This window comes from Drosophila eugracilis, unplaced genomic scaffold, assembly GCF_018153835.1.
Source record: "Drosophila eugracilis isolate 14026-0451.02 unplaced genomic scaffold, ASM1815383v1 contig_722, whole genome shotgun sequence".
Taxonomy (NCBI): domain Eukaryota; kingdom Metazoa; phylum Arthropoda; class Insecta; order Diptera; family Drosophilidae; genus Drosophila; species Drosophila eugracilis.
The window spans coordinates 658,595-917,687 of NW_024573616.1; the positions used below are offsets into that span (position 1 = coordinate 658,595).

At 38.4% G+C, this 259,093-nt stretch overlaps 21 protein-coding genes and 5 non-coding genes across 27 annotated transcripts; 10 read left to right on the plus strand and 16 right to left on the minus strand.

Moving 5' to 3' along the window:
• The first annotated feature begins 6,188 nt into the window (after positions 1–6,188).
• On the plus strand, positions 6,189–6,996 carry LOC108115081. Its single transcript, XM_017226329.2, has 2 exons — positions 6,189–6,663; positions 6,724–6,996. Exons 1-2 carry the CDS (start codon positions 6,368–6,370, stop codon positions 6,950–6,952), a joined length of 525 nt encoding a protein of 174 aa, XP_017081818.1. The 5' UTR covers positions 6,189–6,367; the 3' UTR covers positions 6,953–6,996.
• Positions 6,997–7,202: 206 nt separating this feature from the next.
• On the plus strand, positions 7,203–9,519 carry LOC108115080. Its single transcript, XM_017226328.2, is given in 9 exon segments — positions 7,203–7,527; positions 7,584–7,753; positions 7,858–8,001; positions 8,062–8,163; positions 8,165–8,272; positions 8,337–8,513; positions 8,572–8,870; positions 8,961–9,106; positions 9,163–9,519. Coding segments are annotated over 9 exon segments (1,743 nt in total). The 5' UTR covers positions 7,203–7,235; the 3' UTR covers positions 9,468–9,519.
• A 17,169-nt stretch (positions 9,520–26,688) lies between these two features.
• Positions 26,689–28,914, plus strand: LOC108115090 (extensin). Its single transcript, XM_017226337.2, has 2 exons — positions 26,689–26,801; positions 27,868–28,914. Exons 1-2 carry the CDS (start codon positions 26,787–26,789, stop codon positions 28,504–28,506), a joined length of 654 nt encoding a protein of 217 aa, XP_017081826.1. The 5' UTR covers positions 26,689–26,786; the 3' UTR covers positions 28,507–28,914.
• A 10,024-nt stretch (positions 28,915–38,938) lies between these two features.
• Trnav-cac lies at positions 38,939–39,011 on the plus strand. Its single transcript has one exon. It is a non-coding gene; the product is annotated as a tRNA-Val (tRNA).
• Positions 39,012–40,450: 1,439 nt separating this feature from the next.
• On the plus strand, positions 40,451–40,523 carry Trnav-cac. Its single transcript has one exon. It is a non-coding gene; the product is annotated as a tRNA-Val (tRNA).
• A 1,073-nt stretch (positions 40,524–41,596) lies between these two features.
• On the plus strand, positions 41,597–41,669 carry Trnav-cac. The gene has a single exon. It is a non-coding gene; the product is annotated as a tRNA-Val (tRNA).
• A 23,305-nt stretch (positions 41,670–64,974) lies between these two features.
• On the minus strand, positions 64,975–65,047 carry Trnav-cac. Its single transcript has one exon. It is a non-coding gene; the product is annotated as a tRNA-Val (tRNA).
• Positions 65,048–66,103: 1,056 nt separating this feature from the next.
• Positions 66,104–66,176, minus strand: Trnav-cac. Its single transcript has one exon. It is a non-coding gene; the product is annotated as a tRNA-Val (tRNA).
• Positions 66,177–78,403: 12,227 nt separating this feature from the next.
• On the minus strand, positions 78,404–86,281 carry LOC108115157 (esterase B1). 2 transcript variants are annotated; one of them, XM_017226467.2, is made up of 4 exons: positions 86,166–86,281; positions 80,177–80,489; positions 79,401–80,112; positions 78,404–79,341 (listed from the first exon to the last, which is right to left on the minus strand). In XM_017226467.2, the coding sequence occupies exons 1-4, from the start codon at positions 86,264–86,266 to the stop codon at positions 78,716–78,718; spliced, it is 1,752 nt and encodes a 583-aa protein (XP_017081956.2). In that variant the 5' UTR covers positions 86,267–86,281; the 3' UTR covers positions 78,404–78,715. The 2 variants fall into 2 exon arrangements, with proteins under 2 accessions (XP_017081956.2, XP_017081957.2); XM_017226468.2 differs by lacking the exon at positions 86,166–86,281 and adding an exon at positions 83,600–83,880.
• LOC108115161 lies at positions 85,226–85,735 on the minus strand. Its single transcript, XM_017226472.2, has 2 exons — positions 85,616–85,735; positions 85,226–85,561 (listed from the first exon to the last, which is right to left on the minus strand). The coding sequence occupies exons 1-2, from the start codon at positions 85,648–85,650 to the stop codon at positions 85,438–85,440; spliced, it is 159 nt and encodes a 52-aa protein (XP_017081961.2). The 5' UTR covers positions 85,651–85,735; the 3' UTR covers positions 85,226–85,437.
• A 24-nt stretch (positions 86,282–86,305) lies between the features above and the next one.
• On the minus strand, positions 86,306–97,904 carry LOC108115158 (esterase B1). The gene is given in 6 exon segments (XM_017226469.2): positions 86,306–87,985; positions 88,530–89,266; positions 89,326–89,428; positions 89,430–89,477; positions 89,570–89,882; positions 97,346–97,904. Coding segments are annotated over 6 exon segments (1,710 nt in total). The 5' UTR covers positions 97,390–97,904; the 3' UTR covers positions 86,306–87,520.
• Positions 93,610–94,934, minus strand: LOC108115160 (growth hormone-inducible transmembrane protein). The gene is given in 2 exon segments (XM_017226471.2): positions 93,610–94,087; positions 94,089–94,934. Coding segments are annotated over 2 exon segments (1,077 nt in total). The 5' UTR covers positions 94,755–94,934; the 3' UTR covers positions 93,610–93,676.
• Positions 97,905–103,641: 5,737 nt separating the features above from the next.
• On the minus strand, positions 103,642–109,934 carry LOC108115110 (esterase B1). The gene is made up of 4 exons (XM_017226362.2): positions 109,446–109,934; positions 105,828–106,140; positions 104,487–105,374; positions 103,642–104,314 (listed from the first exon to the last, which is right to left on the minus strand). The coding sequence occupies exons 1-4, from the start codon at positions 109,490–109,492 to the stop codon at positions 103,838–103,840; spliced, it is 1,725 nt and encodes a 574-aa protein (XP_017081851.2). The 5' UTR covers positions 109,493–109,934; the 3' UTR covers positions 103,642–103,837.
• A 1,928-nt stretch (positions 109,935–111,862) lies between these two features.
• Positions 111,863–112,532, minus strand: LOC108115119 (ubiquitin-conjugating enzyme E2-18 kDa). The gene is made up of 2 exons (XM_017226370.2): positions 111,965–112,532; positions 111,863–111,909 (listed from the first exon to the last, which is right to left on the minus strand). Exons 1-2 carry the CDS (start codon positions 112,420–112,422, stop codon positions 111,903–111,905), a joined length of 465 nt encoding a protein of 154 aa, XP_017081859.1. The 5' UTR covers positions 112,423–112,532; the 3' UTR covers positions 111,863–111,902.
• A 171-nt stretch (positions 112,533–112,703) lies between these two features.
• On the minus strand, positions 112,704–117,526 carry LOC108115051 (esterase B1). Its single transcript, XM_017226298.2, is given in 7 exon segments — positions 112,704–113,260; positions 113,320–113,489; positions 113,550–113,766; positions 113,768–114,114; positions 114,172–114,322; positions 114,974–115,286; positions 117,385–117,526. Coding segments are annotated over 7 exon segments (1,719 nt in total). The 5' UTR covers positions 117,432–117,526; the 3' UTR covers positions 112,704–112,786.
• A 1,043-nt stretch (positions 117,527–118,569) lies between these two features.
• Positions 118,570–123,222, minus strand: LOC121530398 (esterase B1). The gene is made up of 3 exons (XM_041819432.1): positions 122,804–123,222; positions 119,114–119,989; positions 118,570–119,016 (listed from the first exon to the last, which is right to left on the minus strand). The coding sequence occupies exons 1-3, from the start codon at positions 123,173–123,175 to the stop codon at positions 118,570–118,572; spliced, it is 1,695 nt and encodes a 564-aa protein (XP_041675366.1). The 5' UTR covers positions 123,176–123,222.
• On the plus strand, positions 120,339–122,735 carry LOC108115115 (esterase B1-like). The gene is given in 4 exon segments (XM_017226367.2): positions 120,339–120,690; positions 121,185–121,332; positions 121,393–121,856; positions 121,858–122,735. Coding segments are annotated over 4 exon segments (1,614 nt in total). The 5' UTR covers positions 120,339–120,405; the 3' UTR covers positions 122,575–122,735.
• Positions 123,223–123,299: 77 nt separating the features above from the next.
• Positions 123,300–124,482, minus strand: LOC108115118 (reticulon-1-A). Its single transcript, XM_017226369.2, has 3 exons — positions 124,439–124,482; positions 123,768–124,286; positions 123,300–123,690 (listed from the first exon to the last, which is right to left on the minus strand). The coding sequence occupies exons 2-3, from the start codon at positions 124,240–124,242 to the stop codon at positions 123,383–123,385; spliced, it is 783 nt and encodes a 260-aa protein (XP_017081858.1). The 5' UTR covers positions 124,243–124,286; positions 124,439–124,482; the 3' UTR covers positions 123,300–123,382.
• A 607-nt stretch (positions 124,483–125,089) lies between these two features.
• On the plus strand, positions 125,090–126,983 carry LOC108115116 (tubulin alpha-3 chain). Its single transcript, XM_017226368.2, has one exon. The coding sequence runs from the start codon at positions 125,505–125,507 to the stop codon at positions 126,855–126,857; it is 1,353 nt and encodes a 450-aa protein (XP_017081857.1). The 5' UTR covers positions 125,090–125,504; the 3' UTR covers positions 126,858–126,983.
• Positions 126,984–127,541: 558 nt separating this feature from the next.
• On the minus strand, positions 127,542–135,428 carry LOC108115112. The gene is given in 12 exon segments (XM_017226364.2): positions 127,542–128,065; positions 128,230–128,963; positions 129,476–129,626; positions 129,727–130,000; positions 130,592–131,732; positions 131,799–131,946; positions 132,028–132,304; positions 132,931–133,388; positions 133,460–133,903; positions 133,905–134,360; positions 134,932–135,196; positions 135,256–135,428. Coding segments are annotated over 12 exon segments (4,809 nt in total). The 5' UTR covers positions 135,264–135,428; the 3' UTR covers positions 127,542–127,612.
• On the minus strand, positions 130,508–132,413 carry LOC108115113 (esterase B1). The gene is made up of 4 exons (XM_017226365.2): positions 132,366–132,413; positions 132,028–132,304; positions 131,799–131,946; positions 130,508–131,732 (listed from the first exon to the last, which is right to left on the minus strand). The coding sequence occupies exons 1-4, from the start codon at positions 132,377–132,379 to the stop codon at positions 130,546–130,548; spliced, it is 1,626 nt and encodes a 541-aa protein (XP_017081854.1). The 5' UTR covers positions 132,380–132,413; the 3' UTR covers positions 130,508–130,545.
• Positions 135,429–137,486: 2,058 nt separating the features above from the next.
• LOC108115052 (esterase B1) lies at positions 137,487–140,348 on the plus strand (the record flags this gene model as incomplete). The annotated part of the gene is made up of 2 exons (XM_017226299.2): positions 137,487–137,967; positions 138,535–140,348. Coding segments are annotated over 2 exons (1,668 nt in total), but the record flags the coding sequence as incomplete, so codon positions are not given.
• A 308-nt stretch (positions 140,349–140,656) lies between these two features.
• Positions 140,657–144,188, minus strand: LOC108115111 (esterase B1). The gene is made up of 3 exons (XM_017226363.2): positions 143,886–144,188; positions 142,721–143,187; positions 140,657–141,899 (listed from the first exon to the last, which is right to left on the minus strand). Exons 1-3 carry the CDS (start codon positions 143,930–143,932, stop codon positions 140,716–140,718), a joined length of 1,698 nt encoding a protein of 565 aa, XP_017081852.2. The 5' UTR covers positions 143,933–144,188; the 3' UTR covers positions 140,657–140,715.
• A 3,497-nt stretch (positions 144,189–147,685) lies between these two features.
• On the plus strand, positions 147,686–147,859 carry LOC108115054. The gene has a single exon (XM_017226300.2). It carries the CDS (start codon positions 147,686–147,688, stop codon positions 147,857–147,859), a length of 174 nt encoding a protein of 57 aa, XP_017081789.2.
• Positions 147,860–162,341: 14,482 nt separating this feature from the next.
• On the minus strand, positions 162,342–235,359 carry LOC108115109 (neuroligin-3). The gene is given in 14 exon segments (XM_017226359.2): positions 162,342–165,535; positions 165,688–165,800; positions 166,093–166,244; positions 166,440–166,578; positions 168,347–168,559; positions 170,677–170,713; positions 171,369–171,761; positions 172,271–172,468; positions 173,407–173,626; positions 173,628–173,677; positions 190,607–190,770; positions 197,384–198,323; positions 199,547–199,914; positions 234,752–235,359. Coding segments are annotated over 12 exon segments (3,498 nt in total). The 5' UTR covers positions 198,040–198,323; positions 199,547–199,914; positions 234,752–235,359; the 3' UTR covers positions 162,342–164,372.
• A 3,839-nt stretch (positions 235,360–239,198) lies between these two features.
• On the minus strand, positions 239,199–241,391 carry LOC121530397. The gene is made up of 2 exons (XM_041819431.1): positions 239,846–241,391; positions 239,199–239,783 (listed from the first exon to the last, which is right to left on the minus strand). Exons 1-2 carry the CDS (start codon positions 241,122–241,124, stop codon positions 239,494–239,496), a joined length of 1,569 nt encoding a protein of 522 aa, XP_041675365.1. The 5' UTR covers positions 241,125–241,391; the 3' UTR covers positions 239,199–239,493.
• Between the last annotated feature and the right edge of the window lie 17,702 nt (positions 241,392–259,093).

A 259,093-nucleotide genomic window follows, 5' to 3' on the forward strand; every position in this document is an offset into this window, starting at 1 on the left:
AGCGAATTCCCCTTCCCTAGTTGACCTGTTAATGGGGCTTCCCGCAATCAGTTTAAATGGCAAGTGCCATGCCAGAAGTGTGTAACAGATTATAATAAGCTTGCTATTTTAATTATGTTATAATGGTAAAGAATTTCATGGAGCTGTCGCCCAGCATCCGTTTTCATTTATTTCAGTCCCAAGTGCATCCGCTGGAACGGTTTGTGCACTTCTGTTTCAGCCACAAACTAATTCGCAACCATCGCTCTTTTTTCGTACACATTTAAACCAGCAAACTTTTACATCCGTTTTGCGTCTACACAAATAAACAAGCTGTAACTAAATAATTGTCAAAGACTGTGCAAACGTCAATAAACAAGCCCCGCATAAACACACTCACACACACACACTCACATAGGCGCTCACATGGCGTGTTTCCGTTTCCGCCTTTTGCAGGCACGTGCGTGTCTGCGGCTTTTGGCCATGATTTTAGTCGCCAGTGTATATTTGTGTGAATGGTATGTGTGGTTGGCATGCCTGTTGACAAATTTGTGGTCAAGCGAAGTCAACAAAGTCGTTTCAAATCAAAGAACTGGGTGCTTAAAAAATTATGCGTTTAATCCCTGCCATTATAGACAGCTAAAAGTTAATGAAGCAACGATTAAGTTTAATGCGAAAATAAATAAATAATAATTTAAGCAATTTTGTATTGATACGTTCCTGATAAAGAATTATAATGGGATTTTTTACTTTTAGCTTTAAAAAAGGAATTACACATTTACTATTAATATTAAGACTCAAAAAAATAAATGCATTTTTAAATTCAATGTCAATAATAATAAATAAATGATTGATTTTCCGAGCTTTTTGATTTTGAAATAGACATGGAAAGGAGAGATTACAGCAAACAAAAACTGATGTGTTTTAACCACTTTTTGTCCTTTAATTCTTTTTATAGAAACAAAGAATTATGCAAAATAATCCACAGCAGCTAAATAAAATAAAGCTTCCATTAAACCTATGGTGAAAACGGTAAACGAATAAGTTTTAAATTTAATAAAATTTTTTTTTAAATCTTTCAATGACCAAATTGCACGGAAAACTCAATTATCTAGTTCAGCATAATTTTTGTAATTGTTTAAATAAGTTCTAGTTGGCGAACTACGTGTTGGCTAGTCACCTGGTAAATTCGTAACTGCATCCCGAATAAAGTGGTTTAAAGCGTTTATAATTTCTTATTATTAAATTACCCTACTCCCAGGACTGAGGCAATTAACTTTTGCCTGGGTGACACACTTTAAGTCAGGTGAGAGGATTGCATGCTTGAGCCACCTATTCATTTCGCCGCTCCATCGTTCCACCAAAGCCTTAAACCTCACTCCATTAGGTTTTGCCATTGCGTTTTTAATTAATTAATGTGCCTCCATGTGGGGCTTCGCCACTGTTTATGGTTTAAGGAGATCAAGCCAGACAAAGTATTAAAATTTAACCGGGCCATGTGTGTGTGCGTATATAATTAAAAGTGCCGTCTACCACGGGCTAAAAACTTATGCTCAGATGCTGGAAAGCTGGAAAGGAAACCGAGTCAACAACTTTCTATTTTGTCAATGAGCTGGGCTGCTCGCTTCGCTGCCAGAGTTCAGAGATTCTGTCCGACCCTCCTGTAAATGACACACTCTCTGCATATATGCAACTGGAAATAATTTTTCAATTCGCAAATGAAACTTTTGACACACACAAAAAGGAGAGCAAACTTAAAGTTTGCAATTGCTGCAGCAGCAGTAGCAGCTCTAGTTCCCCGGTGGAAAGCGGTAAACCAGAAAAGGAGGAGGACTCAGGAGGAGCGGGTCTGCCAGCTCGTCCAGCTGCAATCGTCATGTTCCCGTGCACTTCTTGGGGTTTCTGTGCCATTTCTTGCTGTGTTTCTTTTAGCCACGGCCCCAACTCCAGAAGGAAATTACAAACCAAAGTAAACGCCAGCAGCAGCCAAGGAAGTTGTTGACGCAGGACGAGCGCCGGCGCTGAGTGTCAGTGTCATATCCTGTGCCAAAAGTGCACACAGAACTTCGGCCCGAGACTCCAGACTCCGGATCCAGGGACTGGGCATCCACTGACGAAAATGTGGGAACTGTCAAATGATTTAAATTATTATTATTATTTTTATAGAATTTAGAGACTCTAAATAAAGAAAGTAATTAAATATTGTAATAATATCACCAAATAGCAATAAAGCATTTCTTAAAATTCTGTTTGGCTGAGTTTCTCTCAGTGCAGGACCAAGGGCCAGAGATGCTGCACATTACAAATGAATAATTTATGCGCGCGCTCTCTCAACGGCAGATGGATGAGGGATACGGATGTGGATGAAGCCGCTGGCTGGGAGATCCAGATGGGCGGCTGTGTGGCGTGGATAGTGGGATAGTACTGAGCGGCCCGTAGACTCAGTCACGGAGGACTGCGGCAACGTCCAATCCTGGTCAATGCCAAATGAGTTGTGGCAGCGTCTCGCTGGTGCCATAAAAGGGAAAAGGGGGCAACGGAAACCGGGCGTCGGGATAGGGGATAGGGAATGGGAAGCTGTTGCTCTGCATAAACTGAAATCTGCTTCCCCAAAACTTCGCCCCAGAAGGGCAAATTACATGGCTCTGGTGTGAAAATTATCTTCCTGGTAAGCGGCGGCAAAGAAGACGGAAGAAAGCGCAAACTCAAAAGTTATTAGAGCAAATTTTTGCCTTTTGCCTAAGTAATGGCCGAGTGCATATCTCTCAGCACATATTGAGTTATGACTTAATTGGATAAGAGCCCGGTTTGCGCAACTTTGCACTCCCATCCCGCTATCCACTCTCCCCCAGCCCACTGTACCATCAGCCTTCAAAGCCCCTCCTGTGGTACTAAGTTGGGTAGAAAGTTGAGAAAACATTTTTTCTTTTACGCCCTGAGACTCGGCTTGCGGTATGGATCTCGTAAGGCTCTGATTATGTTTCGCTAGGCTATGAGTAGCTTTTCTGGATTATCTGGACAAACGTCCTATCATTTCGATTTTAAATGCTTATTTCTATTGACGTCACTTACAATAAATGTTGCTATAATGTCGATTGCAAAAAGAAACTACAGACTTATAAATATCGGTCAATTATTATTTTTAACTTCTCTTATAGACGTCAGTTGTGATAAGGATTACTAGTGTTGCACTTAACTGCCTTTTTATATATGCGTAAATAATATAAAAAAAAAAGGAAACATTTATTTTTTCTGACATCATCTCTTTCTTTTGAAAAATGTTAGGAAACTCCCTTCTGTAAAGATATCCCCACTTAATGTAAATTTAGTATTAAAATGATAATGTATATTCCCTTGGCAGTTCATTCACTTTAAATCAAGAGTTTTGAATTAAACGTGAACGGCTTAGTCCAGCTGTATAACAATTGAAGGGTATCCCGACACACGACTGGCAAGATCAGACGAATGGGGATGAACTAAAAGTGCCCTAAATCCCTGCTGGGAGCCCAATCAAAGCGACTTTAATGCAAATGCGCTGCCATTTCCCTTTCCAGTCGATTCCGGTGACACACAAAAAACGAAAAAACACAAATGAAGGACTCAGGGATATAGGGAAACAGTGACGAACCGGCAGTGCGATTTGTGCTCATTTGTCAATGCACGGGTGATGCTGGTTCGGTGCCACTCGCCTCACGTCAATCCACATAACGTCTACGCCCCTTTGGCCACGCCGAATGCAGTTTGTAGCCCAACCCAGTTGTTGATTTTGTTTGCGGGGATTGGGTAAGGGCTGCTTGGCGTTTTGGTTGAAAACACAGAACACAAAACACAGAACAATTCCATTGTCAGTCCCAGTCAGCATCCATTTGAACATCAAACACTCTGCCCTGAGCCCGCTTTGCTGTTGGGATTTTAATTTATAATTCAGCACTCGACATGTCACCAAAGAGTTTCATCAATATGCACTCCAAAATCAACTCCACGACAACGTAAACCGATTAAGCTATTCGGTGATTGGGAGCTCCCTCCAAAGTAAGCCATAAATGTTTCAGTTGAACATGAACAGAAGAAACCTGTTTCGACAAACTCTTTGCATTTTTTGTGCAGTTTGGTTTTTAGCAAAAGCAAAAACGGAAAGGTACCTAAAAACTCGAAACCCTCTGGTCCCCCTCTTTAAGCTTTAACCTATTTTGTATTCACGGCTTGAAAAAAGGTTGTTTGTATGCTACGCGGTTGTTTTGTAATCTCACACAATGGTGAAGATTAAAGTGGCGCTAAAAAACGCATATTTAATACTAAGACGAAAAGGCTATAGGTTCCCTCTCAGCGTATTGTGAATCATAAAGAGCGCTTATCAGAATAATTACTGAGAGGAATTGAAAATGAGAGGCAATTCCCTCTCTAAATGCATTTTTGCTTTTATTATTTCTTACTCGTAATAAGCCCATCATTATTTTTACTGAAACCAGATCTCAAGCCTTCTCTCCCTAATTGTCAATTGACTCTTTACTAAAGGTGTTATAAACTTCTCAAAAAATGTAAAATTTGAATCTGCACGTAATTGGCTTTTTTAATGGAATACTAAAACAATATTAAACATTTTGGCTTGTCCCTTATAAATTTTTGTTAGGGCATAGAAAAGCCGACAATGTTTTTTAATAAAACAATACCAGTAAAATAAGAAGGCGAAATATGTGATTTTTTTTCTCTTTTCAATAAAAAATACTTACACGAGAGGCTCTTTGTAGGCACTGCTAGCATGGATCGATTTTCATTAATCTCAGGATCGCTCATCGGAGAAGTTCTTAGGTTCAACCAGTAATGACTAAACGTGATTTTTTGCTATCAAGCTTGAGCCTGCTATTTATATTCCTGCAAACTGGTGTGTAGTTTGATTTATAAAAGTGAATTTGAACTTTATTTAATATTTAAAAATTTAATATTTTAAAGCCCAAGCTGAATTCACTTGTCGCGATGGGCAGGTTATTCGTAGCTCAAGAAGATGTGATGCCCATATAGATTGTAAGGACGGCAGTGACGAGACCTTCGCTGAGTGCTATAGCCAGATCTGCCCAGAACATAAGTGCTCATATGGTGGATGCTACAACGACAGCCAGCGTTGTGATGGCAAATCAGATTGCTTTGATGGAACTGATGAACATTCCAGTATTTGCAGTGGTAATCAAAATCCTATGCACTCTGAAGGAAACGATTCAGAGCTGAGATGCCCGTAAGTCTTACTTCTATAATACTTCTTGATTTTACTAACTAATTTGTATTTGTAATAAATAGTTTCTGATTTCGACTAGCTTATATTTGTCACCAAATCAGTAGTAGATTTCCTTTGAACTCCCAAAACTATCTTTGTGTTGGTTTTAATTTAATGAGAATTTAATTAAATTACCAAATCAAAACTATAGGATATGTATACGGAAATATATTTTAGAATATATGTATGACTTATGAGAGTGCAATTAAAATATATATTTGAATTATCTTGAATATACATTTTGATGTCTACTCTATATTGATAAGCCAAGCAAAGATCTATATCTTAGGCTTACAAATTGACATTTAAATGAATAAAAATATTTTAATATGAAAATTTGCCTTTCAGAGAAAATACTGTAAAGTGTAAGTCCACATCGGAATGTCTGGATGTTCAAATTCTTTTGCGATGGCATCAAAGGATTGCCAGGATGCGAGTGATGAAACCAATGGTGACTGTCTTAATACAAAGTGTCCCAATGACACATTTCGCTGTGCCTACGGAGGTTGCTTACCCAAAGAGAAGGCCTGCGATGGGAAAATTAATTGTTGGGACAAATCAGACGAGGAACATTCTATATGCATTGATATATCTGGAAAGCAAGAGATTGGTTTTCTAAGCGAATCTCAAAATAGAACAAGTCGCACCACGACGATGATATCACGAAGTGGAATGGATACCTCTCGAATATTCAATTATATTTCGGGATGCACAGTTCCAGGAAACCTGAAGAACCTACAGGTGAAAACCCTGTTCAATGTACTGCCCTATAAGGTTGGTACACGAGTAGCAGAATCCTCTGTAGTTCAGCTGAGTTGCTCTGAAAATACAAAACTGTATGGCAGCAATTTGAATCACTGCCTCAATGGAAAGTGGCAGGGCCCTTGGCCCGATTGCATTGGCGTGTGTCATGGGAAGTCATTCACCCGGGATCCCTCAATTCGGTCCACTTGTCGTTACAATGGAGACACCAAGGATTGCAGCCTCAGAGATACCACATTGTTCGTTGGAACCACGGCAAACGTTACATGTGCTCCCAGTTACAAACCAAGGGGTCCGGTTTCCTGGCAAACTCGAACCTGCATTGAGGTTCCAAGTGCCAAATCACCAGTTTGGAGTATGGAGAGCAAAATAAATCGCCTTGAATGTATTCCCGAATGCGGCATTATATTGCCAGCTGTGAAGGATATTCCTTGGATTGTCAGCCTATTCACCAATGGCATTAACATGTCGAATTTTATCTTCAGATGTCTAGGCAACATAGTCAGTTCTTACTCGATCCTTGTCGAAAAACAATGCATTGATACTGACGATGTGATGAGATATTCCATTGTTATAGGCGAGCACAAAGTTGCCTTTAATGATTATGATGCTAGCCCATATAGGGTACGGTTTATAGAAAGCATATATAAAAGGTAAGATGGCAAAATTAAAACTTGTGGACAAGAAACTATACTTCATTAAATTATTTTTAGCCGACATAACGCCCTCTTGAGCATTGCTGATCCTTTTATATTCTCTCCATTGGTGCGACCGATTTGCATACCTCCAATTCGTCAATGGTATGCCCTATCCTCAAACTCAACAGCCTACACTTATGAAAAGCTCATCAAAATTAACTATCTCATCAACATCGAAGATGATATACGCCAAGAAATCAATCTTGTTCAACAACACAATAGATTGAACATAAGAGATATGTAAAGGAAAAATAAGAGACATAAAGGAAAAACAAATTTTATATATCCACCTTTTAAAAATCTAACATATATTATTTTTTTAGGTATTTCATTAAAATATTTAATTAAAACAAAATTAAAAAATCAAAATGTTATGAGTTTTAAAATCTCTAATGCCTCAGCTCGATCTTTCAGAATGTCAGAAATACAAAAATTTCCCAACATAAAACACTTCTTTTTATACTTGTTGTTTTTACTTTGCTGTTTGTTCGGGATTCTGGGTCTCTATAAGTAATTGAGATATTGCAATGGCCAGCAAAGCGAGTGTTACTGATAGCCTTCAGGCTCCAAGTATCGGAGTGCCAATGCAGCTGAAGCCCTGGGAGATAAATCCCTGGTCTCCAGAACGTCTGAGCAACATGTATTCCGACTGGGCGTTGCACTTCTTTAATCAACAGCGGTACTCGAATGGTCTTCGCTATTTCAATAATTCCCTGGATATGAATCCCTTCAATGTTAGCGCTCTAATGCGCCGGAGTCAGGTGAAAAGATCCATGGGTCTGGCGCCATTGGCTCTGAAGGATTGCTCCCAGGCCGAAGGTTAATTCAGTTCTATCAAAATCTTTATCTTGTTTGATTTGTATGTTTTAATGCAGATCTGTTAAGGCGCATGAAGCCACCAATCACAAATCCCAATGTCAGTGTTGAGGTCTGTGATTCTCTCTACGAGTCCAATCGACTGGAGGACTCCAAGATTAACCTTCATTGCCACCTGAGGCGCTTTAGCTCAGCTCAGAGAGTTCCTGTTGTAAAGCGTCTGAATGTGGTGAGTTTATCATCTAAAAAGTTTTTAAAACCATTATTTAGTATTGAAGAAATATTATTTATATTAATTTGTTTATTCTAAAATATGGACTTACAACTTTCCAGCTAGGTGAGAACTTTCGGGACACATTATCGGATGATACCACCATGTCGGTCCAGCGCCTGATCAATCGCATGATGAGCAGTCTGGCTAAAGCGCCCAAGGAAATGAAGGATAATTGCGATGTAGTTAGCATATTGGAAAAAGAGGTAACCTTCTTCATATAGGAAATTATACAAAAGAGTACCTAAGGCCATATTTAATTTTAGGAAGTACACGTGTCTCCGCTGGAAATAGCTAGACGAAAAAGACACTTTAAGATTTACAACCAGTCGTACTTAAACAAGTGCTGGGTGGATGTAGCATTCCTGAAAAAAGCTAAGAGATGACCCCAATGTCCAGCCCAAACATTGTCAGAAGTCTTCCGAGTATTTGGGAAAACTGATGGCCACCAATTACAAAGCGGAGCGTACCCTAACGGTTTGAATTTGACATTTTAATTATCGGTGTAAAATTCTGATAGCCATTCGCTGTCATTTTCTAGAAAATGTTGCACACACGCTGCCCCATGTACGCCCTGCATCGCCAGAAATATCCCAACGAGGCCCTCTACATAAAACAGAAGGAGGAAAATCTATTCCGCATTCAGAACCAGACGAGGCGAAATATGTTTAAGATTCTGCGCAGTATACGACTGCTCATACGAGTTGGGGAACTAGATGTGTGGAACTAGATTATATAAAATGTAATATTAACTCTGATAATTATTTACTCCACAGAAACTTACAACGTTTATTGAGGAGGTTATGGGCGATTATGTCACAATCAAGACGCATCGCGTAATGCCGTGGAAATTTGAATTCACTAATGAGGTCTACAACTATTTGGGTTTGGCCCGCATTAATGAATTCAAAATTCCCGGAAACATGACCGTCTTGCATGGAAGACAACGCCTTTTGACACTTTTCAGACTGCCAACTAATAACAATCAGGAACTGAAAAAATCAAGAACAAGCCAATCGTTTCCTCTGAACATAGCAAAATCGGCTACCAGTGATCCCAAAGCGGAGAAACACAAGTAAGTTCCCTACAGTTAACATATTTAAAAAGCTTTAACATGTTGTTTTTCCATTTAATATTTAATTTTTAAATTTTATTCGTTTTCTAGAAAACAAGTAGCCCGTCTGGAGAATCGGATGCGGTTTGCTGAATACCACATAGAACGATCCTATCTTTTACATGAACTGGCCCAACAGCATTTGAATTTCAACTCATTTGATGCGGCCTGCTCCATGGCCCGGAAGTCCTTGGAGGGTGAGTTAAAAAAAAAGGTTAGATAATTAATATAAATACCAAACTAAACGCCACAGAGGCCATCAAATGCAAGAGTATTATTTGGAGCTTTTTGGCTTTGATGGTGATATGCAAGGCCCACGCGATCCTGGGCAAGATCGAGCGAGAAAAGGAGATTCTAGCCGAGGCCTTCGAGCTGGCCAAGAAGATGAAGAACCTTGACCTGTGCCTATTCATTGACATTTGCTTGAGGGTCAATGCAGAAGAAATAGAAATGAAGCGAATGGTAACTGCCGATTTGATCTCCAAAAAGCAAAAGTTTGGCTCTAGAACGTTACAGAGTATCGATACTTTCAATGAGGATCGCAACCAAATTACCTAACAAATAGTATGCTTGAAATGGAATAATTTTCCTGAAAATACAAAATATTTTATCCCCATGACCAGTTTTTTTTCACTCACTGTCAATTAATTAATTTTAAAATCGTTGCCTTACATATAACATATAATTTTAGAAAAATTGTCCTGAAACATGAACACAAATAATTTTTATAATGCCACATCCGAAAAATGTAATATTTGGAATATGTTCACCTCTTTTGCTCAATTTTCCCTCGAGAAGAAATTAATCCCTTGGGCAAGGAAAAAGGACGAAGCTATTCGTTGAAGTTCCCCTTGCAAAAGGCGAAAACTTTAAAGTGCGATTTTCCACAGGAATTTCCGGGCAGCTAAAAGTTTATCTCAATGAAAAACCCCAAGCACATTAACGGCTGTCGGTGTTGGGCATTCAATCACTGCAAAGTGCAGCTGCAACTTGCTCTTATATATAAATAGTTTATGTTTCTTTCCGCTTCTTGTTGGAGGCGGCAACCTTTTCAGTGTAAACTTTGCACACTTGGATTTTGGATAGCGCCGGATCTAAGCCAGACTCCCCCAAAAAACTCAATCCCCCCAACCAGTTGGATTTTCTTTCACCTGATGGTGGCAGGAAGTTCCGTGCAACATCGCACAAAAGACGCAAATAAATGAAGCCATTTGTTGTGTTGTTAGCTGATTTTCGATGCAAAGGATGGCCAAACTTTCCCACCACCTGCCCTGCGAAACTGTTGGCAATTCCCATTAGTCGCTTGTCATTTAAATTTTTTCGACTTGCTTGTGACCTCGTGTGTATGGAGTGAATTTTTAAGCTCAACACGCCAATGCCATCCGGCAACTTTTCTTTGACTTTCAGTAGGTATGGTCCTGGTTCATGCTACGGAAGTGGCTCATTTAGCAACGGAAATCATTTGTCGCCCTTTGGTCAGTTGTTAAATTAACAATATTTCTCATTACATTGCCATCGGATTTTTATTTAATTAATGGGCCGAAAGAACTCTAGATTGGTATAAGACGTGATTTAAATTTGTGTTAGGATGATTGAGCTTATGTAATGTATTAATCAAAAATCTTAAAATATAGAAAATTTAACCTTAATGTATACTTACATACGAGCAATAAACTAGTTCTTACCAAATACTTAATGAAATCCCACATACTTCAGATATCATTGACCAATTGTTAGACGATCTTTATCCTTTTGAACACAATCAAAAGGCTTGAAGTTGCCACTTACAGAAAGACGAATCCTGCAAGTATTTGTTTCCCTGCCTCGAGCCTTCATTTAACTACATTAAATCCTGCTTTAAGCAACCGCAAAACAGGGGGAGAAAATGCAGCTGCATCGGGGAATGTCTTCCTTGGTCTGTGCATTGTGCTTTGTGTGTTTTATGATGCAAAATTACACAAAGCCAAATAAGAACAAAGAATGCGAAAAGTGGGCAACAAAGAAAAGCAAAGCAAAATAAAACAAAGCGAAACAAAACAGCCCGACAGCAGCCAACTAAAACTGCAACTCAACTTTGTAGACAAACCGGAGGCTGCTGCAGTTGCTGTTGCTCCCGTCGATGTTGCTGCTGTTCCTGTAATGGCAGCCGAGACATGGCATAAAAAGGCAAAAGAAATTGCTTGCAAGCAATTAAAAGCGCAGCAAGGCAAATAAATGGCCACGCCCAACGATCGACGCCCCTCTTCCTGTAATGGACTTAAGCTAAACGGAGTCGTCGCTTCGGTTTTTATGTAGTTACCAACTTGACGTACTAGCTGACTAATTAGTCATAAAATTACACGACCCAGGAGGACGAGACGGCCGCACAAAAGCCGGGCAAACACCGAAGGAAGGGATCTGACTCTGGCTCTGGTTCTCGTCCTCGCTTCCAAGTGTCCTGGCAGCCAAGTCAAAGTGCACTGAGCGGCCGGAAACAGTTGGCGCTGACGGAAATGCGTGCTCGCCCCACACACACTCATACAAACACACGAGGGCATACTCGTACCCAATCACACATCTACACTTTCGGTAAAACTGTTAGCTATAAATGTCTTTTTAAAATGAGAAATACAAAAATTAAAACTACTAAAAAATTATTCGTCATTTCTGATTTCTGTTATTTAAGCTTCTTTAAAATTATATTGATTTAAGATCTGGTATATAGTTCTCATCCAATAGCTATTTTTATGAACTCATCTGTATCTAAGAATCAGAGTCAACCGGGACCTCAGGCTTCGGGCGTTAGGTCTGCCACTAATTGCTGATTTCCCGTGCCGCTGGCAGTGGAAACGGACTCGAAAACTAGCGATGGACACGTGAACGGAATGGCGAGTGCAGCTCCGATCCAGATAGAATACATGGACAAGGGGGGAAAGTGGAGCATCTGGAATGGAAAATGGAAAATGGCCCTACTTTCACAGTCATACCCATACACACACACATATGTACAAAGAGGCATAGGGAAACCAAAGCGAGGCCGCACATTTGCCACATCACTTATTAGCTTTATTGCTTTTAACAATTTCAACTTCCACTTCCTGCAACGGCAGGGAACTAAAACGTGTGCTGATTAGTGCCACACACCAGCCCATATAGTACTACCCTTGTCTGCCAGAGGCAGCGCCATAAATTCCTGAGCTGCAGGCAAAACTGCAGCCAAAGTCAAAGGCAACCTACACGAACAAGTTGGAGCGGAGTGAGAGTTGTGGAGCTGCACTGAAAAGTGATTTGCAATATTAATATAACTCACTAAATTGCATAAATAATTAGAAGTGTTATTAAATATATTTTATTAAGAACTTCGACCTTTATTCTGAAAACATTCTCCTTTCTAGTGGTTACTATTTGATTTTTAATTCGGAAAGAAAAATAATGTGTCATTTGAAAGATATTTTATTCTCCTTTTAGGAATGTTTAAGAGTAAAACTTGAATATCTTAAAATACTTAATTCTCATCTGTTTTATGACCACTAAGTGCCTTGAATAAATATTTATGACTGATAAGGTAATCAAACTCGCTTTTCCCAAAGACAATTTTGGGGTTTTTTCTTCTTGTGTGGAAGTTAGGATTGCTGGGGGCAGACACATGCAACATTTAACATTGCAGACAATTTATAAGGACATTCATGGCACACGGCGGTGGCGATGGCGATGGCGATGCGAGGAGGCCAGGCCCATAACTTGGCACTCGGCACAATGCGAACAGCTCGTCCTGCCCTCATCCGGCCCGACCATGTGTCCTGTTTTAGTTTTCTCTTTTTTCCCCTTTCCCGTCCACAGTCCCGCACCCTTTCTTTCGCTTTCTCCCCCCGCTCGCATTGTATTTGAAATTCAACATTTAAGCCACTTATGGGCCAACTTGAACTGGCATTTCAAAGGCTGCATCGCAGCAGCTAAGGCAAAAGCAGCAGGACAATGCCGCCTGCAAAGATTTATGGCTGGCTAAAAGCGTGAGAGAGGATCTGGTGGCAATGATAAATGCCACCACGAAAACGTTTAAAATAAGGCAATAATATTTAGCATCTAATAAATGGATTAAGACAGGGACCATGCAAAGCCAATAATTCTTATCTGCATAGTGTAAATGTGGAAAAAAAAATGCAATGCCATCAATCAAGGCTGAAATGAAAAGGATAATTTTAGTTACCAAGAATGTTCAAACACTTAAAAGTTCTTTTGCGATATTTTGACAAAATACAGACGTGGATAAAAAGTTCTCAATGGCCAAACCGATAGCAGCCAATCCATTTCGATATCCCCTCGATTAAACCGAAACTAGCTCAATCTGTCAAACCGCCAGCACTTAAGTCCGCCCGGCTGGGAACTTTTATGGCTGCAGCTGTAACTACAGTTTGTGGGTTAATGCATCGAAGACAGGGCTGTCATTTTAGCCCTGGCCCAGGCAGCAACACCAACCAGGTCCCAACATCGACATGCCATTCGATTCCGGCCAAGTCTTGGGGGAGACCCTAAAAAAAGAAGGGGCGGAGTTGGCCGGAGAACATGCAAATTAGATTCGGGCGAGGTAGCAACGGGGCCAATTCCGTGTCCAGCCAAGCGACAAGGATAAGTAAGCCACCGCCCGATGCACTCGAGGATTCCCAGCCATGGTGGGGTCATTGTCTGGTCACAAAAATCCCACTGCACATGGTGAAATCTGCGGAAAATTAGATTCCACTCCCCCAAACTGAAATACCGCATATGTGCATGAAAATGGCCAGAAGAACGTGCTGCAAAATCCACTGCTTCTTTGTTGGGGGCTTGCCAACTGTATTTATGACACGTGACTAAATGAAATTATTTGCGGCGGGCAATCTTAAATCGTAATTGTGGCATCTCAGTCGGCTTTCGGAAATATTTTTGTTTCAGCCACCTCGACACGAAAAAGGTGGACAGTTCGCACACAGACCGTCCAAGGATTAAGTAAAATATTTATATATATCTTATATATATGCAAACTTGCGGGCCTTCGATTGTGGCAGAGTCAACAGAGGAATGCGCCTGTCCCTGACAGCTCAGTTCAGTCCGCCTCGGCTCGAAGTCTCGGAGTCTAGATAATAAAGTCGCTTGACAGCAAGGATGTCATATTCGTATTTCGGAATTTTCTTGGGAGGCATTGTTATCCAGCGTCAAAGAAAAAATTACCAGACATGTGGGTGGTGAATAAAGGGGACATTCAATCTGAGAAGGCCAAGTGCGTTTTTTTTTAAAAAAAAATACTTTTGGGTTCCTAAACTACCACTACGTTTTTAATAAATATGCAGGTCACATTATTATGAATACATTTTTATTTAAAACACCACTTAAGCATATACAAATTTAAGCCATTTCTCAACTATAAACGTTCGAATACTTGAAATATTTTTAATTTATATGAATCCACTTTAAAACGATATTGCTCCACCGTACTTCACATATATCCTGCGGCGTTTCTTTGTGACGTGAAACAAAAGGCGGAAAGCCTTCGCAGCCAGTGCAGCAGTAATAAACTCTGCCCAACCCACCGAAAATGCCTGTGGAACCCTGTCTACGTCCTCAAGTTTGATTTCTTTAAGAGCGAAAAGTAAATCAAACGAGTTCGCATGCCGCTGACAGATAGCATTGAATGCACTGCAAAGACAAAGCTGGCAACTAAATGTAAAAATAAAATATAAAACCGATGGGGGAACCCCCGAAACGAACACAATCCAATGCGTGACCTGACTGAGCAACTGACGGATGTACTTGAAGTCAACTTCATTTTAATCAGCGCCTGACAGCGAGCAACTATTAAGGGGGAAATGTAATAGTGTCCTCGTCCTTGTTCTTCCACCTCCACTTCTACCATCACCGCTACCTTTCTGTGAGATCGGGTCAGGAATTTGATAAGCCCCGGGTGATAAGGCGGCGTCGGCAGACGTTCAGCTCGGGTTCAGTTTGAAAATGGCGTCACAAAATACATTTTGAAACGAGCAGCGAAAACGTGAGTTGATTAGCAATAACCCGCTGGCTCGTCCTCGATATATATATGTATATATATTCGAGTATGTGTGGGTTTGTGTCCTTAGCGCCATTTTGTTTCATAGCGGAGACAAGTTTAATGGGCACCTCTTAAAAGGTTTCCAGGCTCCGAATATGGCCCGCCACATTAGTGCCTCAAGTCTGGAGGATACTAAAAAATTGTGTACATCAAGATATATGGCTAGCACGTGGCTGCCATATGTCAGAGTGGCCTTTATTAATATTTTATGTGTTGTTTATAAAACAACAGAAACGTAATGTTTTTCTCACTGACGAGCATCCAATGGAAATTACGTACGCATATTGACGTAATGGCTGAACCAGTTTTTCGCCTCCGTGCATTTTTTCTTTCAATTAAATGTGTATCTGCAATTGTCAACTATATCAATACAGTTTTATGACAAAGGCTTATATTGTTAGCTGCCTTAATTTGCAATGGCTGACATTTGTGAACGTTTTAATGCCTTTTTTCGATTGCAATATTTGCATTTATTCCCTTCGCTTAACTGTCATTGCTAACGTCTCTTTGGTTATTGATCCAAACACAAAAGCCATTAAATCGTAAATCTCTTTTTTGTGATCTCCAAGAATGTAATAAAAAACTAATGAAATTTAATCACCTCAAAAAATAAACATAAGACTGCAAATTATTATCAGCCTCTGAGGTGTCCAAATAATAATCATTTTATTTATTTTCTGGCTCACAACAATTATTTAATATAAGTTGCCCTGGAACTCTTATAGGATTTAGGCACATGAATAAAAATCATGATAAATTGTTTAAATATATTTTTATAAAATAATAAACAAGAAACTTTCTTCGTTGATACAATAGAATATAACCGCAACTGGGATTTTGCCATGAAACAAATTCAAACCAATAAACAAAAATATGACATACCCGAAATCCAGACATTGACAAAGTTCTACAAGAAATTGGCCAATGCCGAAAGGGCCACAGAAGTATGACAAGCCAACTGAAACACAATCGAAAGAAAAGGAAATTAAAAACATAAATAAAAAGCCAACCCACTCACACGCAAGGGTCAGGCCCAGTTGACCCATTCTTATGCAACAACAAGTGAGAATTATGAGCCAAAGCTTTTGGATCTGTGGCCAAGGAGTTCTGTATTGTAATTCATTTGCTTAGCTGCCTCCAAACAAAAAGCAACCAGAATTAAATGCACACAAACAAGGCGAGAAAATGCACCAGAAATTCAACACTTTTTCAATTGGGTCTGTGGTAGGAGGAGATATTTCACAGTGCTGACGGTTTAGCTATTACAGCTCACATTTGTATCTATAAAAGAATGGTAGTTATCATTATCTTAAGAAATGATTAAACAAATTGCAGATAGGAAAGGCAATATTTCAGTTTTAGTTATAGGATGATACCTCTTCTTATTATCTAGTTGGGTTTTGAGCAGTTTTAAGCAATTTTAAAAGTAAGCAATCCAAATCGTTTAAACAAATTTTTGAGATGAACCCATTTTTGTTTGGGTCAGCACTGTCTGAAGACCTCGGGTATAGCCACGGTTCCGGGTGAGAGTAGAGGCAGGGGTACGGATCCGGGTCTCCGACTCCGACTCCGGTCGCCGTTGTCGCTTAACATAGATAAATTGCGTTAGAAAAAGAGGCGGCGGTGTCCTGGGTCCATTCGTATAATTCACTTTTGTCAGACTCATAAAAATTGTTGAGTGACATTTGTTTGTGTTTCCCGTTTGCCGTTCTTGTCGTTGTTGTTTGTTGCTCGTTGGTTGTTGCTCTGTTTTCACTGATTTTGTGTCAGTGCAGCCATCTTTTTCTTTTCCACCAGACTACCCACACACATACAGATACTCTCACCCACACACGCTTACACCTACCCGCCAACACACTCTCAGCGAAAAAGGAACACACACACACACACACTGTGTTTTGCCTTTTCGCTTTTAGCGTTTTTCTTGACTTTTTGCAGGGTTCTCGTGTTTCTGTCTCCACATAAAAGAAAATTAGTGAGTTTTGTTGCAAAAATATAAAACATTCCCCAACCCGCCCCCTTTGGGCCATCCTTTTCGGCATTCTTTTTGCGTTTTTTGTCTTTGCTTTTGACATTTCTGCTGTAGGTACATAATGACAAAGGTTTCCGTTTTCAAATGGCCTGACACAAAGCGATGAAAAAGCTTAAAACTGTTTTTGTCTCGCTTTGTTTTGTTTTTGATTTGAATAAAAACGCCTGCAATTGCATAGTTTTGAGCCTTTGATGCAATTGGAGTCCTTGTTCAGAGGGAATCTCGTGTGTCCCAGGCAATTGGCGCCATTCGTCCTGTTTTGTCATTCAAAAGACTGCGATTAAAAGGTATGTTATTCAGCACTTGCAACGGTGCTTAGAAGGGATTTAATGGATGGTAATATAAAACCATTACACGTGGTACATTGACCAGGTATTACTTGGATTAAATCGTTAAAAATATTTTAAACTTACCCAGAAATGTTCAACTTTTTAAGGATCCCATTAGCAACTGCAGTTGCACCTGTGAAAACGCTTCATTCACACGCCAATTAAGAAGTTCCCTTTGTTCCTTTCACCGAGTGCAGTTTACCTTTCATATGCGACTATTTTTTGAGTCAACACGCCAAGTTCGTTCTTGGTTTGATGGCATATTGAACTTTGCAGCGCCAGCAGCCATCGGCCATTGCTTTCCTAACGAACCACAAAACGTCCACAGGTCCGTCACAAATCACGGCCAACACGTGCCATCCAGTCCGGACTCCAAAGTCCCTAGAAGCAAGTCCAAAGAGTCGACGGTCCAGCGTACCGGACACCTTCGCTTATTAACAATCCTCGGAGAGATTCGCCATCGCCCCACCTCGATAGCTTTTCTTTCCCATTCACATTTCCCCGGCATCCGTGTTTGCCATTTCCCGTTGCCGTTACCATTTTCACATTAATGAAGTGCTCGTGTGGGCAAGTTGTTACATTTTCTTTCGGTCTTGCGTTGATTACATGAGAAATTCATGTTCAAATTCAAATTTAAAACTTTGCCAACCGTCGGGGAAAACTTTGTTCAACCAGGTAACCGATAAAAAAGAAGGAGGGCCAAAAAAAAACGGAACGCTTTCCAAGTTTTTTCAACAAAAATTTTCAGCTCGACTTATGTTGAAGTCGTGCCATTGCACTTTTCCAGGGTTTTGCTTGATTTGTTTGGAGGTGGAGGTATCTCAGATACATATATATTTCTGTCTGACCACCGTTTTGTCGCTGGCCAGTGGAGTGGAAATATATTTGAAATTTCGCTCGTACTTTTTCCAATGTGCTGCATTCAAATATTATCAATTTCTGCAGCTAACGATTTTTCTTGCCAACGCTAACTGATTGAATTGTTAGAACGTTTTACGTGTGCCGCATCGAAAATGCGCAACTGAGCCACGCCCTTTGCTTGCCCTCCCCTTTCGACCTTCGCCCTGCCACTCAGCCTGAACTTCAGCGGCGGGAAAATCAATTTTCGTCGAAATAAATTGTCGAATTTCTGGTATAAATTGCAGCCGTTTGCCCAACACTTTCAGCAACGATGAGGGAAAAACTCCTCCCTCCCTTTTCTCGCATAATTTCAGCAGCTTTTTACGTTTTTCCTTCTGTCGGTCAGACAAAATTATGTCATATAAAAAAATTATTTATGATAGTTGCAACCAGAATCCATAGAAGAAAAATATTCATTTGATGACCATAAATAACCATTATTTAACGCAGATAAATCACTGTTCCAAGCAAGTCATCCCTTCTCGTTTAACCCCTTACACTATCTACTCGTTAATTTGTTTAATTATTTAGTAAAGGCTAATATCGATTGAAAGTTCCTAAGAAATTAAGCCGCGTTTACCGCCTTGGGATTTTAAAATGATTTATTCAAAAGTTCACAAAAGAGTTTATTAGATAATTATTTATACTAATATTTGGCTATATATTTATCCTTTTGCCATCTAATGCCCCAATAATTAATGAGCTGTGTTCGTTTTTATAGACAGTAAGTTATTGCTCATTAAACAGATTAATAGTTTTCTTATAGCAGTTATGTTATAAATCTTTAAATTTTAAATAATATGATTTATTGGGTATTTCAGAAAATATATTTATATCGACGTGAATTAAGAAAGTTGATTGGAAAAAAGCTCTGAAAGTGCCATTCCCTCTCAATAACTTCCTATAAAATAAATTTAATTCATAAAATAAAATTAAATATTGAGTTTCTTAAATTACCCGCAACCACACTCCAATACATCCCAATGTCCTGCAGCGGCAATTAAAGCGCGCCAAGGTTTTGTCTATCTAATGAATCCCCCCTTTTCCAGATGGGGGGAAATGAACAGCAGTTTCATTATATTTGTGGTGCTGTATGATTATCATCGACAGCGCTCATACGCCAGGGATGACGTGAATTGGCTGACTGTGTGGAAGCTCTCCGGCTTCTCTGCTAATTGTTCCAAAATGACAATGCAAATTTGTACAAATTCTCAACACCCCCCTCCCAACACATACCCCACACACACACACGCATATTCAGAGACACAGACACGTAAAATGCTGTGCAAAATAGCCGAAAAATTTGTGTTAAATAAGCGAATAAAAGCAATGAAAGTTTTGCCACTTGCCTGCGTCCGGTTCGCTCATTCGTGTTGCGTGTCCATCCGTCGGTCGTCGGTCATTTCCTGTTTTATTTTGCCAACTCATCATCCTGGTGGCCAGAATGGTTGGCATTAAGTTTAAAGGCGGGCCTGTTCAGGAGGCACGTTTCGCCGTTTTCAGCACTTTATTCCGGTTTTCATTCACTCCCATTCAGTGGCACTTTCGATTTCGCTTCCAATCCCAACGGCTGATTACTCGTCGTCAGTTGCGTTGATTGCTCCACGTGATATGGACATTAGCATTTCTGATTCAATTTGGGGGCTTGATGTTTGCCTTCCCGCCCAATATTCAATATCATCTCAACGGGAATCCATTATAGTTGACAGCCCTGCTAAGACAAATTCATACAATGTCAACATGAAAATGTCTTCTCCCTTTTTTCGCCATTGTTTTGTAACCCTTAGCAGCGGAAAAGAATTCGTTTACCAAGCACTTATTTAGATTATATTTGTTGATTTCCACTTATGAAGCACTTAATGCGAACACGATTTCTGTATCCCATATGACGAGTTATATACCTCGCAGTTCGGTTTCAGCTTTGGATTCCACTAGACATCCCACTCCACCCACATCATGTTTGCCACTCAGCTATGATTGATAATTCTGATGATTCATGCGTGTAATTCAGCTTGGGGTTTTCTGGTTTTCTCTTCTCGTTTTTCTTGCGGGTCAGAGACATTATGCTGTGACATTTATAAGAAACGCATATGGGTCATGATTTTTTGATTGCCTTTTGCGGTTTTCCGAGACTATTTCTCATGGAAATAAACTTTAAAGTCACTCTTCTGTGGTTTATATTAAGTTGACTTGAAGAAAATATACCAATTTGAATAATAGGTTTAATATGCCTGCTATTTGCAATGTCCTTTCAAATAGCCTTAAACGAGTTTCTTAAGTTACTGTAAAGTTTAAGCTGTTCAGAGCCTCTCCCGCTGATTCAAGTAAATAACCGCAGCCCATTAAAGCAATGCTAATTAAAATTCAGCACGTTCTCACTGTCGCACAGTTGAGTCAAGTTAAGTTGAGAGTCATAAGCCAAGCCATAAAACAGCCAAACGAACGACCGCAGAGAAGCCATCAAAAATATTGTAACACATTTTGCCTATTAATTGCGAGCCCGGCCCCCAAACCCCTTAGAGTCTTCAGCTCGGCAGGCCAGGATCCACAATTTTCCACCTTTTCCCGCCAGTGCCAGTAGATTTTCCCGGCCAGGACCCACAGCGCTCATCCTAATGAAATTTTGCAACATTGTCGGTGGGACTTGTCGGTGGCCAGTTTCCCTCAAATTGGGTTCCTTTCGGTGCTGGCTTAAATAATGAAAACGAAAACTATAAACTCATTTGAGTATTGGGAATCCGAAATGGCTACGTGATTCGCAGCAGCTGGAACTTTGCCGAAACTCACAGATGCTAAAGGGTATTGCCATCTCAAAAGTTGAATCCTTCAGAAATTCATCAGAAATGTAATTTTTGTAATATTCTTTAAGGTTTGGGAGATAAAATACGTTGAATTTTCAAGGCTTGAAAAATTCAAGCGGAATCGCAACAGTTTTGACTGTCATAAGACCCAATTTTTTGAACCCGATCTCGGCCTGAAATTCAGCCTGTGGCCCCGATTGCCCGCATGTTGCTATGACAGTGAAAATAAATTGCCAGCGCGTTGAACGCAGAATAAACCGAAACCATGTAGGCAAATGGCCCCTCCACACATGCAGATACAAAGTGATATACAAAGTTCAAAAACTTCAGTTCCCACTGCGCATCAAAACTGACGAAATACGCGGCATCCACCCACCATTTTTATTTTTCTTTTAGGCGACATACGAACGAACAGGTTGGAACCATCACCATCTGCACTGAGCGAAAGGTTGAAACATATTTATGGTAATTAAAATTGATTTGAAAAGTTTAGATTGTCTCTGTGGTGGCTCGCTCTCCTCAAAATGTACAATGTTTCAGAGCCGGAATACCGACTTTGATTCCTACGCAGCCTCCGGTCGGTCGAATGGGGCAAATTTTGGCAACAGATCATTCTGGCAAACCATTTATACAGACGCTTTTAAAATAATAGCGCCACAAAGATTGATAGTTTTAAATGAAAATAAATCAATTCTTTCGAAAATTATAATATATATTAGTATCTGCACTTTTAATTATTGTATTAATTAAGCTATAACCTTTACAAGTATAATATAAATAATAACCTTTTTTAAAAAGTAAACTAAGGATTAAATCAAAACTTTTATCAGGTTAATCCAGCTTAAATTATGTAATTTTAGGTTAATTTTAAATTTCCTCAGTTCTATTATCTTGCCGGCTAATGTGCTTACCAACTGCCTGCATGTGTGACAAAACTTTCTAATTAAAGTTGCTGCAGCCCCGCACTGAAAAGTTGACAAGTTCTCACGTGTGTTTGTATTTGCAAAGGCGAGGACAAAGTTTTCGGTGTCGGCTTTTAGGCGCACTGCGTAATATATTTTACTTTGGCTGGCGCTGTTGTTTTTGCCTTCGCTGCGGTCTCGATTATGCAGGGAATTTAAGTCTGATTTTAATTAGCTATCCGGGCAATTAGACAAGCTCCAGACGCATGAAAAAAACGTTCAAAAGCAGAAATAATTCTATATCTGTAAAAAATGTAAGCCAAAATTGATTTTCGTACAGTATGTAGGTAGTAATATGATACGGAAATTAGCACAAATAAAATGAGTTTCAAAAAATAAAAACACTATTTTGAGAAGCTTAAAACGGTTTAATTAGTAATAAATCCGCTAATATCCCTAATATATAATACGACAATTGTCAATGTCCACAATGTTTTCTTTTTCCAATTCGGCTCTTCATCATAATTTGTTAGGCATTCAAAAAACGTAAAAGTTATACCCTTTTATCTTGAAAAGAATAATTCTTTCAGAAACACAAACATTGCAATATTAATCATTCATTTGTAATGGATTCACCTCCTTTAATTTACTTTTCTTATTACAAGCAAAGATTTAATTTACAAGTTTCAAGTACAAAGGCTAAATTTTTCTCTTTGAACCCACTCGAGCTAAACCTTAAAAGAGTTAAGGACTGGCCCGAACTCAAATCGAATAAAAATACAACTTGCGAACTGGGCAAGCAAAGCCAGATGAAAATGGAAGACAACGACTACCCGCTGGTTTGGACTCGAGTTCGCAATATTTTTAAGTTTCCCATTCAAATTGAATTAAATAATATGCACTCGACTCGCAAACAGAACTTTCCCCGAAAACTTAACTTTCGCTGAGCTCGACGGGGTGGGGGAAGGGAGATTTGAAATGGAAAAGGGTAAGCAAAATAAGGCAAGGATTCTGAGGCGGTTGCCTGCAACTTTCATAATTCATTTCTGCCTGAGTGTAACAATTTTTGCACTTTATGACTTTCGAGTGCGCGCTGTGCGAGTGCCTTGAGTTTGACTTTGGGGCCCGCAAATCATGCAATTGCACCAGCAACTATGCCAGCAACTACTACAACTGCAACAGCAACTCTCAGCGGGAACTTCGAGTTGCAAACATTTTGGGTGCATCCTGCTTTTCTGGAGGGTAAGGAAGGCTGCTTCTTGCCTCATTTTTGTGCTAATTACAGGGGCAGGACGCGGCTGCAGACGGTGCATTCCACTTGGCAACAGTCGAAAACAAACTTGCGGCCAAGAACAACAAACAGGCAACCAGAAAACGACGATAACCATAAAGGCCAACTCAACAGTAAAAAAAAACCTAAAAGAAACGAGTCTTAGCAGAATAATACGACTGCTTTATACCTGCTAATAACATTTTTAGTATGGCTAAAAGTATGAATGCTTTTTTATGTTTATATACAACGCTTAAATATTTAACTATCTTAATATATTATTTTCAAAATATATTTTGCACATTAACCATAAGCTTTCTTTTACCACCTTTCTCCTGTTTTAGTTTAACAAAATATCTGAACCCTGTCTAAAAATTAGAAAAAGCTCCTCAGTATGCAATCCTGATACATTTCACTTAAATATATTGAAATACAATATACCCTTTACGGCTTAAATACTGGGTAAGCAAACAAGGAGCGAAAGCGAAAACGAAAAAGCAAACAAAAGAGCAGCGACAGGCCAAAAGGCAAGGCCAAAAGCCTGACCAGGAAGTTGTAAACGGCCAAGCGGCTTTAGGCCAGGAGTCCAGTTCTGTTCAAGTTCCCGAAGCAAGTTGAAGCTCTAGCTCAAGCCGGTCCAGGCAGTCAAAAAGGGCTGGAAGGCAAAACAAAGCCAACGGCAGGTTCGTGGGCCAGAGCAAAAAGATTGGCAGGCGAAACGACCTCGGGCCGGGGCCAAAAGTGCTAGTACATGTTCTACGAAAAGCAGGTAGGAAGTCCGGCTAAAATGCTCACCACTTGTTTACCTGGAAGTGCCGGTTGAAAAAAACAAACAAGTAGTAACCTCCAAGCTTGCTAAATAAAATCTTCCCTCAAGCACAAAAAAACGCCAAGTGTTTGCCTTTTTGTCGATCATTACGGAAGTTTTGAACTTATTTTTGAAAGAATAATTTTTTACCTTAAAGCTGCGGTCCTTATTGAAAAGATAAAGTCTTTCTAGTAGAGGAATTTTGAACCTTTTACATAAAATTCAAATATCATTTTTATCTACTAATTGATTTAAGTTTTAAGACTGCTAGAAACCTACACAACTACAGTACATAAATGGTAAGAAAGGCTGAACTTATCGGTAGAAAACTTAGAGCTCCCAGCTATGGTTGACAGTATAACCTACTCTAACTGACAGTTAGCCAAAGGAACTCAAAACTTCAACGGTTCATTAATTATGTCAACTGCCAAATGAAAACTTGAATTGATTTAAGTCATCCTCTCCTTTACTCCGCAAGTGGAAATCACTTTCCTCAGTTCAATTTTGAAGGCATACATTTTATGGAATTCGGAAATCAATTTTTAGGGACCTATGTATTGACACATGTGCATGTTATTTCGATTTAAAAGAATATCTTTGTAAGTTTGAGGTTCGGTTTCGTTGGCGTATCTTGCGTCCATAAACATTGTTTATGTCACGCATTGACACGCGTCGTCCTTCTCGGTGGAAAAACAGAATTTTTCGATTTATATGTATATACAAAGACAATTGAATGCGTCCTGCAGACGGAGTTCGATGTTACGTTTCGGTATTCGTGGCTCGGAATTTCCCTTATCGCCTCCCACTCCCACATAAATATAAATAAATACATACAAATAAATATCAGAAAGGGATATGGGAGCCGGGAAATGGAGTCGGTCGTGGAACACAATCGAGAACAATAACAATGCCGCAAATAAAAGTGGAGTTGGTTAAGTGAAAACACTTGAACAATTCAACCGGGCTCAGTTGGGAGCACATAAATAATTCGCTTCTGATGAATTTGAGGCACGTGAATTTCCAATAAAACAACGGTACAATAATTAAGGTAAACGGGGGAGACTGCAGTAAAAAACTTAAAGTAAAGGTTAAATATTTATCTTTACTTTACTTTGACTTTAACTATCAAAATCTGTTGGGGAAAAGTGGGCTTAAGCAAGGTTCTTAAAGAGTTACACAACAATGAAATTAGTTCAGGGGTAGAAATATTCTGGCACATCAACTTAAATAAGATCAATGTACTTCCCTTTTTGATCATTTATAAAAAACCTAAATTTCCATTAGTTAAAGTTTACACATACCAATTAGCTCGTTTCATCAAGTGTTAACTTCCTAAAACATTAAAAATTGCTTCATTTAAGAAAAATGCAAACAAAGAATTTCGTCGGAAACAAGATGAGTAAATAAATCAAAACTGAAACTACAAAGCAGCCAAGCCAAATAGGGGATCTTTCAGGAAAACTAATTAAGTAAATCACCTTAAATTGTAAAACCATTTAGTTTTATAACCAAGAGATCTGATTAATTATATCTTTAATACCTTGCGATACAAATAACGTTTGTCGAAGAGCACTACACTGTGCTGATGAAGCGATACGAATCTTTTAAAAATGAATCCACTTAGGCCAAATACCTCGGCAGCAGAACACAGAGCTTAAAACTATTTGCTAATGCTTATCAGAAAATACCACACGAATCTTAACAATGGGCTGCTGAGCAATTAATCTCGTGGATCCAAACCAAACCAAACCGAACACAGCCAAAACCCGAGAAATCCGGTTGCCTCTAATGCGGCTCATAATTTATGAGCCTTCGCACGCACACAAAAAAGTCTTGGCGTTAGGAATCAACGCTCACATAATTTGCATAAATTGGAGATGTATCAACTGAAATTGAGGTAATAAAGCCAACATCCAGCAGTCAACAGCCTACATCCCGCGAAGGGCCCTATCAAATTCTGGGCTTTGATGGCGGAGATGATGATCTGCTATCGGGCCACTTGTAATTGGCACTAATTTGCTTTCACTCCATTAAAGAATCCCCCGCACGATTTAAATGCAAATGAGGGCGTTCCACTGGATAGCAAAAAAAAAGAAGAAAAATAACAGGTTGCCCCCATGCGAATACTATTAAAATCAATTAAGAAATGGAAACATAAAATCAATCTCCTAGCACGAGCATACACCCTCTTGTTTGAGGAAGTGACGCGAAACCAGCTTCGCTTTTTATCACAATTTATGCAAAATGCTGGCAAAAATGTTAATAATTACATTCGCTCTCACCGAAACGAAGTTAAGCAATCGCAGGTGTGTGACAACCCACCAAGAACCAGAGATACTGGACATGAGATACGAGATCTTGTATCTCATATAAGATGCGACCATGAACCTCTAAAGTTCAGCGTTTAATCAGCTGTTTCGGCTGCATTCTACCGAAATTAAAGAGTGATAAACGCTGAAGAAACCAATTAATTGGACTGCCAGACAGACACTGAGCAAGAGCAAGAGCAAACTCCGCTCTCGTGCTCATCTGCCAACCCAAGAAAAATAAACTAAAACCCCCGTCTTAATCCGGTTATTAAACTTTACACTGTGCAGCAAGATCGTGTAACTTCTCCCTCGTTTGAGTTTCGAAATGGATTGGTATCATCGACTATAAAAATGCTGCGCATGCTCAGCGGCGCTTTTAGTTCGTTTTAAAATTCCAAAGTGATCGGTTCGGGATTCGAGTATTCCCAGTTTTAAAAAATATAAATCCAAATAGGATCCCTCGCAAATATGTCACTCAAATACGTAAGTGGACGACTCTTCTGCATAATCGTGAATTTTTAATTGCTCCAAATATATACGGAGGTTGTGCTTAAAGCTGGTCTTTCCTGAAATAGACTTTAAAGGAATGCAGCAAATTGTTCTAATTAGCTATTTGCGTAAGCATCATTAGTGAAATTCCAGTTTACTGCATAAATTACAATATGCAATTGGTTCTACCCACGAATTAACATAATAAAATCATTTGTTAAGTGAACAAATCAAATTTTTAAATATATCGCTAATTTAATATTTGATTAAAAAATGACCAAAAACCTAGACTGCCTTTGGCTATTTTATATATATTTATTCAGTGAAATAAATGGCTCTATTATCCGAGGTGTGAATCCACGAACCATGACCATAAGATGACGTATAATTTCTTCTATTCAAACTACGAATATGCATAAATTTTAAGCTCGATTAGTTTCATTATAGTCGCTATGTTAATCAGGGCCGGAGAAGGTCTAATGACCTTTCCCACAAGGGAAAGGAACATTTGCGTTAGAATATAAATGCGAATAGAATCGACCATAAACCATTCCAGTTTTAGCATGTGCCAAACAATGCAAGGCTTTTGCCAATTTGAAGGTCGAAACGTATTGGGACGGAATAATTTTAAGAGCTCCCACACTTTGAAAATTTGGAAATTGGAACACATTTGGAATGGCTGTGACCATATCTAACAATAGGGCCACACCGTAAGAGTTATATACGAAAATGGTCAACAAATTGAATTGAGTTATTAGCAGTCTTTTCTTAAATCTTTCCATGCAACAGACAATGGAATTTTTATTCCAGACTTATTATATGGTTATTTGACAGCTGAATAGGACCATTAACAAGAAATGTTAAAGTTTAGCTTGCAGACAATAAAATGGGATTTAGCTTTTGGTACTCACTAATTTTAAAGAAAAGGAGTTTTATTTAGTAATTATACGAGTATTCATTAAAGTTTGGATAACTGAGCTACCTTCTATTTTATACTTTACTTTCATTAAGGTCTCTTTCAAATATAATTTCTAAAAACGTATAATCTACGGTTTTGCAGGTTTTTATTGCATCCGCGGTGCTGATTGCTTTCTGTGGAGCTGATGTGTCGGAAATAAAGGCTAACAAAGTGGACCTGCCATTCAATGACTTATTGCCACCTCTGCTAGATGAATCGAGCACCACCACCACCACTACGACCACAACTGTGAGGACAACCACAACGTTGGCCACAAAACCCACCAAGAAGTCGTATTACCAGAAGCCAGCTCAACTGGCCAAGGAGGATAAATCGAAGTCCAGTGTGAGCAAACAGGATGTGCCGCAACTCCCTCTGGATCTTCTGCCACCCTTCGAGGACGAGGCCAAGCCAGCGGAGGAGAAGCCACAGCAAGTGGTGAAGACTACGCCGAAACCCGTGGTTAAGGTTACTCAGCCAGCTGTGCTAAAGTACACTACGACGACTGCACCCAAGATCACTCATCCTGCTACTCCCCGTCCCCAGTACTCGATTCAACCAGCTCCAGCTTCTCGTCCCCAGTACTCTGCCCATCCTCCTCCTCAAGTGGTGCAAAACAACCCTTCTTATGGAAGTGGGTTCCAGTCTAGGTTCTCTAACTACTTCCTTACTAGTACCGTTCGACCAAGACGCGGTCCTTTGCCCACGATCACTCCCTTCCCGCGATTCGTCAGGCTGTAGGAATTCGATTCCAATTCCATTTAATTAGATTAGATAAGCAAGCATTCAAAGGCCAAGTCAAGACATAAAATAAATAAGATACGAAAAACACTGAGATAATGAGTGGAAACTATGCGGTATTATTTAAAAGCGACTGTTCAAGCATGAAGCTCACAACAAAATATTCAAAGATTTCAAACGTTGATGGATCTTAAATAACTTATGAATGCATAGAAGTGACCATTTCGGATCACAGAGGCATAGCCATCTGCTGGCGTTTCGCCCAGTCAGGTTATCTGTTTTAAATTAACACTTTTCTGAAGGTATTAAAGTGGGCGAAGCTAAGAAGATTACAAAAAACGATAATTATTAATAAGCAAATTCTTGAATTTTTCTTAATAATCAAAAAATGCACTTTTGAAGGCTGAAAGAGCTAAACCAGAAAAGAAAACCTTGGTTATTACGAGACATATATACAATTATGGAAATATATTAAAATATTATTTTGAAAGAAATTACAAACATAGTTTTATTTACTTTTATTTTAACCCTAGGTATAAGACTTGTCGAAAATTTTAAAACAAAATTCCTAGAGTTGAAGACACTAAGAGTTAAGGCTTTGATTTTCTGATATATTTTTATGGTAATCCAGTTTAAGTAGAAATTCATCTCAACATTTTTGCTGAAAATGTAAGTAAGGTAACGTTGGTTTAAAATTATTAGTGGAGTACAACTGTCAAAACCTTGACAGTTCCCTTTAAAAAATAAAAATGTTTCGCAAGGTGGTGTCTCCACTTCCACACAATCAGCAAAATTTACTTATCAAACTTCTGAAACACCTTTCCCTTCCTCGAAACAAACATATTCTAGTGTCTACCGCAAAGGCGGAATCCAGATTCATTAACAGCATTTAATTAATTGCTTGGCGCCGCCAAAACAGAAACAGAAACTGACACTGAAAGCCGCTGTCAGCTGCCAAATAGCTACAAACGTTTTAGCCCCCGGCTAATATACATATTACGGCACCCAAACCCAAACTCAAAACCCATAACCCAAGCCCAAGCCAAACCGAACCGAACCCGAATCCAAAATACAAGCGTGAACCCGAATCCAGCGCTTGACATTCGCTCAACCTGCTAAATGCTAATTACTTGGCGTTGATGATGTCGCCGACATTCGGGCTGTCAGAAATTTGTCGCATTCACATTGCTATGAGAGTCCAGGCCAGAATCCACACTCAGAATAAAAACTTTAAGAAATATTAATTTTTGAATGGCAAAACATGTTGTAAAAAGGCAAAAATCGTGCTCAATATGCAGTAGTTTTATGTTTTGTATTTTGTTTAAGGTATAAATAATAGGTATCTCGGAAAATGAGTTACTACTCTCCTCCTCCCTGAACTTGGGGACTCAAAAATAAGATTAAGCAAATTTAACATCAAAAAGTATATATAAATCTTGTCCGGTTGCATTAATAGGACTTATCTTAGATCATTTTGTTTCTCCAAGTGATGTGCAATGGGAAATCATGTATGTAGCTCGGCCGATCTAATCAAATCATTGCCATACCGATTAGCCATATTTATGGCTCCCGTTTGTCACTGGTATTGTTGTTATGGCCGTTGTATATTTGGCCGCGTTAATTACACGGCTGATTGACATTAATGCCTTTTCATTGGCCGATGGTGTTATTGACGGCAAGTCCGGTGGCGATCTTGATGCAACAGCTGATTTAAATGGCTATCTGGCCTCAGCCATAAATGAAGCAAACATTGCCATTGATTAATGGCCTTTAAATAAATTTAATAAGCTATTAAAATGATTCTGATAAATGGAGTATGCATATTTTGAGAGGAATACCCTTCCAACGAATGTAAACATTCCAGTGATGAATATTTTTAACCAATTTCCATATTAAATGATTGCTGATAAGCAAATGTGGCCACAAGCACTTCTGTAGGGAAATCATATGTATCACTTAAAGTTCAATTCAACTGAAAGGCTTTTTAAAGCGATTAGCCGGAAATCAATTTGCTTTGAGTATTAGATGTTTGATAGCTTTGTATCGGTTTTGTTATGTATTGTAATTAAAAACTGTTTTTGAAAGTGAAATAAAATGCAAATAATAAATCATGCAATACACAACATTGTGTTACATGAATAACTCAACTTATTCCATTATTTACAAATAAACACAAACAGTGCTTGATTTCATTTCAGATATGTTGCAAATGTAATGCAAAAATTTCCAATTAAAATGTCCAACTGAGCGTAGGCTATAATATCACGCCAGACAAAACAAATTTTCTACACAATTTCATGAAAAATTGATAAAACTCTTTTCAATTGCCATGGAAACTTTGTAAGCCGATTCGCATGATACTGGCCATGTTATAGCTACTGCAGGGCGGGCTAAGGCCGAAGCCCCTCAATGTCAGGCCGCGACAAAATCATAGCGATTCACGCGCTTCAGCTAATTACCCAATCCCCTGGAGATCCTCCCGCAGGAAATGCCACGAGCTGTCAAGCCGAGCAACAATTTAAATGACACTAACCGATGTTGAAAGGCGTCTCGAATGATTACATTTCTTGTAATTCAAAGTAAGCTATTAAATACTTAAAAGGCGAAAATTTGATTGGGTAATCAGCTTATTTTGTATGGGAATTTATAGGGGAGGGTTCCATAAATGATATGGGGCACAGGCTTGATCATTCCAAATAAGAAATCCCTAACTAATAAATGATTATTTCATCAACAGATGAGATCGTTATTCTGCTTATCCAATGAAATTTACGTAATAAATTTAGATATAATATTTCAACTAGCAAATGCCAACGTCTGATATTATTTTTAGGTACGCTGGCAAAGGGTATTGGCACGAAGAGCTCTCATTAAAAAAGTTTTCCCTGTGATGCGTGGAAAGCCATTAGATGGCCATGGCATTGGAGGGGGTTTTCCACTCTTTCACACCCTCTGGCGTGCGGATCTCGCAGCAGCATTAAAAATCGCTTTTACAAATGGTGCCATAAGCTCTTAGGCAAACTTTTAATGTGCACACACACACACACACCCAGACACGCACATAGTTGGCATCGCACGAGGGAGAAAGATTTATGTGGCCAACGCGGCGTATGAGCGTTGCGAAGTATTTTCAACTTTAACACGAGAATCAACCGGCCCACCGACCGATGCCCCACCGCCCCCAAGTATTTAGATATATTAAAAGTGTCTAGACTATGCCACATTAGGCAACACAATAAACAATATACACAATAATAATAAAAAACGGAGAGAACAGATATACGGCCACTAAATGAAAATGTTGTCCGACCTCTTTTCATGGTCAATAAGATCGGAATGAAATGGCAACATTTATATTCCTCTCGATGCAAATGATAGCCAAGCAGCTCGCTTTTAACAATCATTTTTTACGCCACTTTAATTAAATTTTCCCACTTGCTGCTCAGTATGTTAATTTCATTTCCCCAACCGAAAGACGATTTTCACTTTTCGCAGCTGTCGCCGAATGAATTAATGACCTTAAGTGGATGGTCGAAGGGACAATAACTTTCCGCCGCAATACTGATGTAAATGTTTGCACGAATTTTAAATTGATAGTAAATATTAAAGCTTTCCCTTCCCGAATCCTTCAACTTTAAATGCAATTTCTCGCCAACTTTTCTCATTTGCCCAGTGCATACAGTAATAATTTTAATATGACCATGCAGCCGCCGCATCCGAATGGAAGGATCTGGCGGATGATGGGGCTATCATTCTGGACACCACCCACACATATCCCTTTAATTATGCTATGCCAACAGCGGGCGGGAGAGGGGCAGCAGCTCTGCATCTCGAATTTACATAAGAGTGGCGAGTGACGAGTGCAGAGTGGCAACAACTGACCGATTCGAGTATTGATTGTCGACGTTGCCAACGCAGCTGCCCATTAGCTGGCATGGTCGCCAGTGCTGATAAAAAGACTATTTTCGGGAAGTTACTATTAAGTTTTTACCTTATTATTAATAAATATAACTATAATAATAATAAACAATTTAAATCGATCAACATCAGTCCAATCTCTCTTAAGTACATTGTTATAAGACATATCTTTATTTAACTATTATAGACAATATTGTACTTTGCATACGAATAGTTCATTTGACGTTTATATCGCATTCTGGAAATAGTCTGCTGGCAACACTAATGCTCGCACATAAAGCCATAGATGCTCCAGCCAACCGTTAATGTCTCGCTTCAGTTACAATAACGGAAATGAGTTTTAATGCGAAAATAATTGCATGTCATTGACGTTGACAACAGCAACAGGACATAAGCAAACAGACAATGCGAGAATATTGATATAATATCTCTGATGAATGACAGACAGTTCAAGTTGCCGCTGCCACAGAATCTGGGTCTTTGCCCTCTTCATCTACGACCGCTGCCAAATTGATTCAAATTGAAATGCAAAACCTTGACTTGTATACTGCCGATGAGTGGTGGTTCGCAATTTTCTTTGATTCATAATTTTCTGGCCTTAATTGAAAAGTGAAATTCACAAGACCATTGAAAAAGATTTTTCTCATTCAGGTTTTCTGCTAAAGGTGGCTTTGAGTTTGGCATTTGTAATTCAATTTGTATGATATCCCATTTTTGCATTTATAAATTTCATGTACATTTCGTATTATTCAATGAAATATCTTAAATTCCAAAATTCTTAATTTTTTAACAAAGGTTTTTCTAAACGAAAAAGTATGTAAAAACTTTTTGTGAAGAAAAACTATTTTCTTACACGACAACTGCAGTTTCTTTTGCAACTAATTCACTGTCTCAAATATTCATAAAATTGGCTTGCTTGAAAATTCCCATTTGCTGAGATAAAAACAAATCATTTTTTATCCCTGAACGGTTTTTGAGGAGATAAAACTAGACCTGAATAATGAATACTGAACATCCGTCAATCATAAACTTTGATTACAATTTGTAAGGCCACAGTCGGCAAACAAATTGAGGCGAATGACAAAATAGATTATCACTGCAAAAACAGGAAAATGAAAATGGCAAAAACCAACACCAGCACGTCCCTGCCAAAGGAACGAGTTGAGTGTGGACCCAAAAGATTGAGATACAAACGAAAAATGAACAAGCAAATATAGCAATTGACCTGAGGGTGGAACTTGGGGACAGGAATATTTGACATTAAAATAAATAATTCATTTATTCGACGACAAACCGTGTAAATTCCGAAAGTCTGGAGCCTGCCGGGGATCTCATAGAAATTATTAATAATTTATTTTAGCACATTTCAAGGATTTCGCACGCCGGCCACACGTTTCGGCAATTTCCGGGTAACAAAACCGGAAAAATACTTGAAAATGTAATAAATTTCCAAAGACGCTGTGGCCCCAGTTTTTGGCCAGTCCGCTCAGCCGCCCAGTCTGACTTTGTGTGTTAAGGGTCGACATCTGTGTGGGTGGGACGGGGTCAAATGTGAGTGCTTGACAAACTGTTGCCGGGGCCAAATCAATGACAAAAAATTACACACGAATGCCTTGGGGCATTCCTGAAGAGATTTGCAAACGCAACATTTACCCACTTTCCCTTCGGGGGGGTGGGAAATTAATTTCTTTACGGAGTTTGCGCCTGGTTAAGTTCCGGGGAAATGGCAATTTATTTAATGCCATGACCTTAACTTTTGATTTCGATTCGGTTTTCGTTTAATTTTCATTTAAAACTTGGAAACTTTTGCAAAAGCCAATTAAATTAAATTGTTTCCCGTAATGAAAATTTATGTAAAGGTAAGGAGGAAATATCTAATACCCTTTGTATTCTATGGTTTAAAATTTAAATTGAACTTGAAATATTTAAAGAGTCGAATCTCGAAAAAAGAAGAAAATAATTCATTTGATTTCGAGTTCGACATCAATTATATTTCCTTTTCCGTAGTCTATTAAAGTCCTTACTTCAAAGACAAACTCAAATACAATACCAAAAGTAAAAAGTATTTAAGAAACCCAACAAAGCAACTTCCACCGCACCTTGAATACTCGGCGAAATGGGAGCAAATGAAATCCTGTGAAGCATTTTGTATAAATTATTTTCCGCGTGGCAGACGTACAGACTACAAAATACAAAACACATAATACAAAAACGAAAAAGAATATCTGCCTCAGAGCAGTCTTAAATCAAAACACTAAAGCTTTTCAATGCCACGTGCTTGGAGGTCAAAAACTGAGCCAAAACCTATGGGGAGAGAGGGTCCCCTGGTCCTTGGTCCTGGTCCTTGGTCCTTGGTCCTGGGCCTAAAAAGTGGGCCTGGACGCGTGCGACGGACGAGCTTAACTGAAAAAGACCATTAACAAAGTAAACAGCTGCAGAAGAGCCTTCAGTCTGCGGAGTTTGAAGAGGGGTTCCACAATTCAGTCGAGTCAGCATTATATTGTTCAGAAAGCGGAGGGGAAATTAAAGAATTCTCTTTGTTTTGACACCTCATTGTGGGTGATATCTTTTGGTCCGTGCTGATAAAATCGGCTGCAGAGCATTATGTGTACATATTAGCATAATTTTTGGCAGTTTTAAATAAGCAGCTATAAAAGTGCCGCCTTCTTGACACCACCAAAACCTTACCAGCTGACACTTTAACTAAAATTATTTTTTTGGAAAAGTTTACTTTTGCTATTGGTCCTTTCCCATATTTTGGAACTGCAGGAGGCACTACTTATCTTATCTTGACAAGCAATTGCTAATGACGACCCAAATTTGATTTCTTTTGGGGATGAGTTGCCCTAGATTTTATTTAAGACAAACATAAGGATGATAACCACAGTCAAACGACTCCATAAAATCAATGGGTATTGTTTGTACCAAGCACACTTACTTTATTATGTGGATAAAAGTAAAACTGCTTCATGCTCTTATTTTCACACATAAAGAATATTTTTAAAGAATCCTATAATAAATAGTTTAAAACCAATTAAATTTTCCACTCCTTTTTAATTTTAATGATAAGATTGTAGTTATAAAAGGTCAAAGTTAATCGAGTTTGTTATATTATTTTTGGCCTTTTTAACATTGAGTTTTCGTTGGTTTCCTTTTTTGAATATCTATAGTTTTTGGTTTTATTGAGAAAAGTATTTTTTTTAAAGTGTTGTATTTTTTGGCCACGGACCTGTCATAAATACGGCGAGGAAGGTGATCCGGCCGTAGTACGAATAAAAGCAGGGCCGTAATCGATAGCTCGGTGCCACCACAAGACATCCGTCAATGGCGGTGGCGAACGTACGCTCCGCAAAACCCAAAACGGCACATATCGGTTATTGAAATTGTCTCGCAGGTGTCATTAACGTTGGCAGCACTTTACGGCCAGCAGTTTGGGCAATGGCATGAGTAGAGGCATCAGGAGCAGCAGCAGGTGCTTCCATTTGTGGTTGGGCATAAACGATATGAAGGCCGCAGGCATCGTCCTCCCTGGCCCTCTAGAACGTCTCCTCATGCTTCTCCCCATCCTCATCCTGGGCATGATCCTCCGATGCCTCTGTCCACTCCTCGGCATTCTCATTAATTTCGATTTATGGTCATTAAGCTGAGGCATAGACAAGGGCATCGGCATTGGCATTGGCTCCATTCTATTTAATGTGGAAAATATTTAATGAGTGCCTATAATTTATGCACCTTTTTTAGCAGATTGTCATTCGAGGAAAAGTAAATTATCGCGCCTGTCGATTTGCGTTTATGATTTTAATTAATGCCTACCAGGGGCTACGTACATCCTATATATATAAATATGTCCAGCCATATCTGTGCCACATCAGCTTTAATTTCGCACTTAAATTTTGACACTTTTTTTACGAACTTCGCGTGCGGTGGCACCCCGAAAACTTTTGTTTCTTTTGCCCCGTGGAGGGAAAAAGGAAAATTATGAAAGAGTCGCAGCATATTTTCTTGCATACTTTTTGCACAAATAACAAACCATAAATAATGTCATACGCTCGCCCAAATGCCAGCCAATGTTGGCCCCGCCTCCCGGAGCATCCCATCTATATATTTCTTGCTGCTCGCCTTCGGTTTGCTTTTAGGCCAAAGTTTTTGAACTACTTGCACGTCTCTTTTTGTACGACGTTTTTTGGTATTTTTTGTCATTTTTGTTCCTGTTTTTTTTCTTGGTACTTGGTTTCTTTTTGGCAACCCTGCTGTTTTGTGTCTTGGCCATTTCTGCGCCGGCTTGGCCAGGCATCTTCATCTGCCCAAGGAAGCCTTCATCTGGCACGCCTTCTATCGCAGCTCCAGCTCCAGCCTCTAGCCTCCCGCTGCCTGTCGCTGCTTTATGTGGCCGCCGTCGCGAGACTAAAACTTCAATAGGGCGAAAATGATAAATGGCTATACTGGGGATTTTTTTCGGTTTTTGGTTGAGGACGAAATGGTTACCAGGGGGTCGGAGGTTCAGGAGGTGAACGACAGAATAATGTGCGAAAATAAAAATGATCGAATAATTTGGCTTCTTGAGTGAAGGAAACAAAATACAAGCCTCGAGGAATAAAACTCTGCTTAAGAACATTAAAACATTAAATTGATTTTATTTAGAAGGTTGTATACATTTTTGGAGGAATATACTTTAAAAATGATTTATAATTATTCTTTTCGATTATTTTACCCAGTTTAATTTTTTAAAAATCGAATACTTATTAAAATCAGTACATTGAAAGTTCAATTGAGTAAAAATATAAATAATCGATTTAAAAAGTTAATGTAATGGAAAAAAAGAGAAACAACGTAGGCGGAAAGGAATAGCAAGGAACATTTAACCTTACCATAACAAAGATGTCTCAATGAAAATACCAAATGGCAAAATATTTTTAGAATGCTTTTCAATGCTCTAATTACTTTATTTTTATCCCCATTATTAAGAAGCAAAACGAAACGTTCGAGTATGTCGATTGGTTTCCAAGGTTTTGAAGGTTTTCATTCAGTACTCAACAGGAAAGCTCCAAATTCCGTGGAACCTCCACATCCGACAAGTGAAAAGCCAAATGCGTACGTTTTCCCTATGTGTTTACACAATTCAACCGCAAAATCCTTTTGTTTGCCAAATATGCTCAACGTTCTGTGCATGGGGATGTGCATGTGCGCTAGTGTGTGTCTTGCATTGTTCCCCTCCTATATGTGTGTGTGTGTGTGTAGGTATGTAGGTGCCTTGTTCTAGTCTTAGCGATAATGATGTTTATTTAATGCATTTCAGGTGCAAGGTGCTATTTGCCGTTTGACGTTTTGCGCGCCATCGTACGTCGGATTTCTGCTCAACATCAACCTTAACTCCTTGAATAGAGATGGGAAGTAGTCCAGTGATTGTACCCAGAGGGATTTCAAGGTACACTTTTTACAGTTTCCAAGATTATAAGTAAAATTAAAAAAAATAAAAAAATTGGTCACGTGACCAAACAATTTATCAATGATAATTTATTTATTTTTATTGTAACAGAATATTGCAGAATTATTTTCGTTAATATCGGGACAAGGAGTAGCATAAATAAGTGAAAATAATAAACCCTATTTTATCCCATATTATACACGCTTGTATATTATTATATCTGCATACCCTATATTTTATGTTGTATCAATTATACACTTCCATCCCAAATGTGTACCAAGATTTGCACTGCCTCATATCTGACTCCAAAGACCCATCCGCTTTTCCACTAGCACTAATGCCCTGCTTGGGCATTGGCTTATTGGGTTGAAGTGGGCGGGGAAAACAGTCAGAGGAGGGGTTAAAGGAGAATGGATAGTGGCGCTCATTATGCCAGTCGTGGCTCCATTCCATGCGCCCGAGCAGCTGCGACGTGCAAGCGATAAGCGAGAGCGTTAGCTCAATGTCATACGCTGCGTATACGTAATGGCCCGGGCATCCAGTTTCCCCTCCAAAACGCTCGAAAGCATTGTCCTTTAAAATGCAACACACGTTTTTGTGGCACTGCATTTATCGTACCCACCCCAACGGCAACACTTTACCCATAAATAATGCGCATAATCACATTTAAATAAGTAATTTAATTTGTGATTTTCACATATCGTTAAGTTCTTAAGCTCCATAATGAAAGCGCAACGAGGGGAACGATACGCTAATTATAGCCTATCATTGAACACACTATTTAAATGAAACGAGCACGGGGGTTTACAACTCACGTTAATTGCCGAAAACTATTCTGAGAACAGAACTTGTCATATTAAATACACTCCTCAAATTGACCATGGCAACGCAAATAGTATCTATTTATACTCCTCCTCGTCTAGCTATAAATAGCTCCCGCCAATAGTCTTATTTACCGCGAGCATAACTAATGTCAAATCAGGTTTACTTTCTAAAATGTTGGTACACATACAAATTTCTGACGGCTAGCTTAAGAAAAAGTTTTTTGCCTTAGGAACCAATTCCAACTTTGGACCACATTTGTCAGTTGTTTCCGTAGTGTAGCGGTTATCACGTGTGCTTCACACGCACAAGGTCCCCGGTTCGAACCCGGGCGGGAACAAGAACATAATTTTTTGGGTAATTTATTTTTGAGCTTTTTTCTTAAATTATTTTTTTTTATTAAAAATATAATTTTAAAAAGTTTTTTAAATATTTGTTTTATTTTTTCCTTATGAAAACAACAGAGTCAGATTAAAATTTGCTTTTACATCTGAATATAATGCCACGTGTGTAAACTAAAAATAATAAAACATGTTCAAACCTGTACGATGGCATCAAAAAAATACTATTTTCAATTTCTTGATTTTTTATTTTTTTTTTTCGGTTTCCAGCGTTTTAAAAACATGAAACAATTTAAAGTATTTCATTTAAATTTTCGTTTACGGTTTTATGTGCTTTTTAACAAACACTTTATTCACACAGGTACACGAGCGAAAGCAAAAACCCACCCCAATGTTGCAGCAAGTTGCTGCTGCTATGTTTGCTTGCTGGCTGCCGATTTGCTTATAATTCCCAAGTCTTTATTCTGCGCACAAGTAGTATAAATACGACAGCGGTTACATGGTTTCTCGGAAGTGTATTCTGTGATTGTTCTGTACATCGATCGATATTCAGGTAACTGCATCTGCTTATCAGATCTGTTCAGAGCCGACCCTCCGTCACACCTTTGTGTTTCCCAGTAATTCTGCCTGGCGTTGCCGTGGCTACCTGGTTCGGATCGGCTTTCCGCTGCCTTCCGCCGGACAACGACGGGTTATCCGGCGGTTGACGCACGGTCACGCACCTCCGATCCGTCGCCCCCTCCACCCCGCGGATTTTGGTCTCGACCAGGAACCGTATTGGGCGGGGACGGGCGTCGGTCCGGTGCTGAAGCCGGCGACAGTTGCCCGAGTCAGCCACTTTCAAAATTTGTTGGTTAAGTAACTTAGTAGCTTAGCTTCGGATTTTCGTAACAAATTTGCTGTTCAGAACACTTCCATGTACGCGGCATTGCCGAGCAATTTGCCCATTCTTTTGCTTCGGCATATTTTTTTTATTATTTCTAATATTTTAAAACATTTTCAAAATTTAATACAATAAATTTATACAAAAAGAAAATCACTTACCTTTCGCGGAACCTTTTAATGCTTCGACTTTTATTCAATGTTAATTGAATGAAATATATTATTACATAAAATATTGTGTAAAATATATTCGATTTATATTACATACTAAATGTGGATTCTCTCGAAAAATGCCACCATTTAGTGTATTTAAATTCTTATATTATTGCGGGATAAACGAATAGCCAATATAAGATACGAAAATTTTTAAAACCTTGGCAATTGTTTTCTGGTCTGCGTCCACACCAATCTCTTTACGAAGGCTGATGGCTATTGCAATGTCTCTTACAACTACATGTGATAGATTACACGATCATCACAAGGTACATTTTATATACCTGCTTTAATAGCAACCCACTTCACTGAACTTGCCTTTTCTGTCGCTAATCATTCAGTCGTTTCCGTAGTGTAGCGGTTATCACGTGTGCTTCACACGCACAAGGTCCCCGGTTCGAACCCGGGCGGGAACATTTCATTTTTTTTTGTATTTTTTATAATGGGTTCTTTTATACCGTTGCTTTGTTAATTTGTAAAGGTTGTTTTTTTTTTTAGATGTATAGAACTTTAAATTTCAATTGAATCTTTGATTGACATGAATTTTTTTATTCTAAAGATAATCTTGTGGGCAAAAGTTGTGGCATTACATTTTAAATATGGTTTCTGGCATATGACCGCCAAGGCTGGCTCGGATGTTGTCTGGATGTTGTCTTTCAAATAGTCAAGCGTTTGTGGCTTATCCGAATAGACCAATGATTTTACATAACCCCACAGAAAGTTATCAATAAGAGTAAACGTAGTGCGAAAACGTGCCATGATTAATCGTAATAACTGCTCTGATGGTACAAGTGGAAGGTCGGTAGCACTATCATCACCGACCCGGCCACGATCCGACTCTGCATCATAGCAGAGGCGTTCACAAGGTGTGCGATCCAACCACCTGGAGCCACGACCCGGCTACCAGCTTACTAGAACAAGTTTAGCAGCATCATCGTCACTGATCGTGACCGACACCTGGTCTCGATTGGTGCTCTGCATCGCTACACGACTGCATAGGCACCTACCTAGTGACCGGCCGTTGTGGGCAGAAACTTGTCGCAACGGTAAATCATAACCAACAAATCCGAAGCAGCACGTGCCACGGCGTAACCTCCTGCAAGAGCTGTGCAGGTGGAGAATATTGTGGGCAAACACACTGCCACAATATTCAATACTCTTATCTTACATAGTATTTAATAAAATTTGTGAAGGAAACGAAGTCCACAACGATTGTTTTTTTGATATATGATATTTTGCAATATTTGAGTAACATTTGTAGATGTGAACCTAACAGGGCAAACGTTACGTGAAATGCGCGTTGAATTTAAGGAAAAATCGAAAAAAGTAGAGGAAGAAAAAGTATAAGTATTCATCATATGTGAGAAATCCAACGTTTAATCCAAATAAATACAAGTTGCAATTTGAGGTTTCCTATCATAAATTAGATTAGTACAAAAATATAAATGCGATTGCACTTATTTGGCTTTAGACCGATCTTGCACCAAGTGTTTCCGTAGTGTAGCGGTTATCACGTGTGCTTCACACGCACAAGGTCCCCGGTTCGAACCCGGGCGGGAACAGATATAAATTTCTTTTTATTCTTATTTTTTTAAATTAAATTTTAGTAAATCTTAGTTTAATGCCTAATCCCCACGATGTTATTTGTTCCACATCCCTGTTGAATCTTATAGAGTACGTTTTTATATTAATGTTTTGTCACGCGCAAGCAGTAACCAAGCAGTGCAAGGCAATGGTAACGTCATAATAATAACTATAAAAACTAAAGTATACTTTCAGGCCTTTTATTTTATTTAGTCCATTTACTAATCCCTTCCGCATCGCTATGATTGAGGGTGGTGTCGTTTAAGTCTTCTTTTGACTCGTTTCCTTGGTTCAGCGCTGTTTATAGCAGCGGTGCTATACTCCTTCTTCTCTGAAGCTTCTAAGGCAAAATTGATAGCCTTTCCATGATTTTTCCAAGGGATGTATGCCATTTTCCAGGCTTTGGGATCATGATTATATTTGCCGATTTCCTAACTTTTCGGGAACTATCTAACAGTAAGTACGCTGTTGAATACCGACACCAGGAACAGCAAGGCTTCATCCGGTAATAGTCGAATTATCCTCTTGTCCACAAGGTCTTCACCTGGAGTTTTCTTCGGGTGATAATTTACCTATAAGGTCTTTCCCCTCTGTCAATGTGACAGGATCAGCAGGTAGGCTCATTTGAAACGGAGATTTCATAAACTGGTTACCTTGTCGACGTATGCTTTCAGGGGAATAGTCGTACGGCTTGAAGCGTTTGTTAATGTTGTTTGCGAACGCTTCACCATTTTTTGATTTTGGGGTGGGCTGAGCCTTATACTGTTTCGAGATACGACACAGCGAGTAATTAGAACTAGCGTCTGTGTTCCTCAAGATTTGCCGGACTGAAATATTACCTCACTCATTAGTATATCATAAAAAAAAACCAAATCTTACCGTAGGTAACCTTTAGACCAAGTAATTATCTTTATCGAAACCGATTAGGTTAAGCTGCCAATAGGGTAGAATTGTGATAATCATAAAAATAAAATAATAATAAATAAAATTACTATGATTGAATATTCCAGTCAACTCCCCCACAAAAATGACCCGTAACTTATTCTTGCTATCCCAACTCACACATCTTCTTCACAACTTGTAATATCCTCGTGGTGGAACAGAAACAACAATAATTCACATTTATTTACTGTATCAGCTGGCCGCTATTGGACGGCAACTTTTGCACACTTTGCATTTTTATTGCACAACATCCGGTAACAAGGACTTTTTGCAGCATTCAACTGTGAGAGATTCCGGCGGACAGCAACCCCAAGTCAGCCCCAAAGAGCCATTACCACAATGCCGGCGATGCTGCAATTACAAACAGTTGTTCAACTGCTTGACTTAAAATGCAGCGGGTCCAGTGGCTTGAATGGTGAATCCCCCCGAGCTTGTAGTTCGAGTATCTGTATCTGATGGCGTCGTTTGCGGTTTACGGATTAAAGCGCGTACATCCGTGGCAGCGCGCTGAGTGGCCGGATGATGAGCCGCGCATGCGTCCACGAAATCCCGGCGAATACAACGGGGCCGTAACCCGCAGCCCGCAGCCCTTAACTGTTAACCCATAACCCGTAATCCGCAACCCGGACAGAGATTCTGGAACGGGAGCAGTAGCAGTAACAGGAGCAGGATCACGGGCCACGGGGTCGGCGGTGGTCAATGGCGTCCGGTGTCATTGCGTTTCCGTTTGAGTTGGCAATTTATACAATTTTCGCTGGCGCTGCTTGTAAAATGGAAAATGGAAAACTTTGCCACCGCCACCGCACATTTACTTACTATGCGGCTCGAAGCTCGCACTTTTGTCCGGCCTCCCTCGTTTGGCAACGTTAAATTGATTTATAATTTCAGGCCATCCCACAGTCGCGTTTTAACTTTTCCTGCTGCATCCAGTTCCCGTTCATTTGGCATTTTTTAATTCGCATTTTTAACGCACCGAGCGTCCGAGTTTTCCCCCTTGGAAAAACATTCTTTATAGCGCAAATGTATGCATTTTCCACGGCCTTTCATGTTTGTATGAATTTTAACGCCAAATTGGTAACTTGCCTTCATATACATATTCGAGTATATATGTTTTCCCATATGAACATGTATCTACTTGCGGGCGTTTGCTCTTTTTGTATAAGCTTGCTACAGAGCCTTTAATTAAAAGTCAAAAGTTCAGCAATTGATATCGTAATCAATTTATGAGCGGCCTGTTTTATTTATCCTTTTGCTGTTGACGGAGCTTCGGCAGCCAAGTCGGGCCAATCAGTATTTATGGGTCAACAAACATAACGGCCGGCGAAATGTATAAAATGCTCTTCATGAAACACAAGAAAATCAGGAATCGTACGGCCTTTTGAGAGTCCAAATCAAAGCGTCTTTTATGTCAACGTTAATCACATTAATAATGCTGAAGTATATACATTGAATGGCCATTAAGACGATTTTTCAGATGCACGGAGGGAAACGTTGTTGAAAATGGCAAATCTTCATTGTCATTTTATAATAAAGTCTATCAACTCAAAATGGAAATATATTTCAGTAATAAAATATTTATAAGTAATTGATAAATTTGCAAGATTATATAAAACTAATATTCCATTTTTTCTCTGTATACCAATAAAGTCTGTCATCAGGAAATCAAAGAAAGCGCGGGCATAATGTACTGAAGGCAAGCAAGTCATTTGGAGGGAAACTCACAAATAATCAAAATAATGAAGGCCACACAGCAATGATCAGAGCTGAGAGCCGGAGTAAATGACAATAATGACACAATAAAAGGGACTGTTAAAATACCCGGCCAACTGATGGCAACTAGCAGGGAGAAGCTGCCACTGCCACAGTTACTACCATTTGCCACTTGCCACTGAGCCGAGCAGCATGACAATAAAATGAACGTTAATAATGATAAGATAAGAGCAGCTCAGACGCACATTTGAGGGTTCGGGGGATGGTAAGGACGGGGGCAAATGTTAAAACAATAACCGGCTAAATGTTGACGACGAGGGGAGAGCGTGACCAAAGACTCGGAATTTGTCCGCCACTAAGCTGTGAAGATGAAGACGTCCCTCCGAAAATGAGTGTCAACAGCAATGTTCTGCTCTCCGCGTACTAAAAGATTTTCCGGCGGAGCGACATCACGGGTTTTCCTCGCCCGAAAATGACATTAAATTCGGTTTAGTCGGAGGGTTGGGGACTGCTGAAATATATCTATTTGAATTGTGACTGTCATGTCGAGCCATGTACAGGGGATTTAATAAATTAATGATAATAACTCTAATAACGACTTGATAAAGATGATGAAGAAATATCGCATTTCTGTTGGTTAAATATCTTAAAGTTTTACCCATAAAGCTGGGATTTAATAAATTAATGATAATAGGGCGATGAAATGAGTTTTTTCTTCCAAGGCTTTCTTTTATGAATGCTAATTATTTGTAGTATCTAATAATTCTACTTTAATAACAAAAATCGTATAACTGGTAATGCGAATTCATAAAATTAATGAAGGTTTATATTAAGATATTATTTTTAACAAGCACATAAATATTGACGAAATACGACAGCATAATTAGAAACAAATGCTTAAACAAACTCTTTAAACTTTCAGATATATACGAAGACGTGACCAAGGATAGCCCTAAATACCATTTGACAAATCGAAAAGTTTCCGTTTTTAGGGAAAACTCTCCACACAGCAAACCGTAAGTACGCTCCAATGATTCCAATTCGGTTGTTGGCCCGAAACTTTGTCGGGCTTAAAGTTTATGACGCAGGTGTTTGCTTTGGATTAGAGCAGCCGGCAAATCGGCAAGAACAGGTAGAACTAAAAAATAAAAGAACATGAGGAGGCGAGGACATGGGCTTACCTGGCGTATGAGCAACTTCTGTGGCCCTGAAGTGTGAGTGCTATAACAACATTCCGGTGACCGAGGAAACCTCAGGATTCATTTTCCAGCTTTTCAGCACAGATGACCACAACAAACAGCCTACAACCTCCCACATGAACACACGAACAGGCAGTCAGACAGAGATGAGTGTGATAGTGTGGTTGGTGCGTGTGTTTGCGGATCGCCAGGACTCACACCCATATTCGCACATTAAAAACGTTGACAAACCTATGGCACCAACAGGGAAATTGTTTTTAAATTGACGATGAAAGGCAAAGCCATGTGTGAATGACTCAATGGAGGACACACGCAATAAATGCATGATATCTGCTCTTATAAGCCATGTTAAGTAGTTCATTCTTTGAGCGGATTACAGATAATAGCTTTTAAATGATAATTTTATGATTTTATAATATATTATTCAGTCCAAATGACACCAAAGGTAGAAAAGCAAAAGTTACAAAGGTGTCTTAAGGTAATTTATAAATATAGTTTTTAGTTATTATTAACAGAAGATTTTGGTACACTCATCAGTAATGAGATTTTAGTCGCTTAAAAAGTTGTATCTATTTTTAAATTATTTCAAATTTCTATTCCAAAATGCATAGCATTAAAACATAGTGTATAGTATAACGAAATATCAAAACTTTAACTATTTAAGAACAACCATTGAAAGACGAAAACTGCACATTTAAGTCTGTCAGTGGTGTTACCCGTATTTATCTTATCCATTAATTTTTCTCACATAATTTGTTTATCTCAGCAGCAACTTAAGCCATTTTGTGGTCGACTTTTGCATGGCGGCCATAATTAAATTATTCATTTATGTTTTTGTTTTAAGAAACTGAAGCTATATATATTATTTATGAGCTTCAGTGGCATGAGCATTATTTTTCATTCGATGTTTTCGTAGATTTATTTATGACTTTGCGGGTTCGTGTTAATATTTTTACGAAATAATGTAATTAATAAGCGATAGGCGCCGTCATTGGGGCATTATTAATTATATCGGATTAAAAATACATTAAAAGCATAGCAAATGCGTGGGAAATAAAAGCATCAGCAAGGTGCACAAACCAATAATGTGGATAAGAAGCACAAAAACAGCGACAAACATCCTTATTTCAGCTCTATATCCTGCCATACGATATCAACACACAACCATTTTCCGGCTTAATCCGCCTTATTAATAACAGTTTATGCAAATTTAAATATACGTTTGCGTTGGCCCTTAAATCAATAACTCTGGCTGGACACTCTTTTAAGTATTAAAAATAAAAACGTCGCATTTGTTGTGCTTAATTAACAGCGACAGACGAATGGCCCCTCGCACTATTCATTACGATTAATCGTTTGCATAAAGTGGTTAAGTAAAATCGGATAATACCCTCCGATTAAGCCAACTTTCAGCTAATTATACTGGCAATGTCGTTAAACAAATTTTATGCCAGCCTTGGCCATTCTCCAGGCACAAATTTAATGAGGTTTACTAAGGACTAAAGACTCTTCTTTTTTCCCAAAAGGCAATTGCATTAACATTTTTCAAAGTTTTCGTTCTCATTGCATTGCGTTTGGCTGTAGTCTTTGTAATTCTTCAACTGATTGGAGAAATGCGAAAGAAATGAATGCATAAAAATGCCCTTATTGACAGTTTCAGCGAGAGTTTTTCCGCTCGGTTGTTGCAGCTACTCGAGCCATGAATACCAAGAGCAAAGTGTCTGCATTTGACAGACGAAAACAATGGCTCGAGGAGCGGAACGTGGAAATGCAATTGGCAGTCGGCAGCAGGGAGTCAAAGGCGAAAAATATCCTTTTAATTCCATTGAGTACAAGGGTGGCGGGTGGTGGGAGGCAACATGGCCTGGCAAGCTGGGCGTGTTTGTCAGAGGACTGGCTCATAATCGATTCCATTATTTTGGCAAGCGTAGTCAAACTTTTTAATTACACTTTGTTACTGCATTTGCAACTTTCCAAAAGGTGTTATTTCTTCTCTGTGCCCCCAGAAACCCACACGCCCGCACATTGGGCAAACACTCTTAGGCAAATTTTGTGATAGCAAAGGTACCACTTAGCATGAACTACAGGAGGTGTACTATTAGGATCTAATATAAGTAAGTGGGCGACCTTTGGTAAATTGGTAAATTGCGTAAATCAAAAGTTATTATATGCTTTGCCTAATTTAATAATATTATATATATTTCCAATCAGCTTGTTGATTGACAAAATTCTCAAATGAATATCTCTTAGAAAGTAACAAAAAGAACTAAAGCAGTCCCCCCAACTGTGCGGCTTTAGGATTCGTTGGCAAAGTCTATAATAACAAAATGAAATTTATGCATCCATCGTTGCGATTTTGCCTCTCTCTTGCCACCTCTTGCCAGCTCTTGCCCTCTCCCTCGCTCCCGAGCACATGACACAAGTTTGTGCAACACTTAAACTTTAATTGTGCAAAGTTTTTGACCATGTCGTGTGAATGTCCTGTGCATTGTGTCGTCCTGTGTGCGTGTGTCTTTGTGCCTTTGTGGGTATGTGTTGATAGATGGCGTAGAGAATTTCGCAAATGGGGTCAGTCTACGTCTGGGATACCAAATGCATAAAGGATTAGACACACACACACAGGCACACGCACTGGCTCACACATTCACACAAGCTCAGCCGGAGCAGATTGCAAGACTTTTTGAAAAATGACTGGCACTTGAATACAGAGAGAAGTATATATGTTAACTATTTATGAGAACTATCTTAAATTAATATTGAAAATGGGATACTTAAAGTTATTCTATTTCTTTTACTTTTGCAGTCTCATTTATTTTTATCGTAAATTATACGATTGCTAACAAAATGTATAAAATATTTATTAAGAATACTTTCGACAACTTTCAAGGCAAAAGAAAATCCCATCAAAGTAACTGACAAATCACTCAGTTTTTATCGCTGTGCATCTATATTTGAGTGTGTGTGTTAGCCGCATGATGTCTGTTTGCCAAATGGTTTAGCACACTCATTGGGTTCTGACCACAAATTCAATTTGCCTGATAAGATAGTAAAGAGCCAGAGCACACAAAAATGAAACGAAACAAAAGTTTGCCCACAAAGGAAAGCGAAATAAAAAGAAGCATATGCGTAAGAAATTGGCAAAGGTCAATTACCATAATATTGCCGTAAGATATATAGTTGTATTAAGCTCTGGATTTCTTTATCTATCGTTGGAGTTTGAAACTAGCTGAAACACGAAAATATCCCAAAACTAAATAATGAGATGCAAATATTTTAATGGCACATCCACACACATGTGAGGCAACCCCTAACACACTTACACGCGGACACACGACCATCCTTTAGCCGTAACTTCATTTATTTTGAAAAGCTTTCCTTTGGGCAATTTGGCTGCCTGTGGGATGAGCTGCAGAGGACTCTCTCTCTCCTGGCAACCGAAAAATGGACATCGGACAGGGACAGGAGGAAGCTGTCGTCGTTGGCCCCCAAGTGAGAAATATTGTTTTAGTTTATCATGACAGGACTTTTACAAGTTTAAACTGCTCATACATTAATTAAAAACTTAATAAAACACACAGCACACACAAAAAAGGGAACCTGAGCGAGAGCTAAAACTAAAACAGATGTAGGTATGTTATGTAGATGAATGTTCAACATGTGTAGCACTATTAATTGCTTTTCCCGCTTTCTCCAGCACTCATTTTATGTTTAAAGCGAGTTCGCCTCCCTCCCCTCCATCGGTTTTAGCTGTATTTAAGGGGGGACGGTGGAAGGGAAAAGGGAGCAAATTGCAGCACACTTTCGAGGACCTTCCTAATTGCACAGCAATGTTGTTGACACATTTGACCAGCCAGTAAACAAGGAGCATGTCAGCACGGACTGCGAACCGGAGTGCTGACCCAGCTGCAAAAGAATACCAAACGAAATTTGCTTACAGTCGGTTTTTTTTTGCTCTTCTGCCAAAGAACAGTGACATGCTGAAGCTCGGAAGGATATGGGATTTAGAGAGGTTGTCGAAATGTTGCCAGCTTTGAGAAGTTTTTAATTCATGCAAAGGATCCTGGAAACATACATTTGGCAAAGCCAATTAAGACAATTTGACATTTACCGTCAAAATCCTTCTATTAGATGCAGCTTTATGGGTTACATAACAACCATACAATGCAAAGGTTACTTAAAGATCCTTTAACACCTTAATGGAGTATTTGCTTGTTATATTCCCTTTCGAAGATTCCCTATTAAACATTGTTTTTGCCAAGCAGGAAGTATTGTGAATATCCCATGTCTTAAGACACTCCGATCGATGAAGAGGGTATGCCAACTATTCATATTTTAATTTGAGAATCCCTTACACTCCAAATCGATGCCCTCGGGCATCCAGATTTTCCCCAGATGGCTCTCACATGATACACGCACTGATTGCAGGACGCATACACATTTTACAATCTAGAAGCTCCAATTTACTGCTTTCTTGTGCAATTTTAACCATTTCGTATATTTCTTAGCTGCTCTGTTTTCCAGTTTTTTCTCATTTGCTGTCTTGTTATATTATTTTTGATGAATTACTTTGCCTGCGCCAGCACTTTGCATAGAAATCGTTGAAAAGGGTTTTCCTCCTGCCGCCTTCCGTCTTGATTTATTACTTCACCGAGGAGCAGGGAGCGGAAGGAGATCCAGAATCCTTACATGCGTGAGCGCTTTCAAGTTATTGTTTTTAAATTCATGCATAATACGACATCTGTGAGTTATGAGCCTGTGAGTGTACCGCCTTAAGCCCAAGGGTCAATAAACCCTAGAATCGGAAGTGGAAATCCATCCGAATCCGGCTTGTCTGCAGATCGCGATAACTTCTTTGACAAATTTTCTAATTTGTCATCTTGTCATATCTGATCAGATCTGTTAGCTGCTGCACTTGACATTCAGATATGGAAAGGGCCAACCAACTGCAGTTTTCGTACAAAATTGTGAGCCTTTCCTTCCCTGGTCTTCAACTTGTTGGTGTTGCTGCCTGTCAAGCGTTCAACTTCCGCTTACACACACACGAAAATAAAGTCAGCGGCAGAGTAATAGTTCTGCTTTCTTGAAAAAACAAGACATTTTGGTATCTCAGCTTGACTCTTGAATCAATGAACCTTTGCCACAATGTTTGATTTTTAAGGAATAGCTTTGAGCCCCTTTGGTTATATTTTGTTGACCCCAACTGTAAGACACATTCTAGCTATATATATAGAGCTCAGACCTGGCTGACTTTGGCCCACAGTTGGTTACATTTTTATTTCAAATTGGTCATTTCCGATCATTTCTGCAATTTTCATTTGTCGCCCGACTGGTCGAAGGAGTGTCTGCCTCCTAGGAGTCCTGTGGCCGCCAGGACATGTGTGCTCCTCCATCATGCAGTCTGACTTGGAAACTTGTTTCCGTTTGACATTTTCTGAATATTTTTCATATTTATATGTACGAACGAATATGTATGCAGTCGAGTGTGATGGCGAATGCCTCTCCCTGAGTTTTCCTTCTAAACAAAAGCCATTTTCCGGCACTTGAATTTCGCCCGGCTTTCCTTTTAACGAGCTGCCATTCCCCCTGTCCCTCTTTTTTTCATCCGCCATATCTTTGGGTATATATCTATATATATATCCGAGGCACATATGCAAGTTTATATGGCATTTACACACTCACAATGGCGCTGTTTAATTTGCATTTTTATCGATTCGGAAAGGAGCTTAGCTTTGTCTTTGCCATATTCACTTGATTCACATAAAATACCCATAAAAATGTCAACGCATAAGCAGCCAACTCAAGCCCGACACCGAACCCAACCCGAAACAAGAGGAAACGCTATAGTCGAGTGCCGCGACCATAAGATACCCGTTACTGTTTTACACAATTTTAAAATATTATTTTGCTAGTGGAAATTCACAAGGCGCCACCTATTTTCAGAGGAAGTACGAGGTGTGTTCAAAAAGTAAGGTGACTCTTCAAATTTCGCGAATTTCAAATTTTTCGATTATCGAAACCTTTTAGAAGTTATACGAGGTGTGTTCAAAAGTAAGGTGACTTTTCAAATTTCAAATTTTTCAAATTTTTCGATTATCTTCAGTTTTGGGAACAAGAAAAAGTCACATGGGGCCAAATCCGGTGAATATGGTGGCTGAGGCATTATTGTGGTGTTGTTTTTGGCCAAAAAATCCAAATCCTTTGATCCATATTTTTCGATAGCAAAAAATCGCCGAGCTCGCAAAATAACTTGTAACTTTACGCCTCTCACAACCAAACAAAAGAGGATGTTCCATTGAAACTTGGTACAGATGTTAGGGAAGAGTGTACCAATATAACAAAACAAAAAAATCGATAATCGAAAAATTTGAAATTCGCGAAATTTGAAGAGTCACCTTACTTTTGAACACACCTCGTATGTTGAGTATGCTTATAGTGACGTCACTGCCCATGTGAGGCCTTATAACCTTAATTTCTTCATAAATAGCGAAATAATGTTCCGATTTGAAAAATCTTTGGTAAATCGATAGATATTAACAAAAATAAGTTACACAAGGTCAAACAAAGGCATTCATAATAATATTATAGACGCCACAGTTTCCGCGGTTTGTGGGCGTCAGAGTAGGCGTGGCCGGATGCAACTTCATGGAAAGTTGCAAAGGCATCTCTAAATACGTGATCCTAAACAAAAGTATGTAGCTCTTATAGTTTTTGAGATTTTTGCATTTTTGGTTGTTCAGGTTTTGTGGGCGTTCGAGTGGGCGTGGCTTGATCGAAAAAAACAATTCGCATTGGGAGCATAATAGAAACCTTCATGCTGAATCCGAACTTTCTATCTTTTATAGTTACCGAGATATCAGCTTTCTAGAAAATCCGAAAACCGTCTTTTGAGCCTTGTGGGCGTATGGGTGGGTGTGGCCGGATAGTAGTACCACTATAAGATGCGCTGCCAATTAAAGATTATAATTTTTGAATTTCAATTTTCTAACTGCAATAGTTCCTGAGATTTCAGCACTTTTAGTTTTTGGCGATTTGTGGGCGTTAGAGTGGGCGTGGCAGGATGCTGTAATAAACTTGCGCTGTCCCGGGACCTCAAGAATCTTCATGCTTAATCTCAACTTTGTATCTGCTATAGTTCCTGAGATCTCAGCGTTCATACGGACGGACGGACGGACGGACGGACGGACGGACGGACGGACGGACGGACGGACGGACGGACGGACGGACGGACGGACGGACGGACGGACGGACGGACAGACGGACATGGCTCAATCGACTTCGCTATTGATCCTGATCAAGAATATATATACTTTATAGGGTCGCAAAAGCTTCCTTCTATCTGTTACATACTTTTCAACGAATCTAGTATACCCTTTTACTCTACGAGTAACGGGTATAAAAACAGCTTGGATCTTCCCACTAAGCCACACTTTTAAAGTGTAACATTCCTTTATGGAAGGAAGCGCCTTTCGCCACTTCGAGACGGGGGGTTTTAAAAACACAATCAATTTTATTGGCCAAAATAAATTCTATACTCGGCTGGTGGGCTTATGAGGAAATAAACCAAAGAAAATGCTTAGCCGAAGAAATTCTATTTCTCTTAGCTGTTATTTGGAAGTCTCTTCTCAAAAGATAGTTCCAAATGAAATTAAAGCTTTCTCGAGTTATCTCTTAGTAACAGTCGCTCTATGCAGCCAGAACAAAATTGAATTATTTAAGAACTCTAAACCCCATGCATCCCCAAGTTCATTTTATTGACCGTAATAAATGCTTTTGCCCAGAATAAATCCTACGAATTACATTAGCCAAATAATATTCATATGAGTTGAAGGCGACTTAAAAATTAATTCAATTTAAGCTGGGCAAATAGTCGGAAGGCAGTGCCTCGATTGGAATGGCAGGACTACATAATAAATATTGACAAATGCAAGTACCAAACAAATAATGGCTGCTGTCTGTTTCTTATTTATGCCGGCCACAAAATTCATTAAGCCACAGTACAAAAGAGTCCTGGCCATAACGAACAGCAACTGGTGAGGCAAAAAATGGGAGGCGCAAGTAGCGGCAGCAGGGGCACAAACAATATAGGCAAACAATGAATTCAACGGCATGCATATTTAATTGCTTATTGAAATTGCATACAAAACAATCATAAACTTGTAGATTTCAATTAAATGCCCCGACCAGTGCGGCGACAAGTCCGAAGGGCACTGCATGTAAATAGTGAAGAGTAAATAGTAAATAGTAAAAATAAATATTTGCACAAGCTGCTCCTGCTTCTTTTCTGCTCTTCTACTCGGTTGTTTGTCATGCTGAGTAACTGGCTTATTGGTGAATCACATTACGCATACGCTCCATTCGCCCGCCACAATGGGCAAAGGCAACGACAAGGGCATGGCTGAAGCCAGAGCAAAGACTAAGCCGGGCTAATAGCTTTAAATAAATAAAAAACACAATACAATAAAATAAAGCCGAACGAAGGCAAGGAGGGCAGGAAGTGCCACAGATAATGCTGGCCAATATGCAGTACATAATACGCAGGACAAATAGCAGAGGGCACACAGCTCCGGCTTTCTGTGCATATGCCAAAGGCTTGGGCAAATCCACTTCCGGCTAAAATGCATTTAAAGCAATTAGCAATTGTGTGCGCTACAAATGCCATTATGACGACATCCAAGTTGGGGGCAGATGCCAAATACAACTGGCAACAACTGCAGGGAGTTATCTTTACATACAAGCTCGTCCTACGAGTGCATGAGCAAGAACCCAAGAAACTTTCCCCAGCTAAAGGGGGATACGATTCGAATGAAAGTTTAAAAGTAATTTAATAAATTACAATAAACGCACACTAAAAAATAAAAACAACTTTTTATGAGAGTTTTTACAGTGTTTACTTCATTGAAAATATTATCAACCAATATAGAAATCTAGAACCATAGCTAACACGGTATTTGAAAACGGAAATTATATAACAAAGAAACTTGTTTTGAAATAGTTTTACAGCCTTAATAGCAATCATCAAAGCTTAAAATCTTAATATATTAATATATCTTTGCGACTTCTGAGACTATTTAGAAAACTTATAAATTTTAAAAAAGTAAAACGAACTCTTATGAGCAATAAAAAATCTATTACTTAGATCTTATATCGTTTTGTACTGTGTAATAACATCAAAACCAAACTTAATCTATTAATTATATCCAAAATGTATCTTAAACCACTGCAAAATCCATTCTATCTCCATTTGCTGACCACAATGTTGACTGGGTTTGGTCTCTTTTCAGCTGCTTTTTGGCAGAGACATGCTGCCAACAATCACAATACAAACAAGCGGAAACGCTATAATCGAGTGCTGCGATCATAAGATACCCGTTACTTTTTTACACAACTTAAAAATATACATTTTGCTAGTGGAAATTCCCATAGATATTGATCAAAATGTGTTATACAAGGTCAAACGTGGTTTTCCGCGGTTTGTGGGCGTTAGAGTGGGCGTGGCAGTATGCTGTAATAAACTTGCGCTGCGTAGGGACCTCAAGAATCTTCATGGTTAATCTCAACTTTGTATCTCTTATAGTTCCTGAGATCTCAGCGTTCATACGGACAGACGGACAGATGGACAGACGGACGGACAGAGGGACATGGCTCAATCGACTTCGCTATTGATCCTGATCAAGAATATATATATTTTATAGGGTCGGAAACGCTTCCTTTTACCTGTTACATACTTTTCAACGAATCTAGTATACCCTTTTACTCTACGAGTAACGGGTATAATAATAACAATTCCGAGACCGACAAACTTGGGAATACAAAATAAATATGTGCAGGGGAAAACAAAAGCTCGAGCAGAAACACTCTCTCTCTCTCTCTGCCTCCAAAAAGGCCAAGCAGCATCAATGTCATTGCTTACATTTGTCGCAGAACACTCACTGCCGGGCAAAAGTCCTTCTTCCACACACCCACAGCAGCTGGCGAAGTTTTTGTTAGGGGAAAGGTGGAAATCGCTGGCAATTATAATAAGCAAGGCAAACTGACAGGCAGCCATATCAGGAACTTGTTGTTGCACTCAGACAAAAGCACATACATAAACACTTAAAAAAATAAAAGTAATATTGAGTTTAACAATCAAAATTATGATTAAAAATCGAATTATTTTTTTTATATTTAAATTTTACTTTCATTAATGACATATTTTGAGCAATTCTTCTATTTTACAAAAACAATTTATAAAAAACATATCCAAACTTTTCTCTAAGTGCCCAAGGAGATACCGAGCTGGCCGACGAATCCTTGTTGTGCTCCTTGTTCTGCCGTTTGTATTTGTCCCTGGCAAGTTGGCAACACTTTTGTTTACTTTTGCAGATTTGCAGGCAGAAAGCAACACAACCGGAACCAGTGGCAGGCGTTCTTCGAATCCATTTCTGCCCATTTTTGGCCAGAGAAGCCACCAGAAGTAGTTTCGGTTTCTGGGCTAAAGGAGCAGCTACAGCAGCTAGATCCCAGAACTCAAACCCAAACCAGGATAGCACTTTACGGAGCTTTCGGCATGCACTAGTGCAAATGCATTCGGCAACAAAAGGCTGTGTGAGGGCCACACAATTATATGGAAGTGCAATGCGAGACAGCCAGAAGACAATACACCGAAAAAGACAAGTATTGTAATAACAATTACAAGGACAAGCCTGGACTCCTGGTATTAGCCAGGGTGTTGCCACTGGCAGCCTCGTTCTCACTTTATTTCAGCTTAGTTTGGCGCTCCGTTTGCTAGCCGGTTTTGCTGCTATTCAAGTTTAATTAACCTAAAAGTGCTTGCATTATTTAATTTTATTTCTGTCATTGTTGTCGGCATTTTCGCACAGACAGATACTAATTTAGTTGAAAGCAAAATTTCATTAGCAGTGAAAACGTCGCGTGTGAAAATATTTATCTTAAGTCCTTTGTTTTTGTGCAGCATCCGAAGTTGCATTGTTATCTTCGGCTATTATGTTGTTCTTGCTGCCTGCCAGCAGGGAAGTCAATTCGAATACGAATTTAATTGGGGCTGACAAAAGACGATTGGCTTAAAGAGAAATCTTTTGGGAGGAACTCCCAGAAGGATGACACCTCCATTATCGTTTATAAAGCACCCTCATCAATCAGCACAGTTCATTGTCCGTTGGCTCGCAAGTACCATGCAAATTGATGCACTTGATAAAACTTCGATTTCCCCTATGACCCCAGCAATAGATGCTTGGCATCCGCTGGATGCAAGTGCAGCTACTGCATGCAAATAATATTCGCGCTTAAAGAGGAAATGAAATCAGCAGCAGCTCGCTGAAATTGGCATAAAGTCAGAGTGCGTTCCCTGGTCATATTGCATGATGATACAAAATAGCAAGCCATTCAAATGGCGGGAATGGAAATGGCATTTTCATGCTCCTTGGCTGCTCAATCATAAAAAATTTGATTTTCGTATGGCACTTTGGGGTAGCATCTTCTCTATATGTTTTTTTTTTCTTTTTTTTTCCCCCCGACTCGAAACTCATTGAATTTGCTGTCGGTGCAGCCAAGAGTTGAACTCAGCTCTGGTGATTGAAAGCAATCGTTGGAAAGGAATTTTTACTACTCAAGGCATCGCCTTAATTATAGTTATTGCCATACATGCTGGCACATAATACTAAAGATTTTTATTTAATTTGCTTTGCATTGAAAGGATTCTCTTGCTTGAAGTTGTGGAGATATTTTAGGCATGCAGCTAAACGTTGGCTTAAATATGCTGAAAGAAGACTAGATGCACCGGGTGAAGGTTTAATCTTTAGTATTGTCAAATTGAAAGGGAGTGTACGCCATTTTTGTAAATTTCTATAATTTGTAAAGAGAATAAACATAGCTTAATCATCAATATGATTACATTTAATGAATTCTGGTATTATTAGAATGAATTCTTGCTGTGTATTATATAAAAATTGTCTGCAATAAAAAACAAAAGCAAAAACTAATAAAGTGATTGAACCACCCCTTAACCCTTGGACTTGCTCATCCCTTTCCATTTAAGAAGTCGGCATGGAAATTAATAAATATCTGATGCTGCTGCTGCAATCAGCATTAGACATAAAGGGCTAAAGTGTGGCAAGGCGTTGGGCTGTATGCGAATATCGACGGGTTCTGTAGCAGCAACAGTGGCATTAGCAATAAGCGGGAATGGCGAATATCCCGCTCACCCACACACACACACGAGCATACCGCTTGGCTGGATGCAATCTAGAAACGATTCTAAACAAAAGGAATCCGCTTTCATAATTTCCCCATGGAACGCGCATTCTTTTTATTGCCACTAAGCGACCGAACAAACGACCGACCGACCCACCGATGTAGAAATAACAATGCAAACAGACTCGGCCCACGCACACACACACACATAGAGAGAGATTCTCAGGCACACACAGAGACTGTAACCCACACACAGACAGTGATTCGAGGAGTCTCGGCTCAATTACAATTGCAATTGTTTGCCTGAATGCGTTTTGGTTTCGCGCTGTGTCCCCCTAACCACCCAGCCCCACCCACAAAATGCCGAGCCATTTTTATAAATGATGTTCGCAGCGGCTTTTCCGCTTTTCTTTTCCACCCGCCACCCCCGGCGCACCCAGCCCATTTTCCCAACCCCCTCTTCTTTATTATCCGCCATTTTCACTCACTGCTCTGGCTACGCTTTTAAGTACAATTGCATTCTTGTGCCACTTTACCTTGGTTTCGACTTTAATCAAGGCTCGCAAGGCTGAGGCCTTGGCTACTCGGAATAATGGCCATTTTGACTCTAATTGGGGAATACGTTTTCCAGCATTGAGTGGCCTAATTGAAGGGCGGAAAATATTGTTAATGGTTCTGGATATCTGTGTTGGGTTAGACAAAATATGCATCACTTATAGGTTATAGCTGGGTATATTTTCATATGAAGTCTTCATAGATATTTGTGCCTATTTAGGGGTAAAGCAGTTTTAATATTTATTTTGCTATTTATATTAAATTTTTAGAAAGAGGAAAATGTGAAAATACTTCTGTATAAATATCATTATGCGTCATGGTTAAATATTGCAAAACAAATAGGTTTTCTAAACAAATTTGTTTCTATTTCTGTCGAACTCAGCCATATTTGGCATACCATTTCCCGCATTACGCATACGCGGCGTTGTCAATCGGCGTGTAATTTATGCTAATGCAAAAAACCAGGCCAAAAGCAGTCCGCTTATCGCCCTGTCATTCACATTTGGCTATGCAAACATCGCGACCTAATAAATCAATAATGCGAAATTATGACAACCAGGCGTATGCGTAATGTGAGTGCTGATTAGAGGCAAGTGGCAAAGGAGGTTAGTGTGGGGCCGTGGAATACCACTGATTATTGCAATACCAGACTATAGAGGTTCAACGACCCCGAAACTGGGGATGGTTATGGTTGGTATAACCCAGATTTCGAGTATGTTGGGTCTAATAACTGTTCTGCCTGCGCCGCAGTTATTAATAAGCGGAAGATGCAGTGGCAGGAGCTGGAGGAGGATCAGCAGGAGGTTGCTTCCTAAGTCTTAGGCCTGGGCGTTTTTAATTTTCCACAACGCTGAGCAAAGAAATAGTTTGCTACGCCCACTGTTGTTGTAGTCACTCAAGTGTCTCCCCGGGGAGCCATAAGTTTTTCCTTCTGGTTTTTTGGGTTATGCCGGCGCGTTTATGAAGCGTTTGATGTTCGGGTGGAATGGAAACCTCAGGCCCAAAACTCTGCATAGTTTTTCCGCACTGGAATATATATTTTATATATATATATCGATGCTCAATCAAATTTATCTCTTTGTTGTTGTGCCCATCGATGCGGCAATTTAATATTAACTGGCTCGTTGATGCATTCATTTTTGGTTTGGTTTTGCCCCATTTTTGTTTTCCCACTCCCGACCATTAATAAATATTAAATGGCGAACAAGTGACAGGACCTTGGCAACCTTTGAATGCTCACTAAACCCAATTGGCTTGTTGTGTCCCATGTGCAAAGAGTGCATTAACCCCTTTTGCGGTTTCTTCTGATGTAGTAATCCCTTGCGGTTTGTGCGGTTTTCTATCCGCATCCCTCATCACAAAGACCCAGAAAGAGTCAATGGGGTTCGATGAATGATTTCGCGCACTCGAAGAAAAAGGTATTGTATGAAACACAAGAAAAAGCAAGTGTGATTCGATTATATATGAAATTTACAGTCCTTAAAATGCAATACCATAAAAGAGTCCAGAGCTAAATTATGATGTATCGAGTGGCTATTCATGTTCATTTCGCTCAGTGCAATCATATCAAATAATCTCCACTTCATCTTCAATGATTTTCGTAGCAATCTGCATAAAATGGTTTGCTTTCAAAGTTAACCACTGCGTAATGCAATTGTTGACCACTCACAAGTTCGTACATAATTGCTGTTCGATTCAAATCCATTCAATGTCCTGGCGGGATGTCAGTGCGGTTTATCCGTTTATTCATTGGAATATTCCGGCAAATCGCAGCGGACCGAATTGCCAGCGCTGTGACAGGCAGACAGAAATGCCGCTGACATGACCGGCCATTGTCTGGCCAGTGTCTAAAGGTCTAAGCAAACAGTGCCCGGCGTTTCGCCTTCTTTTTGCCGGCTGTCGCCTCTGTTGACATATTTTGTATACCCAACTGTCTGGCCGCGTCGGGGTTTCACAGGAGTGATTAAAAAAAGCCAAGCTATGGCTTGGAAAATAATAAAAATGGGTCCCGGCTGGCTGACTGGATGGTTGAGGTTAAGCAACTCGCAGCTGGCTGACAGCTACCTGATCCTTCGTTCTCCACCAAAACACAGGTGTGCATTTCGTGTCGAGACAGCAATTTATTGAGTCCTGATAAGACTGGTGTATGTGCAACCGGCTGAAGGGAAAATAATTGGAAACATTTTAAGCATAGAGTGGAACCGGTTACGAATGCGTTTTTCCACACGTCATTCTTGGGAAAAATAAGTTTGATGTGATAGGAAAGGATTGGTAAAAAGACAACGCGATTTATTTGAAGTGTGATTAATGTCGGAAAAACCTTTAAAGTTTTAAAATAAGAAGTAAAGGGAAATCATTATATAGGATATAAATCTTTACAATAATGAAAATCAAAAAGTGTACAATAAAAATGCCCATTTAGAAGAAAGTACTTTTTTTTTTTTTTTACTTAATCAACATTTTGATTGTTTTCTTATTTAATTTTAGGTCCTTAAGCAAGGAAGTAAGACAAAAAAGTTATAAATAATTGTTGTGTAGGTGAGTTATTTATAGCGGCTCTTGAAAGCATCACCTGAACTGCCTCCATTCGTTGGCTTGGCAGCACCAGATCCCTGCCATGTTGTTAACAACTTGGCAAGAAACAATTAAAGTACTTAAACGGTCCGTGGCGAGGAGCATTCTAAATATTCAAAGAGTAACTTGTCATGCCAAAAGACCCGCAGAACTCCTTCCACAATTTGAATGCCCCCAATGCCCCCGACATCCTGTTTGTTTGCGGTGCACATGTGTTTTCTGTGCGTCTGCCTGTCTGCTTGTCACTTACTTTTGATTTCCTCCCCGTTGCTTGTTTTCCTTATTTTTCGCCGCTCATGTTTTCCCAAGCCAAAATTGTCTAGCTTTGATTTATGCCACACACATGCACTGCATACGCTTTTTGGGGGGCTCGGCTGTCAGACGTCTCTTGATTTTTCCTTTTGGCCTCGCCAAAATAAACCAGAATTCTTTTTCACTCCCTAGATCTAACCGTTTTTTGTTGCGTAATCTGTTCTTTTCTGCTCTGTTCTGTTCAGCTAGAAATTAGATTTCCTTTGCCTTGTGTTTGGCTGACTCGGGAAGACAAACAAGTATCAACAGAAGTCGGGCGACTGCTGTCAGGGGAATTAAAATCGAGTAGAGAGCACAAAAAAAAAAAAACCTATGCGAAATTGTCTCTCTAAGGGCGTAATAATTTCTGAACTTCCTGCAAATAGCTGTCATTTATTAAATAGCGCGAATACGCCACGTTTTTGGCTTTAAATAATTAAAAAGCCCGGCTGTACGGCGAAAATACATTAACAAGTCGGCCTTCGCTGTCCATTTAGGCCGTGTTTGTTCTTGGCAAACAAATCATCGGTTCCTAACAAAAACAATTTAAAGTTTGCTGCAAACAATTTGCATGGCCATCAAGATTATGATGAAACAGGTGCAAAAAGAAATTGTTTGTTTATAACAGCCGGTCCACTTAGTAATTCGGGAAATAATGGATTTCTATTTAGGGATTTTACAGTGGGAAATCAGAAGACTTAAAACTCAGCGAAGTGGATTCAGAAATATTTAAAACAGTTAGAACCGTAAATGCATATCTAAACTTTCTTAGATAAATAATAATACTTGTTATGTAAAAATTTGTTCAATTTAAAACGAGGCGACGCCAATAAAGATTAGTTTTTTGGAAACTGAAAATTATTACATGATTTCTTCTGATTTTATAGACCTTTACAGCTGAGATCTTTCTCTCCCTGTAAGTGCTTAAAAAATTATACCAAATTCGAACTGAAAAACAACAATTAAAACATAACCGAAGGGGTCACAGGCTGTGGGAACTTGAACAGCAGTTAAATTACAAAAACAGCAGTTAGAACTGAAAATAGGTTGGAGCGTGCACAACAAGTGTTAACTGCAGCAAATGTGCAATACCTATTTTGCAAAAATAAAACAAAAAACTAGAGCCCGGCATTGTTTCCAGGCCCCCAGTGCAGCGATTTCGAAATGCTGCTCGACTTCATTACAATGGCAACGCATTAGGGCAAAATGGATGGTAAAAAGGGGAGCTGTATCCGAGAGAGAGGGCCCTTCGAGGGGAGCTTTAATGGTAAGAGGTTGCAAGCGTTTCCAGCAATTAGCGTGTGCCACAATCTCGGCAGAGGGCTAAAAGGAAGAGGTAAAAGCCAGCTAGATATAGACAATTCCAACAAAACGAATTGCCTCTCAGAAAGGGAGTGCCTCTCTATATTTGTATGCATCTGGGAAAGCTTATTCTTATATATATGCGATTGTGGATTCGAAATTGAGAGCACTATTGAGGAGAAGAAAAACATTTGTGTTTTAGGAGTACAACAAGAAACACAACTTCATTTATTAACCAGAAGAGACATTAAAGCTACAGAAATTGCGAATAAATTTGAAAATACGTAGTTTCCTTTATAAAAAGCAAAAGGTTCTATAAATTATTGAGATGTTCGAGCAAGCCAGTTATCAAATATTTCAAGACTCCAATCTAGCTCGGTTTCAACCAAGTAAGTTCGTTGTTTCTGCCAAACCGCAGTTCCTTGCGGTTGCAACTTGCCGGGGCAAGTGCAAACTTGGCATTAACTTTTTCGGTTTATTAATTGCCAACATTTGAACTTTTATTCAATTTACGAGCTTGTACGCGGCAATTGCCTCTGTTTCAGCTGCATCGCCCCACACAATCAGCTAATACAAATGCGGAGTCGTAGGGATTTGCACAGAGGGAAACTCTATTTATTTATTATGAACTTCAAGTCGAACAATTATTCTTTATTAGACAGTTTAAATTATATCTTGAAGATTGAAATATGTATGAAATTTATTTATATCATACATATACTATGAAAGCCATAACATCTAGGATTGGGACTGTAATATTGGTTAAAATCTGGGAAATTTTGAAAATAGAACTAAAGTTATTAAATATATTTATTAAATAATTTTTAAACAAATAAACATAAAATATATATAAAATGTATGTGTAAATTTATTACTAATATAATTGGTCATGACTAAAAGTGCGCTCTAGAATTTAGTTAAGAAGTTTGTTAATCCTGTTCCACATTTTTTATTTCTGTGTGCTGAAGGATGCAAGGCCAGCTTCAACTTGACTTGCACTCAAAATGGAGGAATGTGAGTATGTATGTGTGGATTATACGTGCACACAGGCACACATAAAACAATGGCTGGGCAGAAAAGTGAGCAGCAGCCAACATGGCGTATTAGCAATGTGGCTCGAGTAAGGTCGTTGGCGCGCTATAAATACGTGTCATGTCTGCCTTCCTTTGGACTCCACTGCTAACTCTTACTGGCAACCCTTCTTCGACTTGGGAGGAAGATTTATGTGGAGCCACATACGCGGGTTATGCCGGGCTCATGATTTTAATTTCGCTGCGCGGAGGTTAATTGCCATTAAACTTAAAATGTTTTTGCGGCAAACAACCACGACCCGTGGGGCAGGCCTAACTACGTTTTATGAAGAATTTGGGAATTGCTAAGATTTTATGCGCAGTTCGGGGGCCATAAAACTTTTGGCTAGGCCAGCCCGATCAAACATTTACTCAAGCTGTTGGCCAAAAAACCCCTTTTGTAGCCTTTCTCCTGTTTATTCAAGGGCTCAAAAGTTACGGCACTGCAACACTGTTTTTGGCTCTGTACATTATTTTTGCATATCTGCTGCCATTTATTTGCAACAAGAGCAAGAACAAGAAGCGGGGCGCAAATAATAAAATAAAATGCTTAAATTATGCATAAATAGCGCGAGATGTTAAACAAAGTGGGGGCCGGTGGCATGGCCATAACAGCTGACTCCTGCCGGCGGCAGTACGCATCCTGCCACTACGCCCCCTTCGCCCAACCATCGTTCCCATTTAACCCTCTCTGTGCCATAATTCTTGCGAGTCTGCGCCAACTGAATGCGTAATTAAAATGTTGCACAAAGCAAATGTTGCACTGCCAGGGCAACAAAAAAATGGCAAAAGGGGCCAAGGACAGTAATATAGGGAAATTATGACTTGGCATTACCCAAACGCATTGCAGAACGTGCCCGAAATATGCAAAACACCGAAAAGGAATGTTTTCGGAGCTCGGTGACAGAATGGGAGTTCTTGAACAAGAACCCTCCCAGCGACAAAAACAGTCAGCAGAATTAACAATGCAATGGTCATGAGGTGAATGGGCCACCTCGTATACGTGAGAAACACATCACCTTGTTTTCTCTTTCAGTTACTTGCAGTATTCAAGTTATTTTTTTTTTACGTTTGCATCTTTATTTTATTTATAAACAACATTCTAATTCTTTGCCTTTTTTAAAATAATATTTTTTGAGCCTGTAGCAAAGCGTTCTTATCGAAAGTGGGCGGAACAAAGAATGCTGGGATACTTTAATACTTGCAAATATTTAAACATTCTAAGATCTGTTATATTTAAAAAAAATTAAATTAACAAAGCGAATTATAATTATATTCTTGATTTTGCAGATATTTTATGATATTAAATTAATAAATTTTAAATATTATTTAAAGGAATAGACTTGACTCTCGTTTTATATGAAGCACTCTAAGTACGTGTCATTGTACTGTTTACAATCTTCATATATTACTAAAACATTATATATAAAAGTTAAAAAAAAATTAATCTTTGTTCCCGCCCGGGTTCGAACCGGGGACCTTGTGCGTGTGAAGCACACGTGATAACCGCTACACTACGGAAACGCCTGGAAGTGGGTCATTTTCAGCAGCCTAAGTTTCAGAGAGTCGGTCAAGGAAAGGATATAGCTTAAATATATTTTTAGACATAAAGTGTAGATATACTATAAGAAAACTTAACAAGCACTAAATTCACAGGTACGAATAAAAGTTAAATAATTAATAATGTTAAAAATGCAAAACCGACTTATGTTGATAAAATTTATCTCACAATTTTGGATTCTATATTTTTTAATGTGCCTTACAAAAACAACTTCTTTTAAATCTTTAAACGGTTGTGGTTACGGGGTTTCTATCGTATTTTAAAACTTACCTAGCCTCTTATCATCAGCAAATTTAACTCTTAATATAAGTTGAAGCGCTAAAAATTAAATTAACTTTAATTTATAATGAGTATACTTTTTTCATTCACATTTGTTATTTTAATTAGACAAAAAGAGGAAAAATGTATTGTTTTATTTCAAATGCGACCAAATAAATGATTATTCTCTTGGGGAAGAGATAGGGTAGTTTAAAGGTAGTCAGCGAAAAGGCAACCAGGTAGCCACTGAAAGGTAAGGTAAGACAGTGCAGTTACCTGAATATCGATTGATGTACAGATCAACCACAAAAGGCACTTTTAAGATACATTTCGGCTACTAGCAAATCACTCTTTGGAATTACAAGCAGCCAAAAAAAGAAGTCAGCAATAACAAGCAAGAGAGGAGAGAAAATGTAGAAATGCTGAAGTTATGTTCGAAGACGCGATTCAAACCATGAATATTTTTGTTCTTTTATATTTCCTTAATTCAAGAAATTTGAAACGCATTTAATCTTTACAGAATGAAATTCAATTTTTTCAGCATTTTATGGACTTAAAAAAATATCCGTATACCACACAAATGAGTAAGATTAAGAAACTAAAATAAGATATTGTTATCGAGCATAAAAACTCCGCCGTTTACTAAAAGTAAGGAAAGAAACCTGAAAAATGTGGTATTTTTAATGTCGTATTCATTAAATTTTTTCATTTTGTAAGAAATGAAAACAAAAAATGTTTAAAAAAAAAAAAAAACAACATTCTGTTCCCGCCCGGGTTCGAACCGGGGACCTTGTGCGTGTGAAGCACACGTGATAACCGCTACACTACGGAAACAACTGAAAAATTAACGTACAGAGTGACACCTCGGGTGTAACAACCATTTTAGAGAGTAAACCTGATTTGAGATCGGCTGTGATCGCGTTCGCGGTAAGTAAATCCATCACCATGGCTATTTTGATACTGTATGTGGCCATTAAAAATGTAAACTATTTGTCTTGGCATGGTCATAGGGAAAAGGGTAACTTATTAGAAAGGTTTAATTAGCCCAAAATAATAGAAATGCCAGAAAATTTAATGTCGTTAAAATTCATATTTATATATTCCAATAAAATATCTTTAATTGGACAACAATTAACTATTAAAAACCAAAATTTAAGAAAATATTTTTTTCCTTTTTTTTTTGATTTTAACATAAAAACAATGGTCATTATCTTAATTGGAAAGTGATTAATATTTATATATGTATAAGAATGATAAAAGAAATAAATCAATAAAATGAATTTATTGTCGTTTTTAAATGTAATCCTTGGCAGTTTTTTATATCTTTGCATAATTTATTTTAGATTCTCTTGCGGTCGGCAGCCACATTAAATTGTATTAATTTCCACACCTGTCATCATTGGTTTCTATTTGCGGGCCCTTTTTTCTGCGTTAAATTTATATTCAAGCATTTTGAAGCTTTTGAAACGCATATAGGGTATATGTCAAACTTGGCAAACAAAAGTGAACCAAATAATTCGCCACTAATTTCATTTAAAATGTTGAATGCACTAATGCGAATTAAGAGAAATAAAGTGTCAGTTTTCATTTGGCAAAAGCCATAGCTAATCTGGACAATTTTTCCAGTTTATTTGTATTTTTAGCGCCATCAACAACCATTTTTCTCTACATACTATGGCACGCGGCATTTAACCGAATGCAGATAATTAATTTCATTGCACATTGAGCTGGTGCTAATTTAATAAAATAGTACAAAACGCTTTGGTGACTTTTTCCATCGACGCATTAATTAATTTGATTGCGAATATAGAGCATAAAATGGGGAAATTCCAATTGTGTTCATTATTAGTAGCTAACTGAAAATTTGTGCAGGTTTATTGAACTAAAAAAAAAAAGAAATTTCTTTAGCATTCACTGATTTAATAAAATGGCTGATAATTAAAAAGTTATAAATGGAATTTCTATTGTAGACCATTAATTAATAATTTTTTACCATCATCTAAAAATGCCATAAAGCTCGAACCTTTATTGCTTGCACTCGGTTGAGCACCTAAATCCTGCGGGTAAGCTCTTAACACGCCCACAACGGCTATTCTGGTCTTAGTTTTCTACACTCGTAAACTTTATCCCGAGGTATGAAGAACAGCAAAGTGAAAGAAAATTAACCATTGGCATACGACTTTGTAAATACCCTTTCTACCTATGTACGTGTTTTAAAGCAACAATATTAAATAAATGGAAAACTCTTATGATTACATATTATGTTTATCAATATTACCTTTATATATTTATTTTATGTTGTTATCAAAATGCTTTTATTTTACTATATAACTATTTTACAATTTTAATACATTACGCCTCCCTAATCTGCATTCATTCATTTCAAGTCAACCGTATAATTTATTAGGCAGAAATATTGACTTTGTTAAAATATTCCACTTCTATTCTTAGGAAGCAGATCATTACGGTCTTAGAAATTCTAGCCTGGGGCAAAATGAAACCAGAATATATGCAAAATAGAAAACAGGTGTGTTTTTACCCTTTGGAAGGGCATCAACGTGGGAGAAATGTTTACCAGGACGCCTAAACAAACAGTGCATACTTTTAAGTCCCACCGTTGACACATGCAGGTCGTGCAATAATGCGAGCCACCAGGCGTGTTGTGGCCGTGTCAAAAGTATTTTGACTTGGAAAATTTAAATTTAGCCTTGCCTTTGTCCAAAATGTGACTGAAACAAAGTAAGGAAGCCATGAAAAAGGTTGTGTTCTGTGGAAGGGAGTTAAGAAAGGTAAAAGGTAAACACTGTTTCGCCTGGCAACAAGTTTTTTATTGCTTACCAAATGAGCAAAATGGGGAGGCTACGGCGAATATGGTAAACATCACCGTGTTAAGTTTGCCAATCGGAACTTTTCATATGCCATACAAAGACGGTGGGCAATAAAAATGCATTTTTTATTTGGCTTAGAGATTTATTCTTCCGCAAAAAAAAAGAAAGAAAGGGAACACAAAACGCGAATTTCTATTTCTTTGCACTACGTGATTTGCAATTTTCCAATTTCCCAAGAGCCCAAAAAATAAAGTTGCACCCCAATCCCAATCTCGCCGACTCTGTTTCAGTTTGTGGTATATCAGGCAAACACACACTCGGTTGTCCACACGGCAAATGTCGGCTGCCATTTGATTTTCCCTCAGCGATTTTATTTGCCAGTCGCGATGCGTATTTTATACATGACTACAGCCTTTATTCACTAAGGAATAACGCAATGGGAATAGGTTTGAACTCCCTCCCAGGCGATGAAGATATATCGCTTCTTTTTATAGAAATTACTAAATAAAGAAATTGGTTTTAAATCTACGTGAACATTTTCTTTTTGCTAATATTGTAGGTTTTTTTTATATCTTTATATATTTCACGCCTTACTTTAAACAGGAAGAACAATTCTAAAATATGCTAGAGATCTCAAATGAAGTTCCTATAGCTAATTCATATCAGAAGCTTTTTATTATTGCATTAAATTAGCAATTTCAATTAACTAAATGTTCAATTTATTTTAGTGGAATTTTACTGTTGCGGCTGTCAGTGATTTGGTAGAATTTCGGCTTCGGTTTGTTTGCACTCCTGCATTTGTATTGCATTTTATTTACGATTCCTAGCTGTCCTGGTTGTTGCCGTTGTTCGCGCATTTCCCTGACGCGATATGCACTTCCTGGTCTGATACCTCAACTTTGTATTTCCGCCATTTCTTCCGACTTTTCTCCAGGAGCAGGGCCAGGAGCAGGAGCTGAAGCCAGAGCCGTGGCCATATCTGCAGCTGGAGCACTGCGATTTCTATTTTAACGCTGCCAAGGCTGCGCTCGAGGCCAATAAATATTTTTTGGCGCACGCGATTTTTTGCCTTATTTTTCTATTTCTTTTTTACACCCAATATGCGGTACCGAACAAAGGTATATTGAATCCTCTTAGATATATATTTAACAAGCGGAAAAACCAATTCGGCATTTTTAGAATATTTTTATAACATTTGTTTGGTTTTTTTAAAATTTTTTTTTTTATATTTCTGGATTTATTCAGTTTAGTTAACTTTGGGGTAAATATTAATTCAGTTAAAATGAAAGGCAAAAATTTTTATGTTGAGGCTTATTTGCTGCCTAATTCTTAAAATTGTGAAGAATTCTTTTAGTTCTTTATAAACATTGCCCATGGAGTAATCTAAGGTCTAACCTCGTCTCTCTCTTTGCTTAGTTTATTTTGCTTTTATTTTCATTGCCTGGAGATGTTTCTGTTTCGGTTTTGGGTCTGGCCTCGTCCTTCGTGTCCTGCTGCCATTGTCTGCCACACCATTTAATGTGTTTACTAGATAATCGAGATCATGGCAGTTTGTTGGTTTTATTTGTTGCATTAACACATTGCACTTGCAGACATGTGGTGGGCTAAGGAATTTCCTTAAGTTCTTCTTAAGCTTAGCTTTTAATTTGAAGTTTTTGAATTGAACTTAAGTTTAAGTTTAAGTTTACTTTTGAGTAACTCCTAATTTTTAATTATCGAGTGAATCGTCATAAGAAAGTCATGAGAATTATTAACAAAGTAAAATTCTACTCGTCAAAGGATGGAGGAGCCTTTAATTAATTTCCCTGCTCGTTACTCGCAGATTGAAGACAAAAACCCAAAAACTTTCACAATTTGCACACGCATATATCAGCTGATGTGATGTCAGACGATAAAGTTGCCAGGGCGGAGAGTTCAACTATTAATTACGTAACGGAAATGCAAATATTTCAGCCAATTTGTGCCCGCAACAAAACACAGCTACGTGCAACACTTGCCAGCTGATAATTAGCAAAAAGTTGCCACCGAAATAAAGTTACAGCCAACTGTCTGACGACACCCTTTTCCTACCTGCGTCCTTGAAGGGAGGGTATGGTATGGTATGGTTCCTAGTTTCCTACACCTGCTGACAGGTGCTGCCAGCATTTTGCATATGTCTTCCTTACATTTCTGGTAGTTGAGCACCGGAAATTGCTGTCGGCACAACTTTCTTTTTTCATCCCAACCCCCTCCCCGAAAGTTGTTGATGTGGAAGGGAAAACGATTTATAATTTAGCTAATTTGATACAAGATATTCGTCGGTGTTTGGGAATTTTTTCTCTGGGTCTTCCTATTCAGAATGGCACTTTCCCTTGATCCAAGGACGCCTTAACTTTTATCATACGGCAAATATTTGGCTTGCACTTTTATTGTTTGCCAAAGTTGGCCAAAAGTACAAATGAATGGGGTATGCTCGAAAAAATGTTTGCTTGTTGCATTCGGAAAGGGGAGAGGTATTTTTGTGTTGTTTGCTTTTTATTTGCAACGATTTCGTAATGAGAAAAGTTTTTGGCATGGCAAAAATGTTGCCGACTGTCGTGTTGCTCTTTGGATTATTCGGATTCCGATTTTGCATTAAAATGGTTTATTGTGCTTGAGACAAATTTGTTTGGTAAATAAATAAGCCCTGGTATACTAGGAAACTAGTTAAGTACGCTAAAATAATTAAAGCTCGTTTAAAAAATGAAGAGACTAAATTTGAAGTCTCTTTCAATGATTTATGACTGAAACCAACAATTACATCTCTACCAAAATGTAATGCAATGATGCACAGATTTGGTCCTTTCATATAGATTTAAATGAATTTAATTTATTATATCTAAATATTAACAGAATAATATCTTACCAGAGTTATAAACAACCTCAAATGAACTTTTATCCTTGCCATGTCTAAAGACTAAAAAAAGGCTAAAAGATTGCATGAAGCAATTATTATTGACAGAAAAAATTATAAAAAATTTAAGCTTTGCATTAAATGTGTGCTATTCAAGAGAAATTATTTTATGGCCATTTTTTAAAGTTGACTAAGCTTTTTATTTATGTGGTGGAAAGTAAAATTTATATATTTGTTAATATTCTTGGTTTTGATTTATTTATTGGAATTTTTAATAATAAAATGACAAGTTTTTCTGATTTTATAAAAAAAAATTGTTGCTTATAATTATTTCAATAAATGCCAAAAATTATTTTTATTTAATATTTTTTAATTATACTTTATCAAACTCTTTATCTTATATAAGAAGGCATTTTTAGCGGCAGAGACCTTTTAACTGTTTAATGTTTTTGTTTTATTAGTAGTTTTATCTCATGAGCAGTATTAATTTGTGAGTTATTCCTATCCTAATCTTTTACTTTTTTAATTCCCTAAACACAAATTAAAGCCAGCTCATGTATATCAGTAGACGACAATCCAACATAAGCTCAAAATGGCTGCCACTTGGGAGCAACAAAAAAGGCTCCTTTATCACGGCCTTCTCAACTCGCATCTAGCTTTACTTTTCACAGACTCTCTGACATGTTGAATGCTGTTGCAACATGAACATGCTGGGTACGGCCATAAAACTCTTGTACCAATCCCAAAGCCCACTCTCGAACAACCCCAAATATGTCATTACGCATACGCATGGTGGGCGGCAACCGGGCCGAGTTAAACAAATGCGGAAAAGTCGAGGGCCCAGTACGGAGATCGGCCAAAAAGCTCACTGCCGCAATGCAAAAATTAATTTCCAGCCAACGGCCATGCAGCCAAAAATTTCAGCAGAAGCCGGCAACGCCTAATGTTAAGCAGGGTGTTGGGCTTTTTTCGGGGTGCTTTTAGGTTTGGGTTTGGGTTTTGGTTTTCGGGTGGTTATGTCGGTTCTCCCGACAGTTACAAGTGCTGGCTGCGACTTGCCAAACAGCCATGGCCAGCGAGCCAAACAAGCCGCATTAATTAGTGGCCAAGGACATGGACATAGACATGGACATGGACAGAACCCTGGCTTCATCCTGGCAGCTCCCGCATTTTACATTAACAATTCGGTTTTTTTCAGCTAGATTCCCGCTGGCTCATGACAAATTGGACGTGCTCTCTCGAGTGTCCAAAGTGGCGAAGTTATTGCCGTACTCCAGTCGCCGGAGACCCCGCTTCCTTATCCTTTCGCCTCCAAGAGCGGCACATTTGTTTAGCGATATTGCCACCCGGCAATGTCCCGCTGCTGATATGCATTGAGTGCATTAGTTGCATGTATGTACACTGGAAAAATTTATCGTTTCTGGATAAGAGAAATGTAAATATATTGTTAAAAGAGTGTCATAAAAATTCCAGAATTTTTTAAACATTTTTAAATATATAATAAATAAGAACATCAGAAATAATGTGTTTAAATTCTGCATTCTTTAAAAACCTAACTAAAAACCTTTCTCTCGTAGATCTGAATTTTTCTTCCGAGTGCCTGATAAAGTGTTCACTTCGGAGTTGCGAGTTTTCTGTATTTTGCGGCGACACTAAAAGCTATTTGTAAATTTCGCGGCTGCAATTATGTTTGCTGTGTTGCCACTGCTGCCACCTCCCCAATGCCTCCTACCATCACCCATCACCACCACTTTGTCCACTTTGGGTGCACTTAACACACATCTCTGGCCATCTCGCTCTGGCTTAACTTCCGGTTCCCTCGCACTTTTTTTCTGACCCTGTGGCTTTGCTGGTTATTATTAGTTTGCTGCGGTTTTTTTGGATGTGGCCGCTTTCTATCTTGCTGACTACATCGTGTATGGATGTAAACATGTAAATATGTACACCATCGTCCATAGCACTTTGCCTGTGCAAGTGTTAGTCGGTCCTGAATTTTTAAAGATTCACTTGAATTTTGTTTGCCTTGATTTTTTGGCACGCTTTCGAGTCCTCTTATTATTTTTTTTTTTCTAATACTATGCCGAGTTCATTGCAAAATTGCTAAACTATTTTCCATATTTTCACACTTTGATTAGTTTTATGGATTATAAAAAATTAACGTACATCAATTTATTTGCTTGATTTCATATTTAAATAAGCATTTATTCCGCTGAATAAATTACATTTTTTTCTGCCCAATGCGGGAAGTGCGGAAAGTCCTTTCCGACATACCTAACAAAAATGACAGCTTAAACTGAACATTTGTGGCGAAATTTTATTATAAAATATTTTTATATTGTTGTTTCTGACGTGAAAATGCAATTTTATCTGTATCCTTTATATGTATCCTGAAAAAACAATTCATATAAATTTATAGAAAATACAGTTAAGAAGGATAAAATAAATGAATTATTTCATAGGCTTGGTGCACTTTACCTGTTTATTAAATCCATGCATCCGTTTCACATGAAAATACTTCTTAACTTAACTTTTTTGTACAGCCAAAAGATGGTAAAAAAAAATGAAAGCGAACCGCTCAATAATTTAGCATTGTCTGTGTTAGCAGCTGCTGGCAAGAACTTTTCCTGCTGGTTTACCTGAAATATGCCAACAAATTATGTTCACACTTCAACGAAGGCCGAACTTCGACGGCTGCCCATATCGCCCACCTTCCCGGCGTAGCCCTCGCCCCTTAGTGGGCTCCACAAATCATTCAGTGGCATGAATTATTGCCGGGGAGCTTAGAACGTGCTCACAGCGTTAAAGTGTCATTACTGGGCTTAATGAGTCGGCGAACTGCCAAAAAAACCAGACACAAACAGATACATACAACGCTGAAGTAAGATGCAAAAAAATATATGTGCACAGGCACAGGAGAAAGGAGCCAAGGAGAACTGGATGGAAAAAATATGTAGCATGCAAACAGGCGCAGGCTACATTGCTCATTGTCTGCGTCTAATTTATGTTGCTGTTGGTCAACCAGCTCCAATAAATAATAGTTCTTTCTTTCCCCGAGCAACTCCTTGAAAGGGAAACTGTTTAGTTTTGCAGACGAAAAATAAGAAGATATATATTAAAAAATATATATAAGAAACTAATTTTCCTATATGAAGTAAAATATTATAATAATATTTAAATGGTAATAATAAAACATGGTAAGTAGTTCTTCGATTTTACAACTTATGTATTTAAAAACACATTTAGGGCTTAAAAACTGATAGCCATATTCCCCTTGAAAACTCCAAAACGAAATAGTTTTAATAAAATAATTATTCATTATTAATTATTTCCACTTAAATTATAAAAAATAAGGAAAAGGTTTCTAAAGGTGAACAATTGAATTAATAAGTTTGAGAAAATCTAACATGATGTCTAGAAGATTAGCAAAGGAAGTTAATGCTTCGTTTTACACAATACGTATTTTGAAGCTAATAACGTCTTAAACAGTTTTAAAAAATGTATATATATTGGAAACGAGAATAAATTATATTAAATATACATTTTTATAAAAGTTGCATACATTCTTTTGATACCGAGCGACTTTTTCTTTAAATTATTCAGTCTTTTATAGATTATTTATAATTTTTACTATTTTTACATCACAAATTTACTCATAAGCAGATGAACTTAATTATTTATTTCTTAAGTGACCACGCATCCACCTGCTGATTAGCCACATCTTCATGTGGAGAGAGCCAACCTATTAGCACTGATACGTCACGCTGCCTGTGGCTAAGTGCAGTATCAAGCATCTTGAGGCCATGCCGGAGCCGGAGCACCAACGCCACATAAATTGCGGCACCCAAAATGCATAAACCAAGCATGTCGCGCAATCATTTTCAGCTGCCACGTGCCCCGGCATACATTTCGGGCACTTTATGGGGGCCAGGAATGGGGATGTAGTTGGCCCCATGCTACTTGCTACTTTGGCCAAAAAGGAACAAACAAATGGCCGGCGACAGATGGGAGATGGGGTGGCTGGAAAAATTTTAAAGCTGATTACTCAATAACTTTACTTGGGAGTGCATAAAATGCTGAGCATATCCTTCGAGTGCATAACTCCTTCGGCACTCCATTCCCAGGAGGAGAGTAGGAGCCGGGCTTTCAGCTGCCTGCAAGTCGCTTTATGTGCACTTAAATTTTGTTTGTTATTAAAGCCGGCGAGGATGCAGCTCCTCCGGAATCTGCTGCTGTTGTTTTCACTTGGACCAAATGAAATTTATGCTCAAATTGAGTTGCGTCCGTGTGCGTCGAAGTGTTTTGCAGGTAAAACGCAGTCAACGGTTCCCCCGGTTTCTTGGCAACCTTTTTCACGTAATTTGCGACACTTAAGTGAATAATTTATGCTTGCAACATAATTGAGTTGCACCTGCCTCCGTTTTCTGACTCGACTCTAAGAGCAACTTGGAGGTCAGAGGCTTACAAGAATGTATGAATGACATTTCGAAGCTTATGAAAGTGCCTCAGCATTTTCTACGATATTGTGTAAATATTTCAAGAAAATATTCATAGAAATGTAAAAAGTCATTCTTGTAAAACTTTTTGTTAGGTTCCAATATTATGTATTTAAATGAATAATTTGTAGCTAACATCCAGTAAAAAAAACTTTATAAAAACTAAAATGGTCGTGTCAGCAAATACTTCTTTTTTTAATAAAACCTGGTTTTATAAGTGATCCATAGTCAAAAATGTAAAAACCAGACATTGGAAAAAGTACGCTCTATCAATCAACGTGAAACAAACGAAATGAATAAATATTTACATACAACTTGATGTTATTTATTTATTTCATTTTCGGCTCCATTTCCATTGAAACTTAACTTAATTTATTTTTCATCAGCATGAGTTATTCAATTTGGAAATTAGGAATAAACTTTTTTGCGCCACAAGCTGTCAAAGTCACTCCAACAAGCTTAAAAACCAGATATAAAAATATATGAAAAAGCGTTGAGTTCGTGGAGATCCCAACCTAATGGTCAGAGATTCAAACAATGAAATCCCGCGTCCGCACACAAACCAGAATCTTTTATTATGTTCTTATTTTATTATTTAAATGTGCAGTAAATTCAATTAGGCCGCAGTTAAAAACAACGGACGCGGCGAAAAAAAAACGCCGGAATACATGCACATAGCTGAAATTCAATTACAACCGCTAATGCCACTTGTATTGCCTGAAGCCCCGGCCACAGACTGTTCAGCTCTAAATACCTGTAATCCGGCAAATTTAATTTGATAAAAGTTGAACTTCAATAAGCGCCAAAGTTGCCATGGTCGTCGGCCATTATAATTGTGGTTGTTGATGTGTGCGTGTGTGAGTGTGTGTGGGCTGACCGCTTTTTGTTAAGCGGCCGCCGCAGTTCAGACCGCAAACAAATATGATCAGACATTCGACGAGTGACTGCGATAAGCAACAAGCAAAAGGGGCAAAAAAACCACCAGTACCTATACAAGTGGCAACACGGCGGATGAATATGGCTTATGTATACAAATGCAGAATATTTAAGCTAAAAAAAACATTTACATGCGTTGCATACTTTTCTGCGGTGGCGGTAAAAAATTCCTCATCATGTAAACTCAAAAAAAACAAACGCGAAGCTTTGACTGCACAAATATGTAGCATCCAAAACGAATTTAAATGAAGTGTCTATTTGGGTTAAATGCAGTTAAACATTTTTTAATGTTTAACTCTTACATTAAGGGCACTTTGCAAATAATTATTTTTTATAGAACTTGCTCAAGCAAATTTACCTTCACTCTTCACAGGTATTAAATATTCAAAGATATTAAAACGAACGTTTTTATGAAGCCTTTACAGAAAAAAACATGAAAAAGTCCAGGTGACAGCAGGCATATTTGTTGAACATATTTTTAAATATCCCATACTGAAATTCCATTTTTATTTTATAAATATTTAAGTAAGAAAAATATACAAGCAAAACCCATAAAAATAAAAAAAAATGAAAGTCTGACAGTTGTTTAAATTCTTAATTAAATAAGATACTTTTATAAAATGTGCATTGATAAAAATTAATATCTCCTTTTTTGTTTTTAGTAAAAAAATTAGGAAAAAATTGATAGTAATACCCCTTACATTGCAAGTTTAAATTTTTGAAAATAAATAGAAAACAACAAACAAAATGTAATAGAAAACATATTAAAAAAACATTAGAATAATTGAATTCAATTGATTGGAATTTATAATTATTGAAATAAACTTAAATATACGATTTACCCAAAAGCCATGCTCAAACTAAAACCTGACTTTATGCACAAATTCATTAAAATCAAATTGAAAAAATATTTAATCAAACGCCAGAGCCAGAAATAGAAAGAGGAATGTGTGAAACGAGAAATCGCATTCTCAAACAATTTTGTGCAACGGAAAAAAAATCTAATTTATTGAGTTAACGCCCATTTTTACACCCTGTGCACATGAACGGTATCCAGGCGCTTAACCCTGCTGCACAGCCCCCTTTGAATATCCCTATATTCATCCATCCGTTGGTCACGGCCGGCCGCATGCCACATCCATGACCATAACACAGTCTAATTCTGAACAAAAAAATTTTTATATATAGCAAAAATTTAACGAAAAATCGGCCAAACTCTCTACAAGTGCCCCGCCCGTCGACGAAATGAAATTTTCACGTTGCTGATAGGAACACGCATCTCCTCAACACTCGGCGAACAAACCCCTTTTGCATTTACCGCACAAACATTTTGGACCGGTTCCGGCAAAGCTCCACCGCCTACTAAAAAAAAAACGAATTAAAAACTTGCAAAAATTTTAATGGAATTTTTTTGCCATTCTTTCTACACTCCCACACACTCCCTGGTGTCATCCTGGCCATCCTGTTGTTGGCGGTGGCATTGCGGAAATTGTTGTCCCCTTTGATTGTCAAGCGTCGGCTTACACACATAAATGTCACATCAGCATACGAGTATAGCCAAGTGGGCGGTGTTGGTCTGGGCGGGTGTGCCCGTCTGCCTGCCTGCCTGCCTGGTGTTAGCCGTATAGATGAGCGAGAAAATAAACGTTTATAAAAACCGGCAGGTTTAGCAAAACGATGTCCCCAACTGACACCGAAACTAAAGCTTTAAGCGGATCTTCGACACGGAAGTGCAAATATTTTAAAAATACATGTAAAATAAACGAAAGCGCTTTGAATAAACCTATTTGTTCGCAGGATCTATTCTAAAGGAATTTTGGGTTGCATTTGAACAGAGATAGTAAGCCATATTTAGTGAATTTAGATCTAAATATATTACCTGTTTTTAAGTTTTACTAAAATATTCAATAAAGTAACTACACATTTTTTCAGTTATCCTTTGATCCTTATCTATCTAAAAAACTTTATTTTCTTCTTGAACCTCGTTACCTTAAGCTAATATTAACTTTAATATATTAAAGTTATTAACACATATTTTAAATGTATAAAAATGTAAATATCATTTTATTTATTTAAACATATACGAGAATAGACCCTGTAAGCTTGAATTCAAATTAAACAAATAACATCTCAAACTTAAAATAACCATAACATATGTACAACGTATTTACACAAATTAAGATCATCCAAGTCCATGGAATTGAGAAACCTAAAGCTATAAAACCTTTCGACGATGCACTGCATCTACAGCTTATTCGGTGCGTAGAAACTATTCCACACATCTTCGATTTTCTGCAATTCTGGGAGTTTCTTAACTTCAAACTGATCTCCAATATTGAGGCATTTGAAATCCGTTTCATTTTCGAGGGGTGCGAACTTTAACGACTTAATACTTTCGCAATTGGGATCACTATTGGTAGCGAAACTCGTCCAAACATCGATCATTCCAGTAATAACTTTGTGCTCAGGGGAATCTGGAGCGGCCTGATGGGACAACATACTGTGGAATATATAGCACAGATCATCGCCATGACAAACACCTCGCATCTGATGACCACAGAGGACAATCCTAATGGCATTGCACAATTTGGAATCATGATCGAAGCGATATAGGTAGGTGGGAGCACTGGATTGCCGGACTCTAGTCAGAGCTGCCCTATAGATAGGGTGCCAAAATTCGCGGTAAGAACACAGTTCGAGGAACTTCATCATGTTGGCCTGGTTGCAGGTCTCTTCCCCGAAATAAGCTTTCTTCAACTGCAGTCCATAGTTTTCACGGAGCTTGGGATCCAGATTCGAACTCAGATCGTTTGGCAGCAGATTCTTGCAGTTTCCAACCTCGTCTAGGGTAGCTGGACGTCTTGAGACCTCTATTAAAGATAATAGTATATAAAAATGATGTAGAAAGAAGTGTTAAAACGAAACTAACCAGGATAGAAAAGCAATCCCTCAAAGCTGGTGCCTCCGAACATCATGGGCACCCGGTGGCTCCAGGTGGTCTGCATCAATTCATGAGGTGATTTATCAATCACAGTGTGGTCGGTGGTATAAGGTTCGACGACAGGTCCAAAGGCAAACAGAATCCGATGATGCTTTTCGTCATTGCTGAGCACTGTGGCGGAGGCCTTGACAATTTCCCCGCCACTCACTGAACTCAGAAACTCATAGATGGCTTTATCCTTATTGTCACCAGTGTAACCCAGTTTCTGAGCCAGACGATAGGCCCAATCATTCTTTGGGGGTTGTGTCCACGGGCACAGAACACTGCCGGACATCACAATGGCTTTGTGGATGAGTCCCTCTGTTTGCGGACTAAGTGTAAGGAAGTGGGTAGAGGCGCCTCCGGCACTCTCGCCAAAGAGTGTAATATTTTTGGGATCTCCACCGAAAGCTTCGATATTTTGCTGCACCCATCGCAGGCCCATGATTTGATCCTTGAGTCCAGCATTTCCGGGCACATTTATCTGAGGGTCATCCAAGCTGAGGAAACCCAAGGCACCTAGTCGATAAGCCACGGTGACTATGACCACATCCTTCGACATAAAAAAGTCCGGACTGTACATATCCCGAGAGGCTTCTCCAACTTGATATCCTCCACCATAGATCCAAACCATGACGGGACGCAGCTTATTGGGTTGTAACTGGAAATAGAAAGTTAGTATCTGTCATTAACTAACTTCTTAACTTAATTCATTCATTACTTACATCTTTGACATACACATTCAGGTAGAGGCAGTCCTCTGAACCCGCATACTTCCGGAAAAACATATGAGTCTGCAGGGGCTTGTCTGCCGCCGAAGTGCAGTCCAACTCACGGTCCCATGGTTCCACTGGTTCTGGGGCCTTGAAACGAAGCTCTCCCACTGGAGGCTTGGCGAAAGGTATCTTCTCGAAACTGTAGTAGCTTCCTCCCCAGATGGTGTTCCTTTTCACTCCTCGCACTGGTCCCAATTTCGTCTTTATAACAGAATATAATGTTGTGGTCAACTTGCGCTGTTCGTACTTGAAACTGAGAACCCTGTAAAAAATACGATGTGGTTATAATTTTATTTAAATTTCAATCAAATAAAGTTAATGAATAGGTAAAGTTGAGGAATAATACTTCCATTTACATACATTGTTTATAATATTTTTTAATTTAAACAAGTCGCAAAGGTAGCTTTTATCCAGATGCCCCGGGGTGCTTGGGTGCCTAGCAATTAACCAATTTTAACACTTGTGTTTTATGACCAAGTACCTAATTAATAATTGCTGGGAAAGCCTAAAGCAATTAGTCAATGTTAATTGCAAAGAATTTTATTTTATAACAAAAAAAAAATTTATAGCAGAAATGTTAGATATTAGTTGTCACCAATTTCTAATCTTGTTAATAAAATATTTTGTTAAAGTTAAGTAAACTAAGATACCCCTTTTTATGTACTTGTCTTATACTACAGGTTTCGCAACAAGATATATAAATAAGTGAAAATAGTCTCCTAAGTTCAAGGTAAAGAAATAAATACTCGTTTCATATGCGACCGTAAAAGCCCACTGTAGTGGCTGGCCAACTTCTTGGAAATGTCATAATAACCGCTGGTCCGTTAATACCTAGCTGCTCTTCAAAATATTTATATAAAAGTAATGACTGCGATCTAATCCGGTCAGAAGTAGTCACGCATTGGGGACATGACCACAGTGAATACTCCAAAGCGAGCACCATTAGCAAATTGCCGGCGAACCACTTTCAATGTCGTTTGAGGTCTTTGTTGCTTTGAAAGTCTTGCGAATTGTCAACGGCTTTTGACCAACCTCAACGCCTCACGTTTTGGCATGCACGACCAGTTCGCTATTTTCTATAACTCTCCTTTGTTTTTATGCCTCAGATTTTTTTGTCTCTGATTTTTATGGCTAATTTGTGGGTGGGCGTGAGGCAGTTTAATGCATTTAATGGCCTATTTCTATAGGCTCGCGCACTGCGCACCTTCGATTAGGTATACCTAACTGGCATTCTGCAAATGCACTGACATAGTTTGATTCGACATCACTGCACACGAATGCATACAAATCGGTAATTACGCCTGGAATCGAGAGAAAGGCGAGATCAGATTATATACCAGATTGGATACTACGTGACTGCCATGGATCTGTGAAAGCAAACTTCAAATATATGTATGTACTATAATGTTAGTCAACATTTTGTTTCTGAAATACAGTATTTCTTGCCAGTGTAATTTCGATTTATATGGCCTAATAGCCAGAGGCAAAAGTAGCTGAGCGTAACAAATGAAGGTAATAAATTAAACTAAAAGCGCTCACTTAACCTAAAGTTTAACACTTTTTTTATGTGAGAAAGCCATTCAAATTGCGGCTTAAGCAGCTGGTTATTGTTTTCGGTAATCACACAAAAAAAACTTACAAATCTTATCAACAGAGCTTAAAGTGCACTCAATCAGTATGGCAAAGAAATGCAAACATATGCAGGAAAGTACGACAAAGTTGTATTAGATTTCAAGTGCTTAACAACCATTTGCTTAGCAACAAAATACTATGACTAATAGTAAAAAGAGTATTTGATTATTTATTTATTCAGAAATTTATCTATCGTGCGGAGAAATAACTAGCTAGTCAAACCTGCCATGTCATGCTAGAAGGGCAGAATCTATGGTAAACCTATCACCTGAAAGTGAATTGAACCCTGTACCGGCATCGTATGACTTATCAGTATAATTCCGCATATGTATGAGTTGTCAAACAAACAATTAACTTGTCGCAGCGGCCTAATACAGAGAACGAGTATCCATTAATGTATGGATTTAACTAGCAGGGAATATTAAAGCAGTTAACGAGTGAAAAAACAAAACGATTACCTAAGCTGTAAGTACCCTTATCTGCAATTATAATTAAATTAAGAGCTGTGACTATGCATTAATAAGATAAGCTTAGGAGCAAAGCAGATTAAACTTCAAAGAAAATGTAATGTTTTTAATAATAACATTTTATATTAAATTTATCTATAAACCAGCTAAAAGTACTCCTTACTGACCTAACCCACTTCTTTGATTTCCTCAATTGAAAAGCCACATAAACAAATAGTGATAAATAAATATAGATACACGCAATTAACACGATTGTGTGTGGCTGTGCAACAATTTATGTTAAAAATACTAACTACCCGCAAAACTGCTAATAAACCTGCGAAAACGTGCAAAAAATAGCAAATAGTAAACACGAATCAAAATAACAAAAAAGACTAACGAATGCCGCAACGGAGGAAGCATCGCTGAATCATGGGCGAAAAACAAAGCGGAAAACAAAAGGCGACGAAGACAAAACGGACAGCAATAAGCAACAGAAGAAGCAGCATCATTAAGTTTATGCAAAACAACACAAAACAAGCAACATATATACATAAATAAAAAACAAAAAAAAAAACAACAAAACTCGTGGCAAAGTTTGCGCAACAATTTCACCAACGCAAGACAATAAATTGATGTGTGTACAGAGTACACTGAAAGAAATCATGAAAGTAAAGCAGATTTAATAACTAAAATAACTGTTTGTGTCCTAAATCTTACGTGTAAAAAAGTTTCTTGTTATAAAAAGGTGTAAAAATTATCCTAAAAAATATCGTAATTAATTTCATGTGTAAATAACTTTAAAAAACGTGGAAACTGAAGTTAATATCTAAATTTTCATTTAAATGACGAATATGACTGAATTTAAAATAATGTTAAAATATATTTTTTATAATTTTCAGTGGACTCAACTTTTATAGGAGTCTTTCTTCTTAATTTTTTAACTTATGTAAAAAATAAATGCTTGTTTTTTTAAAATGACTAACTTTTTATTATAAAAAAAGCTTAGTCACTTGTATTTTATATTTAAAAAAATTACATTAGGACTCTAGAAACTAAAAGAAAATTAAATAAAAATATAAAAATTGTAGTTAGTTTAAAATATATATTTTCCTCAACAATAAATAGAAACCAAAAATAAAAAAAAAATCTTAAAATAAAACATTTCTCCCAGTGCACATGTATGCATTTATATGCATGCTAGGCAGAAGTTATTGCGAAACCAAGACGCGAGACCTCAAAACACAGAAAAGCGTTTAACGCTCGACGAGAAACTGTGACTGGGAAAACTCACTTAAAGGTCAGCTTGAGTATATCCATAAAACGCGTGGCCATTTCGTCCTATGTCTTTTCGCGCACTCTCTTTCATGAACACCCAAAAAACACTGGTTAAACACCGTCCTCAGCTATGTATATACGCTTCGATAACAAACGCCGATTTGGGGAAAGTGTCACAATAAACTCGATGCTATCCCAGTTAGCACACAGACCGGCTAGAAAAGCAAAGATAGTTAATCGCCGAGCGGAACAAATAAAGCGCTCCTCAAGAGCGTGCGACACCAACTGACCGATGCCTAACGATCGGGCTTTTACGAAGATGATAATACCACTCAAAACAGAGAGAGTCTCTCGATGTTTTTCAACGGTGAGCGTTGCTCACCGGAATCAGCTGTTTTTTGTTAACAACTCTCTGGCTCTCCAAAACAACCGGTTGTGTGGTTCACTTTCCGAATTTACTGTTATGATTGGAGTTTGTATACAAGTTACTCGCGGCGTAAGAAGACTAACTAGATGCGTGATATCTTTGTAACAGAGAAAAGAAAGCGTTCCTACCTATGTAACTAATGCCATAACAAACATAATATTGTTTAATTTGTTTATAAGAATAAACTACCATGTATGTAAACATACAAAGAAGATGTTTGAACCGTTTTTTATCGTTTACTGCCCATGAACTAATCTAATGTTATATTGCCGATTATATACTTGTGGGTAAACTATAAACATTCTTATCAACTAACATCCATAGACTCATATTTTTATCAAAAATTGCAAACAAGTTTATAAAACTAAGTAATGGGTATTTAACTGTTGAGAGCCTGAAATATAATAGTTATTTTTTTCAGCTGGCAATGCTGAGACGCCAAGCTTTTGTTTAGAAAGCTTTTTAGTCGCCTACAACAAGCTGATTGCTTTGCCACAACGATTTGCTATAACGATCAAGCTCCCAAATTCAATATTTAACCCATAAAACCAACGTCTCAAGATCACCTTGAAAACGAACTTAGTTAATTTACAATTCCCAGCTATTATTTAAGCTTCTGCAAGCCCTCCTAATGAGAGCATAGCCCCTAATAACAACACAGTACAAAATAAACAAATTAGTTTATCATTTTGTATTCATTTTTGTTTTTAAAATTCTACAACTCACATGAAATCTATTTAACTTTTATTATAAATAATCTATTCAATGTCTTGGTTTGACTATAAATAACTCCAAACCTATAATGTTTGCTAATAAATTCCATTACTTATTCCCTAAGTTTGCAGTCTCAGCCTTTATTTAAAAAATGGCTTTTAGTTTTTTGTTTTCTATTTAAGCTAATTGTAGTGTAGCTAGTTAACTAAATTATTGAAATTAACAGACACTTAGTTTTAAACTAAGAAAGAAATTTTTTCAACATTTTTGCTTTTGAAATTATTGCACAATTTTCAAGGCTGGCATACCATTTTATAGAATGACTCTCCACTTTATGACATATAAAGAATTCTACCGACTGATAAGGAAATGCTTAGCAAATACCTAGGAAATATTCATTCCAGAGATAAGAAAATGACACCAAAATTATATCAATAAATGCGGCATAAATGAGGCTTAACCTTAGAACTTACAGGTTCCTGAAGTTGGCTAAACACAAAATTTTGTTTTAAAAACATGCCAAATGTTTATTCAATTTTAGGAACTTTTAACCATTTTCCGCTGTGTAAACACACAAAGTTTGCTTAATTTTAATCGTTCATGTGACAGTGAACTTGACTTTTTGAAACTAACAAAGCCACTGACATTTGTCAATAAAAGGTAATGTATTTACTTAGCCATGCTAGGGATTTAAGGTGCTTTGTTTCTACCCATTAAAAATCTAAGTCATCTGAGGCGGTGTAGTGTTCCTCACTTTCAGTGACCACTGTATCTGCCTCGGCAGATGGGACATCATCACAGAAAGCCGAATGTAGACTAACAGCCATAAAATAAAAGCTAAAAGAGAAAATCCTTGAGATTTTGGAATCTTTAGAGACTTAAAGAACCTACCTGATCAAGAAGATGATTTTCAACAGTGCATCCATTGCGACTTGACTAGCTGCGAGTGCCACATATAACTGATACTCCGATGCACGATCAGAAATAGCCAAACCCAGCCAGTTAGTCAAAAGGGTTTACACTAACTATTAACACTTGGCAGCTGATTCACAGATATTGCCTCAATCGCTGGCAATAAGTCGACCAGATCAAACCAATATTGATTGCATTACTTTGACATTCAGTTTGAATGGCATTATTCAATTATTAGAGCTAATCACCGCAACGAGCCGAATGCGAGAAATAAAGGCTCCAATTAGCGGGGAATTAGTCACGCTGTATTTGATCTCGCGACTTGTATTAGGTATAAAATTCTCGCATCAACGCATATGCGTTAATTTGTGGCAATTTCATTACGATTCCGATAACTAAAACGAGAGCCAGACAGAGGTTTGTGCCGCAGTCATATTTTTCCGATTGGAAGTTTTATGGATGTGATAATGGAAATGCAGGCACATGTTGAGTTTGCTGATTTCATTAGGCCTCGAGCCATCATACTTACTGCTGTATACAGTCCCAGTTGGTCAAGAATTGTGGAATAGTTTTATCCGGTTTTAAGCTAAGGTTTCGAAATTTTGTCAGATTTACCAAATATCTTCTCATTTTAACTGTGTTTGAAAACTAATACAAAGCCCGTTTAAGTATTTTTATTTCTTTGTTCCAAATCACAAAGGAGTTTATTTCTTTTTTCATAAAATATGGATTTATACATTTTCAAATTTCATAGTTTCTTTGCATCACATGACTTTGAAGCTTCTCGACAATAAATTTGTATTTCCAACAGACTCGGATACATAGAGAATTCTTAGGCAAACTATTTTTAGCCATCTTATCATCGTGGGGACACTCATAAACGACTCCCCATATAAATAGTTTTTGTTTAGTTTTATTTTTTTAGTATTCTAAAAATGATGTAAAACTTGGACAGGTTCTCTGCTTGCTTCCTCAAATATAACATTTTACCAAAAACAACCTATGCATACAAAAGGCTAAATATCTAAAAAGACTTAGGCTAAGAATACAAATATAAATAAATTGGTTACGGTTAACTAGTTGTCTCAGTTAAATATAAATACGAATATATATCTCCTTTGAAACACAAATGGAAATTTCCTTGTTGTAAATGTGTGCGTAGTTGTAATTGAATAGAAGAAAAACAGAATGGAACTCCTAACTCAAGTTTGTGCTTAAGACTTAAAACGATCTCGAATAAATTGAATTGTATAAAATACATTTGATATTAGTTGGCTTTTTAAAGATATCAGCGAGACTTAAAGGAACGTTAAATATATATAAGTTCTTAGCTCAGATTCCTTGGCTGTCTTGATTAGTTTGGTTTAGTTGGTTTGGTAGTTTCTCATAGAAGGTACATCGGTTGCGACTTGTTTCATTCATAACTACATACAAACAGCCTGCTTAGACTACAGATTCGATCCGATAAGATATAGATAGAAGCGGATGAACTTTAACACACCTAGAACTCTCCTCGTTGACAAACTTAACAACAGTAAACTCTCTTGATAAAGCTACGCTTTGCATTGTTTCGAACAGAGGCTCTAACGTAAAGCTTTTAGAATCATAAATCGTTTTGGGTGGGTTCACTTTCACATGGATGCCAAAAATATTGAACAACTTTTTGGTTTTTGCAAGTTTTTACCAAAAGTTCTCACAAAACGGTGGTTTTAATCTTAAATTTAAAAAAACCTAAAACTTGGTCGTACAAAATATCTTAGAGCAAAATATAAGATTCAAAAATTGTGGCATTTTTAGACCAAGTATAAGTTAAACCCTCCAAATGTGACCCACCCTTGTACTAGTAAAGCTACAGATCTAGTCTAGAGGATTTCCTGCAGGTCCTTACAGCAACTCATCCCGACGGAAGAAGCTCTCCCAGACCATTAGCTTCTTTAGATCTGGCACATCGATCACCTTTAGCTCGTCGGATATGTTAAGGCACTTAAGCTGATGCTTCTCGATGGCCGCCAGGTCGACGGGCTGCCACAGGTCCTCTTGTTCCGGATCGAAGTTGGGGTTTCCACTGGCCGCAAAGTGCGTCCACAGTCCCACTAGCTTTTCGATGCACTTGTACTCCCGCGTGTGGTTCTTCAGCTTTCGCGCCAAAGAGTTGTAGAACAAATAGGACAGGTCGTCGCCGTGGCAGGTGCCTCTCACCTTCTTGCCGCAGCTCAGGATGCGTAGGTGGTTGAAGTGCTTCGAGTCGAAGTCGAAGCGGTACAAGTACGTCGGCGCACTTCGGGCGTACTGCAGGCGGGACAATACTGTGCGGTAGATGGGGAACCAGAAGTACTCGTGGGAGACCATCTGAAAGTTGTTGGAAAAATTTAAGTTTTAGATTTGGTTCAAAGCTCATTTATAATTTCAAGTCCTTGAAAACCATTAATAGATATTAATTTATAAATATTATAATTAGAAATTAAACTATATCTAAGTTATTATTACACAGCACGTTCAATCCTTAAAATATCTTTATGATTAATAAGACACCCTGAATTTTCGAAAGCAAAATAATTTTGATATGAGAAAGAATGTGATAATTTGAACTTAGAAACAATATAAAAAATGTAATCTGAGCTAGCAACTTGAGAAATATTTTATTTGTACTACTTATATGTTATTTATCATTTTCATTATATTATTCATAAAATTATTCATTAAAACTCATTCTAACTTGTTTTTATTTTAAAGAAAGAGATTAATTTAGACTGCCCACTACTCAGCGGATTAATCATAGTTTTCAAAGAGGAAATTAAACTTGATTAAGTGATCAAAAATGCAGTTAATTGTTTTATATGTAAAAAATATTATTCTGCAAGGAAACTCCCATAACCATTTCTGGTAAACCCACCTGTAGGTATTCATGCAGGGTGTCCAGACTCGGTGTCTTATCGCCGTAGTAGCACTGCCTCAGCTGATCCCCGTACTCCCGGCACAGGGCACTCTCCCTGTCCATGTTCAATTCGATGGGCACTACGAAGCGGCAGTCATCCAACTCGTTTAGACACTTGGGATTCGACTTGGTCTCGGAGTACAACAGTAGACCCTCGTTGGAAACACCTCCTATGATCAGTGGGATGTTGTTGCTCCAGGCAGTTCGCATCATTTCGATGGGTTTCGTGGGTACCACACAGTGGCTGGTTACATATGGTTCGATCACGGGTCCAAATGAGAAGCCAATTCGTTCCTTCTTCTCCTCATCGATGCACAGTTCGCCATTGGCTTTGATGATATCGGATCCCTTGGCATTATTCAGGAACTCCCATACATCCCGGGTGTTATTTTCACCCGTGTAACCCGCCTGCACAGCCAATCGATATGGCCAATTTCTCTGGGGAGTCACTGCCCAGGGGGAAAGTGTATTTCCCGACATGCAGATGGCCTTGTGGAAAAGTCCACGGGTCTGCTCAGTGATCATCATGTAGTGGACCGAGGCACTTCCCGCACTATCTCCAAAAATGGTAATATTCGCGGAATCTCCTCCAAAACGGGAGCAGTTAGCCTTGACCCACCGTAGGGCCAGCACTTGATCCTTTAGACCTGCATTGCCGGGAACATCAAGCTCGGGATCGTCCATGCACAGGAATCCTGAGAAGGTTTTGATTTTTAATATTTATAAATAATTTCTAATTTAAAACTTATCATACCTAGTGGTCCTAATCTGTAGTTTATAGAAATAACCACCACATCCTCACGCAACAAGTAATCCGGACTGTAGCACTCCCGGGAGGCCTCGCCAAACTGAAAACCCACCTCCATAGATCCAGACCATCACAGGCATTGGTTTGGTGGGATATAACTAAGGCGAAGAAGAAATTTAATAATTTAATCTAATATCTAGACTGAGTTCTTGTGGGATTTATCTTCATCGTGAAATGAACTTTAACTCACATTCTTTGTGTAGACATTGAGGTAGAGGCAGTCCTCGGAGCCATCGGTCATCTCGAAGACGAAATGCTTCTGAAGAGGCTTCGGACCCTGGGAGGTGCAGCTCTTAACCTCCGTCCAGATCTCTGGGGGCTGTGGTGCCTTGTAGCGCAGCTCGCCCACCGGTGGCTTGGCGAAGGGGATCCGCTCGAAACTGAAGTACGACTGGCCATAGATGGACTTTCTCTTGACGCCCTTGATGGGTCCGTAGGTGGTGCTGACGATAGTCTTTTCGCTGGTCCTGTAGCGACGTTGTTGGACCTTAAAATCAACCATTCTGCAAGAGAAAGAAGGATTCCTTAAGATATTTTCCAATTTTCAACAATTGAACTAAGCCTAATCAAGAGAGAAGGGAAGAGAAGGGAATTTGTGGTCATTAATCAAAGACAATAAACGACGTCAGCTCCACTGATATTGATGGAAGCTTCTTTTCCGCTTAGTGTTCTGCTGATAAGGTTAATTTTTTATCAGCCCGTGGCTGACGGGCCAGGTGTGCGCCATTTATCAGGCACCACGACTCGCCGCGATTCATATTAAATCAGTTTGCTTTATTTTCCTATATTTTTAGCTTTGATTTTTTCTGTTTTCGGGCTTATTTATTTTGAGTGGCATTCAAACAGAATCCGAAGCGCCCTGCTATCAAAAGATAAACAAACTGCTAGCCAAACAAATTTTCGGGTAATTTTTTGAGTTGTGTAAGTCATTCAACTCAAGTGTAGGAATTCAAGGGCGAGTAGGCCATTGATATACAAAGGGTACTAAACTTTAGACAAACAATCACAACTGGGTTATGTATTTCCAGGTTCTGTGCTTTGCTTCTAGGAACTGCTAACCCAAAAAGCCTGCAGTGTCGCGAATACAAAGATTATGATTCACTTTGAGTGCGAAAACTCGAGGCAAAGGCCATTGAAATTCGAAAGTGTATTAAACCTTTGGCAAGGCACTTTACAAACTTAAAAATTGTTTATAGATGTGGAACTTTCAAAATAGAATGATGTGCTATATATTTTTGGCGAACTATTAACCCATATTATCTTAGGTGCAATTTTTAATTTTCTAAATAAAGAAATCAAGGTTACGCGATAAGGTGCTCGGGGCATCCAGACATTAAGTGCCCAAAAATAATTTCAAAAGTGCGAAAATATAAATATTTTTCCTTTCCGTAGATCCCCTCCGATTTTAGATCCCCATGAGGGGGCTTTTGTTTATCGGCTGCCATATTGGTCAAGACATGTATACAAAATAAAACCGTTTCTGTCATTATTTCCATTTTCGATTGAATGATGCAAAGCAGAATAGTTTTTGTGAGCTCACCCGGCGAAAGGAGGAACGTGTTTCAACTTTTAAGTTATGCCTACGTAGTCGTTATTTGTCATTAGGCAGAGAAGATAAAACAAAACACTTGCTGTTTAGCCAAGAGATATGTATTCTTCGCGTTGCCGTTGTTTGCAAATGTCATCGGCAGCTGAAGCCAGCCCAAGGGCAGCGAAAATATATCAAAATTTATGTTTATTAATAGCCGGAACGAGCTGTTGCCCATTTTTCGGTCGAGATGGAAGTCAAAGCCCCAACGCATGATGTGAATAATACATCCGGAGCAGTTTGGCTCTCCGACTATCTCGAAATGTGCCCTTGAACTTAGCCATGGAAATTGTTATGGCCAGGGAACGCTTAAGCTAATGGTTGGCACCTATAAAAAAAAAGGAAAGTCAATATAAATAATGTTTATGACGGGTCTGCCCCGGCTATAAAAACGGTGTCCTAATGCCAGGCTTGCGTGCGGCAAGGTCATTTCTCAATCGTAGGTCCTCGAACGCACCCAAAATGGCTCGGACTGACCACTGGGCAATTTTGAAAATGATAAAAGCTCATAGAACCTACATATTACACCCTGTCTACGGTTAATTTTATTTTTATTAGGAACAAAAATAAACAAATTACAAAGTATGCAGATAGTTAAACTTGATGTTGGCTCATTTAGTGGTGCTTAAAATTTAATTTTCCGCTGCTTCCGCCGGGAAGCATATAAGCCAAACGATCTTGTGTGTCACAGCTGATTTATGTGTTGTTCTTGGCCGATGCACCGATAAATTCAAAGCAAAATAAACAAGAAAATTCTACTTACACTAAGATGGGAAATATTCAGCTGCTTATTAGCAACAAGTGACGACAGCAAAACCGAAAAAAGCCACTCAGAAATTCCTCAGACTTTGAGAAAACAATCTTCGTTCTTTTAAGAAAGAGAACTAAGAAGATGTACTAGTGACCGGATTTTACTTCATGGCATTTTTGGTATTTATCAAGAATAAAAATGTTTATAAAACTTAAATTATTTAAAATATTTCATTTTATACCGAATAATCAACATAAATATAACATTTAATCCGAAAAATAAGAACGAAAAGGTTTTTTAAAAATATATTTTTTTATTAATTTGGTTTATAAATATTTTTAATTTATTTGCAAATAAAAAACTAGAACAATGAGTACCGGCAAACCTGGTATTTAGATCATCTTATCAATAGAGTACTAGGAATATTATTAATTCAGTTTGTTTTGTGTTTTATGCACTCAGGGGAGAGAGATAAGCCCGACTTTATGTCACATATGATTCAATTAATTTCCCAAACACACTCCGTAATCTTGCCGGGCTTGTCTGTGGGTGAGTGTTATCAGCCAGACGTAGGACAAATCCGGCACGCGATAGATGAAAATGTGGGGCCATATAATCTAAGGCAACATCAAATATTGTCTGACCAACTGACTGACAGACTGTCATGGTCATGTTAGTTTCTTCAAAAAGATGACAACAGACTAAAGTTATGATTAGTGTTCGCATAAAAGCGAAGACATTAAGCAGCAAGAATTTAATTTCCGCCCCAAAGTGGCCATAAAAAGTTGGCTTCTATTTCTAGACACTTTACTTGCCACTTACAATGACCTTGGCAAGGCTCCAAAAGCTCGATGTGTGGGCTGCAGAATCAAAGCTTCGGCGCCATGAATGAATCGGTTGGCAAGAAGGCCAAAAGCCTACAGAAGGACAGAGCTTTTTGAAGGAAGGAGATGGTCTAGCTACAGGTCAAGGAGTCATCTGAAGGATGTGTGAGTAGGCTATTAAATGTAAACAAGAAATTAAGGAATTTTAAAGAATTTAAGTTTAAGCTGATGGAAAATGTTTAGCCTAAAGAAGTCCGTAGGAATAAAAAAAACAACGGAAAGAATATAAATATCAATTTTAGAAATGCAAATCATTTTGTGGGCACAGACCTTAGCAGGTAATCCTGACACACACTCAGCATAAATTGAATAAAATTTTATTATAATTTAATCGCCATTAGTTGACTCTATTAACCCTAATAGCGTAAATATATTTAATAAACAACTCAAACTGATTTGCGTGTCTTAATTTAATGAAAAATGCGCTAAGACGTGAACTCATTCATTGAAAAATCCTTATAATACCCGCATATATTATGCACACATATAAGTTTATCAGAATGCTTGCTCTTGTCGCGGCAATTCTTTCATTTTATTCATTTTTTTATTCATTTAAAAAAGTTGTTTTTCGCCATACAAAAGCTTTTGGGTAAAAATAATAATAGAGAAAAAGAAAATGCGGCAAAATTAAATGAAATTGACAAGTCGACAAGTGTGTGGCTGTGTGGGTGTACTGTATGTGTGGGCGGTAGATAGAAGGCGAGCACGAACGGCCAGCGCCACAAATTCACATACTGCAGAGACGACGGTTATACACGACGTATGCGCAATGTCAGAAATAAAGCATTCGGAACAAAAGAATGCTGAAAATCACTGAAATCTTAAAACAATAAATTTCTCAAGATGGGAAGACAGCTGACCAAGCGAATTCATTGTGATTTTCGTCATCAAAAGAGTGGCTAAACGGAGGGTTTCTTTTTACGTTCCTTGAATCAGATCAGAATTTAATAAGTCGGGGAAGTACACCTCTAATAGACAGCTCTTAGCATGAGCTTTTAAACCCATGATTTAACTAATTGTTTTTTTTTATTCCCCAACTAAGTGGCCAAATAAGTGCAAATATTTTGATTTCCATTACTTTCGCTTTTGGTCTCCCGCCAAAATAATTGCGATGCGGATGAAGATGTTCAGGGCATCCATGTAAATGGCGAGAGCGTGATTAATCGGATCATATAGGTGGGTAGAGTACTGGGGATGCATTTCAGCTGACTTCACGATCCTTTGGGTGTCGTATAGCAGGAATCCGCTGAACAAGATCAGTCCACCATATAAAGACATGCTGGCCAGCCCCGCTCCCACTGCTGTTGTGGGCGGAAGCCACATGGAGGCCAGTGATGAGGCGAAGACTATCCCCAATCCGATAGCCAGGGGACCGCCCATGTGCAGGAACTTTTCACTCGGGGCACAGGCGGCCACTGTGGAGAGGGCACCTACTATTCCGCCAGTGTAGAGAAGAGCCTTGGTCAGAATGGGACCGCCAAGGAAAACACATTGGGGCCAGGACAGCTCCCAAAACTGCACAATGGACGGCCCAGGCCAGCTGCTTGGCCCCGAATCCCGGCTTATATTCCATGCCCTGGGCCACGGCTCCACTGAGCATCACCAGTCCCAAGGTAACCAATGAGGCAATCCACCCGGAGCGCGTCATCAAGGCCATCATGGCGTCAGATTGGAAAATGGCAAAGGACGATCCAGCTGTCACACCGCAGGATGCTCCAAAATAGGCATAGGTGGCATGGATACGATCTCTCACATACTGTGGCCAGACCACCGAATGGTCATAGATACTGGGCTGATTGGAGAGTCCCAGTCCGTAGTAGCACAGACCAACAAGACCCATCAAGGCTGCCCCTGCAGCAGCACCTTTGCCCATGGAATAGGCATTTTCACTGGGAGGTCCCATCATGCGATCCTTCAGAGAAGGTCCTCTGGTTCGACTCTCCAGGTGGGAACGGTCGCGATCTCTCGACTCTCTGGAATACTTTCTCATCAGAAGTTCTTGCATATCCCTTTTGGGCAAAATGGATTTAACCTTTCCAGGATTACTATTGATCTGAGGCTTGGTGGAGCTCCAAAGACGTGGACCTCCAGTCTGGCCAAGAAGTCGCAGCGAACGCCCAGGCAGCACATGGGTTAAACGGGCCAAAAGCATTTCGAAAATCGGTTTTAAATATTCCTTTCCTTTGTTATAATTTTTGAAGTGTCTTGTAAGATATCAAATAGATACGGATGAGAATTGCCCTATGACTTGTGTGCATCAAAAACCGAAGATCGAAATTAACAATTTGGCAAAACAAATTTTGAGACAAGACTGATCAATCGTGCCGTAGAAGACATAATTTGTAAGGGTAACTAGGTTTAAAAGGCAAAGTTATTTATAAAATCAGAAGTAATAATAATTTATTTGTTTATCATTATCTGTTAATAAATTTATTTTAAATGGCAAAACTGTTTTTAGTAATGATAAGAAAATAAACAATCACAACTAATGAAAATAAAAAACACTTTACCGCTTTCAACCAGATAAATCTCGCGAAAACATGTTGGGAAGACCAAGAATTTCCCAGAGATATTTTTATACCTCCATAAGAGATTTTTGCACGTGCCCAGACGAACTAAGAATTCCGAGAAAAGATTGTCTGTAATTGAAGGTTAATTGGCAGCCAAGCGATGAGTTTGCTGTGTCAATTGATCAAGCCAATGACTTAAATTGATTTCAGCCAATAAATAACAAATTGCAATTGACCAAATTTTAATTTCAAATACTTAAAGGCAGGCCATTTATTGAATGAAACTCGAAAATACATTTTATGCGAATTTATATGCGCCAAATTGATTGAATGTGGGCTGTGTGTGAATTTATTTCGACTGACAGAAATCACAAAAAACACAACGATTTAAATATGCAAATAAATGCAGAAATGAAAGGCATAAAAAATTGTTAGTGATATGACGTCATTATAAAGCAAAAGTATACAAGCCATTGATATGTTGAATTTTTTAAACAAATACAGAAAAATAAATGCTATCGCTTCTCAAAAAAATAAAAGGTTGCAAACTTTTCTGAATAATCGCAAAGCAATTTCAGAGAGAAATTAAAAACCATTTCAGGTCCGGCATCTCATGCGCTACAATTCATCTTTATGGCTATTGAAATTCAATGAAATCATCGGTCCCAAATGAAACCAGTTAGACACCAAACCAGGCTGATCTCATTCACCACCATTTCCATTCTTTAACAAAAAAATCTCAAACAGTTTTTATTCCTCTTTACTTTTTTGTTTTTTGCACACTAGCCCAAAATGTGAGTCAGCCTTTGATGGGTTTACTAGGCGGCTTACACAATATTATAATTTACATACATCCCGCAGACATCTGGGAGCGGGATGGTGGAGGAATTCTAGTTTGCTACCTAATTATTTGCGCAGTTTAAGTGTCGGCAAAAAAGCCCACAGACAAAAGCGAGAGCCAAAGACCCCAAACACAATCGACTCATATAATGACGGCTGCTTTGTATCTCTGAGTATGTGTGTGTGTGTGTATGTGTCAGTGTAACAGTGTTTGTGAGTATCTATGTTTACTCATAATGAAGACAAACTACAATTTCATAGAATCAATAGAAGGGAAATGGGAAGAACGGGCCGAAAGAAGCCTAAAGGACTCGTCTGCTGATGGAAAGTTGCATGTAAGTTGTACGAAATAAATTTGTAATGGGCCCTGGTCAGCAGATTAAATTTATTATATCTATAGAAATTCACTAATATTACTCACTTTACGTTTAATAATACTAATAATAAGCTTACTACACAGAATTAATTCCCCAAATAAACAATAAATAAAATATACAAATTGATTTTGCCTATGCTTTTCCCACACAACGTAATAATATTCATTATTTTCCATAAAAAGCTGCACCGTAATATATTTCAATTAAGAAAATCAATAATTGATTAAATATTATATACATTTTCAGTTGGTGAATTTTTCTAATGTTCAAAATGAGCAACAATAATATTATAATAATAGCATTGTTAATTTGAAAGTTGAAATTGTAGTACGAGATAGGGTAGTTTTCTAAGTTCTATCTAGGAATGGAAACCTACCCTTCCTATCACCGCCCACCTGTCTCCTGTTTTTTATTGTTCACCCGTACATAATGAAAAATGTATGCGTGTTGCGCCAAGGACATGCCATCCCTGGGGAAGGACATTGTAAACAGCTGCTCAGCAAGACCAAAACAATTTCATTGCTCCCAGCTGAGTGAAATTCGTAGTACAGAAAAAACATAAAAATGTTGTTTACCAAGCATAAATATTTTCTCACAGGGAGGGATTGACTTAAAAAGTAATTCTTTTTTCTTTCCAAAAAGTCGTCGATTGATTAGCGAAATATCTTGCTTCTGCTGACAAAGTTATGAGGAAATTAAAGCTGACTTTAGGGTGGTTTTCCTACAGGTCAGGGCATAAATCATAAGTATGTCAGTTGCGATATACATTACCCACAAGGCTTTTCATTTAGCCCGTGGGTTTTGGAGGTGTGCAGTTAAATTATATAGTTTGCTTCGGTTGGGATGACACAATGCGCTGATGTCATGTGCCTTGTATAATTGGAATGATTTTCATTCGACTCTTAGCTTAGCAAATTAAAAGGCTTTAAAAGCAATATTTATTGCTTAACCAAGTAGGGAATGCCATTTTCATTACTTAACTTGGCTAAGTCGTATACATCATTCTGTCAACTTACTTGAGTCCAATTTTGAACTGATCAAATGCAGCCATGGAAGACATGTTGTTATTTTTCAGCTGTCTCTCTTCGGCTCGAGTTCAATTAACAAATTAACAGCCGCCTTTGAAAAGCAGCCAAAATATAGCTTTTTTGGTTTGTTAATAAATTACACAAAATGTTTTTTTGTTTTTGGGTTTTTGATATATATTTAAAAAATACTTATATAAAAATTGTTTTGGTTTTTCTGCCTAAGCGAGTTGAGGAACTGCCAGCTGTTCGATGGCCTTGCAAGGACTGCGTATATCAACAAAAAACAGAGCTTTTATGTCCTGCGCACAAACACACGCACACGCGGGGGAAAACCACCTGGAAAATCAAAACGCAAGATGCGAAAAATTCCGGAATCAACACATATCACATAACGTTTTGCTCGAATCGCGGAATCAACTTTTGTCACACTTTATTGTTGTCTGTCTTGTATATAGTTTGCTTGTGGCTTTTGTGGGCAAATGGATGGTACTATATTGTGTATATATCGTCTGGCATGTCTTGCCGATACGCGTCCGCTTGGCGTGAAGGCAGCTCGTCAACTGCCCAACCGCCAAAGCACAAAAAAGTTCTAAGCGTGGCGAAAAGCTTTCGTGCGCCAGCAAAACATAAAAGCGTTTCTTAGATCCGATACCGCGAACCCTTATCAATATAATTCAGTAGTGCTACGCTATATGAGTACGTTATGTGGTTTGGGGAGCACTTCTAATGCACTGACTCACTGCCAATTACATGGCACAAACTGTCTCGACTTTGTCCTACCACCAAATATCCACTATATCATTGTCCAAAAAAAGTAAAAAACAAAAAAAGACAACCAGAGATAGCAGTAATCGTATTGATTCGTACTGGGTAACAAGTTGTGATTTCGCTGATTCGGCAATATTCCTTTTTTTTGTTTGATGGGGGTGTCATGCGGCTATAATCTTTATGGCCCACTCATGCTTTGATAAGAAAGCGTGGAACCAATTTCGCAAGTGAGTCATATTTTATTGCAGGGAACTTCTAGGAAGCTGTAATCAGAACAGAATCAATAGGGGTTCCACGGCTTATCAGAAAAAAATTGGAAGCAAGTTTGAACAGGAAACACAAGAGTGTTGCTTACGTATGATTTTTACTAAAACTGAAACACTTTTTATCTTAAGATGAGTAAACCGGATTTAAGTGAATGCCAAGAATTTTTGAACCTACATTTTAGTTTTCAGAAAATAAAAATAGAAAATGAATAGAAATTCCTTTGTACGAATTATAAGAAACATAAGAATGTTGCTTACGTATCATGGAAATTTTGAAAATGTTTATCTGAAAATGATTAAGCCTGATTTTGACGAATGTCAGGTTTTTTTTTTAAATTTCTGTGCAGCTTTGTAAAAAATATCAGAGTTCGTTGTTTCAAGATTATAAAAGCGGATTTTAATAGGTCATGATAAAATGTTTGAAATTGACTATTTGTTTATAAGAAAAGTATTCAACGTCTTGCTTATGCTAAGGCTTTTCTTAGAAATATTTTCAATTTTGTACCCATTTTTTTGCACAACAAATATATTTTTCATTTCATTTATTTTTTTTTATTATTTTGAATTTATATAAAAATTATATCGACTGACATTTTTGTACAATGAACCTCATTTATTTGTTATAAAAATACATAAAAATTATATTAAAAAAATTCCAAGTCACATTACTTATATTTTTCGTAATAACTTATTCTTGTGGTCGCCCTTCCTAAATTAAAATGTACACCAGTAAGCTCAAATTTCCTGGTAAAAAGTCATTCATTAGGAGTGAGTATTTTTGTTTTCCTTGCTGCTTCTAGAGGCAAGGTAAACAAAGCTGAGTGAAGAAAACAAAATAAGGGAGGCCAGGATAAACACAGCTGACTCAAGGACTTGACTCCTGTTGCTGCCGAAAGCTCTTCTTTCTAGGTTAAAGTTAAACAAAAAGCTTTTCACTGCGCAGCTTTTAACTGGTAAACTGATTTTGATTCGCATTATTGTGCTATTCGATTTGGTCTGCCCCAAGTAATTGCCACTAGTTATGGTCAGTTCTAGTTTACAGTTAAGTTGGACACGCAACCGCCGCAAAGTGTAATCAGCGAAGATTACACCTAATCAAATTATGGGATGGACTAAGCGAGCATGTGTGTGCTTATGCACTAGGAAAAACAATCTAAATTGATTATAGAAAGTTAATTCACAAATTAAATGTATACAAAGAATATCTATAACTATTTTTAATATCATATATTTAACTATTTCAGGTTGCCGTCGAAATTCTATAAATTTATTTATTTACAAACTCCATCAGCTTTCTAAGTTTTAGCATGGAATTTCTCCCAGTGCATGCTTATATATGAAGCCGACAGATTTGTTTATATTTATGATATGCTAAATAAATAACCTTGGCCGGGGGGTAATATAAACTCTCGTGACTTTTGGCGCTTATGTTGCCATGCGCTTTTCGCCAAATGAGCTTTTCAATCAGAATCAGCTTCTATATAGTTGACTCGCAGTTCGGATTAAAGTGCTCTCTCGATGTATCTCTATATACATATATCTTTATGGCTCTCTGGGAACGATCGCGTGCTCTGGGGTCGGCACGTTTTTTGCGCTATATGAACGAATGGTTCTCTAATTCATTTAAATCAATTTAAATAAAGTTGTCGTTTTTTGTGCAACTCGGCAACGACTATTTCTGGCATTGTCAGGCCGTCACATTGTCGCACATTGTTAGATTTTAAATGATTTTAATTAAACCAAACTGATTCCAATCAGCAGCAGCAGAAAAAGTTTTAATAATAGAAAATGTTTGCAATTCTGAATACTGTTTTCGGTGGCTTACTTTGGCCATATGTTGCTTCCCTATTTCTGCTCTTGTTTATCTTGTTTATAATGTCTTGGCAAGTCCACTGAAAGAAAAGGCAGTTTCTCTTCTTTAAGTATAATTTGTATATGTCATACTCAACTTATCTTTTTAGAAGTCTTATTAGGATGTGTCATATTTATAAAATGTATATTCAGATTTTGGGTAAAACTTATTACTCCTTTTATATTATTTAAACATTTGCTTATTTTCCTTAAATAATCTACAATCTAAAAAATAGCACATATCTTTCTCTCTGTGCCTTTATGGTAAGATTGTTTAATGGCTCATCATTTTGAACTGGAATTTAGGGCAGTGAGTAAATGTTTTACCCGAAAATAAAAATTCCGATGAATTAAAAATTCATTACTGGAAAAATCTTCTGACTTGCTAGCTTGTTTTCGTGTTTCCCCGCCACAAACTCTGCTAAGAAAATGTAAATGGAATATCAAATGTCCAGGAGAAGAGTGGAAACAACGTGCCAGCTCAGCGGTTCTAGTCGCACATGATAATCATGAGCATTTCGCGCGGCGCAACAATTGCCTCATGAATTTTTCAAAGGCAAATCAAATCAAAGTGGACCCTCTGCCACGCCCCCTCATCAGAGTCCCCCTTTTTCCGCCCCGGCGAAGTCATAATTTTCCGGCAGTTCGCGTGACTTTTCCATGCCATTTCGTGACTTGATTACAGCGCACGGTTAACATGAGCCCTTGTTTTTGTTTGCATTGTGCAAGGATAATTGGGGAGGTCCTGCTGCTCGGCGTTGAATATGTCCCCCAGCCATCAAAGCACCATTCCCGTTCTTCGGTTCTGCACGTGACACAAAACTATTGTCTGTGATTTTTAAAATTCGAACACAAACTTCTGACACACTTAAGGGCAAAAGGAACCTCACACGTCTCTTTTGAATTGAAGGGGCTAAATGAAATGGGATAGCTCTTTGAAGGGAATCGTCTTTAATGGGTATTGATATTGTCGCTTTCAGAGCGTTTTTGTGGCGACATGAACAGAGAAATTTGCTTTAATCTGCTAGGATTCTACTTGCGGAGAAATAGTGATTTGGAAATTAAATTTCTAGTAAAAGAGAATGTAAACTTGGAGTCTACTTTTAGAAAAAGAATTTCGAACTTGGATGCAATTAAATTAATGATAGTTAAAAGCTCCACATAATTTTATTTTTATTTATACCTATAAATTTGTTTTATGCTTGCAAGAGCAGAGCACGTGATTATGTTTTTGTTTAACGTTTTAATTTAAACCCTTTTTTTACTTTCTTATTACTTTATATTGTACAATAAATTTACCATATTTCTCATTTTTGTTGGTAACATTTACAAGTCTGATGAAATACTTATTGTATATGTGTGCGCCCATAAAAACCGAAATAATCCCTTAAATCTTGTTCAGCGGCAAAGTGAATTCAACCAAAAAACCTGGCATACTTCGCGGCAGCCACAAAATTTCATTTTAAAATTTAGGCATCCCAAAAAAGCTGGCCCTGCCAACAAGCAAGTAAAACAGAAAGTACCAACAAATTTGCTAAGCACCTGTAAATAATAATTACAATATTATAACATAAACAAAATGCCAAAAAATACCGTTGTCGGGCAAAGGTCAACGGAAGTCAGCGCAACCGAGCTTAGTAAATTTGAAGCACGTGTAAGTTTTTAATTACAATTAATGGTTGGGAGTTGTGGGCGTAATGTGGCAGCTTCACAGGCTAACGATTTCTGTGTGTGAATGTGCATTGTGTTTAAGCGGCCTTTGAAGTTGCCATAGGCACAAACACATAGGCACAATATGATTTTGTAATGGGGAAGCTATACATATTCATATATATATATATTTATACATATATACTTGTGGACAGGTGTGCGCGGGCTTTAGGTTTTCTCACTTGACAGCCATCATCTGTATGCGTGCGTGGCTTCGTCCCTGTGCAGGTGTTAATATTGTCATGTTTGAGCGTTTAAGTATTTTTAATATCACAACATGTTGCATACTTTATGAGCGGCTTTAGCATGGGCTTAACCCATGCAAACACAAGCGTGATTGTGTCACTCACACAAAATCGTAATCAGATCAATGTATTTTTTGACGAACTCGGGATATAAAATGGGCATTTTAAAATATACATTTTAAAAATGAGTAAGAATTCAGCAATTTTTAACTTGCAAATAATATGATTTACACTAATAGCGATGATGATTTTAAAAATGATACAAGACCAAAATAATGATGTGATATGTGGTAAACAAGTTGTAAAAGTTGAAGTTTGAATTACCTATTCTTAAGAAAAAATCTGAAATGGGTTTTCCGCAGAGAAAAATAAATATAATTCCTGATTTCAATATATACTTTACAACAAATTAATGGTTAAAACCAGATTTAAGTTCATTTAATATTATATTTTTTAAAATTTTGATTGTTTTAAAGTAGAAAAAATGTTTTTTAAAACATTTAAGAAAAATAGGTAATAATTGTTATACAAATATAGCTGAAAAAGCGCTTGTTATCTAAGTTTAATTACTCCTAATAATTTAACTATTTTATATAATTCAAGTAAGTATTACAAACGTTTTATTATTATATAAAGCACAACAGTTTATTATTTATAGAAATTGTTTAAAATCAGAACAGAATCAATAGGGGTTTCACGGCTTATCAGTAAAAAATTGGAAGCAAGTTTGAACAGGAAACACAAGAGTGTTGCTTACGTATGATTTTTACTAAAACTGAAACACTTTTTATCTTAAGATGATTAAACCGGATTTAAGTGAATGCCAAGAATTTTTGAACCCTAATTTTAGTTTTCAGAAAATAAAAATAGGAAATGAACAGAAATTTTTTTGGACGAATATCTCACAAGAAACATAAGAATGTTGCTTACGTATCATGGAAATTTTGAAAATGTTTATCTGAAAATGATTAAGCCTGATTTTGACGAATGTCAGGTTTTTTTTTAAATTTCTGTGCAGCTTTGTAAAAAATATCAGAGTTTGTTGTTTCAAGATTAATAAAGCGGATTTTAATAAGTTATGAAAAAATGTTTGAAATTGACTATTTGTTTATAAGAAAAATATTCAACGTCTTGCTTATGCTAAGGCTTTTCTTAGAAATATTTTCAATTTTGTACCCATTTTTTTGCACAACAAATATATTTTCTCAATTCATTTATTTTGTTTTATTATTTTGAATTGAATTAATAATTATATCGACTGACATTTTTGTATAATGAACCTCATTTATTTGTTATAAAAATATATATTTAAAAATATTTTTAACTTCTTTCTTACCAAAAAAAAATTCTTTCCCATTTTTAGCGTTAATGCAAAAATAACTTACCTTGGCCTTTGAAGTCTGATGGCCAATTTTCATGCAAACATCATATTTACCAACTCGTGTTTGTGTATATATTTTGATGTATTTACTCTTATTGCTAGGCTTTAAAAAATCACTATTTACATGTGTACATTTGATGTGCTTTTAAGGCCACCCCAGGGCCAGCTTAGGGGCTAATACCTACGAATAAGGCTATATTGCTATTGATAAATGTTATTGCGATGGGGAGTGTTAGGCGAAGGCAGATGGCTGGGTCTTTCAGTACAGGAGTTCTCTGTCGTAGATGCTGTCCCAAAGTCGCAGCTTCTCGGCCTCGGGCAAATCAATCACATGCACATCGTGCGATATATTTAGGCACTTGAAAACCTCATCCTCCCGAGAAATGGGCAGCCACGCACCCTGCGGCTGTTCCTTCTCATCCTGGTAGACCATCGGGATATTGGGATCCCCCGAAATTGCAAACTGAACGACCATGGAAACTAGCCGCTTTATTGTTTTGAACTCGGCTGTGCGGCGTTTTAGCTTCTTGGCAGCAGCATTGTAAAACAAATAGGATAGATCATCAGCATGACAGGTGCCGCGCACCTTGCGCCCACAGGTGATAATTCGCATGATATTGAAGTGCTTGGAGTCGAAGTCGAAGCGGTATAGGAACGTTGGAGCCAATGGAGCGTGATGGGCACGCGAGAGCAAAGTCCTTTGGATGCCGTGCCAGAAATATTTGTACGAGAAGAGCTGTAACGGAGATGAGATGTTAATATTATTAGAAAAATAATAATAAGAAGTTTAATATTAATTTCCTTTAGAGTAAGGATTTTTGTTAACACTAAATGCTTCAAAATGAACTCTAAAAACTAAATTTCTGTATTAAAACTAATAGTATTTCTGTATATCTTTTTCAACTTACATCACTGTACTCCAATATGGTCTTCCTACCAGGGGTCCTATCGCCAAAGTATAGCTCCCGCACTTGCTTGCCGAAGGCTCTTCTTTGCTCCTCATTTAGCTGGGCATCCATGGGAGCGAGATTTTCGCAGTTACCCAGCTGGCAAAGTAATTCAGGCCACTTGTTAACCTCAGGGAACATAAGGAGGCCCTCGAAGGAGTTGCCTCCGATGACCATAGGAATGCTGTTGCCCCAACAGTCGCGCATCATTTCCAGTGGGGACTTGGGAATCACACAATGTGAGGTCAAGTAGGGTTCGATTGTGGGTCCAAAGCTAAACATAGTCAGACGCTGATGACGCTCCTCCATAGTGATAATATCCTCGGCCACCTTTAGCATACTGCTGGCCTTGCACTTCTTAAGATAAGCAAATATATCCCGATCCGTTGCTTCCCCCGTGTAACCAGTTGCCTGGGCTAAGCGATAGGGCCAATTTATATGAGTAGGAGTCTGAGCCCAGGGTGCCAGAGCCGCCCCAGACATTATTACTGCCTTGTGGAAGAGTCCTCTTGTCTGATCGGTCAGCATCATGTAGTGAGTGGATGCTCCTCCAGCACTCTCACCAAAAACGGTTATATTTTCCGGATCGCCACCAAAGAATTTACAATTCTGATTTACCCATCGTAAGGCCATCACTTGATCCTTGAGTCCAGCATTTCCAGGAACATCCAGCTCTTCGTCTTCAAGACTGAGGAAGCCTAAGGCTCCTAGGCGATAGGATATAACCACCAGAACCACATGTTCCATCATTATGTAATCCGGACTGTAGAGATCCCGCGAGGCTTCGCCCATTTGAAAGCCGCCGCCATAAATCCAAACCAGAACCGGCAAAGGTCTGTGAGGATGCAGCTTTGAAAAATGAAATAAGTAAACTAATTAATATACAAGGAAAATATAACCACAACGTTAAGAATTATAAGGTGAAAGAAAGTGCTTTCAAAAATTCATTGATAACCACTAAATATATCAACTTTAAAATCAGTAGAAGTAGTTCTTTATCATCAGGCGTTTACAGTCTTTTTTATGGATCGTAAATTTAACAAATGTGATCAACAACGCTGATAACCATAGTCTATTTCATCATTTGGACTTTTGGTTTTCGTCAGTCTGTCTGTCACCTAATTGGACGAATCGGTTTTAACGAATGATTTTACGTTATTTTTATCAACACATTTTATCTAGCAATATCGGGTTCGAAAAGATTTTTATTAAAAACTCATTTTGAAAAATCAAAACAAATTAAAATGCTTAAAGTGCTTAGAAATCCTAAAGGTAAGAATAAACCTGCTTCCTTCAACTCACCTCCCTTGTGTAGACATTAAGATACAGGCAATCCTCGCTGCCTTGCACCTGCTTCAAAACAATGTTGACCTGACAGGGCTTAGAGCGGACCCGTGTACACCTCTTCACCTCTGTCCAGTGGTCGGGCTCCACGGGCGCCTTGAAACGGAGATCGCCCACCGGGGGCTTGGCAAACGGGATGCCCTCGAAGCTGTAGTAGTTGTTGCCGTAGATCGACTGCCACTTCACCCCCTTCACCTTGCCGTAGACCGTGTCGGCGATGACCTTGTCATTGCTGCGCAGGCGCTGCTGGTTTGTCTTGAACTTGACGTAGCTGCAGGGAAATTGGATAAATAAATTAATTGAAAATACATTTAAGGCGGCAGAGTCAGAAACACTTTGCTGGCAAAGACACCTCCCGAAGTGTTTGGGCGTTCGCTTTCGATTTTGTTTGTAAACAAACGCTTGACGGTGTGTTTCTAGTATTTTTTTTGCGAATTTTCAATTAGCGCGTAAACAAAATTAAATATAAATAGCCAATAGTGAAAATAGAATGTGTGTGCGAAGTGATGTGGAGTGTGATGCCCTGTAAGTCGGCAGAAATAAATGTAGGGATACTCAACTACGTAATGTTAGCGTTTTTATAAGTCCAAAAAAGCTATTTGAAAGTTCGTTTTATAAATAAACATAAAGTATCTTAAAATATTTTATGAGAAACTCCCTTTTTAATATTAAAAATAACTTTTTATTTTAATACCATTAAAATATGCCGAAAAAAGTATATAAAAAAGAATATATACCTTTAATTTTATACTATTTTTTTAAGCTTTAAAATATTAGATACTTCCTCATAAGAACTTTCGTAATGAAGCTTTATTCTTATTTATTATAGATTTAAAATGATACCTTGTTATAACCTTTTTCACCTTTTGTTTCAAAATATGTTAAGAAATAATATACAATTTTTATAAATAAAATTAAAACGCTTAAAAATCTAAGCTCTCTAATAGAATTTTAATGGGTATGATGAATTGGAAATACCCTACAGCGATGGAGGCGCGGCCAATTCAAATTTCAAGTGCGTTTCCATTTGGGAACGTGCGCTCTAAACGACGCGTGAGCCGATCCACAACAGACCGCCATACGCCGCCGCAAAATAGAAGAACTCATAAATGTCTATGGCTGTACAGTGAAATAAAGTAAAGAAGATGAAATGCCCAGCCCAGACAAAAGTCAAGTACAACGATCACAAATCATGAGAGCAAACGGGTCTACGAGTAGTAAACAGAGGCAGCGATTAATTAACAGCTGCCCAGCGTCTACTTCTGGCGGGTTTTGCAGTCGCAGCCTTGAGAAATTCCAGTGGAAATCACTTTTCAAGATGCAATCTATTAGAGAACAAGTGCTAATTGCAAGCTGCCAGTCGAGGTCGAGCCCTAATATCCATTTCTTGAATAACCCACCATATTCTTGACGGAGAACTGGTTTCTTTTTCTGTCCTCCACTGGGGAATTAGATTATTTTTTCACCGCAGCAAATGGTGTTCCACATCCGCATGGCGAATTAAATAATCTGGTCTCGTATGAACTGCAAATTGTTGGTGGAGAAATGGTCTCGGAATCAAAATGAACAGATTAAGGAAATCCAAATTCAATTTCATTTCAAACATAATTGCATGTGTGTTTGTGTTTGTATTTTCTGTATTTTTTAGAAAAATAAACTGTGCAACTGGCAACTCAAAATATTTACAAATTAAAATACGAATGAGAGGATGTGAAATGGAAATTAAAATGGAAAATTTCGGAAAATCAATCAATATTGCCATGCATCAAAGCCTTGCAACCAGGTCAATGGCATTTTGCTTGAGTGCATTCAGTATTCAATATTATTTTTCCACCAAAAACAAAAATAAGGCAAGTATAATATTTCATATTTTCCATCTATCAAATTCAAGCATTCGTGTGTAAAGCGATGCAGAAAGTTATAGAAACCCGTTGATTTTTGATCAAACTTGTTATATTTACTTTTAACGTATTTTTACTTAAAAACAATTTCAAATATTGACGAAACAGCGAAAGAAAATATTTACAACAGCTTCTAGTTATTTAAACTTTCAGGACTGCTGACTTATTAAGAAAAATATTAATATTTGAATAGAAATTTTTTGTGTAATTAAGTTTAAATTTATTTCAATTAGCAACGCAATTGAATACCCTAAGATGATACGGACAATTAGACTGGAAATAAAAATTGAAGTGTGAGAAATAAATTTAGGCATTTAAGACCAGCAAATAGTTTATTGGAGGGCGCGGACAAAGCTAAAGTTTAAGTTTGTTGTATAAAAGTCGATTTGCATTCGTCCATTGAACTTCTTCGTTTCTTGTTTACCTTGCCTGACTTCTTCGTTTAACTTTTTAACTGCTTTTTTCTCTTGGGCTTCTTTGCTTTTGGCCAAGTCTCTACTCTCAAGCTAAAACTTTTGCGCTGAGGCTGCAACTTAGTGTAATTGCCTTGACATTTGCCAAACGTGATTCTTATTAAATAATTTTTCTAATCGTCACCAAAAAAAATTAATTATGTGAGAAACAAAAACGTATTTATTTTTTCCAACTATTTCAGCTGAGTGGGCTGTCCCGCAAATGATTTATATCAGAGGATCGCAAAAGGTTTTGGTAATCTACTTACTGACGCACCATCATAAGCTAGGGTAGTTTAAAATCTTATCAGTCTATATGCTTGATACCGATAATTGATAGTTGGCCCAAACAGAGGCAGTTACTGCGAGTTTTCCCTTATCAATCGTGTGCGGCTGCTTCGACATAATTCGCTTGAACTTTTTCGCACTCAAGAGCCCCGACATTGATTTCTAAAACTGATGTGTAATGCCGGAGGGGGACAAGGTCCACACCAGATGTCTGCTGATCGCTTGACGAATTTCATTACCAATCTTTTCGACGAGACTTCGAGTTGATGACGTTCCGATTTGTTTATTACGAATGCCGATGATGCGGATGCAGAAACGAGACCTTATCGGCGACTTTATGACTATTAATAAGACCCAAATGGTGAACCGGATTCGGGTCTCTGCCAGAGCAGTCTGTAATCTCTTGATAAGAATCGATGCTCGGCGGGCCGAACTTCTCTTATCGGGGCTTCTCGGCTTGAGACACATATGGTCATGGCAACTCATGGGTTACAGTATACAGAAGAGTGTGGATCCCGCCAATTGACCTTATTGATTGGTGAATTTACTAGACTCCACGCCTGCGGAATGTTTCTTGCCGAAATGTACAGAAAAATGTATTTCAGAATAAGCTTATCAAATAAGTGTTTTTAAAACTATGCCAGATGTTATCTGGAACAACTTTGAAATACAATTTAAATAATAATTTGTGTGAAATCCGAGAGGTTATCGTCAAGTTATTTTTATAATATAATACAGTCTCCGACACGCTAAAGTTCTCATATTTTTCTTTGCAGAACTATTCAATTTGATAAGTCCCCTTATTTATTTCAAAATATAAAACATTCTTTAGGTTCTAAAATCGATATGTGAAACATTGCTGAATACAAGACTTCTATATAAACTTTACGAATAAACATCCTTCGATTTCACTTAAACTGAATTGTTTGACTTACTTCAGTGCAATGCGCATCTGATCGGCCACGGCTATATCGAATGACATCTTGCTGTGGTCTCACGCCCGCGGCCACAATCGATTCCCTTCCGGATATATTGGTCTATATATGCGAAACTATTAAATACACAAAACACAATTGGAAAGCTGTTCGAAATCCCAGTGAAAACAAACGCGGGCGACACACACGGAAAATGTATAAAAATCGCAACTGGACAATGGGGCGAATGCGTAACGGGAGTCGAATCAGCTGCCGGCCCTTTTAACTTTTACTTTGTTGCTTTTTGTTTTAAAGCGGAATTAATCGAGATTTGAATTCACTATTTTCTGTTCTCGCTTTATTTGCTTCACAAAACCCAATGTCACATCACTTGTTGCTCTGATTTCACAGATTCGGAGTAATTGAAATAAAGGCACCGGATTTTTATTGCGGGAACTGGGACTAATTTGTAGCCTGAGAATCTAAGGCTGGCGTTGCGCTTTACTCAGGGTCCGCTCGGCAACTGAGCATTTAAAGTAAGCGCCGGCTAAGTTTAGTGCCCGCCGACGTTCGACTCGCAAACACACATTCTCACACACAGAGAAGCACAAGCACAAGCAGCTTGTCGATGATGATTTTTCCACTCGTTTGCCCATTCCGTACTGGCCACGGGGTCGTATGAGTGATATTCTAGCTTTGTGTGCGCTGTGCACTCAAACAAATGCCTTGGGGCATTCGGTTTGGTCGAGTGAGTTCGCTTGCTGGCCGTGCTGGGCGCCGTTGTTTTGTTTAGGCGTTATCGTTTTTGTTGCTGCCGCTTTGTTTATTGTTTATAGCATTCGGTAGTATTCGCCTATCAGCCCTCCGCCAATGTTATTAATGTTATTGCTGTTATGCGGGCAGAGTTTTGGGCATTTCTTGCCGGGCACCATAAAAAGGATTGCATTTAGTGAGCTAGAAATTATGAATCAATATGAAATAACATCAATATTAGCCGTGAACTTAAAAGAACAGTAATATTGTTTTCAGAAAGTTAAAGGCAAAAGGTTGTAATTTCTGATGAGGCGACATTTTACTCATCTCAAAATATTATAGTATTTATGACAGCTAATATATCATTTTTGGGTGTACTTAATTTAATATTCATATGTGATAGATGTGACATTTTGGTAAGCACTTAATGCAGTTGGATATAATGGACAAACTCATCGAAGAGTTACACAAAATTAAGAGTCAACTTATGAGTATTTACTCACTTAATCAATTATTTATTAAATACTTAAAAGAAGAATATTTATAATTATTCACCTACATTATTTATACTTTTATACAGAAATAGTTTTTAAGCAGATTACTTAGAAGAAGTATATCCCCAAATAAATATAAACAATGAATAAATATATACACTTGAATATTTTATATATAACAAAACGGATTTTCCGACATAAAGATACACTTCAAAAGCTGCCTTACCTTGCAAAATGCATTCAGTTTTATTTATTAATTTATTCAGGGTGAATAACAAACCAGTTTTCCGCATTACTCAATAATTCCGGTAATTTTATTGAGTGCTGATGAAGACGATTCTCTTGCCCTTAGAAATTGCCATGATAAATCTACAATATGCAATTACCAAAGTAACTGGGAGAATCAGCAATGGCTGAAATGGTAATAGAACAAAGGTATTTCATGAAATCGATATAGGCACATTTCTGGCCATCAAAATCTACTCACAGCTAATTGAGTTAGTTTCCCCTGAGAGGCCAAACCAGGAAAATGTAGTTCGCGTAATTATAGAATATTATATCGACTTACAAAGCCATTTTACCCCTACTAAGCCACGCAAACTAACGTGTTTGTATCGAGTTTATTTCCATGTGATGGCTTTTTTACTAAGCATGGTTGAAACCGCTTTTTTCATTTTTATATGACAAATTTCATTCACAACTTAATTGGTCAATTAAAGTCATCGAGAGTAATTCCCTGTTGTTGACGCCGTTTTGAACTTGTTTAGCGGTTAGTTTATACTTTAAATATCATCTCATATGGACCATAAACACCTTTTAATACACTTTTTATATTATATTCTAGCTATTTAAAGGCACTAGTGTTATTTCCAAAAGGTTTAGGCTAATGCTAGTCTGCCCAATCCCCCATAACTTATTCAATAACCAACTAGGCCAGCAAAATGCTAGGCACTTGGATTTATAAATAACTTGTCAGCCCTGAGGCACTTCTGATCAAGTATATATGCGATGATGACTTCTGATTTAGTTCCGATAAGAATAAAAATAGTTTGATCAATTTTCAGGTTACACCTGGAAAATTTATTAGCAAGTATTTTGTGTACCATCGGAAAATTGTATTATTATTTATATTATTATTATCTGTTATTAGTTATTAGTCATTGAGTTGTATTTACCCGGAGTATCTCATTATAAAAAATAAAATTACACAGTATGACCGACAAGTTGATTTTCATGGCCTAAAATATATTTAATTTTGAAATACAAATAATGTGAACTGCAGGCTGACCTTACTCTGGTCGCTTCTCCGCATTCTTCTTAGTGAACTCCTCGGCGGTCTTCATGAACTTCTTGTGCTCCTTTACGAACTCTTCGGCCAGGTCAGAACGTAGCGGATGCTCTGGTTCTGGGTCATGGACAATGGCTATCAGGGCCTGGAGGACCTGCTCTGTGCGCGTTGTGGGCTTCCAGTTATCTGTACTGATTATGGGCAGGCACACCTCTCCCTTCTCGTCCACATTCGGGTGATAGATCTTCGTCTTGAAAAGGATCTTCGGCGGCATAAAGGGATACTGTGGCGGGAAATTAATTTCAATGCGAAAGGCGCCCTTGTTATAAGGCGCCTTTTCCGGAACCAAGAGTCCCGTCCACATTAGCAGGGACTCGTCGCTGCTCTCGATGTTCCGCAGAGTGCTCATCTTGGCCTCAACCAGGTCGGAGAGCTCCCGGGTCAGACGACGAGTTGCAGCCATTCTATCAACGGGATCGGAATTCTTTTCCTTTATATTCCCTGCGTCTTGAAAAAACCCTTTCAATTTAAAATAGTCTAAAAATGTAATTTTTCTATTGTTTTCATAGAGAACTGACAAAAAAGTCGAAAGTGTCTGGCAAATCTTTTTGCATACGAACTGGTAGGCTCAGAAAAAAGTTTGGGATAGGTTAGAAAAAGGGTTATGCTTATCTATGAGAAATTCTTGGCTATTAAACATGGTTTTCACATAGAACGTTTTGGTCATTATGGGAAATTGAAATGTAATAAACAAGCATATCGTAACATTTATTTAATAAAGCATTTTGTCCTATATATATACACATTACTAAAGAGTTATTTTCCCCTTAAAACAATAAATCTTTGTTGTCGTCATAAAGGCTTTCCCAAACCTTCAATTTTGACCACTCAGGCAGATCGATGAACTTCAGGTCATCACTGATGTTAAGGCACTTGATGACCGTATCAGATTTGCGAACTGGATCTACGGTCAGAGTGTCCATGCCGTTAATTTTCTCGTTGTAAGGATTTCCCGTGGCAGCAAACTGCGTCCAGATTCCTACAGTCCTCTCGATATTCCTGTACTCCCGACTATCCTTGGGCAATCGACGAGCCAAAAGGCTGGTGAATAGGTAGGCCAAATCATCAGCATGGCTCACACCCTTAACACCACGACCCATTCGCATAATGCGGTAAGGGAAGATGAGTTCCTCCGAGTTGAAATCATATCGGTAGAAATATACAGGAGCTCCAGCGGCATGGGTGTGACGGGAATGGACCACCCTCAGAGCCGGAAAAACGAAGTAGTAAATCGAACAGAGCTGGAGAGTGTCATAAATGTAGTCATAAATGAACGAAGAAGTCTTTTCAAATCACTTACATCCATATAATTATCTGGGGTGCTTTCTGTTCCAGTGCGATGAGCATCACGAATCTTAACACTCCACGAATCCAGTTTATCCTTACTGGGATCCTTGGCCAGCAATTCCCTAGGAATGAAAGGAGTACCAGCATCCACCTGCTGCACCACCTGAGGCATCATCTTGATCTCTGTTAATTAAAATAGTGAAATTTTAGTTTCATTAAAAATAAAACAGTACATCTTCTTACCCGGAACCCACAGCAGACCCTCGTATGAAGTGTTTCCAATCATCATGGGAATGGAGTTGCTCCAGGCCGTCTTCATCATCTCCTTTGGAGGCTTAGGTATAACACACTCGGGCGTGCTGAATGGTTCCAGCGAAGGCCCAAAGGCAAACATAATCTTGTTCGCGCGATCCTCCAAAGTCAAGACATTTTCCTCGACCCTAATCAGATCTCTTGCCTTTCACATTCTGCAGGAATTCCAGTACATCCTTGTCGTTATCCTCCCCCTTGTAGCCAGCCAGCTTGGCTATTCTGTAGGGATTATGGGTGATGTCGCCGTTGTAGGCCCATGGACAAACGGCACTACCAGACTGCAGGATACCGCGATGGAAGAGTCCTTGGGTCTGCTCGGTAATCATCATATAATGAGTGGAGGCGCCTCCAGCACTTTCTCCGAAGACAGTTATGCAGTTGGGATCCCCACCGAAGCTGGCGCAATTATTCTTGATCCACTTCAGGGCCAAGACCTGATCCTTGAGACCAGCATTTCCAGGTACATTTAGTTCAGGTGACTTCAAACTCAAGAAGCCTATATGGGTAATTAAAGACTTAGTACAAGAATTTTCTAGTACAATATATAACCTACCCAAAGCACCAAGTCGATATTGAATGGTGACCAGGATAACATCCTCCTTCATGAAGTAGTCCGGGCCATACCATTCTCTATTGGCCTCGCCGATAATAAAGCCACCTCCATGAATCCAAACCATAACAGGACGGGGCTTATCTGGCTTTACCTTTAAATTTAAAACAGTTTAAAAATAAGGTTTTATTATTTACACAATAAGTATTAAAATATAAAAAAGTCATACAATCTATCTCTTCCAAAGCTCAGTGTATCTTTTGCTTAGAATGTGTAATTTGAAGATATTATAAAAGTATTTACTCTTTTAAGATATACATTAATTATCTTTATCTGAAAAGAAAACCGTGTGTTGTAGCAAATGTTTATTCTTAGAAGTTAAATTGAATGAAAAGTTATGTTAAGATAAGTTAAGTTATTAATGTTATGAAAAAGTGGATTAAGTTTGTGGTCACAATTGATGTAAGATATTAAAAATCAAGACTTTTTTAATTATAATTGAGATCTAATCATCCGACTCGAGAAACATATTTTTATACACCTACAAAAATTTATTAATAAATAAATAATTATATAGATTGATTCACCAAAACAGAAACTGATTTATTGCATTTATTTATTTATAATAAAAATTATAATGAAGTCGTAAATATGTTTGGCAAAGCTTCGTGGAGCAAACATTTTGATAAATTAGTAAAATTAATAGAATAAATGGAATGTTATATCGAACGAATCAGAGGTATGTCTCAATGGAAAATGTAAATTTATATTTATTTAAGTATCTCTTTATGTTTTCCATACTCACATTGTTAGTGTAAACATTCAGGTAGAGGCAGTCCTCAGAACCCTCGACTTTATCGAAAACGAACTGCACTTGAACAGCCTTATCCTTCGGCTGGCTGCAGTCCCTTACTCCCTCCCAGGGGATAGGCCTTTGAGGCGCTTTGAATCTCAACTCCCCCACCGGAGGCTGGGCGTAGGGGATTCCCTCGAAACTGAAGTAGGGTACATCGTAGATCGACAATCGCTTCACACCCCGCACTTTTCCGTACTCCGTGTCAGCAAGTACGGTCTCGTTGGTGGACTGACGATACTGCTGGACTTTATGCTCGATGGTTCTGCAATTGCAATGATGATGATACATATAATTAGCATAACAATATTGGGCTCGACCAGCACCCGGATAATTTGATATTTTTGTCACAAAGTCAATTATTTTAATTCATTCTCAAAGCCACATGCCACTGGGCAGACTGCATGCATTGCATTAAATTTAAATTGTTTTGCTGATGTTCATCACATCGCATCCACCAGACCAGCCCATACCAGCCCATTCAAAACCCATTTCTCAGCTTCATGGAGACACTTTGAAAAAGGTTTTAAAGTCTACTCATGTATAAACTGAAAGGATATTGATTCGGTAAACTAAGGAAATAAAGGGCGAACTTAACAGACAGATAGATTAATTAAGGAATCACAAAACCAAACCCAAAATATTTTAATGCACATATTTATTGAGTTAAATCTAAAAATCCAAATACAGAATCACCTTTTTAAGTGTACCCATAGTCATAGTTGCCGGCTCAGCCTGGACACCCGGTTTTAGGTGGTGCAGTCAACTGTGTGGTCCACCTGCTAACCAGGCACGTCTGTCAGTGATAAATTAACACAGTCCGCTGCTGCTACTGGTGGCCAGTGGAGCAGTGTACTCGAAATTTAAAGCCCAGGACTGCCCTTAAATCATTTGAAGTTGAAGCTCAGTCAACCCCTTGGACTGGACCATTAATGACCATCAAAATGTGGTCATAATCTTGTGAATGTATAATAAGCAGTTGTCTTCTGTCTTATCAGCAGCTGTCAGTTTGTTATCACAGGCCATGCTCTTAAGGGGACTTAATTATTTCATTTCACTTTAAAAATAAATGTCTTTAATCACAAAGGTCGCGATGTTCGTTTATTTACGTATAAAACACACTTAAATTTGAAAAAAATTACTAGGTTTTAATAGCGTTGTGTTGGTTTTTATAATAAAAAATATTAACAATGTATATAATGTGAAAAATTGCTGATAATTATTCTGAGCCCTACACAGACTTATAATTACATTACATTAAGGCAATAAAAAAAATCACACCTATTTGCCTGTCAACGTGATAAAATTTTAATTTGCCAATTATAGGCTTTAGCTATACATTTAAAGCGAAACACCAGTGAAACGGTTTGAAACTGAAACTATTTTTACCAATAACACAGACTTCATTATCAAGGCTGAAGCGTGATAAGAACCGGACGAGAGGATGATGACTTTGAGAATTAAGTAATTATCTATGGTCCCGCAACGTGGCCAAGTCAATATTTAATTAATGCTATCATCTATTGACAAGCTACTCGTTTTTTGAGATCTAAGGGTGCAGCCCTCATTGTTGATTTTACAGATGTCTGCTAGCTTGCAAAGCAAGTATCATCGAATCTCGTTTTAATATCCATTAAATTGCGAGCCATGTAATAACGAGTATATGGGGCTATAAATTTAACATCGAAAACGTTATACTGATTAAGCAATAAATGCAGATTTATGAATTGAACCGATTAATGGTTATATGTGACATTTTTATTACCACGGCAACAACTTTTTCGAATAAAACGCGAAGAAACTTTGTCAGTTAACGTTTTCGATCATCTAAAATGATTTGCAAAATGACACATATAAATAATTATGGTTACTCATAATGTTTGGATGGTAAAGCGAGCATAAGAAAGCTATGAAAGTATTTTATTATTACAAATTGCTCGCCATTCGCCTTTATCTTCAATAATAACTTCGCAATCTTGTTAAATCAAATACAATTTTATCGAAGTTCCTTGATGACCTTACCCTACCCATACTCATCACGATTGCGTAATTCTTTAAAATCTAATCTTCTGGCTGCGAAACCGCCGCAATTAGATTGCTAAAAATTAATAATTCCCATCATCCGAAGACTTACTCATGCATGACAGTAAAATTACTACGAAATAAGTCCTAAAAAAAGCTGAACAAACAGAAAACTCGAAGCACGAACCGCCACAATTGACAAAGCTAACCACAACAAAGGCACCCACTACCACAGCACCAATCGAAAGTATAGAAAGCAAGACTCTCCGCATTAATAAGCAATAATTTAATAAATAACAAACGAAAAAATGTCTGGCATTAAGGTTAACATCGAAACTTACTTGAGGCGCCAGCGCAGGCGCTCCACAAAGCCGAGGTTCTTGTTCATATCGACTATAGACTAGTTCACCACACACGATCCGATCGATTTTGCTATATATATATATATATGTATATAATTATGGCCACGAGCTGCGTACTGTATCGCGCCAGCGCCAAACAGAAACTGAAATTAAAAACACACTTTTTCACATCGGATTCCAGCGGCGGAGCGTCCGGCAAAAAGCGCGCAAAATAGGCGAAAAACAAGTAAAAAAGGTTATAGAAAAAAAATATACTACATTAACACAAATATCAGAATACAAATTACTCAAAAAAGAGGAGCGCAGAGAGCGGTGGAGAGAATGAAATTTATACAAAAAGAATACAACAAAATGGATTTCAAGTGCGGACCCGAGATAAAGGGAATAACTGATATAGCTGCAGCCGATCATGGAGCGTGTGGGCTGTCGGCTGGAAACTTGGGCGGGGGGAGTGGCAACACCTCCTAGCAGAATGCATAATTAATAAGCACTGCAAAAAAAATACCTAATCCCTTTAAATAAGAGTTATTAAAATACTAAATTGCTTAACCGTAATCGAGTATCAGAATCCCCTGGTTATGTATCTTCAAGATGGATATGTATCTCAGGTAAGAAGAAACTAGGTATCATAATTTACCTTAGCACTTGGCTAGGCCGCTCTATTACCTGTTCTAACTTACCTCTTCTAACAGCAACTATTAGCCTAACTATCTTGAAGTTTCTTGGTACTAACTGAAGGCGAAAAGGGGGGCGGGGCCGCCCACTGAGTGGGTCAACAACATTTGGATCGCGCCGGCAAAACTAGTGTAAACAAATTGATGCGATTTGTTTTTGTTTACACGGTCACAAAGCATTCTGATGGAGTGGGGCGTTGCCGCAAAGCTTTGGATCAGCTTTAGCGAATAAAAGCTAGACAGTGGGCATAGTTTCCATCTCACTTTTAAAAATTAATTTATAACGTAATTTAAAGATATATATTAAAGAAATATTGTCTTAAAATTTAGATCATGTTGGTCTTTATTAAATTTACATATTTAATATGTACCATTTGGTAAAGGGTAGTTACTCCTTCTTCTACCTGCTAAATTAATATTAATTATGAAAAAAAAAAGAATACCATTTATAAAATATTTATTAAAAAAAAATATAGTAAAATATTTTGCATTATTTCGCGTTACAATAAAGACTATTCCACACCTCCAGACCCTCCTTTTCGGCCTGCGTGACACACTCCACCTCCTGTCCAATGTTTAACACCTTGAAAGGGGCCTTTGTGGAGACGGGAAACCAATAATCTGGTTCCGTCTCCGAACAATTGGGATCGCCGTTCCGGGCAAAGGTCGTCAATATGCTCACCATGCGATGAATAGTTAGGTATTCCGCAGAATCCAAGGGCTGCTTCTTCTGGCCCTGCTTGTGGAATATGTAACCCAAGTCGTCCGCATGACAGACACCGCGTTTGATGTCGTCACCGCAGAGCTGGTTTCGCATCAGGTTTAACTTTGGCGAATCGAAGTCGAACCGGTATAGATAGGTGGGTGCTTGGGCGTGGGCTAATCTGGAGAGGACTACCCTATGGATGCCATGCCAGAACAGCTTGTAGCTGAAGAGCTGAGGAGATAATTTGTATATATATGAATGTCATATTTTTGCTTATGAGGCTAAAATTAATGACAGTCATAGTCAGAAATAGTTTTTTATTACTCACATCTAGAATTTGGGTAATGTTACTCTTGGTGATTCCGCGTGGTCCGTAGTGATGTTTAATCAATACATCCGCAGCGATGTTTCGCTCCTCGACGCTCATCGACTGATAAAGATCATAGGGCAAAACCATCGCAGGCTCCTCTTTGAGCAGATCCAGCACATAACCATTGTTCTCCTGGCAAAATGGATAGCAAACCAGTCCCTCAAAGGATGTCCCACCCAGAAGCAGGGGCACTTGACAGGACCACGCCTCTTTCATCAGCTGCTGAAATGGAGCCTGAATAAGACCTCCCACAACAGGAGTAAAGGCGTTGAGGAACCCAAAGCATCGATCCCGGGCTGAGATTAAATCGTGACCGATAAGCTTCTCTGCTTTCACACTCTGCAGGAATTTTAGTAGAGAGGACTCTTCCGCGGGCCCTTCATATCCAACGGCCATGGCTAGCCGGCAAAATGAGCTTTCTTTTTCGGGAGCATCGACCCATGGACTTAACATCGATCCAGACATCATTATGGCTTTATGGAAGAGACCCTTGGCCTGCGGCAGGCACATCATAAAGTGCACCGAGGCAGCCCCAGCACTCTCACCAAACAGCGTAATATTCTCCGGGTCTCCATTAAACTTCTGGATGTGCTCTTTGACCCATTGAAGAGCCAGTAACTGATCTTGGAGTCCCGCGTTGCCCGGCACATTCGACTCGGAACTCGGCATGGAAAGGAAACCCAGGGAGCAAAGTCGATAGTTGAACAGCACATAGACAACATCCTTGCACATCAAATAGTCCGGGCCGTATTTGCTCTTAATAGCTCCTCCCGTGCGAAATCCTCCGCCGTAGATGTACACCATAACGGGCAGGGGTGGCTTCGTTTCATCGAACTAGGAGATTCATCAATCGGAAAAGAGGAAATGTATAACTATTATTAATATTAGAGAAATATAAATATGTTTTAGTCTTTTATTATCTTTCATTTGCGTATTTACTATAAATTCTTGCAACCTATGGACTTGAAAGATAAAACCTTATCATTATAAAAAAAATCTTTAAATACCCCCTTGTTTTTATGTTGTGAAATTTTGAAATTACTTCCCTAGATATCTGCATATAATCTATCATCGTAAAAGTTAAGATTTTGTTTTAAGATTGATAAGCAGCTACTATCTAACTGCAATTTCGTTCTTCCAAAATTTTCCACATTCTAAGTTGAGTCCCCCTCGAGATCGGAAATGTCGTTCTACTAGTCGAAGAAGATTTTTTTTCCGGCCAAATCATATATTCATATAATTTAATTATAATGCATAGTGGTGAAACCTCCCCAGTGGTCCAAACGACCCACGGCAAAGTGCAAGGAACACTTCTTAAGGGGATCTATGACGATGAGTTCTATGCTTTTGATGGCATTCCATATGCTGTTCCACCGCTTGGAACTCTCCGCTTTAAGGAGCCTCACGATCTTAAGCCATGGAGTGGTATTAAAGATTGCTCCCAGCCGTTAAACAAGTGCCTACAAGTTAGCTCCTTAACCGATTTGGTGGAGGGCTCCGAGGATTGCCTGTATCTGAATATATCAGTGAAGAAGGTGAGTTTCAATTTATAGATATTTATACCCGTTACTCGTAGAGTAAAAGGGTGTATTAGATTCGTTGAAAAGTATGTAACAGGTAGAAGAAATCGTTTCCCACCCTATAAAATATATATATTCTTGATCAGTATCAATAGCGAAGACGGTTGAGTCATGTGCGTCTGTCCGTATGAACGCTGAGATCTCAGGAACTATAGCAGATACAAAGTTGAGATTAAGCATGAAGATTCTTGAGGTTCCGGGACAGCGCAAGTTTATTTCCGCATCCTGCCACGCCCACAAATCACCAAAAACTAAAATCGCTTAAATCAGGAACTATTAGAGCTAGAATGTTAAAATTCAGTATGTATAATCTTGGGATGCCAGCGCATCTTATGGTGGTACCATCCGGCCACACCCACTTTTATGCCCACTGTTACGCTAATTAAAGTTTGAAAATCAAACATTTTTTAAATAAGTATCCGCCATACAATATATTATATTTTTATTAGCTGATCGGCGATCCTATGCCCATAATGGTTTACATCCATGGAGGTGCCTTTAAGGGCGGGGATTCTTCGAGACGGGCATGGAGTCCGGACTATTTTATGAAGGAAAACGTTGTCTATATAAGCATTGGTCATCGGCTGGGACCATTAGGTGAGATAAAACAAATCAAACTAAATATTACAAACATAATCAATATTTTTCTTTTTTCAGGCTTTCTTAGTTTTAAGGACCCTAGTCTCGAAATTCCTGGTAATGCTGGTCTGAAGGACATAATACTGGGACTTAAGTGGATCAAGGCAAATGCTGCCAACTTCAATGGTGACCCGGATAGAATAACTATCTTCGGCCACAGCTCCGGGAGTTCTTTGGTTCAACTTCTTTTAGCCAGTCCACAAACGGAAGGTCTTTTCCACAAGGCCATCCTTATGGCGGGCTTTTCCATGGAGTTGGATCGGCTGCCCAATATGGAATATCGACTGGCCAAGCATTTGGGATACGAAGGAGAGAACATCGATAGCCAGGTTTTAGAGTACCTTTTGAAGGCAGATCCGCATCTTCTTGTCTCCTCGAATTTTTTTACTCCATTGGAGAAGAATCATGGGATTTCTATGGCCTTCAGACCTTGTAAAGAGGGCTATTCCACTCCGAATGCTGTTCTCCTGGCAGAACCCATTAGAACTACACCGAAACACGTGGAGCAATCGCATTCCTATTATTTTGGGAGCCAATACTAATGAAGGATTAATGAACGTAGTCGATCTTAAGACTGATCCCAAAGTCTTGCTTACGCTACAGGAATATCCCGAGCGCGTGATTCCCTCTCATCTTAAGAACATCTGTGATCCCATCCAAAAACGAGAGATGGGTGTTAAAATGCTGGAATATTTCTGTCAGGCGCATGGTGATCAACTGAACTTGGATCATTTCGATGCCATAACTGATATGTTTACCCATAACTTTTTCCACAATCTATATCGATTAATCCAATCCAGATTGGCTTACGGCCAGGCCCCGACATATTTTTACCGTTTTGATTTCGATTCGCCGGATTTCAACTTTTACCGGATTCGTTACCATGGAACGGAACAGCGCGGTGTTGGACATGTTGATGAGCTAGGCTATATCTTTGTACTCCCGGCCACTTTCAGATTGGACAAATCTCGTCCAGAGTTCATAACGATTTTACGAATGGTATCAATGTTGGTGCACTTTGCAGCCACATCGGATCCTAACTCACCACTCACAAAACCTCTTGTGGATTGGAAACCTGTTACCTCTGAATCATTAATGGCCCTTAACATTAACGAGGAATTGAAGTTTATTCCACATGATATGCCTAAGCTAATGCTCCACGATCAGTTTTTGAAACAGTCCGGAGTGCCACTCTTTTAGATTTCTCTGAAATACTTTCAAAATTAATTTAGGCATAACAACGTTTTTAACTAACTGACAATGATTGAATTTTCAGGAATAAAATCTCAATATTTTCAAAACAAACATCCACTGTTGTATGCTAACTTAATTCCCTACAAATAAGGGATCCTATATCCTAAACAAAGTTATTACTAAATAGAGAGCCTAACCAAAATCCTTATATAAAATATAAACTGAGATTACTTACATGCTTGGTGTACACGTTGAGATACAAGCAATCCTCACTGCCGATGACTTCGCATGTTTTCCTATCCATTTGCAAGGGAATTGGCTTCTCCTGTCGTGCATCCAGCTCTGAATCCCATGCTTCCGCTGGTAGAGGAGCCCTAAAACGAAGTGGCCCAAGTGGTGGCTTGGCAAACGGAATTCCTTCGAAACTATAGAAATCGTTCCCGTATATTCCACACTGCCGACGACCCCTCACTTTTCCCACTGAAAGCTCAACAACCTTTGAGTCCGTATCACCTGCTTGTGGGCAGGTAAAATGCCTGAGACAAGTTCCTAAAAATTGCCAGCATTTAATACGACATCGACTACTCGGCTGGTAGAGTTTCCACATGTCATAATCGAATGCCACGTTATGACCTAAGGCGAACGGAGAACTCGATCTGGTATATTCGAAGTTCCCCCCGAATTAATTTTAATGATTGAAGCCAAGAAACGAAATATTTATGATGGCCAACTAAGAGTGTAATTAATATATAATTTCACAACACAAATTTTGAACAGAACTAAATGGGTTTAACTATTAACTGATAAATACAGTTCAGTGGGCCTCGATGGGCAAGTCCTGGTGCTCGCAGTCGCGACAGCGACATCCTTTGCGGTGCTCCGCCTCCAGAAGATCTAACAGCCGCTCATTGTTGCAGACATTATATAGTATGTTGGAGTTATTGGATTCCTGAATTTCATCATTCTCCTTCGAGGGATATTCTTCAAATTGAGGTTTTTCAGTAATAGATTTCTGTTCATTCTTCTCTTGCAGCTTGTTTTTTCGGAATTTTCTGACCTGGGCATCAATCATGGGCTTGTACCATTCGTACAGTTTTGGCAGTGTAAAAATTGATATGTGTCCTAAAATAAAAAGCGGTCATATTTATATATGATATGGATATATATATATATATATATATATATGTTCGCTAACTTACCAAAAGTTAGCAAAGTCAATCCGTTGAAACAGTCACCTAGCAAGTTAATACCGCAGAGCAACACCAGCAACTTGAAGGTGTCTTCCCACTTTTCCACCAGAAACAATCCAATCATACGGTTTAATATTGAATTAATATGGAAAACTGTCATTTCGGCCAGTTTAGTAGCCTCCTCCCGTGAAAGTTCGACCTTCACGTTAGGATACAGACGTGTGATCTGTTTATGGTTTATGTCCTTCTTCCAGGCCTTCCACAACTGCATTAACAGACGATGGCCAATGGCTGCCAAGAGTATAGTTATCCCTGCCATGCTGAGCACACTGATCACCGAGTGAACCATAATGTCCAACAGCAGGAGCAGGATGCTCGTGAAGGTGATCAAGGTTATTCGTATATTGCGCCACAGAAAAAGGTCCTTCAGGCTCAGAAGCAGCTGGCTGGAGTCCTCAGCCTTTTTTACAGTCTTATAAAGCATGTTTTTAAAATGTTTTGCTTGATATACGATAGGTAAGAGAAAGGCTAAGAGAAAGGGCATTTTAAAATCTTATAAATACTATATAAATTTTTTACCCTAGCGTAAATTAATATTACTTGAGTGCAAATACACTAAATAATATAATAATAAATAATTAATTGGTTTTCTGTTTCCCCATTTATGTACTTTTACTTACGAATACAAAGAATCTTTTATAATAATAACAGTCCTCAATAATATACACGATTCCTTCATGTCAATCCTATGACAGATTAGACACACCATAAATCGCATAGACTACTATGATGCCTTTAAAATTATTTAACATCAAACGCCTACTATAGCAGTACTTTTACTATTAAATATACAAAGACAAAATTATGCACTATTTTAAACTCAGCCAATTTTGCGCCCATTTAATCGATATGTGCTAAGTGGATCGATATCTGCGCAGGCCCAAAAATATACTGCGCACAAGAAATACTAAAAACAAACGAGCATTGTAATGGATGCACCAGTAATATGCAAAAATAATTAGCAAATGTATGGCAAACTAAAAATACTCAAAGATTTTAACTCTGACAAGTATAAAACAAAAACTATTTATTATTTAAAAATAAACTAGCATATTCTATTAACAAACACCACACATACTTTTCCATTAAATAATCAAAAACCTTTTTATTCTGTAATGGTTTATTCTCTATATGAATGCTTTATTATTGTATTTTTTTCCAATTCATTGAAATATTTGTTCAATAGATTATATATTTCAATTCTGAAAATCAGAAATAAACCTGGTATTTTTTATGAACCACATCGCGTTTTTTAATTTTGCCTCCACGGTCACACTAAAACTACCTAACAAGCGTGCTTATGCTGAGAAATTTTACTGATCTTTAAATTTGGTAAATACCTCCGAAACAATCGCATACGAATCCTTCTGACGTTGGTAACACAATTCTGGCCAAGAGCTAGCAATGATGCGCACAAGAAATTCAAGCAAACAAACGTATTCAGCTTTAGTTTGATACGACATTCAATATCCAAATTGACGAATCGTGAAGTTTATTTTTGTGACACCCAAGAGTTCCGTGTGCTTTCCGTCTTTTGAAAATCCCTTTTCGGGCATTCCAAAGTATACGCTCGCAGAGTCCGGAACCCAAATCTACACTTTTTCCGTTGATTTTTCGTAGTCGCGTGTGAGAAATTATAACAGGAAACCAGTAACTTTATAACTTATCGTCCAGTAAAAAATCAATATGCGTGAATGCATCTCGATCCACGTTGGTCAGGCGGGAGTCCAGATAGGAAATGCTTGCTGGGAGCTGTACTGCCTTGAGCATGGAATCCAGCCCGATGGCCAGATGCCATCTGACAAGACGGTGGGCGGAGGCGATGATTCCTTCAACACCTTCTTCAGTGAAACTGGAGCCGGAAAGCACGTGCCCCGCGCCGTGTTTGTTGACCTGGAGCCTACAGTGGTGGATGAGGTCCGTACAGGAACCTACCGACAGCTGTTCCACCCGGAGCAACTGATCACCGGCAAGGAAGATGCGGCCAATAACTACGCCCGCGGTCACTACACCATTGGCAAGGAGATCGTTGACCTAGTTCTGGACAGGATCCGCAAGTTGGCCGATCAGTGCACCGGTCTTCAGGGTTTCCTTATCTTTCACTCGTTCGGGGGAGGTACTGGCTCTGGCTTTACTTCGCTGTTGATGGAGCGTCTCTCCGTGGACTATGGAAAGAAGTCAAAGCTGGAGTTCGCCATCTACCCAGCCCCACAGGTGTCCACCGCCGTGGTGGAGCCCTACAATTCCATCCTGACAACTCACACCACCCTCGAGCACTCGGACTGCGCCTTTATGGTCGATAACGAGGCAATCTATGATATATGCCGCCGTAATTTGGACATCGAGCGACCCACGTACACCAACTTGAACCGTTTGATTGGCCAGATAGTGTCCTCAATCACCGCCTCTCTGCGATTCGATGGAGCCCTTAATGTGGACCTCACCGAATTTCAGACAAACCTGGTGCCCTACCCCCGCATCCATTTCCCGCTGGTTACCTACGCCCCCGTCATCTCCGCCGAGAAGGCCTACCACGAGCAACTGTCGGTGGCCGAGATCACCAATGCCTGCTTTGAGCCTGCTAACCAAATGGTCAAGGTGGATCCCCGGCACGGCAAATACATGGCCTGCTGCATGTTGTACCGCGGCGATGTGGTGCCGAAGGATGTAAATGCCGCCATCGCCACCATTAAGACGAAGCGCACCATCCAGTTTGTGGACTGGTGTCCCACCGGCTTCAAGGTGGGCATCAACTACCAGCCACCCACCGTCGTTCCTGGCGGAGATCTGGCTAAGGTGCAGCGTGCCGTGTGCATGTTGTCCAACACCACGGCAATTGCTGAAGCCTGGGCTCGTCTTGATCACAAGTTTGATCTGATGTACGCCAAGAGAGCCTTCGTTCATTGGTACGTTGGAGAGGGCATGGAGGAAGGAGAGTTCTCTGAGGCGCGTGAGGATCTGGCTGCTCTAGAGAAGGACTACGAGGAGGTCGGCATGGACTCTGGTGACGGCGAGGGCGAAGGTGCTGAGGAGTACTAGAGTGGATGGGAGGATTTACATTCCTCAAAACGTTGTTTATTTTCACACGCTCCCACTCGCAAACGTAAATTTTCTGCGATATTCTAAAGCGAACGAAACAAGAAAATAAAAAAAAACAAAAACCCAGATAGTATTTTTATTATTCATGATTAGGAGACACAATTTAACTTTCAATTGATTTGAAAAACTATTATTTAACTAATAATGAAATTTTTTTAAGGGGTTAATCTAAAATGTACAATATTTTGTTCATTTCCTACATTAAACATTTAACATGTAAGCAGCTTATTTTCCTGGTTGGTTAACGTCCTTTATTAACCTAAGTTATTCGTAATTTCACAGTAAGAAAATTGCTGCTCCGGGAAATCATCGGCAATAAAGTTCAATTTGGCGTGTATTTACCCATGATTTCGGACATCGCTTCCCAGGAAAGGGCTACCTGGCCCGCGAGTCACAGCTTGCTGCTTGGATATGGATTCTGAGAAAGGTAAATCCCTGCCAGGAGATTAAGAGTGGTAAGATTTCCTCCTAAAGTTTACCAGGAAATTCGGCCTGAAGGATCCTGTTCGCGTTTTACGAATTCCGTTTGACAACTAACTAGGTGTTTTTTGTTACCTCGTTTAAGCATTCTTAAAATTTTAAACATGTTTTTTCTAAATGGAAAAAAATCATTTACAAAAGCAGTTAAATTGACATAAAAACTGTGTTTATTAATTGGTCGTAAGGTAATACATCTTTTTAGCATTCTTCACTGTTCAGATCAGTTGGTCCGGTTTATAGATACCATCCCAAATTTGAAGTTTTTCATACTCGGGCAAATCGACTATCGTAACTTCGGTGCTGATATTAAGAACTCGCTTGGGATCATCTTTGGTCGATGGTTTCCAATCCAAATTACCAATTTCCGGACAGTTCGGATTCGAGGTCGCTGCGAAAGCTGTCCAAATGCCAACCATTCTTTCAATGGTGCGATATTCCGCTGTTGACTTTTCCAGTTTCCAAGCTGCTGCGTTCCTGAACAAATAGCTTAGGTCATCAGCATGGGCCACACCACTCTTTATGTTTTCCCCACAGAACTTAGCCCGATAGAAGTTAAAGTTCGGAGAATCAAAGTCGAAGCGGTAGTAGTAAGTGGGCGCCTTAGCATAGGCGAGTCTTGCGTTCAGTGTGCGATTGAAACCATGCCAGAAGACCTTGTAGGAATAGAACTAAAAAGATAAAGAAAGATTAGATAAATAATCTCATCAAGTAAACAGATTTGAACTTGAACTACTATTTATCTTGTTAATGTTCAAGGTTTAACAATAGTTTGAATATCTTTTGGAAACAACACAAAATTTGGGGCAGAAAAAGAAGTATATTGTCTACTTACATCAAGAATATTCATGAAGAGTTTTGCACTGGGTGGGGATTCTCCAAAGTAGGCTTTGATCAGACGCTGACTATACTCCAGGTTTTCCTTTTCGCTGCTTACTTCTCGGACATCCTTAGGAACTAGCCTCAAAGGGTCCTGATTAAGGTTGTCCAATCCCTTGAGATTAGCAGATACTGCGGGATACATAAAAAGCCCCTCGAATGAAGTGCCACCCAGCATGATGGGTATATCGTTGGACCAGGCATCCCTTGCCAATTCCACTGGTGGCTTGGGAACCACACAATCTTCACCCACATAGGACTCCACAGTAGGTCCAAAGGCAAAGATCAGACCGTTCCTACGGTGTTGAGGTCCTAACAGATCGTGATTCACAAGATCTTTAGCCGGAACTCCGCGAAGATGCTCTAGCACCTTAGAATCGTTATTCTCGCCAGTGAACCCATACTTCTGCGCCAGGCGGAAAGCAAAGTCCTCACTCGGATTATCCGACCAGTAGTTGTGCACTGTTCCCGACATGGGAATGGCTTTGTGAAACAGTCCCCTGGTCTGTTCCGTGCACATCATAAAGTGGGTGGAACATCCGCCGGCACTCTCTCCGAAAACGGTAATGTTATTTTCATCGCCATTGAAGTGGGAGATGTACTGCTTGACCCACTTTAGAGCCAGAACCTGATCCTTAAGGCCTGCATTTCCGGGAATCTTCAGGCTGGGATCCTTGAGGGACAGAAATCCTGCAAGACATACAACTCAAATTATAATATTGATTTTTATATTTAATGTATAATATAATAAAATAAATTTACAGAGTATTTTTGGGATTCTTGTTTTTTTTTTAAACTTTTATAAATCAGCAAAAATTTTATAAAATTGAAAATTATTTCCCTACATCATATTATGATATGTATTATTTTAACTAAAGTATAATTATTTTTCGCTTTATCAAAAATGTTTTAAAGTTTAAAAGTCAAAGTATAAAAATGATAATGAAGTATAAATATATTATATATTTTTTTCTATCATATCCCAATGGCTTAAGACGATGAGGTTTTTGATGTTTATACTGGTGTATATAAATTAGAAGTTCTAACATTTCTAATCAACACTTCTAAATGTGATAAACATCTTTGACAATAAAACTAGATTTGAAAGTTGAAGTTTTGAACCCGAAGATAACACAAGATAAGCACCAGCAACCGCTTAACAAGTGCTGATAAGATATTTCTATCAATTTCTGCTGACTCACCCAAACAATCGACGCGATAGTTTAGCGTTACCAGGACCACATCTTTGGCCATGAAATAGTCTGGGCCGTACAGTTCACGGGTTGCCTCGCCCACGGTGAAGGCCCCGCCGTAAATGTAGACCATTACCGGCAATGGCTTGTCACTCTTCAACTGCAAAATAAATTAGCTATCAATTATTATAATTGATTAGGAGACTACTTTTAAATGTAGTAGTTATCACTGACTATGTTAGTATATCTAGTTCACTTGCCTGTTTAGAATAGACGTTCAGATACAAGCAGTCCTCTGTTCCTTCAATAACTCTAGTCAACAAATTCCTCTGGGTTGGCTTCTCCGCATAGTGGGTGCAGTCCAACACTCCGCTCCATGGTTCTGCTGGCACTGGAGCTTTGAATCTCAATTCTCCCAGTGGGGGCTTCGCAAAGGGAATCTTTTCGAAGCTAAAGTACGTGTCATCATAGAGACTAAGTCGTTTAACGCCCTTAATTTGACCCAGGGGCAAAGAAAGTTCCCATGTTTCTAAACTGTAATAAAAACCAAAGTCAATAAATAATAATCTTGGTAGTTATAGTTTATAAAAACTCACCTCTCCGACATTTTGGCAAACGTCTGTTAGCAGTGCTTGTCGTCTGTCGAATGAATTAAGCCTAATGAATTTGCAAAGTCAAAGCGAAACCAACACAAAAAGTTCAATTCCTCACAGAGGGGGCTGAAATAACGTGTGTGGTGACGGAGCTTTTTCACCCATTTGGCATTAATCGTTCCAACACGTTATCATTTCAAAGTGTGAATTGTCAAAGGCTTGAGCACACAGAAAACAACAATTTTAGCCGCAAAAGCAAAGTTCAATAAACATAAAAATTAAAAGGTTTGGTGCAATCTAATTTAGGTTTTACGGTTTAAAATGTTTGTAATACGTGATTAGAGTATAAGTACTTTTTAGCAATAATATTTGATTGTTTATTTGTATTATTTGATAGAAAACCTAAGAATTTTTAATGGAAAATATACTATAATTTTATAATGATTAATACTCCTTTAAATTTATTTTTGAACAATCGATTTTTAGTTAAAATAATGGCACTCCGGCCTTTTCATAAAGACGATCGAAAAACTTTAGCTTCGGCATATCTGGATGGGGAATAAACTTTAGTTCCTCACTGATGTTGAGAACCATTCGTTTGCCAAATCGAGTCACTGGCTTCCATTCCACCAGTTCCTTAGTTAGTGGAGCATTGGGATCTGATGTGGCTGCGAAGTGAACAAACATGGCAACCATTTGACAGATGGCAGTGAACTCTGGTCGAGATTTGTCCAACTTAAAGGTGGCGGGGAGCACGAAAATGTATCCCAGTTCGTCCACATGACCCACTCCCCGCTGCTCTTTACCCATAAAGCGAATCCTGTAGAAATTAAAGTCCGGGGAATCGAAATCGAAGCGATAAAGGTAAGTGGGTGCCTGCCCGTAAGTCAATCTGGATTGGATCAATCGGTCTAATGTATGCACAAAGCCATGGTTAAAGAGGTCCATTATAGCATTTCCGTGATTCAAAGTCAACTCATGTCCGTGGGCCTGGCAGAAGTGGTGGATCAGCTCTTGACCCAACTGACGCCGCTGGCCGGGATCACAGCGACTTCTTAGGGTCCACGGTAATGCACGCTCTGGATTGTGCTGAAAGTTCTTCAGCCATGTCGGATTCAATTTCAAGAAGTTTATGACAGTCATGCCCTCGCCACTGTTGGCGCCCAAGATGATGGGAATTCGATTGCTCCAAGATGTTCGCTGGAGGTCAATGGGTTCCGCTAAAAGAACAGCATTTGGAGTCACATAGCTCTCTATACTCGGCCTGAAGGCCATAGAAATCCCTTGACTTTTCTCCACGGGAGTAAAAAAATCAGCAGAGACGAGGAGATGCGGATCTGCCTTCAAAAGGAACTCTAAAACCTGGCTATCGATGTTCTCTCCTTCGTATCCCAAATGTTTGGCCAGACGGTATTCCATTTGCGGCAGACGATTGACTTCCAGGGATATTCCAGCCAAAAGTATGGCTCTGTGGAACAGTCCTTCTGCTCGGGGACTTGCCAACAGCAATTGAACGGTCATGCTGCCGGAGCTGTGACCAAAAATAGTAATTCTATCAGGGTCTCCATTGAAGTTAACAGCATTTGCCTTGATCCATTCAAGACCCAATATTACGTCCTTAAGACCAGCATTGCCGGGAATTTCTAGAGTTGGGTCCTCAAAACTCAGAAAACCTGAAAAAAATAAAAAAAAAAAATTGATTGATTTTAATTCTAATAGTTAATTCGATTTAAACTCACCCAATGGTCCCAGCCGATGGCCAATGCTTATATAGACAACGTTTTCCTTCATAAAATAGTCCGGACCCCAAGCCCGTCTCGAAGAATCACCGCCCTTAAAGGCACCTCCATGGATATAAACCATTATGGGCATAGGATCGCCGATCAGCTAAACAAATAACAGGAAATATGGTTCCCAAAATTAAAATAGACTTTAATTAGTGATAATCAAACAAAGGTTTAGACTCACAGTTTTAACTGATATATTAAGGTAAAGGCAGTCCTCGGAGCCTTCCACCAACTTGGTTACGGAGCTAACTTGAAGGCACTTGTTTAATGGCTTGGAGCAATCTCGAATTCCATGCCATGGCTTAAGAGCGTGGGGCTCCTTAAAGCGGAGAGTTCCGAGTGGAGGAACAGCATATGGAATGCCATCAAAAGCGTAGAACTGATCGTCATAGATGCCCTTCAGAAGTGTTCCCTTCACTTTTCCATGGGTCGTTTGGACCACAGGAGAAACTTCCTTGCTGAAAAGTCATAAGTGGTGTATAAAAAAGTAGGTATTAACTTTAGGAATAAGTCTCCTACTATTCGTCCGTCATCTCCGATCACCAGCAGTCTCTAGCGTTAACTGCCTTCTCTCATAAATAGGCGATGAAGACCTTAATCGATTGCCGTGGCTTATCAACCTAAAAATACTCGGATCGGTCTCGTATCTCGAACGATGGTAAATTTGCTGGACATAAACAAGGTGACGGAAACCAAAACAGAGATTGGGCTCTCTTTAAGGGCTTTTAAAAGAATTTTGAAAAAGAAAAATACTTTTAAATTCTTAATCTTAAATTTAGTTTAATAAAGTTTGCAACAATAAAAATCAAACTATGAAATAAGACAAAACTAAAACAACGAATTCGTTATCATACTAATTACAGATACTCAAGGTAAAAATATTTAAGTAAAAACATGGGAAACCGCTGAGTTTAGTTTTACGTTACTAACATCTCCATAACGTAATGCAACAAAATTTATTGTAAAACCCATATAAAACACCTTGATACACCATCTAAAAATATTTAATATGATAAAAAAAATTTCTAAAAAACAATTTTAAGAACGCTATGAATTTGGCTTTACTGATTTCTTTAATCTTGACTAGTCTGATGATTGGCAGACACTCTCCCAAACCCTTAGCTTCTGCAGTTCTGGCAGTTCAATCAGTTTAATGCTCTCCGAGATGTTTAGGCACTCCAAAGAGGATTTTATGTTCAGAGGCTTCCATTCTTTGGTCCGAGGAAGCTGCTCCTTGATAAGCTGACAGTTAGGATTCGACGTCTTTGCGAAGCTTGTCACCATGTCTATCATCCGTTCGATGGTAAGGAACTCGGGCGTGTGCTTGTCCAGCTTCCAGGAGAAATCTCCAAACCACAGATAGGAATGATCATCGACATGGGCCACGCCCCGCAACTTGTCGCCACAATACTTCAATCGCTGGTGGTTGAACGTGGGCGAGTCAAAGTCAAAGCGGTACAAGTAGGTTGCAGCCCTTGAATTGGTAAGCCGAGACTTTACAGTTTTCAGGATGGGATGCCAAAAGACCTTGTAGCTGGCATACTGAAATATAATTTCCAATCAAAATGGTAAAGATTTATAAAGAGTCTATTTTTTTAGAATAGCTATCTTACCTCGCAGTAAGCTTTTAAAGATTCCGGTGACATGGATGACGGATCGCTTTCTCCAAAGTGGGTATCCTGAAGTCGCTGACCAAGATGTCGAGCCAGAGCCTGGGGAAGACTTCGCTTTACATCCAGCGGCAGCATGTGCTCCGGTTCCTTCTTTAGGCTAGTCAGCAGATATGGGGCAATTTGCACCCGTGCGTACATCAGCAGCCCCTCGAAGGAAGTGCCGCTTATCAGCATTGGAATTCTGTTTCCCCAAGCCTTGCCAAGCAGATCCTGCGGATGTTTGGCCAGTACGCAGTGCTCCGTTTTGTACGGCTCCACCATGGGTCCAAACTGGAAGACGCAGTCGTCCAAGTGCTCCGCTTCACTAAGTAGATATGGTCGAACGAGTTTCTCCCCTGGTAAACTCTGCAGGAAGTCCAAAACCATGGCATCGGTCACATGTTCCGGCACTTTCCATTCCCAAGTTCGCTGCCAACCGATGGGGCAGATCCTTGATGGGACACAGGGCCCAAGAACAGAGCACATTTCCCGATTGCAAGATAGCCTTTTGGAACAATCCCTCAGCCTTAGGATTTAGCATCAAATAATGGACAGAGGCAGCTCCGGCACTTTCGCCAAAAGCAGTCACATTTTTGGGATCCGCATTGAAGTTGGCCGCATTCTCTTTGATCCACTTCATTGCTAGAAACTGATCCTTCAGACCAGCATTTCCAGGAACTCCGACGGCAGGATCATTCAGGCTCAGAAATCCCAGAGGGCCCACGCGATAGGAAACCGTAACCACGACCACATCGCGCATCATAAAGTAGTCAGGACTGTGCAGTTCCTTGGTGGGATCGCCCTTTTCAAAACCGCCGCCAAAAAAGTAGACTATCAACGGCAGTGGACTCGCCGAGTTGAGCTTAAAATAAAAATAATTATATTTGAAACCTTTTTTTAAAGCTTTAAGTTAAACCATAAAAAGTTTTAAAATTCTTTGTTCAATCTTCGCAAAAACCCAATTAAATAAAATTAAAAAAAATTCTTAATTTCGAAGTTCGACTGTGGCTATCTTTAAAAGCTAATATGTCTGCTCTGTCTTATCTGAACAAATCGCTACTATAGCTGGCTATATCTCTAAAACTAATAAACATTTTTGCACTCTGACAAGTATACTAGTATGACTCAGCTTTTAACTAAAACCATTTGCATGTGAGGTTATCTAAATAAACTTTCCATTACTAGGTCCTAGGTAAAAAAAATCGATAGTTAAAATACAATCTCGAACTACTAACTTAGTCGCTTAGCTTGAAAATGAGTTACCAACTTAGTACATTTATAAACATAAATTTATCAGCGATAGCTTTTTGTTTTATAACTAAATTTATGGGCTTAAGAAAATGCTTGGTATGATATTTCGTGCGTAATAGCCCTTGTATACTTGATAATAATTCCTATAGCCAATAAAACTTAGATACTTAGAACAGTAATACCTCCTTGGCGTAGACATTAAGATACAGGCAATCTTCTACGCCCTCCAGCGCCTTAGTGTAGTGATTAAATTGGAGTGGCTTCTGGCCCGGCTTTGTGCAATCCAATGGCTGAGACCAGGGCTCCACGGGCAGCGGTGCCATAAACCGTAGCGGACCCACCGGCGGCTGCGCATATGGAATACGCTCAAAACTGACGTACTCATTGCCGTAAACACCCATACACAGCTTTCCGCACACCGGTCCGCTACTCGTGTTCACCTGCAAGCTGCAAAACACCGGAGCCTTTAACTCACGCCGGAATATTTACTGTTTTATCGACCTCACCTCTCCATGTTCGACGGTCAAATGCTAGCTCCACACTCGTCACTTTTTATCTAGCAACGGAAAATCATTTATGACTCTTTTTATTGCGAAAAATGAAAAGAAAAAACAAATTTTTTCGAGACAGCTGATTTGTTGATTGCTTTGCTTGGTTTTTGTGTCTCTGTGAGAGCAAAGCTCTGCGGTTACTGCGTTAGTTGTTGTTTGGGCTGTTGTTATTATTATTATTATCAGCTGAGTTCGGCGTCAACATACAGAGAGAGTATTTTGCGATCTACAGCAAAAAGCTTTATTCCTAACAGACACAGTGGAGTCCCAAAAAAGTGTATACCTAAACCAGATGCAGTAATTCCTAGAATACTTTGTCATTTTACTTCACCATAAGAATTTTATGATTTAACTGAAAGTAAATCCTTTCCGAAAAAATATTAATTAAAAAATATATCTTTTCTTTCGTGATTTAGTACCCTATTTTTTTTATTAATTAGTAAATAATCATTTAAGTTGTAGTACAAAAGTACAAAAATAACAACTATTTTAGTCACATATTTACTATAGATTTGACCACTGTTTTTGCACTATTATAAATAAAGTAAAGCTTTTTAAACTTGTATTATAAAAGTACTTTTGGATGCTATTCTATTTATATTGCGCATTTTGGGTTAAGATATGCTCACATGATCTATAAAAACACAAAAACAGATGCACGCACCCAAACCCAAATGTTGCGGAGAAGACAACTAGCATAAATTTTCATGAAATTTCTTACAAAATTATTCAGAATAGATCAAAGAATGTAAACACACATTTAAGTTAAGTACATTTTGTGCAAAGAATTCAGGGTTCAAGGAGGGCGTTAAATTAAATAAATATAAATTAAATACAGATTACATAAATTAAAATTATTTGTATTCAAATATTTTGCTTTAAAAGTTCTATTTGGTTTACCAGATGTGTTGGTCGGTTTGGTGCTTCGAAAATTTTACCACTACAATATAGAAAACATTAAAAGTTGCAGCAAGTAAACAGAAAACAAGTCCTACAAAAGTGGAAGTAAATTGGCATAATTTTCACGGAATAGAATATCGGAGAGTACATTTGAGCAAACATCAGAATGTCCAAAAGTACAGCCCCTTGGCCATGTTTAGAAAATCGGTACCTTCGGTCCTGGCGAGACCCAGTGCTTACTGTTATCATTCCTTATTAATTCCCGTCCGAGACAAACAGTGCCCGACACCACAAAAATCAGTTTTGGGAGCCATTAGTTTCAGGAATAACACTTGTCTATTGATAATATCAAACATGAAAACTAAATGCAAAAAAAGAACTTCTGACTAATATCTCCGACAAGGACCAAAATTACATGAAAAAACTTAAAATAAAAAATAAATGAAAAGGATATCATTTATTATGCATTTGCATAAACTCAGTGATTAAATATTTGATTAAAAACATTTTCATAAAATAATTTTTAAAAGTACATAACAAGAAAACAAAAATATTGCAATAAATACAAATTTTTTCAATTTTTTGTTCTGATATTTTATTTCATAAAATGTACTAAAACAAAACGTAAATATTCTTTACGCGTACATAGACATTTATAAACTTTTATTTCTAAATACTACATTTTATGCACATAGACTTACAGTTGCGGTCAATATTATGTATTCTCGATATTTCAAATTATAATCATTAATGTATTGTGATAATAATATAATTGCATTTGATAAAAAGTCATAACACGATTCATTATAAAACTCATTAACAAATAAGTACATTTTTGGGGTCAACAAAATTAAAATAACACTTTTAACAGTATTCCGTATTTAGGACCTTTAAAAATTTTATTTGCCTAACCGTAACTGTAAGTGATTACGAATAAGCTGGGTCGTCTAGAAGTGCTGTCGGCGTCTCTCCTAATTTAAGGTGCTACGGCAAAATATCTGCGATCAGTCGCACGTAAAACTTCGATCGTTCCCATAATCCCGCGAGCATTTTCACACAAAAATTGTGGATGCAACCATACTAATTCGTACATAATCAAAAACACAAAAACCCAAGAAATAAAAATTCCACAAAATTATGGAAGTGCAAGTGGGATGGCCAAAGATGTTTAAGATGGGCGCCCAGTGAGTACAAGGTCAAGTTAATGATTCCGGGATCGAAGGCTTGGTCATTAATTCCTTATCGCCCGAGACAGAACTTTCAGACAGTAACCTCCGATCCCATTCAATCTCTCCCACAGGTTGGTGGGCCACAGGGTTCAGCAGTACCGCCTTTCAACGGGTCACACCGTGGTATTGGACACCAAATACGGACAGGTTCGAGGACTCCAAAGGAAGACGGTCTACGATAAGGAGTTGTACTTCGCTTTCGAGGGCATACCATATGCCAAGCCTCCGATGGGCGACTTAAGATTTAAGGCTCCTCAACCACCTGAACCCTGGCAAGGAGTGCTCAACTGTACTAACAATCGATCAAAGCCCCTGCAAAGGAATATGCTTTTGGGGATAGTGGAGGGCAGTGAAGATTGTTTGCATTTAAATGTCTATGTGAAGACCTTGAAGTCGGAAAAACCCCTACCAGTAATTGTGTGGATTTATGGAGGGGGCTTCCAGAAGGGAGAGGCCTCCAGGGATATTTACAGTCCTGATTACTTTATGAAGCAACCAGTGATTTTAGTCTCTATAAACTACAGGTTAGCAGCACTAGGTAAGTAGTTTTGGTTTCATTTGTAACCAATTAATAACCAGTCTTTTAAATAAGTAACTCCAAGAGGTATTACTATGTTAGTGATGATAGGTATAAAGTTACAATTTATATTAATAGGAAGTATTTCTAGCGCTACACTGTATTTTCCCACTGATAACATAATTATTCCTTATCAGTATCAAAAGTAATCTCATTCATTAATTAAATGGATTACGAATTTCAGTACAAAGTTTTTATTTGAAGACTCACAATCTTTTTATTGATAGATTATTGCTTATTGAAACAAATGGGTTGCAACAATGTATCTAAAAGTTATAAAAACATCATTAAAAACGTGACTGAGCTAATCGAAAAGTTTCAAACATTGGTAGGTTTAAGAATGAAACCATTTTAGCCTATATAGAAACATAGAAAAAATCATATACAAAGCAATTGTTTTGAACTATGTAAATTTAAGTAAAAGTATGTGCAGATTATTATATTTTCTATTCTTGAGTTCCTTAATATATTATTCTAAATTAAATGATTTGCAAACTGTCTAATGATTCTTATCTATCTATAACTTAGGCTTCCTGAGTCTAAAAGATCCAAAGTTGGATGTTCCTGGAAATGCGGGACTTAAGGACCAAGTAATGGCCCTCCGCTGGATCAGTCAGAACATAGCCTATTTCAACGGAGATCCAAATAATGTCACATTGATGGGAGAAAGTGCAGGATCGGCATCCGTTCATGTGATGATGACTACGGAGCAAACACGCGGCCTCTTTCATAAGGCCATTATGCAATCGGGATGTGCTCTCAGCGAATGGGTCGAAAGTCCGGATCACAATTGGGCCTTCCGGCTGGCTCTGAATTTGGGTTATAAAGGCAGCAAGAGGGATGAGGATGTACTACAATTTCTCAAAAATACCCCTGCCCGTAAGATAGCGGCGATTGACCAGGACGTCATCACCCAGGATGAGATTAGGACTTTCCTACTATTTGGCTTTGGTCCAGTGGTGGAGACTTATGAGACCGACCACTGTGTGGTGCCCAGGAGACACAAGGAGCTGTTATCTAAAGCCTGGGGAAACGATATTCCTGTTATTATGGGTGGAAATTCGTTTGAGGGCTTGTTCTCTTACCAAGTGCTGAGAAATGATCCTTGGGGTCTGAAGAATTTCCACAACATACTGCCAAGGGAGGTGAGGCAATCCAGCAATCTGGAAGAGCAGGACCTTCTTGTCAGGCGTTTGAAAAAACTCTACTTCAACAACGAGATGCGGGATACGATGGAGCTGTTTGAGGCTTTGAATATATTTTCACATCGTCAAATTTGGCACGATATGCATCGCTTGGTTCACGCCCGTCAGTCGTATGCTCCCAACACTCCTACTTACTTATATAGATTCGACTTCGATTCTCCGCACTTTAATCAATTCCGGCGTTTGGTTTGCGGCGATCGTATCCGTGGAGTGGCCCATGCGGATGAATTATCATATCTTTTTTACAACATTATAGCCACAAAACTGGAAAAGTCATCGATGGAATATCAAACAATACAGAGGATGGTGGGCATGTGGACAGCTTTTGCCTATAGTGGGGATCCAAATTGTCCGGAATTGGGAACTGCTAAGTGGGAACCCGTCCAGCTGATGGAAACCGGAGTAGAGAAGTGTTTTAATATCAGTCATGAACTCGAAATGCGGGAATTACCGGAGGCGGAGTCAATGGCAGTGTGGGATACGTTCTATTCCAAAGAAGCTCTAATATAGTCCTTAGATTTATAGTGTACACTTATTCCGGCTATTCCTGCCTTTTCATGTAGATAGTCTAGTTTCTAAAATCTTTTCTAAATTTCAAATCATTATTTCCGAATAATCCTAAAAATATTGTAAAACTGAAAGTTATAAATAACTTTAATTTTAAAATATTTGCTAGCGGTAGGAATATATATATTTTATATAATTTTTGCTATAAAAGTAATTTGTTTTCAAGACTTAAAATAAGTGTCATAAAATTTCTACACCTACTATTTTGAAATATCATCATGAGTTTTGTTTATATTCGTAGATAACGTGTGACTTACATAAACACGTATTTTGTTAATGAGTCTGGCATATTTATAAGTACGAAATTTATAAATAGAAATGAAGATTAGGACTTGCAGTGTCTTCCAAAATAAATATTTGAAATAAATTCTTTTTGCTCATTTCTTATCTTGGGCGGAAAAGGAGCTCATTAATCGAAATTCTTAATCTATGTTTTTAATCTACCGAAAAAGTGGAAGAAATGATGGCAAATTAATATGAGTTAGTTTTTTATAGATAGTTATGGAAATTTATATGACTAATGAAAATGATTAATCATATTTGAAATAAACCAAAAAATGATGTGCATGATTTTTCTTATTTTTTAAATATTTATTTTCTAGGTCCAACAGAGATATTAATTTTATAGGCTAAATGGGTCACCCATCGCTTATTGCAGTCAGAAAGCATCGTCGAGTCACAGTGAGGGTCAAGCTTAAGTTCACTTAATGGAAAGTTAACTGCAAGGGCGAATTACTTTTCGCATCGTTATGAGTGCGATAACCTTTAGCTAGCCTAGCTATACATTGTATATAATTGCTCTAAATGTCTATATGAAAATCTCTGAACCTAAGTTTTAAAATATTTATTACTACTCATGAAAAATACAAGTAAATTTCTACTTTTCTCAATCTCACAAGCCATTTACGTTTTATTTACAAAATATACAAACTTCCCCTTAAATCAAGTCGTGTTTATCATAGAGTTTATCCCAAATCCGATTTTGTTTTGATTCCGGCAGAACAACAAACTGCAGTTGCTTTCCAATATTGAGACACATCTGTGGGCCGCCTTCATCCAAGGCTTCCCATGTGGTCGGATTGATTTGTGGACAATTGGGGTTATCGTTTCGCGCGAATGCCACCCACATGCCCACCAATCTCTGTATAGTTTGGTACTCCATCGACGACTTCTCCACTTTACTGGCCAAAATGTGGTAGAATAGGTAGGACACATCGTCGGCATGACTGACTCCGCGAATGTGTTTCCCGCACATCACTTGCCGGAAATGATTGAAATGGGGCGAGTCTACATCGAAGCGGTATAGAAAGGTGGGCGTAGTGGGGGCGTGGCTGAGACGAGCCAGTACAGTTCGATGGATGCCATGCCAAAAGTGTTTTACGGACAAAATTTGCAGGCACTCATTAAACTCCATTCGCCCTCGAGTCGCATCCTCGAAAGTGTCCATCTTAAACTGACGCAGGAGATCTTTGAGCTGAGACTGGGAACTCTTTTCCCTGATCTCGCGGGGAATCAAGGCCTCAAAGGCACTCAGCATATGCTCCTCATCGTGCAGGGTAGACTGGTAGGAAAATATACCTTCGAAGGAATTGCCACCCAGGATCAACGGAAGATCATTACCCCAAGCTGCAGGCAGCATCTCTCTATGGGAACGGGGTAAAACACAATCCCTCGTTATATAAGGTTCCACCACGGGGGTAAAGGGGAACAAGACGTAATTCCGTTGTTCTTCCAGGGAGACGAGAGTTACACCTTGGGTGGCCATTTCGGAGGCGGGGGCTTTTTGAAGGAATCGAAGTACCTCCTTTTCGTTCTCACTTCCAGAGTATCCCAATTGACAGGCCAGGCGGTACGCCCAATTGCCACTTGGCTCATTGGCCCATTCGCAGTACATGGATCCCGATTGCATAATGGCCTTGTGGAAGAGTCCCCGTGTTTGTTCCGTGGTCATCATCATGTGAACCGATGCTGCTCCTGCACTCTCGCCAACCAGGGTTATGTTTTGGGGATCTCCGTTGAACTGGGCTATGTTCTGACTGACCCACCGGAGGGCCATAACTTGATCTTTAAGGCCAGCATTTCCAGGAACATCCAAATCACGATCCGCGAGGCTAAGGAAGCCTGTAATTATGGTAAAGAATTTTATTAGAATATTTGAATATTTCCTTAAGTGGAAAAACTAAATTTGGTTTAGAAAAAAACTTAAAATAAATTTAATGTATTATAAATCAACAGATGTAAAATCTTCGAAAGATTTTTTGTTACAGTTATATTGCATGATCTTACATAGATTCATTATAATTGATCGTTAGCGTAAAAATAATTGCCTGTTATAGGTCCCTCTCTAATTTAATAATAGCTAGAGCGACACTAATTGTAATGCTAATAATTTTATGAGTGGCAGTTGCGGGCAATTAAACTATACTATCTGTGAATTATTACCTATTGAAATTGGCATTTCAATGCAACAAGTAATTTGTATCTTATTGACTTCCTTAAAGGTGATTAATTCTATTAAAACTGTGGATAAAAAGCATGTAAGCCACGTTTTTCTTTGGACTAAAATAATATAATGTTTTTATTTAATAACTGTTTAGTGTTTTAGGCTCCTTCTGTTTCAGTATAACAACTAACAGTAATTTAAATTAGATTAATATATAAAACTTTTTTTTTACCGTTTTGTAGAATTAGTAATAAAGTTATTTTTTACAGTATTCTCATAGGGCTTGGACCCCATTTAGATAATTGTACAACACAATAATACTTGTTTTGTTCCACCTCTAGTCATTTTGTTATAATACGAGTCTGAATCAATTTATCACGCTATTATAAACTATAATTTTTCTCAAACTAGTTTATCGAAGTTTCAAACAGCTTTATACAAAGTTGCAAATTGTTTTGATTTATTATTCCCCAACTAGAAAGACTTTCCGACAACTTACCCAGTGCTCCCACTCTGTAATTAAATGTGACCACCACCACGTCTTGCTGCATAAAGTAGTCTGGACTGTAGAGATCTCGACCTGCCTCGCCGATTTGGAATCCACCGCCATATATCCACACGATCACCGGCAGTGGCTTGTCCGATTTCAAACGCTTGGAATATACGTTTAAGTACAGGCAATCTTCACTGCCCTCGACAATGCTGAGGACGAAGTGCTTCTGCATGGGCTTGGCCCTTGGATAAGTGCAATCTCTGATACCAACCCAAGGTCGAGGGGGTTGAGGGGCACGAAACCTCAATTCCCCTATCGGCGGCTGTGCAAAGGGGATTCCCTCGAAGGCAAAGTACAGTTCGTCGTCGTAGAGCGTTCGACGCCGGAGTCCTCGCAACTGTCCATCTCTGGTGCAGACCACCTTCGTCTGCTTGGTGGCCAGGCGGTACTGGACGATCTTATGTCCAATAAGTCTGTGGGGGAAAAAAAAAATTATTTAAAAATTTAAAAATTTTAATTACATTTACTCATTACTTATTACAACTATAAAGATTTTTTAGTTTTTAATGTCGAGCTTTTTTTTGGTAAGGTTCGCCAGGGGTTAAGGTTTTTGAAATTGGGCGATGATTGAGTTTAATTATAAGCTTTTCTTATCTTATTGCTGTGAGAGGGGAACAAGACATCAATTGAATACAGTAGTAGCTCCTTATATAGGCTACTAAGTTGACTAGAGGACACGAAAAACAATATAACATTACCATAAGAGAAGAGTCCTTTTAAAGGGATAACGTAATTTGTTGTCACTAAAATATTTAAAGAAATTTATATTAAAGGAGAATTTTGACTTTTTTTATTCAGATTTTCACACTGTTTGTTAAAGAATAATATATATAATATATATATTAAAATGTGATTGGAAAAAAATAACAACATTGTTTGTCTTTGTCATCATTGTATATTAAAATTTGATTGGAAAAAAATAACAACATTGTTGCACAGTAATCTGAAGTCAAGTATTTGTGATTATTGTGAAGCTTAATAAACCTTATCGATTTTGTGATTAAACCTTGAATTTACTGGCACACTAGAATTTGACTGGGTAAAACACTACAATTTTCGGGGGCCAATGTCCGTCGCCCCAAGAGAGATTTTACTGTTACAGGCGACCTACTTCGTTCCCATCTTCAGCAGATCGCCTACGCCTACTCTGATCTCCATGGCTCGCGATACTGATTATTTTTACTACAACTTTAGGAATATTTTAAAATTACGGATCAGAATGAACGGTATTCTGCGGTGTGGTAAACGATATTGATTAACAAAAAACACTTCCGCAGGTCGCGATCGACGGGGAACAACTGAAACGAACAATGAGAACCGTACAATCCGACCTATCAGTTTGACTGGCCGTAGAACTCCGAAACTCAACTCACAGCAGCCTCGATTCAGTTGGCTTTAATCACGACACCCGCTTATCGCGATATGAGTTGGTCTCGATGCACCGAAACATATGGCGGAGAATATAGAAGCGGAATATCACGACTGATAAGCTGCGGTGCTCGCTAAAGACAGCTGTTTTGTGTCTTGTATATAATTGCTTTTTAATGAAGCTGAAGCTGTATGCCCTCATGGCAATGGCTAGCGGGCATAAACAAAAAAAATGCCATTAATGATCGGGGTTATAGATCATGCAATTTCTACTGTAATGGGCTTAATAGAAACTGCGCAAAAATTCCGCCTTAAATTGGCGGCAATCAAGTTAACATTTAAATTTAAGTCGCGCACGCAGCTAACATGAACTGCTTACACTGCTTTCTCTACTGTCACGCTGTTAACTGGTGAATAACATTTTGAAGCTGCTCTGTAAAAACGTATATAATGTGTTTTACCGGCAATCAAGTGTATAGGAAAATACATTCATTTCTTTCAGTTGCGACTTTTTATGATTTATGAGTTATTTTCTGATTGATAAATGTTTTCAACAATATTTACTATACATTTTTAACATGCAAAAAATAGAAAAGTCTTATGATAAAATAAAAATAATCATTTTTTTGTTGCTTGACTAAAAAAATATTATTGGGAAACTCCTTTATATATGTAAGTAGTGGCACTTAAAATTAACTTACCAAAAATAGTGATTTTCGCTATACGTTATCTGGTCATACTGGAAAACAGTCTCTTAACTTTTCTAATTATCATTCTAATCAATAGTCCATATAATACTGCAAAGTGGAATTTTACAATGTTAATTTTAAATATTTTCAAAAAAATGAATCAAAAAAAAGAATCCAAATTCTTTGAGAAACAATAAAAATTTATATACGTTTTAAAATATTAAATACAGAAGTTGTATAGTTTTCTTTGCTTGAAGTCTTTTTGTTTATTTGTCGTCTTTGGAATGTCGAGAAAAAATGTTTACTCTATATAATTGTTTATGTGGCTTTTAATTTCGCGTTTGCCTAGAAGAATGCAAAGGTATGTGACAGTAGAAAAAGAGGAAGGAAAAATATTTTCATTTAATCCGAAAGAGGTAAGCCACTCCTAGTTGTTGGGACAAAATTAAAGATTTAAGAACTTAATAATAAACATAATCCATAGATAATTTGATAATTAATAATAATTATAATATGATCTTAACTTTCATAAACTAAATAAGGGAGTGCAAAAGTTTTAATTAAACGTTTCTTAATAAAAATAAATAATAAAGTATTATTAAGTTAATGACTATGAATATTGAATATGGAATTTTAAACCTTTACCATTTCCCCCTGTCTAGTGATTTCAAGCCAAATGTTACCGAGATTTTAAAATTTCATTAGGAAACTTTTCCACAATTATTCTTGATTGTTGTGAACTTTCTCGAACCTTTCAGAAAATATTTCTTACATTTCCAATCAATGCCAACAAATTCGTGAGCCACACACATAACACATTCACAGAAACTTTGAACAATTGAAATGAAAATAAAATTTTCTTCAAGAATTTTCCACAAATACCTAAAAGTTATGATATTTGCATATGTATTTCAAAATTTTCTTGTATAGGCATACCATTGAAGAAACTTTATTTACGGGTAAACGATTTTGATTAATACGGCAGTGCAAAAAAAAACGAAAGCGGTCGGACGGCAGCGTCAACTAATTAAAAAATTGTCATAAATCCCCAGAGTTTAACCCATTTACAGTCGACTGGCCCGCTGAGAAATAGCCAAGAAAGGGATTGCTCGTATAACTTGAGCAGCTACTTAATTACACTTGCGCGCACTTTAATTTCCAGTTAAAAAATGCTTACGGAAAATCGTAAGCGACGGCAAAGAAATGTTAATTTTTTGCCTCCTTTCCTGTGTCTTAAAAAGGAATAGGGTTGCCAAGTCAAGACGAGCCGAAACATTGTAAATTATAGGCTTAAACCGAGAGATGTGGAAAAGGATGGGAGCCAGGCTCTGCGAGTTGGTTACATGGAGGAGCTTATTAAATTATACAGAGGCCTTCGCTTGGGAAATGGATTGGTGGGTGTGGTCTTAAATTTGCAGCATTCTAATCTCGATTTAAGCCAGTGAGAGCAGCTTCAACGGTATCAAGTGAATTCAATGTCAAAAGGGTTAATTGAAAGTGCCGCAGCAGCTGTCAGCCGAAAATGGAAAGTGGAGGAAAACTGGCAGGAAGGCTTTCCGGCTTTACCTCCGGCCAGGCACACATGGCAAATATGCAGTAGTCATAAAATCAAAGTCCATAAAACGATACCAACCCACAGCAGTGCATAAAAATGTTTTCTTTTTTGGGTCCGGCTAGAAAGTTTCATGTCTTGGGTCCACTTACTCTGTTTTTCCTTATTATTGCACCCACAGGGTTTTCATTCATTCACTTGTGTGGCCAAACTATTTTGAATTTGAAATTCAGACAAATTTCTATGCGTCAAAAATTATGCGTGCCTAGGCAGGGATGTAGAATTCCGAATGAATGGCGTCAGGGGAAAATATATTTTTCTCATTGCCTTGTAATATTTTCGGGGAAAAATTCAGTTTGCCACGTGCGTCTGGTTTTTGATTTTTCTGTTGCCGTCTAGCCTGGGAAAACTAATTCCAGTGAAAGTAATTTTAACAGGAAAAGTTGTTTATTCAGAAGTTTGGAAATACGGTAGAGCGTTATATATAAAATTTTGTAATTATTTTTATAATTTAAATGTTTCCTAAAAACATTTAAGAAAGGTCAAGTCTTTTTAATTAAATACGATATTTCAAACAAAAAATGGAAACCTCGAAAAACAATTGAAAATCTTATCAAGCCACGAAAGAAAAGGGTAAATGAAGTACAAGCCACTGAAATGAAAATCAGAAAGGTTTATATAGAAAATGGAAACCGTTTTGCATTCAACTTTGCCATTTTTCACAAAGTAATTTTGTTAAAAAAGCAAAATGAGTAATTATTAAACTGTCGCCCCAGGGACTGGGATTGGGTTAAGCGAGGGGAAGCCCCTAAAGAGCAAAGGTAAGGGAAGTTTAAGCGTACTTTCTTCGTTCACAGGGAAAAAAGGTGCAAACCATAAAGTTAACTTTCCTTCTTTCTCTGAATACATTCTTTCTCTCATTTTTTTTTGGGTTCCCCGGAAAGGAGCTGAGAAAAAGAAATAAATTAACTTTTTGTGGGTGAAGGAAAGCGGCGTTTCTTAGGTGGAAGGACTCGGCAAGTGCTCGGTCCTCATCAATGGCTAAATAATGGACTGCTCGTCTTATTATTAACTGAATGCTTTTTGATCTCGCTAACGCAAATTACAAGCTACAACAGCCTCACTCCTTTGCTTGCCCGCTGTTTAGCCAACAATGAAACATTATCCTGGCGCTGGTCCTGGTGTTATATATAACACTTTCAAATTGATAAGGACGGGGCGTGAAAGGCGTCGACTCCATCGTCATTTGCCAAGTTGCCACTGTCATTGTCTGGTGGCATTTGTAATTCACTTTGATTAAATATGCAAGGATGCTGGGCTCTCTCGCAGGACGCCACTGGACGAGGACCGCATTCAAATGCCGCAGCAATGCAGCGACAGTCAAGGGACCCAAAATCCACCAAGTCAACATCGCACTACGCTCAAAAAAACATTGGACACTTATGTTGTGAAAGGGAACTTGATATAGAGCGTTAAAAGAATTATAATACCCAGATTTAAAACAAATTTAAACTTTATCGTGTTATGAGTAAAGTTTAAGAATGATAGAACGTACAAGATCATAAATCCTCTAATTTGTCATATACTTTTTCTATATTTTTTAAATATTTTTTGTTTAGTGCATCGGGCCGCTTCTTAGTCAAGTCGCCAAGAAAGCGCAAAACAAGTTTGTGAATTTCGGCAACGGCGTGTCCTCTGACAGGATATAAAACAATCAGTGCAAGCTAGCGGAAACGGAAGTGCTGCCCCACCCCCGATGCGCCCCGCCTTCTATCCCATTCTGTTGTGTGAAATCGTCTAAATTGTGGGCGTGGCAGCCGCTGTCTCTCTACGTTTGTATATGTATGCGTATGTATGTGTGTGTGTGTGCAGCTCCTGTGAAATGTAGTCCAAAGTTGTTTTGTGGCCGCTGCCGCTTCAAGAGATGACTAACCAAAGAGTTGGACGGGAAACTGGGTGTGGGATATGAATAGTTGGTGGGGAACACTGCGCCTTTGACTATTGTCTATTTTTGTGGCTTTCTCTCTCTGTGTGCCTCTGATTGCATTCGCTGGAAATTTTCAGCTGGGTTTATTAATGGGTTAAATTGAAATTTCACGCTTTGCTGGCTTCGGATCTGGTTGTCAGAGCTTGGAATAGGTCAGGTCTCGGTCCTTGAGGATATCCTTGAACGGAGTGCATATTTATAGTAATGCGGGTCAGGTTAACCCAACCGAGAGATTATTTTGAAAGGATAATCGAATCCGAAAGAATGTTTCCCAGGAAGAATAGCTTGAAAACCTTTTTTATACATGATATGATGCCAGAGGTAAATTTATTTCTTGTTTTTACCCTTTTTTATGATTTAATTATAAAATATTTGGGAAGTAATGGTGGGCTTGAAATTGAAATTTATTGTAATTTATTTTTTATTTTAACAAATGTATTCATCGTTTTGTTAAATTTTTTTCTAATTTTAAGACAACTCAATCTTAAACCTCGTTAATTCTAGCTCTTGAGTTTTAAGGGAGACAAATATTTCAAGAGAAAGTTGTCATTGGCGTGGCTGAAATCAAGTACACGCATAGATTGAATGACGAACTTTTACTTTTCAGCTGTCCAGTACAGAATCCTGAGAACTCAAGACCAACAATGGGCCCTGAATATTTTTCGGGTGCTCCTTCCTCACGATGTCAGCTGTCAGGCGTTGTTTTCCTTGCTCCTTGTTTGGGGATTTGTGAAGGAAGGGCGGCTCTGAAAATGCAAGAAAACCAAACAGTTTTGTGGCATTTTCTTGCAGTTGCCCATCCTTTTCCCACTTCCTCTTACCATCTCTTTCCTCTACCCCACTCTGCCTGTCTCTTTTGCTCTCTGGTCAATGCTCGTCGTTGTCGTCATCGTCTCGTTTTGGTGGTTTATAAATGGAATGCCATGGTGTGCTACAGAGTGCTGGCGGCGGAGGTCATCCTTTGTTCCTGTTGCTGACATCGTTGTCCTTCATTGCTGATTCGGCAGCTCGAAAGAGACGGCTGCTATGTGGGAGCAAGACGGAAAGACGGACTGGGCCTGGGGCTCTTTCTCACAATGATAAACTGCTGCGCTGGTGGCTTCGGCTCATGGACATTTGGGACTATTTTACTGGCCCGCTGGAAGAGGAACTCTCCAAAATGTTCGGTTCATTATACCCTGGCAGAGGGTATTATGGATATTTTCTAGATCTCAAATAATCCATTGCTTTATTATTATATATACTTTTACTTTTTACTATATTGTAACTTGAAAGTTAGAAACTATTCTTATATCTGAAATGAGGAATAATAGAAATTATTATTACCTAATGACATTTTTGTCCTATAAACCCATTACATATTCGCCATATTTGCCATCTTTTTAAGGGCATTGCAAGATATGGTATTGAAAAAAGGCTTTGATCTCGCTTTACTTATGCAGTTAGTCATTAGTTGCCTGCGGTTGTGGTTGCTTTATATTGATGACTCTGGTGGGGCTCAGACCATTTGCTCTGTGGGATAAGTCACAAGTTGCATTCGGAAATTCGGCACCATCTCTTAGGGTCTTCACTTTAAAATTTACACCCTTAGACCATTGCAAAGTCATTTGCAATTTGAGAAATTACTTGCCTGACATCGTCGAGGATGCTCTCTTAATATTTAATGTTGACAGTCTAACAAATGTCCCTCAAACCCTTCAGCTCGATGAAGAAGTCATTTCCATTTCTATTCTTCATTCTTTTCTGATTTGTTTTGGCATATGGAAAATCACGAACTCAATTTAAAAGATAAGAAGTCCAAGAAAACTGTGTATCACCTTTCACAGCGAATTTTCCTGTCAGATTCGTTGAATAAATACGCTTGATTGGCATTTGTTGGCCTTCATTCTGAGTGAAATTAGATTGTGTTTTCCATATTTACCAGAAAATGCAAAGAAAGGTTTTCAAATGAAAGTTATTGTTTTAGGAGTAGAGAGTATTAGAAAGCTAACAGAAATTGTGAATAATTTCATACTTTTCATCAATATTTATAGCCATGGAATTCAAATGTCTTCACTTTAAGGACTTATTATGGAAACATTGATATTAATTTTATAAAAATCATATAACGTTAGCTGGAAAGTATCCTATCATTAAAAAAGGAAAAAAACAGTAAAGTATTTCATACAAGTTTAAAATATTTCTAATTTCTTTGAACTTAGAGAGATTTGTAAGCTAATTTAATGACAATATGCTTCCCCCAGTGTATCCTTTGCGTCTAAAGACAACGCTAATTAGCAACAACATAATGTGCTTAGGTGTGGTGACAGGGACGCAGGACCACACTCATTACATTGTCGCACCTAGTCGTGCTTTTCCCCAGCTTGTGCCCGCGATCCGCCCCGGAATGGAGCCATAAATACTGTGTGCAGCAGACTTGGCGGCCCTGTCTCGTGTAACTGTACTGTTCCGGAGCCGTACCTCCCTGACATTCTGCTAATTTAAATTTATTGGAACTGAATTTATGCGCCGCAGTTGCATCGAAGGCGGCTGTGGCAGGAGGCATGGAGAAAGAGGCATGGGGCGGGGCTGCATCTTCTTCGTCTGCATGCGAAATTTATGACATTCGCCTGCATTGACACTGGCAGGCTTCGAAATATGGCAGCCAACTGAACAACGGCCAGTTTTATTTTTGGCATGGAAAGATGGGGCGCTGCTAGCCCATTTGGGTATGCAAATGTTGCGGCTTGCCACTGCTTGTTTTGCCAATTTAAATATTGGTACCCACATTTAAGCATAACCATAAGAAGGTTATTGATTCAGGATCGGCTCTCAAAAATAGATGGAACTTTAAACTGAGAGGCTTTCTATGTAATATTTATATCTTATAAAAGGAGTATCAAAGGTATATATATAAATTAATATTTAAACGGTTTTTTAGTTATTTCTTTGTTGCATTTTTACAATACACTGAACCCATATTAACCACTTGAATGAAGTATATATATATAAAGATTCTTAAGATCTATCATAATTTCAACGGTTTCGCCTATATTATAGCATAAAAATAGTAATATGTCGGATAAAGTTAAAAAGTATATTATAATCCAAGTTAAGAACTCAATTTAAATTAAATTTTATAGCAAAAATAACGAAATATTACTTAAATTCCCTTTCCTCTTTAAAAAGTCAGCCAAGAACCTTCATGTTCGACCCAATTTGTTATAATTCCACATCTAACACACATTTCTAACCTTTTTTTAGCACATACTTTGCTTGCATAATTTATAATGTAATTAAAACGATTGGTGTTTGTTGTTGATTTTGTTGTTTCGCCCACGGGCAGGGGTAGGCGTTGGTTTTTCCAAAACATTTTCAGTTTTTGTTGTAGTTCTGCGGTCGTTAGTCATGCACCGTGTTTGTTCATAGGGGAGTACAGCCGAAAAAATCCTGGCATAGAGAAATTTTAATTGAAATTATAATAGCCTCATTATGCAAATTTCTTTTTTTTTTTTGTAGCTTATTTTCGGCCCGGCTGTTGTCCCACAAACAAAAATAAACACAAAACAAGCACACGAAATCCAAAATGTCGCTTTCTCGGTGGATCCCCTCGTTTTTGTTTATTTTCTATTTGTGTTAATAACATTTTTTGTCCCTGCTGTGTTTGTCGAATGTTTGTTTTGTTGCCAGAGCCATTTTATTGTTTCGCAGGGAATTTCTCATTTTATACACTTTATTATTCAACAGTTATTTGTTGTTGTTATTGTTGTTCCTGTTCTATTTGCCATCGTTTTGTAATTTCCAATTTCAGCGCCGTAATTGTATTTGTTTGACGATTTGCAAAAGGGTAACTCGACTGCATTATCGAATTAAGGGAAAAGGAACTATTGTGATAAATATTTTATTGCATTCTCATTAAAATTTAATTTTCCAAAAATTGGTTTAAAACTGAATTGGGTTCCTTTCCGTGGTGGCTAGAAACGATCTCTCCATAGCAAAAACTATATGATTCGAGTAGTTTGCCACATGAGTTTCAGTTGCGTTTCTTGCAATCATAAGCTCGCTCGCAGCAAGCGGGATAGTCGCGATTTGTGTTGACAAAGTTGCGCTGCTTGCATCCCTTCGGTGGAAGGACAGCTGGACAGGTGGTGAGGCCCCATAAAAATCGGCATGGCATCCGACTTTGACACATGGTAGGTGTGGAGCTTTAGCAGTCTGACCGGGCATCAGAGCTAGCCTAAGTAAAAGCTTCAAATTACAGTAAGTTAATCTTATAAATCGAATTTTAGATTTTCATTAAAATACAAAATACAACATACCTAGCTGAGCTTGTAAAATAAATACAAACTGACTGGCTTTTAGATCCGGCAATATATAATGTTTATAGACCGTATTGCGGTCTGTGAAATCTTCACAAACAGAAATGAGGCATGCTTACAAATAATAATTGCAAATTATAAATTCGTGTGCGGGACATGATTCAGTTTGGTTCCATTAACAGCTAAGCAATTCCAATTTGCAACCTTTTGCCGTGTGGAAATCTCCCCCTTTGAATGGGAAGCCCGAATGGAGGTCGGACTCATTTACAAAAAGCATAAATAATGCAAACCAAAACAAATTTTTAACGGCACAGTTTCACACAACTGAGTGCGCACCAATGGGGGAAATGCACCTGTTTGGGCAGATTTTCCCCTTCTGCTGACTATTTTACCTGAACATGAGCCTGGGTCAACGAACCTTTTGCTCCGAATGCGTGGAACGTGTGAGTATTACCATTTAATAGCATTAACTTGAAATATGTAAAAACAAACCCAACTGAATAATGGAGGACTAGCTCGGGTGGAAATTTCCCAGTCACAGGAAAGGGTATATAATTTTTGGCATAAATTGTGAACACTGAAAGGATCAGTTTAAGATATAATTTATTATCAAACATTTTTTATGATACATATAAATACAAAATGAACACGGTGGGTGATCTTTGATTACTTTCATTTATTTTATTTAGTATTATTTTGTTTTTTTTCTTTACTTTTCTCATGATGCAGAATTGATAAATATTAATAAACCACAAATGCTAAGCCATTTTATTGAAAAAGAATTTCCTGCTTTGTCTCAAACTAAGGGATTTGGCCTAGAAAAACATAACATTTTTTGCAATAGCAAAATTTAATAACATGGATATAGCCTCCACCCAAAAGTTCATTTAAAAGTCGCTTTGAACCGATATAAAACGCTTTCCGCCTCCATCGCGGGCGCTTGATAGTCGGGACTGGGCAATTTCATAAATATAACGAAAAGGCCATCAGCGAGAACGATCCGGGCGAGGGCAGCCAATGAAACCCAATGAACCCCCTCCGTTGACTCTTTACCCTGGATGCTCCATAGCCGAAATGTGCAATGGGGCGTTGTGTATTGCATAAATATTTAGTCAGGCGATGCATTAAAATTAATGCAAAAGGAGCAAAACAAATTGCACTGCATTTTTGCTATGGCAATCCTTAAAGACGACTAAGCTGGATGTGGGGAGTCCATCTACCCACACAGGGCAATTAAATGGAATCTCTCTTCGATTCCATAGCCACCGCAAACATGTTCAAATGTCACATTAAAAATGGTTGCTTCTGCTTTTGCATTAATTAAAACTGCGATCGATCGATATGTTTGCTCGCTTGGGGGCTGGGATTATAACATTTCTGTAAAATGCAAAAATTGACAGAGAAATAATAACAATTGGCAGGCGCGAGTGTATGTGTGTGTGTGTGTGTGGACAACAGATATTCCCAGAAACATAACAATGCACAAATTGCACCCACACATATCGCACTCGTTGGCATTATGGTTCAAAATATATATTGGGGGTTGAGGGCGGTTCTTCCGATTATGACCCAACAGGGAATGGATATAACCCGCTATAACCACAATAATGGATACCAGAGTCAATGAAAATTAATTGTTGTTTTAATGATTCATTTTCCGGGTCTTTTTTTCATCTGTTTTTCGCCCGTTAATTGAAAAATGCATTAAGCTTAGTATTCTTAACGCCGAAAATGGTTGGATTTGAGCATTTTAAAGACTATAAGCTATAATAGCATTAATCTTGCCGTCGATAAACATAAATCAATTCGGTCAATATGGGTCAGGGTAAACTGTAATTAACCATTTATAACAATATTTTCGCAATATCGGAAGAGGGATTATGCTTAATTTCGCTGTGATAATATTAAATACATAATACCTTATATCAGCTGCATCAGCCAAATAATTCCATTGTTTGCATTGCAAGCCCATGCACAAAATTCTAATAAAGTCGTTACAAAAAACTATTTGTTAAACCCACATAATTGATTATATTAAATTAACATTGAACAAACACTGCAAAGTAAATATTTCGCAGTAGCGGCCACCGGAATCTAATTCCAATTGTGCAATCAACTGTAAACCTAATGAAAAACTAAGATAAAACACATAATTAAATGGCAAACAATGGCGTCGAGGAAAAAACTGAATGTGAAACGAGAATATTTATTTACATGGCAGTAAAATATTAAATCATGAATCGGGATTATATTTTGTGCCAAGACCAGATTTTGAAAGACATCTTTAAATAATCATTTTAAGTTATATATTATTGCATCAGCAGACTTATCTTTACATTTTCTTAAGCTAAGCTGCTTGATGTAATAAAAAATGATTTTAAAAATACCTCAAATAGACAAGAAAAGAGAACTTCTTAAGGCTAAAATGAAATTAATAACATAACAACAATAACTTATTAACTCATTTTCCTTTTTGATAACATTTAAATACATTCCTTATACCTTTAAAGTGTGAAAACATCGCTAAAACCTATATTGTTTATTTATTTCAACAATCCACACAGTCAAGCATTTGTATTCACGCAATTTTCATGAAAATTCTTGGAATTTGTTTGCAAATTAAGCATGGCGCTAAGCCTGGCCAAAAAGTCACTTTAAAAGGATGGAGAATTTTCTTCGTCTGGATTTTATTTGTCACCCAACTGAAATCCATTTAGTAGCTGCAGATTTAAATGTGAATTCAATGTCCATCGGAAAGTGTCAAATCCCTTTGTAGCAACTCCTGGCGACGTGCTAATAGCAGCAGCTGCTGTCGAGGACCTCCTACAGTTCAACTGAATGGACAGTCTAGTGTCCTTCGTTGGTGTTTTCTTAAGACTCTTAGCTCTGCAACTTTGAATGCGGATTGCATCTGCATGGTATTGCTCATACGCCATGTGGTCCGGCCACCTCAAAGCTGGAAAGACGGAGGATTATTTCTTTTTCGGAGCTAAAGCCAGAGTTTGTTAGTGAAATTACCCAATAAACTTTTACCATCCCTTTAAACTTGTTACTTTTTTATTGCCACTTTGATCCTTTTAGGGGTGCTTTTGCAACTTAAAGTTCGCTTTAAATTTATTTTATCGCTGCGAATTTATGTAATCGATTTAATAAATATATTACAAAAGTTATGTTTTCATTTAGGAGTTAGAGTTAATGTAGAAATTATTATGGCATGAACCTAATTTTTTAAATATTTAAAAAGTAACGAGGCAGTCCATCATCTCCATCTGTCCCCTCCTGTCCAATATATTTCCTACAATTTATTAATTTTATTATCAAAGGAATTAATTTTGTAGTATAATGCCCTTAGAGATATTTTCCTGCCCCTTACATTTTCAGTATTTGCAAAGAGCAAGCAAACGCAAAGAAAAAGATTTGATTTTTCAATTAATTTGCAATGACTTTGAGTTTTAATGGGTTGAACATTTTATGCTTCGTTGACTTGCCGCCATTGCCTTTTCGCTGAAATGATTTGTATTTTTTAAGATTACTTTTGATTGGAAAAATAAGAGTGTGGAAGGCACTTCTTTGAAAATTTCCATCAGAAAACATATTTACTAGTTATCTTAATTGTCCTTAGGTGCTGCCCTAACAAATATATTTTAACCTTCAGCTTAGTTTTAATCTAACTTTTCAGCTTAAAAGAAAAAAAAGGAGTAAAATGTTTGAATGGTTTTTCCTATCAGTTGTTTTTCTCCCGCTTGGAATATTTATGAAAAAAGTTGTTAGTTGCCTGAGTTATCTGATTCGTTTTCTTTTTTAGGTTATTGCTAAAGCACAAGCAAAAAATATTTATCTTTGTTTAATAATTAGTTGTAGAAAATAAGAAATACTGCTTTCAGATTTAAATAGGTTCAGAATATAGACTTAAGCTAATAAACGAAAAAGTCTAAACATGATCTTAACATTTTTATTAATGAAAAAATAATGGAGGAGTGGTATTTATCGAATTTTTGTTAGAATTTTTCAGAATATTTTAGATATTTTATTGCCAAGCGAATTTTTATTAAAGTAACTTTTCTTTTGCCAACTCAATTTTCGATAAAGCCCCATTAATATATCTCTCCGTGTAGAATGACTTGCTCACCGTTGCCGCTGCCATTAATTACCAAACTCATCCAAAGTAATTCTATGGGAAAATTAGTTTAAGCGGGCGTGGCAGCCGCCTTCGGATGATTCAGAGCTGTCAGAGTGTGGATTGCTGTTGGTGGCGCTGCCACTGCAATTATTATGCAATTACTGGGGGAGAACCGAAGGAAGTTGGAGGCTTTTGGGAGGACGGAGGAGTAGGCCGACATCGTTTTTCTATTGGCTCTCGGAGGGATAACTACATAAAACTGTTACCTAAGCAACCTGCTGCACAAAGTTATGCCCTCAGCCTCCGAACAGGAAGGCAATTTAGCGGTGGCAAAGCGTTTCAGCCTCTCACTACCACGCACTCCCTACCTCTCTCGTTTTGGCCTTTTGTCTTCTTTACGCGTCGTCGGTGGCTGTGTAATATTTTGCTTTCTTTTCCAGCCATCCATCCGACTGCTCTTTTTGTGGCGCCCGCTGCATGGAGGAAAAGCTCATAAAACTTTTTCAATTTCACTTTAATTTCGCCGGCATTCTCCGCTGTCTTCATCACCATCGCATCGCCATCTTTTCGCCGGCGCTTTTTCTAGCAACAAAGGCATTTGGCGAATAGGCCTCTTCTTTAGTTGTGTAAAAATTCAATTATATGCATTACCTTTCATATAGACCATCCACACATACATAAACTCAAAGCACTCAAAAAAATGTTTCTAAGTCTCTACGTTTTTAAGAAAATCACTCTGTAAGTTTACAAATGGTCCAGAAATTAACCAACAAAAGTAAGCGTTTAAAACAAAGCTTGTATTTTTACAGAAACATCTTGGACTGTATTTAAAATATTCTAAATTTTCCCTTAGTGTAAGCATTATAGCCCTGCAGAAGGTTGAATGAATTTGTTTCTCGCCTTCGCTGTCTAATGACAATCAAATTAGCAGCATTTTCCTTGGCGCCAAAAACTTTTTCCATTAAACGTGCAATGTTTTTTCTGTTTTTACTTTATTTTTTAAACTCGCCTCAATAAATTGATTGGGCAAAGTTACGCTGCGTTTGGCTAAAAGCAATTTTTATGTTTTATTGTCGTCAAGCTTGGAGCGATTCCCAACTTGAACTGCACTTGGTCAGATAAACTTATTCCCGGCCACCGTCTCCCTTCGCCCTGTGTTAATCAAAATGTTTACCTCTAATTGAAGTTTCTTGTTACCGGTTTAATTTCGTGTTCATAATCTTATGCAGAACACACGATTAAGTTTAGAACAGTTTGCTGTGAGGAGGTGAATCAAGTGGGCGGTGATGATGGGGTCGAAATGGGGGCTTATCTATAGCCTTGTTTTACCTGTACACTATGGTACGAAAATGTATAGCACATTTGAAGATAAGGATTATTGCAATCAATGCAAATAAATTAATTTTCCCTTAATAAAGCTGCAATAAATCACTTAAAAAAGATAAAAATTTTACCTTTAAAGATGATATATGAAAAGTTAATAAACTAAATAAGGAACACCTCGGGGTCTTATAGTTATTGAACGCGCTGTAAATGTTAAACTGGTCTTTGCTCTGTGGTTGTTTGAAGTTCGTGGGCTCACAATGTACATGGCCAACGCGGCGGTTTGATATTAATTAGAAGCGTTAAGTACCTCCAAACCTAAGGAGACTTAGCTCTGACCTATAGAGGCACCCAACATAAACCCTCTTCCTAGGGCATTTACATATATACCAAAGGAACTAGAAGGGCCGAGCAGACATTTCCATTCGATAATTTATAATTTTTCAATCTTTTCAATTTGATGCCATGGTCGTGACTCTACTTGCAAACATTTCCAAACACCACCATCCTTTTCCTCTTTTCTTTCCGTCATTCATGGCTTATTTTATGGTATAAAGTATAAAGTACGGGGAAGCTGGATTGTGGGAGAAAGGTGAACAGTTGGCAGTGTCATCGCATCATAAACATGAATAATTGCGATGCTTAACGGGCGTTGAAAGCTCAGAAGACCTCAGACGGAAGATGAGTTTCCCCTTCAACTTTATTTAGTTTGTGCCTTGTGGTTTTTATTATACCTCTTAATGGAGAAAAATTGGTATATCACTGCAAAAATGACACAGATATGATAATCAATTAGTGCTTAGCTTAATTTAAGATTGCTATCAAATATATAGCTAAAGATCTCGCTCCTAATCTATACCACACTTTTTCATTTATTTTCCATATTAATATTGATCTTAGCTTCTAATGATTGATTGATTTTGGCAATACATATATATTATTGAGTTACGAGTACCTTGTAATGGGTACCTTACGGTCGAATCCTCAACCGACTTATTTGTTTTTGTACTGAGTGCGTTCGTGCGCAAGTTCGAAGTTGCCACAACTAAAGGACGGGGATTGGATGTTGGGGGCATACATGAAAAGTAGCTTAACATTAGACAGGACGACATACGACACTTGTCGGGCAGTTGGTGCCCTCCGCATCCTTCGCTTTCTCCGCATGCAGCTGAAGCCACCATTGACAGCCATCGAGTGTGACCCTTGAGGGGGTGGCTATGCCCGTATATATATAGAGGTGGATCGGGTGGGCTAGTGATATAGATAGATGGATAGATAGAGGGCTGACCTAGTCTTCATTTTGCACTCTCCGTATTGCAGTGTGCACTGCATCGGATGTAAGCTCCTTCAGAACTAGCTCCCCCGTCTACTCATTGCTGCATTTGTGATTCGATTTGATTTGGCTGAATGGATAGATTATGGTTACCATCCTATATGTGAGTCTGAGCGAAATCTGGGTTAGTTGGAGATTGTATCGAGTAAGTGTGTGATGCGATATGAGCTACAAACCAAAAATTTCTCAGGAATATTATGGCCAACAGCGGTGTGCAAATGTAAATGCGATTTGACGAGTCTATCAAAGTAATCTGGGGTGAATGGATGAGGGTTTCCACTCTTGGAGAGCACACAATGTGCATTTAATTAGATTTTGATTTAACAATCTCCTAAGCCAATTGGGCGAGTCTTCGCCAGACTAATTAGCGGTTTTAACGGCTTTGGGGTATATCTGAAATGTTATTCATAGCTGCTGCCAATTGGATTTGAGTTTATCTGCGGGATGGAGGAGAGTGCAAAGTTTTTACTCAACAATGACAAAAAGACAATGGCAAAACTTTGTCATTTCTGGTTTTTGTGGCAAGGACAATGTAACAAAAAACCAAGAGCAGGAGGCAGAGAGAAAGATATTGGTCAAACAACTAATAAAACTTTCTGTGGCATTCAAAAAGCGTATAGCACGGAATCCTGTTTTCACCTGACTGCCAAAAAAAAAGAGCGAAAATAGCCAACGAGAGCTGAAAAAACGCATACTATATAAATATTTTAAAAGTTGCGAAAATTCAACTGTACGAGCAGAGCAGAAAGAACAAATATAAATGGCAAAGCAAACTGAAAAATAATACAAACTAATTGCCAGCCAAATAAAGTTTATCCAACGAAAAACTGTTATAATGTGTATAACATTTTTTGCTCGGCCACTTTTCTTCGATTTCGTTTAAACTTTTCCAACAGCTTTCCGGGGGAAAAAAAGCCAGTAACGAACTTTCCGCAAATTGTTTGAATTTTTTTGTTCGCCGACCAATTTTTGTTCAGCAATTCCAAACTCAATTTTGGTTAGGATTAACGTTGATATGCTATAAAACTGGCTAAAGTAGAACTTTTAACTCCACCAGTCTTAGCCTAGATTTGGCCATTTGGAAGATCAGAAAGGTAGTTTCGAGAAAATTTAGTATAAACATATATAAAAGGGCGAAAATGAAGAAATAATAACTTATAAGATGAAGTTAGTTAGTGAAGTTCTCCAGCTATAAACTTACTAACAATCTTCCTTTGCTATTTGTAAGTTGAGTTTTAATCCCACTTTTATTAAAAGTCTATTAGACTAAATTACTTTAAGCTATAAATATACATAAATGCAGTATCCCGGGAGTATTAGAGACCACATTGTACAATATTAAACTGTATTATAAATAACCTATTAAATTTCCACTTAAGACATCAAAGTTAAGAGATCTCCCCCAGATTCCCTGCAAATCTAGATCACCTTAAATTTAGTTGTTTGTTTCCCCGTTGGAAATACTTTTATTAGCGTATAAAGCAATTTCCAACAGATTTCGCAACATAAATTATCAACTTGACGGGACAACTTGGGGCAACGGGGCGGAAGGATGTTCAGCTGGCCAGCCATTTGCTTTTGGCCACACGCCCATCAAAGGGTCGAATGACCTCCGCCCGCCACGCCCTCTGACTCGTGACCTTTTTGGCAGCATTAAAAGTGATAATTTTCACTCACACACATCCATGTCGAGAATTTCGGAGGGGGAGAGCCACTTGGAAGACTTTTATTATTTAATTTTGCCCGGCTTGTGCTAATAAATTAAACACAGCTCGACTAACGCCCACCCAAGGACTGCCTTTTTCCATCCCAAATCCTGATTTTAAGTGAAACGGGCGAAAGACAACTCATACGGCGTATGCAAAATGTATCCCAAAAGCCAAACTAAGGAAATAGAACTTTTTCAGAGGGGATTAAATGCCGAGAGTATACTCTTTTTGCCCCCTTTGTTTTGTGACTTTCAATTGGATTTCGTCATTGGTAATAAAAATCAGTCAAATCTTAAGCCAAAACCAGGGGACAAAGCGAAAGCGAAGCTAGTTTGAAATTGTTTTGATTCAATTATAGAGTTGAGCATATATGGCTTTCCCAGAGCTGTTTTCCTGTTTTATCTTTTTCTATTTTATAAATTAAGCTGCAAGCGACACAGATGGAGTAATAGCGAGCTCACTTACGCTTGCCAAATTTACATAATAAATCTATTTTCAATGGATTTTCTTGTTCTTATCCGTCTCTTTTTTATATATATTTTTGTTAAAGAAACTTATCTCCAACGAGCTTTGCCTTTGCGCATTCTATTTTGGTATCAATGGAACCATTATTATCCTTCAGTCTGCCCCCTCCCAACTATTCCCTCCCATCTCTGGATTTTTCCTTTATCCTTGAAGCTGCAGCTCCTCGAATATTTGGTTAACAACTCAAGTAGTGTGTGAGTTGGGGAGGGGTGTATCTGTGTGGATGGCAGTGGCATATTTGTTTCGCATAAAGATGCTGGAAACTATCTGTATCTCAATGAGCACATGTGTTGGTGCACATGTGTGCAGATATTCAACGCTTCAATGGCCGCTTAAAGTGCATATGCCTCCATTATTTTCAACCTCCCTTTGACTTCGCTCTTCAATTGCGTTTTAATGGGAGCCGCTATAAAAAGAATCTTCGTTTTTAAATGGAAAATGTTGATAGGAATCTAAAATAATGTTATCTTTAAATTGTAGAAAATATTGATATGTTAGAGATTTGTTTTTTCCTGTTTTAAGTTTCCACACTTGGATCAAAACACACACCCCCACCAGGATGAAATTATTTTTATACTCCATGAACATTGTATGTTGATATACTTACGCCCTTTTTTTATTTTTTATAAAAACTTCCATGAAAACCCCTTTATTCTTTAATTTTTATAATTTTTGTAACTTTATTATTATTTAAATTTTCATGTCATCTCAAGAGTCTGCAACTCGCCTTACACCACTTTTCTGGTTATAAACCATTAAACTAAATTTCTGCTTTCCTCTCTTTTTAATTTGTGTTTTTATGTTGTTTTTACTGATTTTTACTATATTCCATTTATTCCGAATTTGTTAATGCTAAGTCTCTTTCGCACAATCGTTACACATTTTCTAACGCAATAGTTGTCATGAGTTTCGGTTTTAAATGTATCCTTTTTGTTTTGCCAGTTATGCAGCACTCTATATATTATTTATATATGTACTTGTATTATTTTGCTAATTATGCTAAGTTTACACCGTTACATTAATATATAGATTTATTATTATAGATGTATGTATATGCATACAGAAGCTATAGACTTATACATTCTCAATTGGGCTGCAACTGGTTTCTGTTTTGCATTATAGTTTTCTTCCCAGCTTGGTTTTTACTGCCGCTAAATGTGTTTATAAAATTTACAAGTATTTTTAATAAGCGCCGTAAACTGTTTCACTTTAATGAGCTGTTCCATTGCTTTATTTTCCCTTCCTGTTTTTTCTCACGCCTATCATTTCCATTTTAATTACAATTTTGGGCAATTGTTTGTAAATAGTTGTAATTCAGAACGAAAAGAAATAAATAGATAAAAAAAAACGAGAGAAATTATGAATATTTGTTATACTTTCAATTGCCCCGCTTAACTCCTAATGGAATTTTTAACTATTCTCGCAGTTGGAAATTGTATAGCTATATAGAGGAGCTTACTGGTTTTTTATTTTGTGTGGGCTTATATACGCATTTAATTTTAATAGCTATATAAATATTTATTTAGTTACATAACAAAGTAGCTGCATGCTTACAATTAACAGTTTAATTTAATTTTGTTTTTCCTTTGTTTGTTTTCCGACTGACCAAAGTTTAGTTTCAGTTTTAGTTTGAGTTTAGGTTGCCTCTATTGTTGTTTTTTCATGATGGGGTAGCATCTTTTTACAAGTCTCCTGCCAAAACTAAGAGGAACAGCTGCCTTTCACCTGTACATGATTTGATTTTATGACTGCCATTTTCCATTGGACTTTCTGATTAGTTTCTTGGTTTTTCTTCTTTGGCTAAAAACTGCTTTCTCATATTTTTATCGTTTGAAAATGTATTTATATGGGAGTTTTGTAGTACATTTAATTCTGCGACTAGTTTTATTTACACACAATACACAATTATAATTCAGTCTTTGGAAGAATAACATTCATTTTCTTTTTCTGCCTTTGCGCTTCAAGAATTCTCTTAGTTTTTCCTATATTTATTTTCTACGTAATGCTTTTATACTAACGCCAACAAAGGGAAGAGAAGGGAACTTGTCGGTAACTTGGAATCGTATAGTTTGTATTGGTCCTAATTAGTTGCGAAATACAGAAAAGCATTAAAATAAATATAGAATATTAAACGACCAAATCTAATTTATTGTTTAAATAAATTACAGGAAAGTTATTACAGTTAATACTTGAAATATAATAAAATTGCTTACTTTAAAAAGAATATGTTACTTTTGTGGAGAAAGACAATAGAATTTAAACAAATACTAAAATAAATCTAAAGATATAGTTTAGTCTGAAATCATGTAGTATATGCCCTACATCTTCTTCTAAAAAGAGTACATATTTGTAATTATCAAGAAACATATATAATAAAACCATTCGGTGAACACTTTGCAGCTTAGTTTAAATTCCAAGTTAACATTCCTTGATAATGAGTTCGACAACAATCTACACTTAGTTAACTATTTACAGAGTTCTTTTTAGAAAACCAACTAGCAACAGAGTTTAGCAAGGAAAAGCTTCTGTGTGTATTGGATAGACACAGCTTTAACCCCAGACATACACTTAATGGCTATATAGGCTATAAATAGTTTAAATATATGAGACTGCTGAAACGCATAGGGGAAGGGATTTAGGATTAAGGATTCTGTGCGTTTAGAGATCACATTTAAAACGCACGGTCAATTAATGTCACACACGCAGCTCGTCCATCAGCGGATGTTGCTGCTGTTGTTGCTGCTGCTGCTGTTGGTGTTGCTGTTGCTGATGTTGCTGCTGCTGGTGTTGCTGCTGCTGGTGTTGCGTGGTGGTGGCCACAATCACTGGGACAGTGGGTGGCGTCGGCACCACCAATCCACCGGCCGTGGTCAGCACAGTGGTCATGCTTTGATTATGATGATTCTGCAAGTGCTGCTGATGGGTAACCACATGTTGCTGCTGCTGCTGTTGCTGTTGTTGCTGGGCAGGGGAATGTTGCTGGGCCTGGGCCTGCGTTTGTTTCATGCAGCTCTTTTTGGTCAGTGTACCGCATTGATTGCCCATCACTTGAAGGGCGTGTGGGGGTGGCATTTGCACCACACCGGAAACGCCCACCGTCCCACTGACCGAACCACCGCCTCCCGGATCCTGCAGAGATTTCATATGCTTCGGTGGCGGCGGTGCACGGTGGGGTATGTCCGCGAATTCCGGTGGTGGCAATTGGTGGTGTTGCATGGCATGGTGATGCGATAGTATAGTAGCTGGGTCGCTCTTCGCGTGGATAGTTAAGGTTTCCAGATCCCCGCAAATATTATTTGGCATCTGTCCGTTTTCCTGCCTTTTCAGCTTGGTCTGAGGCCTGGGCTCACTTAGCCGAGTCTTATCCCTTTGGTAATAGACTCCCGCAAAGATCAAGACATTCAAAATCAATAGAGAGCAACCTATGGCTATAGTCACACTCAAGGCGGTTGAGTAGGCTGCAAATCCATCATTATCCTGCGAAGCACTTGCAGCCCCACCGCCATGATCTCCATCCATCATATCATCTGGATATATCTTACCGCCTCCGTACCGAGTACCGTTCCTCTGCAGCGATGAGGAAGGTGAACTGAGATTCATTAGGGAAAATACCTGATTGGTAAAGAAGGTGAAGTTCCCCATGGCTGCCGCATTTGCAGCCCGAGAAGTGTACGGCGGATTCAGGGGCTTTACAGAGGCATCGCTGGGTATATTGTTGTCTTCGTCGTCATCATCATGGAGTTGGTGGTGTGCAGCGGGTACATTATCGCCACCTGGCTTATGCAGATCCGGGATGAGATTTAGCCAGAAGGACAGGCGATGAGCTCTATAATGGTTCTTCAGTTTTGGCTTGGTATCTACAGAAAAATTAGCAAGCCAAAAAGAATTATAATAATGTATTTAATATAAGACTAGGCTTAAGTCTTCAGATTCTAAAAACATCAATTAGTGGCACTTAAAATTTTATGTATAAGCTAAGATATAATGACATATTAGTATGCACACTAACCGAAATTGAGGTATTTCTTGTGCACACTTTCGTAGGCCGTCCATTCGATTGTTTTATAGCGACTCCTTTCCTGGCGACTGCCATGCTCCGTTTCCATTTGTTCATTTGGATTGCTGCAAATGGGAGTAAATTGTGTGTTTAATAGGGGATCCCAGATGGATAGTGCCATAAATGTGAATAGAATTGGGTACACAGGGAAAAAACAAGCAGTAAATTTAATTCATAATTTAAAAATGAACTTAAAGTAACAAGTAAGAGAAACTATTATATCAATGAGTGTCTGAAGTGACTGATAATAAACTTTATAAATTAAAAGTAAAAGATTTTTCCCCTGTGCATATGTTTGTGGTCAGTTAGTTGAGCCCATCTAAAATGGAAACCCGCAGCAGTCGGAATTGCACTTACCCCGTTCGCACAAAGTTGGCCCAGTAGAACATCACAACTTCCGATAGACTGATTTCGGTTTTGGTGTAGTTGCGCGTGAAGTGATTGAAACCGCCAACAAGTGGGGCACCGAAGATATAGGGCAGGTCCTCTCCATGGATGCAACCCTGGCGCTGCAAAATGCCAGAGAGCGAAATTCAAATTAAGTGCCAAGTTCCACAGCAGCCCTTTAAACTTGATGCCATTAGTATTAATGGGTTCAAGCTAAGTTTCTACTCAGAATAATAATTTATTTTCAGGTTAGGAGCATTCCCAAGAGACAAACGAATATTTTTCTACTTAAAAGCCAACTTTGAACTTGAACTCACCTGAGGATAATCACCGAAACGCGTCTGGTAGTCGAACACGTACAGGTAGGAATTGCGATGATCCGCCGAATGCAAATCCACCGTCTGAGCCGCCGGAGCTACGACCTGAGCATCGCTCAGCGCCTCTAGTGTTTCGTCCCTGTGGAAAATGGGAAAAAAGCGGGGAAAAAGCACAACATTAAAATCAAATAACAATTTTTCAATATTTGCCCGCCAGCGCCCTTCAGCTCGTTTGCAATTTTCCGGCTATTTTGCTATTGCCCTTCGCCAATCGAGCTGTGTTCAAGTGCGCAACTAACAAGCCACTTTGAGTGCTGCCACTTTCGTTGATGTGGCTCGTATTTACCTGTTTACCAAGTGGGGTTCTCAGTCCTGTCCTAAGCCTATTTCGGTTTTCCTTTTTTTCTTTACCCGTCCGATTTTCTGAGTTTTTTCTTATTTTTGTCTGTCTGCCCTTTAGGTTTGTAGTATTTTTTAGTTTGTTTAGCATTCGAAATGCAGCAGCGGAAAATTTGAATAAAACCCATTTGGCGCATTTGCATACATATCTTTTCAATGCAGCAAAGATGGAACCACCAGGAGTTCGTTCTGTCTCTCGCTTTTTATTATTTGGAATGTCCCAGGAATATTTAGTGTTTAACGAACGAGTGAACGAGCTCTCACTTTAAACGCTATTTAAACTACTCTCTTTGTTATAATTTTAGAGATTTCATTTGGTAACCTTTACCAAAGAGATTTTCAAAATATTCTCACTCAAAATTTTAGCCAAGTCAGGTCTTTGAGTTCAATAATGGTATATACTACGTCATATATGTACGAGTATATGGCCAGCGTTTCATTAATAATACAAATCCGAATAATAATAAAAATTTTGCTTTGAGATATTTTGCATTTTATTAAATCTCTATCTCTATCTATCTGTTTAGCTTATCATTTATTTGTGATTGCAAATTCATGTTTAATCAGAGCTCAATATCGAAAACTTTCTGATGGCAAATCCACTTATTGTGCTTGACATTAAAACGAAATGCTGGCCTTTCTTTATCCTCAGAAGCTGCACTCCCCAGCTGAATTTTCTCCACTCGGCACCTGTGATCAATGCTCCAAGGAAACGCGGCCTTTGCCGGAGGTGGAGCGTGAAACGCTTGCCGTGCTTCATTGCGGGCCACTTAACGCACGTCCGCACAACTCCGGGAAATGCTTGGCAGAGGACTGTGCGGCAGTGAAAGGCTGCATTAAGCATACGCCACGCGTTGCACTGGGGGAAATCAATTTGTTTGGCATATTTCTTTGGAAATATTGAAATGTAATTCCGCATAAATTATGCAAACACAAATAAATTGTTTGAGGAAATCGAAACGATAGTCGAAATATACAAACTCGTATATATCGAACATGATATGAATGCATTCTGTGTGTTGGCTGGTGCTATGTCACTTTGACCTAGTCGCCAACATAAATATTGATTGAAATCGAAAAATGAAAAGCAAATCATATATTTGATTGGGTTTGTGTGAGCGAGCAATTTCCATGTCACTTATGGCAATCGTTTGCGGACAAATTGCAGGCAAACATTATTTATGAAGACTGGCAGGCTAACAGACTGTCTGGCCAACACGAATGGCCAAAAAATTTGCATTTCATTTGCCATAAGATGGACATCAAGATTCATTTAAGTCACTTTAATTGAAACCTACTAGGGAAGTGAGCACAGGGGCAGGAGTAAGAGTAATGCCAAGAGCCAGAGATCGGGACATGCCATTGCGCATTTAATTAAGAACGAAATATTTATTTGGCACACACCCACCTTGCTACTCCGAGTCCCGAACACCTTCACCCCTTTCCATCTCCCATTCGGAATCTCAGGTTCGAGGGCCTGGGCTCCGCATACAAACGCAATTACTCACCGGATATTAATTGGATGCTGCACGGGCCTCTCCCAATCCGTATACTCATTGACAATCGTGGCGAATATCTCGTTCAAATGGAACGTGTACGTGTTGCGTACGTAGGCCTTTAAAATTCTCGACCGTCGATCCGCCTCGATTCCATATTGCACGTCGCCCGAATTGAAGCTGAAAAAGGCCTCGGCACGTGTCACGCCGGCCATCAGGTCGTATCTGCGAAAATGCGAAAGAGAAATTGGGAGTCAGTGTATGCACTTGAAAAAGGGTCTTGAGTTAGTTTTTAAAACTATTCAAATAAATGAGGAAAACTCCTCATTTAAGAAAATCGCGACTTAACTTTCCGGAAAATGAGTTTCAAGGGTAAAAAAAAGAAAATAAAATTTCTTAATATTTTAATATAAATAATATATGTTTTTCTGTGTGTAATATTGCTTATAAGAGAGGTGTCAGCTTTTCCTCTTGCTAACCCCTCACCAAGATGAGGTTCCTTTGATAAGTTAAGGGCGCCTGAGTGGCTGATTGAGCGGGTCGATTTCAGAGCATCTTCCGAACGAATTAAGAAATAAACTGAGGGCCATGGCCAAGTGTTCAGTTTGGCTTAAATTATGCTTTGTAATTACAAATTTGCAACCAACAAATTGCATTCCTCAAGCATCAATTCACATTTATCTCTCTGCCACAATAATTTTGCCCGAAAACTTTCATTCATTTGCTAAACAAGTTGAAGCAAGCCCTTGCAGCTAACCGCACTCTTGATAGAAATAAAACTTTGAGGCAACTCTTGGCCAAGAGCAGCTGGCGGAAGTATCTACCAGTCACTGACCAGCGCATCTACTTGCAGCATTTGCAATTTCAAATTTATTTTTGCCTTATTTGTTTACGCACAGTGTGCGATGGACATAGACGAAAGAACGGAGAGATTGGTAGGATGAAAGTTTTACGTTTTATATATTTGGCAAATTTTATTTGCTCTTTGTGCATGTGTTTAATGGAATTCCTTTTGGATACGCTCGTGTGTGTGTGTGTGTTCGGAAAATTGCTTTTAAATGTGCACAAAGAAATATTTATACTCCTTTGGCTGGGCGACCGACTAATAGCCCCCAGGACATTGACAGTTTACAAAGTGCAAAGGGTAAAAATTTGTTTTAGCCCCACAATGAAACACTCGAACTGCTGCTCAAAGCCAGGACCTCAAAGTGCTGCAATTTTCAACTCAAAAAGAGTTCTCATTAACTATTGACTGTGCGTTTGATTGCCTGCCATTCCAATTCTCCGTTAATTATCTATTCAATTGCAGTTTGCAATGGTGCTTGACTTGAATTGCAGCCAGCCAGTGATGGTAGAAACAATATATATATATGTATATATAGTTACCCTAGCTTAAAAGGTTATAGCTAACAATGTGCAGTAATCATGTCTTAACACTTGTTATAGCAGATAACAGATAACAGATAGATGGATAATATAAAGTATTTTTAGTTTAGATATTTACTTAATATTTTAATTTTCTTTCAGCTCAAGTAAGATTCTGCATTTTGTCTTTGCAATATATAACAATTTGTAAGCGTATCCTATACCTATAAAAATATTCAGTACTTTTCCCATCTCTGGTGGCGATAACCTAGTTAAGGGGCTAAACAGAAGAACCGCACATCAATTATGAAATCGCAGCTAATTAGCTGTTAATAATATATATTAACATTGTAAAATGGCTCAAACACAAAGTGCATAAATCAAGTGGCCCACTCCACTCGACTCTGCTCTCCAGAAATCCACAGGATCCGCAATGGCCAACAGCGAGCTGAGCATAACAAAATGAAGCCCAGCATTTGCGTGCCTAATGTGCATAAATTAATTATATATATGCAAGTGTGGGGAAAGCAGGTTTTGTGGCCAAATCTTATCGCTGGCTAAACTAGCGGCTGTTAGAAGGCTCCTGCCGTGGCAAAAGTCAAGATAAAACTCCTTTGACACCCAACAAAGCTGGCCCAGACTTGCCAAAAGAAGTCGCAACTTTAAATTAATTATGTCCCATACTCTGGTTACGTAAAGTTGTGCACTGGCGGAAAAACATCATCTAAGTTGGTGATAAAATACCTGAAGAACACGTTAAAAGAAGATTATAGTTCTACTAATATTAGAATTTAAAAGACTTTTCAGTCATAAGTACCCGGAATCTATTTAAAAATCTAAACAAATATATTTATGCCCATAAATTAAGTTATGTACATTTTTTCTTCGTGTAATCCTTCTATATATGAGTGTGTTTGTGTATGAGGTAAGAGTTAAGGTAAAAATAATTAAGCATTTGCTGGCCTGGCCCAACTTACCTTGACAACTTGTTAATGGCAGTTTTTCTCATTAATACTGCATTAATTAAAAAGTCCGCCGCATGTTGTGAGAGCGTGAGTGTTGTTGTTCATTCGTGCCAGCATATGTGTGAGGAAACATCGTTTTCATCATCATCATCAAGATCATCATCATCATCGTCAGCGGAACCCATTGGAGTCGTGTTAAGGAGAAAAATGGAGGAGCGAAAAATCCATTGCATTATAATTTATTTTAATTATGCAAAGGAAATGAAAGTAATTTGCGAGTAAACGAAAACGCCATCAGATGCACTAATAACTTTTTTAATGAATTTAATTAACCCTTTTCGACCATTTAACTTAATTACGCAACGCTCAATGTATTTTTTTACTGTGCATAATTGACTTAATTTTATTTCACTTTAAGTGGGAAAAATATTCATTAGTTTTTAGTTGTACCTAAATTCTTATTTAAAGGTTTTTTTAATTCTTTGCAGGGCAACGAGTTTAGGTAAATGGTTATTTTTACAAAGGCCAATTCCAGCTTTTATGTAATTTTTTGCATATTCTATCCAGGTCAACGTTTTTATAAAAATTAATCTACCAGTTGATTGAGTGATAAAAAAAAATAGTTAGAGCGCAATGAGTAAAATTCATTTTCCAATCCATTTGAAATTTTCACATTAGCTTTAATAATGTATATCAGAACATACCGATATTCTCAAGCTGTCCTGGCGTTCCCCATCCGCCTGCAGCTGCGATTCCCGCCTCTCCGCCCAATCCGTTCCCGGCGGCCGTCGATGCCTGAGCTTGAGCCTGAGCAGCTGGGGATCCCGGGGCAGGAGGCACGTAATCCCCGCCGTCGATGACTACTCCGTCGATACTGGGCCCGAAGGCAAAGCCAAACTCCGGCTGCCGAATGGGTACGCTGAGCAGCTGGTCCAGTGTCTTCTCGCGCAGACACTTCATGAGGTGGGCATGTGGGAGGTCGGAGGCGCAGTTTACGTGGTGGGCGACGATGGCCGCGTACTTGGCCGGATTGCTCACCAGTGACCAGGGGGCCAGGCCTGAACCGGACATCAGAATAGCTCGGTTGAACAGCAGGCCTTAAGGATGAGAAGATACAGGGAACAAGTTGTTGAATTTTGAGTCGGTTTTAACATTTAGCAAAGAATAACCCCTTCGGATTTAAAAATAAAGATCTCAATATCTTTTTTAAGTTAAGAAAGCAAGATTCATATTGTAATGTAATTAATTTCGAGTCGATGACCTTAGTAGCTAGTTACTCCTTTCCTTAAACTAGTCATTATATTTTCAATGCAATTACTAAATGTAATTTAAGATTTATCCACAAATTTGATACAAATATATATTGGAACATTCATAGAAACCAATCGGTTTCCTTAAAACAAACTCAAAGGGGCAATGATTTGGTTGATACTATGCATAGTAATTGGAAAAGTTTTGTAAAATGCTCTACTAACTCCTTGAAAGTGAAATTAAGTAATTAGTAAAATTTATTTTTCCTTTTCTCCAAGTGGCAAATGAGGTGGGGGCTATGCAAGTTCACCATCGTATGTTAACCACGTCAGTGAGATAATGGAGTGGTACTCACCCTCCGGCACGGCCATCGACGAGATGAGGAAGTGAACGCAGGCCGCCCCCGTTCCATGTCCTGCGAGGGTGATGCTGTTGGGATCCCCGCCAAAGGCAGCGATGTTCTCCTTGAGCCAGTGCAGTGCCGCAATGATGTCCATCAGCCCGTAATTGGCCGGCAGCTTCGAGTAGCGGTCCGTGTTGGCATTCAGAAAGCCTGCAAATAGTTGCCGGGTTTTTCCCGCACTTAATCAGCAGTTTCTGAGTTTTCCTTGCCGGGTGATTGGCTCGCGAATGGAAATTTAATCGATTCCCCGCGTACTCGTGCAGTCAGTCACTAGGTCGCTTTGCCTATTTAAAATGTCAAACGCCACTCTTTTTTCCGCTTTCTCCAGCGCGCAAAAATGTGCAAAGTCACGCGTGCAAATCATGATGTCAGCACTTCCGTTTCCTCTGCAACAACAGAGACGGTGGCTGGCTAGGGGAAGGGGTTCGAAAGGCAGAAAGAAGTGGTGGCTGGCGCCAAATGAGGTCACACTAATTTCGTTTGTGCATTTGAATTTACACAAGGTTTTTGGGCTAGGCACAGTGGTCTCAAAATTGAATATAGGTAACTAAGAAAAATTATAAAAGATAAAGCAAAATAGGCATCCAACAATCTGTTCTTAAGTAGTTAGCCCAAAGGCCCCTAATAAGCCAACTAAGAACAATATATTCTATTCTCAACTTATAAGGTCGTTTTAAGTAGTAGTAAAATGTAGTAGTTCTAAAAATGTACTTTAAATTCTTTAATATAAAATAATAACGTTGTTAATACTTGTTTATTAAAGTAAAATTGTCATATTTTAGCTCCCTCATTTGAATTTCCACTGCGCTGCTCGTGAATTCTGCGCCAGACTGTAACTAAATTAGTTAGATTATGGAATAAATGTTCGCCTGGTAGCTGCTGCAGTTGTTACAGCGGAAGTGCAGTTGATGTTGCAGCAATTGGGGATGGATGGGGAGAGGAGGTTGGCTGAGTGGGTCGATTGGATGGCGCACGTTCGCCTCATTGCACTGACCTCACTGGCCTGTCCGTCCGGCAGTCGTTCGTCCTTTTGGTCATGCACTCGGCATATCAATTAGCATTAGGATTTGAGTGTGCAGAGCACTTACCCAGCACTCCGAGGCGATAATTTATGGTTACCACCAATATTTGTCCATAGCTGGCCAACACGGATCCGTCGTAGGGATTGCCGCTATTCCATTCATATGATTCGCCGTGCACAAAGACCAGCACAGGATACTTGGCAGGACCTCCACTTCCAGCCGACGAGGAGGATGATGAAGACGACGAGGAGGATGAGCTGGAGCCACCACTTCCCGGTGACGAGGAGGAAGCCCCCAGATGAGGACGAGGAACTGCTCGAGGAGTCACGCGATCCAACTGTAAAATTCAGAGAAAGTAATATGCGAGACTTAATATAAAATGTATTTTCTCTTTCATAGAAAAATGAACTTTTTTGTTCCATAGCAACTTTGGTTTTATTCTTCACGATTTCTTACAGTGCATTGGAACGTAAAAAAAATTTTAATTGACAGCTGTTCAATGGAAGGAAACGACGGAGGTAAATTTTATAATAGGAAAGCAAAAATTGATTGTGTTTCCGGTGGAAATCCTGTGGAAATAATTCAAGCTTGCAACGAGGGAAACAATTTCCGAAGAAGACATTCAGGAACTTTGCCTTTAAAACCGCCAACTGAAAAGCCAAACCCATTAATCAAGTCTGCCTTAGAAAATAGGTAAACAAGGTATTAAATCAGGTCTCTTCTATTGACTCGTTTCAGGAACAAATGAGCGTCTAAGCCTCGAAAATGGCCAAATTAGAAGTAAACAACTCTTTTCCCGTTCGGCTTGTGTGACGAAATCCCAAAGTCATCGAAGGCTCTCCTGGTCTAGTGGATCCTATTTGGAACGGACACGTTTTGGGGCTTAAGATATTTACGTATTGAAAGGCTTTTCCTTAAAGGAAAAAACTCAGTGTATGGAATCGATGCCGATGCTGGATGTGAGCCTCCGACGACGCACATTTGGGGATTAGAGCGGACAAGTTCAGCCTGGCAGACAGGATAACTTTTTTTAAGCATTTTAAAAGGTAAGTTTTTAAAATTGAACTAAAGTTAAAGTTTACTTTGAAAACATAGGATATGTAACCAAATTTTAGTCCCTTCATTCTGGTAAAGTAACAAAAAGTGATGTGTTTTATGCCAATTTTGTTACATAAAAGAAATACAACCTTTAAAGCTTATAAAAAAATCAGTTAAAAATATTTTGAACAGAGAATCATTAAATCTAATCAAAAATTTTAAAAGGTTTCCTTTTTAATTTTTATGATTGAAAAAGTATTGCTCAAAATAAGGATTCCTTATTTCAATGCCATTCCGTTTCCCCAAATTTTCCCATTTCAAAATCTAAATTTAAGTTCTTTTTACTAAAGTCTTAGCTTTATCTTAAAAACTGCAAGCTGCCTCAAAACTAAGACATCACTTTAAGGCCACCTACAAGTAGAACTTAACTCTCTTTGCAGCAAAGAACACGAAATCGCTTGCAAAATGCAAACATAAATTTATCTTTAGAAAAGAAGGAAACGAGGAGGAAAGCAGAGTTTGTGCAGCTGCATCTTTGCTAGATACATATCGCATGTATCTGAGCACATGCTTGTATCTGAACTAGTCAACATCAGGCGGAGTCACCCCACTATGAATCCACCCACTTTGCACCACCCACCACCCACCGAACAAAAGCCACAACAACAAGCATAACAAAAGCAATATGAGCACGGGTTTCTCGCCTGCTGCCCACATAGAAAGTTCCTCGCTGGAACAAAAGAAGCTGCTTATCAAAGCGGAAAAAGAGTTGAGGAGGTGGCTTGGATGGGGGTGGGGAAAGGATGTTTTGGATGGTATGGATGGTATAGAGGTGGTTCTGTTACCAAGAGTTAGAAGAAGTGGCGAAACGAGCACCATATAAAGGCCAAAGGAGGAAAGCAAGTTACTGTGTCAGTGACTTTTATAAATAGCGCGAACAAAGACTGACTCGTGGCACGTGTGTGGACCTCGGGCAAAGAATCGAGGGGCATCTATGCCATATATAGACAGATACGTATTGAAACCTGGCCAAAACCCACAGAGAGTCAGCCCATGTGTGTTAACGTGTCACAGAATGGAAACCAATGTCAATATCTCTGGAAAAATTTCACGCCTCGATGCCAGAGCAGTGTCACAATTCTCACATTTCCAGCTAATTCAATGGGTTTTCCTCCAAATGTGGGAAGAATTTGAGCTCCTCAATGATTTTCATATTTCTGTTTAATTTCGATTATAATACATACAATAAGAACCAAACAATGAATGACTACGTGTTGTCCAATGTCAAATTTCTGCTAACACATAATTTTTAAATTATTCCTCAACGAATTTTAAATTTACTAAAAGAGGCAAAGGCAACTAAGCCCCCTTAAAGCCTATTTACTCCATAATCAGCTTAGATATTTTAAGCTAATAAGTTGCTAAAAAAAATTCCATTTATCTTAAACATTTAAATAATTTGCCAATTGCGGATTTGGCTGTTTAGCTAAGCAAACATCACCGCATAATTGACAAAATTGTCTATATTAGTTCTAAGAGAACTTTTAACTGTAACAACCTATAAATTCCAAGCAGGCCGCAAGTATTCAGAGCGTCCCATTCCAGTCATTACAGTAATTTGAGGCCAGAAAGGTTATTTCAAAAAGGGGAGACGAAGGGAAAGCCACGTAACATGCAAACAGCATTTAAAACTTGTCTCCAAAACTTCCGACCACCCGCACAAAAACCCGGCCAGAAAACTTTTGTTGTCATTTCAACAAAAATGGCGACGTTTTCTGCAAGCTGCAGCCCCCGGGGGATGCTACTTACAACAACCGGAGAAAAAGGAATTAAACTTTTATGACTGCCCCCGAGAAGAAGTCAGCACATACACAAAGCCACTGGAAAAATAAGCGAAGAATATAGTTTATAAAATGTTTTTAGAAAGCTTGAAAAAGCTAAAAAAAAGCGCTGGGCAAAAAAATTAAATATTATAAGAAACTAAATTATGATTTTAGTTTATTTTTAGTTATTTTTGTAAAATAGCTAAAAATTAAAAATAGATTGGGGATTATGGGCTTGGCGACTATACAATATATAAAATATATTTCTGACTTATCATACAGAAAATATTTGTTTTAATTTTAGTTTGAATATCTAATATTATTATCTCTGTGTACCCAACAGATCGCAGACAAACATAAGTTTAGCTGGGTCCCGCCCACGACTACCACGCCTTAAAAAACTTGTACTATAGTTTTTGTTGGGGGCGCTTGGTAAAAAGTTTGCTCCGCATAATTTTGGCAAATGTAAATATTTTGTAGGAACGCGTCTACAAATATGTGTTTGCCGGAAAACTAATGCGACTTTCGGGGCCCACTGTCGGGCTTGTTAATAAGTTGAACATGTTTTAATTTACATGCTCACGCTGAGCTCGGGTTGCCATTGCCAGTCAGTCAGCCCCATTTATTTGCGACCGGCAAATCACAACTTGGATGTCAACTTTTTAGGCAGCCCCGCCTGAAAGTTGCCACTGGGAGTTGTAGCTAGAGTTGGAGTTGCCGACACTTCTGTGATATTTTGACTGGCATAAATTTAATCATATTTGCGGCATGTGGCAAATGTGCGCTTCCTCTTTTCTCTGTCGGCTAATAGCACACATTTTCTTGCGACAATCAACCAAATTTTGCCAGTGTGTGACTAAATGAGACTAAAGTGATTGACACCGTTAAAGCAGCACTCTCTAAAGTATGGCAACTGGGGAAAAGATAAAGACATTAAGGCTGGATTCATTTTAAAAGCTACAAGAGATAAAGGAGAAAATTAAATAAATTATTCAAAAACACCAGCGCTTCTTAAGAGCGCTTTTTGCAAATATAATTTATGACTTTTTGTCGTTTTAAATCTAAAATATTCAAAATGTGTACTAGTTATATAGTGATTAGACTTGAGAAAAATCATTCTCATAATTTAAAAATTCCTGTTTATTCATTAAGATTCAATTGTATAGATAATCTATCTACGTTTTTAACAAAATTCATAAAATTTTAAAGGCTGTTTTTTATTTCCTTGCCTAAACATAAATCAAATAATGTTTATTTTAATGTTTTTCTTGGAATAACTCAAAGCCGCTTCCATGACACTTTTTATGTGTACACAAATTTGCTTTCACCGTACCCGCAAACAAAGTTTAGTTGACAAACCACTCGAGTATGTAGAGCAATTTGTTGATAATAAAGTTGCTGCTATTGAAATTCATTTTCAAGTATGCTCACACAATATTGTATTGCTTGTTTTATGGCACACACTTTCACACCCAAAACAAACTCAATAAACAAAAAAAAACCTAGCAAACTAAAAGCGGGCGGAGAAGGGGGTAACCAAGTCTGAAAACAGCCTTCAGGCAACCAAAAACTAGGTGAAATCAATATCCTCAACTCATTTTACTTGGCCTGCTGGCAGCCGCATTGTCCTCGTAGTTCCCCGACTTTTCCCCTTTTCCTTGGCAACGAAACAAAAAACCCTTTCATTTCCTGCTCCCTAAACAATGCTACTTGTGTTCGAAGGAAGATGCTGCAAAAAATCTAGTTCATTTCATTTTATGTTGGTTGTAGCGAGAAAATTTCATTTCGTTGAGCTTCAAGTTTAGTGTCGTCCTTTGTTATGTACCGAGTGAATTTTCAAGTACAGCCAATCCTGGTCAAGGGGAATTATTTAGCTTTATTTAGAGGATATTTTGTTTATTAAGTCTTAAGAAAAACTTCTGAAAGATAGAATTTAGTTTTTGATAAACATATTTTAGTTTACTTTACATGCTTTTATCAATTTTTTTTCATATTTACTCAGTTTAATCAAGTATTGACTATTATTTTGTGAAAGATCTTTAATAACTATTACTCACACAGGTTGAGTTTAAAGTGTTTACTCAACAAATTCCTGATCTCCATCAATTTATTTCCCCCGCATTTTTATACCTTTTGTTTTCAGTTTTTATCGATTTAATAAATTGCAGAGTCGCTGGAGCGGTGTGTGTCTTCAATTTAAGGTTCATTGGGCTCTCGGTCCGTGGAAATGTTTCGCCGGGCCCGGAGTTATCCAGGTGACACAGTTACGGTCACGTAAGCTTTCCTTTTCTATCATTATTTTTTCGACATTTTGCACTTTATGGCCAAGCTGCTGGTCCTGCTAACTTCTGAACCAAACCAATCCCAAGCATTTTCGCCCTGTCGTCCTGGCTTTAGGTGGCGAGTGCATTTTCGGTTTTGTAGTTTATTACTTTCGCTCAAGTTTTTCTTTCTTTTTCCAACCATTTTATGTTTTCGATTCTGCGAAAGTTTTTAGCTCCGACAAATGAATGAAACTGGTTGGAAATATTTTCGATATATTTTTCAGACCTTTTTTAGTGGCTTCCTGTAGTTTTAAAAAGCTTGTTAAACTGTTGGCTGCGTTATGGGGGCTTAAGTGTCGTTGGAAGATTAACACAAACATGTTTGCGGTTTCGGAAAAAGAGAACACATGAAGTTGGTAACTTTCTGCCCGGCAAAGGCCCGATAAGTGAATTGAATAATTCAGTTAGAAGACAAGATATATAAATGGGCATTTCTGGTTTTTGTAAAAATTGTTGGGCAAAAGTCAATTGGTTCAAATACCAATTAAAGTTGCTGTGGTCAGGCGGAGAAACTTGATTTTCCACTTGGTATTTGTCTCAAATTGCATGAGTGAGTAGGCAAATGTACTCGCAAATGCAAAAAGTCATTCAAACTTAAAGTTTTTCTGGGTGGTGGTAACTTTTCCACAAATTGTATGAGCACAAAGTTTTCCCAGAAATAGTTCCCAGGCAGGCATCAAGTTGAAAATGTTAAAGTTTAAATTCGAAATGGCAGAGTATGGAGAACGGAGAAAAGCCGGCAATTCCAACCTAAATGAGCCATCTAATCTCGAGTAATCTGTGGTTCTATACTGTTAATAAACCCAACGGATGGATTCCCGGCATTTAATATATTGCACGTACTTGGCAAATATATTAGATGGAACCAACCGCAGGAAACAAAGCAAAATGTCAAAAGGAAAAAAAAGCGAAGGAGAGATGAAATTATGATTTCGTCATGCAAAATACGGCTAAACACTCATAAATAAAAAACATAAAAGCTCGTAAAAGAAATATGAATGCGTCTCTGGGAGCGGGAAAGTATGAAGTTATCACGTGACTCCTTACGCACATTGCACGCCATAAATTACAAAGTACTTTGCCCGCCAAAACTCAATTTACATTCATGTACACAACACCCAAACACACTCAGACACACACATACGTGGTCCTCCCACCCCCACAAATGCCCTTTGCTTCCTTGCTGATAAGCCCAAAATGAATGAATGAGAAGAGTGCGACGGGAAAATGCTTCAGGAAAATGCTGGGGAAAAGCCAGCGTCAGGCAAGTGTGAAGAAAAAATTGTTGCATTAAATTAGGCACACACACAGAGAGAGAGAGAGAGAGAAAGTGGAAAACTTTACGATGCGTCACTTGGCCCATGCCACACTTAAATGCCGATAAATCATTAAAAGAAAAAATAAAGGAAAACCGCTGCGAAGACGAACCGAAACGAGTCAAATGCAAATGGAAAATGTTGTTGCCAACAGTGCTTGATACGAGTATTCTCGCCTTCTCTTTTTTTGCTCTTTGGTTGAACTTTTATAACCCACAAAATACGATTTTTATTGCCTTGGCCCTGTGGCAGTGTCTGGCACTTCATAAAAATGTAAAATATTATGATGCCCCCGGACACGTTCACTCAAAACGCATTGTGTGAGATCCTCTCGAATTTCATTCGATTCTCCTGGCGAAAAAAAGAGGGGAAAATCCACGCGTAAATGGTAATTTTCTTTTGAAATGTCATCGAAAATGTTACTACTGATGGGAATGGTGAATCATTGGCCTTTCAGATTTCTTTAACGATGCACTTAGGCCAGCACCTGTTACCCCTAAAAAGATCCAGCGCAGCCGTTTGCAAGCTAGTTAAACACATGTACCGACTTAATGTAAGCCACCGTCGCACCCTTCGTATACGTAATAAATGGCACTGCGGGCCAAAGGAGCCGATCGCAAGGGTGACTGGGATCTGGGCCAGAAACAGAACCCGGCCACTTAATCTTAATGCATTCTACCGCTTAACCCATGCATCAGCTTAACTCCGGCTTAAGCCAGCAGCCAGCCAGGCGTTTTGCATACGAGTGCACAGGTGAGAGTGCATTTTAACGAAACCAATATGCGGCAGACACCTGACATCTAAAAAAGAATTGTGGGCCAAACGAAAGCCCTTCAAGGAGGAGAAATGCACTGGAAAGGATACTAGTTTAGATCCGTATACCAATTCGAGGTGAATGAGGACTTTTATTTATTAATTAGACCTTTTTTATTACTATCGCTTTTTAATAAAATACAAATAAAAAGTCAATATGAAGACCATAAAAAATATAATTTTTTAAGGAAAACTATTGCCAAGAAAAGGACTTCACAACGAGAGCAACTTTCGGATGCCTAGAATAAGCGGCTTACAAACTATTATTTCTAAATGGAAAATTTCTAGAATGCGTATTATTAAATGAAGAATTTTATTATTTAGCCGAAATGGGGATTTTCCTAAAGTGTGGAACTGCTGCGGGAAGATAAGGGGCTGGAAGGGGTGAGAGAAAAATGTCTGGACCAGAAGGGAGACTCCTCGATGTGGCTCCTGGCCCTGAATGTTGTTGCAAATTGAAATATGCAATTTGTCGTGAGAGATTTTGTGTGGCTTTGCCGCTGACTCCGACTGCAGGACCTGCTGTGCTGGGTCTGCTTTTCCTTTGCCATCCTTTCCCTGCGTTTCCATTCCCTTTTCAATTTCAACGTATTATCGGTTAACAACATTATGTCAGCGTTCAGGCGTAAAACTGCTTAAGAAAATTGCGGGCTAGGAGGAAAAAAAATGTGAAATGGCGAATAGAAATTGGTTGGAAGTCGTTTTGAAATCGAAGCAAGTGCTTCGCCACCTTAATAGTTTTCTTTTCCTCCTTTTTTCCCTTCGGACCCACAGCAATTTATGGTGATCGAGGGGAGGCTGTGAATCTGCCACATAATTGCGTTCCAGTTACATTTTGTGCACAATTCTCGAACGCTCTTGCTTTTCTGCATTTGTTGCAGCTTGGTAAATGTGTCATACATTGTGACCGGGACACCAGGGCGTATGCATAATATGCACCCTATTTACACTGCGGCTTTCTTACTCACTTTTTATGCTGCATTTTAACGACTCCTATATAGAGTTTTGCTTTTTGTGCTATTCAATGGGGAAATGGAGAAAAGCCCGCACATAATTGATGGCCTGCACATGGCAAGCTCATCAATAACTAACATGACGTATGTGTTATAAACAAATAAGTACAACAAAAAGAACTCATCCATCGTCGGCATCATCAATATCCGCTAGATACGGCGGAAAATTGTCAAAATATTAATGGCCATCAAGTAGTTCGTTCTCCTTGTTGTAGCAAATTTATGTCTATTGCTACAACTATTCGAAAGCGTGGGCTTCCCTGCCACATTTCCCGGCATCTTTGATTGATAAATTTTCTTTTACGGCTGCCATTCTTTTTTTGTTTCTGTTTTTGTGTATAAGCCACGAGTGTGTTTGCTTGGCCATTTTCCTCTCTTATGGCTTCGTTAGTAAATTATGGCCACTTCCGTTTTTGCTGTCTAATAAACTGAGCCGTCATATGTTGTGCGTAAGTGTGTGCGCGATGGCTTACTTATGGGATCCCTGCCATCCTGCCATTCTACTATCCTGGCGAACTTCACTTTTGTTTGGCCACCGAAAACAAATTGACGTAAGTCGTGTGTAATTTATAATGAAATATTATATACGCTCGTTTGGCAGTTAGGCAGTCAAGTGTACTGAAGGTAATAAATGACAATGTGTGGTGTGATATCTGCTCGGTTGTCCGTGTTTCCGAGTGCTCAAGTGGAGTGCCAGTGGAGAGTATTTTCGTAGGCAATTTAATCCGTGACTTCCAGAAATCACGAAGTGAAATCTGTAGATAAGATTTGACAGTTGATTTTGATTATGTAATCGATTAGGCCGATACAAGGCCCTTTCTGGGAAATAGGAGTCTTGTGGCTTTTAAGTTGTCTTCAATAGGTTACCGTAGCGTTGCCTTTGCAAATTCTTGGAAAGCTAATCACGGAATACTCTTTATCTTATTTGAAAGGCTGTGAAAGATATACTTGAGTGGCTAGCCAAAAAGTGCCAACAAAAAGCATTAGTCATGACAATATTACTTTTAAGAAATAAATTTTACTTAAACTTTCAAGTTCTTTACTTTATATACTTTTTATATAGAAGAAAATCACTTTCTTCTGAAGGTTATAACTAGGCCAGAAACTGATTTATACAAATTAAAATAAAATGCCAAGAACATTGGCGAAGAAACCGAAAAAGTAAGTTTTTCTCCCTTAACAAATTGGCACTCCTTTCTCTGATTGCCCACAAAACTATCAAATTCCAATTTTGTTTGCACTAAAACTGAGATTAGATTGCGTGCAGTTGGTAATGCAAAGCGGTCAGGAAGTCTTAGAACGTTTTTTTCTTGCACATATTAAGCAATACCCCAAAATGCAGAAGTCAACTGTTCATTTATCCGGTCGACCGAAGCCAAAGGCTCCGATTTGAGTGTGTTTGGAAACATGCCGCTACAAATTCGTGGCTATGTGTCTAATGCACTGCTAGCATGCAAAATGGCAGTCAGTATAACGCCCTGTAATTAGACTATGACACGCTAAGTGCACAAATACAAGGAAATAAATGGGAAACCAGGAAGGAGCTCTTGGGGAAGGAGGAAATGTCCTGGAGGAAATGCTTCAAGTACATGCAATGAAAGTTACTTTCCGCCTTTCTTTCGACGGACTTTATGCCATTTGCAAGTTTCTATTTGCTTTAGTTTGGCACATTTTCTATTTCAATTTGGCCTCACACATTCGTTACTCAGTCTGGAAAAGCCTGCCAAATTGACCAGCCGGAAGATTCGGACAAGGTGGGGGCGCATGAAGCCAATTATGAACTTTGACTTATCAATTTCTTGGAAAATGACCGCACACTCTGAAATGGTCAAATTCTGTTGGTCACATTTAATGCGCAATTTAAATTCAATGCCTTGGGTTCTTGCGATATGTATGGCTCACTTTCGAGGGTCAAGTGGCCATTCAAAAGGTGAACTCTCTTCGACCATTTTTCCCGAGATGTGACAAATTTTTCATGCATATTTTATACTTTGCCATTGAGTGTTCCACACTGTGTGCGTGTGTGTGTGTGTGAGTGCATGAATTTGGTTGAGTTTGTGTGCGGGTGGGTGACCCCGGGTTGATAAAACAAAAATACATATTTCACAAGGTGGTTTTGGGTGCTGGCTGGGCTTTTTCCAACGGAGTTAAAAATAAGGCTGGCGCTTTAAAAGCGCAATTTTCTGTGTCAATATTGAATATTTAAATTTGTATAAAAAAGAGAATGTAAATAAAAACATGGGAACAGCATTAAACGCCGCTTCGAATTTAAAGTGCTCTGCAATGAATTTAGTCGGTTTTGCTTGTTCCTTTTATAAATGAGTAAATAGATGGAAATATTACACAAATTTAATGCTTTTTTATATCTTATATGTACTCTGATTGCGAAATTAAAGTCTATTCGGTATTATATCTTGTCTTTTTGTTAAGGTTGATTAGATAAGGCTTAGCATTGCTAAGTATTAAGTACTAAGTTCTATCTGTAATTGTAAAATCATTGAAAAGAAGATATATTGTAACCGAGATTCAAGCACACATAGAACACAAATTCATTCTCTTACAGAAATTTTTTAAAAAGGTAGAGAAAAATGATAGGAAAATAACTTTGCATCCTCTGCGTATATTTTTATTTCAAGTCTAATTACTATAAATATGTTGTTTAATGCAAGCAAAGGCAATTAAAAAGATACATTCTCTCTATAGTATTCATTTTACCAAAAACATTTAAGCCCTAAACTCCGCGATCATCGTATATAAAAATCACCATGGAAAAGGGTATTATATTTCCGAAATATGAAAAAATGTCAAAAGTGTCAGGCAACATTGTTTCATAACAGTGAAAGACAGAAGAAAAGTGGGGAAATGTCACACACAGGCGCACATTTACGAACACATGTACGAGTATATATATGTATACACAAATGGCGGCCATCAGCAGAGACTTTGCCTTTCATACATATTGTAGATTTATTGATAGCGCTCCTCGTTCACACAGCCAAATACACAAACACAAGTACAAAAAGCATCAGCACTAAAAAAACGAAATCATTTTTATTTTAAAATTAAATTTTAATGGTTCTAACTGAAGAGCTATGACGTTATGAAGAGTTTCTGGTAGGGTTTAACTTAGTTTCCTTTTAGATTTAAGAGAACTTTTCTTGTTTTTAGAAACAAGTCAATTCTAACAAGCCTTAAAAACTGTCTAATGCCAAGTATCCTTTCCTTTTTTATTTTTTTTTTCAGTGTAACGACACACGTCGTCACACATAAATATGCACACATATACAATCAACGTAAACGCTTTCAGTTAAAGTCAATATGTAGTCAAGCGCTTCGTTTATAACACAAAGTTGACAAAAGTTTCCGACGCCCTTTTTCTGCCAGCCTTTTTTTTTCTGGCCATATTTATGGCTTTCCATCGTCACTTGTAGGTAGTTTTCCCAGAGTTATTGTAGATACTGCTGGTACACTTGTATGTTGGCAAAGCCTAGGAAATTGCAATCGCAAGCAGCAAATACAATCAGCAACACAAACGCAGACACAATCCCAAAGGACGAGTGACTATCTGTCTCGACGATGGAGTTACGCAAAATGAGCGATTTGATGTATGTACTTCCGTACTGGGAATCCCCCGATGGGAATCGATTTGCGGAATCTCGTTTCAGTACAGATTGCTGGCTGACTGGGAGATGCAAGGATGGTTACTTATTACTAATTGGAAATTGATTGAAAATTTAATAATTGCGAGAATGGGAAAGAAGGTAGCCTTTGTCAAAAATATTTTTAATAGAGCCATCTTTAAATTATATGCACAAAAATCCAATTTATTCGGATTCCTTCAAACTTTTAAGTTACATTCATCAACTCTGCACTTAAACTTCCTTCTTAATTAGAATTTTGAATGTTTATGTTTAGGTTATTCTGTGGCTTGTATATAAGCAGTGCCCGCTTTTAACACGGTGGGTATTGGGAACATTAAAGTTGACTATTAAAAATTCCTGGGTCCCGTTCGCATTGACAAATCAAGTCAATGCTTTAAGACATGCAAATGCTGATGGAAAACTTTGCGAACTTAACGCTAAATGGTACGCAGGGGCCGGAGGAAATAATAATAAATGTAATTTCGAAATTTTCCGTTTGGCAATTGTGTCTGGCATAAGAAAATGAGGAAAGTAACCTCATTCTGGTCTTTGTCTGACTGGATTCACCCCCCTGGCAATCTTGTCCAGCTGCAATATCTGCTTGGGGGAAACTTTGAGGGGAGCAGACAAAGTAAAAAGTTTTCTTGTTTTTCCTTCCTTTTATTCTGCACTGTTTTGTTCTGAAGTCTCTTTTCTTTATTCTGTGTTAATTCAGCTACTGTATTCTTACTTACTTGCTTCTATTTTTGGCCATTCATATACATAACTCTTGGATTGGCAGGGTTCATACGAAAAAAGTTAAGAAGAAGTTCATTTCCGTGTGTGACCAGAAACACGCACCAGGCGGCTCTCGTTTCGATTTCCGGTTCCGTTTTCGGAACTGACTGACTTGTGCCGCCGTTTGCGTGTTGAATGCGGCACGCACTCCGGCACACATCAATTCCACAGGACCCCGCCACGCCCTCTGGTCTCATTAATAATTTATTTTCGATGGGTTGGGTTCTCCCATATTCGATTGAGTTAGGGAATTGCTTATAATCAAAACGAAATTGCAACACTGAGAAAAGGATTATGTAAAGTATTTTTTTTAAGCTTTTTATAGACTTTAAAAAATGTTTTATTAGGAATATTATTCTCTTTTAATAGTTAGCATAAAATTATACGGAGTTTTAAACGAATCCTCAAACATCCCAGCTTAGCATTTTAAATGAAATAACCTGATCAAAATTTCTCTGCTGAAATTAGTTACGACGCAATAAATAAATATAAAAAATGTAAACTTTTTGAATTTTTGGAATATCAAACCCCTTTTGTTCGTCAATATCAATTTCAATAACCCACTTGGCCCGCATACTCGTACAGTGCTCACGATAAATATTTGTTTATTTTCTGGCTCACGCAATCAAACAACCTTTCAACGAAACTCGATTGGCTTATTGGATTCATCGGAAACCATAGACACAAAGGAAAAATTTCATTACAATTTCAACCACAATGCTGGCATGGATTTATGGAAAATATAGATGCATCTGGTATCTGGTCTCTATTCTGAGATGTATAAAAAGGTCACGGAAGTCATAGCCACACACATATATATCAATTGGTCAATGGGCAACAAAGCCCTCCTATAATGCGCCATTAAGTGAGGCTTGAAGAGGTTAATCACATGGAAATGCTGAAGATTAGAAATTATGACATTAATTTTTCACCAGTCCAGGGTACAGGGGATAGGGGATAGGGGATAGAGGACCATTTCTCATTGGGCAAACAAAAGTCAGTTAAGCACAAAATATGGCCAACATTCAAACAGCTGATAAACTTGAAATCTACACACGAACGAGCAAAGCCAGATGAGGGTTTTGCTGCCCGAAGGGGGGATGGGGTTCTTGGGGAATAAAAAGCCCAATGGACTTTTGCCTGGAAAAGCGGCAAATCATGCTTAATGTGGCATTTGTATGTTTATTTTTTTATTTTTATACATTTTCCTTCTACGCTTTTCCTCGCCGAGAACAAGCCTTGGACTTAAAAGAAAACGCTGAAGGACACAGCAACAACAATAAGGCCATAAAAAATGCAGCAAATAAAATAAAATGAGACGAGATGAGACGAAATGGGATGGGGTGGTGAAAGAGCCAAAATGAAGAGCAAGGCCAGGAGCAATGGGGATGGCAAGGAGCAAATAAAAACCACAGAGGCGAGAAAGGACTTCACTAAGCAGCAGCCCAAAAAGAGAGCAAAGCTAAGATGATATAAATTTTATTGTCATGTCCAAGTAGATTAAACTAGCTGCATATCCGTCCGAGTCCAGAGTCCCGAATTCCGGCTCCCAGAATCCCGTAAACGGAGCTCAAAAGTAGACTACAAAAAAGGCACAGGAGATTTATGCGCTTATGTGTGTGTGTGCCAGTATGTTTTTGTGTGTGTGGTGAGGATAATAAAAGTGTATTTTTCATTTTTACGAAGCAAATTCATACATATTCGGACATTAAGTGGGGCTCGTGTTGGCAACAAAAAGAGCTAAACAATCTTTCATTCTTTTGACATTCAGCCTTGAAATAAAAACACCTGGAAGGATTTGCCTATTTTCAAGGTAATAACTCGAATAGGCATAGAACTCAGAGCAATCTTATATCCCCACACCATAACAGAAAAGAATAAAAAGTATTGATGCAAAATTAAAAGTAATTATATTTTAAATTATTTTTGCGTAGGACTAGATATGGATTTTAGATAGTAGACCTTCTTAGGTTACCCACTGAATCTAGCTTTTTTCTTGCCCATTTCCCAACGCTGATAATAAACGATTTTAAAATCCAGACCTTAATGGTATCACTTTTCTTTTGCAGATAGCAACTCACTTCGACATGAGCAGACACAAATAAATAATGATTTATGCATCTAGGTGCTCTTCTGACAGTTGGGAAACCCATGGCAAGAACGCGGGCCTCAGCTCATTAAGTTAAACTGTCAAAAATTTACATATTCTTGGGCGCTTTTTCTTTCCTTTTTGCTTTCTAAACGATTTATTATGAAATGCTCAAGGACTCGGATTGGTTGAGGTTGTTATCCCCTGTAAATATGTCCTTATCTTTCTTTGCTTTGCTGTGTGCAGAAAGTTTTTCCGTTTCTGTGTTTCAGGGACTGCTTATCCAATTATCAAAACCAGACATTTAATTTTCCCTTTTACGTGGTCTCGTGCCCTCAACAAATTGCTCGTTCAATTAGCTGCCCTTGAGGATGAACATTGCACTCGAAGAACGTACACAATTTCCAATTCAATTTAGGACCGCGTCTCAAGTTTCGGGCCCAAACAATTTATCATAATTTTGCAAAGAAAATAAATGAGAAAAAATGGAAAACTCTTGCAACTCAGCAAAGTTGGCACGCCTTCATCGCCAGAGACCCTTTTGCCATCTGCTGTCGAAGACAAATTGCAGGTAAAATGTAAATTCTTTCATACTTGAGCGAATCTTTGTTTATTCTATAGGTATTTACTTTTGTTCATTTTTCATGCCGAGACAAGGCGACATTTTCCCTATCAGCTAGTCGCAGAAAAAGTGAAACGTTGCTATAACAACACAAATTCATCTAATTGGACTCCCCTAATTCAGGAGTCTGTGCGGGGTCAAATGGTTCGAAGAAATCTTAAAAGAATTTTGTGAGTAAAAAAGCGACCAGAAGAAAACAATAAGGAATGAAAGGTCATGAAAATCTTTCGAGACTTCCAAACAGTTAATCAGACGAAATTATAAAAGACAAGTCAAGAAGTACTGTTGTATTTGATTATGCTAAATACACAAGCTCTTGAATTACATCACAATTACAAATGTCAAAAAGCCATGGAAATATAATCTGAATTTTATTAAGAAGCGAAGGGGGAGACAGAGCAAATACATTAAGTATACGCCTTGGTAAACTGTAAGTTAATTGAAAGCCCGCGGCGAAATCAAGGCAACTGTCTTCTCGAATGATGGACGACTGTCTTGCTGAGGAACTGTTTGACTGGCTGACAGACTGAAAGGCAGTCGCTCTGCGGCTGAAACTCCAGTATATTAAATTTAGCTCTTAACGCGCTGATAGACAATCAAATTTGCTTCGATTCGCAGTGCACTTCTTCTTCGACTCCTCGGCTGACAGGTGCCGCGTCGTTTGGGCTGCCGGGGTTGCCTCTGTCTCAGTTAGCTGGGATAACCGACTGCCGCTGATGGCTCCCATTAAGCCCCAGTTACACGTTCGGATTCCCCACGGCCAATGCTCCTTTGGGTTTTAATTAAAATGTAATTTACTACCATGTCGAACGGCGGCGTCTACGTTTGAGTTTGCTGCCATTGCATTTCCTAGTGGCCAACTGAAACTGACTGGCAGTCAGACATCCAACTGGATCGATAAGCAATGGGAACTACATTTGTATGGAATATTATGTTTCAACGATTTTCAAATGTTAAATTTATACGGCAAATGAAAAATATCTTGCTTTTGAGCCACAGCTTGCTTAGAGATTATTCAAGAATGGGAATAGAATTTTTGAAATGGAAACGGTGGAATAGAAAAGTTGCAGTTTACTCCTTTTTGGTGTATAAAAACCGTTTTCAGTTTATTTTCCAAAATAATTATTGTGTTAAGTTAAAATGGATATGTTAAGCAAAGTACGTACACTTATATGTTAATTACGTCTGGAGAGCATTTATTATCGAAATGAAAACAATTTATAAGATGTTCTTCTATAAGCCAATTCAAACACTCGAACTCTCTCACAGCTCAAAAAGCAAATCAGCTGCAGACAAATGTGGCAAATCGTTTTGGATTTTCTCCAGACAGGGCCAGACATACTTTTAGGCATAAATTTGGCCACTTTGCATTCGGGACCTTGGGCCTTCTTTTCAGCTTAGCGCGTTTTTTTCCTATGTGAATTTGAAAAATGCTCAAACATTTGTCCATTTGCGTGCAGCAAGGGCACCAAGAAAAAAGCAAAATAAAAACCCATGCGAAAAAATCAAAAAAAAAAAAGGAGAAGAGATTTTAAAACTTTTCCAAGGCTGACCCTTTTCTGGCGTTGGCCTTAGGGATTAACGGAGGGAAGAAAAATTGAAGCGAGTCTCCCCAACCAGTCGACTGCCAATTTATTCAAATGCCTTGCAAAGTGCTAAATAAACAAGACTCAGTCCCCCGGCATGGTCATGTCATTTTTCTTGGTTTTAGCCGGGTGCAAAAAAAGAAAAAAATAAAAAAATAAAGCAAAAATTATAGCACACTTATTTGGTGTTAGCCAGAAAGGTCCCCTTTCGCCCCCGCACTTACCTTGTATGGGCACATAAATATTTAGATAGAGGCAGTCCTCTGATTGATTCTGTAGATAGGGCAGCAATCGCTTCAGATACTCCAGTCTGCCCTTGGGCATACGCTCCAGGGCCGCCGTCTCGTTGTGGATGTCCGGCAATCTTTGCGGGCAAACCGGGCTGAATCTGGAAAATCGAAAAAGATTTTGAGTGCCTAGCTTGTCAAAGGAGCAACTTTCTCTCTTATGGCATTCTGCCTGTTGTCTAAAAAGGTTTCGGGCTCACTCTGCGAAAAAAGTTTTTCTTTAAATAGGCTTATTTTTATGCCCGGCCTCGAATGTCGTTATAAATAGATTAATTTACCGAAATTGTGTAATCTTTCAGGGGGTTTTAAGCAGGGGGTTGGTAATGATTTGAGAAGAGGCCGAGTCAACGTCAACTTTGTGATTGTCTTTTGGCCATAACAACTTTTTGATTTGAACGCAAAGTTTGCGTTTTAATTTGTTTTCTGCTTGCTTTTTTTTAGGTTCTCCTTCCTTTTTTTTTGCATTTTCCTCCTTTTGGCCGAGGCTTATTTTCGATCCTGGTAAATTGGTTTTCGATTTGGCTCTTATCGTTCGATTTTCCCCATTGGCAGATCTGCCTCTGTATGTGTGCACTTGTGCAATTTACTGATTTTCCCCTATCCTTTTCTATTCCCGCATTCGGGCTATGCAAATGCCAGGAGCGTTCTCTTTTTGGCCTTGCACTCATTTATGAATCTGATGGGGCTCAGTGTACACAGAAAGAAATTGATAATTTTGTGTACCAAAATGTTGTATTTTGCGTATAAATTATGTGTTTAGGAGTAGTAAAATGGAATCTTTGATAGATTGAACATGATTTTAGAGACTTCACAAAATGAATTTTATCAAAGTTTTATATCTTGCTAAAGACACCTTCTTAGAGGATTATAAAAAACTATTACCATTTGCTAGCTCTATGAATAAAATTCATATTAAAATTATGCAAGTTTGTTAATGCATTTCTGAATAAAATAACAATTAAATACTGGTTTGGTCATTCAAGTAATTGTAATAATTTAACAAGAGTAAAGTACTGAAAAAATGCTAATAATCTTAAAATGCCTTTTTAAGCCTGAAATTTCAGTGTTAGTTCCTTTTCAGTGTAAAATGGTTTCGATTCTGCCAGCTGCTTTGAGCTGGCATTGTTATTATTTGTTTTTAATCTGATCTATGTGTGGGCAAGTGACACACATACACCCAAGTTGACCCCACCTGCTTTCTGAAATTTCCCGAGTAAGAGGTGCTCCCTAGGTAAAATTGCGTTTAAATTTCATGATGGCAGTGGTAGATTTGTGCCAATATGGGCTTTGTGACAGAATTGGCAAGCCAACGAAAGGCTATCTGTGGCCACTACTGAATTAGGGCCAAAGCGATTTGCCTGAGAAGAGCCCTCAATTCTATTCGTCAAGGATTTTTGGCCATTAGAACTGCTCCTAATTTACACTTGAGTCCTGGGCAATGTTAAAGTAGACGGCTTAACTCATTAACAGCCTCAACTCCTGTTGGCCATCAAAATGTCATAAAGCGAAAATCAATAGGAGCATTTAAGAGGCAAAATCCCTCCCATACCACCCACATTGGTTGGCCATTATGAGGCTTCCTCTTACCAGTCATCCCAAAATGCATTAACATTAATGACATTGCGAAACGAGAATTTATTTTATTTAATTTCCTTAACTTTATTTCGCTTTTGCCCTTTTATCTTTGTTATTACCGCCAACGCAGTACCGCGGCTGCTTTTTGTTTACCATGGCAATGGCGATGGCGTCGGCGAGTATATTTAATTTTTGGTTTTTATGGCATTCCAAACGCCTCGCAGAAAATTGGGGAATCTACTTGGAACTGACTCTCAGTGGGTCGCCAGTTTAATGGACGCTTGTGGTGGCCATGCGATTGCCATAATAATCATTAATTTTATGGCAAAACAATAAGGCAGGTAATAAAAGTTTCATTTTCGGGCTTCATTCTCCTTCTGCCCTTTATTTTTTTAATGTAGCGGACATGGTGTCAACCTCGGAACCCTGCAGCCACAGTATACCGAACAGGAGGAGCTGGACCAGTAGCTGAAGCAGCTTGGATGAGCAGAAAATATTAAAAATAATGAAAGTGAAAAGTTTTTACGCCAACACTGGCGTAGTTGTAGTGGTTGTCCGGGCAGGTAAGGAAAAGCCCGCCCCGCACTACCCAGTTCGAGGTCATAAAAGCCACATTTTGCCTTTTTAATGTTGCCCCCATGGCAAACGAATGGCGCACACTTCTCAAGTGGCAAGCGATCTTGTTTATGCCACTTTGCAACCGCTGAACTTTCCCAGATAAGAACGGGTGGTGTTGGTGCAGGTAGTAGGTAGCAGTCAGCAGCTATATCTACAGCTTCGAGGGAGTGGTTGAGCTAATAAAGCGGGTGCCGCAATTAAGGTCAGGGTGAATTCTTCTCGCCATCGATGCTGAATTTGCAAATGGCCGGGCATTAAAAACTTGATAATTACTTGTAGATTTTATACTCAGCCATAAGAGGTAATAATCATGTTTCCCCGTGGAGCAATTCACTTTACAGCTATCGTATGCTTTACTATTGCCTTTTTACTTTGATGGTACGTGATAAAGGTAGGAAAAATACATCTCAATTGTTGATTCGAGTTAAAGAGAGTTGTCTAAAAACAAATACCGAACTTTGCTGTGGATTGATACTTTTCTCTTTTAGTAAATCTACAAGCTTATTCATATGAACAATTTTGCATATTTACACACTGAGTACTGAAAATATATATATTAATACCCATTTATTAAAATTGCATTTATGTTGTTATATGGCAAAGTTTTGACCCTCAAAATATTTGTAGAAAATTATTAAGGGATGTAAGCAATAAACTTGCATAAAAATTATTCGGTTTTGAGCTTTCACTTAAATATGAATGTTATTGGGAGAGCATAGCCCATCAGAAAAGTTTGGTCAAATATTTTTAGGTAGGAAACTGCCTTAAACCATTTCCTTGTAAGTTTTCCAAGGACTTCGCATTTCCCTGCCTGAACATTCAGGGCATATTTGCCTCCTGACTAATAACTGATATCGGATTGCATATCTCAAACATCGCCAGCTTTCAACGCAGATTATTTGCCACAAACAGATATCTGCGAAATTCGAGCAAACAATTTGAAGATGGTGACCCTGACCAGTGAGAAACTGCTTGGCAGCCAGAGCACGCGGTCAGAAGTAAACAAGGTTATAGCCATGGTACCTCCATCTCCTCCTCCTCTTTGTCCTCTCATATTCCGGAATACATGCAATTTGGAATTCACAAACAAAACATAAAGCAAAGCTGGCCCAAAATGCTCGAGTTTTGTGTACATTTGAGTGGAAGGCCGGGCTAATCTGCATGCAGGGGAAAGAGATTCTGGAGAGAGCAGACAAAGCTTCAAGGGTCACGGTTCTGGGGATTTCGTGGAGCGCTTTTACGACGGAGGAGTACAAACGCTTTGTGGTAAATAAATGGTAGCCAGGACAGCAGCCCAGCCAGAGATCCGCTGGCGTTTTCGGCTTAAATACATCAAACAAAAGCATAATCTTAGCCAAGCAGAAAAATACACGCATATACACTGGGAAAAAAATGGTATTGAAATCCGGTACCTTATCCATATTTTCTTTCCAAAGAAAGTTAGATTTGACTTTATATTTCTTGGAAGCTGTAAGTAGAATTTTTTAAACTTTTCAATACCTTTGATACAGGAACATACTTTCTCCCAGTGCACATTTAAATGATAGAGGGAAGGTGATGAACGAAGGGCACCGGATCGCATAAAATTATACGCGACATTGCGGCCACGTCAAGTAAAATAGATTAATTTTACCTGTGGCCAACGGGCCAGAAGGTTGTCGTCCTCATCCTGATTTTTCCATCCCTCCGACCGTTCACACAAATTAGATTGGCAGGCGACACAGACACACAGGACTCGCAACTCACACCTTCCTCTGAAAATCTCCTTCGGGCGTAAAGCTTTCTTACCGCAGTCAAATTAAATAAAATCCAATTTAAAATGAATTTTCGCAATTTCATTTAAAACGGGCAACAGTTTGTAGGGCCGTCGCAGAGTCAGTCAGCAATTTATGCGGCTGATGTCCTCGAGATGTCTTCTCCCTCCTCCTCAACCTGCTGTTGCTGCTCCTGTTCCCTTAACCCTCCCTTAACCACCTTGCGGTTACCACTTGCTCTTGAGCCTCAAATTGGAATTAACGTTTTTAATGACGTAGCCAGCTTCTGTTTGACAGAGCGAAAGAGATGCCTCTCAAACTGCTGCACGCACATTCTGAAGGTCCTTTTACCCCTGCCTACCTACAAAACAACCACCCCCATCTGCCCACCATTCATTAATGCGCTTTTTTATTAGGAAAATCGTTAACTTGAGTTTCCCCACTTAGCGTTTTGCGCCGAGCTTTTACTTTCGTCTTTATTAAAAACTTTGGCGTCATGCATAAAACTCGTCAGTTTATTGCGATTTTTACACTTCGTTTATGAGCCAGAACCTGGGATACGGGGATCCGGGTAGCCGGGTAGCGGGGTAGCGGGGTAGCGGGGTACCAGGAACCTGGTCAGGAGAGGTTGGCCACTAATCCGCTTGTTTTTCATAATCCTTACGCCACAGGCAACGGCCAGGACCAATGTGCAGCCGTTGGAACAACAGCACCAAAGTGCAAAGTGGCTGCTGGAATTTATTTCATTTTTATTAAAGACGCTGGGGCCGGAAAATGCGTGGATGGGGGTGAAAGAGAGGGAGTGGGCGTAGGGTGGTTGGGTTGGTGGTGACACGCGTGGCTTGTCAAAGCCATGAACAGCTGCTGCTGCCTTTGGCGGGCTAGGAATATGTGTGGACATAATTTCCTCTTTATTTTTTTCCTCCAGTTTTTGTGGTTGAGAGAAATTATTTTTGCAATGGGCCCGATGAAAGTTGAGGGGTAACTTGTGGTGGAAAAGTATGTTGCCCCCGTAAAGTTCGGTTTTTGTTGAGTGGGAATTCAGGGTAAACTTTAGTTCAAAGGGCAGAATGTGAACTGGATACATGTGGTGAGCACAGGTAAAATAGATGCATCAGTTTATACATAAATCACAGAGATCTTTGTGGTGTTTTGATCAATTTAAATAAATAAATGGATAAGCGAAGTATACTTTTTCTTCACGTTCAAATTGTAACCTTACCTTAATCAGTTAACTAAAGAAACCACAACCCAACCTTAAGTCAAACCACAAAACATTCCAAACATTTTAGCGACCACAAACCTGAGCTGTATCCATTTCCCGTGCAAAATCAGGCTAATGACCTATTGTGCCAACTGTCCATGGACAAGTTTATTACGCTGACGTGCTGAAAAATCTTACGACCATTACTCAAGCCGTTTTATTGGCTCCGTTTTTCGACTGACCCCCGCTGTCAACAAGACGGCCTGACAAATAAAGCCGCTCACCTCTCCGCCGGAAAAGGCGGAGGGTGATGCGGCAGAAGGCGGCTTGAATTACCCAAAAATTGGCGGGGAAATGCGAGAATGCGAGAATCATCAGTCTGTTGGAAGGCCGCAGGTGCTGTTCTTTGTTAAACTTGAAAAATTATATTTTATTTGCCGGGCTCCGCTGTGCGCTGTACTGATTTCGCGGCCCTTTTCCATTTGGGAAAAAGGGGAAAAACTTTTGCTGCGTCGCGGCCCCATTTCGCTTCCCTTTTTCATTCTTTTTTTTTTTGTATTATAACAATGGTAAACAAGGGAACCAGGAATATCTCTGGGCATCTTTGTGAATAATGATTTGCCACTTGGGAGCATTTGTAAATTAGATGCCGCTGTGTAGCGCAGTTTGCTGCCGGCGACAGCGTAAATATTTAATTTGCAAGATATTCCGTGCGGAAGCCCGGCGACTAAGTTGACCTTTGACTTGTATTTCCCTCGCTTTTTTATTCCTTATTTTGCAGAAGCCATTATCATTATGCCCATTGTTGTTGCGGCTTGGGCAAGGGTTGTAGGATTTTCCATTATTTTTATTACTTTCAGTTACACTCGGCTCTCGACATTTTCGGACCGCCGCCTGCGCACTTGACTCAATAATGAGTCAGTTAATTGAGGTGACAATTGTTGGGCACTCTCGAGAGATTCGGTATTCGCGGCCCTCGACTTATGGCATTTTGATCATTTTATGCACTCGAAAGGCAAATCAAATTCAACCCTTCTACGAAATGATTTAGTGCTTTTAGATGGACAAAGCTTTTTGTCAAAAGGTGAAACTTGGAAGACTTCTTAGGAAATTTATTTTTATTAAATTACTTGGACGAGGGTTCGTGTTTCGCCTGATGGGATTGAAGGGACAAATTTGCTGGAATTTTAAGAATGTTTTGAGTTTTGTCATTTAATGTGGGCAGTTTGCGTTTTGGTTTTGGACCTATTGAGCGACACTTCATTAAATTTATTTCCTTAACTACAGAAATGTTTGCATTTTGGGTATTATTCCTCCTTCATTGCAAAAAATATTATTTTTGGCTGTCTTGTTATTGATTAGCAATCTTTTCGAATCTACTATTTAAATTATTTAAATTTCTAAAATATTTTTAAAAGAATCGAATCGACTAGGAGTTTTCTGTATGTTTACATTTCGGAGCCATTTTAAGAATTACTTTTTAAAATTAAAGGAAGCAATTTGAGCTAATCCCATTATATGACGCCTATTACACCCGCATTAAAACATAGTGGTCTGACTTACCTGTCCGCCTTCTTGACACCTGACCACATGGCCGCCGAGACGGGCGGCATGAATCGCAAATTGCCGACCGGCGGCGAGGCATAGGGGATTCCCCGATACGCCTCAACCGGATCCAAGTGGCGGCCATCTAATTGGACAATTACGCCCGATATGGCGCCATTGCGTGTGTTGATAATCCGCGACGATAGCTGGGCGGGTAATTGATCATGAATCGGGTTGGAGTTCGAGTTCGAGTTGCTTTGGTTGCTGGTGGGTCTTCCACTGCGGTTGCCACTGTTACTCGTAGTGGATGATGAGGAGGTTGAGCTGCTAGAAGAAGATGAGGAGCCCGCTGATGAAGATGAAGTGAGGGATAATGAGGGCACGGAACTGGAAGTGGCGCTGCTGGAACCGATCAGCACGAGTCCGCCATTATTCGACGATGTTGGACCCTTTTGGGATGTGCTCAGGTTACCGCTGTTGCTACTATAGCTAATCCCAGCTGCCATACATCTCTCTATATATATATCCAGAACCACCAAAATCAGCAGACAAGACCATGACCACGACCACGCCCACCCCTCACTCGTCCTCCTCCTTGTGGGCGGCACTTTCCGCCGGGTTCTCGTTGCTGACGATGGCGGGAGTTGTCGCTTCGAGTGCAGCAACATAACCATTATTATTATTGGTCAAAATGGCCACGTCGCAATGTTGTCGTTGTTTTTTCGATAACTTGATGTCCAACTGTTGGTTTTTTGTCCTTTTTTGTCCTCTCTGCTCTTGTATAATTGACCACAAGATAGCTGTTTGTGGCGTGGCCTGCTTTCGCTTTGCTTATTTCGGCAAGGATTTTCACTTTTTATATCCTTATTTTATATACTTTTTGTATTTTAATTTTACAACAGCGATACGTTTTGTTGGTTGTATATTTGGTTCAAAAAAATATGGCAGTTTACGTGAGCTGGAACGGAAAAAAAGTAATTGATTTAATTAAATATTTGTGGGGGGTAATTAAAAGATGTGCACTTTATGCTTGAAAGTTTATAAAAAATAGGTTTGGGGACGATAGAAACTTCATGGAATTGAAATTATTTTTACCTCACGATATGTAAATCAAGGTAAAGGTCAACTTCTGAAGAGCACAAATAGTTCTTTATTGCCTTTAAGTAAAATATAAGCCAAAATTTGATATTCTTTAGATTCCTTGAAACTGTAACTGATTAAACTATAGTCTAAATTCTACAAAGACTCCCGCATTCTTCATTTGGGCTCTTCTGCTCTCTTCAAGGCAATTCCACTGAGTGTGTGCCTTGAAGCATTTCATTCGGTCCTCGTTGGCGTTTTTGTAGTCTGCCTGGAGGCATTTCCCCCGAAAAAGAAAGGACGATGGCAAAAGGATGGGCTTTGGGTAAAAAATCCTCCGTCCACTCGTTGCCTTTTGCCTCTTCCCTCATCTTGTTTTTTGGTATGTTTGCCAGCTGAAGCATCACCTTGTTTGCACTCGGTGTAGTGTCCTTGCCCTTGTTGTAGTCCACAACAACGAAGGGGTTTTGTGGGAGTGGGAGTGGCAGTGGCTATGGGCTTGGTTGGGTGGCCAGGACATTTGGCATTTTGCATATGCCAGACATGTCAGTCTAGCAGGCAGCCAGGCAGGGCCGAGGCTCCTGACAACACGAGGAGAATGCCTACGTGGAATGACTAGGATGTGGGGAAAGGCAAGGACCAAGCTGGAGCCATTTCATTGCCTGACTGGTGACATTGGGTCATTGGATCAACAATTCGAAGAAGCTAGACAAAGGATGTGAGCAGCCCGATAAGCAGATTTTGATATAAGGCTCATTTATGGATCTGTTTTGAGGTACTTCAAGTTGAATGAAGAAATAGGTGAAAAATTTAAATTGATTAAAGAAGTTAAATGAATTTGCAAACTCTTTTCCGGAACAAATGGATAAGACCTTAATTAATAATAGTTTCAAATTCAACTTTGATGCTAAAATTGAACTGAACCTGCGGTTCAGAGGTTTATCAACTACTAGGTTGTTTCTCTCTACAGCTTTTGTCTTGAGTAAGGTGTCTGACGGTATTATAAGCCCAAGAAGCAGCCGTACTGTTGGTCCTTACTGCGCCACCCCTACGTAACACTTTTTTTTTGGTTAAAGGTATTTTTATTCAGCTCGCACTTACTTATTCCGTGCGTTGGCTCTTCTGCTGTCTGCGGCTCGAGTGCAGGTGCTAAGCCCTTCCGTCGTGCATGTGCGTAGGATGTTGGATGTGGGATGTCCTTGCTGCTGCTGCTGCTATTGCTCTTGCTCCTCCCTCCTACTCGCGCTCCTTGTTGAGAATCACTTCACGTACTGCTCGCTCAGCCGCGTCGTCTGCTGCTGCTGCTACTGCGTTTTCTGAATGCTGGCACGCTACAATTGTCATGCAAGCGGACATTCTCCACGGAGACGTTCACGTACTCAGCGACGAGGAGGCTTCCAAGGAGGTAAAGGAGATCCTGGCCGACGGCTGCTGGGTCTCAAGTTGTTGTCTTTCCATGCCGGTTAATGCTGGAATCGGATCAGAAAGGGAAAGCACACTTCATTAGGACTTTTATTCTTCATAAGGCACTTGAACTATGCTTAATAATTAACCCAACACGCGCTATTTGCTTATTTATAGGAAAAAACAGTGTGTCTAAGATAGGGAAAGTGGCTATATCTTCGATTGAAAAATGAATCAGTTTTATAAAGTTACCAGAATATATATAAAATAGTTATTCCTTTGAAATTTCTCTTATAGCCCATGCCTGCTTTTTCTCCTTTTTCTCAAATAGTCAATGACTATTAATTAATGATATTAGCAAACCAAATATAAACTTAGTTTATCCCCCATGGCTCGAGCGCCCCTTTTGCAGGGTAATAATTGAATCAGTGACTCGGAGCTGGTGGAAAATTTTAATTATACGATGCCCTCAAGTGTAAGTAAATTATTATGCAGATCATTAGCAAAGTAATTAGACTCGGCAGCCGCTTCGGCCATAATCCTCGGCTCACTAGTTGAATTAATTGTATTCCGGGAAATTGAGTTATTCCCACATTCCATCAAAGCATACCGCCGGCGTTCGTTGGATTGCTGGTGCTATTCATTTATTATGCGAATTTCGACTACATTTCCCGCATATAATTTCCCCCAGGCAAAGACTGTCACGTCGAGTCACATAAGTAAACAGAGGCCAGACCAGAAGGGATTTTAGAGTGCGAGTTCCTTAGTTTACCCAGCAAATAACATCATCAAGTTGTCCGCAGGAGTAGTAGTGACTTAACTTAACATCCACCCACTCCCTGGTAAACATTGTAAATCATACGCACTGTTGCCCAGATGCTTTGTTTTATTTTGCCATTGCGAATGGGTTGAGAGCCCGTCACGCTGCGATGGAATTCTCAAGTTAAAGAGTGTGACAAATATATACATGATATTCGTTTATTCGTAGACCAACAGCCGGTGTCCGGTTTTAGCTTAATAACTTCCTGACTTTTTTGTGGAAATTTTCAAAAAGCAGTCTGCTTAAGGTTCTCCTCAAAACGCACTCAAAGATTCCAAGTACACAATAATGCCGCCTTATTACATGACAGGAAAAACATCTTTAACTTTGCCGTTTCTCCCTCAAAAATTCTTGGCGAACTTTTAGACTGAAAACAAAAAGTTGTCAGAAGTTCAAATTTGTACACAACTTATAATATATATGTAGGCGCAAGTATTTGAAATGACTTTATTCACATTTGTAATTTGTATCTCGGCTCTCGAAGAGATAATTGGATTCGAGAGTGTTTTCATGTTGTTTGCCTAATTTAATTGCAAATAAACGAAACGGAATTCCAGTTTGTGAAATACTTTTGCTTTAATTAAAAATCAAAACGCGATAAGCGATGCCAGGGAATTGCCATGGAAAACGTTTTATCATGGTAGGTCGGGGAATTATATCTTCGGAAAATGGAAGAAGTAGTCTCTTGACTTTGCAACTGGCCGCAATTTCCGCCTGGCCGCAACTTTTTCTGAGCTTTTTGCGCCATAAATTCAGCGCCAGCTAGACGGAGCATCCGCATTCGCATCCGCAGAATCAGCCTCAGTTATTTTACCCGGTCCGAGGGTCATTAATTTGTCTTTTGAGGAGATGGCGGCGCGGGTGGACGAAAGGGCATTTTGGACGAGGAGCAGTCGTTGCCGGCAAGGCATTAAACTGCTTAAGTAGCACAACTAAATTAAGAATTGTGGGCCAAGCAATTAGAAACAGGGCGGCTGGAGGCTTGGCAGACAATGAGCAATAAAGTTCAAAGTTAGGTCAATCCTTAGGTGTAATGGATATTTGTTTGCTCCGATTTTTCCAGCCATAATCTGTCTTCTCTAAGGGTACTCAAGGCACACACGCAAGCTTAATAAAAAGCAAAGAGCACACAAAGCGATAATTTTACAAATTAATTCTATATAGAATGTTATATCGTAGAGAATAAATAGGGTCTGCCCTATATATAAATATGTACCAGTACTCTTGGGACATGATGTCTTAAAACTATCATAACAAAATAAATCTGATTTTTATATTTTCTCACTGTGTGATAAGCTAAACGTAAGTTCAAATCGTTGAAAGACGCCAACGATGCGTATGCTTTATATTCAATGTTCCCATTCCTCTGACCGTATGTGGAAAAAAATTGCTCCTTTATAGTATATCGATTGGTACGTTCGCAGACATGTATTTCCGGAAATTTAATCAGTTTTGGTGCTTAACCGAGTTGTGGAAGGCAAACGAAATCGGAGGAGTCCTCACAAATATATATAAAAAGAAACACAAATCCAAAGGCAACTCAAAGGAAAAAGCCAAGGAATGTTAGGGCAGCGGAGAAAATGGCAGGAAGATGGGAAGGAAAATTGTTTAGCAGTTGTCTGACTGGAAATGGAAATGAAAATGTTTCTGACTTACTTGCCTTGGCATTGTTATTTGAGTTTATTGAAATGACTGTCTTGCCTTCCCTTGCTTAAGTGGGTATGAAAATACCCATGTAACGGCAGGAAAAACGGAGATGAGATAGTTCACGATGGAAATAGTTTCATATATACTATACTATCACTAAGAATCGACTTTCTCATACTATTTTTTATAATTATCTCAGGAAATGCTTCGAACCACAAACAGTAAACTAACAGTTTTCAGCACATGACTTCAGGGAAAACTATTGTTTTTGCATAAAGCTTTTTTTGATAAAAACAAAGAAGACCATGAAAAAAAGGAAGGACAGATACTCTGGCCAACTCAAACTGTAATTTTTCATGCAAATTTATGCAAAAATGTGAGAAATTCGCTTCAAGAAAATATGAGCGAAAAATGCAATCTGCAAAAGAGTTAAAACCAAAAGGGAACTTGAAAAAAAGGAAAAGAATTAAGTGGGATGGAGAAGTTTCCCAGAGATGGGAAATAATGCGACTTTTTAACTACGTTTTAGTTTAGCCAAATGCATTTTGCATGTCAGAGTTCGTCTCCTGATAATAATATTCGAGAAGAACTCTCTGACTTTTTATCTGCGTCTCTTCATTGCCTTAATGGGCTGCCTCCTTTTTGCTGCGTTTTAGGGTTTCATTATGTTGGCTATCCGACCAACAAAGGCTTATCATTTTTTGCTCGGCCACGTCCTTTATTTATGTATACGAGTACACAACTTCTCGCCTCTTCGACTCGGGTCCGCCCTCTGCCATTTTTCCAGCAAAAAAAATGGCTAAAACAATGGCTTTGCACAACAACGAAGCCAGAAATTAAACTGACTTTCATCAGGAGGAGCGCAACTGACAAGTCAACGAGAAGAAAATAAAGAAGCTTCTCTAGCGAGTGGTGGCGGGAATAAAAAACACTTGGCGGAAATTATAATCCGTCTGCATTTTAAAAATAAAATATAACGGGGTAAAAAAGTTGCTAGCTTGAGGCTTAAAGCAGCTCAAAAGTGTATTTAAAATTAGCATAAATGCCTACATATATAAAAAATTAAATATGCAAAATGGAAGAAGATTGCATTAACTGCAAATGGAAAATTGTAGTTATCCTTATGGAAATAGAGTGCTCGTTGATCTTTCATATCCATTTTTAACTTAAAGCTACTTAAAATTAAATGAATTATTTATTTGTTTGAATAGTCGACATTTATGATGACGCGGATCAGTAAAAATAATGTAAAAATTCCAGACTAAGGCTTGAAAATTTTCACTCCAATGAAAAGGAAAAAGTCAATCAGAAAATGTTTAAATTATGCAAAGTTGTTCGACGCTCGGAATCCTTCGAATGAGATACACATGCATTTATCCTTGGGCCAAACATTAGCTAAAGCAATAAATTGTTCGCACAATTGGGCCCGGCGAATGCATGGAAAATTAATTTCCCTCTGATTTTACAATTCTCTTCCCAAGCATGGCATAAATTCAGCGCTCGCGGCAAACAAATTTTCGAAAGTAAATTATTATATTATTTAGAAATAAATTATCGTTTAATATTGGCAAATAATACGATACCATGGGATTCCATTTTCTGTCTTCCCAAATCATTCTTGTGTTTTTCGGCCTCGCCAGAAATTCGCAAATTGAATTCGTTATTCGGCGTCGCATGAAATAATTTCGCCTTGGGGGGTCACCAACGGCAAATGACGATATAATGATATTAAAGCAACATTACGCCATTACGTAGCAACACACATGCAAAAATAATTGACGACAATGACGTAGGCGACACACATTGCCAAACGAAGACATTGCGCATACGCCCCGTAAGCCAAACCAGACTAAATAATGAGGCTAGAGGGCAAAGGCAGACAGAGTCAGACAAAGTCAAGGAGTGGAGAAAGCAGGAAGCCAGAACTGGGTTTTATGCCATCAAGGGTTAGACGTTGTCCTAACCTGTAAAATAACATTATTTTACTGGTGTATCTTGATAAAATATATTCAAAGATAATTTAACAAACTACTTATGCTTTATGTTGTCAGTTGTGTTTTCTTTGGAATTATATCTTTTTGATCTGTTTTATAGTCTTATGAAAGGTGTATACAAGGTCCAGTAACTAGCCATTCTTATATTTTGATCATTTATACAATATTTTGCATAGTTATGTGGCGTTTCCGCTTCTTTTTTAACAGGAGTTCAAAATTACTTAGTTTATATCTTTCATGAATTGATATAATGATATATAGAACTGAAAAAACTGATTCTTTTTAGTGTCTAAATACGTTGAAAATATAATTGGAATGTCTTTTCTATTATTTCTATAATTTTTTTTTGTTTTTATTTTTTGAGAAATTTGAAAAGATCTAAAAATTGATTTTTTTTTAACTTCGATGGTATTATAGCGAATATTCCGTTGCAATCGCAATCTCTGACCCACATTTTCGAATAATTTATTTGTAGCTCTTATCATCCTGCCAGTCCATCACACTTAAGGCGACAATTTCGAATGAAAATCAATTTGCACCGCACACGCCAAAGGACACGAGTCCTAAATATTCATCCCGGCTGAGCGCGTTAGTCTTAATTAATTTCCACCCACCGAAAGCAGCGCCCTTGGCTTTGTTCGGGATTACTTTTGCTAGTTGTGGCATGGCACTGGATGCTCTTTGGGGTATTTTAATGACGTTTTCATAAACAGCCACCGCCATTATATGTGTGTGTGTATGTGTCCTTTTTTTGTGTCTGTCAATGCGTTCCTAATTCCATTTTATGCCACGTGGCTCGGCCTTCATTCTGCGTATTTGTTTTTCCTTGGCTGAAATGGCAGATAAAATAATTTATTGGGTAAAAATCGCTGGCCAAGAGCTAAGCGCTCTGGTTTCCCCCTCTTCCTTCCAGAGACTCTTTTTTTTGTCCTCGCTTTTGTCTTTTAGCTCATGTTATCTCCAATGGAATATCTATTTGGCCATCGCTTTCGGCCCTTCCATAATGTTGGCGCCATGTTGATGTTATCTTAGCGGAAGTGTTGACTCAATGTTTACTCAATGAGGGCGTTGCTGGCGCGATATGACAACGGGTCCTTAGTCCTTAGTCCTTTGGGCCTTTGTCCATGTATGTGTGTTCGTTCGATTGAAGGAGCATTCCATGCCAAGCCAGCCATTTTGTTTCGCTTTCGGCTTTGTTTTTGCCCACTTAGTTAATACATTTGCTGGTTTCGCTACGCCTTATAAATATGCAAGGGCGATTCATCCTGTTCAAATAGTGCAAGGTCAACGCTGGATAGAGTTACATAAACGAGACGGCCAGCCGTAATTGCCCTTTTAACAAAGCATTGATGGGCAAAATAGCAGAGGATAAGGGCTTCATTTCAGTCCAGACAATGGCTATCAATTAGGCCAAGTCCAAAAGGCGGCTAAAAAATAAACATATTTAATGGTCTAGATTTCTTTCGGCAAGACAAGAACACATAAACACAGCTTTTACATTTACGAAAAGACTGTTTCTTGGCCATGTTCAAGACAGTAATCATTATTATAATAATAAATGTCGTAAGTTAATTCTCAAAGGGGTTTTATAATTTAAATATGTGATTCTAGTGTTAATTTCTGCTCTGAGCAGAAACATTCTCTTCTTTTTAACTTTCATATTTATTAGACAGAAAGTCCCACACTAAGAAAACAGCTCTCCAAGTTAGCCCTAATTGAGTTTTGACCCCATGCTGTAAGCCGGAGTCTTGGCCAGTAATATTTCAATCTGAACAATCTCAACTTAACCGCATAGGAAAGCCTGTTACACTAATGAGCAACACCTGGGGAGACAGCCAAAGCAGCAGCAGCAGCAGCAGCAGCTGTAAAGGTGAAATAGTTATCCCCAGACAAGTTGCAAAATTTACAGCATACGAGAAAAAAATCAGCTTAACCACAAAAGTGGGTGGAGTTGTGGGGCTGCGAGGGGTGGTGGCCAACCTAATGGCACATCTCCAGGCTATTTGGACTTGGCTTTTGTGTCCGTCCTGGTCCTTGGTCCTGCCGTCCTTGTTGGCTTTGTGTGTTTCCGTAAACTGTCATTTCCGGCTGCCACTGCTACAGTGCTCCCAGCTCCTTGCCACTCCCCTCACCCCCCAGCTTTGCTTTCAATGCACAATAATTGTTATCTTCAACAATTTGCGGATGTTATAAACATATACGACTGCTTCATATTGTCTGCATGTAAATACAGCAATGTGGCACGGGCACTGGGATTTTCAAAGTGCAGAGAGAGAAAAGATGGGATTAATTGGACAGGAAAATTAGAGCACTAAGAAATATTTTTCTAAATCTGTTTCTAAGTCAAATTTCAGATAAAATCAGTAAATAACAACGTTAAAAGTTAAAACTCTCTTCGACATACATTTCATTTAATACTAGCATATATCGTACCTACGGTAAAGATTTTTTACATATTCCATGTAAATGAAAAAGACGAAATTTTGACTGTGTGACACTCGATGTTTGCACTTGTCGTTCGTTTTAATGGGTGGGCCAGGACTGCACCTGCTCCACTAGTAACTGGTCCCCTTATCCTGCGTCCTAGCTTCTTCTTATCCGGCTACTCCTCCGCCTCCTCCTGCTCATGTTACTCAACCTCCTCCGCTGGCTTGTACAACAATCGACATCCTCCCAATGGAGAACTGGCACGGAAGACATTTAGCTAAGCGCTTCGCTTGGCAAACAATTTTCGATTTCAGTTTGGGCCCCACTTCCTCAACAACCCCCCACCATTTTCACATTTTCCCATCTTCCCCTCGAGGGGGATACGCGCAATTTGAAGCTCATGTGCGAAAACTTTCAAGCAGTGAAAGTTGTGAGCACCAGCAAGAAAAACTCTCGAATTTCATAGATAGCTATAGGTGGGGGTGGCCTCTGGGTTACGGTTACGGATGGTATTACATGCTAAGCCTTGGTTCGGTAACTTTTGGCCGGAAAATTTGTTAGGTGGAATACTTCGGCGGGGAGTTTTTTCAATTCCCCGATTGAGTTTCATGCATATTTCAGCTGTACAGCATGGTTAATAGCTGGCAGAAGTATTTGCGCCCCAATTCTGGGCAATAATTAAGGAAAGGTGATTATCCTGCGCACGACGCATACGCCCCATTGTCTGAGTGGTCGACTCAGTGTGTCACGTCGTCTGTCCCGTAATTTTAGCTGTTCACCTGTTTGACTGCGTTACTCATACGCCTACGTGCCTCATTAAGGGACGTGTGTACGTCTCTCTCTCTATGCCAGACTCAACTCGGTAATAGAAAACTTTGGCATAACATTTAGGCTGCCTAAACTTAATTAACAACTCCGAACAGGTAATCGGCAGGCGGTCGAATTGCTGCCTCAATTCCCCACCCATTGTCCGGGCCATTTCATTTGCAAATGTTCTCTGGACACAAAGCGCCATGGAGCTTTCCGCCTTCCCATTAAATTGGTCATTAGGCGTCAAGTGGCCTGCTGCCGCGCTCTTGGTAGCTCCAGCTTTTGGCCCGAACGATGGCATAAACAAAGGCATCCGAAATTGTTTTGGCTTAATTTGAACGCCCCACCCATCCTCAGAAAACGTTGACTTTAATTACTCGCCCTTCTCGGCTGGCACATTCAATTAAATTATCGTGTAGCAGGTGGCTTTAAAACTGTAGGATCTCTTCCAGAATAAATGTATGCAATTTCTGTTCGAAAAACAAAATTCAAGCAAGAAAACAAATCTTTTTAATTGTTCTCCTATGCGGCGTAGAACCCAAAGTTTATCGTGAATTTGTTCAGCAAGTTTTTGTGATTCTATTTGGCTTGGCTTGCCTTGTGTCCCTGGCACGAAAACAAGAAAATTAGTTAAAACTTTGGCAAAAACAGCAGACGACTTTTGCCTAAGGACAAAAGAGGAAAGGTGAGCTGGCTATTCGTTTTGCATGGAACAAGAGGGCAATTTGCTGCTTGGGGACTTAATAATAGGTATTTTTTAACGATCAAATGAAATTTAAAAATTCTCTTTCTCAGAATATCTGTTGCAGAACGGCTTTTCACCTGGGACTTCGGACCCATTAAAATCCGCCTGGCTATATGAATAAATTCATGGATAACCAACACTGCCGCTTCACCCATATAATTCTGCACTCTTGGCTGCAACTAAGCAGAAAGCAAGAAAGAAACTTAAATTAATTCTCAACACAACACAAAAGAAACGAGCATATATAAGGAAGAATAAGCGCATAAATAAACTATTTGTTGTTAAGGCAGCTCGAAGCTCCGTGCATTTTCGACGCCCATTTGGCCCTGTTTCCTCAACGTTTTTGTAAACGGCATTCAGAAGTGAAGGTAACAAGGGAAGCCGAGAAATCTGTTGAGTGGAAAATTACAAAAAACTGCAAAAGCGGCGTTTACCAACATTTTCTGCATGCCACAGAGTGCCTCATTCTGCGTCTCAGGCCCCACATGTGTTGCTTTTAAGTATTTTGGCAAGTTGTGCATATTTTAATTAGTTTCCACAGCCAGCAAACAGTTTTCGCCTAACAAGCAAGCAGGTGGCAAGCGAGCGTAAGACGTGGCGTATACGCAATCTGTGACCTCCTGGCTAAATGTCAGGGTGTGTGCTTGTTAATGTGAGCGTGTTGATGTGTTACGCATCAGTGAATTCTAAAACGAAGCCAACCATACCCTGAACTGGGAACTGGGAAATTTAATAGGTATTGTTCACATTTCAGTTGTAGTTTCTTTTCTTAAAAAGGTTAAGTTACCAATAAATTGAGTTAGTCTTAAAATAACTTGTACTCAAAATGCAATTTCATTTGTTATAAATACATGGTTATTAATGGGATCTGTTATAAATATTTAAATATTTTTATATTTTCCACTTCTTGTCTACTCCTATTTTAGGAAATTTCCGAGTTTTCTTTCTGTTGTATTCCTTCTACAAGAGTTTATGATATATTTTACCAAAGTATATCCTTATATATGGTAACTTATGGTTCCCCTCAAACGTCTTTAAATAACTTCCTCTTCTTAGGTTCACCCCTTTGTTCGCCAAACTTAAACATGACTTAGGTCTTGCCACTGGCTTTTTCGCCACCCTAAAAACTCCGCTAAAACGCACACAAGTTTGACGGAGTTGCTACTTTTGGGTTATGGCAACGAGGAAAGTCAAACAAATGTCAAAGCGAACTAGTCACTCACCCACAAGCTAAATCTTGGCTCAATTTCTGTGCGGGGATTTCGCGTTTAACTATTTAGGCAAGGCATCTGCGAACAGGGATTTTGATTGCCTTTAAGCGCTCAGCCCAGCATTTAGGGTCGAGAAAAGGCCAAAAGGATATCAATATGCGAGCAAACAGGGAAACCGAGGAGACTAAGGAATGGAGAGTGGGGGAAGTCACCTATGCAAATATTTCCCGACTGCCTTTCTGCGCTTTCCCCCTCGGCCATTCAAACTTTCTGCTTCAGTTGCTCGCCCGTTCTTCGAATGTATCTTGATACAAGTACTGCAATTTGTACTCGTAGCTCAGCTCTGCCTGTCGCCTTTCCCGAGATTGGCTCCTGTACACAGATGTACTAAAAGAAATGTTTGAAGACTTAAATGTTTTAAAACTTAAAAAGTAAAGTAAACTTTTGAATAAAACTATTATTACAAAAGATTTATGAGGCTCATTAAAAGGTATACAGAAATAATATTGGCTTTTGGCATATTTGTAGGGGTGTCTGAAATTATGCAACACTTATTTTAATCCGATTATTTTATTGCTAATTTTAAGCCCCTTTGATTAAGGATTTCAAAACGTTTTTGACAATAACATTTTATAAATTCAATTGTGCTTAACTACACCTCAGTTTTTGAGTGTAGGCTGCCACACACTGTAGTACGTACACACACTTGACTGCTCGTTTTGGCTTTGCTGCCATTCAAATCTGGCTTGTATCCTCATCCACCACCCACACAAAATGCATTGCATAGCAGACTGCTTCTCTCGGATTTCATTCTTTCCTTTTGGATCCGATCCTTTGGCTTATATGGCTCCTTGTGTTTCTGGGGCCCGTTTAATAGTCGCAAATTGGTTCTCACACTTGGAATTTCGATTGGCTGTGTGATTTGGCTGAGGTCCTTTGACTCGCTGAAAATTGATGAGAATCGAATGGATTTTGACTGAGGCAGCAAACAAATTGTTGATGTTGTGAAATTGTATAGAAAGGTATGTTGATATCTGAATGAAATCCGCAATCTATCTTTTAGATTAGCTGTTATTAATTGTGTTTTTATTTTAAGCTAATAACAGTTGGAGAATTCCAGTTAAAATCTAGCCACTATGTCCTATGAGAATGTCCTTTTACCCAACCAGCCAGTCAACCTAAAATTTATTTTAGGGCTTTCGGATTAGTCATTGCAAAGCAAAATCTACATTGTCAACCACTTATCGCCCACAAAACAAATAAAATCCAACAGTTTTTGTTTCGGGTTACCAAACCGCAGAGGGGAAACATTTTATTTGGCTGCGGGCTGAACCCAAAAATGAACCCGCAGATGGGCTCTGCTCGCTCATTAAAATTTGTTGCCGATGCCATGGAAAGGTGGATGTGATGTGTGCGGCGGCGGGGCTTACGGACTATCAACCAGCTGAGTGTGTTGTTTATGGGTTCGTCTTTATCGCAAACGTAAACCAAAGTCATCAAATACACAGCTCACACGCTCATGAGGGTAGCAATGGAGGAGATATCAGGGTTTTAGTATTTTACCTTAATTTGCCAAGGTTAATCAAACTTTTCACCCTCAAAGCAAATTCAGGGACTTTCCAATAATAGGGATTACTTCAACACAAGGAGAAAAACTACTTAGGTTCAATGCTTAGTTGTATGTATAATATATTTTTAAAAGTACTGTTTGTAAATACTCTCCCATAAATTAAAACTTTCAACTTTAAAACTGAGTTATTCCCCTCGAAACAACGGTTTGAAGTATTGACAAGGAATTGTTTATCGATTTACTGCTTTGAGAGCTCGACAAACGCAAAAAACTCATTTCGCTCGAATGGAAGTTAATAAATTACACTTCAATTGTGCAGTCAAAGTCATGTTCGATATAAAATATGTTGTGGCAGTCGGTTCGGTTGGTATGTGATTGTTTGTGTGCGAGTAAATCTGATGCTCGCTCCCAGCCGTGGTCTTTCGTCTTTGATGCCAGCTCCTGGCAGGGCCTGTCAAATCAAATAATTGAACTTTCATTCCATTGTGAAAAATGAAGCACATCCTAGCGACTGGATAAGCGAAGAAAAAGCGAGAGCAAATGCCGCACATTAAAAGCGTTTTAAAAATAGAGGCAAAAAACCCCTGGCACGATATGAAACTGAAACCTTCTCTCGGCTCTGTACTATACACACACATTTCTTCTTAATCCATTTTTGTACTCAACGTTAGCTGATGGATTACTCTCGTTCAAATGTCGAATCTTGTTAGCGCAGCTTCCCAGCCATCCCCTGCCACCTCCAGCCATCCCCTGCCATCACCCACATTGCAACAAAAAAATCGAGGAAATGTGGCTGGAGATCCGTTGACTGAGCCTGGGGGCTGTTTTCTGGGGCGCCACCAACATTCCACGGCAACAGATGCTGATGGCTAACAAGCCAAAGGGAGCACAAGTGTCGCTGATTTTTCACGCTCCAGATTCAAGTTCTGCATGTGTGTGGGTGAAATCTGAAACATGGCAAAAAAAAAACTACCACAAACAGACTCGTTACAGAAATTGAAAGAGAGTCATTTTTAAAATTGATGTAGAAAGGATTCAGGATAAATGGCTTTCCGAGAATAATTTGAATTATTTTACTAAAATTTAAAAAAGCAAATTGGTTTGCCTAAAATAACTTTTAAACTGAAGCTTTGAGCTTAACTAAATACATATTTTTTCTCCCAGTGATTGCTTTAACATCCCAATTTTTTAATAAGTTTCTTTCTGGCTGTGTTCGCTTGTTATTCAACTTTAAACCGAGAAATACCAGCTACCTTGGATATTTTTGCTTGCAGTATTTCCGATAATTACTGGCCAGCTTCTGCTTTTCTTCGTGCTCTCCGGCTGTGCCTGCTTCTGCCATTTAATTCCCTAGGGCCACGGACTTAGTTAGCTGGGAACATGGAATTTTTTGTTTGCCTTCGTTTCCTTTGCTCTTCCAGTTTTCCCAAGTTGTTTTTTGTTGCCATTACCGTTTTTGATATTGCCAATTTTTCCTGTGCTCGGCATACATTTTTTTTGTCTAATTGTCTGTTCCCAGTTTTCTGGCTGGGAATTGCATAACGAAGTAAAATCTGTTAAGGCTATACGTGGGAATTCTTGTTTGTTCTCTGCCATGTCAGCACCATTTGTCGCTGCTTTCATTACAATCTAATAACCAGGGGAAGGAACAAAAAGTGTATACTTGAATTTAAATTCAAAATGTCTACCATCAAGTCGTATTTCGTGCTTGATCTTCGTCATAAAGTTTAATTTAGTTCGTGATAGATTTGAAAGGCAGTTTATGTCCCTGTGGGAATTGGGTAGCTTTGATAATTAAGTTTAATGTGCAACGATGAAGTCTGAAAGTTTTTGTGTATAAAAGATATGAACTTGTTTGTATAAAAGAGTGGTTATATACCTTTCTATATAAATATTAAAAACTAAATGTATGTCTAAAATGTTAGATTTCGTAGTACTGTATAGGTATAAAAATGCTTACATATTTCCGTCTCGTAAAATATTATTTTGATAATTAAATTATACTATTTTTTCTCTCTTAATACATCATATCTGTTTCGTACCCTTATATAATCTCTGTACATTTTTTTGTCCAGCCAAGCATAAGAAGCCTAACAATCATAAAGAGCGACTTCCAGCGAAAACGGCTGGGAAAAATCCCCTCGTGTAATGTGCCGCACCTGCAGTGCGTCAACTGAGCGCGCAATTTTCCTGCCTGAAATGAGTTTCATTTTTTATGGCTTGACCAGCCTAGCCAAGTTCCCTTACCCACCTTCCCCACATAAACACATCCATATGCAAAAGGCAGGCGTTGAATTTAATGAGGTTACATTCAGGCTCAAAGTTTTTCGCCAATTTCCAGGGCAAGCAAATCGGTGGGCTGTCATAAAAATGCTTTGTTGTGTGTGACGTATACAGTCGTATAACTGCAGACAATAAAGCGGTTTATGGTCTAATTCTATTAGCCAAAAAGCAAGTGGGCAGGCTGTCAAATGGTCGTTGAATTCGTGTAGCAATTACGCCAGACAACAACTGCCGACAAAATGCTGGCCCACATGCAATTGGCTTTTCTACTCAGAGGTGAGTTTATATATGTGTCTATAGCAGCGGACAAAATATTAGTAGTAATGCTGCCTTATCAGAACTTTTTCAAAGCATATAGTTAACATATCTATAGCAACTAAAGATTTTGTAACACTAACTTCTTGAAATATAAAAATTATTATTAATTTACTAGAAATAGTTAATTTGCAGCTATCATTCCTATTATTTTGTCTCAAAATGTATGAGGGCATGGCCTTGTTTCCTCGTAAATGCAGTCAACGAAACTTTTACGAGGGTCCATCGGTAATTTACTCAATAAAATTGCCAGCACTCAGACCCTCCTTAAATAAATTAATAAAAATAAGTCGGGAAAAAGTGTACTCAATTATTTTGTGGGTATGGCTGATAAGTTACCAAAGCAACAAAATAAAATCATTAAAAAAGGTCTTGACCGACTTATAAATTAAATTAGGAACAGCATAAATGTAGCTCATACCATACCTCGCCTACAATTGTACATGTTTTCCTTACTTTAATTTCGTGCTATAAAATGCATTTATCTTCTACTTAAATAGTGCTAAGGAATATCTTTAAAATTCCATCAAGTACTGTATAAGTTTTCGATGAGTACAAATTCAATTGTATTTTCGATTTTAAAGCCGACGAGCCTTTTGTCAATCAAGTTGGTCAAGTTTATGAAGCAATGCACTAACCCAGTTAGGATGCACAAACTGGCAAGCACACACTTATGTGTTTTCACTGTTTTTAGCCATTCTTTTTATTCAACTATGTATGGATATACAGATATATTTGTGTGTGCAGGGGGAACTTTTTCCGTTGCGACATGCTCAAGTGCTTGCTAACAAAGTTAACACAAGATTACTAATACGCACCATTGTACGTGACTTTTTGCTGTCAGCTAAATCAAGTTTCATTATGTGCCAAGCCATGGAGGAAGCGGATGAGGGGCTGCGATGAAAATACAGATATAACCGCAGCCAGGAGGAATATTGGGGTAGAATCAAAGGAGCAACATGAAGGGAAAAAGCTCTCTGGGCCCCGGGCAACTTGTGCATAAAACACCTGCAGCAACTTTTGCTAATTGTGGGCAGAGCATACGCTTATAAATGCTACTATCCAATGGTTTTTAGTCCACACCAGCAGTATCGAGTGTGGCAAGTTTGCAGCATAATTAAAGCGCAGACACGCCTCCGGCAAGAAACCCTAATGGTATTTGCATGTGGAGCACGCACAATGCCAAGAACACAGTCAGGGCATGTCTTTCTTTGGATCCAGAGCTTACAGAGAGATAAATTTAAGGATATTTAAACCTGAAGATGATTTATCTAGGGATAGTTAAGGAACCAAACTGGGAAAATATTTACAAAAATTTAAAAACAAATTATCTTCGACTGTGTTGACATGTAAACTTAATAATTTTCTATATTTATAAACATGTCCAGAGCACTTAGTCCTTTAATCAAACTAACAGACAACGATCCTCAAAGCTGTCATCACCGAGAGTGATGCCATTATATGGGACATGCGCTGAATGAGCCACGAAACGGATAAATATTTAACGGAGCCACACCGAAATTCAGCTTTTCCGATGGCAATTGCAGCTGCTTATTATTTATGATTCCCCAAAGACCTGGAAAATAAACAAAAATATGGGGAGTGGCATAGATATTCCCGCACTGTGGCTGCGGCGAACCAGAAACCCCAATCCGTATCCGTATCCAACTTTGCTCTACCCAGAAAATAAAAGCACGAATACGGAGCACGAGCTTGGCCTGATTTTCACAACGATTTGAATGTTTTCTTCTCAGAACCACATTTTTTTATTTTTGGTTTTACCAAATGTGTGAGAGAGTGTGTGTATGTGTGCGAGTTTTTGTCCTGGCATGTGTGTTTAACTTTTGTATCACATTTTGTGGGCCAGAGTTTTATGAGTTCAAGTTTTTAAGAAGCTTTCAAATTCAACTTGACACATTGATGGCAAATTGGGACAAGCTCGGTGAATATTTTGAAGCGCGAGAAAGCATTTTAGATAGGCAATCTATATTAATGTCATTCGACAAAGGCTTAGTACGGCTCTCAAAATAAGCACCACACACTCACTTCATTAAAATAACATGCCTAAAGAAAACAGGACGCAGCAGCTGCTTTATCTTGTGATTACAGAAGGCCTATATTTGTATCTGTTAGATACCAATAAATATTAGCTGATGGTGAAGTTTATTCCTATTCTCTTGGCTGAATGCAACTTAAATATTCAATTATTTGGCCAAAATTGCAAGTTTCCTTTCGCTCCTAAGTGCGTTTGTGTGTTGGCTCTGGCCCATAAATAATTAAGGATACTTGGATACCTGGCAAAATGAAATATTACAAAGGCAAACATACTGGCACACAATGCCCGGTGTCTGGCAATGATTATGCAATTTAATGAAAAGGAACCCAAACAATCTATACTATATCCCAGGTGGTTGCCACGTGCGAACAGGATATGTGGAGTGGCGTATTGGCAGGTCAACCACTGGCTGGCAGTCTCATTAACCGCAACAGCAGCAGGAGAAGCCGCAATGCATTATAAATTTAGCTGCTACTGCTCCTTGGCACACATGAGCTGGTACCCAACCGAGTACGAGTTTCTTCATTTATTCCATTATTCAATAATAAATGATAGAAAGCCAGTGTCTGCGGAATACAGGCCAAGTGCGAAAAGCTGTCGGTGCCAGAAACTACGAGAAAGATTTATTCATATTTAATTTAAATATGAATTTTTAGGTTTGAACTCCCTAATCCTAGGCTAACTTAGTTTGGTTTGGGTATTTAATCATATTTATGCTGGTGAATTTAGAATTTAGGACTAATTTGAACTCTCTATAAATCTATTTCTTAACCATTTCAACTTCCACTGTACGAACATCTCCAACAATAAAGAATTCAAGAGGGGAGAGCTTAGAGTTATTGGTGAAATTAAGCTTGTTTAGGCACTTTAAGGACTCTCAAGCTGTATCTTGAAGAATCCTAATGGGAAAGTATAGCTGCCACGGCATCTAATAATAAAGAGCGGATGTTGGGAAAACGCTCCCCAAGTCAACCGCACTCAGGAAGCGCTTTTGTCTGGCTTGGCATTCAGCATTATCTGCTCGACTCCGCCTTGTAATTTGCACTTAGGCAGCTTTCGGTGCCCCTGATGGTGGGGCATTGTGCCAGGCATGCATGAAATGCGTTTGACTGATTTGCATTTTGGCATCCGTATCAGCAGAAGCAGCAGCAGGATAGAATCCTTGCGGCTGTGTGCTGAATCTACTTCAGCAGCTGCCTCTGTCAAATATTTGGCCTGACTGTGGCAAATGTGGCTTTGTGGCCAACTACGAAGTAATTCAATTAATATTTTACCTTTTACCTTTTTGCTGCACATTCAATTTACCAATCTTCACGTACCTGAAAATAGAAACAAAAAGCTGTTGTTACTAGTGCTGTGCTGACAATGGAACTGTCAGAAATTAAATACTTTAGTTTTTGGTATATAAGAATATGAATAGTTGTAAATATTAAATGAGAGGAAGCTCTAAAGACCAAATTTTGATACAAATTGATGACGTAACATTATCTTTGTATATTATGTTCCTGAAAAGGTTATATATGCACAGCTTTTATTTTGTAGAACTGAAAGACCAGACCCCACCTTTAAGTAAGATGTTGAAGTCGAAATATTTTGTACCCCAAATAACTTAAATATTAAAAACAAAATATTTCAGTTAAATAGCAAGTTGCTCTTGAATTATATCTTTACTCCAAGAGCTTCAAAAACTGCACTTCTACAGCAGTTGGCCACCCCAAACGAACACTCCTTGAGAAAACCAGAGAAAAGTCAAGGAAAATCGCCCTGGGGTGAAGTGGTAAGTATGACAAAGTTTTATACATTTTCAAGCCAAAAACTGAGCTCTAATAGCACGGTCAACGAGTCGTATAATTAACGTTATGCCAGAGCGAGAAAGTGGCACTTACTAAGCCGGGGGAAAAGTCTGTGGAAAGCGGGCGGAAAACTAAAGACAAAGTCAAACACTTGTCACAGTTTCGACTGAAGGTGGGGAAGCCTTGGAACTTAAACAGTTGCACTTTTCCAGGGGGCGTGGCCCCCAAAGGCACCCCCTTTTTCCCAACTGTGTGTGTGTGGATGTTTCAGTCATTAAATGAATGGCAGCCCGGCAAAAACGCCGCCAGAATTCATCGCAGCACATAAAACGCACCACAGGCAAAGGATGAAGGACCGAGAATGAGGATGAGATGGTTTGGAGTGCCCCGTCGCAGCTTTTGTCTTAAATTGGCTAATAAACTGCCATCTGTCGGGAAAAGGGGGCAGTGGAAAGCGCTGGGCGTGTGACTTTATCCGGTTGGCAAGTTGAAATGCTTGCGGCTTCATTAAGCGCCCGTAATATAAGCACATGAAATTGAAATGTTTGGCTGCCCCCAAGTCAACCAGTGTCACATCTCAGACTCCAAGAGGAGACTCAAGAAAGGTACACCTCAGTCTTTCTTAACTCTTAAAAAACATCTTAAAAATATCTTTTAAATTTCTACAAAGTAAACTAATCAAACTTTTCATTAAAAAACAATAAAAAATATTAATAATAATGAAAACTATTTGCTACAATTTCTAGTATTATAATGATTTCAAAATTAAACAATTTTTTTTTTAACTTTTACTATTTCTTTATTATAATTGGCACATATTTTCTACTTTATATTTATAGAGTATTGTTAACAAATTATTTAAAGCAAACTCAAAACTAAAATTTGAGCTCTTAAAGAACCAACTTTAACAAGTTTTCTGCATGTTTTTCCGCCTGCGGTTATTACGATGAAAGCGTCTCTAATGAAATATTTTTGCGGCAAGGCAGAACATTTTAATTAAAATTATATACGAGTATAAAGCACTGCCAATATTGGCAGTTGTTTTATTGAAAAATAGTTCTCTGTATTTGCTCGTCATGATACACACTAATATTAATAGGCACACACATAGATCGAAAACGATTGACCAATCACGTAATTAAATCATTGGCAAATCGTATTTATTACTGTGACTTATTGATAGGGCGGGTGAAGTACATATTCATAAGGCCAATTCAGACACATTTCATTTGCAAATTTGGGCTGCGTCAAAGGAAATGTCTTAATTAAAATACAGCCTGGCAATTTATTAGTTTTGTGCCATTACATATCCCTAAAAAGCCAACGAGTTGTATAAATAAATTTGTGAAAAGTATTCACATAAAAGCTAAAGCACCCGATTTTATGCCATGGGTGGTGGTGCGGCAAGGGGCTTGGATTAGTTAGCTGGAGAGGAGGGAATTTCAGTCAAAACACATACAACTTTGTTGCGGTTTAAGTGCCCTCGGTTCAGAGTTGGCCCATAAAATGTGTGACCCACTGTTTGCCTGGTCGTTTGCTTTGTTTTATGTGTGCTCCGGCTTTGGATTCGACGCTTTTGGCTTTGCTGCTTATTGTCAAAGTTTCCGGCTGCAGCAAGTAGTGCGTAAAATTTCAATGCGAAATCAAGAAGTTGAGTCATAAATTTCGAAAATTATTGGCACAATTGAAGTTATGCCTTGAAAATATATATTTCTATGTTCCTTTTTATATATATTACATAACGAGTCCCTGGCCCGCTTTCCTATGCTCACGGCCCAATAATTTCCCTTCGTTGTTCCCCAACTGGCCATAGGTATATATTGCCCTTGTATTTTTATGACTTCATATTTCTTTATATTACAGTCCAAATATGTGTTTGTGGTTTTGTTTTATGGATTAATCATCCAGTGCCACGAGGAGAAACAGAGAAAAACCTTGCCCATAAAAAACTACAAAGAGTACCTAATAAAATACAAACTGAAGTGTTTCTATTTTATAAAAAGCGATCATGATGTTCCTTATTAACCTCCTGTTTAAAGTTAAAGAGAACTGAAAGCCTAGTGTTAATTATGGGAAATGGCTGCAGGCATTACGAAATGTCCTGCCCACAAACAACGCTCTCAACTTATCCTTTGGCAAGTTCACATGGCAAACATAGGAGATCCTCTTAGCGTTTTGCTCCTTCTAGCGACTGTTTTGCAGATGGCAAACGGCAGATGGCAGCTGAGCCATCCTCTTCTTGGCCAACTTGTGCTGCAACAACTTTGACAAACTCATTAACTCATTATCTGTGCAAGAAGTTGACACAACGCTCGAACAACTTTGCAGGCGACAGAGCAAACGGCATCGTCGTCATCAGGCGACGGCCAACACAAACGGCAGTTTTCCCATCCGCATTTAATTAGTTATCATTTGCATGACGGACAATGCAACAAGAACTTGGAATTGCAATCGAGTGCTGGTGGGGGAGAGTATTGGGTGTGGATATATACATAGTCGTACATACATCCCATGCCCGCATCTGGGAGCCACGTCCTCCGCCTCATTGAGCACCTTAATTGATGCTAATTGATTGTGCAGGGCCTGTTTGTCTTCCGGCGCTGATTGCTCAGATTTACGACTGGCCAAAATTAAATAAAGCAAATTACAGTCCACCCAAAAGTATGCCAAACAAAATGTGCTGGCTGAGGGTGTCCAGCGTGTCCTTTGCAGCCATATCCGTATCCTGCAGCATTTGGCCTGTTATCGCATTGGCAATCGCGGCTGGACAACAGATTTTTTATTTCATTTTCGGCGGCTTACAAAATAAATTGGACTACGCATTCGGACACACACCAGTACAGCAGTACATTCCAGTTTGAGTTTTATTTAATTTTGGTTGATTTCGGTGTAAAACCCTTTTGGCAAATCCGCCATATCCCATCGCCTGTGTGTGTGAGAGCGATCCTTTGTTGTGCAGCCATATTCAAATAACTGCGCCACACGACTCGTGCGGCAAATTTATGTTGCTTCAATAACAATTTCCACACAAAAATGGCATGTTGAGTGTATTAAATTGCCATTTATTTGATTTTTGTTTTCGCCTTTTGCCCCATTGTTGTCCCACTTTTTACTGTTGCCGCCTTTCCTTCGTTTTGCTCAGATTTTTGCTGTTTTTGCCGTAGCATATTTTTGGGAAACATTTAAATAATGTTTATATTTGTACGCCATGGATTTGTATTGTTTTCTGATATCTGTCTAAGGTCTTACAAGTGTGCGTGGGGCAGGGATTCAAAATGAATCCCGCTGTGATGGGGGATTTGCTTTGGTTTGAGAAGGAAGTTCGTGTCGAAGGAATAAATGTGTTTATATGCACTGGAAAAATATGTTTTTTCTAGTAAAAATTTGTCACAGTATTACCATAAATATTGAATAAGAATTTTAGAATTGTTTTTAAACCACCTGAGAAGATTTTTCCAGTGCATGTCTGATTGCTTGCTGATGGTCTAAGACAAATGAAAAGGAAGAGGAATAAAATCGGATATTACCCAGAGGGGTTTCTCATCTATCTTGAGGAGATTTTCGCGAACTGCTTAAAATTTCTTTAGGATTTGCCTTTAAGCCCCTAAGAAATATCATCAGTTTCCACATTTCGGTTTTACTTTGGCCTGGCTCCTAGAGATTTCATGATTTTTTAATGTTCACCTTTTCTTAGTACAATATTTCTGTGTTCTTTTCGAGGGTCAAGCAGGCGAATTGACTTGACTTTTATGGCGGTCATAAAAGGGACTTTAATGTGTTTTATGCCCCTTGCCAAAATACGAAAGCAAACTTCTGCTGTCCTTCACATAAATCGCCTTGAAAAACACCCGGAAAGTCCGATGGAATTATGCGTGAGCGCACATCAAATGAGCAACAAACGATGTTTTCTACTTTTGGAATTTATGCCAGGACTTCACGGCATGTGTGTGATAGGGAGAGCCTTTGGGCATTGACTTCTTCGCATCCAAATCAAGTTGTCAAGTAAGGAAGACCAGCAGCCAGGAAGGCAGCTAGGAGGCAGTCAAATGAGCTGGCATAAATCCTCGCCGCTGGCCAAATATTGATCGGGCGACGTGCTTGAGGTGTATCCCCTCCACTTTGGCCATCCAGGAAGTCAGCTGGCAGCGTTTGTTTGTCGCCCTCGCCTCTGCTGACAATCTGTCAGGTGCCACTTAAAGGGGGGGCAAGGTATGGGTAAGCTGGAAGGAAACGGAGGTGGATGGTGTTTACCTTCGCCTTTCAGCATGCACGCAAATCCTCCGAAGCAATCAATTTGTTTTTATTGAATTTTCCCCAGCTAGCCAGCACTTCCCTAACGCCAGTTCGGCAAAGGACATTCATTCTGAGTTCGTATGACACGCCTCAAGAGTGCACAGAAAATTGTTTTTACAAATATTAATATCTCTAGAAATTTATTTACAACAAATTAACGGTTTTTACAGAAAAAACAAAATAAACGATTTTAAGCCAATTAGAATATTAAATATATTCTGAGTTAAGTTAATTCTAAAAAAATGTGAGAAATTCAAATGCTAAGGAAGCTTCTAAAATATCAAACCTTTTTTTCATACATGCAATTTGGATTTTAGAATTATTTTTTGATTTTCAGTATTGAATATTTACAATTCAAAGTTTGAAATATAAAATTGAAAATGATCTTCTAGTTTTCTGTGCACAACTGCTCAGAACTTACTACGTATCCTGCCGGGGTACCTGGCGTATGAGTGACGTATGGCTAAGCATTTGTTATGGCTCACCCATCGTCTGAGTGTGTATATGTGCCAGTCTGTCTCTGTGTGGGTGCCAGCGAGTGTCCGTTAGGTTGCCCCTTCTGCCATCCTTGCAACATTTTTTATTGCTCGCTTCCTGCTGGTCAGGGCAATCTCATGTGTCTGTCCGTGTGAGGTGGCTGTCAAAATTTATGCTGCTCAAATTTCCAGCACGGAACTAACGTTAAGTATACGTCGCCGTCTGGATTGGGGTCTTCCTATGCTATCTCTATGACAGAGAGAACTGATACTATATACTGTACTAGTAAAGGTCGTAAAACATATCTAAAAATTGTTTTTTGTTTTATAGGAATTTGGAAGGAAGAAGTTTGCGATTAAAAGACTTAAGTAAATTCGAAATGAAAACATATTTTTAAATATTTCTAAGTTCGTTATCGTTAAGTTTTTAAAATTGCTAAGCATTTACTAAGTAGATAGAAAGTCTGACAATGCTTAGCACGACATTAATACTGGGTATCCTTAAATCGAAGTACTGAAACGAACCGTCCTTATTGCTTTACGTCCTCTTTTGGGTTTGCCATTGTTCAGCCGTGTTTGTTTTTCGTTGTTCCTGCTCTTTTGGCCCATTTTTCAAATTGATGTCTATCGCTTTGGCTCCTTTTCAAAGTTTTTGGCATTTTACATGTGCTAACCAACAAAGCTCCGGCCTGTGGGTTGAGGGGAAATTTCCGGGCGAATTGTTTCTGTGGACTACAGAGTGGTGGATGTGGCTTGAGTGCCAGCTTTGCCGTTGATTGTTATCTGGTGGTTCCCACAGCAAGAGCAAACCGAACAAGTGGCACGAATCAAAACCATATTGATAGTGGTCTGTTTCGCTTTGAATGGTTATTTTTATGAAAGGGTGTACTCTCTCTATACATCACACTCCTTGTTCACCCACAAGAATTGGGTAATACGTTCTAGGAATAAATATTTTCGACGAACTATTTTGGTATCACGCAATGCAGCTCTCTCATTTTTAATCAGTGTCACTCAACTGAAACTTGATTATTATTGATTGCTTGCCATTTAGCTGAAATTCAATTTGTGAATTCAATTTCGTCCGGCTATCAATTGTCCAAATCCAACCCTGACCTGGCTACAATGAGTTTTGTGTGCAAATTGATGTTAAATATTATTTTAAATGGGACAAATTTCGGTTTTTAAGTGTTTCCATTTCATTTTCCTCTGCGACTAACATAACAAATGTTTATGTTCATTTAATGTTAAACAAATTTTAAATTCTTGAAAATAAAGTTTCCAAAATGATATTCAATTTGTCAAAGTACCTTCTTTATAATTTTGATTTTAAATATTCCATCAAGCATTAGCGAGGATGAAGGAAATACGAAATTCGAAAATATTAGTAAATATAATCGCCCGTAGACATTTTTAGTTACTTTCTTAAGTATTTCAAATTGTTTGCAAATGAATATAGTATTAGGAAGCTTAATTAAGTCAAGTTATTTAAGGCGAAGGTCTCTTCGAGTCTAAAATTGTTAAGGCCAAAAATGATTCCTCATTTTATTTAAAATAATTTCTACTTCCACACATGTGCGATACGCACGCCCACTTTTATCAAATTTAGAAACCCCTCGAGCGAAAATACAAAAGGGCGTGAATTTGTGGGGTTGGTCTTGGGCTGGCTTAAAATATATTGCTGTTGAGGGTCGCATACAATTTGTTTTCAGGCGGTTCCTTTCTCTCATCCCCCGTTTTCCCTTCCTTTTCCCATTCTTGCAATTATTATAAAATGGCGAACACCAAGGACACCAAGGACAATGGCGGCAGAAGGAAGAACTGTGGCGCGCTCCTTGGAGACTCATTTTCAAGTGCTGGGCCGCTCAAGTGGGTCAGCCCAAGTGGTTTAGGAAAGTGGAGGATGTGGGCCGGCAGTTCAAGGATTTTATTGTTGCCAGCATGTAATTGAATGCAATGAAATTACGCAGCCTCCGACTGAGGCTCTCGCTTTTCTTGCTGTGCGTCTGTTTGTATGCAGGATTTAATTGCATTTATTGTCTGCGTGCTGGTTGAATTTCAGTTTGCTGGCATTTGCCAGATTGGGTTTGAATTGGTTAAATTGCTAAATTGTACTGCCCTTAGATGCTCCTAGAAGCCAAATTATCTCAGTAACATATATCTAATAAATTTTTTCCATAAATATCTGTTTGATTTTTGCAAAAGATTAGACTTTGATTTTTTGTAAATTTCCTCATCCTAGAACTTTAACAGTTTTGCTCTAATCCGAGAAGCTAAAACAACAAATTGCCCAAACACGTGCCAAGTAAACAAAACCCTATCTCGTGTTTATTCCATTTTCACTTTCACTCTTTCACTTTTACCCATTTTCCTTATTTTTTGTGTTTGTATTATCTTTCTATTTGCTCCCCTGCACACAACTTAATTCACATGCCAGACTGTTCAGCTGACCAGAATCTGAGCCACAGCCCCCCATTCAGAACTCAATCAACAGCGGGCTGACCCATATTTTATGGGAAATTTTCGGGCTGGCCCCAAATAGAAATAAAGCTCAACAGCCTGGCCTGCAAAATAAACTGCTAAATAGAAAAAAAGATATCTATATATATATGTCTTATACTGGGTAGGTCTGCCTGTAATTCAAGCTTATCACTCTGGTTCCAGACCATTGCGTATTAAAAACATTTTTGTTACGCCAATAAAAAGACGGAACAAATTTTGCATAATTCGGGCCATAAAAAATGAGTCTAAAGGCAAGTTGTTGTTGCTGTTGACATTTTCGTTGGGCAAAAAAACTAGGCAATGGGGTTAGCATCAAGCATCCAACTTGGTACACTGATAAAAAATCCATGTTAAATTTTAAATATTTGAAATTGAATATAATTCACATAATTCGTGTTTTTACTGTATTTAAATTATATTCCATATTTGGCCATATTTTCGAATAAGTGGATTTGAAGTCACTCGTTAAATTCCTTTCAGACCTTCGTTAGGATAATTTCTTTTCGCTGTACACGCATTTTGTTTGTAAAGTCCGCCCATTTATGTTGACTGCTGTAGGAGCTCCGAGAAGCGGCTTCATTTTTTTATTGCGCACATAAAATGACCCGGCGCAGACAAAATAGGAAGTTAGATGAGGAGAATGTTATATAGGGGCTCGGAAAATCAGCCTGGTGCTGACGGACGCCTGATGCTGTGAATTTGCTCAGAGACATCTACTCAAGCCTCCGAGCGGCCATTTGTCAGATGAAAAAGCATCGCACAAACTATGTATATTGTTTGTCATTAACAAGGTCGCCGGCAAAGGCGGCACTGGCGTTGCAAAAAATGTGAGTGAAGGGACGAAAACTAAACTCTCTTTGATGGCCGAAAGCTGTTACTCACACGGAGAAAAATTACATTCAAATTGGCTTCAGTTTTATATTATATTTCATGTGTGTTATAAACTAAAATTTGTATCGTTTTTTTTTAATTTGTCAAAACTTTCATTATTTTATATTAAAAAAGAGGAAGGAGAACGCCAGAGAAGCTTTGATATTTTTCCTCAGTGCCGAATGTCCTTTGAGAGAAAAACTGAGCTGAAAGTGTTAAGCGGGGGGTGCAAAACCAACCTGACCCACAGCGCCTGACATTAATTTTGTTTTCATAACTCGGTGCAGCAGTTACAACCAAAGGGCAGCCCTTCCTAGCCAGCTTTCCCTCGGCCTCCGAGTTTTTGGCTGGCAAATGAAGACACTTTGTTGCACTGCTGGTGTTTCCTCTGTCGCCTTCGTATTTTTTCCCTTTTCGGGGTTTTTTCCTTTCAGCCAAAGCGTGGGCTTGATTGACATGCTGTCTGTCTGCAGCTTTTGCTCCGCTTGCAACAGCGTTTTCCCACTGCTTTTTGTTTTGGCCAGCTGGCCATGGCATATAAAAAGAAAGCAAACAAAAAAAAAGCACATAAAACAAACACGACAACAAGTGCAAAAACAAATTAGCACAGTTCTCAGCTGGCTGTTGATGCTGTGATGCATTTTTGACAATGAACATCAGATGTCTGTCAGTCAGCCAGTTGGGTGTGTGACTTGGTCACAATGAGACAATCAGTCAGCGAGTCAAGGTTTGGCAGAAGAAAAAGAGGAACAGAAAAGTGTCCTTTTAAACTTGTTCATAGTTGTGTGTGGAAAAGACCAAAATTATAAGAAACTGCAGAGGTAATTAACTTTGTTAGTGCTTGAAATAAAAAGTTTTTATACCTTAAGAAGTATATTCTTTTCATTAATATTTTGCAATTCTTAAGAAAAAATAAATATATTTTACAAAGTCTTAAATATCAAGGAAAACAAAAATAGTAAGTCCCTGATAAACTTTTAAACTTTTCATATTTCTTTAATTACTTAGCTAGAAGTAAAAAAAGGAATTAATACTTTTGAGTTCATTCAGTTGTCATTACTTCATTAAAGAAAAATCATTCCTGGACTTCCAGTCATATGACAATAATAAAACTTAATAATTCACTACCTAAACATAAATTTCCTCTCAATTCATCACATTTTTATCTTAATTTTCCATTGAATTTGACCCATTTTAGGGGGAAAATCATGCTATTCATGCAGCTTGTGAAAAAATTACCCTTCAGAGTCAGCCAACCAGTTAACAAACCAACCCAGAAACCAGTTCATACACACAACTCGCATTACATTTAATTTATTTAAAGCTTGCATTTTCACACTCCAACGCTCGCAGCCGCTTTCCTTTTGAAGCCAAAAAATGGAGCAGCGCTCTGCCACTGAGGTTTGTTTGCGTATTGTTGGTTATTTGCATAAAAATCACGCATACGACGCGTTGTGCGCTGACTCTCGTTCTCTGCCACAAAAGGAGCCTTAAATTCGTTGTGCAGTGATTTCAAGGTTAGCAGGCGCTCAAAAAGACTGCGCTGGGAAACTGGAAAGCTGAAAAACTGAAAAGTTTCGCCAGTAATTATGGAAATTCGTGTGCAACAATGCCGGATTAAAAATTATTGCTGCACACACAGAGAGCGAGTCTCTGGTTTTGTTCTGCCAATGTCATTGTCGCCGGATGATGCACCACAAAAGTTTCATTTGCCTTCATGTGCATTCGCATTGTTTGGCATTGCACAGAAATGGGCATTAATAGTCTCCGCAGTTGGTTCCGTACTCTTTTGATTTTTTCTGATTTTTCCCCGTTTTACTCGTCGCTCTTCTGTTTTTGTTTTTCAATTTTTTTCCATTCAGCTGATGATGATAATGATGACGCTGGCAGTGGCATTGTTGCCGAAACTGAGTGTCTAGGACCGGGTTTATTTTCAATTAATCAAGCCCTGCGAACCAGACTCATAATGGATCCCAATTCAAGGTTCCTCCATCGCGATCTGAATGCCACTTGAATGCGGAAAGCGAAATGAATGAATGATTAAATGCAGGACTGTGTGCCACGAAAATAAGTAGTTAACTATTGACAGAGTGAGCGAATGGAATATTAATTGCCAGTCGCAACGCTTTTGCCACGGCCACCATATTTCTTGTGCCCTCTGTTTTGCTTCTTTGCGTTGTCAACGCCATTGTCTTGTAATAAACAAGTTCGGGACAAGAGGAGAGTGGACCCGGATCCTGCCCCTTAATATTGGCAGGGCAACATAAAAAACATAAATCAAGTGCGCCGCCATTGTACCCGGTTTCACAGGCTGATTTGATATTGGTCTGCCTGCGATTCCATTTCAGTTAGCACACACCTCAAAAAAACATAGGTTTATTAAGAAAAGTTCTAAAGGCACAAAATTTGAGTTCAGTTTATGATATCAGGCTAACATCAGTGAAAGTGGTTTCTGTTCATGGAAATGGATTGGATAAATGGATTGGTTCTTTCGATATTTTTTATTTTTGTGTACATTTGAAAATATTTAAAAAAAAATTTCTTTAAAAGTGTTAATTTTGCAAATTGTTTATAGTTTTTTTCTCTGTGCAGGCGAGTTCTGGGCCATTTATCTTGGACTGTTTCATTGCCCAACCGGGCTGCCACACATGCATATCATACTCGTCATCGTTTTTATTATCGCCCGGCAAGTGAAACAAAAGGAAACGGCTCCTCCTCCGCCAACGCCATAAATAAGCCAAGGCAAGTACGAAAAACAATTCCGGCTCTAATGAAAGTCATGGGTGAGGTTTATGTCTTACACAGGGTGGCACAAGCAGATTTCACTGCCTTCTTCGGCTTAGCTAATAGATATTTATCTGGGATTTTGTGGGTTAATTTATATCTTGCGGTTGAGGGGAATTGATTTCTCAAGAGCAAGGAATGTAAACCAAATTGTTGTGCAATTTCATGTAATTACTCGAGAATGTCGTCCCACCCACCGAGCACATCAAAAAGTTTGGCTAAGTGAGTTGGAATCTGTCTGTAAACATTCTAACATATGTGTAGAACATCATTTGGGGGCCTTCCTTTCCTCCCACCATTTAGCCAAAGACTTTCGCGTGTTTTTGACGCAATTTTCATATTTTTATGATATTAACTCGTCGTCGTGTCACTTAAAACCTCAACGAAAATACCAAAAGTTCCCCTCGCCCTGCTGGCAGGCATTTCAAAATTAAAATTCTCTAAGTAGAAGCCAGTGGGGAAAAAACGAATTTTCCTCGGGTGATGAGGGGGATTTTCATTCGCAAAAAAGAAGGCACACGAGCGTGAGGCTGTTGTCTTTAGACAAGTGACACTTCGTCTCAAAATGGCACTCTGTTAAAACATTTATGAGACGGAAAGCGGAAATAAATGGGCAAAGGGGTGCCCAAGGCAAAATGCTTTTCGAAAAATGTTTCGCTGCGCAGTTAATTCCATGGAAGCTGAACTCAAAAATTGCCAGCAAATCATGGAGAAAGAGGTTACTGGCATGTCTAAAACAAAAAGCCTCTTCCGGAAAGCGTTTCACAAAGGTGTGACTCAGCAATTGTGAGAGGAAAAAGGGTTATATTTCCCAAGGAATGTCTTACAAGCACACTTAACAAAATGGTTACTAAATAATGATGTGCTGAAATAAGTTCCAACTTTTTTAATTGTCGTTTTAATCATTTAAAATAGGAACAAATTTTTAATTAAATAAAAATTAAAATTAAACTGACTTCTTATCCAACAATTATACATTTCTTGCGTGTTCCACGCATTTTTCCAGTATAAGTCTTGGAAAGCCTTGAAGGCTCCGACACGCAATGGCTTAAATTGGAGCTGGCAGAACGCAGGCATTGATATTTTATGGCCCTTCGGCGGATTTGACTGAAGTACTTGACTTTCCCAGCTTAACGAGCGCCTTGGGCGATGATTCGTCCCTCGACAACTTGTCAGAAATTTAAAACTTATCAACACCGGCGGCTCATGTGGCACATTCTTAATGTATGCAAATTTAATTCGCCTCTCATATTTAAATCAATATTTGTCAGACCTTCTGCTGTGCTTTTTTAAATATTCCTCTATCGATGTGTTTTTATAATTATAATTGAAAAAGCCACCACAGATACATTTATCTCACGCACTTGGGTTGAGTTTCATTTTCTGCAATGCCGGGTGAAACAGAATTGCTCATTTAATTGCAGCCGCAATACGATTTATATTCGCCTTGCTCTACGAAATGCAGAAATAAAAAGGTCAAAAGAATGCTGCGGGGTCATAAATGGGAAATGGAAAAGCTACAATTTGCAACAATGATTTAAATTGCCCAGTTTTAATGTGGAATTTTTAATGATAATTGAAAGTAAAACCTTTTGAAGCGCGGCAAATTATTAAATGGAAACATTAAGATCTTAAAATTTTTCCAATTCGTGAATCTTAAGCGTCCGATACTCAAGGAATAAAATGTTCCGCCATCGAGCCAAGCCATGAAGCCGATCTATGTATGGAGAACTCATAACTCTGTGGTAATCCATTTGTTTAATTCAATTCGAGGCAAAAACATTAAATATTCAAAGCCATCAAACGAACAGGAAGGCCATTAAAAGGAACCACCAGAAAGAGTCCAAAATAAATCCTTAATTAATTTTCGATTTTATCAATCTGGAAAAAAACGCGGGGAAATTCGGTTTCATTACAGCTGGTGTGTGTCCCTCATAAACTTGGGATTTATTTGTCCCCATATGTGCTTTTTGCTAGTCTGCCAATCGCTGGGTGTAATAACTGCAGAATAAATTCAATGCAGCGTGGGCGGTAAAAACAATTAATTGGGGCTGCAACATCAGCATTCATTCCATTATGGATGTCAGCAGTCAGCGCAAAAACTACAAAGATGATGGCCAAGGCAGGTTAAAAAATATTGGGGGTGTACGAAGGGGGTAGAGCGAACGGTTAGCCGCTCCCATGTGCCATATAAACGAATTTAATTATTGTTCATGTGCTGAAATATGAGCAAATTTATTTATGGCCCTGCATGCAATGCCAGGTGCCCGGCAGAAGTTCTCGTAGGTGGACTCTCTTGCGATCCGGATATGGACACGGCGAGTCCTTGTTGCCTTTGTTGTTGCATAAATAAATGTTGCTGGCAAACATCGTTGTTTTTTTTTTCTTGTATTATTTTATTTTCAGTGGATGCATTCGATTCACGGCAGGATCTCTCGTTCACCTGTCCAGCCCGCCATGCAAATGCCCCAACCCCTTGCGTGAGTTAAGCGCGTGGGTGGCGTATGATTAATATTCAATTACATGGCAGATCCTCCAGCTACTGTTCCTCCTACGGAAAAAACTATGCATGCGACAACAGAGCCGCGCAAAAGTATGCTTCACTTTGTTTGACATTGCTGGAAAAACTTTGCTAATTGCCCTCATCAGGGAAATAAAAGAAAAGCCCAAACAAAACAAAACAATATAATGAACGAGAGTCGATTCCATCAAAAACTTTACATTTTGGGGAAAGAAAGCCCCTCGTTTTGTGATTTATTCCTGTTATTACTAGACAACGTGTGCCTCCGTTTGATTTAATTATGCTCGCGTTGTGTGGGGGAGGAACAGTAGCCCTTGAGTTTTAAATATTCGAGGAAAACAATGCGGCGAAAATACGTTCCCCTTAGCACGCAATGTGTGGCAAATGAGCTTGGGGCGAAAAAGAATTTTAAATTAGCCTAATTATAAAATATTTTTGTTAAGCCCAGACAGGCAGAAGTTTGGTATTAACAGGGGGAGATGTTAAGCCAAAATAGCTTGAATAATAGAAAACAAATTCGAGGCTTCTCATCATGATGAATAATTTTCTAAATACCCCAGGCTGAAGAAAAATGTATACACAGAGTTTTACATTTTTGCCACCGAATTAAGAAACATAATAAAACAATTCTGCCTGTGGTTGTAAATTTTTAATTAAAAAAAAATAAATTCAAAGAGTTTCAACTTTTTTAGAATATTTAAAAATATTTAGTCTTAAAAGGGGTTCATGCTGCCATTGAAATAAAACACAAATATACAAAATTTTTGTATATATTTGTTCAGCAAATAGGAAAAAACACATTTAAGAACTTAATCGGAATTCAAGTTTATAAAATTCATTTTTCAAGTACAAAACTATTAGAAACTATCTAAGTTTAGCAAATAAGGAACCCTCCAAGTTTCAGGGCTTCCACCAAATTCTGGATTTGAATTAATGCCTCTTGGGTCTGCTTTAGTTTACTTTGGACCGACTATTATTCAAATAACTTCAATTGCGGCCTTACTTGGCATTCGGATTGCGTGTAGTTTTGGCATTCGCCAGCCGCAAATATATCAAACTCTGGCCATTTGACAAGGCCAATGTCCATGATTTATGGCTCCCATTATTTTATGTTTAGCTGCACGGATTCGTGACATATTATTACTGCAATTGCCAGGCACACATTTTGGCTTAGAAATAATGTTGCTTCTTATCGGCGCAGTTTACCACGCATTTGCTAGAAACTGAAAATATTTGTAGCCAAATGCTCCCGAAATGCTCACTTTATTATTTCCCCGCTGGCCCAGGTAAATATTGTTTAAAACAAATATTGTGTTTACCCGCTGCGGCTTTTCGTTGTTTAATGTGTTTTGTTCGGCATTAAAAATTAATTGCTATTTTATGAAAACAATATATTTTTTACGCCTTTGCTACATTTTTAATCGCACGCTACACTTTTAATGACACATTCAATTACTTCTTTGTTTGCCTTACACATATCAAATTCAACCCGATGTGCATGGAATTAATTAATCATTCTGCTAGAGTTGCCGTTTAATAAACTTTATCCATATTTCAGGCTCCCACCGAAAATAAATTGCATCTTTCGTTGGCGCAGAATATTTGATAATGTTTGCAAATGATTAAAGTTTTATTTGCATTTTGCCTGCCGCAGGAGCATAAAACATTTAAATTTCATGCTCAAAAGCCCAGCCTGCATAATAATTACGCGAATGCAATATTTTTTGGGTTATTCTCGTTTTTAATTTGGATTTCATCAATTGATTCATGCCAATTTCATATACCCAAATGTTGTGCGAGTGCTTAATGAGCGGCTGCACCAGCTGGAAACCGCGCCGAGTGAGCGTTTATTAATTTATGCATTTAAACGATGCCCGATTGCACATAACCAGCCCATTGCCATCGTCATTGCCATCTCCACTCCCTGTGCCAAATTTTGCATATTAATTGCTCATTAATTGTTGATTAGCTTTCAAGTGCCGCAACGTGGCCGCCTCAATCTCGTGGCCGCCCTGCTAAGCCCCCTGGTAATCCTCGGAGTTCAGACTCAAGGATACGCCAAACTTATCCAAGGCAACTCGGTATTAGTGCGACAAAATGTGGTAATCAATCAAAAAGGGGAAGGACCTCTCCTTAGCTCGAAGCTGAGTCGAGTTAAGTTCTTTCCTCAGGGCGCAAATACTTGCAATTAAGCATTATTAATCACAGCGACTAAGCAACACGACCAGGGCCCATCCGATATAGCTTCGGCATTAGGCAAAGCTATGCATGAAGTGAGCACTTCCGGTCCAGGCAAATAATTACATTGGTCATCGCCCCCGGCGGTGGTCACTGCGCTAATGTGCGCGTATTATTTTCTCATCAAAATTAATATTTAATTAAAAGTCGAGTGCGGGGGCTCGGTGTTTGTACAGGCGTCGAGAAAAGCTAATTTCCTTTTGGGAAAACCAGCATGATATTTATTTTTGTTCGGCAACTTAATGAATTTAGGGTGGAAAAATGGCAGAACATTTGAATAATGCCGAATCAAATGAAAGCTTAATTACAGAGGATAGACTATATTTACATATTTCCTAACTCTTCAAAATGTTTTTATTTATAAATATTTTAGGAAGAACACTCATTGAGAATTTTATTACTTTTAATTAAAAATTAATTCAATCAAACTCCTGCCTGTTATACCATGTTTGAAATTTATTAATACTACGAATGATAATTAAGGAAGAAGACAATAATAAATATATTTATTTGATAAACATAAAAATAAAAACAATATCATTGGCCTAACTTAAATATGAAAAAATAAAATAAATGAGTAAACGCGATATACAACGAAAGCAAGTCATAGAAAACGTGTACCTATAATTACAAAAAATGTGTTTGCCTTAGTAATTTCTATAAAAATAGCTTAAAAACTTTTTATTAAAGATTAAAGTTCTAAACTATGCGATGCTATAATTGATATCAATTTATAAAAATGCAATCCTATTTTCCATTAATAATGCAGAACAATATTTTATTCTAAACAGCAATGTCAAAGAGCCAAATAAATATAAAATTATTAATGGCCTGTAGTACTTTTATTTAAATGATTTTAGCAAACTAACTATTTCCCAAGCTTATGTGAAGATCCCATTGAGTTTTATTTTCCACAGGTTCACAAACTCACTGAGTGCAAAGTTAAATGGATTATGAATAAGCAATTACATTCCAACATGCAACGGAATACGGGTATGATGTTCAAAAACCGAACTCAACAAGGGCAACAAATGCCCCCAGAAATGCAAATACACAGAGCATCGAGCACAAAACAATTGAACTCTAATGACTGACAGAGTTCATTGCCAGGTCGCGGATCACAATCCGATTTATGGACTAATTACGCTGTTCATGTCAAATGTTGAATGTCCTCGAGAGTGTGAGGGCGTTTGTCTGGTCTGACAGAGAACAAGGGCATTCGAATAAAGAAATGCGCCAATCGAGCACAATATTCCTGGCCAAAACACTTGACTTGTGCGTGCCCGCAAGTCGACAACTAATCAATCAGTGCTAAAAGCCCTCATGGTCCGTGTTATTCTCCATTTTTTTTCGAGAGGCATCATATGATGGATTGGATCAGCGTGAAGTTTGATTTTCGGTTTTTTTCGTTGTTTTGTTTTGTAGATGGCAAACTTTCATCGGGTCTGAAAGCCCATTTCAAGTTTAATCTCGCGTGGCGAATTGACCAAAGGAAGGGGAAGGCGGTATATTTGGTTTAATTATGGCTTGATTTAAGACTCAATTACCGTTTAATAGTCCAGACCGGGTCCAAAAGTGCTTGACTTTGATTTGCAAAATTTACTTTCTTCGGGAATGGTTTTTCTATCTCGTCACACTTCACTGGAATTTCGCACCAAGGCTTCTTTTGGCTCTGCGGAAAAATTTAATTTTTCTTCAAAAATTTCTTTCGCCGGGCTAGGCTTTTCACTTTTTGTGCCGTTGGGCTGCCATTTGGCAGAATATTTATTTCTATTTTTCTGCCGGGGCAAGTTGGCGCCTCACACACACGCACACACGCTCGAGCACGGGCTCACGCACACTGTTACACTGACTTCAATTTGTTGGCTCCTTGCGATTTCCGGCGTTCCTTACTGGCTTTTATCTCCGCTGTATATTTATTCTCGGCTAGGTCAGAAGTTGCTATATCCGTTGCCTACTTTTTTGGGCGTTGTTTTTGGTCGCGCCTTGTCAATGCAACAACTTCAACACTCACACAGCCACACATCTTAGCCAAATCGCTCACACTCACACATATACATATGCTGGGTGGTATTCTCGAGAACGATTTTTGGGAAACGCGACGCGCTCGGTTCGTTTTTAAAGCGCTTGGACGGTCGCCCGATTACCGCTACCAAACAACACAAATATCGAACGTGAACTGACATGGAAATTCGCCAATTCAGCCAGCCAAAAAGAGGCCCAGGCCACAGGATGCCATTCGTTCTTCTCGGCCATTTTCGCTCGGTTTTAGCCGATTACCCTTGCTCGGCGACAACAGCGTCAAACGGGCGTGAGCTGAACTAATTGAGAGAGCTCTGAAAACTTTAGGGAGCGGGCGCATGGCATTTGTTGGGTTTGTGGAGCGGTAAAGAGCCATGAGAAATTTTCCCCTCTGTAAGGGGAAACCTCTTTGATACGGGGAAATTCCCTTTATCAAACATTTTCGAATGTTTTTAGTTCATCTAACTTGTTGCTAATAAACATAAAGTGGCTAGTGAAGAAAAACCATGTCTGGATCTTAGACATTTAGAAATCAGAGGGGTACGGCTAGGAATAATTAGATAAACATATTTTATTGAACTATTAGATATTCGATACTCTGACAATTTACATTGTTAATTTGGAAACAAATACAAGAGCAGCACAAAACGGCATTTGCAGTATTTTATGCATGGTTTTGTTGGCAAGACATTGACCTAGTTTCTATCGTCAAAAACGGTATGATCTCTTACATACAAACCAAATAAAATTATTGTTTAAAAACAAGGATTCTCTGATTTTAAATAAAAACATTATTAGCAGTGTCCAACCAAAAACCTTGCCAGCCTTGTACAAGACCTGTTTTTGACCGTCAAAGCAAGTTTTAAGATCAACATCACTCATATTCATATGACTGGCATTTAAACAAACATTAGTTTATGCATCCTTATTCACCTTACTACGATTCGTAAAAAAAATTTGCCTAGAAACAAAACTAATGTATACATTAAAATTAAATCACCAATTAAAATATTAGGGGAAGTTTTGACAATATTTGAAAATATTTATACCCGTTACTCGCAGAGTAAAACGATATATATATATATAAGGTAAAAAGAAGCGTTTCCGAGCCTATAAAGTATTTATAAACAGTATATATATCATCAAGGCTGATATAAAGTTAAGATTAATGTATTAATTAATATGTATGTATGTATTATTACCATCATTCGGCCACCCACTGTCACGCCCACTAAGCCCGAAAGACGGTTTTCCCATTTTGAAGAAAAGCTGATATCTCGGATTTTATGATGCCCCGAATGCGAATGGTTTTTTCTTTCATCTAGGCACGCCCACAACACCCGAGAAACCAAAGATGCGAACTATAAGAGCTAGAAAGTTGTCCTTCAGCATACGTGTTTTGGAGGGCCCACTGCAGCTTGACGTGAGTTTTCATCTGGCCACGCCCCCTCTAACGCCCACAAGTCGCGAAAAACTGTGGCGTCCATATTATTATAATGAATGTCTATTTATCGATTTACCAAAGATTTTTACAATCGGACAATTTTACAATCGGACAATTTTTGACAAAAGGTGGCGCTTTGTCCATTTCCACTAGCAAAATTAATACTTTAAAACTGTGAAACACTAACGAGTATGGTATAGACGCGGTAATCGACTATAGCTTTTCTTCTTGTTTTCTTTTCATTTTATTAATTATTTAAATATTTAGCAGCGAAGGTAAGCGCAATATCAACGCAACTTTGACATTCTTTTCGACCTTGTCCTTCATTTTAAGTTTTTCTATATGTCGTTTGCATGCTTAGTGATTTTAAGTATTAGGTGCTAGTATGGCAAAAGACACAATGGAAATGTAAACGGTTAAGGGACCTCAGGCATGAGATTACATTGTCGAGACAGTAAACGATAACGAGTGAGGTCGAAAAGAGTGCTTAGGTTCTAGTCCTGTGATTAAACCGAAATCCAGACTTAAACTGCAGTCTCCTTTGAGCGTGTCTCGGCAGTCACCGTTCAGCACGCCATTCAATCATGGAGCTCCCCTATAGTAATGAATGAGGATCAGCCAAATTTCTAACGATAAGTATAAAAGATATAATTTTATCCGTTACTCTTAGAGTAAGAGTTTGTAATAGATAAAAGGAAACGTATCCGACGCTTTATAGTATGTATATTCTTGATCAGGGACGATAAAGCCATGTCCGTCCACCTTTCCGTATGATAGAAAGTTAAGATTAAACATGTTGTTGCCAATGATGCTACCAAAGTGTATTATTTTATCAACATCTGGCCACGCCTACTCTGTCACTCATAAAACACATAAAACCATAACGCTAGAGTTTCGGGAATTAGGAGTAGGCAAACATTTTCATTCGGCCACAAACCACGGAAAACTGTGGCGTCCATAAGTCTCCACAAGCACAGTGACGTCACCATCATGCCTTTCTGAGAGGTATTTCGGCACTCGCATATGGCGGATCTTCTGGTCTTAAATATATAATATCAAAAAACACATTATCACTTAAATAAATGATTACACATTTTCATACTTGTATATTATTGCTTTTATAACATACTATATATTATTAAAAACGTAATGTTTATAATTACTCAACTAAGACTGAGTATTTTCTTTCCTTTAATCCTATAAATAATGTCATTATTCTACCAGCATTTTTATCTTTTAACAATCCGAGATTAACATTATCAGATGGTACTATACTAAAAATATTTTTAGGATTATAATTGGAGGTATCAAAGCAATTGGGATTTTCTTTAATTATTCTGTAAATGTCATTTTTCTGAAGATATCACAAACATGCTTGTATCAATATACAACAGTTTAAGAGCTGGACATTTCACTGATAGAAATTTGTAATAGTGCTCATACATTAACCATTTGGACAATTCAGAAAGACAGGCTCCCATAAATATAGATTTGCTATAACTAATTTCATTGACGGACTGAATTGCTACCAAATTTTTGCCGAAGATCTGTACGCTGTGAAAGTTGTCCCTAGCGATTCGTTGTTTAAAACCCGCCGAGTAGTGCCTGGCAAAGACAACATTATATTTATTTTCCACGGATCTCATTAGTCTTTCATAGACCACTTTATTCATTGACTTGAAGAAATGGCTTTCAAACTCACTTTGGGCTAGCTTCTTACCATTTAAATTGAACTCAATATAAGGCTTCAACCAGCGGGATTGATAAAAAGATAGGACTCTGTGGACTTTTGTTAAAACTAAAGCCATGATCCAGGCACTGTTGAAGGTGTTTTAAATGAATAACATAGTTAGACTTGTCTGTCAAGTCAAGAATTATTTTTGAATTTTTCCTTTCAGGGCAGAATGGCAGGTATTTATGTCTACTCTGAAGATTTGTGGGATATTTCAGATCTACTTCAAGCATATATCCTAACTTTCTGTCTGGGGAAATGTTTCGAATATCAAGCCGCGCTATTTGAGTGCTATCTAAAAACTCGAAGTCGGATAGTGGCAATGGCTGATACATTGCCCAATCGAACAAGCCTTCAGCCTCGAAAAAGGACAAAAAGTTTTCAGGTTTGTTGGGATCAAAATTTTCCAAGTATTTATTATTAGCTATTGAAAGATTTGGACTGAATTGAACTAAACTTCCACGAAGAGCACTTTGGAAAAACTCGTTTTTGTATGGATCTTCAATGAGGTCCAATTCAACCTTAGTAAGTTTTAGCATTGCGTCCCAAGCCATTGTGGGCAAGTCGAAATAATTAATTGGGTCTAACTTGTACAGTCTTAAGCAAACACATCTAAATTGTTCAAAAACATCAGCTAAAATACAAATATTTATCTTCATATATATGTTTTCAAATATGCGCCTAAACTTTTGCAATGAAACCTTTTCCAAACATCTTGTGCATAATTATAAACTTCGTCAGCACATATTTCTTCGTTTAATGAGTTTTCAAATTCGTTTACATCTGGCAAATTCTCTTCTTTTAATTTAGAAAAGTTGTCTAAATAACCATGCGGAAATGTGAGGTTTGAAATCGACTGCTCTTCGCCTTGAAAATATGTTAGAAGATTTTTGAAAAGTCTCGTATCCATACTTGCAGCCAGTTTATTTATACTAAAGTCCAGAAGATTATTTGAGTCTATAAATCTTAACTCAAACTTCATTCGGTAAGGAAGTCTTATTTCTTGAGACAAGGCACCATAAAAATCCTTATTGCTAGGGATGGGCTTCAAATCAGTTCCGGATTCAGTTATTAGCAAATGTATATCAGATCTAGACAATTTCATCGAAAATAACTGGAAAAAATGGTTCAGCTAACGAATACGTTATCTTACATGCCTTATGAATAGGACCAACATACTTTCCAGTGAAAGTGTTAAAAAGTTTTTTTCTCTCATTCGTAGTCATTTTTTCTTCGCAAGCACAACACGATCCATTCATTTGATAATTCCGCTCACATTCAGTTAAAGCGTCGATCGGGTTCTTAGGGGTCCAAGCTTTGTGGAAAAGTTCGGAAGTTTTCGTTTTTAACTGTAAGCCAAACCTTTTAATACAGTCCACTCCTGGAAATAAAAACAATGTTTTATAATACATTAAAGAAATTTAGCAATATGTTTGCTTTTACCTTCAAAAAAACAAATTTCATTAAGATCAGGATTATACTGATGAACAATATAGAATAAAGCTGCACACGCTTGGGGTTCTTCATCTTTTTGATTTGCCATTTTCTTTATGCTCGCAAAAATTACAACAGGTGGCGATATTTTTTTCGAAAATGATGTGAACTTCATTTTAGATATTTCCTCTGGATTTATAACATCTTTTTTACATTTCTTAGCATCACGAATAATATTGTTCTCATTAGGTTTCATCTTGCATGCCATGTAGGCGTAATGCACCAAGTGTTTTTCCTCATTACGTAGTGCCAATAAGTCTATACTATGGCTCCGAATCTCCTTCGATTTTATAGTTTGTACAACCAAACTAGTATCATCATCATCTACTTCAAATATATTTATGCTAATATATTTATTGTTTGACTCAAAGAGCGAAATACATTCTCTGGTTATGGGAAACTTTATCCCCGTAAAATTAAGTATAAACATATCGTATTCAATAATGTCCTCTGAAATGTCTGAGACTTGGTAATGATCATGAGATTCTAACTTGGCGATAGCATTTTGTTTTGCCAAATGGTTTTCAAAAGTGCAGTTTTTAATTTTTCTATAGGCAATGTACGCTAAAATGCTCCACTTAAAACAGAAATCATCATTATTTTTCACATTTATCAGTGTACATCTGGTTTGTAAACTCCGCGGTGTGGGCACAAGCCCAACTGTATATGAAGTGTGTTCCAATTTGACAACTGTCATCTCTAAATATTGATAATTCTCCAACGTCCAGTCTGGATCTTCATCTTGAAAAGCACCACATAATGGTATTAATGTTTCAAGCGCTTGATTTAGTTGCTTTGCGATGGATTCCACATCATATATTGATATATATGGTGCCACAAAATGCTTATTTATTTTGTATTTTTCTTCCTTTTCGGTTGTTTTTACATACAATCCGAAAATTTTTAGATTAAACTTAATGGACTTAAAATCTCCTATCCAGTGAGTTAGTATTTCTGTTATATCGTTTTCACACTGCTGAAAAAACTGCGTAAGGTCCACATCACTTTCGGTTTCCTTCTCGTTCTTTATTCGATACGTTTTTATTGGAAATATTGATTTAGTTGTTAATAAAGAAACATTTTCGTTTAGTTTTAGTTGAGAATCAGCACCGAAGTTGTCAGTCAGTTCATCTTCTTGGGCGACTCTATTATTTTTTGGTCGTTTTGCATCATTTTCCACTTCTACGGGCTTAACTTTGCACCTTCGATGGGCTCTTTTAGATTCCATGTCAAGAACGAACTATATGAATCTTAATGAGCAGACACTTTAAAAATATTATATATGTATATTCAATAGATTGAACTTCACACTTTTGGCTCTCAACGCGATAAAGTATAGTTCCCTTCGGCAGACTTATTAACACTGACTGCAGGCTCTCAGTCCTTACCAAGTTATAGGCAGTTTTTGTCAACAGTTTTTACCTGTTCGGCAGTTTATCAGGTAAAAATTGAAAAGTAGTTAACACATTTTGAACAAACAAGGCGTGCTTCTTTAAACAGTTGTCGAGTATAACGTGAGTTCAGAGGTCATCTTACCTGATTTTAATGCAGGCGTAAATTTAATTGTTATAGAAATTTTGTCGCCCTTAGTCATAGAAGTCATCATAAAAAGTTTGCCGATGGCTGACTCATGTTAAAATTGATAATACCGGCTCTTGTTTGGTTTTTATCCTGTTTGAAAAATTCCCCATTCCAAGCATGGGTAAACACAGGAATGTTACAAGTATATATGTATTTGCCATTATTATGTTAATCGACTCATCAATTCGGAAATTTTGAAACTATTTTTACAAAATCATTTATTGTGTACTTAATACCATATAAGAAACGCTCACAAAACCGTGACATACGGGATATGAGCAGGCTTCTAGCCTGGATCAATGTATTTCGCGACAACGCAATTCTCGCAAGAGTGGCGAATATTTTTGAGCTGACTTTGTAAGGCAGTGGGAACAGGCATTTGTTTTCCTTCCTTTAAGATCGGGCTTAAGCACCACCCACATACGAATATCCATTTATATCTGAGTACAAAGGTCGTGCTTAAGTCCGATGTTAATCTCCTCTATTGGTGGAATTCCAACAAATGCCCGTTCCCACTGCTTTACAAAGTCAGCTCCAAAATATTCGCCACATCCTGCGTCATTACGAAGTCACCAGCAAAATATTGGAAACTCCATTCAGTATTGCATTTTGTTGTTTCGCAATCGACTAGTGTACCTGGATTTTAAAGTTAGTGTAGATGTTGAATCACAGCTTATTTTAAGTTCTTCGAGGATTTCTATCTCATCAGTCTTAGTATTTAGTACTTATTGTGACATTAAAACTGCTCCCCAACTACATCCTTTGAGAAGACGATTGTTTTCATCCCAGCATGCAGATAGCTATGAGCTAGGAAGACAACAGTCGTTTAAGACAATATGCAGGGATTGCCCTAACATAACTGCCAATTCCTAAAATAATAATAAATAAATTACACGCAGTATTTGTTTCTCCGCTTTTTGTGGAACGTCTTTAAAGGTTCAACCCAGCAATCCGCTTCAAGATGATCAATCTCTTATCGATCAAACTCCACTGTTGTCTTTCGTATACGTCAGATATGTTGAGGGGCACAGAAGTTGGCGAGAGTTCCCTGTGTTGCATATCAATCGTATGGACATTGAAGCAGTTGTGGAACAAAATAAACCAAGACATCCCTGTTTTCGCCCACTATCAAAACGATCAATTGCTGGCTTTGGCCGCGCTTGTCCTGTAGAATACGAGGTGTGTTCAAAAAGTAAGGTGACTCTTCAAATTTCGCGAATTTCAAATTTTTCGATTATCGATTTTTTTGTTTTGTTATATTGGTACACTCTTCCCTAACATCTGTACCAAGTTTCAATGGAACATCCTCTTTTGTTTGGTTGTGAGAGGCGTAAAGTTACAAGTTGTTTTGCGAGCTCGGCGATTTTTGCTATCGAAAATATGGATCAAAGGATTTGGATTTTTGGCCAAAAAAACACCAAATAATGCCTCAGCCACCATATTCACCGGATTTGGCATGTGCTTTTCTTGTTCCCAAACTGAAGATAATCGAAAAATTTGAAAAATTTGAAATTTGAAAACCGTAAAAGGTTTCGATAATTGAAATTGAAATTTGAAGAGTCCTTACTTTTTGAACCGTATAATTAGGTCAGCTTTCTCTTAAGATGGGCGAAAGGCTAAAACCGGTGGCTGAGCTTGTGACCGATAGTTCGCTGTTATGATCATGAAGATCAATAGCCAGACAAGTGGAGATGAACATTTTCGAGAAAAAGTCAAATACTGCGGATTGGAGCATCCGTTTTATAAAACTCACCCATAAAGCTCCAGTTATGTGCCGAGTTACCGCATTAATCAAATTAGACTTTAGAAATATATAAAAAAAAATATATACATGTTTAAATGAAGATAAATTATCACCAAATGTTTTCAATATATGTATGTTGCAAAATAAATGTTACTGGGTGAAAATTAAATTTATACCAAAAAATTGTCGTTTCTACAATTACTTATAAAAAATACTGTAGCCAAAAATATATATATTTTTGGTATATACTTTGTATTCGAGTACAAGCCAGACGGCTCTCACTTACTTCCAGCTCTCGGTTGAAGCATAAAGAAAGCTGAAATCTTTATTCAAATACCAATTACAGTTCACAAACGTAAATGTAAACTTATTTTTTCGTACAATTGTGGTTTGGCGCTCGTCAATTTTAAATAGCGCCTATTTCAAATCTAAACTTTCAAGCACTGGCCACCTTAACATAGGTAGGTAGTGTTGAACAACTTCAGTATTGCCAGACTTATTTCGAATTTCAAATAAACTGGCTATTCAAATTGGACCGTTGCCGCGCAAGTGTGCAGCCTTGTCAAATCCGCAACAAGTATATTGTTTTAAAAAATGGTATCTGCTTAATCGCAACTTTCTACCTTTTTCATTTACCTAGGCATGGGCTTTAAGCACAGATTTTTATGAGTAATTTCAGTTGGATATTTTGGACTTTTAAAAACTCTTAGCTAGGACATACTCCTTTTACTTGACATTGTTAGCTATATTAAGCTTTGTAAAAATACAAAAAAAAACATGTATATAGGTCCTTTTACTATTCAGAAACCCTTTGAACTTTTAAATTAAAGCATAAATCAAAAGCCAACAAGCTATATCCAAAGTTTCCTGTAAAAGCTTTTGTAAGTCCTTGTAAGTTTCTGTTGAGTTTTCAGTAGTTCTTCCCATTTCCGATAGATGTCTGTTCTTGAGCTGAAAAATAATTTTTATATATCTTAGTAATAAAAAGAAGTTGCAATTTGATTAATAGTAATTAATTACATTTACTCTTCAATTACCTTTTCACAACGAGAATGACTGTTTCAAAATATTAAAGCCTCGTAAGCTCACAATTTGAAAATTTGTGAGTTAATAATTTCTAAGCAAAATCCATTTATAGCAAAATCCGTTAAATTTACACGAAGCAGTATATTTTGTGCTGACTACTGCGTTTTGTGAAAATATACCTCACCTGCAGTTAAAAGCTTGGAATAATTCAGTTTTAATTTCGTATTTTCTTTCTCTCAAAAGGTGCAGATTAAGGTATTGCAAAACGGGGTCAATGGACAGAAATAATAAAGGAAAGTAGTGCATCGGAGTGTGGTTGAGGTCTGGCAATGATTTTTTGTGGGGTTCTTCCTTGCGTCTGTGGCTTCGAATGGAAGCTGCGAGTGCAACTGGCTACTGACCTTATAAATCATAATTTCCAAGAAATAAATCCTTCACGGACAATTTAACCGCCGCAGCCGATTCTGGGCCAAAACTGCAACAGTCGCAGGGACTTTGTGACTCGGATTCAGTTTCCGTTTATTTTTTCTTCGAGTTTGCTGGGGATTTTTGTGTCTGGCAGCCAAAGGCCAAACAATAAAATGATCACAGGAAGTGCATTTGTACGTGAGAATGTGTTTTTGGTTTTGCAGACACAGGCAGAGGGCTACTCTGATGAATTTAATGGAGGAACTTGAATTAATATTGGGCTTCTAGTCAACTCCATGTGCAGGTGATTGATGGCTAACCCTGTCAGCTGCTTAATGTCCATCTCTTTGGCTAATAACTCATTGCCCCTACCTTCGTTTTCAAAACCTTTCCCCCAATTCTGAATCGGTTTTGTGTACCAAAGTGCCTCAAAGTTTGCTGATGATGCATTTGGTTTTGGGATAAGTATTTTGCAATATGGGAGCCACTTACCGAACCACAAAACCAAGCGAAATGCATTTACCAAGAGAAGAGAAAGCTCACAGAAAGAAATTTGTATAATCTGCTACTTGTCTTACGTCTCTAGAGTGCAGATAAATGAATTTATCTTGTAAAAGATATATATATTCTATATTTGTATATTCACCTATACAATTCTTATCAATTTTAATTTTTCAATGTGTTGAATATGTAGTGTAAAATTTTGGATCAATCGAATTAGTAGTGTAATTATTTTCTGTGTAATGCTATTATTGCTTCTACTCAGCTTGTGCGTTGCGTACGCTGGCCAGTTGCATTCTGAATGGCTGTCCATGTGTCTGTTTGCGGTTCGAACGAATCTGCATTGATATCGAACGTTTAGCAACTTGCATTTCCCACCGCGCTCAAAAATGTAATTTACACACATATCTCAAACATTGGAGAGCAGAGGAGTACTGGGGATGATGCCAGTCCGAATATTTTGGTAATTTTGAACTTGGCATTCCGACAATTGGAGTCGGGGCTGATTTGCAATTGTCCACATTTGCATTCCAGGACAAACCTGATAAACAGTGAACAGAGAGCACTTTTAACATGATTTTATATTTCAAAAATTCACTAGGGGTTAATATATTATTGACTGCTTAAATCAGTAATATTTTATTGTTATGCAAGTTTTCTCAGTGACGCCTTATTTTTATTTTTATAACAAATCCTACGGATCTTCAGACCATTGCGAAGACTTCTCTAAGGACTTTTGGGTATATTTTAACCTTATTGACCATTCTTAAAACAGCATCCTTCAACTCCTTGATTAATAATGATTTAGGAATTATTATTATAAAAGACATTTATTTATAGAATTAAATTATTTATACATTTAATATAAATTATATTTTAATAAGTTATGCGCACTCCGGGCTTACAAGTTGTTGTTCTGTGTGTAGCATTTTGGCAATTCAAATGTACGGTGGCTAAACATAAACACGAGTTCCCTAAAACATTATTCGATGGGACACCCGAAGATACTTTGGGGGGACACCCTAAACAAACACACTGAGCACGTTGACATGTGCAAGCATTGCGAGCAATTCTGCTATATCCCCCGATATTTGCTCCCTTCGAGGGGCTATATCCCCCGATATTCCCCCTCTCCTAGGAGCTAATTAAAGCGCGCACGCGTGTGTGATATGCCACGCCAGATGTTAGCTAGTAGATGTCTCACCCAACCAGCGTCAAAATGCAAGGAACATGTCGCAAGGGGAACGTAAATGCAAAGATGTAGCTAAAGGCAAATGCACTGGAAGTATTTGGCACACACTTTTTATATTAATCTTAAAACTTCTAAAAAAAACAATTCTTCTTCATCAATTAATACTAGAAAGAAGAAAATATTCATTTAATTTTTGAAAAATATGCATTATCGTATAAAAATAAAGAATATAAAACCCAAAAGATTATATACTCCTTTAGACAGTTATAACAACTAAGTATTTTAAAGATAATTCATGGACGAACTTCATTATAGAATTCTTGGTATTTTTTTGTTTTCTATCTATTTTACAAAAGAGTACCGTAGTAATTGTAAAATCTTAGATTAGTTACTTAATAGTAACCTTAAATGAATAAATTTATTGTTGAAATTACTATTTTAAATTTATATTTAAGAATATTTCAACATATTTTAGAAGACTTTGGTGTTGACTCTTTTTTTCTAAGTGAATTCAGCCTCCCTCCGCCGTGTTCTAATCTCAACAGCAACATATTTTAAATTTAGCATAACATCGAGAGCCCGAAGAGGAGGCTGGCTGGCAACTTTATGCTAAGGTCTCCTCATCAACAACATCTTGAGACCTCTGCGCCCTGGCTGCGGGGTGTTTGAACTGAGAGCCGGCGTGGCGTGTTTTGTTTTGATTTGATTTTTGTCGCCGTCACCACCGACGCCATCAAAAAGGTAAACAAACATTTTTTTGTTTTGTCCTCGGGGGACGGCAAGTACCGAAATTTCTTGGGGAGTTGCTGGCAGAGCTTAGTTAATGGGAAATTAAAGTGTTGCGATTAAATCAGTTAATGCAAACTAATGTAATGATTACATTTTTGATGTTCTCAAGTTGCCTATTCAGAGAGACTTAAAATGTTCATTGTTAATTTACTATAGAGGAAATATTTTGATGAAAATATTTATGATAAAAATGACTAGCACTTTAAATAAAATTTCAACTTATAAATGCTATAAGATCATCTTTTAATCTTAAGATCTCCTTGCCACATTTCAAATATATGCCTTATGATAAATTAACATTTTATAAATTTTATTATATATTTACATAGACAACTGCTTAAAAAATAAAGTAAGCGATGAATGATAACACAGAAATGTACCTGGCACCCATATTAACATATTATGGAGGACGACAATGAGCGGGAAATTGTCGTCACAAGAGTATTCAAATTTCGTTGGAAATATGCTGATTATATCTGATGATTCAGTTCAGTTCGACTCGCCCTGTAGACAAGATGCATAAATTTGCTGCCATTTTTAGCTGGGAGCTGGGAGTTGGCAGCCCTACACCGCAGCTGAAACGTAATGATTTCCAAAGATTTTTAATAAATGAACGCAGGAATAGCAGTCGTTTGAAATGCTGAAATGCATTTGCCATGCCATGCAAAATAATATGCTCAGTCGCGTGGTTTTCGCTGTGAACTGTGTAGATAAACCGGCAATTGAAAATCAAAAATGCATTGGCATGGAACGAACTAGATGCCCCCTCTTTTCCACTCAACTTTTTGTGCTACTCAATATGGAATTTATATGAGAAATGCAGTTTTCAGAAATATTACAAAGCATAAAATGCGCGAACAACTATCAGTACATAAATAACAAAAAAAAAAAACGATAAACCAGAATAGAATTTTAAACATATTCTAAAATTTGCATACAACACTTTAGAAAATATGTGAGAAATACACTAACCCAGGGAAAAATATGGAAAAACCATTAAAAGTGCCAAAATTTTATAAAAAAAAACTTTAAAAACCATTCATAACAAAAAATTGCACATCAATGGACTAATTCGATGTGAATAAAGGCCATCTATGTGACATTTATGTAAATTCATAAGCCATTCGGTGTCATCGTTGAGTTGACAAAGGGCATCATCAAACTCGGCTAATCCATGTTGTAAACAATTTCTCTCCATTATTGCTAACCAAAAATATATGCCAAACAAAAGCCTTTCGAGGATTTTTGTTCAGAGCTGGGCTAGAATCACACAACAACCTACGTGAATGAAATATATTTTTCAGCAATAACAATGAACAAAAAGTAGCAAATAAAATTCTGGCGATACATAGAAGCAACATGCGGTGGAACACAGCTTTCGCGTATGTTCTATCAAAGCCAAGAACAAAAAACGAGTACATATATAAAGGTTGAAGTAGGGTTTTTCTATAAAAATGTTATATGATTCCGGGCTTCTCTTTTTGTTCTCAGATTTTTTATTTGGATTGTACATGGCCAATTGTTTTGTTTATTCCGTTCGGTTTATTCCTTGTTTTCTTTACTGTGAACGGGTAAATAAATTGCACCGAAAAGTGCAGGGAAATAGTTAAGTGATTGATTTAGTGCTGCCTGGAGGCACCCCTCCATTTTCCAAACATTTCCCCCTGTTTGACAGCTTTGGGGCTCGGAAAGTTGCGAGCCGAAATTGATTTCAATGCGGGGGGTTTTTGCCAACAAATTGAGTGCGGGTTGCTCTACACGAAACGGGGGATCCGAAATTTCCATGAATGAATTAAGACCGAAATTTATTAACAATGAAAAGCGATAGGTGGACCAGCGAGTTGAGGGTGGTGGGGGATGGTCACGAAAATGTTGGCCTGGCGCTTTGACCCGAATATTTTGGCAATTTTTTTGAGGGGATAAAGTGGTGAAAAAGTTTGGGGGATAGAAGGATGATATGATTGCGAATTTGCATTTTTCGGCACAATCAGCAATTTTGAAAAGTTGAATAAATAGATTGAGTGCATGGAATGCAGTTAGCCTGTTTCAATGAGCATTTTAATTGGATGTTCAGCTTAGCTTTAAGTCACAATTTTGTTGTTCTTTGGCAAAGGAGGAGCCAACCATTCTGTTCGCACCAGAAGTGTTTAATATTAAAAGTCTCTTAATAATAAATGAAGAATAAAACGAAAGTGCCGCGACTTCAACGTACCAGTTACTCTGCTCACAAATTACAAGATACTCTGACACGCTTTACCATGAAATGATGATGGATAATTTTAGTAGAGCCATCTATTTAAAATTTCTTAACGAGCGGCGATGTACTTTAAGACTTTAACTTCTTAAAAACTTTCTTAACAATTTTATGATAAAGATCATTTTTAGTAGGTGAATATGTATTAAGAAAATTCAAAATATAAAAATTAAACATTATAATTTAAAGTTTATTTTAAATGAATTTAATAAATACGGCCAATAATGACTTGATTACTTCAAAATGTACGTCAAACAAGATTAGGATAAAATATCTTGTGTCGTCATAGTCAAACTGATAGTTTATATAATCCCCCAACCACTGAACCAATCCGATTTCAACAAGGCGGTGTCTTTAAGCAAATGACAAAGCTACACCCGAGCTGGGGCTTTCAGTTTGCACAAACTTGCAGCTTGGCTTAAATACTTCATGACTTCCCGGGCGGCACGATGCGCCTGCCACTTGAGCCGCAAAGCGGCCATTAGCCGACTGATGCAGACAGATGCGAAGGGACGGCTGTCACTCCCAACTCCCAGCTCAAAACACCCTACACCCACATCCAAGGACTGTTCAAAATGACGGCTATATCACGCTCCCAGGAACGTTAACGTGGTACAGGGAAAAGGCTGTGCTGGTTACTGGTTGCTGGTAACTGGTAACTGGTAACTAAAGGCATGCAAACTATCTCGCCACTCAAGCGAGCCACTTGAGTTATTTTCCTGCTCGAGAGATGGTAATGGTAATGGTAATAGAGTTGAGTAGCGAGCCAAGATGAAGATGCTAAACGGAATCCAAAGACAAAGACGATGGCAATTCATCTGGAGAAGCGCAGAAGTAGGCAACAACGGCAGACTTATTCGTTTTAATTAGCAGGCCTAACATTTTACAGGATTTTCACCATAAACTTTTATTTGCAATTTCTGGCATACCAAATTGCACACGTACAGCATCTTAAATTGTCAGATGACGCCGTTTTTAATCACACCGAAAATTGCGCTAAATCATTTTCTAATTGCCTCCTTTTGGCAGTGGCTCATTCCGTCCGGAGTTCTCTAATGAGTTCGCACATTTGCACGATGCCTGCCTGCTGCCTAACTGCCAAGCTGTTTGCTATATCTTTTATGCATATCTACCAGACACCACGTACGCACATGTGTCAATATGAAGATGGGAAAAAGCCACTGCGCCAGTGTGAGCAGGATATTTTTTTATGTGCTCGAGAAGTCAAGTTACTTTTCGAGTTATTAAGATAGCAGCAAAGCTGTCTTTTCGGCGATATTTTGCTCTTTTTTTGTTGATGTGTATTCATTTTCACATTCATTCACTAAGCTGTGTCTAAGCTATATATAGTTGTTATTTTACTGTATAATGTATAACATTGGGCTTAACAGATTTTGTGTTGACTTTCACAGGGCTAGTAACTAAGATTTAATAATCTGGAAAATAACATACTAGTATACTCTTAAACTTATTATGAATTCTTTGAAAGATTAAAATATACAGAAGTTTTTATTATTCTCGACGAGTTGTTTGTTAAAAATATTTTACAATAAACTATGTTTACTGGTTTTATTTGACCATTTCTTAATAAAATATTTTATAAATGAATGGTTCTTGTCTTTATAGTGCATTTTCAAATAAATCCTACATTAAGTTAATTCCTTGTTAAGTACTTTGAATAAAACTATTACAGAAATGTCCGCTTAAAGAGTATTCCCAGTTGCGTTTTGCCAAGTTGACCTCATCCGCCCTTACGGACACCATATATTGCTGGCCATGTCCTCACTGTGTGAGCCATGTTTGCATATTTGAGCTGCAGGCTGTGTGCTAATTATGCCGAAATGTGGGGGATTTCATAGCTTAAGGATGCTTGGATTTTCCGGCATCGAGGAGCGTCTACTGGGTGCTCGACCAGAGTGTCTCTTGGCACGACTGGGCGCCCATTGTTGCTGCTGCCAATATGGCTGGGATGTAAATGCCTGAATGGGCCATTAGCTTCCAATTAGTTATTGTTAATTTGTCGTTGGCTCCTTGCAGGCGGATCCTGTGCTAATGTTGCACCTCGCCAGTTGACCCTCAACTGCTCTTTGGGCTCATGATGCGAATTTCGAAGATGTTATATTAATTACGGCTGCCATGTGTTGGTGGGTTGGTGGTTCTGGTTTAAGCATTGAATAGCTTCATAATTGCTTTTCCTATGAATTTTGATTAGTTTGTTGGCCGGGAGTGGATGAGATTAATTGATTTCCAGTTTCAGTCTTATAAGTCATTACGGAGTTAAGTTGAAGCATTATTGATGGGAGTATCTGTGTCAAGATAATTGCAAAGGATTTTTTCAAATCATCAAGAGTTTTTAGGCTTGTCAGATATAATCAACATTCTATTAATATTTCATAGATGATCGAATTTAAATCTAAGGTAGGAAAAGGCGAGGCTTAGCTCTTACATAACTTGATTGCATATCCCCAACACTCCCTAAACCCGTATCAAGACCAGTCAGTCAGGTAGCCAGTTACATATTTTCTTTGAGTAGTTGAAGAGGAATTCCAATTTACGCTCCTGGCTGTACCAACCACTCCCCTCTGTGCTGCTTTTCCGCCTAAATTGCTGCACTTGCGGACTTGTTTTGTCAACCCTCGCGGGCCACAGACTTTGGCAGCGGTACTACATGAAATTCGTGTTTATTTTGGTACGCGCGTGGCAAGTGCAGCGCGTAAATGTGGCATGCCCCTCATCGGCAGGCACGTATATGTGTATATCCCCCACGGGCACAGGGCAAATCCAAAGCCGGAGACATCAGACGCCAGGAAAGTGGAGTCAACGCCGGGGGCCAAAGGGTTGTGCACTTGTTGTCATCATCATCATCTCCACTATGCTCATCCTCATCCGCACTCACATCATCTGGTGAAAAAGCAACATAGAGAGCGTTGTGCACAGAGAGAAATATGGATTAGCTAGAAGTGGTTCTCAGACTCTTAGTTCTTTAATAATTATCCAGTATTAATATCAGCGTGCATGCGGAGTTTTTGGTACATATGGTTATTTCACTTTTGATATAAATGATTAGTCAAAGATAAAGTAAAACATTTTTGTTTGTGCATCGGAGGAAACTGCATAAATAACAGGGAGTACGACAAAGTTGCGCTGGCTGCCTGGCGATGATGACGTTGATTATGCTTCGGAGGCACCAACTGTTTTCTCCTCGTCCACGCACAACAAATCCGCACTAAAAGACCCTTCGTATTGCTGGAAGCACTTCTAATTGAAAGGCATTTCGGTGTTGGTTTTATATGTACACTGCTTCCAGCATGATTGACGTGTGTGGTGTAGCCTCAATCTAAATGCAAAACAAAATATGTGAATTTCTTGTGATTTTGTTTACCTCTCCTTGAAAAATATTATATTTTAATATATTGCTCTGGCCTTTTGCATTCAGTATGCAAGAGCCTTTTGTTTTACTAACCAAACGGAGAAAACTGTGCAAATATTTTAGAAAAAATCGGTTTTTGTACCTACATACTTGTCTGCCCAGTTGTTCGCCAGCTCGACTTTGGCCTGTTGAAAAATTGCATTTTAATTAAAAACGCTCAAGTGCACTTAAGTGTGCGCTTTCTCAGCCACGTCAACAATCAGACAGGCAGCCATTTCCCACCCACCCACACCCACCACAGCACCAGCAACAGCATCAACGGGTAAACCAGCAGAAACAATATGACCAACAACAATGGCAGAGGGACCAGGAAAAGGCACAACAACAATTAAGCCGACAATAGTCCCGAAGTGTAAAAAAGGCACAAAAGACAACAAACAGTGCAGAAATAAAGGCAAAATAAAAATATATATAAGTCAGTCAGGATTAAGTCGAAGTGTAAACTCCCTTTAAAATTAAACATTGAATAAATTAAATCACAAATAATTTAAAAGTATGCTTTATAGTTTAGAGGATGTCTCAATTCAGCAAAATATCCATATCCATTTACATCTAAGATAACATATAAGGCGAGATAAACCTATAAAATTTTTTTAGAAAACGAAAAGCTAATAATAAAAATAATAAAAAAAAATGTTTAAATAAACAAACATGATAAATCTAAGCTAACAAGAATATTCTATGTTCTTAAAACTAAGAATAATTTAATTACATTTAATGATTTAATTTTTTTCGTCATTTTATCAATGACAAATTCTAAATTTTAAAACAATATTTTTAGTTTATTAAAAAAACGTAAATACTTCTACTAGATTTCATTACGTCTTTCTTACTTTGTTCTTTTATTCTCCTTTTATACGCATTTAAGACTCGTGTTTTGTATTATTACTAGTTTATTTAAATCTATCCTTTTTCCTTTCAACTTTTATGTTATTTTTTCAGATTTTTGCGTTTTTCCCTCCACAAAAATGTAACTCAATGGTCTATTTCAGGAGGATTCTCCTTGTACATTGTGCTATGCATGTTCCTTTTACTTCTCCCCTTCAATCCATATTGTTTCCCAATCAATATAGTTATCCATACATTTCCATAGTTAATACGCAATAACTGCACATAAGAGTATATCGAGTTGCATCGCAAGTAAGCAGAGAAATTTATACCATTTTGCGCCGATTTACACAGGGAGCTGAAAATGGAGACACCGCTCCCTGTTTACATCCAGAGCTCCTCAGTTTCGTTCAGCAAATGAGGAAACCTTCGGTTGAATTGCTACTTTGCCTGAGCTCCTCGAGTTCCCGTTCCCTGAGTTTCCCCTTTTGAGCACATGGAAGATGGGATGGAGATGCGCTTCCTTTGAGGCATCTCCACGGGAGTAACTGCAATTGCAAGTGGGTCTGATAAGCTGTTCGGTGTGCCTGCAGGAAACAGGATATGACATATTTATAATGCGAAACAGATGCGCACTTTTCGGGCGGAGCAGCGTTATTTCCCATTTCGATATCACGAATTAATTTCATGCCATTTTCATAACGTGCGCCTCCTTGCTGCAGCTGCTTTTGTCGTAATTATGAAATAATCGCAGTCCTTTCGAGAGTAAAAAGTCGTCTGCAGAGCTCATAAATATTCTAGCAAAAAGGTGCAAGCCGAAATGGTCGTGGAATAATTTGCATTGCAAAATGTTCAATAATCACAAGGACGCGATGGCAAAATGCGGTAAAAATAACAAAATGGATAATTGAATGCAAATGACAAAGACTTCTTAATTAATTCATTTTTCAAAGGGAATCGTAGTTTCTTAATGGCCATCGAAAAAGCATATTAAGCAAAGCTTGCAAAAAATGGCAAATTAATTAAAAAGGAGCAATGGGAAAGTAGTTACAAAGGTAATCAATAAACTGAGCAACTATGTGCAAAAAAGCTTCAAATAAGTTGCATCTAAATTAATGGTAAATACGATATTTCTACAAATGTATTTAAATTAATTATATATACTGCTGCACCATTTAGGATAACAAAATTTAAAATCCTCGGGGAAATTTAATTAATTTATTTACCATGAATTAAACTGCCGTCAAACACAGTTAAGACCAAACTTTGTCGCTTTCTGAATTTCTAAGAGCTTCCGATGAAAGGAATTGTTTAATCCGCTTCTAGTTGGAAGTTGTGTGGAATCTCGGATGCCATTTACATGGACTGACCGACCAACCGAACACTGACCACCACTTTAATGGAAACTTTTCCGAAATGAGATGGGCAACGGAGGGACTGGGACTTGAGCAAAATGACACACACGTAAGCAGCCACGCGTTAACAAAAAGTGGCGCAACTTTTCCACTCTCCTTCGGTTTGTTTTTCAGTTTGAAGTCCCTTGGTTTTTATAAATGCATAAAAACGGGCGGGCGAGGAACGTGAGTTGCTGCTTGCCAAAAAAAGGGAAAACTAAAGGAAAACTTGTTTCATTTGCGCAGTGGAAAAACTTTCGTCCGCCGCCGCATCGGCATTAACAACACTTAAAATGCCTGCGGCGTTTTTCCTTTAATACAAGTGGACAGTCCAGAGTGCGGTCGTTCAGCGATTTTTTTGCCTCCCTCAAACTTTGCACGGCTGACCACTTGAAGAGGAGACTCTATTCTGGACCCATTTTTCCTAGGACTTCGCTCGTTTTGATTTAGTCAACGTTTAGTGTTCCTTTTTGTGCGGATTTTGTTTACTTAATGTTTATTTACACCTCCTTTTTTGGGACAGCTCGAGGGCGAGAATTGTAAACGAGTGTCATTTAGTTTCACTCGAGTGAAAGACAGATTCGAAATGAAGGAGTCTCCGGAGAGATTTAAATGCAAACGAATGGAATTCACTGTCTGGTTCATTTGCATATGCACAAGGGATTTTAAATACACAGACCACAACAAAGAGCCAAATCTGTTAGCGCTTTAGTTGAGTTTAGTTAAATTTCACTAAGCCCAGCTGAGCTCAAAAATCAATAGCCTATTTTACGCTAAATTTACTGCCCCAAAGCCCATGAGAGAGCTCTGGCTGCTTCTGGCTGTGTTTCTGCTCAATTGGGTTTGGACCACTTCAATTTTAGTTGCGGGATTCGTTCTGCTGCAGAGGAATTGCCCCTGATTAGCGCCAAGATGAGGCCAAGTTTGCGGAGCGGAATTCCAGCCGAAATGAAGCGACAGAGAATAAGTTTGCAATAACTCAAATTGCGGTTTTTTGGTAAAAAGCATACACGAAAAAGAAATTGGGCTGAAAATAAGTATTTCAAGGTTTTACTTTTTATTTTATGTTCATGGAAATGTGGTTAACTAATATAACATTATTATTTCATATTCTGTACAAATCAGATGCATAACTTCCCTGCTTGTGAACTGGAATGTAAGCCAAATATGCCAGATTTATGTATTCAAGATATGTTTCTCATAACTTTCAGACATCCTTATAAGTGAAATAGAAAATCTTTGTGTTTTCCTGATTTTTTCTGTGTGCCGACTTTCTCACTCCTTAACCAAGTTTTTTTGGTGAGTCAACAAGGCAAATTTAAGTGCATTTCTTGGGGGTATTTCTTGAGCAATTTTTGTGTAATTTATTTGCACTTCACTTTACGTTACGGCAGCCCCAAGTCTTGACCACTTAAAATCAGTCTAGAGCCGGGTTCTCCGTCTCAGGTCGTTCCTTTTTCCTTTAAGTAAAGACTCCCATTTTATAGCAACTTAAGTGCACCCAACTGCATTCATAATTCCCCGACTTAAGGCATATAATTAGCACCAAATAAGTTGGCCAAGCCCAGTGCACCCTTGAATTAAATCATCCGCTGTGGCTATTACTTTTATGGTTCTCTGAAGATGTGAATGCCTGCTGTGCTATCTGCTGCAACTTTCCTTGATGCTGGTCAGAAAACGAAAAAGGGCTCAATTGGCTTTTCTTTTTGTGTTTCTGCAACTTGACCGTTGCTGACTTAATTAGAGTTGGCTTTCATTTGGCGCCGTTGCCTTCTCCCTGCCATTTTTTTGCTTGCTCCACGGCCTTCGTTTAACTCGGTGTAATGTGGCCGCCATATGGCCAGAACCCAATTGCAGTGGCAACGGCAAAACACAATTACGTTAGCACTCGCTTTTTTGTGTCATTTTGCTTTTCTAATTTCAGTTCCATTCTTTCCTTCGGTTATCCTTTCGCCTGCGCCATGGGCCACTTTCGTTTTTAACTTGATTGCGATGGTTTAATTTTTTCTTATCTGGGACTGCAAGTGGGCGTGGTCCAGGACAGAATTATGCACCACGAATTGCAATTATGTAAATGTCCTTGCCAAAGGAATCGAAGTTAATTAGATCGCAAATTGCTAGTCATTCGGTCCCCAGATCCCTGACCCTGTCTGAATTTGCCAATTGGGAATGTGACTCAAAATTAAACAAGAACTCGGATGGGGCTATTAAAATGTAAGCCCCTTATGAACCAGAATGAGCTTACTCATGTTAAGCATGAAAAACTAGCTAAGCTAAAGCCAAAAACATTTCAAAGTCAATGCGGAAATATTCCCATCCCTTTAATTTTTGGCAAGATTCCCTTTTATGTAGCGATATAAGGCGACTTTCAATGCTTTTTGTTAAATATTCGACTTGGGAATTTATTTCCTTTTTTAAATATAAAAAGCAAAGAGCAAGAAAATATTTTATAGGTTACCCACATATTCGTTATTTTTTCCAAACAATTTTATTCCCAAAACCTTTTCCAATTTGTAAGCAATTTGGTCTAATTTGTTTATGCAAGCCATTTGGCACCTCAAGCGCCGCAAGTAATATACGAATTTATTTGACTAACTATTAGAAAATATGACAAGCAAAAATAAGAGAAAAACATGCCAAAAGTCTTTGAGATGAAAAATGTATTTTTTGATAAATTGACAGCCAGCAAACAGAAGTCGTTCAAATAGAAACGTTTTTTGGGGCTGAAATGGATTTCAATATGAATTTTCATAGCAGCCATTTGGAGATGAAAAATCCATAGCTGCATTTTCTATTTCTTGCTAACTACTAGATTCTTAAATAATTAAATTAACTTGATATTTTTGTCATTTTTATGATCATGCTTTATACGAGTTTTTATGGTTTCTAGTTATATTTGGATGTGTGCCTGTCGCCTCTTTGACGTAGAATTTGGTTTATTTATAAATGCCCCGCTGACGTTCCCATTGGTGCTTTCTTTGGGTGTGTGTGAGTATATTTTCAAGTACTGAGTCTCAAGCACGGGGCTTCGATTTTAATTAACTAGCAATTAAACAAAATTTATTGGCGCACTTTGATGGTCGTAAATTAGCTACTCGAGTTACTTCGAAAATGTCAGCCGGGTAAATCAATTTCCTCCGAGCACTTGGATTTTTGTGTGTGTGCGCAAAAAAGGAAGCCAAACATGTACCTCTGGGAAGCTGTCAGCCGTTTTTTCCTTGATTTTTCCTTTTTCACACAGTGAAATGGGCGTGAAAGGTGCGAAAATTGGTTCTACAAACTGTGACGTCGGAAAAACGGTGGAGTTTTCCCAAAGAGTTGTCGGGGTAGCTTAGTTTGGTTTATCTCTATATTGCTTTAAGGTCAGAGCCAAATGAAATTTGTTTTATTTTAAAATAGTAAAAATACCTGTTTTATGGCCTGACTTCATTTTTTTTCCGACTCTAAAATAATTTCACATCCCAACCTTGCAATGCTTGTCTTAATTTAGGTTTATATAAAATACAGTACAAAAGAATGCAATTTGCAACGAATTAAAAAATTTTTAATTTTTTGTTAAAAACACCATTCAGTCACTACTTGATCGCCACCTCCATGGAAGCATTGTATTCACTGAACTTTACACAATATTATTATAGCAATGTTAAAGCGGTAATGGCAAGGGAACTCAATATGTGACTGTTGACTTTGTAAAGAAGTGGTAACAGTTCGTTTTCCTTCCAGCAATAGAGCAGATTATTCCCTTAAGACCTATCACCAAGAGCCACAAAATAGCGCTGATATACTTTCCATAAAATCGGGCTTAAGCACCACTTAAATACTTATATCCATTGATATATGAGAATGAAAGTCGTGCTAAAGCCCGATATTAATCCGCTCTATTGGTGGACGGACAACGAACACTTACCACATCTTAATAAAGCCCTAAGTCACATATTAAAATCTCGGGCCAACATCGCTTATCAATGCTGTGCATAATCAAACATATTGTTGATATCCTGCATTTTGCGTAAAGAGTTTTCAATATTAAAACGGCCATTAACACTGCAT

What these genes read in the sequence shown, in the direction of transcription:
- LOC121530397 (XM_041819431.1), bottom strand. Translation starts at nt 241,124, where the DNA reads ATGGAATCTAAAAGAGCCCATCGAAGGTGCAAAGTTAAGCCCGTAGAA. An exon ending in TGAAATTTGTTTTTTTGAAG is followed by an intron (nt 239,784 to 239,845) that starts GTAAAAGCAAAC and finishes TTTTATTTCCAG; the next exon opens with GAGTGGACTGTATTAAAAGG.
- LOC121530398 (XM_041819432.1), bottom strand. Translation starts at nt 123,175, where the DNA reads ATGTGGAAACTCTACCAGCCGAGTAGTCGATGTCGTATTAAATGCTGG. An exon ending in TCAACGTGTACACCAAGCAT is followed by an intron (nt 119,990 to 122,803) that starts GTAAGTAATCTC and finishes TGAATCTCCTAG; the next exon opens with TTCGATGAAACGAAGCCACC. An exon ending in ACATTACCCAAATTCTAGAT is followed by an intron (nt 119,017 to 119,113) that starts GTGAGTAATAAA and finishes TTATCTCCTCAG; the next exon opens with CTCTTCAGCTACAAGCTGTT.
- LOC108115157 (XM_017226467.2), bottom strand. Translation starts at nt 86,266, where the DNA reads ATGAGAAGATATTTGGTAAATCTGACAAAATTTCGAAACCTTAGCTTA. An exon ending in TGAATGTGTATGTCAAAGAT is followed by an intron (nt 80,113 to 80,176) that starts GTAAGTAATGAA and finishes TTCTATTTCCAG; the next exon opens with TTACAACCCAATAAGCTGCG. An exon ending in GGGATTGCTTTTCTATCCTG is followed by an intron (nt 79,342 to 79,400) that starts GTTAGTTTCGTT and finishes TATCTTTAATAG; the next exon opens with AGGTCTCAAGACGTCCAGCT.
- LOC108115113 (XM_017226365.2), bottom strand. An exon ending in TTAATATATCAGTTAAAACT is followed by an intron (nt 131,947 to 132,027) that starts GTGAGTCTAAAC and finishes TTATTTGTTTAG; the next exon opens with CTGATCGGCGATCCTATGCC. An exon ending in CCATCGGCTGGGACCATTGG is followed by an intron (nt 131,733 to 131,798) that starts GTGAGTTTAAAT and finishes TATTTTTTTCAG; the next exon opens with GTTTTCTGAGTTTTGAGGAC.
- LOC108115118 (XM_017226369.2), bottom strand. Translation starts at nt 124,242, where the DNA reads ATGCTTTATAAGACTGTAAAAAAGGCTGAGGACTCCAGCCAGCTGCTT. An exon ending in ATTGACTTTGCTAACTTTTG is followed by an intron (nt 123,691 to 123,767) that starts GTAAGTTAGCGA and finishes TTTTTATTTTAG; the next exon opens with GACACATATCAATTTTTACA.
- LOC108115110 (XM_017226362.2), bottom strand. Translation starts at nt 109,492, where the DNA reads ATGTCATTCGATATAGCCGTGGCCGATCAGATGCGCATTGCACTGAA. An exon ending in CAGATGCGCATTGCACTGAA is followed by an intron (nt 106,141 to 109,445) that starts GTAAGTCAAACA and finishes ATTTCCCTGCAG; the next exon opens with CTACGTCAAGTTCAAGACAA. An exon ending in CCATATTGGAGTACAGTGAT is followed by an intron (nt 104,315 to 104,486) that starts GTAAGTTGAAAA and finishes TCTCCGTTACAG; the next exon opens with CTCTTCTCGTACAAATATTT.
- LOC108115111 (XM_017226363.2), bottom strand. Translation starts at nt 143,932, where the DNA reads ATGGAGATCAGAGTAGGCGTAGGCGATCTGCTGAAGATGGGAACGAA. An exon ending in CTGCTGAAGATGGGAACGAA is followed by an intron (nt 143,188 to 143,885) that starts GTAGGTCGCCTG and finishes TTTCCCCCACAG; the next exon opens with ACTTATTGGACATAAGATCG. An exon ending in TTACAGAGTGGGAGCACTGG is followed by an intron (nt 141,900 to 142,720) that starts GTAAGTTGTCGG and finishes CCATAATTACAG; the next exon opens with GCTTCCTTAGCCTCGCGGAT.
- LOC108115081 (XM_017226329.2), top strand. Translation starts at nt 6,368, where the DNA reads ATGGAGAGCAAAATAAATCGCCTTGAATGTATTCCCGAATGCGGCATT. An exon ending in ATAGAAAGCATATATAAAAG is followed by an intron (nt 6,664 to 6,723) that starts GTAAGATGGCAA and finishes AATTATTTTTAG; the next exon opens with CCGACATAACGCCCTCTTGA.
- LOC108115161 (XM_017226472.2), bottom strand. Translation starts at nt 85,650, where the DNA reads ATGGATGCACTGTTGAAAATCATCTTCTTGATCAG. An exon ending in AAAATCATCTTCTTGATCAG is followed by an intron (nt 85,562 to 85,615) that starts GTAGGTTCTTTA and finishes TTTCTCTTTTAG; the next exon opens with CTTTTATTTTATGGCTGTTA.
- LOC108115054 (XM_017226300.2), top strand. Translation starts at nt 147,686, where the DNA reads ATGCAAGGATGCTGGGCTCTCTCGCAGGACGCCACTGGACGAGGACCG.
- LOC108115116 (XM_017226368.2), top strand. Translation starts at nt 125,505, where the DNA reads ATGCGTGAATGCATCTCGATCCACGTTGGTCAGGCGGGAGTCCAGATA.
- LOC108115119 (XM_017226370.2), bottom strand. Translation starts at nt 112,422, where the DNA reads ATGGCTGCAACTCGTCGTCTGACCCGGGAGCTCTCCGACCTGGTTGAG.